The 288358-nt window shown below is 41.5% G+C and overlaps 1 protein-coding gene across 2 annotated transcripts; it reads left to right on the top strand.

Annotated features, from left to right (window-relative positions):
* Positions 1–109416: 109416 nt before the first annotated feature.
* LOC130193219 (protein unc-13 homolog C-like) lies at positions 109417–263193 on the top strand. 2 transcript variants are annotated; one of them, XM_056413662.1, is made up of 31 exons: positions 109417–113726; positions 122710–122732; positions 123372–123418; positions 129736–129814; positions 133654–133725; positions 141765–141984; positions 143672–143899; positions 150294–150435; positions 152925–153094; positions 156303–156418; positions 157003–157166; positions 172868–173024; positions 174162–174230; positions 184420–184509; positions 189316–189444; positions 196214–196347; positions 199133–199218; positions 228538–228664; positions 230962–231058; positions 232768–232911; positions 233111–233188; positions 235759–235836; positions 241633–241721; positions 242696–242833; positions 246212–246335; positions 248937–248996; positions 251581–251661; positions 256116–256263; positions 259632–259724; positions 260394–260553; positions 261807–263193. In XM_056413662.1, exons 1-31 carry the CDS (start codon positions 109544–109546, stop codon positions 262090–262092), a joined length of 7812 nt encoding a protein of 2603 aa, XP_056269637.1. In that variant the 5' UTR covers positions 109417–109543; the 3' UTR covers positions 262093–263193. The 2 variants fall into 2 exon arrangements, with proteins under 2 accessions (XP_056269637.1, XP_056269638.1); XM_056413663.1 differs by lacking the exons at positions 109417–113726; positions 122710–122732; positions 123372–123418; positions 129736–129814 and adding an exon at positions 132176–132755.
* The last annotated feature ends 25165 nt before the right edge of the window (positions 263194–288358 follow it).

Raw genomic sequence — 288358 nt, 5'->3', positions numbered from 1 at the left:
TACGGCTGACATTGGACACCCGACCTCAGAGGAGGCTCTTATTTTGCTTTTAGGCCACACGGATGTCCCTCGAGAGGTTGGACGGGGTCTTGTTGGGACAAGCCCGAGAATGCAGGGAAGGAAATGTAGGAATATAGAGTTACAGCGACATGTATACTTCGATATGCAACGATATATCTGCATGGGGCGGGTGGAGGGGCTGATGCAACCCCCCCCCCCCCCCTTTCTGGATCGTGGTCCATGCCTACTACCAACTATTCATACACTGTCATACTCATTGAATGTGTTTATGTAACTCTGTGATGATTCCTTCTGGTCACATGACGTCTATTCTCCTGTCCATCCTGGAGAGGGATCCTCCTCTGTTGCTCTCCTGAAGGGTTCTTCACTTTTTTTCTTCCTGATCCGATGTGAGGTCAAAGGTCAGGGACGTCGTACGTGTACAGATTGTAAAAGCCCTCGGAGGAAAATTCCTAATTTGTGACATTGGGCTATATAAAATAAACTGAATTGAAACTGAATTGACCGCGTGTGGACGTGCAGTCGGGTTCAACAGCATCCCGTGTCATGCGGGGTCAGCCCGGTAACCTTGGTTACGCGCCACTGTAGGACAGTTGAGCTTATTACTAAATGCTTGACCCGCACGCCGGCCTCTCTCAGAGCGAAGCAGCCATCTTGTGATGGCCTCACCTAATCCGTCGATGGAGGGACTGTTTAATGGATTACTGCACTCTCTCTCTCTCTCTCTCTCTCTCTCTCTCTCAATCTACACAATAAACCTGGAGAGATCCTCTCAGGGAAGATAAATAATCAGTAACTGTATCGAGGGGTTGATAAGTGCTTGCTATGTTATCAATATTGAATGACATTTTGACTTTTGAGAGTATTGGTTCATCACAACATGCAGAAATGATGGTGAGACGTCGAAAAGGACAATTCAGGGACGACATGTACAGTTATCGGCTCAGGGGGAGACAACTGTTGCACATTTTTAATCAACTCAGTATAAGACGTGTCACCGTTTTCATTTATATTTTTATATTTATGTTTTTAAAACTGAATCCAATAACTTATAACTCCATCCCTTGCTGTCCAGGGGTCAAAACTTAACACAGAGAGAACGATCTAAAGTCCACATGTGGTTTTAAATCCATGTTGCTTGTTACATTCTGCCATTGTTTTACACGTGAGGGTGTAATCAGGTCGAAATGACGGATATGAAACAGAAAAGAAAAAGAAAAGAAAAAGATGTAATCGTTCAGAAACCTTGCTCGAGGGGAGGAGCCTCTGTGTGTGTGACATCATGCCAACGTGAGTGTGTGATGCCACAGCTCCCGTATGACTGTCCTCAGGTTCCTCTGGGGGACACTGTTGCCATACAGGAGCCCCCCCCCCCCCACACACACACACACACACTGTACAGTCCTCCACTGGGCTGCAATGTTTCCATCAACGCACTTTGATCAAAATGACAACCGTTCATATATAACAGAGGATGTATAACACACACACACACTCACACACACATCTCACACATTTTTTGACATGTGTGGACCTGGTGAGGAAACGACCTCCTTTTGGTTCCACAGCAAACTCGAGCGGCACACACACACACATTCAGACTCCAGAATATTCCCCCGAGCGAAACGATCGACAGGACCGACATCAAGGAGGAGTCCCCCCCCCCACCCCCCCCCCCCATCCCCCCCCCCTCTTCTTCAGTGCCTCCTTCTCCTCAGTGTGTCAAAGCACGACCCTCTTGACCCCCAGACTCCAGATCCTCTCCTCCCTCCAGTGGTCACATCAAACATTCAGAGGGCTACGGCTATGCCATGACATGAGTGGACGCGCACACACACACACACACACACACACACACACACACACACACACACACACACACACACACACACACACACACACACACACACACACACACACACGGGGAGTGGAACACAGACGGACTACAGATGGGTGCAGAGGTTGCCCGGTGACGTGGAGGACACGTTTAGTGTAAACGGTTCATTCCTTCAACATGTTTTATTTAAAGACGAGAGAATATCGCGAGAACAAATACACGTGATTGCCGTAAACAACATTTGCCTCAACCTGTTCGATTTAAACGATAATCATATCCTTTTTTTTGCATTCATATTTCTTTCAAGTAGGTATCATTTAGACATTTTCAGATGAATTGACAGGTGACGCTCATTTTAGTGACATATTTAGAGTAGTGCTGTGAAAAATAACGCGTTAACTCAGTTAATTCAATTACAGGTTTAACTAGTTATTTTTTTTTAACACATTTAACGCATGCGCAGAATGAGCTTCCAATCCGTCTGTTGTTGGTCGTCGGGATGAAAAAAAAGTCACTTGCAAAATGAGCTTCCAATACACCACTTCAATCTGAACTCTGTCCGCTCTCATGCAGACGGTCTGTTCATCGGTAATGATCCTTCTGCAGGTTCACCTCCGGAAACCTTGTTACGACTTTTATTTCCTGTAGATCAGGGGTCTCAACACGTCGATCGCGACCTGCCAGTCGATCGCGGCGTAGTGTCGGTAGATCGCGTGACATTAAAAAGATTGGCCCGCCCCCTGACATGTTCTCTAGAGCACGTCTTTGTTCTTTTATTAAACTAAACGTCTGTTGTTGATCGTATCTCCACAGCAGCATGTCATTTCTGTCTCTCCTGTTACCTTTACATTTACTAACATATTTTACCCTCTGGGTCAATTTTACCCCAGCAATTAAAACCTCCAGAAAATTATTAGAATAAATATTGCTTCCCAAGTTTAAGTGTGAGGTACTTTATGTTTGTTTGTTGACTACCTAAATAGCCCTTTAAATAAATAAAAAAGTTGATATTTCTTATATGTTTGACACAGTGAAAAACAGCCTGGGGTCAAATTGACCCCAAAGAACACCGACATTAAACATTGAATGGGGTCAAATTGACCCGAAAGGTAACAGGAGGGTTAAACATTCTGTTTAGGATGAAGATGTATTAATGTTCCATATGGAAGAAAACTGCTAAATAACTGCTGAGTTGCAGCACCATTGTATAGAAGAATGTATACATGTATATATCCGTCTTTTGTCATAAATCTCTATGTTCTCACAAAATATACCGAGAATATCGGTAATATGTGATTAATCATGATTAATCCACAAAAACCTGTGATTAACCCGATTAAAAATTGTAATTGTTTCACAGCCCTAATTTAGAGTAAAGCGTAAGATAAACAACAAAAAAGAGACAGAATGAAACAAAAAAAACAACAACGCATAACTAGAGATTGATCTCTTCTCTATTGTACATTCATTAATTTATGAATATTAAATCAGCTCTATGTCACCCATTTTTCCAATATGTAAAAAACTGCTCCTGCAGTTTGCCGTTATCTATATAATTGTAAATATAATATGAAGATAATCGAGATAAAGGCCGCTTGCCATTTGAACAAACGCCCTCGAGACACGCCCATGTGCCCCCCCCCCCCCCCCCAGCCGTATGAGACTCTGTTGCACTACAGTGCTGTATGACAATGTAATCCTAGAGTGAAGAAACATCCCCCCCCCCCTCCCATCTTCATTAGCAGGAGTTTTAAATTCCTGCAGCCTCTCCTCCTCCGAGCGCTTCTCCGACCCCCGGTGCGGCGGGGGAACCGTATCCCCCGCCGCACCGGGGGCAGACGGAGGTGGCGCCTCCGCAATTACATTTTGTTTTAAAAATACTCGCCCAAACGTGGTTAGGGCTGCATTAAAGGATCCTGTGTTAAAACAGGCAGCCGAGGAGGATTGAATCAGCTCGCCGCTCCACTCTGCCTTAAAGGGCCTGTCGGGTTACACTCGCAGCAGGAGGCAACGCCGCGGCCCGCGCTCACGCTAACTGCATCAACGCCTCCGTGTTGTTGGACACACGGCAACCTGTGGACACAACTCGCCGCGGCGGTAATCACCGTCCGAGCAACGGAAGCAACGCGCAGCTCGCCGGCGACGGAGGAGTCTCCCCTGACGAGCTGGAGGTGGCGGGCTGGGAGGAAACACGGCACAACCGATTTATAATAGCAACGCGTGAGTATTTGTGGCTTTTCGCGACATTCGCGCCTTAGAGGGGGCGGGGCTTACAGAGGGCGGGGCTTATCTTCGCGGCGTTACTCCGTGGAAACAGTTATCATCTCCTTCATCCACAATGAAGAACTAACCACTAGTTCTGCTTTATACTTGTTGAGGCCGATCTGTAGCCAATCAGATGTCGTCCCGCCTTAGAGGGGGCGGGACTTATCTTTGTGACTTCACTCCGTGGAAAAAAGTTAACTTTTCTGCCATGAAGATCTAACCACTCGTTCTGCTTCATTCTTGTTGAGGACGTCCCACAAACGTCTGAATATGTACCGCCCTCGTGTTTGGGTTCATAACATTAATATAAATATATATATTTATACATGACATCACCCGTAGGCTCACGCAGCTCGGTGACTTTCACCTCTACGTCTGAATAACTGTCTCTTCCAGTTCCACTAGAGCAGCAGTTACATTCACCAACGGAGGAGCAGCTCAACGCTGATTGGCTTTCGCAACTCGGCGTCCGACGAATTTTTCGGCAAACTTGAAATATCTGAACTTGAGGCGAATGAGGTGAATTTTTCGCCTCCCGCAATTTGCAGCAATCGCAACCACTCGCGTCTGCACGTTGACTTTTCTTACGGGATCTACTCTTGCGAACAATGTGCAACGCTTTTGCTGTGAACGCAGCTTCAGGTCAGCCGGTCGAATTCACGTACGCGATCGCGAACGGCAGGAAACAGGATCAGGCTGCGACGAAACGAGCCCGCATGTTTGAATCCCGCCGATCCCTCTGAGGACGTCCTTCGGCCCTCGACTCGGATTCAAAGCGTTTAACCGCAATTTACATTCCCAAATGACACTGAGATGGATGTCGATTATATTTGAGGAGAAAAAAATAAAAGGTGGGAGGCCATTATACCTCAGATACAGACACTATGTGACAACTGACCTCAAAGATATTAAAGTCCATTATTGATTCATTATTCTCCCGATGAATCAGTCAGTCTATATAAAATGTCCAACAATAGAGATCATTGTAGTTTCCTATATTAAATTAGATTGGAAAACTTTATTAATCCCCAGTGGAGGAACTCATTTGCCACCCAAAAAATTGTAAACAGACAACAAGAGACAAGAAACACACAACAAGGAACACACAAAACCAGAAGATCCCCCGGAAAACACGACGATCATTAAGACGCTGAATCTAAATCTAAATTTAAAAAAAGGTGTTCATGAAAAAATTGTCGTCCCGGAAGTCCGAACCCAAGTGATGTCATTTACTCTCATATATAAAACAGATTAAAAAGGAAATCCTCACATTTGAGAAGCAAATATTTTTCATTCTTCCCTTAAAACGATTGAAACAATAAATGAAATATCAAAAAAGTGTGATGATGATTTTCAAGCTCAAAGAAATGGAGCTAAATGGACAAAGTGGAGGTAGAGAAAGATAAATACAGGTTCATATCAATGTGTGAACTGCATTGAGTCCTGGAAACGGTCCCAAATGTCCCAGAGATAAAAGGTACGAGGACACATGAGGGCACATGACGCTTCTGCTGGTTGTCATTCATCGCTCAAGGTCTCGACGGGCCCATTCTCCGTCTCCAAATGTAAAAGAAATGTTGAATCTTTCAGCCGAACAAGAGTGCATGGAAAAATTAATCTGTGCGTGGGGAAGAAGAAGTATTGATTTCCCTGCAGCCTGAATGGTGGGAATGTGCTCGGCTACCACGGCCGAGTGCAACTGGGATTTCTGTCTCCGTCTGAGCCGCCGTCTATTTGTCTCGCTGGTTGTGTGTGTGTGTGTGTGTGTGTGTGTGTGTGTGTGTGTGTCCTCTCCGTCCCTCATTTGCATCCGTCTGGCTGGAAATGTATTTTTCCACTCCTATAGATCCCGTATATAAGATTCTCTGTACTTCGTTATTTTCGCGCTGTGAGTGTAAAATAGATGAAATTCCATCTAAAACGTGGTTTCAATGCTGCGCTGGTGATGTATCCGTGGTATTCAGGTCTTGAACTAGTGTTAGTCTTTTTGGGGGGTTTAGATGTGGACCAATCTGCCCCTGATTCATCTTTATCAGACTCATCAGATCAGAAACATGTCCGCCCGCGGTCGGGTTTCCTGTCCACGTTTCGCTCTAAATGACACTCCATTACGGCCTCGTCGCCACGGTCACAGGAAAAGCCTCAAAGTCATCGTCCAGTTCGGCTGACGACGGCCAGACGGACAGCGGAGGGTTCAGGTAACAAGGTGAGGAGGTAAGGATGTTTATTGTCCTTGTAAAAACATACAAGGAAGTTAAGTTGGAGACTAATCAGTCAGGAGAGCAGTAACAGGTCAAAACATGTATATAAACATTAAGACGGGATATTATAGTTTAAAAATAAGTTTAAAAATAAATAAAAATAAAGAAATGTAAAGAAATATATAAAGAAGGAAAAATAAATAAAAATAACAGAATATATAAAGAAAGAAAAATAAAGAAAAATAACAGAATATATAAAGAAAGAAAAATAATGAAAAATAAATGAATAAATAATAATAACAAAAGAAAAATGAATAAATAAAGAAAGAAAAAATGAATGAAAAATAAATAAATACAAATACAAACAAATAAATATAAATAAAAATGGAGGAAACTGCCCCTCCTAACCGACATGATTTTATCCTCACAATATCAGTCGGGGAATCTGCATATTCTGTTGTCTTTTCGACTTTACAAAGAGTTGTTTTTAGAGACCTGCGTGCATCTGCCGTCACTGATGAAGAAGAAAGAAACTACATTAGAGGCCATTATTGAGGAAAAAGTTTTTATTTATTTATCAATAAGACAGAAGCTCCGACAGCTAATAGAGACAAGACGCCAGCAATTTGCCGGCATCTTTTTCATGTTCCTGCAATCAAGAGGCCCTTCAGGACTCATTACAGAGGCTGAATCACTCTGAATGTCTGTGGAAGCCGAGGGAGGGATCGCTGCTCCGCCTCCACCAGGGTATGTACGGAGAGAAAAGAGGAGGCGAGGCAGCAGGACATGTCCCTGTTCTGTTGGATCCAACACACACACACACACACACACACAGTCCAAGTATGAGGTCAGTCGTCTTGTCTTCCCCTTTGTGTCACGTCGAGCTAACAGATGGACGTTGACCCTCCCCTCACGGACTCCGATGGACTCCTGAAATCAAGACGGATCTCGGCTTTCTCTCCGTGGAAAACCCCCCCAGGCATTCATCAAGATGACACGTAGAGAGTGTGTCATTTCCAGCGAGTTCCGCCCCCCCAAAAACAGTCACTGCGGAAAAAGCTCATAACTTCCAACTCCAGACGGCGTTGGATGAGCAGGATGAGGCCGAATCATCGATCCAGAGATAATTCACCGATCACAAGTTTTTTTCTTCTTCTCGAGAATCAGCAAAGCGAGAACGCTTGTTTCATACTCTGCTTCGGGGGGGAAATCGCTCAGCTTATTCGGATCAGGATATTCACACCGGAGCTTCTTTGTTATTACATTGTTATTACATTGTTATTACATTATTACATTGCCTATCACGCCTCATCGTTTTGAACGGATTCTTTTATTTTTAGAAACACCCAGGTGGCGAAGAAACACAGATACTGCTTCTTCTGCATCTACTAAAGCACACGTGTGTCTAGGCGTGTGTGTGTGTGTGTGTGTGTGTGTGTGTGTGTGTGAGTGTTTCTGGCATTGTGCAAAGCGTTGAGTGCATGCATTACGCACCGAGAGGCGAGCAGAAGAGAACAAAACCCGGCTGGTTCCGAATAAGTCTTTTTATCGTCCGATCGGTGACCGGTGGGAAACCGTGAGAGGCCAAACTGTGTTTTAAGTGAGACTGCAACTGCTGGGGCCATTATCCTTTCACTCTTAAACCTTTCTCTCCCTCCGTCTGGATGTGTGTCTGTATATGTGTGCACACACGTGTGTCCACGCCTCTGTGTGTGTGTGTGTGTGTGTGTGTGTGTGTCCTTCCCCCTGCCTTGAAAGCCCTCGGAGCCTCAGGGAGCTGTGAAAAATCAATACTCTTCGGCAGCTCTGCCTCTTTATTCATTTAATAACTCACTACCATTGCATTACTGTTCCACTGATCTCCCATCACAGGGCCCAGATTGACACCTTTGTGCTCTTTTACCACACTGGAGTTTGATGTAATCAGTTAAACCTCCACCTCACGCCTGACACATGCATCAAATGGACCTCGAGTACGAACACCGGGTGCATCAACAACGCCCGCGATATGAAAAAGAGGAGTCAAAGAGGACGAGGTGAGGAATCTGCGTTCGCGACGCCGTCGTGGGGGGGCGATGTAATCCTCCCGGAAGTGGATGTGGAAACCGGGGAAGTAACACACACACACACACACACGGATAACCGAGAACAGAGAACAGAGGGACCACCTAGCGTGAAACGCTGAAAGACTCAAAAACCCTCAGCCATGTGTGTGTGTGTGTGTGGGTGTGTGTGAGTGTGTGTGTGTGAAGAAATCTGAGTTCGACAAGGAGGCCAGACCACGGCGTTGCATCACGTGTTGAGGGTTCGGGAATGTTTAAAAACTCTGGTAGTGACACATGTCTGTAAGTTTATGTGTGTGTGTGTGTGTGTGTACAGTGATTGTGATTGAGGTGAGGGGGGGCCTTCCTGTGTGTGTGTGTGTGTGGGGGGGCACGGAGCAGAGAGCAGGTGGGCTCGGGGATGGAGCAGAGAACCCGTATTGATTGTTTTTGTGCCTCGGAGCTGTTTAGCCGTTGTCAAAGCCGCCTCCACCAGCTGAGAGGCAAATTGCAGCATTTACACCGGGAGGCGTCTTCTTTTCTTTCAACAAAAAAAAAAGAAATAAAAAAAATCTATTTTTTTATTTTACAATGGAAGATGTATCTACCGCAATCTGCAGTCTCGGAGTATTTTTCTATCTTTTCTTTTTTTCTCTCTTTGCTTTTTTTCTCTTTTCTTCTTCTTTTTCTTTCACATTTTAAGCTGAACTGGCCGAAGTGAAAGAGAAGCGGCCTCAACGGGAAAGTCCAAAACTTCAGAGTTGTTCAATAACTAATATCTGTTTGTACCCATATTAATCAAGAAGTCAAAGTATTATGTTACATTAAAATATCCACCGTGTGTTTGTATTGCTCAGTGTGAGGACAGGAAGCTGATGCAGAGGGGTCCACAGCTGATTTTAACTTAGTGTACTTTAAATGTGCTGAAACTGGCTGCAGGAAGCATTTTTAAAGGGATTCCTAAAAGTGACAGTACTTCATTAGGGTTACAAACAACAGTTTTCTGTTGGTATGATATTTATATTTCTTCACAAATATCACACGGTGCAAACTTTTCAATTCATTTCGATTTTCGAGAGATGTAAATATGTCTAAAAGGAGAGAGAGAAGAGGAGGTAGGTGCTCAGTGTATCCTAAAACGTACCGATGACCCTATGAGATGTGAAGGCACAAAGACTCCGTTGAAGAAGTAGTTAGTAATGTGCAATAAAGAGACGTGAATTCATCCATTAGTAGAGAGAGGGGAGGAGATACAGTAGGTGCTCAGTGTATCCTAGAGGAGAGAGGTGCTCAGTGTATCCTAGAGGCGAGAGGTGCTCAGTGTATCCTAAAGGAGATAGGAGCTCAGTGTATCCTAGAGGAGAGAGGTGCTCAGTGTATCCTAGAGGAGATAGGAGCTCAGTGTATCCTAGAGGAGAGAGGTGCTCAGTGTATCCTAGAGGAGAGAGGTGCTCAGTGTATCCTAAAGGAGATAGGTGCTCAGTGTATCCTAGAGGAGATAGGTGCTCAGTGTATCCTTGAAGAGATAGGAGCTCAGTGTATCCTAGAGGAGATAGGTGCTCAGTGTATCCTAGAGGAGATAGGTGCTCAGTGTATCCTAGAGGAGAGAGGTGCTCAGTGTATCCTAGAGGAGATAGGTGCTCAGTGTATCCTAGAGGAGAGAGGTGCTCAGTGTATCCTAGAGGAGATAGGTGCTCAGTGTATCCTAGAGGAGAGAGGTGCTCAGTGTATCCTAGAGGATAGGTGCTCAGTGTATCCTAGAGGAGAGAGGTGCTCAGTGTATCCTAGAGGAGATAGGTGCTCAGTGTATCCTAGAGGAGATAGGTGCTCAGTGTATCCTAGAGGAGATAGGTGCTCAGTGTATCCTAGAGGAGAGAGGTGCTCAGTGTATCCTCAGACGTCCCCCAGCAGCCTCTCAGCCTATAGCAGCATCTCTAGGGGCAGGACCAGGTGAACCTGATTCAGGCCTCACTATAAGACCATCAAGAGGAAAGTCTTCAGTCTACATGAGGGGACTGTGTCTGCCTCCAGGACTGAAGGTGGAAGCCGGTTCCATAAAAGAGGAGGAGCTTGATACCTGAAGGCTCTGGCTCCCATCCTACTTTATTTTCTTTTTTTTAACTTGGCGTTAGTCGAGATGAGAACGCACCATTCTGCAAAGATTGCTTCAGGCTGTTCTCTGAATAAAAATAATGTAAAAACTGTCTTTCAATAACACACAATAAACAGATAAATGACGTGTATCTGCATCGAAGTCCCTCTCCTCCGGTTCTTAAAGGTACAGTCGCGCCGAGTGCTCGTTAAGAGGTCACATGACCATCCTCAAAACCCCCAAAACCGTCCAACGCGGTGATGGAGCTGGTAAACTTCGCAAAGACTCAACGCAAGAGAGCAGAAGCAGGAAATCAATCGAGAAAGAAAAGAAAGAAAGAAAAGAAAAGAAAGAAAGAAGCCCGCTGTACGCATTGAGAGGCGGCGCTGCGGGATGCAGCTGCAGGACTCCAAAGGTAAAGATGCAGAGCGAACGCAGACAGAAGAGCAACATGGCCGCCGCGTTCACGTTCGACCTCTCGTGAAGCTTCGGGGCCGCCGAGTGTTTACGACCTCCCGACAGGCCGATCATCCGTGGGGGGTTCGAGGGCCTCGGGATTTTATGATGGCGCTCGAGCGGAATATGCACACGACGGCGTGTTTGCTGATAGCCGATAACGGGCGGGGGGGGGGGGGGGGGGCGGAGCTAATGACATGAAAGGAAGCTGCTGTTTGTCAAACAGACTGAAGAACACGCGGCTGATCGGGAGCCGGTGGGTCAATAATGTGATCGCATGTATCTGGAGTACTGTAAATAACGTGGGGCATGAACACAGCGCCAGGAATACACAAACACGAGCTTTTTAGGACTCGCTGGCACCGAGGTTCAAAAGGAGTCTGATGGAGGCGAAACAAGTGGTTAAACATCAACAAAATATGATATACATCGAGTGAAAACTGGTTATAAAGCTCAGTGAGAAACATGTTCATCCTTTACTGATAGCTAACGATGTGTTCAATGACCGTCATATAGAAAAAGGCAAATGAATCCGTCCACTCAGCTGTTTTCAGGTGGGAAATTTGAGCAATATTAAGCAGCAGGAACAATTTTTACTTATGAAAAACTCTCAGATGAATATCAATAACAATGAAGAAAACGTCTTATTATTGACGGACGGGTTAAATATAAAAAATAATTCTGAAAACTGGTTATAAAGCTCAGTGAGAAACTTGCTCGTCATTTACTGATAGCTAACGATGTGTTCAATGACCGTCATATAGAAAAAGGCAGATGAATCCGTCCACTCGGCTGATTTCAGGTGGGAAATTTAAGCAGCAGGACATTTTTTTTTCTTCTTAAAAATATGCTTTCAGGAGTTTCACTTGGATAAGTATCAATAATGATGGAGAAAACGTCTTATTATTGATGGACGTGTTAAATACTAAAAATATATATTATATATACAGTAAAAACTGGTTATAAAGCTCAATGAGAAACATGCTCGTCCTTTACTGATAGCTAACGATGTGTTCAATGACCATCATATAAAAAAAGGCAGATGAATCCGTCCACTCGGCAGTTTTCAGGTGGGAAATTTAAGCAGCAGGACATATTTTCACTTTAAAAAAATATGCTTTCAGGAGCTTCACTCGGATAAGTATCAATAATGATGGAGAAAACGTCTTATTATTGACAGACAGGTTAAATATAAAAAATAATTATGAAAACTGGTTGGAACACTCAGTGAGAAACATGCTTGTTCTTTACTTATAGCTAACGATGTGTTCATTGACCAATATTTTTTTTAAAAGGCAGATGAATCCGTCCACTCGGCTGTTTTCAGGTGGGAAATTTAAGCACATTTATTTATATATTAAAAATATGCTTTGAGGAGTTTCACTTGGATGAATATCAATAACAATGGAGAACACGTCTTATGATTGATTACAGATGTTTGAAGATGTTCTTAAAGGAATAATTCTCTCTGCATACATCGTGTCTATTGAAGTTTTATTGGTTGTATTATTGGCTGTCTTCAGTTTTTTGCGGATTAAAAAAGTTTGAGGAACGTTGAAGCAAAGTAGAAAAGACATTCCACTTCTGACTCCGGCGTGTTGATACATTATAATATTAATAATATTATAAACATGTGAAAGCAACAAAGCGACAGCAGCAGTAAGGAGGTCGATCAATTATTAAAGTTTGTTTAGTTTTTTAAAGACATTAGTTTTTAATATCTGGCATTTGAACTCCGACCAACAGTTTGACATTTCAATATATAAATAATTAACATATTAAGGGAAATTAAAAAAGAGAGAGACACAGAGATGGAGAGACATGAAGAGATGGAGAGAAAGAGACGGAGAGACAGAAAGAGATGGAGAGATGGAGAGACTCAGAGGAAGAAGAGATGGAGAGACATGAAAAGATGGAGAGAAAGAGACAGAGAGACAGAAAGAGATGGAGAGACAGAAAGAGATGGAGAGAAAGAAAGATGGAGAGACATGAAGAGATGGAGAGACACAAGAGATGGAGAGACACAGAGATGGAGAGACACAAGAGATGGAGAGACACAAGAGATGGAGAGACACAAGAGATGGAGAGACACAGAGATGGAGAGACACAGAGATGGAGAGACACAGAGATGGAGAGACATGAAGAGATGGAGAGACAGAAGAGATGGAGAGACACAGAGATGGAGAGAGATGGAGAGACATGAAGAGATGGAGAGATAGAAGAGATGGAGAGACACAAGAGATGGAGAGACAGAAGAGATGGAGAGACACAAGAGATGGAGAGACAGAAGAGATGGAGAGCCGGAGGCTCGGCTTCATGCAGAGAAGCAGACATTAAATCATGCATTGTGCTTGTGCGTGTGTGTGTGTGTGCGTGTGTGTGTGTGTGTGTGTGTGTGTGCGTGTGTGTGTGTGTGTGTGTGTGCGTGTGCGTGTGTGTGTGTACACGTGCGTGGCGTATCGGCCGGCTCCGGCTTGCGTTGTAAACGTCGTGTTTTTACAGCTCCTGTTTGATATAAACCTGATTAAAGTATTTGCTGCTAACAGATGCAAACCGACCAATCAGAGGCGAGCGGCCACCGGGCGGCTAAATGAGTATATGGCCGCCTGATGGAGGGAAGTCAACACGCCCCCTCCATCCTGTTCTGTGTGCCCGGGTAATTAGCCGCTCTTAAAGGGGGCCGCCATCGGATGCGTCTCATTTGGATTCTTCCTGTTTTTGAAGGAGCGTTTTTATTTGTGATATTAAACACAATGATGCTGACAGGTGTGCAATGAGCAGTTTAACTAGTTCATATCCAGGTAGATGATTATATTCATGTTATACGTAAATATAGAGGAAATATTTTTACTTCATTGACGGCTGTAGTTGATTCACAAATTAAGCTTTTTTGATTAATTCTAGATTATTTTTGTCACGTTTTTTGTGAACATTTAGATATAACTTATAGTTAGACAAAAAAACAATATATATATGTATATTGCTTTCAAACAGTTCTTTGATTGTTTTTATATATATATATATACATTTTTGTAATATATATATATAATATATAAATAAAGTTTATATATATATATATATATATGTATATTGCTTTCAAACAGTTCTTTGATTGTTTATATATATATATATATACATTTTTAAAATATATATATATATATAATATATAAATAAAGTTTATATGTATATATTTATATGTATATTGCTTTCAAACAGTTCTTTGATTGTTTTTATATATATATATATACATTTTAAAATATATATATATATAATATATATATAAAGTTTATATATATATATATATATATATAAATAAAAACACATGTAAAGAAATTGGAGAGACATTAAAAAGATGTATAATGATATGTATGTGTTATAAACTTTATAATACCTTATTTTATGACTATAATGTGTGTGTAGACTCTACAACACACAACGATGCTTTCATGTTAAAGCGCCGATAATAATAATAACATTCTATATTTAATAATCTCATTCTATCTAACATCACAAATAACATAACAACATTGTTCAAAACTTTTATTATATATATTTTTTAGAACACATTTGGATTGTTTCTGATATCATAAGATCTGAATTATTATCATTCTAAGTGGACTTACTTTGTTTTTTAATTGTTTAATCATATTGCCTTTGAATAAAGACTTTTACACGTGTTTCATAATACAGCGTGTTGCCTTTAATTCATATTCTGCATACTGAATACAACATTAAGCTTGTTAAATGATTATATATCCAGAAATTAGAACAAAGAGCACAATAAAAACAAAGAGTATAGTATCTGTTTGCAGCACAGAGTTGCTGGTTCAAATCCCTTTCCCACTAAAAACACCCAGAGATACTGTCGCTCTATGTTTCCCTGAAGGCATTAAAGAACATTTAAGCAATAATTCACTCACATTTTAAATATGTTCTCTCAAGATTACTCCATTTTTTTATTCATCTTCATATTTTGTCTCTCTTTATAAATACATCCATACCCAATTTACAAATCCCACATTACATTTCATCGTCTATATGTTCAGATATGATCCTTTCTGTTCCCCCTCAGAGGCGTCTGCTGCACTGCGTCCCTGAAGGCATCATCCCCCATGGTAAGTGTCAGATCTCATTGATTTGGGTCCTCACGTGTGTGAATAAGTGGGAGGAGCCGGACACATTAAACTGTTGCATTCTGGAACAGCGTATAATTATATTTTATGAATCATATTTTCTGTGTCACAGCACAGCACTAAAGCACCCCACACAATAACCATATCAATAGTGGCTATCAGTGTCATGGAACATGCCTTTTTACCCAACTGTGGACTTAAGGTGACACCTGGTGGCCAGACTGCGCAACTGCAACGAGAGAGAGAGAGAGAGAGACATTGAATTTGAGTTGATCAAGCATCCATCGTACTCCAGTACTAAAGGCACTGTGTTTGGTGAAGGTGTTACTCTAAAGACTTACACATGTACACTACCGTTCAAAAGTTTGGGATCACCCAGACAATTTCGTGTCTTCCATGAAAAATCACACTTTTATTTATCAAATGAATATAAAATATAGTCAAGACATTGACAAGGTTAGAAATAATGATTAATATTTGAAATATTAATTTTGTTCAACAAACTTCAAGCTCAAAGGAAGGCCAGTTATAGCTTATATCACCAGCATAACTGTTTTCAGCTGTGCTAACATAATTGCACAAGGGTTTTCTAATTAGACATTAGTCTTCTAAGGCGATTAGCAAACACAATGTACCATTAGAACACTGGAGTGATAGTTGATGGAAATGGGCCTCTATACACCTCTGGAGATATTTCATTAGAAACCAGACGTTTCCACCTAGAATAGTCATTTACCACATTAACAATGTAGAGAGTGTATTTCTGATTAATTTAATGTTATCTTTATTGAAAAAACAGTGCTTTTCTTTGAAAAATAAAGTCATTTCTTAGTGATCCCAAAATTTTGAACGGTAGTGTATGTATGAAGGCACAGTTTGTGTCATAGTCGTGCCAAAATATGCAAAAAGAAACAATTAAAGGTTTAAACACCTCAAGAAAGGAAATAATCATGCAGAACAATGGTCTGCTCTTTTATCAATTAATTAATTACCTTAAGAGTGAGACGATCTTAGAGCGGGATAGGCCTGCAGATGACGATAACTATTTAGGTCATGTGACATCATGTGACGTCACGTGACATAACGTGACATAACGTGACATCATGTGACATGATATCACATCATGTGACATCACGTGACATGATATCACATCATGTGACATCACGTGACATAACGTGACATCATGGGACATCATGTGATATCATGTGACATCACGTGACATCATGTGACATCATGTCACATCATGTGACATCATGGGACATCATGTGCCATAACGTGACATCATGTGACATCATGTCACATCATGTGACATCATGTGACGTTATGTGACATCATATCACATGAAGTCACATAAAGTGACATCATGTGACATAACGTGACATCATGTGACGTCACGTGACATAACGTGACATCATGGAACATCATGTGACATCATGTCACATCATGTGACATCATGGAACATCATGTGATATCATGTGACATCACGTGATATCATGTGACATCACGTGACATCATGTGACATCACGTGACATCATGTCACATCACGTGACATCATGGGACATCATGTCACATCATGTGACATCATGTGACGTTATGTGACATCATATCACATGAAGTCACATAAAGTGACATCATGTGACATAACGTGACATCATGTGACGTCACGTGGTATCATGTGACATCAAGTGACATCATGTGACATAACGTGACATCATGTGACATCAAGTGACATAATGTGACATCACGTGGTATCATGTGACATCATGTGACGTAACGGGACATTGGCCTGAACAACGTGATCACGATGTCTCCTTAAAGACGTTTAGGAGCTCAGTGACTATGTTAAACATTTTATATATATATATAACACAGCAAAATGACTAAATACATATATATTTTTATATATATATATATTTATATATATATATATAAAGGCCACACAGCAAAACGACTAAATACTTCCTGGTGCTGTTGACTCTGTTTTGTTGTGGTTTAGGATGATGTCGAGCCTTTTCTATCCAATGGCTTTATTCTAAATGTTGTTTTTGTGGTTGCATAATGAATAATAATGAGGTGCTGAGGGGATACGGCGAGGGGGGAACACACCTTATCACTCCCAACCAGGGACAGCAGACTGCAGGGTAAAGCTGCTCATGATGTTGAAGCCCAGATGTGGAGATAAACCCTCGGAGGATGTTTCATTAACTATTCAACCAGTAAGAGGGACATTTCACTCTTTTTATTAGGCTATGTTTTAGTTTAATGGCCGTGCGTTTTTGAAGTGGTGGTCATGCTGCAGTCGCATTTAATTGCTGGAGGAGCTCAAAGAAAAAAAAGCTTGAGTTCATAAAGTGTGACGGTGGTTTATGATCCTGCAGAGTCACCACTGAGACGTTCACCGGTTACAGACTGGGTTGTGCTTCATAACTACTATCATTCTTCTTTTGGCTATTTTTAATTGAATTTCCACAAAAGATGTTCCCTAGGAACACGTCCGCCATCAGGTGTGTGTCCTCGAGCTTCTTCCTTATTAAGAACTGCTCTGAGGAAAATATCATAACCGTGCCACAACTGGTGTTAATTGCAAGAATACGGATGTGAAACATACAGAACAATGAAGGGGCCACGTGGAACCGAAAAGGGTTCTTCAGGGTGATGCCATAGAATATACCCACCCGATTTTTGAGGCACCGTTTCTGGTTCCACAAAGAGCCTTTCAAAGCAGGGTTCTTTAAAGAATCATTTCCTTAAGAAGTTCTCCAAATAACCTATGGTTCCACAAAGAACCTTCAAGAAATGGTTCATTAAGGCTCCATTTCTGGTTCCTCGAAGAACCTTCCAAACCAGAGTTCTTTAAAGAACCATTTCCTTAAGAAAATTTCCAAAGAACCTATAAAGGTGTCTCAAAGAACCTTGGAAAAATGGTTCTGTAACCTTTTGATACCAACCTGATTTTTAAGGCACTGTTTTGTGGTTCCACAAAGAACCTTTCAAACCAGGGTTCTTTAAAGAACCATTTCCTCAAATAGTTCTGCAAAGAACCTATAATGGTGCCTCAAAGAACCTTCAAGAAGTGGTTCTTTAAGGCTCCATTTCTGGTTCCTCAAAGAACCTTTCAAACCAGGGTTCTTTAAAGAACCATTTCCTTAAGAAGTTCTGCAAAGAACCTATAATGGTGCCTCAAATAACCTTCAAGAAGTGGTTCTTTAAGGCTCCATTTCTGGTTCCTCAAAGAACCTTTCAAACCAGGGTTCTTTAAAGAACCATTTCCTTAAGAAGTTCTGCAAAGAACCTATAATGGTGCCTCAAATAACCTTCAAGAAGTGGTTCTTTAAGGCTCCATTTCTGGTTCCTCAAAGAACCTTTCAAACCAGGGTTCTTTAAAGAACCATTTCCTTAAGAAGTTTTCCAGAGAACCTATCTCAAAGAACCCTAAAAATGGTTCTTTAAGGCACCATTTCAGGTTCTACAAAGAACCTTTCAAACCAGGGTTCTTTAAGGAACCATTTCCTTAAATAGTTCCTCAAAGAACCCATAAAGGTGTCTCAAAGAACTTTAAAAAATAGTTCTTCAGAAGGTGATGGTTCTTTGTAGAACCACAAAGCCTTTTAACCCTTGTGTTGCCTTAGGGTCATTTTGACCCGAATCAATATTACACCCTCCCCCCGCCTTAGGATTAATTTGACCCCATTCAATGTTTAATGTCGGTGTTCTTTCGGTAGTCAACAAACAAACATAAAGTACCTCACACTTAAACTTGGAAAACAATATTAATTCTAATAATTTTCTAGAGGTTTTAATTGCTGGCGTCAAATTGAACCCAAAGGGTAAAATATGTTAGTAAATATAAAGGTAACAGGAGGGTTAAACATTGAATCGGGTCAAAATGACCCAAAGGCAACACAAGGGTTAAAGAACCCTTTAAGAAGCATTATGTGTGTGTGTGTGTGTGTGTGTGTGTGTGTGTGTGTGTGTGTGTGTGTGTGTGTGTGTGTGTGTGTGTGTGTGTGTGGCTTCAGAGGAGAGCGGAGGAACAAAGAGCCATTGTCATCCAGCTCTGAGAGCCGGGGGTGGGAGAGAATGAACAATGATGGATGAGAACATGAATGTGTTGACAGGAGAGGAAGCTGCATCGCACCACATTGATCTCAGCAGCGAGAGACAACAACAAGTGACTCATATCTTGCAGATGACATCCAGTGACCACATTGCATCATCAAAAGCCTTTATACTCATGCATGTACCCAATACATTACCTTGACTGTTTTGTATATTTTGAGTATTCATAAACATTTTTTTCAAAAAAAATTTAAGATACAATGTAATAAACTACTGAAGCTCCTGTGAACAATGTGGTCATGTGGTCAGATGAAGCTGTGAGTGGCATCTCTTCAGTCAATAGTTCACTCCCAAGTGTGTCTAAAGCTGCACGTGACAAGAATCCACAAGAGATCATCACTGACTCTATTAAACTGAAGCACCTCCCTCCTCGGCCACCAGAGGGCAGTGTTGACCCGTCTGCGTCATTCTGCTCGCTCCACTCCTCGGGGCGTTTTTCCAGGCCAGGGTGCTGGTACTGCACAGGCAGCAGGGTGCAGGGTGCAGGGGCCTGGGTGCATAGTGCAGGGTGCAGGGTGCAGGGTGCTGGGTGCAGGTACCAGCTCACGGTATAAATACTATAAATACTAACACACTCATCACACGATTGTTGTGATGATGATGATGATGATGATGATAGGACTGAGGCTGCATTTTGCATGACTGGTAAATGCTTGATATTTTACACTGATCATTTTTTACAGTGGGCTTCTTTTGTTTATTATATATTATATAAATGTATTTATTTTATTGCAGACTCCACGAGTGCATAAAGCAACAAACACAAATACTACAACAATATATAAAATATAATACGAGGACAGGGTACTATCACTGCAGTTAAAAAGTTACTTGTGGTTTAAAAAAAAAAAACATACAAACAACTTGTTCCAATGTTTCCAGTAACAACATTTTCTGAGTCATCAACATGTAAGTGTATATATAAAATTCCTCAGGAAATTAGTCACATGATCATGTGACCTTGTATGTGTTTTCATGGGGACGTTGTACAGTCTGCATTGGGACCTGAGCTGCAGACTAAGTTTCAAGCTGAGAAGTATAAAGTAAAAGAGAACTGCTCACTGGAGCCCCTTAGGACCCGACGGATATGCCTGTTTGTTTTTCTTGACCTCATCCTGCAGTGACACAGGAGAGCCATGCTGTCTGTTGGGCCCAGAAGATGTCTCTCCAAAACAAATGGGATGGAGCTGAAGCACCTGCTGAGTCCATATTTCTTCTCTAGTAGCGCAGGGATTTGGGAAAAAACATCGTCAGCATAAACTTTGTTTTCTACTTTCTGTTCTAGCACTTTTTCCGAATTGAAATTCAAGTGAAGACGGCATTATCGTGACGGGTCAATAAATGCTTCTCCCTTGACGCATATCTTATGATGTCTTTTGTGTACGTGGAAACGTATTACTACATTTTACGAGATAAACAGTGTGTGACGGGCTTCACCGACAATTTTTTTGGGGGTAGTGTAGAGCATGCCGCACCATGACCATGTGAATGCATACAAATGTCACAAATGAAATGACAAAAATGACACAAATGACTATATGAACATCTATTTATTGAACTTTAACAAAACTGCAAAGTGCAAATGTAAAACAAATCTTTTTTGTGGCATTTAGTCTAGCGCTTCTTTCATGTGTCTTGTCCATATATTGAAGCAATAATGGTAACAAATAAAAAAGATGTCGTGCTGTAAACAATGCAACTAGTGGAGGCGGCAAGGTGCTCAGTGTTGCCAGATTGGAAATGGTGACGTATCGTACCAAAGGCTCAACATGGTTGTATTTGGAGGATAATTATCGTGTATCTGGCAACCCTGAGATCGGTCGACCAATGACTGCTCTCTATACTGTCAGAGCTCGCGCAAGAAGGTGGAACATAAGGGAGATACCATTTCCAAAACTTGTAAGGGGTAAATACTAGTTTGTGAAAGACCAAGAGAAACACAAATATCCGACGAAGCAAAATCCCGGACGTTTTTGGAATCCCTGCCGGACGCATTTTTTAGGTCTCAAAAAGAGGACATGTCCGGGGAAAAGAGGACGTCTGGTCACCCTAGCTTCGCCTCTTAAGTAGTCAGGAGATTCATGTTGATGGTTAGGGGTAACTTCTGGCATGATAGCTTTGTACTAATCATAGTTTTGTTTATGTATATGTGTGTGTGGACAGTGTGTAAAGTTATGTCATGTTATGTCTCCACAGTTTTACAATATCAAAGATTCATACCAAAAACCCTGAACTCAACTCTGGATTCCTGGGTCTTCATTCTACGGCTCTGCTGTTAGCTATCTGCTAAGCTAACTCAAAGAAGCAAGAGCAGAATAGTGGCAGAATAGTGAATATTGGACTTGCATTGGCCAGGTGGTCAGAAACAATCCCCGTTGGCCGGCGTCTGCCTGCAACCGTAATGATTCATAGTGACAAGGCGTCCCTGTTGTGTTCAGAGCTGGCTTGAAGTAGCCAAGAATCTGTTACTGCAGGTTTTACTGATAACCATAAAAGCCGTTTTAGACATTCACAGAACTCACAGGTCTGAATAATGAAAGCGATGATGGCAGCGTTCCACTTTGGGTCTCCGGTGTTGTGGCTGCTGGCTCGCGGCCACTTGGCCACAACTCCCTGGGACACTCGGAGAGAACAGAGACCTTCAAGTTAGGAGTCACGTATTTTTCTATTCCATTCTTGTGTTCATTGCCGATATGGCACGGTTTCTTTTGCCTCCTGTTGTTTCGGAAATGTTTACTTGTATTGACTTTATGTTTTATAGAGTGCTTTGTAAACCCGGTTTTTAAAGGCGCTATATAAATAAAGTTATTATTATTATTATTATATTATAACGAGGCAAAATGTCTGCTCAGAAGAAAAACTTTACCAGGATATTGTACCGATTTTATTTACAAAGGGTTACAAAATATATATTTTCCAGTCAACATAAAGAATTCTACATGTAAACGGGGAATAATGGTGGAATAATTCAATACATTATGGGCAAATATTGCCAGATGCAGGAAGGGGTTCACTAAGGAGAGCACAGTTAGGAAACATAATGTTCTTATGTGTCTGAGCGTCTCTCCTCTCACAACCTGGCAACACGCACAACTTTTTCAATGTATTCTGCAATATTTGAGCTGATCAGTTTAAAATAATTTCACCCTGAAGTTTATCACCAGGTTGTTTCCTTCTACTGCCAATAGATGTGGAATGTTAAAATATATAAAATACATGACATTTTTATGCGATCAAGGCCTTTTATAGTCGATCTGTCAAGTAATTATAGTTTGAGGTTTCTTATATTTGATCAACCAAATATTTCACCAACAGCAACTCTGTGAATTTGAAGTTCTGAATATGATTAATATTCTTGAATGTATTACATATGTAGGTATTTATTAGGCTGTAACTGACTTATGGGCCAGTTTGGAATCTGTTATGAATGCATAACAATATATATATATATAAAATATATAAAAATACGATATATATAAATAAAATACAATTAATATATATCTATATATATATATACATATATATATATAATAAAAAATGCACTTTCTAAATTATATTGTGACATTAAAACAAGTCAAATGGTAACGTAAACCCAACTCAACTGTTGACACATATTCAGCAATTTTAATCCAGAGCTAATTTGTCAAAATTATTTACACAATCTTAAAGTGTTTTAATCCAAATTGAAGGCCGGATAGGGACATTACTATTTTTTAATATTTCTTTTATTGATAATGCACAATATGATATAGTGATCAAAAGAATTTTCTTTTTGTGTGTATTTTTCAATCAGATTGCAATTGTAAAGAAGAAAACAGGAAAGAAATAAGAAAAACAATAACAAAAGCAAAACATAACAAATTATAATAATACTGAATAATAAAATGCCCACTCACAGACCCACCCCACCCACAGACCCACCCCACCCATGGCCTTCATATTCGTTCGCAGTTGGCGTAGTACACTATTGTAAAACTAAAATTAAGGACATCACTAAAAATAAAAGATCAATGAATTTGATCACGGAGACGGTCCCTGAAGACGTCCTCGTAGTGGCGTCTTCAGGAAACAAGGCCACAGCATCAGGGAAAGACGAGAGGCCCTCTGCAAGTCCTTCAACAACATGACGGAGGAAAGTTGGGGATGAACTCTCCACCACCTTTATGGTTTGTTGTTAAAGAATCCTGCTCCACCGCCCCCCTGAAAACCAGCGTTCCTCATCAACATCGGAGCACCGCTGATGTCAAGAAGACTCCTGGAACATGCTGACTCATTCTTACACCGAGTCTAGAAACATCCACACCGACAGCGCTGTACTCAGCTGCCGGGGAGCGCTCTACACCTCCTGTAGGAGGTATAGTTAAGCCAATAGTGGAGGAAAGTTGATGGTATTCAGGGTTCAGCCTTCAGTAAACAGGCAGTAGGATCCTGTCCTTTAGGCCACAGTGGTCCCTCACATATGGACTAGGTCCTTTACTAGGAGGACTCTGTTCCTTCTCAAGGTTCCTTCTTTACCTGTTTAAAGGTTTGATGGCAGAGGGATCTTACCAGGGTTTTGTGTGACTTCTTAAGACATAATTGAATAACCTCTGGCTGTATAAAAGTGTTTAATACTGCAGTTGCTTTAAATTAATGTCTGTGTGTATGTATGTACACTTCCAGACGTCTGGTTCCATTTCCATTTCTTTCAACTAATTATTTTATTATTTTATATATATAAATATATATGTATATATATTATTTAATTAATTAATTCATATATATTTATATTTAATGTATCTATATATTTTATTTGTATATATATATATATATATATATCTACTGTCCTTTTTGTGTGTCTATCAATCCTTGACACTTTTTCTCTCTGCGTGTAGACACACCAAAAAATTATAATAATGTAGACTTTATTGATCCCACAGTGGGGAAAGTCTTAGTTATTCAGGAGCAGTGAAGCCAGAGAGCAACTGGGGGTTCAGTGCCTTGCTTAAGGACACTTCAACATGAACTAATGGGGAGAGCGGAGATCAAACCGGCTACCCATGAGCTACAGCCGACCCCCAGACTGCAATCCTGAGTCACTCGGACTGTATTATATTTTTTATATTATATCAGAATCTATTGTATCTATATATCTATTTATTTTTGTATCTAAATATATATTTGTTTATTCTATTTATATGTATTTATCAATATTATGTATCTATTTATTTATTTATATTTATATTTGTTTATATATATAAATGTATATATATATAAATAAATAAATATATATATATAAATATATTGTCCTTTTCGTGTTTATATCAATCCTCTACACTTTTTCTCTCTGCGTGTAGAAATACACACCAATAAATAATAATATACACTTTATTGATCCCACAGTGGGGAAACTCTTCTCTGCATTTGACCCATACTCAGATATTTAGGAGCAGTGAATCCTGGGGGGCAACTGGGGGTTCAGTGCCTTGCTCAAAGACACTTCAACATAAACTCATGGCGCTAGCGGGGATCGAACCGGCTACCCGTGGTTACGGTACGGCTTAAATTAACGAGATGATTGACGTCAGGCTATCTCGGTTTCTCAAAGGCTGACCCGCCCTCAAACCGTCTCGTTAGCTTGAACCAGACGTCAGACCTCAGGATGATCGCCGTGCACGTCCGTCATCAAACGGGGGAAGCGTCGCTCACCCAAACCATGATTATATAACGGCACAAAGTCAAATAAACTCAAAGGAAAAGCCTCTTGTTTTCTCCGCTCACGAACAGGAGATGATCGTGAACGCATGTGAGGAATTCCAGACCATAATAATAACCTCTAACCCCGCTGTGAGGGCTAGACAATAAGCATGGCGCCATGTCAGACCAGTTAAATGTGTAGTGCCGCGTTCACATGAATATTCTCAACTTTTTGTGGTTCTTCAAGAAATTAATTCACTTTGTTTGCGCTGTAGAGGGGCGTGGCCTATCTCTGTGGCTTATCTCCATGGAAACAGTTATATTTTCCACCATTGAAGGAATAACAACGATCTCTGCTTTATACTTGTTACGGAACTCCCACAAACATCGGAAGACTTAACGCCCTTTGGGTTCATAACAATATCATATATATAATTATATAATTATACATGACATCACCCGTCGGCTCACACAGCTCGGTGACTTTCACCTTTCACTGAATACCTGGATGAAAATCCTCTTTATTCTCATCCATTCTCATGCATTCATGCATCTATTCTCAACATATATACAGTATACATGAGTCAATGGCGGCTGCAGTGTGTTGTGTTCAATGTCCTCCAGAAGATCTGTAAATAAATGATTCCTTGTGGGCAGAATGGATATCGCTCATACAGGAAGTCATCATGACGTGATAAAAACTCTCTCCCTATAAAACTCTAATATCACTAATATCGCTGCTTCCTCAATGAGTAAGTGAGCTCCAATTCCTTCAGGGGGCGTGGCCATAGTATCCAGGGGGCGTGGCCAGAGTATCCAGCTATATGAGCCTGCACATTTTGTGATTTCGTGCCACGGTGATTTTTCCAAACCTGCTTCGTGGAACCGAAAAAAGCCTCGCTTGTGTAATCTCATCCTCGAAATTATCCCGCTAACTACGTTAGCCGGGTACGAGAAACACGGCCCTGTTTACTGCACGAGCACAACATGTTGTTGTTTACTGCACGAGCACAACATGTTGTTGTTTACTGCACGCCTGGAAGATCTCCTGAAAGGCTCACTCCAGGCATGTCATGCATTGTTGGAAGAGGAATAAATGAGGAGCCCCAGGTTATTTGTGTTTGTTGTGCCAGTGTGTGTGTGTGTGTGTGTTGTCATTTTCTCCCTCACACACACACACACACACACACACACACTCCCTCTGTAGCGATCCATCTGTTTCCGTCCTCTTGGTCACTTGTAGGGGGAAGTTAACCTTTTTACTTGTTGACACGCGCCACATTGTGCTTCTCACCCATATGATTAAACATTGAAGATGACATACATGTCACACACACACACACACACACACAATATTCTATGTATGCACTGCATACGTATACATACAATATGAAGAAACACCCATCTTAATCTATGCTCCAGCGTCCCACAGGAGATCATTAAGGTCACGGAGGTAATTACAGTTTCATCTAATCATATCCGATCTAATCTAACATAATGTCATATAGTATGACATCATATAATCCCCCACATACTCACCAGAACAGTGGCTTAGGCCTGGCATTCCAATTGCTCTGCAAATGCATTAGAAATTGCATTTAGATGAGACATTAGTGGATTTCAGCACATGTTCACGGTATTTGTCTTGGAAACATTTTCAATATGAAGAAGTTATAGTTTATAATCTCTTTTGGGTGGATTTATACTTCTTTTGTATCCCTATCTCGACAGAATCTTAATGCAACTTCTATAAATACTAGGATTTTGACTAGGTTAGGCTATAGGTGTGTGCGGGGAAGAAAAGGATTTATTTTGGGATCATAAACGGACAGGTAGGGAGTGCTATTTCATCCAACAGACGGTTATGATCTCATTCCCAGGGCCCGGCTGTATCTCGGCAAGCAGCCGACCTATAAAGGGCTTCACGTGTTGAAGGATGGAGAATGTGTCATTTATTACAAACTCTGCTATAATTTGGCTGGTTAAAATGTCATCTGGATGTGTGAGTGCAGTTACTGGGAAACATGGATAATATGGCATCACTCAGATCCCTGAAGTACTGATATTAATGTGGGAAGAACAGGAACGTGGGGGCGTGGGGTTTACATATAGTCACAGAAATATGAAATACATGCCGTTACATCAGTAACTTGAATGGGCACTCGGTAGAGCGCATATCTTCGCATATCACAAGATTGGGCATTGAATTATGAACATTTTGGCATTAGTTGCATGCCAATTGGATACAAATTGACCGTGCTATGGTAAAAAGAAGATTTTGACCTTTTCATGACCTTGACCTTTGACCCAATCGATCCCAAAATCTAATCAAATGGTCCCCGGATAATAACCAATCATCCCACCAAACTTCATGCAATTCGGTTTAATACTTTTTGAGTTATGCGAATAACACACATAGAAATAAATAAATAAATACACGGCGATCAAAACATTACCTTCCGCATTTTCAATGCGAAGGTAATTAGGGTGAATACTTCAAAACTATTCGGCAGTTTATCAAAAGAACCTATTTTTCTTGTCTCACGTGATTTAAAACTTTCTTTTCTTTTCTAATTTCTTATATATTTCTATCTACAGATATAGTTTGGGTCTGAATTTATTTATTTAAAAATAAATTATATAGTCTGGGTCTAAATTTATTTATTTAAAAAATAAATGATAAAGTCTGGGTCTAAATGTATTTATTTTTAAATGAATGATATAGTCTGGGTCTAAATGCACAGTATTCATTGAAAAATATGTATTATATAGTCTAGGTCTATATTTATTTATTTAAAAAATAAATGACAGTCTGGATCTAAATGTATTTATTTAAAAAATAAATTATATAGTCTGGGTCTGAATATATTTATTTAAAACTTAAATTATACAGTCTGGGTCTATATTTCTTTATTTAAAAAATATATGATATAGTTTGGGGCAATATTTCTTCATTTAAAAAATAAATTATATAGTCTGGGTCTAAATTTATTTATTTAAAAAATAAATGATAAAGTCTGGGTCTAAATGTATTTATTTTAAAATGAATGATATAGTCTGGGTCTAAATGCACAGTATTCATTGAAAAATATGTATTATATAGTCTAGGTCTATATTTATTTATTTAAAAAATAAATGACAGTCTGGATCTAAATGTATTTATTTAAAAAATAAATTATATAGTCTGGGTCTGAATATATTTATTTAAAACTTAAATTATACAGACTGGGTCTATATTTCTTTATTTTAAAAATATATGATATAGTTTGGGGCAATATTTCTTCATTTAAAAAACAAATTATAAAGTCTGGGTCTACATTTTTTTATTTTAAATACCAATTATATTATTATTATTATTTAAAAAAAATGTAAAACAAGTGAGTCAGATTCCTGTGTCTCTAATATTTAGAGTTTTGGAGACTTGAGCTGCTCCTTTAGTATCAGTTTCAACAAGTCTGCTTTACGTTTGATTTTTAGAGGGTTAGAAATTGATATAAACGGTAAATACTAAAAAGTTCGCGTTCATTCCCTTCTTAACACGAGCTCTGAAACCCGCTCAGACCGCCGGCTGCATCTCTGTTCGGAGCTCCTCAGGCTACAGGTGCAGTGGTGATTGTGGTGGGTTTGAACCTTGTGTATTTTAAGTACATTCATCCTGATTGTGATTGAATATCATACAGGTGTGTTTGGACCAATAAGCATCAGATTCTGGTCAACAAAAAACTGCAGCCCAAAGAATCAAAAAAAGTTGTTTAGCTCAAAACAGAAATGGAAAATAAAAATGTTTAAAGACATTTAACCCTTTGATTCACAAGCTGTGCTCACCCCCTTCCGAGACCCGCATTGAAATAACATGTGAAAGGAATACGGGTCAGTTTGGGTCCCATGCCGTGCCTCAGAATGGTCGTGATACAAACAAATGATTTTATTAAAAACATTTTTTTAATTGACGAATTAAAATAAGAATTTGTGATGATCAAAAACAAGTTGGTTGAGGAATTCCTTGATTTCTGAATGATGAAATGAATTTATTGCAAACATGATTAAAACTCCATCGGGTCACTTTTGACCCAAGTTGTGTATCAAAGAGGTAAAAAAATAACAATAAAAAACAAGATGAAAAAGTGATGTACGACAACAAAAAAATATATATATATATAAGAGCTGAGAAGTTTGGATTAACACAAAATTAAAAAGCAGATGAAAAAACTGAATTTGGATTTCAAGTCCGACACATCCAACATTCCCACCTCGCCATTTTAGAGTATTTTTTTATTTATTAAATATATTTAAAGACTTTCCACTTCAGCCCCTCAGCAGTAGAATACAAAACATGCACTCAATACATGTCCTCAGTCAATTATATTATATATTATTATATAATTATATATATATAAGAGAAAGGATTAAATGACAAAGTAATGTGAAATAAAGCTCTGCAGGTTGTTACTTAAAAGTAAAGTGAAACATTTGAGGCAAAATGGCCGACATTGTCTCCAGCTCCTCTCAGTGGATGACTCTTCCCCGGTGGTTCAGTAAAGAACTGCAGGTAGTTAAAGTTGTGCCGGGGACATCTTAAAAAACACATCACCAATGAAATACCTTTTCTTGTCCCACGTATAAGAGGCGGCTGTTCCATGTATTACTTGTAAAGATAAAACTCTCATAAATAAAGTTCCCGTAAACCAGGCTAGTGAAACAGACGGCTAACAAAACAGAAAGTAAAGATAAAAGTATCTGAGTGCATGTCCCGTCGGTCTGATAACGGGTCACGTTGATATTAAAGCGAGTCTTTACTGACGTGAATCTCTTTTCCCGTCCGTGGTGCATTATTAACAAGACGTCTCTCTGTTCAGAGACATGGGGAAATAAATGAGGTGCAAAATCCTTCTCAAAAACCTTATTCCGCTATGAATTGCTGTAATTTATAAGGTTGATTCAAAATTATTTAAAAATGTTGAATGAGAAGGACATTTGGAGGAGACTTTCTGGTCAGCCGGAGTGAGTCATGAATAAATCTGTCTGGCTGCTGAGAACGACTCAGACTGAATATTATCAGAGAATGATTCTTCTGGTTCTTCAGAAGAGACGGCAACAATTATATATATATATATATATATATATATATATACATAAATATATATATACCTATATATATAGACATAAATACATACACACATATAAATGTATATATACAGGACTGTCTCAGAAAATTAGAATATTGTGATGAAGTTCTTTATTTTCTGTAATGCAATTAAAAAAACAAAAATGTCATGCATTCTGGATTCATTACAAATCAACTGAAATATTGCCTTTTTATTCTTTTAATATTGCTGATTATGGCTTACAGCTTAAGAAAACTCTAAAATCCTATCTCATAAAATTTTAATATTTCCTCAGACCAAGTAAAAAAAAGATTTATAACAGCTGAGTGTTTGTCAAGGCTCAGGAAACCCTGTGCAGGTGTTTCGAGTTAATTAGACAATTCAAGTGATTTGTTTAATACCCTACTAGTATACTTTTCATGATATTCTAATATTTAGAGATAGGATATTTGAGTTTTCTTAAGCTGTAAGCCATAATCAGCAATATTAAAAGAATAAAAGGCTTGCAATATTTCAGTTGATTTGTAATGAATCCAGAATGCATGACATTTTTGTTTTTTAATTGCATTGCAGAAAATAAAGAACTTCATCACAATATTCTAATTTTCTGAGACAGTCCTGTATATGTATATATGTATGTATATATATATGTATATATATACATATATATATACATATATATAAATATGTATATATATATATAATGTATGTATATATATATATATATATATATACATATATATATATATATATGTATATATATATATATATATATATATATATGTATTTATATATTTACAGTTTATGTATATATATAATGTATATATATACATATATATATATGTATATATATATATGTATATATATGTATATATATACATAAACTGTAAATATATAAATACATATATGTATTTATATTTATATACATATATATACATATATATATATGTATATATATATGTATTTATATTCTTTCCCTGTCACAATAAATAAATGACGAAGGTTACATTTTTTACTCTAAACTCTATTTTACAGACATATGTAGACAACATAGTATTTGTGATATTAAGGAATAATCATCTAATAAGCGTCACTAGGTTGTAGTTTAATGTTCTTTTAATAACTTTCAGTCTTCTCGGTTCTCACTGGCTCTATGAAAGATAAACATTCCTCCATTGAAGCCAACACTTAAACAGAACGATAGATGAATAAGTCATAAGAGTCGTCTAATGTTTATTCATTAATTATTTGATGCATGTTGTAAATGAACCACCTTGAAGTCTTTGTTTTCTACTTTTTACAAAACACTGAACATAAATGTAAATAACAACAAGGAATAGAGAACAAGGGCATACGTTGTATATGAAGAGCAATTAAAAAGGCAATTAAATGGATTGATGTCAACGTATTAATATATAGGATCTGAATAAATCAAGTGGTACATAACAAGATGTAAAAGCCAGTCAATTACTCAGGGGCGGGATTGTGTTTTCAGGGAAATGCAAATATAGATGCAGGGTGGAGTATACAAATGTACAAATAAAAGATACTTAAGGGGGTGCCGGGGTTGCTTTTCTTTTTCTGTTTCCTTTTTGTTGTTTTTGTTTTGTTTTTTGGGGAATGTTTGTGTGTTTTTATGTATGTATGTATATATTTATATATACATATATGTATATATACATACATATATATATATTAAATAATAAAGATGTGTACGTATATGTATATATATATATTTATATATATATATAATGAAGATGTGTATGTGTATATATATATATAAAACGTATTTATATATATATAAATATATATATATATGTATATGTGTATATATATATATATTTATGTTTATGTCTGACATTTATTTGTTTCATCTTAATATGTCTAAACGAATTTAAAAAAATTAAGTGACAAAAAAAAAGATTTAAATTCGAGGCGAACAATGTTTGTTCTCCTGATTTTAATTAAAGACGTATTTACCTGCAAATGATTTTTAAAAACTATTTCTACCGATGGTACAGGACACCTCCAAGTCTTTTTCTGTCACTGCAAAACTTCCGTTACTCCTCAAAATACTCCAATAAACCAGAATATGTCCGAACCCTCGGTGGTTGAGACGTGTTCCTCCTTCACACTCAGCGTAGTATCCTGACTCGAACAGAGTATGTCATCCACGTAGATTATTGCTTCAGGCAAAGTAAAAAAATATATATATATTTTGAAGGATGAAATCTCCATCCTTGACATTTGATGCATTTGCTTAAACCGGCTGCCTTTCGTAGAATGACATAACCCTGAGTCAGAGCTGTTGTATTTCTCAATGTCACTGAGCTACATCACACGGGGGAACACCTTTCATGTCTCAGTCTTTTGAAGTCGTCTTGCTTCGGGATCTCTCTCTTTATAAATTCCATCTTCTATCGCTCTCTTTTTGTGTCTGCATTCCTGAGAAGACGAGGTGTGACAGACGAGAAGAGGGCGAAAGAGGAAGAGGAAATGAAAGACCCCGTGAATCCCACAGCGCTCACCCCCTTCTCTCTCTCTCTCTCTCTCTCTCTCTCTCTCTCTCTCCTTATCTCCCTCGTTCTCCCCCGTGGGATCTGTCTGTGTGATTCTCTCACTCTTTCCCTGTTTGTGTTTCGGTGACACGGGAAGGTGCGGGAGAGAAACAAAGTGCAAAGATCCCAAACTCCTTAAAAAAGACTTAAAATAATATTCAAGTATATTTCAAGCTGCCGTATTTTATCATAAAAGTTGCCATGGTGACACTGATTATACTTATTAATCTGTACTTGCAATGTGTGTCGTAGGGTTTTGAGAAAACGATGACTCATGCCAAACGAAAGTGAGCCGTGAGCAGCTTAAATAAATAAATAAAAAACTATCCTGATTTTTACATGAATCGTTTCAAACTATTTTCCTCTTCATTCAATTCAGTTCAATTCAGTTTATTTTACATATCGCCCAATATCACAAATTACTGATTCTCCTCAGAGGGCTGAGTCAGAACTAAAGTCAAAACTGAAGGAACATTACAAAAGTAGAAACCTCACCGCATAGAACTCTACTTGTTTCTACGGTAGCCCAGAACGGACAAACTAAATCTGGCTCTAGCGAGACCCTAAACAGGTGCCATGGGGGACACCGGGAGAGGCGGGCCTTGTCTCTCTATCTAGAATAAACATTAAAAATAAATAAATAGGAATGACCTGATTCCTGAGGGAGGAGCTACATATCAACAGCATTAAAATACGACGTCATGTGTTTTATAGAAATAGAACAATAGAGAATGAGTTTGTGTATCTTACAAACAATTGTCCGATACATCTGTAAAACCTCTTGTGAGAAAGAGGTACCATTTATATTTACTTATTATATATACTGTGTGAGAATATTTGTGAAAATCCTCAAAAGTGTACCTCACAAAATGTTAATTATGAATCCAGATGTGTGTGTGTTGTTTGTGCATGTGAGAGAGGTTAAACAGTCGCTCCCTTTAATACTTCGGAGAGCGAGATCCCTGTGCGGATGCTTTGTTTTGATTTAATTAAAAGGCTTTCAGAGCTTTTCTTCTGGCTAATTATGGATATTCCTTCGGGACTGTTCATGAGGCAGGAGGTCAGGTGACTCCATGTTTGCATCGCAGCGAGCTTTAATCCCCCCGGCCAGCCGGCTCGATGGTTCACGGTAATGGTTCCGTGGACTCGTGGCCAGATTCATGACGGTTCAGCGAACAGGTGGGAATCGAACCCTCCGCCATCTTCACTCTGCCCTTTCCTCATCTGCACTGAGGTGGTGAAGCACACACACAAGCCACAGGTTTGCTTGCTGTTGAGGCAACATGGTGGAATTCTCCCATTTTGCCATTGTTCAAGTTTTATTTCGGTTCCTCCTCAGCAACTCCCACAATGCACCACCAGCAGGCCGGTGTGGGCTGCTAATTACTTTCAGTTGGAACACCTGGAAGTGGAAGACTCTCTCAGAAAATCTCAGAGGAAACATTTCAGAGAGAGAGAGAGGATTCGACTCATGCTGCAACCAAAGAAGCTACTGTAAGAAAAAAAAAGCTTTGTTTTAACATTTTTGTATAACTTTTGCCGTTTTAAAGGTTTCCAACCTGGTGAACCAACCAGCCGACAACTAAGAGAGAAGGATAAGAAATATTGAGCTGTGTTGGAAAGAGTTTCCCCGAGCGTCCTTTGGGGTTCATGTACCAGAACATTTCAAGTTGGAGAAAAAACACATCGGAACTTGACACTTGTCTTCCTCCTTTGCCAAGAATGAAAAAAGAACCTTCAATATTGCTCTTGCTCTACCTGTGGAGGCAGTGGTTCCCCCTGATGGTGTCACTCTCCCTCAACCTGCCCGTCTTCACACAGCAGCACTACTTATGGGACAGGCCGGGTATGGCAAGCAGGGTTGCTAGCTCGAGCTAGCTCACGCTAGCTATGAGCTACCGCTAGCTACGAGCTAGTCTGAGTTACGAGCTAGCGCAAGCTACAAGCTAGCACGAGCTACGAGCACGACCGTCTGATATCTGTTTTTTGTCCGTGCTCCATGAGAACGACTTTTACGGGGAATACGGTCGACGAGGTTATTAACGTCGTCATTGTCAATCGTCGGTTTGTGCTTCTTCTTTTTTTAAAGTATCGGCTCAGGCACCGTTTAGGCACCGGTATCGTTATAAAAGTAACGGTTTAGCACCGATATCGGAAAAAAAAATAAAACGATACCCATCCCTAAGGAGTATACTTATAAATCTTAAATATTGAATGTTCTTATGTTATTATCAGGTTTCAAAGGTTCCTTTGTTTGTGGTCCAGAGAATAAATCTACCTCAACGAGAGAAGTCGTTGGCTGAATTCTCCCGAGGGCTCCACCAGGCATCCACAGTTTTAATACCACAAACCCCGCAAATCCATAATCCATCTCAACACGACTCCCAGGTGATTTCGTTCCCCTGTGGTTATCGAACAATACCGCTCGACTCACAAACGAGCGGTTTGGTTAAAAAACATTATGGATCCAAGTTTCACAATCGAAATGTAGCAGCACAGAGTATCTCGGACCCTTCAGCGAGATGCTCGAGTAGAGTGGAGACTGAATGAGTCATCACAGGGGTCAGGGCTGAGGTCAGGCCTGAGGTCAGGGCTGAGGTCAGGGCTGAGGCCTCTTTAGAGTCGGGGATCGCCTTCACGATGATCGATCCTCTTGAGAGCGTATCGATCAGCTGAGACAGGAGCTATTGTCTCTTCCCACTCTGATCCACTCAGTCTTCTCCCCGAGGACCGGGATGATGGAAAGGCCAGTCCACCTTCAGTTATTGATAGAGTCCACTTCCGTCTGTCTGTTCATACGACCGCTCCGTGTCGACCTACGTGTCCGCCATGCAGCTTCCAATGGCCCAATTGGTAATTGTAATAATTACAATTTCACTTCTTTTGCTCATTTTGCATCGGGATCAAACAAATTCAAAATGTGTCATGATCTATGTTAAATCACTTGTATTGATATACTCTTATTTACATTGGCTTGTGTTTGTCCGAGTGCCTTTTTTATGTCTTTTGTAAAGCACGTTGAATTACCTCATATTTATAATTTCTTTCTTTGAGGGTTATAAGTGTGATTGAAAGGTATGTATATGGAAGATGTATGTGGATATATATATGTATATATATACATATATATATATACCTATATATATATACGTATATATATATTGTTTTTTATTAGGGTCCTCGTCGACTTCGTCGTAGAGGAACCTATTGTTTTTCTAGTGATTATTATTATTAGGGTCCTCGTCGACTTCGTCGTAGAGGAACCTATTGTTATTGTAGTGATTATTATTAGGGTCCTCGTCGACTTCGTCGTAGAGGAACCTATTGTTTTTCTAGTGATTATTATTAGGGTCCTCGTCGACTTCGTCGTAGAGGAACCTATTGTTTTTCTAAGAGTTATTATTATTCTTTTTCTCGTAAAACAAACGTCGACTGTCCGCACCCCGTACGCCCCAGCAGACTTAAATTCCACATGCAGAAGCAGACTGGTGAAAATTTTCATATTATTGAGTTTTCGTATTAGTACATAAAGAAATGGCTCTCTAGCGCCCCCTACAAACTTCGTTTTTCAGTAGCAATAGTTTTCTTCCCCCGATGACCGATTGACTTGAGATTTGGTCCACAGGTCAGAATTGACCTGCTCTACAAAAAAGCCTCTCAGACCCCTAAGCTCCGCCTACTTAGATTTTCCGCCATTTTGAATTTCTTTAAAAACAGTTTTTTTCCAACTTCTCCTAAACGCTTGGTCCGAATCATACACAACTTGTTGTGGTTCATTATTGATTCAATGTCATCATAAATCTTCGAAAGATAGTTAATATGTCATTGCGTTCAAAGGATATGGACCAATGAACATCCAAGGGGTGTGGCCTTATTTGTAAAGACACCTAACTTCCAAATCACTTGGACTATCCTCACCAAATTGGTAGCCTATGTCCACAAGGACACCTTTAACCTACCTTAATTTTTTCATAACGTTTGAACATTAGGGGGCGCTATAATCAATCCCTCAAAATATGCCTTTTTCATGATTTTAGGGGTTAACTACTCCTAGAGCTTAAACCCGATACATTCCAAACTTGGCCTATATGGTCTTGAGACCTTTGTCTTGAAATGGCCTTAAAAGATTTCAATAATATTAAACTTTGTGCGTTTGCCGGACCGGCAAAGAAACGCCATTCGCCATGAAAATTGACGTTGTTGTAACTCAGCCATACATAATGGAATCTGCTCCATATTTCTCATACATCATGACATAATGACCCTGAAGACATCTATATGCTAATTTTTCCATATGCTAATTTTTTTTTCTGGAAAGAAACGCCATTCGCCATGAAAATTGACGTTGTTGTAACTCAGCCATACATAATGGAATCTGCTCCATATTTCTCATACATCATGACATAATGACCCTGAAGACATCCATATGCTAATTTTTCCATATGCTAATTTTTTTCTGGAAAGAAACGCCATTCGCCATGAAAATTGACGTTGTTGTAACTCAGCCATACATAATGGAATCTGCTCCATATTTCTCATACATCATGACATAATGACCCTGAAGACATCCATATGCTAATTTTTCCATATGCTAATTTTTTTCTGGAAAGAAACGCCATTCGCCATGAAAATTGACGTTGTTGTAACTCAGCCATACATAATGGAATCTGCTCCATATTTCTCATACATCATGACATAATGACCCTGAAGACATCCATATGCTAATTTTTTTCTGGACTTAGCGCCAACTAGTGGCACTAGGAAGTTACATGTTTTTTACTTATTCAGATCGCTCTCAAAATATACCAGAATAGACCTAAGACCTCGATGATGCTTCCTGTGGAGCTCAGCGACACGTTGAATCACATTCACATGTAATTTACATGACAAGGTCTAGACTTCACATGGATACACATGATGCATGTATATGTTCACATTGTCACAGCGTCCCCTGCTGCTAACCCTGGACTCGCTCAAATCTGCTCCAAACTTCTCATGCTTCGTAGAATTCAAGGCCTGAGGATATCAACAAGCCTTTTTTCACTCAGAGTCAAAGCGCCACCGACTAGCAAAGTAAAATCAGTGTCGCGGGTCGTACGGTCAATCGACCGAACGCCGTGCGTGCGCTCTCGGCCGAGGGCCGGCGTCCGCCAGCACCCCCGACGTGCGAAGCAGGAAGAGGACCCGTTCATCGCTGCTTGCAGCTTTAATTATTAGGGTCCTCGTCGACTTCGTCGTAGAGGAACCTATTGTTATTGTAACGATTTTTATTTTTATCCTTTGTCGTGTTCAAACGTCGTCTGCCCGCACACCGTGCGCCCCAGCAGACTTAAATTACACATGCACAAGCAGACCGGTGAAAATTTTTAGATTATTGAGTTTTCGTAGTTGTGTAAAAAAACATGTCTCAATAGCGCCCCCTACAAACTTCTTTTTTCAGAAGCAATAGCTTTCTTTCCCCGATGACCGATTGACTTCAGATTTGTTCCACAGGTCAGAATTGACCTGCTCTACAAAAAAGCCTCTCAGACCCTAAGCTCCGCCTACTTAGATTTTCCGCCATTTTGAATTTTGTTAAAAACACTTTTTGTTTAACTCCTCTGAAACGCTTCGTCCAAATCATACACAACTTGCTGTGGTTCATTATCGGTTCGATGCCATCAGAAATCTTTGAAAGATTGTTGATAGGTCATTGTTTTCAGAAGATATGGACCAATGAACATCCAAGGGTGTGGTATAATATGTAAAGACACCTAACTTCCAAATCACTTGGTCTATCTTCACCAAATTGGTAGCCTATGTCCACAAGGACACCTTAACCTACCTTGATTTTTTCATAATATTTGAACATTAGGGGCGCTACAATCAATCCCTCAAATTATGCATTTTGGCCTTTTTCATGTTTTTAGGGTTGTAAAACCGTTAACTCCTCCTAGTGCTTAAACCCGATTCATTCCAAACTTGGGCAGTAGGGTCTTGAGACCTTTGTCTTGAAAATCTTTGAAAGATTTCAAAAATATTAAACTATGTGCGTTTGCCGGACCGGCAAAGAAACGCCATTCGCCATGAAAATTGACGTTGTTGTAACTCGGCCATACATTATGTAATCTGCTCCATATTTCTCATACCTCATGACATAGTGACCCTGAAGACATCCATATGCTAATTTTTCCATATGCTAATTTTTTTCTGGAAAGAAACGCCATTCGCCATGAAAATTGACGTTGTTGTAACTCAGCCATACATAATGGAATCTGCTCCATATTTCTCATACATCATGACATAATGACCCTGAAGACATCCATATGCTAATTTTTCCATATGCTAATTTTTTTTCTGGAAATAAACGCCATTCGCCATGAAAATTGACGTTGTTGTAACTCAGCCATACATAATGGAATCTGCTCCATATTTCTCATACATCATGACATAATGACCCTGAAGACATCCATATGCTAATTTTTCCATATGCTAATTTTTTTCTGGAAAGAAACGCCATTCGCCATGAAAATTGACGTTGTTGTAACTCAGCCATACATAATGGAATCTGCTCCATATTTCTCATACATCATGACATAATGACCCTGAAGACATCCATATGCTAATTTTTTTCTGGACTTAGCGCCAACTAGTGCCACTAGGAAGTTACATGTTTTTACTTTATACACTGCTCCTCAGATTATTCAGATTGATCACATAATCTACCAGAATAGACCTAAGACCTCGATGATGCTTCCTGTGGAGCTCAGCGACACGTTGAATCACATTCACATGTAATTTACATGACAAGGTCTAGACTTCACATGGATACACATGATGCATGTATATGTTCACATTGTCACAGCGCCCCTGCTGCTAACCCTGGACTCGCTCAAATCTGCTCCAAACTTCTCATGCTTTGTAGAATTCAAGGCCTGAGGATATCAACAAGCCCTTTTTCACTCAGAGTCAAAGCGCCACCGACTAGCAAAGTAAAATCAGTGTCGCGATTTAACGGTCAAACGCCCAACGCCGTGCGGCGCTCGGCCGAGGGGCGGCGTCCGCCAGCACCCCGACGTGCGAAGCAGGAAGAGGACCCTCATCGCTGCTTGCAGCTTTAATTATTATTATTATTAATCTCTCCGGAAACGTCGACTGTCCACTCCGTACGCCCCAGCAGACTTAAATTCCACATGCAGAAGCAGACTGGTGAAAATTTTCATATTATTGAGTTTTCATATTAGTACATAAAGAAATGGCTCTATAGCGCCCCTACAAACTTTCTTTTCAGTAGCAATAGTTTTCTTCCCGATGACCGATTGACTTGAGATTTGGTCCAGAGGTCAGAATTGACCAGCTCTACAAAAGCCTCTCAGACCCCTAAGCTCCGCCTACTTAGATTTTCCGCCATTTTGAATTTCTTTAAAACTGTTTTTCCAACTTCTCCTAGACGCTTCGTCCGAATCATACACAACTTGTTGTGGTTCATTATTGATTCAATGCCATCATAGATCTTGAAAGATAGTTAATATGTCATTGCGTTCAGAAGATATGGACCAATGAACATCCAAGGGTGTGGCCTTATTTGTAAAGACACCTAACTTCCAAATCACTTGGACTATCCTCACCAAATTGGTAGCCTATGTCCACAAGGACACCTTTAACCTACCTTAATTTTTCATAACGTTAGAACATTAGGGGCGCTATAATCAATCCCTCAAAAGATGCCTTTTTCATGATATTAGAGGTTAACTACTCCTAGAGCTTAAACCCGATACATTCCAAACTTGGCCTATATGGTCTTGAGACCTTTGTCTTGAAATGGCCTTAAAAGATTTCAATAATAATAAACTTTGTGCGTTTGCCGGACCGGCAAAGAAACGCCATTCGCCATGAAAATTGACGTTGTTGTAACTCAGCCATACATAATGGAATCTGCTCCATATTTCTCATACATCATGACATAATGACCCTGAAGACATCTATATGCTAATTTTTCCATATGCTAATTTTTTTCTGGAAAGAAACGCCATTCGCCATGAAAATTGACGTTGTTGTAACTCAGCCATACATAATGGAATCTGCTCCATATTTCTCATACATCATGACATAATGACCCTGAAGACATCCATATGCTAATTTTTCCATATGCTAATTTTTTTTCTGGAAAGAAACGCCATTCGCCATGAAAATTGACGTTGTTGTAACTCAGCCATACATAATGGAATCTGCTCCATATTTCTCATACATCATGACATAATGACCCTGAAGACATCTATATGCTAATTTTTCCATATGCTAATTTTTTTCTGGAAAGAAACGCCATTCGCCATGAAAATTGACGTTGTTGTAACTCAGCCATACATAATGGAATCTGCTCCATATTTCTCATACATCATGACATAATGACCCTGAAGACATCCATATGCTAATTTTTCCATATGCTAATTTTTTTCTGGAAAGAAACGCCATTCGCCATGAAAATTGACGTTGTTGTAACTCAGCCATACATAATGGAATCTGCTCCATATTTCTCATACATCATGACATAATGACCCTGAATACATCCATATGCTAATTTTTTTTCTGGACTTAGCGCCAACTAGTGGCACTAGGAAGTTACATGTTTTTTACTTTTATACACTGCTCCTCGCAGATTATTCAGATCGCTCAAAATATACCAGAATAGACCTAAGACCTCGATGATGCTTCCCTGTGGAGCTCGCGACACGTTGAATCACATTCACATGTAATTTACATGACAAGGTCTAGACTTCACATGGATACACATGATGCATGTATATGTTGACATTGTCACAGCGCCCCTGCTGCTAACCCTGACTCGCTCAAATCTGCTCCAAACTTCTCATGCTTCGTAGAATTCAAGGCCTGAGGATATCAACAAGCCTTTTTCACTCAGAGTCAAAGCGCCACCGACCAGCAAAGTAAAATCAGTGTCGCGTGATTAACGGTCAACGCCCGAACGCTGCGGCGCTCGGCCGAGGGGCGCGTCCGCCAGCACCCCCGACGAAGCAGGAAGAGGACCTGCTCATCGCTGCTTGCAGCTTTAATTATTATTATTTGGTCGTGTTCAAACGTCGACTGTCCGCACCCGTACGCCCCAGCAGACTTAAATTCCACATGCAGAAGCAGACTGGTGAAAATTTTCATATTATTGAGTTTTCGTATTAGTACATAAAGAAATGGCTCTATAGCGCCCCTCACAAACTTTCTTTTTCAGTAGCAATAGTTTTTCCCCGATGACCGATTGACTTGAGATTTGGTCCAGAGGTCAGAATAGACCAGCTCTACAAAAAGCCTCTCAGACCCCTAAGCTCCACCTACTTAGATTTTACGGCATTTTGGATTTCTTTAAAACTGTTTTTTTAACTTTTCCTAAACGCTTCGTCCGAATCATACACAACTTGTTGTGGTTCATTATTGATTCAATGCCATCATAAATCTTCGAAGATAGTTAATATGTCATAGTGTTCAGAAGATATGGACCAATGACCATCCAAGAGGCGTGGCCTTACCTGTATAGACACCTCACTTCCAAACCACTTGACTATCCTCACCAAATTGGTAGCCTATGTCCACAAGGACACCTTTAACCTACCTTAATTTTTTCATAACGTTTGAACATTAGGGGGCGCTATAATCAATCCTCAAAATATGCCTTTTTCATGTTTTAGGGGTTGTACAACAGTTAACTCCTCCTAGAGATTAAACCCGATACATTCCATATGCTAATTTTTCCATATGCTAATTTTTTTTTCTGGAAAGAAACGCCATTGGCCATGAAAATTGACGTTGTTGTAACTCAGCCATACATAATGGAATCTGCTCCATATTTCTCATACATCATGACATAATGACCCTGAAGACATCCATATGCTAATTTTTTTTTATGGAAAGAAACGCCATTCGCCATGAAAATTGACGTTGTTGTAACTCAGCCATACATAATGGAATCTGCTCCATATTTCTCATACATCATGACATAATGACCCTGAAGACATCCATATGCTAATTTTTCCATATGCTAATTTTTTTTCTGGAAAGAAACGCCATTCGCCATGAAAATTGACGTTGTTGTAACTCAGCCATACATAATGGAATCTGCTCCATATTTCTCATACATCATGACATAATGACCCTGAAGACATCCATATGCTAATTTTTCCATATGCTAATTTTTTTTCTGGAAAGAAACGCCATTCGCCATGAAAATTGACGTTGTTGTAACTCAGCCATACATAATGGAATCTGCTCCATATTTCTCATACATCATGACATAATGACCCTGAAGACATCCATATGCTAATTTTTCCATATGCTAATTTTTTTCTGGATAGAAACGCCATTCGCCATGAAAATTGACGTTGTTGTAACTCAGCCATACATAATGGAATCTGCTCCATATTTCTCATACATCATGACATAATGACCCTGAAGACATCCATATGCTAATTTTTCCATATGCTAATTTTTTTCTGGAAAGAAACGCCATTCGCCATGAAAATTGACGTTGTTGTAACTCAGCCATACATAATGGAATCTGCTCCATATTTCTCATACATCATGACATAATGACCCTGAAGACATCCATATGCTAATTTTTCCATATGCTAATTTTTTTCTGGAAAGAAACGCCATTCGCCATGAAAATTGACGTTGTTGTAACTCAGCCATACATAATGGAATCTGCTCCATATTTCTCATACATCATGACATAATGACCCTGAAGACATCCATATGCTAATTTTTCCATATGCTAATTTTTTTTTCTGGAAAGAAACGCCATTCGCCATGAAAATTGACGTTGTTGTAACTCAGCCATACATAATGGAATCTGCTCCATATTTCTCATACATCATGACATAATGACCCTGAAGACATCCATATGCTAATTTTTTTTTCTGGAAAGAAACGCCATTCGCCATGAAAATTGACGTTGTTGTAACTCAGCCATACATAATGGAATCTGCTCCATATTTTAGGGTCCTCGTCGACTTCGTCGTAGAGGAACCTATTGTTATTGTAGTGATTATTATTATTATTATTCTTGGTCGTGTTCAAACGTCGACTGTCCGCACCCCGTACGCCCCAGCAGACTTAAATTCCACATGCAGAAGCAGACTGGTGAAAATTTTCATATTATTGAGTTTTCGTATTAGTACATAAAGAAATGGCTCTATAGCGCCCCCTACAAACTTTCTTTTTCAGTAGCAATAGTTTTCTTCCCCCGATGACCGATTGACTTGAGATTTGGTCCAGAGGTCAGAATTGACCAGCTCTACAAAAAAGCCTCTCAGACCCCTAAGCTCCGCCTACTTAGATTTTCCGCCATTTTGAATTTCTTTAAAAACTGTTTTTTTCTAACTTTTCCTAAACGCTTCGTCCGAATCATACACAACTTGTTGTGGTTCATTATTGATTCAATGCCATCATAAATCTTCGCAAGATAGTTAATATGTCATTGCGTTCAGAAGATATGGACCAATGAACATCCAAGGGGTGTGGCCTTATTTGTAAAGACACCTAACTTCCAAATCACTTGGACTATCCTCACCAAATTGGTAGCCTATGTCCACAAGGACACCTTTAACCTACCTTAATTTTTTCATAACGTTTGAACATTAGGGGGCGCTATAATCAATCCCTCAAAATATGCCTTTTTTCATGTTTTTAGGGGTTGTACAACAGTTAACTCCTCCTAGAGATTAAACCCGATACATTCCATATGCTAATTTTTCCATATGCTAATTTTTTTTTCTGGAAAGAAACGCCATTGGCCATGAAAATTGACGTTGTTGTAACTCAGCCATACATAATGGAATCTGCTCCATATTTCTCATACATCATGACATAATGACCCTGAAGACATCCATATGCTAATTTTTCCATATGCTAATTTTTTTTGCGGAAAGAAACGCCATTCGCCATGAAAATTGACGTTGTTGTAACTCAGCCATACATAATGGAATCTGCTCCATATTTCTCATACATCATGACATAATGACCCTGAAGACATCCATATGCTAATTTTTCCATATGCTAATTTTTTTTTGCGGAAAGAAACGCCATTCGCCATGAAAATTGACGTTGTTGTAACTCAGCCATACATAATGGAATCTGCTCCATATTTCTCATACATCATGACATAATGACCCTGAAGACATCCATATGCTAATTTTTCCATATGCTAATTTTTTTTTCTGGAAAGAAACGCCATTCGCCATGAAAATTGACGTTGTTGTAACTCAGCCATACATAATGGAATCTGCTCCATATTTCTCATACATCATGACATAATGACCCTGAAGACATCCATATGCTAATTTTTCCATATGCTAATTTTTTTTTCTGGATAGAAACGCCATTCGCCATGAAAATTGACGTTGTTGTAACTCAGCCATACATAATGGAATCTGCTCCATATTTCTCATACATCATGACATAATGACCCTGAAGACATCCATATGCTAATTTTTTTTCTGGACTTGGCGCCAACTAGTGGCACTAGGAAGTTACATGTTTTTTACTTTTATACACTGCTCCTCGCAGATTATTCAGATCGCTCTCAAAATATACCAGAATAGACCTAAGACCTCGATGATGCTTCCCTGTGGAGCTCAGAGCCACGTTGAATCACATTCACATTTAATTTACATGACAAGGTCTAGAATTCACATGGATACACGTGATGCATGTATATGTTCAAATTGTCACAGCGCCCCCTGCTGGCAACCCTGGACTCGTTCAAATCTGCTCCAAACTTCTCATGCTTCGTCGAATTCAAGGCCTGAGGGTATCAACAAGCCCTTTTTCACTCAGAGTCAAAGCGCCACCGACTAGCAAAGTAAAATCAGTGTCGCGTGACTAACGGTCAAACGCCCGAATGCCGCGGCGGCGCTCGGCCGAGGGGCCGGCGTCCGCCAGCACCCCGACGGCGAAGCAGGAAGAGGACCTGCTCATCGCTGCTTGCAGCTTTAATTATTATTATTATTAATCTCTCCGGAAACGTCGACTGTCCGTACCCCGTACGCCCCAGCAGACTTAAATTCCACATGCAGAAGCAGACTGGTGAAAATTTTCATATTATTGAGTTTTCATATTAGTACATAAAGAAATGGCTCTATAGCGCCCCCTACAAACTTTCTTTTTCAGTAGCAATAGTTTTCTTCCCCCGATGACCGATTGACTTGAGATTTGGTCCAGAGGTCAGAATTGACCAGCTCTACAAAAAAGCCTCTCAGACCCCTAAGCTCCGCCTACTTAGATTTTCCGCCATTTTGAATTTCTTTAAAAACTGTTTTTTTCCAACTTCTCCTAGACGCTTCGTCCGAATCATACACAACTTGTTGTGGTTCCTTATTGATTCAATGCCATCATAGATCTTCGAAAGATAGTTAATATGTCATTGCGTTCAGAAGATATGGACCAATGAACATCCAAGGGGTGTGGCCTTATTTGTAAAGACACCTAACTTCCAAATCACTTGGACTATCCTCACCAAATTGGTAGCCTATGTCCACAAGGACACCTTTAACCTACCTTAATTTTTTCATAACGTTTGAACATTAGGGGGCGCTATAATCAATCCCTCAAAATATGCCTTTTTCATGATTTTAGGGGTTAACTACTCCTAGAGCTTAAACCCGATACATTCCAAACTTGGCCTATATGGTCTTGAGACCTTTGTCTTGAAATGGCCTTAAAAGATTTCAATAATATTAAACTTTGTGCGTTTGCCGGACCGGCAAAGAAACGCCATTCGCCATGAAAATTGACGTTGTTGTAACTCAGCCATACATAATGGAATCTGCTCCATATTTCTCATACATCATGACATAATGACCCTGAAGACATCCATATGCTAATTTTTCCATATGCTAATTTTTTTTTCTGGAAATAAACGCCATTCGCCATGGAAATTGACGTTGTTGTAACTCAGACATACATAATGGAATCTGCTCCATATTTCTCATACATCATGACATAATGACCCTGAAGACATCCATATGCTAATTTTTCCATATGCTAATTTTTTTTCTGGAAAGAAACGCCATTCGCCATGAAAATTGACGTTGTTGTAACTCAGCCATACATAATGGAATCTGCTCCATATTTCTCATACATCATGACATAATGACCCTGAAGACATCCATATGCTAATTTTTCCATATGCTAATTTTTTTTCTGGAAAGAAACGCCATTCGCCATGAAAATTGACGTTGTTGTAACTCAGCCATACATAATGGAATCTGCTCCATATTTCTCATACATCATGACATAATGACCCTGAAGACATCCATATGCTAATTTTTTTCTGGACTTAGCGCCAACTAGTGGCACTAGGAAGTTACATGTTTTTTACTTTTATACACTGCTCCTCGCAGATTATGCAGATCGCCTCAAAATATACCAGAATAGACCTAAGACCTCGATGATGCTTCCTGTGGAGCTCAGAGCGACACATTGAATCACATTCACATGTAATTTACATGACAAGGTCTAGACTTCACATGGATACACATGATGCATGTATATGTTCACATTGTCACAGCGCCCCCTGCTGCTAACCCTGGACTCGCTCAAATCTGCTCCAAACTTCTCATGCTTCGTAGAATTCAAGGCCTGAGGATATCAACAAGCCTTTTTTCACTCAGAGTCAAAGCGCCACCGACTAGCAAAGTAAAATCAGTGTCGCGTGATTTAACGGTCAACGCCGACGCCGTGCGTGCGCTCGGCCGAGGGGGCCGGCGTCCGGCCAGCACCCCCGACGTGCGAAGCAGGAAGAGGACCCGTTCATCGCTGCTTGCAGCTTTAATTTTCTTTATTTTCTATAAATTTTCTGATTTATTTGATTATAATAATTTAGGATAGGAATATATAAGAATTTGTATTCTTCTACCTCTACATTTTCCGTCTTTCTGTTTTGTATATTATATAGAATAATAATGTATTGTATTGCAATAATTCACTGAATAAAATACACAACAACAAAAATACAACAAATAAACGTATCTTGCATTTCTCCAAATGGGAAGCAGGAAGCACAATCAACTGAATTATTTATTCAGATAAAACGAAGAGTTAACCACCCAGAAAGACTTTTATGCTCCTCATAAATGTCAACCGAGATCCATGGAAAGCCATAAATTGGCCCCTGTCACGATTTTAAGAGCAGGAGCAGAGCCTCCGGGGCAGAGGAATCCACGGCGGAGCAAAAGTCCTTTAGGCAAAGTCACAAATGAAGAGAGCTTCAGCTACACCGGGAGGACAAAGACGATCTGGAAACTGACACGGGGAAGCAGGGGAGTGTGTACGTGACAGGTAACTGAAATGTGTATACGTGAGGGGCCCTGAAATTTCCCCACTGTGGGACTAATAAAGGAATATCTAATCTAATCTAAATAACCACAGGTGTATGCAGGGTAGGAAATGTACATATATTTTTGGAGACAATTTTTTCCACGACTGACTGAAATTCAGGAACATTTAAAAATAAATGATGGGCACTTTTTGAAACTTGTAAAATAACATTTCACCTTTGTTCAAAAATTATAAATATACTTATTTAGGCTTGAGCAATTGTCATTTAAATGGCAATAAAAAGGCTATTAGGCAGTAGTCTACAGATTCAAAGTGGGTTTTTTTAACAAAAAATAAACACAACACGATAAATCAATGTTATTCTTATTTCTGTGTGGTTATTTATTGTACGATTAATAATTAAAACTTATTTCTGTGTTTTTTAAATTCAAAATTATATTTATAGATTTGTGTGTGTGTATCTTCCTAGTACAGAAAATACAGGACAGACAAAACAAAGAACAAAACGCTATTCAATTATCAGAATTATTAGAGGAAATTACGGGGGCATTTTTTGCCCCTCCTAGTGATGTCAGGGGCAAACATATATTTCTCAAGGGCAGTTTTGCCCTTTGCCCTGGTGTATTTCCGACGCTGGGTGTAGGGATGAAACCTCAGGAGACACACACATGTGATTTGTTTCGGGGAGTGAAGAAGTCGACTCAGAAGATTTATTTTCCAGCTTTTATTTGCTCCTGCTGACAATAAAACACCACGTTGTCAGCTTCCCTCCACTTTAAATCTAAATTATAACAATTGTTCTTCTTAAACCAACTATTCTTAAACAATAGAGTGCAATATGGTTTTACCCCACAAGTTACCCTAAAGAATATCAAAGTATTATGAGGGAAAGACGCTACGGAAGCTCAGGAGGCTCAGAAGAGGCGAAACTCAATTTCCGCAGGAAAAATATACTTTTTTTTAAATGACGCAAAATAAATAAAAACTCATTCGAATAAAAATCACACACACTCAACAGGATCGTTGAATAATAAAATATAATACAATGAAAATAAGAAAAGCATATTTTGAACTAAGTTACACGAAGCAGGTGAAAGGAATGAACAAGCAGGATGACGCTTGGAAGATGCACACATGGGATGAACAATTCTATAAATTTTCTGATTTATTTGATTATAATAATTTAGGATAGGAATATATAAGAATTTGTATTCTTCTACCTCTACATTTTCCGTCTTTCTGTTTTGTATATTATATAGAATAATAATGTATTGTATTGCAATAATTCACTGAATAAAATACACAACAACAAAAATACAACAAATAAACGTATCTTGCATTTCTCCAAATCAACTGAATTATTTATTCAGATAAAACGAAGAGTTAACCACCCAGAAAGACTTTTATGCTCCTCATAAATGTCAACCGAGATCCATGGAAAGCCATAAATTGGCCCCTGTCACGATTTTAAGAGCAGGAGCAGAGCCTCCGGGGCAGAGGAATCCACGGCGGAGCAAAAGTCCTTTAGGCAAAGTCACAAATGAAGAGAGCTTCAGCTACACCGGGAGGACAAAGACGATCTGGAAACTGACACGGGGAAGCAGGGGAGTGTGTACGTGACAGGTAACTGAAATGTGTATACGTGAGGGGCCCTGAAATTTCCCCACTGTGGGACTAATAAAGGAATATCTAATCTAATCTAAATAACCACAGGTGTATGCAGGGTAGGAAATGTACATATATTTTTGGAGACAATTTTTTCCACGACTGACTGAAATTCAGGAACATTTAAAAATAAATGATGGGCACTTTTTGAAACTTGTAAAATAACATTTCACCTTTGTTCAAAAATTATAAATATACTTATTTAGGCTTGAGCAATTGTCATTTAAATGGCAATAAAAAGGCTATTAGGCAGTAGTCTACAGATTCAAAGTGGGTTTTTTTAACAAAAAATAAACACAACACGATAAATCAATGTTATTCTTATTTCTGTGTGGTTATTTATTGTACGATTAATAATTAAAACTTATTTCTGTGTTTTTTAAATTCAAAATTATATTTATAGATTTGTGTGTGTATCTTCCTAGTACAGAAAATACAGGACAGACAAAACAAAGAACAAAACGCTATTCAATTATCAGAATTATTAGAGGAAATTACGGGGGCATTTTTTGCCCCTCCTAGTGATGTCAGGGGCAAACATATATTTCTCAAGGGCAGTTTGCCCTTTGCCCTGGTGTATTTCCGACGCTGGGTGTAGGGATGAAACCTCAGGAGACACACATGTGATTTGTTTCGGGAGTGAAGAAGTCGACTCAGAAGATTTATTTTCCAGCTTTTATTTGCTCCTGCTGACAATAAAACACCACGTTGTCAGCTTCCCTCCACTTTAAATCTAAATTATAACAATTGTTCTTCTTAAACCAACTATTCTTAAACAATAGAGTGCAATATGGTTTTACCCCACAAGTTACCCTAAAGAATATCAAAGTATTATGAGGGAAAGACGCTACGGAAGCTCAGGAGGCTCAGAAGAGGCGAAACTCAATTTCCGCAGGAAAAATATACTTTTTTTTAAATGACGCAAAATAAATAAAAACTCATTCGAATAAAAATCACACACACTCAACAGGATCGTTGAATAATAAAATATAATACAATGAAAATAAGAAAAGCATATTTTGAACTAAGTTACACGAAGCAGGTGAAAGGAATGAACAAGCAGGATGACGCTTGGAAGATGCACACATGGGATGAACAGTGTTATCGTGCAGGGATTATTTTATGTTCATTATGTTTTTTGTTTTTAGAAACCTTTTTTTTTTACATGAAGACTCGGCCCGCCAGCCACGGAATTACGGAAATCCCATATCTTCTGCAGTTCTTGTGCTGGTACCTTTCCAGAAGAAATGAATGAACAGTTTCAAGTCTTCACAGAATATACAGGAAGTCACAAAACTTCCTGTTAGTTATGGTTCGCTGACCACGTTCAGATTCATTTCTATGCGTTTTGTAAACATATATTTATGTGGAAATGCATGTTTATTGTATTTTATCCTTTTTGTTCTTTTTATATCCGCCTTGTAAAACAAATGTTGATGCTTGTTTTTAGAATATATATTTTTTAAATAGATCATTATAATATATTTATATAACTATATTAAAAATGAAAAAAAAAATGGTTATATAATGATTATGTAATTAAATAACAGAAAAATATATTTTATATTATATAATTATATAACTATCTTCAAAATATAAAATAAAAAATAAAATTTAAATATTAGATCATTATTTAATAATGATATAACTATATTCAAAATATTGAAAATTAAACAAAATATTAAATTGGATAGCAATTATATCATTACATTCAAAATATAGAAATTTTTTAAACTAAAACACAAAGTATCCTTTCATAGCTTCTGTACCATTAAAACATGTTCATATAAACATGGAATATTAAAAGCAGGCTCTTTGTGAAATGGAAGACTCTGTTGGATTGGCCAGCAATAGGAATATTTGTTTTTATTGTTTTTGACTCATTATTCATAAAGGATTTATTTCCATCATGTCATGTTGTCCTTGTTACATTTTAAGCCTCTGATGTTTTTGTTTTTTTAATATCTTTTTTTTAAATATTTGAATGTCCCGTCTTAATGTTTTTATACATATTTCTTCCGGTTGCTGCTGTCCTGACTGATGAGTCGGCAAATTAATTTCGTTGTATGTTTTCACAATGACAATAAACATCCATACCTTAATTACATAACCACATCAGAGGTTATTTCCTACATTGTGTGATGAACAAGGGAAAAATAACGTCTGTGCGATGTTGAATTTTTTACTTGTGGTGCATCTGTACACATCTGTGTGAGATGAAGATGATACTCTGTGTGTGAGATGAAGATGATATTCTGTGTGTGAGATGAAGGTGATACTCTGTGTGTGAGATGAAGATGATACTCTGTGTGTGTGAGGTTGAAAGACAGTAGAGCACCATTGCTGTTGGAGGATATTCAGTTATTCATATTCAGTTTTATTACATTGGAGTTGAGCCCTGGAAACCTGCGAGCGCACGGTGGAGGCGCAGATTTATTCTTCTTTGATGCTCTGCAACTTGGCAAACTTCCTCCGAGTGATGAGAATATTAATTGTGTCCTTCCCTTTTTGTTTTAAACGGGAAGATAACTTCTGAGGCGCGTACGTGCTGTTGTCAAGACGTGAGGGAACGCTCTCATCCGTCAGGAATATTGTTCTTCTGAGGCGGGAGTCCACTCCCACTTTGGTGCAATAACCTCTAAAAGCAAGTGTGCGTTATATAAGATTGCAAAATTAAGGTTTAAATTTGTTTGGGTTCTCGAGTCGGCCTTGTGATGGAAAACACAGTAAGCGTTGAGGTTTCAGCCCTTTGAATGGTGATAGATTATAATCTGACTATAACAGAGGTAAACACTGTTGACTGAAGGCTAATTCTCACTTCTAGCTGTATTCTTTTTATTTTTTATTTAAAGCTTTATTTAACACGGTGAGTACCATTGAGATTAAAACTCTCTTTTTCGTCGGCAGCAACATAAGAAACACATAGTTACAAACAAAAAAACACAAGAAACACATAGTTACAAACAAAGAAACACATAGTTAAAAACAAAGAAACACATAGTTACAAACAAAGAAACACAATAAACACATAGTTAAAAACAAAGAAACACATAGTTACAAACAAAAAACACATAGTTATAAATAAAAAACACAATAAACACATAGTTAAAAACAAAGAAACACATAGATAAAAACAAAGAAACACAGTTCCAAACAAAGAAACATAAGAAACACATAGTGAAACAAAAAAACACAAAACAAGAAGAGTTAAAAGAAACTAAAAGTTAAGAGACGGAGACATAACAGAGTTCATTTAAGAAACGTTGACATGGCATGTCATCTTGACATTGTGTTGTAAATACTCTTCTGAGGGCATCGTATGATTGTCACCTTCTCACTTACATGAGTTTGTGATGCTCAAGTGACACTACAGCAGCAACCGTGCTTCACAGTTTCACATAATATCCTCCTGTATGCATAAAATGACAAGTAAACGTTCATGTAAACGGCTAAAACAACATGTTTCCATAGTTGTTTTATGTGCTGGTATAAATATTTACTTTACAGTTTTTGTCCGTTGCTTGAACACTATAGACACATGCTTAAACCAAAGTAACATAACTTGAAGTTGTTGTTACTATACCGTAAACAAAGTGTAACCATACCTTAAACAAAAGCGCTGCTTTGCACTTTAGTTGCAATTCTGTAACACACTTGCTCCTTTCTGCAACACACTTGCTCCTAGACACTACACACTATTAAATACATAAGACACTTAGTTCAAAAATGAAATCTCAGCGTACCATTGGGAAAACACCTCTATTCAAAATACAACACACATTGGTTAATTGAAAAGATATAGACACACACCTGAAAACACTTACTTACAAAACTGAACACCAATCAGCCAGCTACAAAACATTTTGTGACAGAGAATCTTGGACATGGATGGAGCTGCCCAGCCGCATGAATGTATTTACATTGACGAGGCTGGATTCAACCTTAGCAAAAACAGACAACGGGGACGTAATATAATTGGCCAAAGGGCAATTTTGCACGTCCCGGGGCAGCGCGGGGGAAACATCACATTGTGTGCTGCCATGAGTCTTCGAGGGCGACTGCACCATCATGCCAAACTGGGTCCCTACAATGCACAACACATAATCACATTTATAGATGCACTTCATGATGCAGTTGTACAGGATGGACCAGAGCAGCCCAGGTTTGTTGTTGTCTGGGATAATGTTAGTTTCCATCGGGCTGCTCTGGTCCAGAACTGGTTCACCAACCATGATCAATTTGAAGTTCTGTACTTGCCCCCTTACTCGCCATTTCTAAATTCTATAGAGGAATTATTTTCCGCTTGGAGATGGCGCGTATATGACCGCCAACCACATGCCCGTATGCCTCTTCTGCAGGCAATGGAACAGGCCTGCGGGACATGGAGGTGAGGTCAATCCAGGGATGGATTCGCCACACAAGGGGATATTTCCCCCGATGCTTTGCGAGAGAAGACATTGCTTGTGATGTTGATGAGATCCTGTGGCCAGACCCCAACAGACGGCAGGATCCATAAGCCCACTTGCGCACAATTGTGTTTTTCTGTGTTTACAGTAGTGTATTGTTTGTTTTATTTTTGATTTAACTAAATGTACTGTACTGTAAAATATACTAATGTCATGATTTTGAATTCAGTATTTCATTTTTTTGGTTGTTGTGAAAATATGCCCTCTATGGAACTGAATAAAAACATTGAAAACAAAAGACTGCAGTTTTTTATATAAAGTAGACAAGTGTGTTGCTGCTGATCTGAAAGTGTATTCATATGATGCAAGTGGGCATCATTTTGTCATCAGAGTGACATTTTGACAAAGGATTGTTAGGTTTTGATAGCAGAGTTTCAATTTGACATAGATGTGAATGGTTTATTTCCCAGTGTGGTGTCTTCTTTGCTTGTGTGTAGAGTTTTGACACAATGAGCCAAATTTAGCAAAACGTGTGTAAGCAATAGGCAAAAACTGTAAGAGCTGCCACAGTTTCTTAATTAATCAATCGAACAAAAGCAAATTCATAATATCTATTTTCTTTTAAAAATGATGAAAGAATCTCTCGTACCAACTTCTATAATACGACAACATGACATTCAATAAACGTTCAAAGTTAATTTGTCAAACCACTTTTTCAACAATGATTAGACCAAAACAATTCATCAAGAATATACTCAGTGACTCATGGATGACACAAATAATTATTAGCTATTATTTAGTTAGTTCGTCCTTTTTTATATTTTATAATTCATCTCCACATTTCTTCCCGTATTGACATTCTTTTTTGTTATTTAATAATAATAATTATATTTATTAATTGCTCCCAATTATGTAATAACACTGTGTATATATATACACACACATATATATATATACATATATCTATTTTTATATATATATATATATACACACAATGTGTTTTGCTATTGGGACTGTAATCTGGCTTTAGGTCTGTATGAAAAGGTGAAACAATATTTAAAAGAAAAGCTCCCAAAAAATGACCAACGATCTTGTGGAGTTGGTAGTGTGTGTGTGTGTGTGTGTGTGCGTCAGTGTCAGGCTGTCGAAGCCCCACGGGGGCCTAACGCTCTGAGGCGTGACCAGGTGTCGCTGCTCCGAGAGGCTGTCAGCCCACTGTGCAGAATATTAACAAGCCTGACCACACACACACACACACACACACACACACACACACACACACACACAGTGAGACACATACAGTACAAACACACACACACACACACACACACACACAATGTGTCTATATGTGCCTCCAAACAATGTACACAACATATGCTGGAAACAAATCCTGTATTCACCTGTTTGTGGGCAAATGTGTAAAGTCACACTTCATACACCTTTTAATGCACCCTGTCTCGATCTTCACACACACACACACACACACACACACACACACACACACACACACACACACAATAGCACTCATCCTGAAGCAATCCGCATCCTAAATGCTTCACTGCTTGTACAAACAAGCCAGTTATCGTGTCACTTTAGGAACCTGAGCCATCTGGTTGCCACGTTGTGTTTCCTGTATGGTTATTTAATACCTAATAAGGCAATACATGATTGGAATCTTGACATACACACATGATAATACATCGATTTAAATGTGTACACACACACACACACACACACCACCACCGCCCACAAGTCAAGGATTACATCATACACCCTCCCCCACCTCCCCCCAGTTGTGATAACGCAGTCAGAGGAAGAGGCTTTCCTCAGCTCTGGTGCTCTGCCTCCTGATTGGCTGAAAGAGAATTACATGTCGCTGTAGAGTTATCTTCTGAGACTAGCGGGCACAGTCGTGCATCCATATCAAGATGTGAGCGTGATGTCACAGTGTATAAAAGGCATACACCAACACACCGAGGTCTGATGAGATGAAGAGGAATGACGCTTTACATCGACAGTATGCGTGTGTTTCACACGTGTTTGTTTTGTGTGAGCGGAACTGTCGTGTTACGTCCTCCAGGGTTTTCATCGTGGGGAAGCTGCAGGACTTCATCAGTGTCAGAGGCAGCTACAGCGACAGATTACAGGAAACCGTGTGTGTGAGCCTTCAGGCGAGCACGGGGGATTAAGTGCCCTGGATTATTTCCCCTTTAGATCTTTGTGGGAGGGTTCTGATGTGTGCAGACCGCGGCGAGCTGCACGTGTACCACACTGTGTTCTTTGCTAATTGCATTGATTACCATGACGGGAAAATGTTCCCCCTCTTAGAAGCTTGGTTTGTGGTCTGTGGCTTGAAGGAGAAGAAGATGAAGATGCATAGAGTTCTGGATTGAGGAGGTGTTGGTCACATTTAAATATTGTATTTGCTTCTTAAAATAATTTTACATTTGCACACATTGGCTTTAAAAATCCACTAACATATATATATATAATATATATAGTATTATATATATAATTATTTTATTATATATATAATAATATATATAATTATTGTATATTATATATATGTATATTACTTTATATATGATATATATATTTTTATAAATATTATTCTACATATAATGATATATATTATATATATATTATATATACATATATTTTATATATATATACTATTAGATATATATGTATATGTATAGTATTATATATATAATTATATATATAGTATTATACATATATATTATTATATATAATATATATAACAAACAATAATATATATATATTATAATATATATAATTATATTTATGTAATATATATAACACACACAAAATATTTGTATAGAGTTAACAGTGAGTGAATTTAGCTGAGGCTCACATAACTCCTATCCTCGAGGATATAGATTAAGAGGGTATTGCTCTTCATAAAGATGTGGGGGGGGGGGGGAGTGCAAGTGAGAGATTAGAAAATGAAATTGACGTCAAAATTGATGCAGCAGTTTCCTCATGTGGGTCATGCTCAAAGAACGGCGGTTTATAGGTCTTGGGCTATATGACGGGATTGTAACGTAACACCGTATTTGGTTGGCCGCCAACGGTCGGTCCTCACGTTATCCACGATAATGGGACGATATTCAATCACGCTATGTCTATGATTTTGTGTCACATATATCTCAACCACCTTCACACATTCATTTATTCAAATTTAAAATGTACAATACGTGCAACAAGATGATCAAATCTCAAACTTTAACTACATCTGACTCATGGCTTTTCCCTGTTGTTCTATCAATAAAATATTGTAAAATGTTATAGAAAAACAATGTTTAAAAAAAAAAAGACTCACATGTATGAATATGATCATATCTATCTAGCTAGGGCTGCTAATTTAGACTTTTTTTGTCCGACCGAATCCCGCCCCGGGCTCACGATCATTAACCGTTACGCGGGACGACGTTATTATTACTTTGCGTGAACGGCGGCCGCGCATGAAGTGCATTCACGAGCATAACGAGCCGCTGAGCTGCACAAACATCTTTGACCGCGGGCTGTGTGCATAACTCAGTCTCCGATTGACGAAAAGACTCCTCACTTCCTGTTTTACTCTTTGCATTGAGCTAACGGTCCTCTGGAGCGCCTCATCAAATTGGGGACAACTGAAAAGGAAGGTGCTAATTTTCTCTACCGCAAACCTTTAGGATGAGTCTGCATGTAGATTTCTGATACTGGGACATCCAGCAGAAGTCATCACTGTGAGTTCAAAATCAACTGATTTGAAAATAGACTGTGGGTATGTGAAGCTAAATATATACACGCATAAACAAATCATATATGTTTTGATGATTTATTAGAAATGAAAGGACAATATTTCCCCCCTGAAATCTCCGCCCGCCACCCTGTAATTTTCTCTATAGCGCCATATTACAGCAGAAGTAATTTAAGGTCCTTTTCTTAAAGACGTCTTTGTTCTTTTATTAAACTAAACGTCTTTTATTGATCGTATCTAACCAGCAGCATGTCATTTCTGTCTCTACGTGTCGCGTTAACACTTCTCGGCTCGCGCGCCGCAGAGCTCCGATGCCGGCGTGTCGGAGCTCTGCCCCAATGCGCGCACACAGGTAAGCACACTCCCACTAGCACCCCCCCCCTCCCCCCACGTCGACGCCGCTCGCCGCGGGTCCCTTTCCTATCTCAGGGGGGGCATCGTGAAGGAGTTAAGCTTAGGGCACCAACATGGCTAGCAGCGGCACTAGTCCCGCCCCCCTGAAGCTGTAAACCTAGGGGAAACACTGAATGTGTTTATGTAACTCTGTAATAATTCCTTCTGGTCACATGACGTCTATTCTTCTGTCCATCCTGGAGAGGGATCCTCCTCTGTTGCTCTCCTGAAGGGTTCTTCACTTTCTCTCCCCCTGAAAGGTTTTTTTTTTTTTTTTTGGGGGGAGTTTTTTCTGATCCGATGTGAGGTCAAAGGTCAGGGATGTCATATGTGTACAGACTGTAAAGCCCTCTGAGGCAAATTGGTAATTTGTGATATTGGGTTATATAAAATAAACTGAATTGACTGAATGAATAAAAGTCCAATTATTATACTTTTGGGGTTCCGCCAACTCCAGAAATCCTCCGGTTCTTTAGCTGCTAAAACAAAAAAAGCTGATGACCCCAGTGAGCGTGAACCAATACAAAGTCGTGTGCCGCAAAACCCAAACAATGTGCTGAAAGACAATGAAATAATTTCCATTTTCATTTTGTTGCTGCGTATTCTCTCTTTTTCAATGCAACATTTCTTTTTTCATTAAACACTAGAAATGATAAGGGCACTTTGTGGCAGCGGGGTGTGGTTAGGCCCGGCTGCAGAGTAGGTGGAGCGGGGGTGTGGTTCAGCGAACGGTGTCTAATTGGCCTCAGCTGGTGGCTGATTGGTAATCAGCACCAGCTGGGACCAATCTTTGTGTGTGTGTCTTCATAAAGGAGCAGTAGGGACTGAGGAGCGAGGGAGGAGAGTGGAGAGCAAAGGCATAGTCTGCGTTTTAATAAAAGAGATTACCAAATGTCAGCCTGATGACAGCCACACATTTGCAAATGACACGGTAGTACAACATGTCAGCCATACTTTGGTGTTTCATTTGTACCTCTTAACTTAAACATCTTTTTTATTTACTTCAAAATGTACCAACACACTGGCGACGAGAAAGATCTTGGGGTAGATGATGACATGAATACATCTGAAAGAAATTTAAAATCATACCCTCTAAAATAAAATGGCAATCTGATTTGAATTGTCATAAAACACTATATTACTCCGCTTGTTTACAAGATATTTAGCCACGGCTGGTCTATAGAGGGATCCAAAAAGCGCATCTTTAGATGGATGGAAAAAACAACACTAAATGGAAATGCTATCGACTCTTTCTGCACAAAGAACTCATAAACTTAGAGATTGGCATGTTCCAGCCTACGCACAGTGACAACCCAACAGCTTTAGTGACATTACAAGTCCTGAAGTTGATGAGCTGATGACATTATAATAATCCTTTCTTATTTCCGTTACTGTAATCCATCTCTAAATTGTCAGAATAAGAGGGAAGCCGATGTAACGGGTGCACCGTGGACCGTAACAAACTGTTTCTGCACTCGCTTTAGGGCTCGGCGAGTAATTGTATTATCACTCCTGAGAGTTTTCACTCAGGTATAAACATGATATGGCAATCTATAATTTGTTTCAATCTAATCATGTGATATTTATGAGCCAGTATGAAGCATATCTGTCATTCTGCCAATAACCAATAACACGTCATCTCTTGCTCTGCAGAGTGATACATTATGACTCGTCTCCCCAGGCAAATAAATGCAAACAAACACATTTGTATTAATTTAATCTGTAGGACAGATCCCTTTTCAATAATGTCCCTTTATTCAGATGTGGGAATTTTTAGATAGATATATATTAGGGTGACCAGACGTCCTCTTTTTCAGACCTAAAAAATGCGTCCGGCAGGGATTCCAAAATCGTCCGGGATTTTGCTTCGTCGGATATTTGTGTTTTTCCGGGTCTTTCACAAACTAGTATTTACCCCTTACAAGTTTTGGAAATGGTATCTCCCTTACGTTCCATCTTCTTGCGCGAGCTCTGACTGTAGACCGATCTCAGTGTTGCCAGATACACGATAATTATCCTCCAAATACGATCTTTAATTAAAAGCCGTCTTTAATTTTCGGCTTTTTTTTATCGCCAAGGCTACAATAATTGCCGCTGCTATACGGACCGACCTTTCCATTTGAAGGAGGACTGCCAGCCCAGTAACGTTGCTGTCGGTATAACCGCCACACTTTTTAGAGGGCGTGGACGTACAGTTTAGTTTAGAGTTGTTCATAAACCTGCATCACTTTGGACAGTATGAGGAACCCAGAACACACAGGAGCCATCAATCAGAGTCTCCTCAGAAGGGGTTCGGCTGGCAGATTTGATCCCAGCATTTCGTCACATGTCATTTAGCTCACGCTTATATCCAAAGTGACTTACAATAAGTGAATCAACCACGAGTACAAACTCAGAACAACAAAAATCAAGAAAGTAACATTTCTTCAAGAAAGCCAAATTAAAAAAATACCATAAGTAATACCATAAGTAAATGCCACTAAAGTGCTAATACGTTCTGCATTGTAACCCCATTATTGCTACTGCTCAGTATATCTACTAAAATGGTAAAATGTGCAAATTTAGTGTCAATGGGAAATGTTTTTGCTCACAGGTTAGTATTTCAGAACAAGTCCTTTGTATCATTCTACAGCACTTCTGAATATACACACCTTACAAAGAGAATTGTTTTTCTCAATAGATCTTTATTATTAGCTGTTTGCAAAATGCTAGAATATAAGTTTTCACATCGTCCTCTTCAGACATTTGCATTCTAGCATGGAGATTGTTTCGGTCGCTTTAAAACCCAGCTGCATTTCCCAAATGTCTTGTTGTCAGCACTGTGGAGTTGGGAGCTCCCATCAGGCCAGTGATGTCATAGCATCGGTAACTCTGACTGCAACGTGGTGGTTTGGAAGTGCAGAGCAAAACACTCTTGTTATTAACGCTTCCGACGGGGGTAATAACAAGATTGAGGACGCTGGTACAAGAAACACGGTAAACTTTATTATGGTTACGAGTGAATAATTGAAGGAAATCAAAGAAGTGGTCTCACTTTGGATCGCATGGGTTCCCTCAATGCAGACACTGACATGTTGAAGTTGTTGGCGTCCAACAAATCTCTTTCCATCGGAGCCGAGTCATTAACTCGACGACCACTGCTCTTTATGATGGCATTGTGACTGATGATAGTGACGCTGGCGGCCAAGATGATGACTTGCCATAAGATGTTCAGAGCCCATTTTTGAGCTGATCCACAATGATTGAATGTCTAACCGCCTCCATAATGAATATTCACACTGAGCTCAAACCAGGCTGTTAGAGACTCATTGACAGGAGTGCCTGAGCACAATCAGAGGACGTCTTCTCCTACTCCCACCGATCTGATCCACACCAGTCATGGTTTAAAAAAATGTTTTAAACAATTTCTGCAGACACGCTTTAAACGTCTTACCGTTTCCTTGGAAACAGCTTCACCAGGACAGGTTGTCACTGATGGACGTGGACAGACTCCCAAACAATTGGCTCATGCCACGTTCACCCGATAGATCGTTGCCACAGGTAACCACTCTCGATGTGAACTGCGATGAACAGTTTTAGAAGTGAAGACGTAATGTAGAGAGAGAGAGAGCAAAGAAGATGATAGTATGAATAGAAAAAAACTGCAGTACTGTAATTGACAACCATAAGAGGTCACGCAGGTATACAAACGTACTTTGTAAGGTCATAGAGGGATTGCACTACTAAAGCTGTCAAGACCCAGAGCAGAGAGTACAGTTAGAGACGTTTCACTCCTTTTAGTGACCAAATCTGTGTTCCTTTCATCTCAAGCTGCTCATCCATATTCCACTTTCTTTCCACCAAGAAACTTAGTTTCATGCACTGAAGATAAGGGACCTTTTTTGATAGAGATTCCACTCCACCGAGGGAAAAGGATATGTATTGTTAAAAGGTGTCCTTGCCCCTTTTTGTGCTAGTGGTGTGTACAGAGGTTGTTTCACATCCATTGGTCAAACGTGGTAATATCTCCCCAATCTCCCATGTCTCCATCCCGCGATCATTCAGAGTCTCTGAGTGAGCTGGAGATGCGAAGGCTTTATTAACCTCCAAAAGACATGACGGACAGCAGCCTGAGCCGAGGCCGGCCGCGGCACAACTGTCAAGCCGGTAAAAGGTTCTGCACCAAATTCACTTTCAACAATTTACCTCTCAACTCCTTTTCCACTTCTCTTTTATTGCTGCAGAGCTATCGGAGTGGGCAGGTGTTGCACATCTTTGAATGTGTTGTGCTTGGATCCAGCTCGCAATCGGAACTTTATCTCTCTTTCACAGACGTGTTGTCATTAATGCAAGAAGATGGGTTCAACCTTATAAATGTTTAAACTGGTGTCTCGATGCATGTCCGAACCCTTCTCACCCCTCTTTTCTCTCCTTTTGAATTCACAGTTTCTGGAAGAGTATCATATGGTGGGGTCAGAGAGTGAGATATTGTGGATGTTGAGAGGCAGAATGTTTACCGGTGCTTGGGTGGGATTTCACAATTTCTATAAAATGTCAGTTGGACGGACAGAAGTTTCACCTTTTAAGTTGGAAACCTCTCACTGGTTATGAAGATGCATCCATCTGTTGTGGCTGGGATCCAGAAAAAATAGCTTGAAGGTAGATGAACTTGGGTCGGATATATATTTTATTTCTTATTTCTGAGAAAGAAACATTTGTTTTCCAGCTTTTGGTAAGTTCTCTGTCAGCAAATCGCAGGAATAATTATGGTAATTGTAACACAGTTGACCTTGATGGCTGGCTATGCAGTTTTCATGTATCGTGTCTCCGTGGCATTTCAGGGTAAAGGGAATTATATATTCCATCAATAAGCTGAATATCTGCAACAGATTAGTTGCTTGTCAATGCATTTCATAGTTTTAGGATCTGTCAAGTCAATGGTTATTGATCGTTTTCGTCGATGCAACTAAAGTTCTGTTCCGAATCTGCATTAATTAGTCTTCTTATATTAATGATTCAAGTGACTGAAGTTAACAAACCAACAGAAAATGACAACTCTGAAGTCCCCATAGTTCCATAAAGCACTTTAGTGTATTGAGAATAATTGTTTTGCTTTTCTATCATCAATGTGCAGCAGCAGCTAGCTGTTTCCAATTAAAACATAACTCTGAAACTGAATGCTACACTTCCAGCGCCAAACCCCTGATGTTGGGCTCCTTTTTCTAGTTTTTTCTCGGCTCATCTCCTAAATCCTCGATCCTCCGGTGACCCAGACATCGATCACAGGGCTCCATCTTGAAGCACATCCCCAATTCTTAAAATGCAGCAAGAAAAGAAAGAAGGTTACGGTTTCTCTTTGTCTGCAGGATCTGTGAATACGGTAATTATTTGCAGACATGTTGTGTTTTCAGCTCGTTTCGCTGGCTGCAAGTGGCCGAGATAACAAATCTAAGTAGTAAGCGTCGCAGTGATTGGTCGGGTTGGAAACTTCACCCTCTTAAATTATAACTCTGACAAAGTCCAAATAGATTCCTCGCTTTTCCCTGTGGTACCTCTGAGGACTAGCTATCGTCCCAATTGCTTTTCCGATTTTTAAAGGACCTCCCAAAAATCATTATGGGATGTGGCGTTTGTTTCCCTATTGTCCTACACAGGTATCTTACCGGTGTCCGTAAAGTGGCTAACGAAGGGTTAGGAAAACCTTGAGTTCTCGGTTTTCACGGGAGGCCAAACAAAATGGACCTCGCATCTTAGGCCACATTTACACATAGCCGGGTATTTACAGAAACGAATATTTCTGGCCCTCCGTTTTCAAAAATAACGTTGTATACACAAGGTCGTTTTCAAAAAAGTGTCTGTTTATATGAACCCGCATAAATACGCCCCCGGGCGCCATCATAACTATGCCAAACCTGTAGTCGGCAGTGTAACGAGAAGGATAAAGACATGCAAACCAATCAGAATTCTCAAAACCAAGAACTACGAAAAACACGATCAACTTCCTTTTCCTTTATGGCGCGAGGTTCATTTGTATGGACAGACAGCGAAGTGGAGCTGCTGCTTCGAGTCGCCTTAGATTATAAGGCAAATAAAGCACTCGATAATGTGGATTGGGAATCATGCCAAACTAAATATAGGGATATGTTGGCATTGTTCTTAGAACAGTACCCGTCCGAGACCTCCGAGGAGTATCCTCATGTCAAGGAGGAAATAACTCGGGCGCACCTAAGCAAACTAACTGTAAACAGGACGCTCACATGACGTGAAGCATTTTTAGTCGCATACTGTGACGTTTGACAACCTAAAACTCTGTTTGACTTAGTTCACACGCAAACACAAAAACTGAGTTTTCAGAAATCTCCACTTTGGCCGGAGTTTTTAGAAATGACCGTTTTCCGTGATAAAACCTCCGTTTTTGTGTAAATGAAAGGGAAAACGCATGAAAATATATGCGTTTTCCCATCGTGTAAACGGGGTCTGATATTTAGGTTCATGCCGACCTTAATGTTGATATGTTTTGTCTATTTCATCTTAATAGGGTCACCAATCAATGAAACATTGACGGTTCAACTCAATGAAACTCTAATAGTCCTGCATGCCTTGTTCATTGTGACAGACATGTTTTTGTCTTTTATAAAGTGAGCCATCAAGTACGTATCACCCTCCCATGATTATTTGTCAATCAGCTTATTGTTTAATCTGTCCAAGGCTTTAATTCGGTGCGTTATGAGCGCCGCATCCTCCAGGGAATACTGGCAGGGCGTTGGGAGCTTTCGTCTCGTTAAGTGTCCCTTCGGGGTAAATAGCATTACGAGCTGAAACCGTATCGACGCCTTCCTCCTGTGTTAACCACGAGCATTAAACTATGGGGGCTGTAGAAAGTGAAGAGGCAACAAGAAACCAGCACTAAGCTTCATCCGTCAGGGAAAGGAGCGTTTAAGAGGGGTGAGTAGGTGGGGAGTCTTTTGAAAGTGAGGAAGTGGGGGAGGAAGAGGAAGAAAATTGTGCATTTCCCCTGTAGACAGTCAGGTACTGAGTAGTGTGCCCAGAGAGAGAGATTCTATCTGTATGTCCCATCTTCTGCAAACAGTGCGTATCGAGCTTCACCTCCTTCGCTACATCTGGATAAGAGAAATCCTTTATTTGCATTTTTATGAGCTGCATTATAAAGCGCGGAAAATCAGTTTACACTGCAGCTCTGTTTATGCATTTGGTATTAAATATACTTCTTCAAAACAACTTAACAAAACAGTATCGCCCTTGAGTTCGTGAGACTGTCTTTTCCACGTGTCTCCCTCATTCACTTTACCTTGTTATTTGTATTGTTCTGTTTGTGTGTGTGTCACCACGTGAACATCGATGCCACGGAGTCGGGTATATATATGTGGGTGAGTGTCAGCCCGGATTACACCCAACGGGTCGCATCCTGTTGGCACCCACACAACATGAGCTTCTGATGTAATGTAAACAGTCACACAGCCTACGGATGAACACTATCGTCATGTTCATCATTTTTTATTACCATACTCTTTCTTGCCACCTCGATGCTGCATGGGGCCCCCTTTGGGTCTCCTCAGAAGATTGTAATAACTCCAGACAGAAGAAAGTAGGTTCTATTGACTGGGAAGGGGGACACCGACATGTAATATCATCATTTATATGATATTAAATTTCTGTGTCCTTGGCAAGGATGTCATGTCTTATGTGAAATTCACTTTAATTTCTCTGCTGACATGTAAGACATGATGAAACAACACACGTGACACGCATCTATCATGTTCTAGGTCACAGTGTGTATTGCATTGGAATGAAATATATGATGCAATAATCGGAGTGTTCCATAAAATGTCCATGTTGTTGCTTTGAGTCCCTTTAGGTCTAAAAATGTCTCGGAGCTGCAGCCAAATATACTCAAATTACAAAAGATAACTCGCAACAAGCTCAACCCACGGTTTACAACAGGTTCACTTCCTATCTCCCGAGTGGGCGTAAGTAGGCTGGCTAACAAAAGCAAGCTAATGTTAGCTGGCTATTGTAAGCTGGCTACCGTAAACTGGCTAATGTAAGCCGGCTAACTTAAGAGGGCTATTGTAAGCTGGCTAATGTAAACTGGCTAAGGTAAACCGGCTAACTTAAGAGGGCTATTGTAAGCTGGCTAAGGTAAACCGGCTAACTTAAGAGGGCTATTGTAAACTGGCTAATGTACACTGGCTAACGTAAACCGGCTAACTTAAAAGGGCTCTTGTATGCTGGCTAATGTAAACTGGCTAACGTAAGCTGGCTAATTTAAGAGGGCTATTGTAAGCTGGCTAACGTTATGGCTAGTGTAAACTGGCTAACGTAAACTAGCTAATGTAAATTGGCTAAGGTAAACTGGCTAACTTAAGAGGGCTATTGTAAGCTGGCTAAGGTAAACTGGCTAACGTAAACCGGCTAAATTAAAAGGGCTCTTGTAAGCTGGCTAATGTAAACTGGCTAATGTACACTGGCTAACGTAAGCCGGCTAACTTAAGAGGGCTATTGTAAGCTGGCTAATGTAAACCGGCTAACTTAAGATGGCTAACTTAAGAGGGCTATTGTAAGCTGGCTAACGTTATGGCTAGTGTAAACTGGCTAACGTAAGCTAGTTAATGTAAGCTGGCTAATGTAAACTGGCTAACTTAAGATGGCTAACTTGAGAGGGCTATTGTAAGATGGCTAATGTTATGGCTAGTGTAAACTGGCTAACGTAAGCCAGCTATTGTAAGCTGGCTATTGTAAACTGGCTATGGTAAACCGGCTAACTTAAGAGGGCTAGTGTAAGCTGGCTAACGTAAGGCGGCTAAATGAAAAAACTATTTCATGTGGGGATATTAAAATGTAACTGTTTTTTAGGTGCATTCCTAATCGGAGGGCCGAAAGGGACCCTGGGAACATATTGCTTTCAACAGCATTTACATATACTATTTTGGTTAATGAAAGAGGGTTCTTGACTTATACTCAATTATTGACTGTTTTGGAAATTGTTTAACCTTTTAAATTTAGAATGTGATCAATTTTTGTTTTAAGTTAAAATGCCAAGAAGATAAGGAACATCCCTAAAATAATTAGCAAGGCCACCATCACTGCAACAAATTTCCCCTTGGGGATTAATAAAGTATATATCTATCTATCTATCTGTTGCTTAAGGTGATTTTGATTGGTTTAAAGACGTTCAAACAAGCCAGAGCTTTTATTTCCCCTCAATAACTAACAAACCTAAATCTATCATCATATGTCAAATGTATGTATCCACTTTTGCATTTTCTTCCTTTAAAGTATATTTGTTACACTAGTGCTGATCTAAGACTTCGTAAAGATTCATGAAAGAAAATGTAGATTTCAAAAACATAATCGCTGAACACAGGCAGCCGTGGCATTTGGTGTTTATCGCTATACAGGGATTATTAAAGTCAGAACATTACATTTGTATTGATTGCCCTTCTAAGGAGTCAACGCCACTTTAACGGCATGTGTCTTTGTTTAATTCCGTACTGTCCCTTTAAGCAGTATGTGCTCTTTGCTGTGACCTCTAATAAGTGATGTCATCAGCCATCACAGCTACTGGTGGGAGGGCTCTCCTCTGGGCCAGCACCCTTTTTTTCATCATGTGCAGTTGGAGAGGGACGTCCTCTCCCTGGGCCCCAATTACCCAGCATCCTTTGTATTTGCAGAACAAACCAAAACCCATGATCAATGTAGCTCTGTCACACCATCACACACATTGTTACGTAAAGCCACCACACGTTGTTATCTTGTCACATCCACATCCACTATGCACACACACACACACACACACACATTCCCATGCACACATGCATATTTACGCCATGTGTATGGCCCCTGCTCAACACAAACAACACACACAGATACACACACTTATACACACACACATATTTACGCCATGTACGACTGTCCCCTGCTCACCACACACACACACACACACACACACACATTCTCATGCACAAATGCATATTTATCCTGTGTATGTCCCCTGCTCACCACAAACAACCCACACACACACACACATTCTCATACACTTTATGCATATTTATGCCTGTTTATATCCCCTGCTCACCACACACACACACACACACACACAGTCTTCCACCAAATTGACAAACTGCTTCGCGTAGATCTTTTGGATCTTTTGTGATTAGAAACAAAGCGAAGCCCCTGCTGTCACACCCACACAAACGAAACAATACGCACTCAGTGATTTGCTCAAAGTTCAAGAGAAGAAAGCAGCATGGAGATACATTTTATTTTCCGCCAAAAAAACTAAGAAAAATAATATCGGTAGAAATTGTGCTGCTCATGAGTTAAGAAATTGCAAATTACATTTTAGGCTTCAAAAGCATGCGATGTTCAGCCTGCAGCAGATATACGTGGCCTCAGAGAAGGGTTGCTATCCATCTTTTTTTTAGATGACACCCAACTGCACTCACACCCACAGGGTTTAATCGGCAATAAACTATGGAATATATGGTACTGGGCTTTTACCGAGGCATCAACAAGTCTGAGGTAAAAAAAAAAATGATACTCCTCGGTCTATTTCATCAGCGAATGTATTGTTTTGTTGTGAGTAGCCGAGCATGCTGGGAGGTCAAAGCACACGAGTGGAGGTTCTGCCCCTGGAGTTGTTGTGACTAGGAGAATAACTGCACCGTGACAGCGTGACGTGTAGTTCAGTCAAGGAACGAGCGTATTCACATTCGGGTTCGATGTTCAGTGATGGTCTCACGGACGAGATGCTCATCGATGCTGAAGAAGCATCAACCGACACGACAGTCAGGAGGCGGAGCTGAGCCGCCCAACAAGAGCATTTCATCACTCGGTGCCACAAAGGAAGGAAAGGAATCAATGGATTGAATTCTTGGGATTGTCCGTTTGTGGTCAAAAAGTAGATGACCGTCTCAACTGACAAGCAAAAGCTTCTCTGTCTAAGTAAAGCATATTCAGCTTTTGCATGAATTAAATGTTAAAGGCTTACTTTTGTTCAATAGTGGCACATCGAGTGTTTTCCTATCTAGCAATTTCTAAATTCCAAACAGGCTGATAATTAATATGCTAAATTGGAATCCATATTTTATATTAAATCACAGTTCTTGTCTGATGAAAAAATAAATCCTTTCCTTGTAACAGAACTGTATCAAATAACCACTTAATGTTCTTTTATTTGATCTTGAACCTAGAGTTCACAGTCACAACTGACTGCTTTCTAATAAAACCATATTTTTTTACCTGTCTATCAGGACTAGCTAACCATTCATACACCGCAGGAACAGCCCGCAGGGCAAAATTGGGATTAAGTGTCTTGCCCAGAGGAGGACTGGGGTAAAAAAGTGGCCCGGGAGTTACTGTCCGACCGTCCCACTCGGATGCATCGCACGTATCGAAAAATACCTATTTTTGCAAAGATTGCAAAGAAATTACATCATATATGTGTTTTTTAAAAATAACATTTGGATCCACACCAATTTTCCTGGATGGATACATAGAATAAAATGATAGTGGCTAGTGTACCACTCTATGGTAGGTATAGCTTTCTAGATGAAAATGCTTAACTCTGGGCTAGTATCAGATGATTATATGTATCAGAGCCTGTCAGCAGAGAGAGACCACACAATAAAGAAACTGGAATCGAAGGGTAGACTCTGCCTCATCTTCATCATCCTCCGGCCCGGATTCTGTTGTACTCCTGACGTCTTCAGCTCATCCCACTGTCGTGCCAGACTTTTGAGTTTGCTTTGTCACTCGGCCACCGTTGCTCTGTCATAAAATGGCAGCAAGCATTTGCTAAACTCTTGGATCGCTGCCTCCGGGAAACTATCGCCGTGAGATGTTACCTTGCTGAAGTTTTTTCTGGCCGAGAAGTGCCAGATCAGCAGACAAAGTGACATCGTTGATGAACGCTTCCTCCGACTGTGTCCATGATTCCGATCTTGGACCTCAATCTTGTACGATGTTTCGGCATCAGTCACAGCCTTATTTCGGGACATCTCTCCAGGCATGGATTACGTCCTTCTTCCCCGTTTCCCCGCAGAGTGTTCTCCACCTCCAGCTCCGTCTCCCCACTCTGGTTCTGTGGTTGATTGTTGGCCCGCTGGACAAATTTCTTCAGCTGCTGTCTTGCCACTGTAAATCTCTGGGCACGTCCTTCAGCTCTGCCTCTGCAGCCGCAACCATCTGATGAGCTGTCAGGATGTCCATTCCACTTGTCTGAAGGTATTTAGAGACTGGTGATGTGACCTGGAAGATCTAAGCTGTAAGTCGAAGTCTCGTACTTCAGAAGCTGGCCCGCGTATCCCTGGGCATTGACTCGTGCCGTGGCATTGATGGTCTCTCCATCTTGAAAGCCTGAGAAAGTGTGGAGGACATCAACATACAGGGCCCCGTCTATCTTCTTTTTCTGCCTGAGCTTTTCAGGTCCACCGTTTAAAAAAAAAATGGATTTATGTTTTTGTGCCGGTCATTTGCTGCCGGCTCGCGTTCAAAAACAGCTTTGTCTCCGAGCGAGTGATGCAAGAGTTGAGGAGGCGAGAGTGATTTACATTTAATAACACCTAAAACAAAGTTAGACCGACGAAGTAAATCACTGATGAGTAAAGAAATGGAAAAACCATGAGTGTGAAGACAGATCGCGAGGAGTAGTATAAATGCCTGTCAGTGATTATCCACTTTAGGTATTAGAGTAAATTTAACGTCTTCTGTGAAGCATAGAATATATAGTCGGCCGGCGATGTCAGAGGATGGGTGGGCTAGTTGGTGATGGAGGTGGGCCAGTATTGGACCGGCCCAGGTTATCCCCTATGGCCAGCAAAGCCTTGGTCTTGCCCGAGGACACATCGACATGGACTAGCGGAGCCGGAGATCGAAACACCGATCCCTTGTATCGAAGGTCGACCGTGCTCTACAACTGAGACGCAGTAAAGTTTCTTAATATATATATAATATCATATATGATGAGCATCGTGACTGGAGAGACAATAACCACCCCAGACAACCCGTCTGCACAGGGGTTAGAGGGGTGTGTGAAGAGGCTTGGCCATGCTGGAGTTCTGCCATGTGCAGATTCCGTGGATAACGATAAAGGTACTCCAAAGATTCAGAGTTTCGTTTCCATAGCAGGGCCACCTTTTTTGTGCTTGTTCGTGCATGCGAGCGCGCCCCACTTGCTGCCTCAGGGCTGCCACTCTGCACTGCTGTCACATGGCTGTTACCGGCTGTTAACTACCCAACCCATCGATGTCGGTGCGGAAGCTTAGCGCCCAACCTCGGTTCAATCTCATCGGCTCAGCCGTCGACGTGTCGAGAGCCATGTGGATAGTATGTGCTCTGAGGGTTGAAATTACCATGCACCCTTTTATAGCTAATGCATCCTAAATGTAGGCAGTCTAATTAAACCATGATAACTTTTGTTTTATTTTTCTCCTGGGCCCTTTTCATCATCTTGTCTGGCACTTATAATACTATTATGACCCTGCTTGTGGTAAAAACAATCACTTTTAGTGGACGCATGATGGCGAGGAGTTGCCCTGAGCATGTGCCGTCTGCAGTTTACTATCCCAATAAAAAAAATAGTTGTCCCCAAGGTCCAGGGTGAAAAATAAAGAGTTGTGGGGAGCGCGTCTAGTCAACATAGTGTCTCTATTTCAAAGAAAGAAATGGATGAAAGCAGTTTTTCTCATTGTAAACACTTTAATTTATGAAACGTTTGGCTTATTTATGTGACCAATATTAATCAAAGACTTTACTCACCATCTTAGTTTAACCCAGTGGTTCTCAAACGGTGGGGCGCCAAGGCATTACAGGTGGGGCATGAGGTGAAATGGAGATTTTTTTATTTCCAGACTTTTATTAAGAACATCACATATTACAAAGTACACGGACATAAAACAAAGTAATTAATAATGCCGTAATGTAAACATTTACACGGAAGTTTAACAGGTTACGCTGCACGTGCATGACAGCCGACGTGAGTTTGGCTTTCCTGCGGTTGCCCTTCAAAACAAGAGCTCAACATTGAGCTTTATTGAGAGTGACCGTATCAATTCTGCAACCCCGTTTTAAAAAGAGGTGTAGTGGAAAGCTCATTGCAGCATATAATAATGATAAAACGTGATGACTCGCACATATCTGCACTCGTTTTGTTTTGCAAAGATTGCACATTATTGTTTTGAAAAGATATGCATTGTAAAACTCAGTAAAAGTATTTATTACCACATTTTTTAACTTGTTTTGTCTTAGTTTTTCACAGGTTGCACTGAATTGTTGTTACCTTGAAAAGATATTCAGTGCAAAACAGTTTAATTGCAGCCAAAAAAGTTTTTTTTGCACAGATAGAACTGGATTTGTATTTTAATAAAGTGATTGATAACGTATTCGTTTTTTTGTCTTATGGAGCAATCTGGTTTAATTGCAAGTGATTGCAAAATATTAGGAGTCACAAAAAGTTGTTATTTCAATACAAATTCAGCATGGAACATTTTGTTACAATTTTGTTGGGGCGGTGGGGCGTAAACATCCTTTTTCCTCCGAAATGGAGCGCGAAGAAAAAATTTGAGAACCACTGGCTTAACCAGAAGATAATTCATCAAAATGCTGATGTTGTCTCATAACCATATCGTCACTTCAACGCTAATTCCCTGATGTCAGGAAAAAACACCCAACTTACAGTTTTCTTTCTGTCGATGGCATCATCTCCCTGTGTCTCTAAAATAATAATAATTGCGAGCCATTTACAGTCATGTGCGTCAGTGTTCGGTCTATTTATTATCTTGTAACGACTTTGTGTGCTTGTGTATGTATAAGACTAACTTCCCTAATTTAATATTTAATACACGTCTTAAATTAGCAGCCACAAATATTGAAAGGTCACTGAAAATGTACACTTTCATTTATTCAGCGTCGAGAATATTTGATGGTTGAGTGTTTTCGATTCAGCTGGTGCTACTTGACACTCAGTACAGTGGAAGGCTTTTTAATATTGCTAACTGTGAATGCTGATTCTGTTCAACAAAACAGGTCACACACTATATTTACAGTCACTCCGCCCCTCTTAAAATCCACTCCAGGCCTGTCGACTCGAATTGAGAATCACATTATAAACCAAGAGGTCTTAGTTGTGTAAGAGGGTTGCTGGTGGATTGATTATATTGAAAAGCGAGGGGTACTAGCGATTGAACGCAAGTAATCTGCATAAATGCTAAAGCATGGGTTGACCCCTTATATCTGAGACCCACGTGGCAAATACTTTATACAGTAATGGGGCTTGAAAGGATTTAAATGTATTTTTTGGACAATATGGTAATTGAGCCTGTGTAGGTTACAATGCTACACTGGACCAACTTAATTTAATTACTTCAATTGGTAACACACACATGATTGTTTTTTTCAAATTAAGTTTACAGATGTATGTAATAATGTGAGAGTTTTTAATAATTTGCCTCAGTCTAATTTCAAATTAGGGCAAGTAGTTTTCCCAACTCAATTATTTGCTGGACCTAAAAGTAAAATATGGCTTTTAGAACCCAATAGTATAGTTTCAGGAAAGTAGTAACCGAAGTGTGACATTTTACTTTGTTCAATATAATTAAAATACCTGTCTTAACATTACAATCTTTTGTTGTCTAAAATAAATCTTAAAACTCAAATCTGATGTTCTTTTTCCATTTTATTATCTTAATAAATGCTGAGGGGAACGCTGGAAAAGATGTGGACATCATGACGTCAGACGCGCTTTTACTGAAATTAGGATGGCAAGTTAAGGGAACAAAGTGTAATTTTAGATTGATATGATCCACGAAAGAAGATTACCATCACTAAAAGATCCTCCCCACGATCAGATGTCTTTAACACTTCTCTGAGACAAGCTGCCACCCCATCATGCTTCAAGGCCACCACCATCATACCTGTGCCAAAGAAGTCCACACCGTCCTGCTAGAATGACTATCGTCCAGTGGTACTTAGCCCCATCATCATGAAGTGCATTAAACGGCGAGTCATGGCACACATCTAATCCATTCTCCCCCCCCCTCTCCTCCCCCCCACCCTGGACCCTTTCCAGTTTGCATACCGGGCCAAACGGTCCACTGAGGATGCAATATGCTCTGCTCTCCATCCAGCTCTCACACACTTGGACCAAAAAGACTCGTAGGTGAGGATGCTGTTCATTGACTTTAGTTCAGTATTCAACACCGTCACCCAACAACAACTCGTCTGCCAACGTGATCAGCCGGGGCTCAACACCTCGCTGTGTAACTGGCCGCTGGACTTTCTGAGTGAGAGGCCACAAGCAGTACGGGTCGGCAACAACACCTCGAGCAGCATCACACTGAGCACAGGGGCCCCTCAGGGCGGTGTGCTCGGCCCACTGCTCTTCACCTCGCTGACCCACGACTGTAAATCCATCTACAGCACCAGTCACATGGTCAAGTTGGCAGACGACACAACTCCGGTCGGTTTCATCACCACGGATGATGAGAGCCTTTACAGGAAGGAGGTCAGCCTTCTGACCTCGTGGTGCGGAGACAACAACCTCCTTCTCAGCAACAGCAAGACTACATGCCCGACTGCTGCTAAAAGACAGACGCAAAGTCTTTTTTTATAGTTCCTCATTTATCAAATATATGTTGTCTAAATGTCCTTTGTCGTTGTCGTTAACTGTTTACTGTTTGCACTTTATTACCTTATCACTTTATAATTTTTTATTACTATTATTCACTATTATTCGTCGGACAAAAAGAGACGAACATACTTTCGATTTTCTGTATCTTCAAAATTGGAAAATTGACAATAAATATGACTGACTAAAGCAGAAATTTGATTGAGACTCTTTTAAAACATTACATTACATCAAATACTATTGAAACAGTCTTTTTAGACTGTAATGAGGCATCCAATCAAGACCCTTTAACTTGTATTTGCTTGGGTATTATTTGATAATGTTCACAAATCACAGTCAACAAATAGTCCTGAAAACAGACTAATGTTTTAGATTCATGAAAAGGAAAAATCGCTTAAAACACCGCATATTTGATTATGGTTCACAACCCTATTATTATTATAATACTGTAATGTCCTACTAATCAAACAAAACAAATGAGTGTTGTGTGATTATTTTAGTATATTATTTGACATGGTAGCCCCTAAGGGCTTAATGACTGACATATTTGGGAGGTGGAATTAAAAGAAATAATGAGATTTTTGTAGAAAGAGAATGTTTCTGAAAGTCATTGACTTGCATGATTTCCCCCCATGTCAGGGCAATTAAAATTAAAAGATGAAGAGAGACCTTCAGCTAAAACAGCCTGCGGGGGAAATCGATCAACAATATAAGGAATATAGCAGGTGTTGACTGGATTATCTATTTATGATGCCAGTTAAAATAGTGTAACTGTTCTCCTGCACTTTAAGAAAGCTGAGCTCTTGAACACAACCCAAACACTAAGGATGGCCTCACAGCATCAGCAATATATTGTTTTACTAGTTGCTGGCCGAAATTGACATGTACATGTATTTGTCTGGCTATTATTTAGATACACTTAGGAAATATTTGGCATGAACATGGTTTAATGTGGATTGAAAATACTTTGTAATGACAAATATGTTCACAAATTAAAGGGCAAGTTCATTATTATTTTATTTTAGACATTTTTAAGCTTCCCAGTCGTATTCCGTATGTATTCCAACAAAAACAGTCACATTTTCTAACTACGTATACTTTATTCTTGTCCCGGCCCCTTCTAAAGACATTCCCCCCACATGACCTGAAGTAGGTTTCTGCATGATGATGTTGCTATATGCTAAATGCTAGATATATCCATATCCATAGTTTATCTGTATTACCTACAATAACTTTGAAGACATTGATACAAATTACTCTGATCCTCGTGGTGAAGGTAAAGCTGTGATAAATATTGTAAATATAGTGTAGATTTAAATGATCCTTAGATTTAATCATGGTTAAAATATGAATTATGGCAACATTTTCTGCTTATTTCGTCCACAGCCACTTTACCCCGGTGTTAGATAGCCCTTTCTGACGGGCAGCTAACGTCGTTATATTGTTTTCTATATCGACTCAATTGACAACATTTTTTTACATTTACAGTCACGGTGCATGGGAGTGGATACACATGCATACACATCCCAAACTATTTTACTCTTTTCAAAAGTGCTTGCATTATGTATTGTGTTACAATTACTAAGTAACCTAATCCTATTATCACAGTATTGGTAGCTAATGTAATTTAATAATTGTCTTTTTCATTTGGATTACTCTACTGATGATCGTTATCCGCTGATATTCAGTCAAATATGTAATCAGTACATCTTCATTTATGCCTTTCTATTTGCCGATCTCTGATAATGTTACATGGTAAACAACGAATCTGTGTTTAAATGACAGAAGGGTAGCATCATCGCTAACGGCTAACCAATGAAGGATTTGTTCGGTTAAATTATGATGCGTTCAGGCTCTATTCAGTGAAAATAAGTATTGGCACGTAGGTAATTTATAATGTTGGGTGTCATCTCGTAAAATGTAGTGTAAGTGAGAAACGTTTAATAAATGTTAATAAAAGATGTTTTCACAACAACAATTATGAGATCATTAGAGATGATTTATGACCTGTTTAACTTCCAAACACTCACTGTAAGCAGCATATAATATGTCATAAAAACTACTAATGGCAAGATTTGTTTCCATCAATAAAAAATACAAACTTTAATTTCCTTATTTGAATTGTGCTTTTGTAATGAAAAAAAATAAATTGGTAATAAAAAGTCAAAGTATACCATTTATAATTTGTTATGGTTTACACTGACTTCAGACTTGTAAAAATAATTAAAGCCTTGTACAACAAAGGGATCTGTACCTGCCAATAAGGAGCATCAATTATTGGCAAAAAAACGTGATCCGGAATTCTGCCATGTTTGAATTTGCTCCAGATTTTTTTGGGACCATTCTGATCCGTGAGTTTCATGATCCGTTGCCACGACTACAACGATTTAAAGTTGAACGTTAACATCTCCGAGAGCAAAACAAACATAACTTGAACTGAAGAATAAATGCCTTAAACATTTTTTGTTTAATTGTATTGCGTTACCATGTAATACTCTTATTTGTTTCTTAATGTTCTTAACTTACTAAACTCAAAAACTTATCACCACACAACTCTGGAGATAATAGTTATGTTCCTGTTGGTAATAAGTTCCAAGAGTTACGTGTTGGTAAAATTGCCGAGGAAATTAGTTTCTATTACAGATTTCTTTCAGATGTTTGATTGTGGCTTCATACATCACTGGTTTTAATTAAAATGCGTAAAACAAATTCTCAGATGATTAATCCTAATTTAGAGTGTTTGCTCTACAAGAGTTATGGTTACCTTTACGGTTCTCTTCCAACCTCGTCCTATTATGTTCTTTGTATTTCTTCAACGGTACACAAGAGCTTTGAAACGAGCCTTAACGTTAATAAGAGGAGGTTACACGTTCAGTAGTCAAGCTAATTGCTTTTTACTCTTCTATGATATCAGAATTCAGTTTATACCTTTTTATATCTGTTCTTCAGCCCTGATTGTATGAGGTGACCCACTTACACTCATCTGTTTATATACTTCTCCACCTTGGTCATTGTGGAGTTGTAATGTGTTCAATCAATTAACGTCTGTTTATTATGAAAATTTTTAAAAAATGTACGTCAACTGTACGTTATATACTGATAATTGTGTTTTTATTCTTGATTGAACCTGGCACTCTGTTGTTTGAATGATTTGTGATGTACGTTGACCCCCCCTTAAAAACAAGTTGGTACATCTCAAGAGATTTCATCATAATACATTCATATTTCTATATTTGTTTGACACTTTCTGACTAAAAGTCACTTTTAGGGTCTTTTTTCCCAACATTATGATGAGAATAATCTGAAGCACACACTAATGATACTGATGAATGGTCAGTCGAGCTGGAAGACTTTCACTGTTCCTCAGTGGCAGATAAACAGGAAGCTTTATATCACGGTCATCGATGGTTCTCCAACAGACGTTTTAATGCTAGAATACTGGCTGTGTGTGTGTGTGTGTGTAGGTGTGTGTGTGCGTGTGTGTTAATGACGCTTATGGACGAAGTCCAAAGAGAGGCCATCTGTTACGATCTCACCTCGCCTCTCTGTTGTTTCCCCTCCCACGGCATCCTCCTCCTCCTCCTCTTCCTCCTCCTCCGTCTCTCTTAATAACCTCACTAACTACGTCTGCCTCCAAGAACTAATAGCAATGACAAGCTTCGCATACTGAAGTAACTCCTGGGGGCCGAGAAGGACCGTCTGTTTTAGGTTTTATAAGACTTTGGATTAGAAAACTGAATTTCGTTAAATTTGATTTTTATTATATTTGGTTAGCATTTATGCTTCACTGGCAAGTGGATTTAGCTGTTAAGTGAACTTCTTGTCATTTAAAGTAAGAAAAACGTGATGATATACTCACGGTAAAAATATAAATTGAGTATATATATCTCGCATGAAAGTAAAGAAAATGTATTAAATCACTTTTATTAAAGTCAACATATGAATTCCATCTGAGTTTAGTTGTCAAATTCATAAAGTTTTTTTCTTTTTAGTTGGTATTGCGTCAAATATAAAAATTGTGTAAAGACACATTTCAAATTTAAACTAATTTAATTGAAAAACGGAATCTGAACATACAATGATGTATTTGAGAACCAAATACACATCACTAACTTCCTGTCTTACTTATAAACCCTGATAACTACTCTCAAGTTCAGCTTTTCATGCAAACACAACACTGACACATGTTTCAGTAATGATGGTTTTAACCCATGAGCTATAAGGGAATCCACCACAGCCTTAAAAGAAAAGAAAAAAGACATTAACTCCACACGACATCCCATATCCTGGAACACGCTATAAACACACACACACTCACACACACACACTGGAGTACAGAGTAGAAATAACCTTGCTCAATGTGAGGCCGACCACCATGTTTGATTATCTAACCCAGCTTAATATTATCGACATCCTGGGACCGCCGAGACGATTCACCAACATTTACCGCTCGTTATTTATTTTCAACTGGATGGTTGGAGCTAATTAAATTTTGGGGGTTTTAATTTTCTTTTCACCTGGTGGCCCCTTAAACAAATATTAATGTTGGCTTTTATATTTGTGCCTTGAGCTGCCGAGGGACAGAGAGCCAGGACTCTTCTGTATATAGTGTTTTCATTTATATTTTGTATTTCTTCTTTATTATTATAGTGTTTTCATTTATATTTTGTATTTTTTCTTTATTATTATAGTGTTTTTCATTTATATTTTGTATTTTTTCTTACTATAGTGTTTTAATTCATATTTTTTTCTTTCTTTCTTATTATAGTGTTTTCATTTATATTATTTTTTCTTATAGTATTTTCTTTTATATTTTGTATTTTTTCTTACTATAGTGTTTTCATTTATATTTTTTCTTTCTTATTATAGTGTTTTCATTTATATTTGATTTTTTTCTCATAGTGTTTTAATTTATATTTTGTATTTTTTCTTTATTATTATAGTGTTTTTCATTTATATTTTGTATTTTTTCTTACTATAGTGTTTTAATTCATATTTTTTTCTTTCTTTCTTATTATAGTGTTTTCATTTATATTATTTTTTCATATAGTATTTTCATTTATATTTTGTATTTTTTCTTACTATAGTGTTTTCATTTATATTTTTTCTTTCTTATTATAGTGTTTTCATTTATATTTGATTTTTTTCTCATAGTGTTTTAATTTATATTTTGTATTTTTTCTTTCTTATTATAGTGTTTTCATTTATATTATTTTTTCTTATAGTATTTTCGTTTATATTTTGTATTTTTTCTTACTATAGTCTTTTCATTTATATTTTTTCTTTCTTATTATAGTGTTTTCATTTATATCTGATTTTTTTTCTCATAGTGTTTTAATTTATATTTTGTATTTTTTCTTTCTTATTATAGTGTTTTCATTTATATAATTTTTTCTTATAGTATTTTCATTTACATTTTGTATTTTTTCTTCCTTATTATAGTGTTTTCATTTATATTTTGTATTTTTCTTTCTCACTTTCGTGTTTTTATTTGGCCGACCACCATGTTTGATTATCTAACCCAGATTAACATTATCGACATCCTGGGACCGCCGAGACGATTCACCAACATTTACCGCTAGTTATTTATTTTCAACAGGATGGTTGGAGCTAAATTAACTTTGGGGGTTTTAATTTACTTTTCACCTGGTGGCCCCTTAAACAAATACTAATGTTGGCTTTTATCTACTTGGCAACCGTTATGCGAGTAACTTTAATAGTGTTTACTCTACTCAGACTCCAGTCCAGTTCGAATAGATTCCTTGAGTTCCTTTCACCTCTCGTACTCATCACAGCATCATCCGCTTCTGAAGTGGCACACTTCAACACTTTATGGTTTTCATAACATTTTCCGTCGGATCATCCGTTTCCCTGTGTGCTTCAGTTGTTACATACAGTAAATACAACTGTAAACAGTCCTCATGTGACTGTTACGTGACATGCATGTATCCCACCCCCCCCCCTCCCCCACACACACTCATGCATATATACAGTATATTGATGTATCCCAACAACGAGCTGTGTCTCTCTCCGAGCGGCTGGGTTTCTTCACATCAGCTTGTTTGTGTCAGTAATTACAGGCTGCAGTGAAACCCAGCGGCGAGGAACTATTCTGTAAATATGCGCATAAAGTGCTGCATTGTCAGTCAAGAGATTAATATCACGAGCGCGTACCGTAGAACTCTGTGATCATTGCTCTCGTGGGGAATTCCATTTTGCGTATGTGTGCACGAGAGAGAGAGAGAGAGAGAGAGAGAGAGTCGGGGACAACTGCAAGTGAATCAAAGCAGAGCCACATTCATCATGAGGCTGAAACGTAATTAGCCCGTTGTATCGAGGGCAGCCGAATTCGCCGATGACGGACACACGCGCGGACATTTACGGCTTCATCCGGCGAGGAAGCATCCAGGAGGAGAGTCCATTAGAGCCACACATCCGTCACCTACTGCGTGTCAAGTGCCCTTGTGCTTTTTTGGGGTTTGAGGTAGCACAGTGTGTGTGTGTGTGTGTGTGTTTTTCTTCTTCTGTTCAATTCAGTTTATTTTGTACAGCCCGATATCACATATTACAAATTTGCCTCAAAGGGCTTTACAGTCTCGAGACATACGACATCCCTGACCTTTGACCTTTCACATCGGATCAGTAAAAACTCCAAAGAAATACAAAAAAAACTTTCAGGGGGTAAAACAGTGAAGAACCCTTCAGGAGAGCAACAGAGGAGGATTCCTCTCCAGGATGGACAGGAGAATAGATGTCATGTGACCAGAAGAGTTAAAACACATACAATGAATATGACAATATATGAATAGTTCGTAGTAGGCATGGTCCACGATCCATAAAGGGGGGGGGGGCATCAGCAGGTCCATGACAGGAAGGCCGACTCACCAGGCAGGAGGCAACAGACCTAGCCGGGTCCAATGGACCCTACGAGACGGGAAGTCACAAAGACTCCGTGATGTACGGATCCCCAGCTTAGTAAGAAACTCCTTGATCAGCCGACTCTCGAAATCTAAAATCTCGGCCCTGATCGGAGAGTATTCTGGCAGGTAGACCGTAATGCACAACGAATGTCTCCCAGAGTACTACAGTTGCATGGGACAGGTGCATGTGTACGTCTGCACTGACTCGTAATGAAGGTGGTCCCCAGAGGAGGAGTATTCCCAACAGAGGCTCTTCACAGGGTGCATGGTGCAGGTTGCTCTGGACTCTTGGAGAGGAATCAGCTGAGAGCTTCTATCACCACAAACCTGTCCTTTTTAAAGTCGAATGGATGTTTGCAGCTAGAGTCACATTCAATCATTTAATGTCCACCCTAATGTTGATAAATATCACCACGCAATTTATGTGTTCAGAGCTTCTAATTGTTTCCATTCATAACTAGAACGGGCACTCGGTAGAGCGCATACCTTCGCCTAGACCTTTGACCCGATCGATCCCAACATCTAACCAAATGGTCCCCGGATGATAACCAATCATCCCACCAAATTTCATGCGATTCGGTTTCATACTTTTTGAGTTATGCAAATAACACACACACACACACATACAAATAACATAACAAATAAATACACAGCGATCAAAACATAACCTTCCGCATTCTGCGAAGGTAATGAAATGCCAAAACTATGACACTAAGTTTAAATGGCTTTTATTGTAGAATGAGGGAACTCAAAGGTTATCTTTGTGGACCCATCGGGGTTTACTGCCATCTGGGGACGGCGATGTCGGTTGTTCCTTCACTTTGGTTTAACCTCAACACTTCATCAAGTCGTTGATGGATTACCATGAAGTTTTACCGACATCCATACATTCTTGGTTCCACCGATGACATATTTTAATAACGTTTGTGATCCTCTGACTTTTCTTCTTCAGTAGCTCCACCAAAAGGTTTGCTTTTTCTTCTTCATTGAGTATTGGCTGGATTGCCGAGATATTCGTGGTACCCAAAGGATGGTTTGTAAAAACGTTGATCCCCTGACCTTTGATCTAGTGCCATCATCAGTGCTCTAGATCAAATATTATTCCCATCATCCTCAGTGTATGAACATGTTAGCATGCGCAGAACTATGCTCGTGAACATAATACCTGCTAAACTGCAACCTGTGTGAGCATTGTCAGCAATACAACTTATAATAATAATATTACATTTATGTATATTATGTACTGTGCATTGTTCTAAAAGTTACTCTTTCGTTATTCGCTAATGTTAAGCAAACTTTTAAAAAAAAATTTATTTTTTAAATGGCACTATAGGCTTCATATGGCTGTAATCTGCCAGTAAACAGAGTATTTCTGTTACTCTACACAGACACAACAAGTCATCTCACTCACGAAGAAAATTGGTGAGGTTGAAATATCTCTACAGGCTGAGGTCCTATTGAAATATGTAATAACCCAAGACCACCTCAGTCCACGTATCATGTGCAATATGTGACATATTATTACTATCTGTCATTTAAAACTGTATCCAAAACTGTTCATACTAGCACCTTTATTGTTCTTGGACATATTACCACCTTCTGTATATAGTGTTTTTATTTGTATTTTTTCTTTCTTATTATAGTGTTCTCTCTAAACTGTTGACTCATAGAGACCTGCACTACATCTCCAAGACTGCTGGTCTATAGACACAAATGTCAAATACAATCTTGAATCTCTTGACTGGGGAAAATTAACAAATTAGCGTGTCAGGAGAATATCATTGAGTATTTCGATCGTGCAACGTTTACTGCTCGAGCTGCCTGTCACGTTAGTCCGTCAGCACGAGGCGTAACGCCCTCACACTCCATTCCGATCCCTCCCTCTCTTTTGTGTATTTCACTTTTCCACCACATTGCTTTTATATTTGTGCCTTGAGCTGCTGAGGGAGAGGAAGCCAGGACTCTTCTGTATATAGTGTTTTCATTTCTATTTTGTATTTTTTCTTTCTTACTAGGCCTATAGTGTTTTCATTTCTATTTTGTATTTTTTCTTTCTTATTATAGTGTGTTCATTTATATCATTTTCTTTTTTCTTTCTTATTATAGTGTTTTCATTTACAGTATATTTTTTGTTTTTTCTTTCTTATTATAGTGTTTTCATTTATATTTTTTCTTATTATAGTGTTCATTTATATTTTGTATTTTTTCTTATTATAGTGTTTTCATTTATATTTTATTTTTTCATATACTATTTTCATTTATATTTTATATTTCTTATTATAGTGTTTTCCTTTATATTTTATTTTTTCTTTCTCACTATAGTGTTTTTATTTATATTTTGTTTTTTTCTTCTTATTATAGTGTTTTTCATTTATATTTTGTTTTTTTCTTATTATTATAGTGTTCATTTATATTTTGTATTTTCTTATTATAGTGTTATTTCTAAACTGTTGACTCAGAGCCCTGCACTACATCTCCAACGGGTCTGGACTGCAGGTCTCGAGGCACAAATAGCAAATAAAAACCTTGAAACTGGAATCCAGCCGACCTGAGAAGCAAGACCCTAAAGAGGTGGCTTCCTTCACCTGGTTTCTAAACCACCACAAGGATGATGGATAACTTTGACAGACCTCTCCTGCGCTCCGACTGCTCTGCATCTGATGCGCAGCTCCAGACCTGCAATGCACCAACGTGCTGAAGATTTATTTCCTACAACTATTGAGAGCAAGAGACTCTGAAACAGAAAGACAATTGGATGCCTTAGTGACCCCTGCAGCTATAACAGGAGGGGGAGGAGGGTAAGAAAGATGATTCAGCATCTTGAGGAGATAAATAGAGACGACAAAGAAGAACAAAGGAGACACGACCACGTTTCCGAAGATATCGGAGAGATGTGAGAATATGATCGGACAGCTTTTAAATATCTTAGACCTAAAGATCTAAATGACATTTAAACTATTCTAAAAGGTGCTTCTCAAACTGCTGAAAGGTGCACGAATGCATTGAGCTCACGTCAAAGAGTGGATTTAATTGATAAACATCAGTCGATGATGCGAGGCACTGATTCTACTCTTTTTAAATCGATTTATGGTTCATCGTTAAATTCTGTGAGTTAAACTAATGGCGTCTCACACCGTGAGCCGAGTACCATGGTTCTGTGATACTAATGTACGGGCGGATAAAGTTTTAATTGAATTATTTATAATTGTTACATATCTTGATATCAATTCATTTCTATTCATTTAATCTGGAAGCAGCAACAGCACTGCAGCGTCTCATCACGCCTCACGGAGCTCCTGAAATGGCTCTCAGCTGTGAGTCTTGTTAAACTGGTGTTTACAGAGAAAGTGTGAGGAACAGATTGTAAGAATTGATATAGGAACAAACGTGATTTGAGTTGGAAAACATCGTCAGTGAAGAAATCGTATAAGATTACGTTACATGTCATTTAGCTAACGGCGACTTATGCTGCGTTCACATCAAAAGTGACGCGATCCGATGCCGAGTCACGGTACAGACGCGTGTCGTTGCGATAGACGTGACATTTTCCGGGCGCCGTTTTGGGGCGACGTGTTTTGGGCGCCGCAAATTTTGCCCCAAGTTGAAATTGTAACAGTTCCTCTTCGTCCATATGTTTGGTGCATTACCGCCACCCTCTGCTCTGGAGTATTGATCGGACAGTAGACTCTCTTTACCCAAAAAATTTATGAATACATTAAATAAATAAAATGAATAAAATAAAATAAATTAAATAAAATGAATAAATAAAATAAAATAAATAATTAACCCTCATCCCTACATTTCAATTATACCCTATAAAAAACCCTGTGTCCTTTAAGAATGCTAACACTACTCTAATCTGTGCTCACCCACCCATGCTCAGTATTCCCTTCAGTGAACACTCACAGACCCCCGATTCCTTTAGATTCATTCTCATCAACTCTCTCTTAGATTGTAACAGTTTAGCTCCACCCCTTCCTTTCATTAGTTATTTTCATCCTCTTTGCCTTTTTCACGATAACTATCACGTCGTTTCAGATCCTGCTTCCCATCTCGTCAGTCCAACTCCCTTCACCTGTTCTCTCACCTGCCTCTGATCCCTCCCACCTCGTTAGTCCCTCATTCCCTTCACCTGGTCCTCATGCCCGTCTCACCTGTTGCCCATTCCCTCGTTAGTCTCTCTCTACTTAGGTCCCCTCACTTGTCCTCTGCCAGATTGTCTTGTGTTTTCCAGCACAAGCCCTCGTGCGTTACACAGCGTGTTTACATGCATTCGAATAACTGGCTTAGTCGGACTGAAATCGAATTATCCGTTTCATGTAAACACCTTTGTTCGACTATGTGCGGTCCGACTACGATCCGATTAACACCCCTGGATAACTCGACTATCGCGGCATGTAACGGTGAATTGGATTAGGAACTGGACTTTGCGTCTTTGCGCATGCTTGAGATCCCGCCGCCCTCCTCCCCCCTCCCTCCCTCCCTCCCATGTCGTGACCCGGAAGTCGAAAAAGACGATAAGTTGTCACTGCCGGGAGCCTGACCGGCAGAAAACAAACAAACAACGCTATGGAGAACACAAGAGCCACCACACATTTCTGGACCGAAGAGCAGACAGAATTTATGCTTAATGTATTGAAGGAGTTGAACATACTAAAGTTCATGGTTCTTTCTTGAAATGTTGATGTTGTTGGTAGTGGCGAAGAGGTCAAGCGGAAATGGCTGTATCACCACGAGTTGTAATGAAAACAGCGCCACCTATCGTATCGGATATGACATGCTTTCGGCCAATGAATTGAATTACTCACTGCCATGTACAGGACTGTCTCAGAAAATTAGAATATTGTGATGAAGTTCTTTATTTTCTGTAATGCAATTTAAAAAACAAAAATGTCATGCATTCTGGATTCATTACAAATCAACTGAAATATTGCAAGCCTTTGATTCTGATTTATTGCTGATTATGGCTTACAGCTTAAGAAAACTCAAATATCCTATCTCTAAATATTAGAATATCATGAAAAAGTATACTAGTAGGGTATTAAACAAATCACTTGAATTGTCTAATTAACTCGAAACACCTGCAAGGGTTTCCTGAGCCTTGACAAACACTCAGCTGTTATAAATCTTTTTTTTTACTTGGTCTGAGGAAATATTAAAATTTTATGAGATAGGATTTTAGAGTTTTCTTAAGCTGTAAGCCATAATCAGCAATATTAAAAGAATAAAAGGCTTGCAATATTTCAGTTGATTTGTAATGAATCCAGAATGCATGACATTTTTGTTTTTTTAATTGCATTACAGAAAATAAAGAACTTTATCACAATATTCTAATTTTCTGAGACAGTCCTGTATATTGGGATAATAGATCCCCCAAAAGATAGCATAGTCCGACTAAAGCAAGATTCGAATTATACCATCATGTAAACACACTGACATATTGTGTATATATTGTAAATAACCCCATGAAAGGTATATCGTTTTATGTTGATTGCCTGCTTTTGTATTTGCTTTATTGGTTTTGAAGTATGCCTTTTTATATTATATTGTTTAAATAATTTTATAGACGTTTAAATCTACTTCCGCAGAGAGTTAAATCAGACTTTTATTTTTGAATTTTTTTTCCGTTGAAATATTTCTGATTTGAGGCGATAATTTCGCAACTCGGACGAATTAGCGCTTGTGTTGCTAGCGCGTCAACGCTGTCCCGCCTTTGTTGAATCAGAACAAGATGGAGGACAAACTTATCGTTGCGGTTATTTAATGAAACTGCCACTCACCGGAGACGGATCGACAAGCGCTCCGCAGCTAAGATTCAACGCCTGTAATTGGTGTCCAACCAAGAGACGCTAGTACCGATCCGAGGTCATCACACTGGCTAATGGTTAGCATGAAGTAGCGCTGGAAGCGCCGGTCGTCCAGACGAAGTTCCTGGAGAAGACGGTGAAATTCACCGAAGCTGTGTGCGGCGACGGATGATGTCATGAACCCAAATACGAGGGGCGTCTGATGTGGCCGAGGTGAGAGGCTTCAATCAGAACAACTATGGCGGCTCCCGAAAAAAAGCTAACCGTAGCATCGGCTATTTGAGAACTGGAGAGTATTTCTTTTCATTTGAAGAGAAAAATAAAGATAAAGAGGTTTTTAATGTCATTCTTGTTATGCAAGGGAATTTTATTTGATGGGCCGCAGCAAACAAGAAAGATCGACAAGTACAAGAAAAAAATACACAAAGATACAAATGTACAGATAAAAATAAACAAGGATGAAAAATGCACGGATACAAATACACACGGAAAACAATTTACAGATAAAAATGAACAAGGATGAAAAATGTACAGAAACAAATACACAAGATAAAAATGTACAGATAAATTTTTTTTTACAGATACAGAAGGATTAAAATGCACAGATAAATACACAAGAGGAATGAAAAGAAGAGCAAAGAAAAGACGCAGAGGGGGGTTTTCTTGATGGAAAAGATGTTTTTCTGTTTTCTCCCAGCCGGCTTCGACGAGAGATTGTTTGACAGATGGTTGATTAATCGCCTGGGAAGACTCCACCCCTTTTCCCAACAGTCTCAAAAGACCAGTTTGTCAGATGTGTTTGAAACAAACCATCAAAATGCATCTGATGAGGAGCACCGGCATTAAACTGAGTCTCAAATGACAATGTGTTCTGTAAATGTTGACTATCACAAACACACTTCTCTTTTTCTACATCATCCCTTCTTTCTTTCATTACCTTTGCAATGAAAATGCGGAAGGTTATGTTTTGATCGCCGTGTATTTATTTATTTATTTATTTGTATGCGTGTTCCTCGCATAACAAAACAAGTTTTTAACCGAATCGCATGACATTTGGTGGGATGATTGGTTATTATCCGGGGACCATTTGATTAGATTTTGGGATCAATCGGGTCAAAGGTCAAGGTCATGGAAAGGTCAACATCTTCTTTTTACCATAGCACGGTAAATTTGTATCCAATTGGCATGCAACTAATGCCAAAATGTTCAAAATTCAATGTCCAATCTAGTGATATGTGAAGGTATGCGCTCTACCGAGTGCCCGTTCTAGTTTGCAGTGCTTTACCGTTCTCTGGCCGATGCCACATCGGGCATCGAAAAATGGGGCTATACGGGGGACCCACCGCATTTTGTGACACTGTAATCTCCCAGCATGCTTTGTGCCTGTGTTATCTGGCGTCTGCAGCCTGCTGCTGGACTGAGACGGTAAACAGGAAGTGCTCTGCTGACACAGACATGTAAATTCCAGTGATAATCATCTCCGCTGTCTCATTGTTGAAGTATCGGGCTTCCACACCTGAGGAACTCTTTGTGTGTGTGAAGGAGAAGAAATAAAAGTCAGAGACTATTGTTGTGTGAATCCTGATATGTCATCATTTTACCTCACTCCCAGTGTTTTGATGGCATTTCTTAAACTTATGCTATTTCACTGAAATATGTAGTGTCGTTTTTTAGTTTAATGCTATTTATTGGTTGCGTTGTTTCACCTGAGGGGTTATGATTGTGCACTATGCATTGGCAATACTGTGTTAGTGTATTTTTATGAGTGTTGTCATGACTCCTTTGTTGTTGTAACATGTTAGTTTTCAATACTAATAAGATATTTAGTTCAATAAGCAATCCGCTACAAGAGCATCACAGTGAAATAAACATTGTGCCTGGGGGGATAAAGTAAAGCGTCTGTCGGCACTAGTAAATGTTAGAGTTCCTACGCTTGAAAAAACTTTATTTCAAACCATATGCTGTTGTTTTAAGTTTTATTTCATTTTTTTAAAGAATAGTATATTACATTTTGCAGTGTGGCTCTCGTTTGTTTCCTCAATATTAAACTGTTATTTCATCTCAGCACACTGGAGTAACGGCTACAGTAGCCCGGCAGGAACCTGTAAAACTCACGGATTATTAATAAACTGTGTATTGTTTATTTTATCTGGACTACTGAAATGTAGGAATGTCAACTTGGAGCCACACTGGAAGTAATGATCTGAACTGTGCTGGTCTAAGGACCCACACGGAGTCCCCATCATTCACAAATCAACTCCATACTGGCAGCCAATCCCAGTTAGTTCGTGGTAATCAGCATGAGCAGCACAAATAATGATTGTGATTCTAGCTGTTGGAGATTATACACAAAAAAGCGAGGGGTGGGGGGGGTTCAGAGTAGCGGAAAAGTGTGTCGACCGGGGCAGGGCGTGCATAAGCTTTGTTTATTTTTATTGATCCTTTATTTAAAGATTTTTTTTTTATTAACAAAAATATATATATATATATATTTGGAGTGAAATAGCATTTACAGTTTGTTATGCTGCAAATATTATTTTACAAAAAGAAAATATACAAATGTAAAACCTTGTAGAAATCACCACACAAGGATGATAGTTTTTTTTTTTAACATAAGATGAAAACAAGGAGAGAGAAAAAAAAAGAAGAAAAAAAACCAAGACAAAAAAAAAAAACATTACACAAACTTTTCCCCATCCCACCCCTCCCCTTGTATGGCTCTCAGTTTCCTTTCATTTATACATCTACACAGTCTCTACACAGTTTACCTACACCCATCCGTACACATTTATATCTACACAAACCAATACAACACTCACAACAAAATAAAACCAAAATAAAAAATAAATAACCTGCAGCGGACTTAATTTGACGCCGGTCCTTGATCCTTTATTTAACAAGAAAGGACAAATAAAGATTCACTTCCTCATCCACCAGGGGGTTAAAGGTCATGATGGGGTCAGATAAAGTGAAATGAACACAATGAAACTCCAAGAGTATGGTTTACATGTTGTACTACCGTGTCATTTGCTAATGCCTTCATCATTTTAAGTGTTTTTAATTGTAAAAATAAATGTTGTTTTTAGACACAGAACATGCTAGAATCAGACAATATTTTCATTCCTGTAATGTCCAACTCACTTTCTCAAAACCTTCTGGTTCATTTCCTAAGGTGACCGCAAATACTGGTAATACATTTCGTAAAGCAGCAAACATTTACCAAAGTCATAATTTAAAGAGTTATTCAACCAGAACAAACTCAGAACAACAAGTAACATTTCTTCAAGGAAGCCAAACTACAAAGTGTCTCAGTAAGTGCCACTGAAGTGCTAATCTGTTTTTAATTCAAGATATAGATGTGTTTTTAGTTGGCGGCGGAAGCTCTGGAGACTTTCTGCCGTCCTGATGTCCGTGGGGAGCTCGTTCCACCAATGAGGAGCCAGGACCGCAAAGGGTCTGGACTTTGCAGAAGGATTAGCTCAAAGGGGCGGAGCCTCGAGCCGATTGGCAGATGTGGAGCGGAGTGAAGGTGCTGGGGTGTAAAGCTTGACCTTATCTTGGATTTACACTGGACCCGATCTGTTCGCAGCACGATACGCAAGAGCTGATGTTTTGAAGCGGATGTGAAGGGAGTGAAGGAGTCAAGGAGTGAAGAAGTGTGGGTCAATTTAGGCTGGAGACCAGTCGAGCTGCTGCATTCTGGATGAGCTGCAGAGGTCGGATGGCCTTAGCAGGTAGACCTGCCAGGAGAGAGTTACAGTAGTCTAGGTGTGAGATGACCAGAGCCTGGACCAGAACCAAGACCAGATCCTGGACCAGATCCTGTACCAGATCCTGGACCAGATCCTGTGCTTCTGAGTAAGAAGGGGGCGTATTCTCCTGATGTTGTGCAGCATGTATTCACAGGAGCGTGTAGTCGCAGTAATGTCGGCGGTCAGGGAGAGTTGACTGTCGATTGTCACCCCGAGGTTCCTGGCAGTCGGGGGCGGGGCCTAACCAGTTGTTGCATATGATATATATTTAGTCTTAATGCCACATGAATGTTAACATTTATTTTCTGTGAAATGCAATCATTGATGTGATAATTAAAAAACATCCGTATAGAATAATTTTCTCAGAATTATTTGGATCCATCCAGCGTTAAAGTGCAATTAAGCAAATGCAACTTTCAAACGTCTCTTCAAGTTAACTGCGGTACATTTGAAACTTTTTAAACGAGCGAGTCAGTCGGTGTCATCCGGCATTTCCTTTAGAAACTCGGCAAATTGATATATAAATGGCAGATTGAGCAAATTGGAGAAGTGAGCGTTTTTCTGCTGCTGAAATGTGTTTTTTGAAAAGCTAAACACAAATAAATATGGATTAAAGCAGAATGTTTTGTCAGGTTGAAAATTGGTAGACAGCCACGTATACAAATATGATATACTGATAATATTAGTGTCGCCTAATCTTTGTCTGCAACGACAGAAATACTGGTTCAAACTGAATTAAAAGACATCCATCCATCAGGACTGCTCCAATAGTCTGGCTGAGAGGCGGTGACTTCATATATCAGCTTCTGTGAAGACAGCCGTGTTCCATCATGCGGCACACCCGGGTTCTCAGCTCTGGACTCCTCAGGAACTCCAGGATCATGTTTCTAGACTTCTTCCCGGCCTTCAACACCATCACCCCTTCTCTGCTTCAGGACAAGCTTGACACCAGCAGCAAGTGGATCACAGACTTCCTGTCTGACAGGAAGCAGCATGTGAAGCTGTGGAAACATGTCTCAAGGCTGGATCCCCCCAAGGCGGTCCCTGTAGCTCAACAGCTGCACCTCCAGTTCCCAGTCCGTCAAGATCCATTAGTTTGCAGATGACACCACCCTCTTTGGACTCATCTCTAGTGGGGATGAGTCCGCCTACAGGTGGGAGACTGACCATCTGGTGATTTGGTGTAAACTTAGAGTTCAAGGCTCTAAAGACGATGGAGTTGGTTCTGGATGTCTGTGGAGTCCTTCCGCTTCCTGGGCTCCACCATAACCCAGAGACCTCAGAACATCAGCTACGTCCCCAAGAAGGCTCAGCAGAGGATGTTCTTGAAGAAAGTTCAACCTGCCAGCGAACGCGACGAGTGAGATTGTAGCCGACCCCTCTCACCGCTGGACGCAAACTGTTGGAGTCCCTTCCCCTTCTGGCAGGAGGCTGCGGTCCATCAGGACCAAGACCTCACGCCACAAGAACCACTTCATTCCAGTCGGGTTCATCAACAAAGCCCCAATGACTGAGTCTGACTCTCACATCCCCCCAAACACCATTGCACATCTTTTCCTTTATTAAAATACACATGATATATTTTTTTAAGTACTGGTATATGTTTGTTGTTTCACATATTCTATCTTTAAGTGTCGTCTTCATTATGTTTGTTTTTATGCCAAAGTCAAATTCCTCGTTGTACCAAGTGCGTGTTACCGCTGGGTGATTCCCCCCAGCAAAAAGATGGGAACTATTTTACTGAGTTTTATTATCGCCCCTGAGCATTCTGTAGTGGAAGATATTCTCTATCAATCTGAAAAAGAGGAATATAGTCTGAATAAAAATTGCCTTCATTTGCAAGGAGGAAAGTTCTGACACAGCTTCACAGGGAACTCTGAGCCTCCCTTATACAACATGAGGTTTACGCCTCTTAGCCCCGGGTCAAACTAACAAAAGTGCTGAGTCTGGTTTGTACGAGAACTTCAAATAAGTAGCTCCTTCTCTTTCATCCGGAAGGGTCAGCTCCTCATCTTGATTAAGACCCAGAGACCTTGTATCTGCATCCCCTAACCCCCCCCCCCCCCCATTTTATGAGAGCAGGCTAGTCTGCTCTGTATTTTCCCATAACATGACACTACTGTATTTTACCATTACAGTTCGCTGGTCTACTGGGATGATGATGGCGTATGTCCAGTGCTCCATCCCCCTCTCCTCCGTCCCTATTGACGTTTATATTGTGGAGCAAAACACAATTATCCACAGCTGAGGCCAATTAGGCCTCCACCTGGTACACTCCCCACTGCAGCTGGGCCTAAGCACGCCCCCGCCCCCACACTCGTATGTATGTCGACAGTTCATCACAAGGCCGACACATAGAGACAGACCACCATTCATGCTCCCAATTACACCTGCGAGAAAATTATGAATCATAAATGAACCGCAACCTACATGTCTTTGAACCTGACACTGGGGGAAACCCACACCCCTCTCACTATGTGGCGACAGTGCTACATCACTTGCAACCCAGAATGGAATAAATGCATTAAAAGAAGAAAGAAAAAACAGCATTTGAAGGTCAATGTTATGAATGAAGCTTCAAATTTTCCAACGTTATAGTAGATCACGAGAATGATCTTGTTATGTATTGTAAATATACTGAATGTCACTGTTGATCGATGGGTGGTGCTGAATCCTGAAACCTCATTTTAATACCGAAACACCCATTTTGCTACTTTGGGAGGCAAAGTGACTCACATAAGATAAGAGACTATAAGATAAGAGCTTCCTTCCAGTAAGAATAAAGACTCTTTAGCTTGAGGATTTATTTTTGCATTGTAATTGTGATATTGAATAGACACTTAATGTCGTGAGCTAGCTCCACATTTGTTCGGTTAACTCTGAACTGCAGATTTACTGTATTTTTCCAATTTCATATACATTAAAAAAGATTGATTACTGAATGATATACCCTCTACCCGGTTAAGTGAGTTCAGGCGGTTAACCAGTCCCTGTTGTGTGCGTCGGGCTAATTGAGGGGGGAACTCTGGCTCTTCCAGAGACTTCCTCTGACTCATCCATAGCATCTCCTTTCATTTCACATGAACCAAATAGGCTGCCATCCAAAGATGTTGCTGGTGTTTTGTTATCCAATAAACACAGGAGTACAAGACATTCATATTTGTTTCTCAAATGGAAAACTCTATCCAAACATAACCCTTTTCGTAACCCTAGCACTCACAGAATATAAAGGCCTTATCTGTTATTTCAGAGCAGTGTGTTAAGACTTTCTATACTGAGTGATACCTTAAATGTGTTTTTTCACCTTCAGCTTGAAATTGCTCCACTTTGTACCTTTCCTTCACCTTTGAGGAAGTCTTCTGGTAATGTTCTACATCCGTTAACCTTCTCATTCGCTTTGTAAAATCTCTTATAACTGAGCTAAGTCTGTAAAAATAAATGTATGATAAGATGTTAAAATGTGTAAAAAAATCTAGCTACAAACAGATATGTGTGGGTACTGAAGATGAGACACTGGGGAGAGTATTTTAAATAGAAGTTGGAAAAACAGAGCCTGTTTTTTGTAAAGGCAAAGCCACCACTGAGGCGAAGTCTCAAAAGCATGACTCCAGAAAGGAAAGTTCCAAAAAACAGTCTTTACTAGCGGAGGTTCGGTACACAGCTAAGCAGCATGGAGAGGCAAAGTAATAAAGGACAGGGGCGGGGCAAAAACTAGGTAACCCACATCACAAGGAGAACAATGCTGGAATGCTAGAAGATGAACTGGCAGAGACAGAATACACTAGGGAAGAGGAGAGGTAATTGTGAACAGGTGACGCTGATCAGGGCGGGAAAAGGTAATCGCACGGGCGGGAAACACAAAAGGGCGGGAAACACAAAAGGGTGGGAAACACAAAAGGGCGAGAAGTGAAGTTATCGAGAGGTGAATGACAAAATAAAACATGAAAACACAAAGAAGACATCGCTTGTGAAAACCAGGACAGTATATCTTGGGGAATTTGAAGAACTGTTAGAGTTTTACAGCGTTTACACTCCCTCCCATGAGCATTTTACAGTGTTACAGTATTATAAATATGAGTGGAACAAAATACACGTTTACACTCTCCCATGAGCATTTTACATCGTTACAGTATTATAAATAGGATGGAGAACAAAACACACATTTACACTATCCCATGTGCATTTTATATCGTAGCAAAACATTTGCGTTTTCTCATAAACCTACGTTCTCCCGGGAAATATGTTTTCCTGTTTTCATAATCCTGTACTTAATCCCTACAAGAAAAAAAAGTAGAAGATTAGGTCATTAAACCCAGCAATACTCAATGTTAAAAAATTTAACAATAAAATGAACACTGCAATGCTTTACCCCAAATAAAATAATCAATTTTAATTTCAATTATTTTGTACTTGCCAAAATGCCTTCTCATCTCCATTGTACTGCTCACAAATTGAGTTAAGCGGCATACATTTCTAATGCCGTGACATTTCCTCCAGACATTCACGGTTCAGCTTCATGATCTGCTAACTCGTCCCGTGGCAAGCGGAGCAGGTCCCAGTTTTTAGAGTTTTAGAAATATTTCAACATCTCCTCAAAGGCCTGCCAGACGATGTTCCCGAAAGGATGAATCCTTTTGTCTTTGATATGAATTTTACTTCACGCTATGTTAAGTTTACACTTCGGTGTCAAATGTCTTTCTTATGATTGCCGTGATATTTTGACGAGCCTTTCGTGTCTCCTTCGGTGTGAATTGTAACAACTCCGGTGATGCGTTTTATTACAAAATACCTAAAAACGAAATGACGTTTCCAGCCACCTCAGCTGTACTTTTATCTGTACTATAGAATCCTGACAGGCTTCGAGCTCAAAGGACAGCTGTGCAGAAGTACAGCACAGATTGCAGACTTCATCATTGCTGGACCTGTTTATGGAGAGATGTAACGACATATCCAGCCACCATATTCACTCTCTCACAAAATGTTTAGATTGGGCTATTTTCAGATTATTCCCGCTTCCCCAGGTGCTAATATGATGAAGATGATAATCCACTGAAGGCCTGCAGTGTGAATGGATGCCAGCTGTGTGTCAACAGCTGTGTGATCTGAAAAAAAGTATTTTTTTAATGTGGTCTCTCTTCTCAACATGAATGTAAAGATATGGTCCTTCGAGCCGATGGTCATGCGCGACATGTACCGCTGCATCCGCCCACAGCTTTCCTTTTATGCTTGGGTGGAAGGATTTTTAAACCACTAAAGGGCTATACAAAGGCCATCTGCCGGTCTCATTAGTGCCAGCTTTCCTGGGTTTCTGCCTCGATAGGATAACGGTCTTGATATTTTGATTCTTCTGGGTTAAGATGAAAGCTCCGAGTCTCGTGACATGACAGTGTCTAAGTGTACAAATCGTGTATCTGCAAAAGTCGCACGTTAGCGTATATTGACACAAGAGACATTGTTTTCTCTGGTTCTGCACTTTATGGAGAGCAATGCTTATAGCTAACATATTAGGATGGGGGAGTTAACCTTCGGTAGAAAAAGAAAATAAGGGGGCAACATTATTAGAAATAATCACAGAAACTTGGCCAATGGAGAATAAAATCAATATAGCTTTCCCAAAGATGACGGAAAGGCTCTTAGTCTTGGCCTCGAGGTCTGGGACTTCTCCTTGTAAATTAAAAAGTAATGTTTTAGAAAGACCCCCTGAGGGACACCAGGAAATGAGCTGCTGTGGTTGAAGTTATCAGACTTTCCGTGACACAGATATGTAAATCTTATAGTTATACTTAAAGTAGACTTTACAGCGGATTCAGAAAGATCAATACTGTCAAATGCAACACGGTTAATGAGGAGGAACGGCACACGGCCACAAGGGCCCGCCCAACCAAATGCCATCCAAATATCATTCATGGCACAAAGAAAGGTGGTCTCCGTGGAGTTAGAGTGGAGTAAAGCCAGAAGCCTCACAGCCACTGTTTTCTCAGGGGATATCGGATAGAAACAAGATTAGAGAGAGATCTATAGTTCTGAAGATAGAGACTTTACTTAATTAGTCGTGTATATGTACAATAGAGGTGAGAGCTCTCCACATGCACAAGGTAGCGTCAATGGCTCCTTTCAGAAAAGACGGCGGTATGTTTCGGGCTATAAGAGCGTTTCATATTTGAAATAACACCTCGAAGTTCTGTGAAATTAGCTCTTCACAACAGGAAACTCTCTCTACTCATGGATGAATTTCCATCTCTCCATCACACATTATTAACTCTGCTTGTGAGTCCTTGTGACTTCACGTCTTATAGGGTCCATTGGACCTGGCTGGGTCTGATGCCTCCTGCCTGGTGGGCCGGCCTTCCTGTCGTGGTCCATGACTACTACCAACTAGTCATACACTCTGTCATCCTCATTCAATGTGTTTATGTAACTCTGTAATGCTTCATTCTGGTCACATGACGTCTATTCTTCTGTCCATCCTGGAGAGGGATCCTCCTCTCTTGCTCTCCTGAAGGGTTCTTCACTTTGTTACCCTTGAAAGGGTTTTTTCTATTTTTGGGAGTTTTTTCTGATCCGATGTGAGGTCAAAGGTCAGGGATGTCGTATTTGTACAGATTGTAAAGCCCACTATAAGGCTAATTGCAAATTTGTGATATTGGGAGATATAAAATAAACTGAATTGAATTGAAACTCTGTTTTCTGAATGTTGAATACAAAATGGCCATATTTCTTGATTAAATGCCAGTGATTTTGGGAATGAAGATGAACACATTACTCAATGCATGACAGAGATTGAGTGATTGAGCTCACAGAAACGAGCACATCAAACATCCTTAACTTAATGGCTGTAAGGAGCCGGATGCGCCTCCGAGTATTTCACTCTTCTACTCTATGATTGTCAAACTGCAACAGAGCATCTTCCAAATGGCTCATTGGAGTTTCAAGGGTAAGAAATGATGCCGATTAAATCTGTTGGAGATCGATCAACCCGCCGTACAGATGTTGTTCGAGGTTACTGTTCAAATCTGAATATACCTGAGCACATTCCCATGGAAGTGAGCGCAAATAACAACGAGAGGCTTTTGGCGTCTTTATGTATCCATGTATTCATTTTGAAATGCAAATTAAACACAGAGAGAAGGAGAAACAGAACCCAAAGAAAGAAGAGGGTGATATGTGTTACTCGAGCTGAGAGAGGATGGGGTGGAGGAGGAGGAGACCTCAGGAGTCCTGGCTTCCTGTCCCTCGGCAGCTCAAGGCACACATATAAAATCAATGTGGTGGAAAAGTGAAATACACAAAAGAGAGGGAGGGATGGGAATGGAGCGTGAGGGCGTTTCACCTCATGCTGACGGACTAACGGCGACAGGCAGCTCGAGCAGTAAACGTTGCACGATCGAAATACTCAATGATATTCTCCAGACACGCTAATTTGTTAATTTTCCCCAGTCAAGAGATTCAAGATTGTATTTGACATTAGTGCGTCTCGACCAGGGATGTCAAACTGATGTTCACCGTGGGCCACATGAGCATCACGGCCGCCCTCAAAGGGTTGTGACTGAAACATATAAATGTATAAACTACGCAAACATATTGTTGAATATCTGATTATTGTTTATTTAAGTGTAGAAATATGGCACATCACAAGATTTGAAACCTTCAAAATAAAAGCACAGGATAATTTTCTTAACCCTCCTGTTACCTTCAAATTTACGAACATCTTTTACCGCTGGGGTCAATTTGACCCCAGCAATTAAAACCTAGAGAAAATTATTAGAATTTATATTGTTTCCCAAGTTTAAGTGTGAGGTATGTTTGTTTGTTTGTTGACTACCTAAATAGCCCTTTAAATATATAAAAATGTTGATATTTCCCATTCTTTACACAGTGAAAACAGCCGGGGGTCAAATTGTACAGGACATTGAAAACGTATCATCATGTGAATTTTATATTCACCCAACTGTCCCCAATAAATAAGGAAGTCATGAAATATGAATTAAAAAAAACAACATTTCAATCTTTTTTTTAGAGACGTTAAACATTGAAAGGGGTCAAATTGACCCCTAAGGTAATAGGAGGGTTAAATGTCTTGAAGAAAAAGGTGATTGTATGTCTTTCAAGCCGTCAGGGGCCAACAGTTTAGAGAAAACACTATAAACACAAAGAAAAATACAAAATATAAATGAAAAAAACACTATATACAGAAGGTGGTAATATGTCCAAAAACAACAAAGGTGCTATATGGACAGTTTTTGATATCGTTTTAAATGACAGCAACTAATACTAAGTCACATATTGCACATAAGTGTCGTGAGGTGGTCTTGGATCCCATCGGGCTGGAGCTGAGCCACGTCAAATGTTTGGATGAATCAGCCTCCGCTCTGCTCTCCGGGGCCGACCAGTGGGAGGAGATTTATTTGGGTCGGAGTGGACCAAACGGCTGAGGTTCCGGTGTGCAGTTGCTTCCATCACCAGCGGGGGGCGAGCAGAAACCGTGCACACACACAGCATCAGCATACAGCCGCACCGTTTCCTCCTGCACGCGCATGCGCACACAACTGCATACATCTCCCTCCATCTCTCTCTCTCTCTCTCCCTCGACGTGATTTCGCTAGAAGGCCAGACAATTAGTGGCGGTTGGAGGAACGAATGACACACATCCCAGCTGAGCGCACGACTGACAGAGTGTGTGTGTGTGTGTGTGTGTGTGTGGGGGGGCTGAGAGAGATAGAGTCGGAGAGAGAGTTTTTTTTCTTTAGTGCTTAATCACCACCAAGGGAGAGAGAGAGAGAGAGAGAGGCGGATGAAATGATGTAGACTTTCATGTGAACCTCAATATTCCCACGTCACCGTGTGTCCGTCGACGTGAATCCATCACAGCTTCAATTAGCGACACAATTAAAGACACGGTGATGAAATGAGCTCGTGAGGTGGAGTGTATTCTTCCTAATAATTGTTTTTTTCAAGACACCAAAGTACAGAGATGATATGACGACATGTACAGTGAGTGACGTCATAAGACGATGTGTGTGTGTGTGTGTGTGTGTGTGTGTGTGTGTGAGGCTGTGTTTGTATGACGTAGCCATGCACTGATGGGAATGCTCCTCCGGTGGCTCGGATCATGAATGTGTGTGTGTGTGTGTGTGTGTGTGTGTGTGTGACAGAGAGGGATGCAAGTGCACTCCGCAGGCATGAACCCATGAACCCATGTACAAAAAAAAGAAGACCCACAAAAGCAGTGATGTGCGTGCACGGCACATGCACGAGCCCTGACTGAAATCCCTCTGTATGTGTGTGTGTGTGTGTCCTCCCACTCCGTCCTCTTTCAGACTCACATGTCTGAATGCTGCTAGCACAATTTATGTTGTCTATATGTTTACATGTTTCTTACTATTTTTGCACTTTATGTTGTCTATGCACTTTATGTTGTCTATATGTTCACATGTTTTTTACTATTTTTGCACTCTATGTTGTCTATATGTTGCACAATTCACTTTATGTTGGACAGAAGAGAAACGCAATTTCGATCTTCTGTATGTTTGCACATATGGAAAATTGACAAATAAAACTGACTTTGACTTTGACTTTGGTGTTTAAGGTGTATTGAACCCATTACGTCACACGTATGTTTCCATCGGAATGTGTCGGTGCTGCAGGTTATCCAGCCTAAGTTACACTAACACACTTTGTTATCCTCCCTACCCCTTCCCTCCATTTCTATTGGCTTCCCTCACACTTCAGAGAGAGAGAGAGAGAGCGAGTGAGAGAGAGAGAGAGAGACTGTAGCAGGCGCGTCTCTAGGATTTGGATATATCCGGGGCTTAGCCAGTGCGAGCGTTGTCGACGGGGGGGGCAGAGCGATGCGCGTTATGGGAGCGGCGGCGCTGGGCTTAGCCCAGAAGAGTGAAGCAGCGAAATTTGTAGACATAGAAACACTCTCAGACAGCAGCTTGCTGTTACGTGCGCCTGCTGCCAGTCTGACTCCGCTGTTTTGGGTGAATGACGTCACGTGCGACCTGGAGGTGTTAACCACTTGTGTACCAAATCTTTTTTTTTTTTTGGTTGAAAACATTCGGGGCTAATGAAAAAACATTCGGGGCTTTAGCCCCGGGTTTTTTAGCCTAGGGACGCCACTGGACTGTAGGCTTGATTATGTCAGCTGAGAGAGAGATAAGGGGGCGGGGATAGAGAGAGAGAGCGAGGGAGAGAGCGAGCGAGTGAGAGAGAGAGAGGGGAGGAAGGAAAGAGTAAGAGCCTGTGAGTGAGTTGTGTTCCAGGGAGGGACACACATTCTCCAGCCGGGCAGCAGAGCCTCAGTCTGGGCCGCTGTCTGCCTCCTCTTCATCGTCAGCATCACCACCCGACATCCCGCCTTGGACTAGATACCGGCCCACTTGCTGTGACTCTGTCTAGGAGCAGAGGGGTGTGTGTGTGTGTGTGTGTGTGTGTGTGTGTGTGTGAGAGAGAGAGAGAGAGAGAGAGAGAGAGAGAGAGAGAGTGTGTGTGGCGGCGGGGTGTGTGAACCGTGGAGAACACATCATAACCCAGCAGCGGCTTGCGGCATTAAAAAGCAGCATCTCCGGTCCCCCGTCACGCGTACAGGGGGAGCGCAGCGGCGGAGCGGAGCGCGGGGGGCACGGGAGGTGGCATGGAGGAGGAGAGGTGTGCGTCTGTGCGCGCGTGTGTGTGTGTGTGTGCGTGCGCGCGCGCGCGCGGAGGCAGAGCTCTCTGGGTTGTGGTGTCTGACGGACGCGGAGAGATGCTGTGAGCTCTGGTATTAGCAGGCAGCTACGCCACCGAGCCGCTCTCTTCCCTCCCTCCATCCCTCCCCCTCCTCCTCCTCCTCCTCCTCCTCCTCCTCCTCCGCCCTCCTCCTCCTCGCGCCGACCATTCGCCGAGCACCGGGGAATCGGCTCCACACGGCTCGCCGTGCACACTGCCGCCGCCTGCGTCCTGCACGGGGGGGATTTTTTGGACACAACCAGGTATGTGCGGCAGCAGCAACCTATTTGGGGGTAGGAGGGGGGGGGGGGGGGCTGGATGCGTGTTTGCATGGCGGGAGTGGGGGAGTCGAGGGTGAGGGAGGGGAGGGGGGCTCTCGACTGTTTGACTTCAACCCATCTCTTCTTGTTGCTTCCCCCTCCCTCTGTGGCCCTGTCAGTGGGAAATAAATGAAAACGATATTTGAGGATGATGCGTTCAGGTGGCATCATCTGTCGGTGTGGCCGGCTTAAAAAAAATACAACAACAGAAAGAAGAAGAAAAAAAACAGTTATTTAATGGTTTGGTTGACTCCACAAATGTCCCAGTGCTCCCATTCCATCCTCTACCCCCATTACGGTATGCAGAAGGCACATGAATGAACGCATGTGAGCCGTTTCACACCGAGGCGATGCGAGGGGACTGCACGGTTCTCGTCACGCCAGCCGGGAAAAGAAAATATCTAATATTTTTTAGGGGATTTATGAGGCGAGACATCTGTTGTGATGTTGGCTGGTTTCCTTCAGGGCTGCAGGCAGTTATTTCACTGTTGGGAAATACACCGGATAGGAGAAGAAGACGAGAGGCAGAGTGTGTAGAGATGAGGATGGGCGTGAGGACAATATGATCTACACACACACACACACACACACACATTTACATACTCACTCATCCCCCCCTCTGGTATGCTTCTCCCCCTCTCTCTCTCTCTCTCTCTCTCTCGAAGCAGCAGGCTCGAAAGCAATCATGCACATAGGCACATGTGTGTGTGTGCATGCAAGGCTGCACACACAGACCCACTGCAGGCATGCACACACCCACATGGTACACACCAATTCACACTCCGGCCCCGTACTCCAGTATCATGTGTGTGTGTGTGTGTGTGTGTGTGGTGGAGACATGACGTAACTATCATTTGCATCTTTTTTTTTTTTTGGTCACGGTTTGCCGTGAGATGCTCGTCGGTCTCCTCCGGGGTGGCAGGAGGATGAGCGTCACAGCATGTCGTGTGTGATGGCTGACAGCGGGATACACTCACATTGGCACAGTTATATCAGGAGGGAAGAGAACATTGGACTATTGTGAGAAATAAGCCTGTCACTCGTTTGGCGGAGACTGTACGACTGTGAAGACACGAGTACTTTGGAGCGCGGTGCCGGTCCGATGCGTTCAGGAGAAAGTGGGGGAGATGGGTCGCTGGACGCGAGAGCTCGGGGCAGCAGAGGCTCACGGCGGCGGGTGGGTGTGGCTGAGGTGCTCCGCCTCCTTCCTCTGGAGGTTTCTGTGAGTCTGACTCAACATCCTCAGGACCACAGGAGTCCCCGGTTTAATTATGTCACACACACAGAAAACATGAAGGTGCCATCTGGAACCGAAGATGGTTCTTCAGAGTGATGCCATAGAAGCACCATTTTTGGGTTCTTTAAAGAACCATTTCCTTAAAGAGTTCTTCAAAGAACCTATAAAGGTGTCTCAAAGAACCTTCAACAAATGGTTCTTTAAGGCCCCATTTCTGGTTCCACAAAGAACCTTTCAAACCAGGGTTCTTTCAGAAAACCATTTTCCATAAATAGTTCTTCAAAGAACCTATAATGGTGTCTCAAAGAACCTTAAAATATGGTTCTTTTAGGCACCATTTCTGGTTCCACAAAGAACATTTCAAACCACTGTTCTTTAAAGAACCATTTCCATAAAGAGTTTGTGAAAGAACCTTTAACCCTCGTGTCGCCTTCGGGTCAATTTGACCCCATTCAATGTTTAATGTCGGTGTTCTTTCGGTAGTCAACAAACAAACATAAAGTGCCTCACACTTAAACTTGGAAAACAATATTAATTCAAATAATTTTCTGGAGGTTTTAATTGCTGGCGTCAAATTGAACCCAAAGGGTAAAATATGTCAGTAAATATAAAGGTAACAGGAGGGTGAAACATTGAATTGGGTCAAAATGACCCTAAGGCGACAGGAGGGATAAAGGTGCTTCAAGGGACCTCAAAAAATGGTTGTCTAAGGCACCATTTCTGGTTCCACAAAGAACCTTTCAAACCAGGGTTCTTTAAGAAAACCATTTTCCATAAATAATTCTTCAAAGAACCTATAAAGGTCTCTCAAAGAACCTTACAAAAATGGTTCTTTAAGGCACCATCTCTGGTTCTTTAAAGAACCTTTCAAACCAGGGTTCCTTAAAAAACATTTTCCTTCAAAAGTTCTTCAAAGAACCTATAATGGTGCCTCAAATGAAAAAATGCTTCTTCAGTAGGTGATGGGTCTTCGTAGAACCACAAAGCCTTTTAAAGAACCATTTTTAAAACTATTTTCTGGACGCTGTTACGATATCTCTCCGAGTCGTTTAGCCTTTCTAAAAGTGAAATATAACCTTTATAGGTTCTTTGAAAGTGGTTCTCTAAAGAACCCTGGTTTGAAAGGTTCTTTGTGGAACCCAAAATGGTGCCTTAAAGAACCATTTTTGAAGGTTCTTTGAGACACCTTTATAGTTGTTTTGAACAACTCTTTAAGGAAATGGTTCTTTAAAGAACCCTGGTTTGAACGGTTCTTTGTGGAACAAGAAATGGTTCTTCTATGGCATCTCCCTGAAGAACCATTTTCGGTCCCAGATGCCTCCTCCATTGTTCTGCGTGTACTTAGGTGCAGCAGAATGGGTTCTGGTGGGGATGAACAACAGCGGCATATCGTTGACCTAGATTATCCGACGTGTGACCTCATTCTCACGTGTGCTTGTCACGCCGGCTCCAAAATAAATCGTACAATTTCCTCCGTCGCCAATTTGCTGCCGAGTCAGAGTGTTTTCCAGGTTATCTGGTCAAATTGACACGCAAGTGGGTTAAGGTGATCTATTCATCCGTCATCCTTTCATCCCAATCCTCCCATCATTATGCCCCTAATGGGACGATACGGGCGATGCCTCGTGGGTTTTATCAAGTCATTTTGCGAATCAACTGTCGCTCCGGAAGAGGGCGAACACTTCATTTTTTTTCAAACCTTAACATGTCAGGACGCTCGCCCTTTAAAGAGAAACTCGGCTCTCTAATTGGTAATCAACACTCATTAAACACGAGTACACTTTATTTGTGATCAGTCCTGACAGTGCAGCCACAACCCTTTTATATAAGCCGTGTTCCAGTCACCGCCACAGCGAACAGCAGCCTGTCCCAGATGTTGTTAGACATGATTGTGACTGCAGCTCAATTTAGTATTTTTTTTAAACATTACAACATCTCTAATGCTTTAAGATAATTTGGTCAAAATGAACCGTCAGTCATTATTAGGGTTATTTAGTCTGGATACGATAATAATAATTATAATAATTATAATAATTATAATTATAATTATTATAATAATAATTCTAACTTTTTAGCGCTTTTCTAAATACACAAACGCTTAATATATATATATATATAGATAATGTTCCACATGTATGCTTTCATATGCTTTCTAAAAATGTTACATAATCCATTTAATGTTATGTTTAACATCCTTCCTTGAAGCATCTGATAAAGAAAGGACGCATGATTAGTAAATATAATGTGGAGTTAAGATTATTGACTGTGAACTATACACAACTTCTCATTCCCAGCAATAGACACATGTATGTCAGTTCACTCAAATATAATCATTATAAACTTAAAAATAACAAAATAAACCGACCAAAATCATTAGCATGGCCTGAAGCCAGTTTTACTGCATTCTGCTTAAGCTAAAAAAAGAAATGCTGTATTCTTCTCAATATTGGCTTCTTTTTTAATTTAATTGTAATTTTCCAAAACACTTTTTAAGCGTCTTTGTGTATTTAGAAAAGCGCTATATAAGTTTGAATTATTATTTTGTACCTTTTTATTTCTAACTCTTTTGCACAGTTTAACAGCATCGAGTTACACAACTATTAATGATCCCACCATCACAATTGCATAACAACACTGTCAATCAAGTGCCGCCTGGACACGCCCACACAGCCACGAGTCAAAATCAGTCAGAAATGAGTGTAAACACAAGCTTCAAATATTCAACTGATCTGCACGTGTTATCATTAGTTTGGGAATATTTATTTTCATTGGACATCAAACCATTGATAGAACAATGACTGTAACAATGAAATGGCCTATTCACTCGGTGGAGTGAGCGAATAAGCCGTCACTCTCCTCCTCTAACCACAGGTGCCCTTAAGCAAGGCACTTGACCCTCGGCCGCTCACCGGTGAACACATCGACCGTGTTTGTGCTCCGCCGTTTCTTTGCATTGCCGACAAAGATATTAACGAGAGCGGAAACAAAATGTCAGTGAAAGTAGTTGAGACAACGTCAGGACGCGTACAAACAATACGCAACGTGAGCTATTCACGGCGGAGACAGTTTGGGGTCGTGACCCATCGTTGGCGAAAGGCCGCTCTTGGCTGGACGCCACTCCGCCAGAGAGCTGAGTCACAAACTGTTATACCATGAAGTATAGTGTGACCCTCCTCTCCCTCATTCTGTTGCCATTCCATTTCTGTAATGACATTATTTTATGCAGATTCTTTGTTATTCATACGAGTCAAGAGCAAAACGCCAGGAACTAAAAACACATCTTACCTGACTGGACTTTGAATACAACCAGATTAACACTTCAGTGGAACTTGAATGGCACTTATGCTATTACTTACAGTATTACTTAAATTATTATTTATAGTATTACTTTTAGTATTACTTATAGTATTACTTATCGTATTACTTTTAGTATTACTTAAAGTATTATCTATTGTATTACTTATGGTATTATTTATAGTATTACCTATAGTATGACCTATAGTATTACTTAACGTATTACTCATAGTATTACTTATGGTATTACCTATAGTATTACTTATAGTATTATTTATAGTATTACCTATAGTATTACCTATAGTATTACTTATGGTATTACTCATGTATTACTTATGTATCAATTTATGGTATTACTCATAGTATTACTTATGGTAATACTCATGGTATTACTTATGGTATTACTTATAGTATTACTCATGGTAATACTCATGGTATTACTTATGGTATTACTTATAGTATTACTTACAGTATTACTTATAGTATTACTTATGGTATTATTTATGGTATTACTTATAGTATTACCTATGGTAATACTAGTGGTATTACTTATAGTGCTACTTATGGTAATACTAGTGGTAGTACTTATGTTATTACTTATAGTCTCACTAATGGTATTTTTGTACTTTGGCTATCTTAAAGAAACATGACTTCCTCTATCTTGTAGTTCTGAGTTTGTCCTCACGGATGAATCACTGTAAGTCTCTTTGGATAAAAGCGTCCGCTAAGTATGAAGTGACGTAACACTGACTTGTGATTATAACTGGACCTTTAGGGGACGCACATTTCGAGGAGTCAGTCATGTACAACTTAAAGTAGAAGTAACTTCAGGTTCTGAATTTAGCTTCGGTACAACTGCACACGTCAGAATGACATACTGTGAAGTCAAGCCCCTTGACTCATGTCATCATCCATGACTGATGGGAACACGCTGCCACCTGAAGCCTCAAGCTCTCCTGGCTAACTCCTGCTCCGTCCTTGGGGCCTTTGCATTAAAGTAACAGTGATTCTGCTTCACAGCTCATTCGAAGTGATCTGCCTCTGTGGTCATGAGGCTGTAGACGCATCGAGCTCTGCACCCCTGAGCTAATGTGGAGCAGCTGTCAGATTCCCGACGCAACAAACATCCCTCTTTCGATTCAGTTGGCCGATTCCACACACACACACACACACACACACACACACACACACACACCTCTCGGAGCAACTGCACGCTGTTGAAAGCTTGACGCTATGCAGCATGTAAAGAAGTGTCACTTCTTCATGAGATTCATCTGATGGCCTTTCGGTCGTCTTCATATCTGTATATAGTCTGCTGCCCGTTTACATTATGACACCTGAATATTGGAGGTGATGAACCTTTCCAATTAAACTAATTGGGACATTAAACTGTCCGACGGCGATACGTCATTAACTGTAATGTTTCAATCAGTGAAAACATCATTATCGTAAAAAAGAAAATAGCCAACAAACTGATTTCGTACATGATTTGATTAGATTGTAGAACATAAAAAAAGAAAGAAAAATATATATATTGCAAAGTGTCCAGGTTCTTTCATCATGCTGGATATTAATTCATGATGAACCCATTCCGACAAAAGCATTTAGATTAATTGAGTCTTCCGGTGTAGACGCTGGATACCTGTGTGTAGCCTGTGTCTATTGACCTTGACTGACACATAGAGTGTGTACCTTCATGAACTGGCTCCTTTACACATGCACTTGAACACCCCACCAATCCCTTCTACCAACCATGTGCAAGCTCATACACCCAATGCCTTTGTTCTCTGTCAACACATCTGGTATACAGCTTAAGTGATAATAAGTATGGAGGGTGGTGAGGATGCTCTGTGAGATTTGCTATAAAGCCATTCACCCAACATTCATTTCTGAAAACTGAAAGATTTTTTTCTGCATTTGAATCATTGTTTTTCTTGTATAACAGGTTTGGAGATTTTTCGTTAATGAGAAATATTTTACTTTCTTTCTGTGAGGAAACAGATTGTGTGTTAATATAACTCTTAAATATTGATATGTTCTGATGTTATGGTCAGGTTACTCAAGTTCAGAATAAACAACACATAGCAACTGAAATAGTGTTTTGTAAGAAATGGAAATAGTTTAATGTCTGCTTTTAAGTATAGATACACGCCTCATAACACAACACTCACGCATGTTATCGGTATTGTCACACGATGGAGGGGGAGTGAGACCGTTGGAAGGGGTGAGGAGATGGAATTCTTGAAATCCTTCTCCTCCCAGACAGTCTAGCGTCAATCCGAGGTCAGGATGACGTGATCTGAAGAAATCTGTGAATTAAAGGCTGAACATGGCTTGGGAGGGAGAGTTATTTATCCATCAACCTGTGTGTTGTCGGAGAGACTCCCTGTGATTGCGATCGCAGCGAGTCTCTTGTACTTTGCTTGTGATCAAAGAATAAATCTACCAGAACGAGAGAAGTTGTTGGCGGAATTCTTCCGAGGGCTCCACCAGGCATCCGAAATGTGACTTATGCTTTCAACTGTCGAATTTCAAAAGTAATATATCCGGTTTCTCCTGCTTGTGGTAAAGTCTGAACTAAAAATCTGCAGCCACATTGTAAATATCTGTCATTTCTTGTCTTTTCAGAGAGATGTTCCTTTTCGGGAGAAAGGCCCCTGGATTTAAAAGTACTAGTGAGTCTCTCCGTGGACTGTGGTGTCAGTGATCTTGAGTTGGGATCCGACATCCCAGCACTGGCTGATTGGGCTTGGCTCACCATCGCTGTATTCTCAGCCAACTTCTCCTTTCAATCGATGATACAAACTGTTCCCAGGATTTCCATCCATGGTCCCTGACCTGCTAACTACTATATCATCCTACATTAAAAAGATTTGTAAAGGAATGTTTACAAAGAAATTGGCAAACCCAATAAAGAAGAAAGAGAGAAGTGAAAATAATGAGCCCAACTTGACCACTGATTTGCAAGCTCACAATCCAACTCTCTCGACCACGCTGAAGACCACCGTTCAAAAGATTTCAAAATGCTCCGTGGCACGCAAGATCTCTCTTGAAGAAGACGACGGAAAGTACGACTGCTCATCCCTGTCACCCACTTTCAGTTATCGTGTAGCTATCGCAAATGGACTGCCGAAAAACTCTCTTTTTTTAAACAACAATGAAAGTATCTTTCCTGAGGTTCTTTCAATTGATGGTAGATACTCTGACTCTTTGAGTGAGACAAAACTTGTCAGGAGATTGGATGAGCATAAATCACACACTATGCCAGTAAGACGAAACAGGAAGAGCCTCATCAGTTTGGCTCCCTCTGATGGCAGCTCTGAGGGCGAGCGAGTGGAACGCTCCAGTCTACAAACACTTCGGCTGGGCGCTCTACGCAAGTTAAGAAAATGGAAAAAGAGTCAGGAATGTGTCTCCTCGGACTCCGAGGTGAGCAATTGGAGGAAAACCTTGGGCATCCGGAGCAAGTCCTTGGACCGCGCTGGACGGCAGCAAAAGAGCTCAACCCTGGAGCCTGGATCGTCCTCCACGGGTTGCATCAGTCAGACCCAGGATGTCATGGAGATGATCTTTAAGGAGCTTCAGGGGATCAGCCAGATAGAGACAGAACTAACTGAGCTACGTGGCCATGTAAATGCCCTCAAAAGCTCCATTGATGAGATCTCCAGCAGTGTGGAAGTAGTTCAGACTGAGATTGAGCAGCTCCGCACAGGATTTGTCCAGTCTAGAAGGGAAACACGAGATATTCATGACTACATAAAACAAGTTAGCCACCAGGCCAATAATTCAACCTTGAAGTTCCTTAATGTTCCTGAAGAAAAGTCGGAAAAAACCGAGAGTGTAATTTATAAAATACTAAAAGACAAAATGGGTTTCCTTGATGTCCTTAAAACAATTAAAATAGAGCTTGCTCACAGGTTAGGGAAACAAAGAGAATGTTCAAATGCAAAACCCCGCCCTATTATTGTTATGTTTACAACAACTCAAGAGAGGGATATAGTCTTGAAAAAGTGCTATAAACTTAAAGGAACAGGCATCACAGTCTCCACTGATAGCTTAAGTCATGATGGAAAGGAGCGAAAAGACAAAACAATGTCTTCCTCACAAACCTATGAAAGAATGGATATAAAGGCCTCAGGAAAGGATAAAGTGGAGAGCGATGACTGGGACTCAATGGACAGTGATAAAGAATTAGATGAATTAAGCCGAAATAAATATGCATTGGTGGTTTCGAAGCCTGCTCACAAGAGCAAATCAGAGAAGAGGCGATCCCATACCCATAGTAGGTCGGGAGAGGAAGCAGGCTGCTCAGGCGCCTATGCTGATGACTCTTACTATGACCCAGACAAGCATACAAAGACTTACTACTCGGATTTGACCCCTGGTTGGCTTTCTCAGAGTGACTATTCCACCCCTAAACTCAGCCGCTCTGAGTCTGACTGCTCAAAACTTTGCCAGTCATACTCGGAAGACTTTTCAGAAAGTCAGTACTTTACACGGGCAAATGGCGGCTCCATGCTGTCCTCCTCGGATCAGGAACTGTGGCAGAGAAAACAAGAAGACATGGCTTCCTTCTGGTATGCTAGCGATAGTCACCAACTCAGCCATGAGAATCAAGCATATGAACACAATGAGGTGGAGACTACGGAAACTATTGACAGTGGGGTGAGCAATGGACTGGTCTGCATGTCTGGGGACCGAAGCCACCACAGTGGCTCCCAGTTGTCTCTGCAAGGGGACTTATCACCCTGGAAAGACTGGCATCATCTAGAGCAGGGTGCAGATTCTGGCTTGGAAGCCTCCATAGAGATTAGCAGTCCATTTGACCCATCAACCATACCAGGTTTTCCAGAAAACATCACAAAATGTCAGGAGGTTGATCTACAATTTGAGGGAGATGAAGAATTCATGATGCTTGACAGAGAAACTTCCCTACCACCAATAACCACCCACATTATTACTCCTGTCACAGAACGTGAGTTTGTCATCAAGCCATCTCCCCGGCAGTCCAAGGAGGGAAATAAGATGATCACAAAAGAAAACACTAAAATATCATCTAAAGATACTCATAAAGCTGCTGGTAAAATGACACATAAACAGACCAAATTGGCACCTAAAGAAGAAGCAAACATCAAAATACTGCCAAAAGAAAGCTCGAAGGTATCTGCTAAGGTTCCATCTAAAGTGACCTCTAAAACAGTTCCGAAAGAGTCACCGAGGGAGATTCAGAAATCAGCAGCTAAAGAATTCATTCAACCCGTCCCTCAAGAAAGCTCGAAAGTCACACCTAGAGATGCCACAAAACCTAGTGTTAAAGAAGTATCTAAAGTGACATCCAAGATAACCTCTAGTGAGGCTGCTAAAGTGACAACTAAAGTGACTCCAAAAGCTAGCCCTACAATCACTCCGAAAGAAAGTCCAAAAGAGTCACCGAAAGAGAGCCCTAAAATAACCCCAATTGAGAGCCCTGTTTCAACTTCTAAAGAGTCCCCTAAAGAATCCCCTAAAGAGTCTCCCAAAGTCATTGCTAAAAATCCCCCACAAACTGCATCTAACGAAGTTCTGAAAGTTGTTGCTAAAGAGGTTACCAAAGAAGCTGTAAAACTACCCCCAAAAGAGGTATTGAAAGAGATCCCTAAGGTAACATCGAAGGAGATTGGTAAAGTGCCCACAAAAGAAATGTCTAATATTCCACCTAAAGAAATGTCTAATATTCCACCTAAAGAAGTTTCGAAAATTCCACCTAAAGAAGTTTTGAAAATTCCATCTCAAGAAGTTTCTAAGATTCCACCTAAAGAAGTTGCAATGGTAGCCCCTAAAGAGAGTCCTAAGGTGTCCCCCAAAGAGACGCCTAAAGCCACCCCGATAGAAGCCTCTAAAGAAGGACCCAAAGTAGCCTCTCAAGAAGGACCCAAAGTGGCCTCTAAAGAAGGACCCAAAGTAGCCTCTAAAGATACCCCTAAGGAAACCCCCACAGTCATTTCTAAAGATAAATTCCCTGAACTGGATGTCAATCATAGCTTCCACCAGACCCAGCCTAAGTCTTCAGCTATGTACCGCAGTCAGAGTGAGATTCGCCCCGAGAAGGTTGAGGAGGTTCCCAAGTCTTGGAGCAGTAGGCTGAGCATAGATCTTACTGAGAAGTCCTTTGGCTTTGGCTTCGGCTCTACACTGCAAAGGGCTAAGTCAGCTTTGGAAGTTGTTTGGAAATCTGGCCCTCCAACTCCTACCCCTGCTCCTCCTGAGGAGACCACACATTCATCATTTATGGGACGTTTCCGCACCCTGTCCACTTCTGGTAAAAATAACTCAAGTTCGACAACAGACTCCGATGCTACCACCGAGCACGTCTTCAACAAGGCAGAGGAAGAAAAAGCTGGTGCAGAGGCAGAAGCTGGGGAAGAACCAGTGGACAATGAGACCCACTATGTTGAAGTGATGGAGCAGGTATTAGCTAACTTAGAGAACATAAGTACTGCTAATGAGACAGATGAGACGGATGATCCTGCACAGGAGTGTGAGACTTCTCAGGACTATGATGTGTCTGAGGCCTCACAAGACAATGATCCCTTTGAGGATTTTGATGCCTCTCAAGATTTGGATGTGACAGAAGACCCTGAGACGGCTAAGGAGGCATGTGTTCTGGAGCATGAAAGCAGTTTGAATGAAAAGTACAATGAAGAATATGAAACCCAACTCCCAGAGGACACTGCTGAATATGACGCAATGGTGGAGTACGTAGACGTTGAAGATGCGGATGACAATGATGTCTCAGAGGAGACAGAAGAGGGCGATGATGAGGTAGAGGAGGTAGAGGAGATCATAGAGGAGGTCGCTGAGGGATCTGAAAAAGTAGAGAAACAGCAGGAGGATGAAAACAAAAATGTTCCAGAGAAGAAGCCTACAGAGCCCCCACCCAAGAAACATGTGAGACCCACATTCAAGGAGGCAGCACTGAGGGCCTACAGGAAGCAGATGGCTGAACTGGAGCAGCAGATCCTGGCAGGGGGTAAGACTCTTTACTCATTTGTGTTTGTCAGTGTCACTTTAATGTTGTACTGTTTGACAAGGCTTTACGTCGGTAATACATGGACAAAATCACAATGGTAATTGTAAAAAGTCGTCAAAACCAAGCACCATGGACTTGTGTTACAGCGCATGAACTACAACTTGTGAATACTTGACGATAGCCAAAATCTCAGCTTCAACGGTTTTGAAGAAAACTCTTGGTTTTGTTAGTGCTCTGTTTATGCATTCAAGTTTGCTCTCTGAGATGAGTCAAAAGAGATAAACAACTAGCAAACATGGACCTCTGGAAAAAGGGAAATTTCACAACTGAGAGATGCAGGAATTAAGTCTTATATCTGAGATTTTAGTGCATACTTGACATCATTTTGTGTTTCTCTGAGTTGAATTCTAAGGATGCTTATGAGTTTTTTTTTAAAACGTTGGTTTATTTGTCAAGGGATAGTGAACATTAATAAAATAGATTTCTGGAGATGTGCCAGAGTTAGCCAAGAGGATATTTTTCATCCGTAGTCTCGAGGTTGACAATGATATCCATAAACCCTATCGCATAGGTGTCAAACTCAAGGCCCGCCACGTCATTTTATATGGCCCGCGGCAGCTTGAAAACGCCATATGATCGTCTTAGAATTAAAGTCTATGCTGCTTTACACTGTACAGTCACCATAGACTACATCCCTCACAAGGCTTATCGATTTTGTGACCCGAGAATGAACGGCTTCCTACCACGAGAAAACTGTGTTTCCATATCGGTCCTTTAACTAAAGCCATGTGATTTAAATTGAAAAAAGATCAACAAATAATCCAAAAATGCCCAAAAAGAGAGGGATTGATGCAGAGGAAAGGGCATTTAAAGAAGATGGGAAAGTGAATACATGTTTGTGCCTCAAGGATGAAAAACGGTAAGTCTTCTGTGGGAGGAGGCGGTGTGGGTGATGAAGGAATACAGTTTACGTCGGCGTTTTGACACCAAACACGGAGCCAAGTACGCTAGATTTAGCCTCCGAGAAAAACATAAAAATGTCCAACAATTAAAAAGCAGACTGCAATCACAGAAGATTAAATTCACACACAAAAAATTCAAGCCAAAAAATGCTGCTGCTGTGAAAGCAATCTTTATTCTGGCTGAAGAGATTACACAAGCTTCCAAGCATTAAACGCTAAAGGTATGTGAGCAGGTGAGCTCCAGACCACTTATATATATGTCACAGATGTTCTAAGCAGCTCACAATTATGAGTTGGACCAGCATTATGTCCTTCTCAACAGTGACAAAAACAGCTTCGAATAAAGTAAATGCAATAACGTGGATTTGATCTTTGTCTTATTTGTTCTTATTTTTTTAAAGTTTGATCTTCGATAGAGTAATATGGGTTTCTTAACCCTACATTAAATGGATTCATGTTGTAATGACACATACATTTGCTTTATATAAATGTATGTACAATATGTTTACACTTGAATAAACCACAATCAAATGCAAAGATAGTTATTTCACATTATTTGAGGGAGTAGTTTACACAGTGTTACAGTTAGTGTTGATCGGTAGCCGGACCGCTCAGAATCGACAGTGGAACTATTGCCTGCTGCTGCCAACGCGTCTCTTCGATCCGTGGCTCTGGGAAGTGGCGACAGACGGTCAACATTCATGTTCATCATGTGGGGTTTCAGGCAGCTGCGTCTCATAACCGGCTCTGCTCCTTGGCCGGTCTTTTCCATCTCCTCAACATCGTGCCTCTGTGCATCTGTTTCTCTCCGTCGGGTTTGATTGCCGATCTCCTCGAGCCGTTCTGTCGCATTCTTTGTCTTTAACGGCGCTTTGTTGGCTTCCTCCCGTCTTGGCCCCTCTGCAAACACTTGACCAAGGGCCCAGAGTCCGTGGCTCTCGTCCTTCTCCTGTTGTATCAGCTGCTGAAGGTGATGATATTCTGCCAGATTCTTCTGGTTCTGGCCTCAACTCTGGAGAACCGCTTTGGATTAATCTCCAACGATTCCTGCCTGGTGATCTTTTTGAGCTCAGGCTGGACCGCAGTCTTTCTAAAATAAAAAACTATTTATTTGTTACGTCCCCTGACTTAGACAGCCCTCGTCCAGGAAGAGGGTGGAGTTATTGTTTTCAGGTCTGGCACACCACCTGAGAGGCATCACATCATCAGTGGGCGGGACTTATATACACCCCGAGATCAAGTGTTTCTCTCTCTCTTCACCTCTGAGCTGTGACCATTCTGTGGCATGTCGCCTCAGTGGAGGCCAGCATTTGTGTTTTGTTGGGTCAAGCTGTGTCGGGGTTCTCTGCCATTTTTGTTGTGTCTGTCTTCTCCTGTTTTGTGGAAAGACAAGGAGCTCAGTATTGTTTTTCATTTCACTACGGTAGTTCAGTGTGACCTTTTATTTTCTAGTTAGCATTGGGGTTGTGTTTTATTGTGTTGGCCTTGGAGACCCTGACAACTTTTTGCTTCTGTTTTAGTTTACCTTTGTTCAGCCTTAACTCTGCTAATAAATATTCCTTATTGGCGTAAGTATTTCAATTTATTCTTCGCCTCCTTTGTTCCCCCCTTAGCTGTATCTCTTATTTATATGCTACGGCATGCGCACCTCAAGGCAACCGAGAGAGGCCATAACATTATTACTCATAACAAAGTACACTTTTTTTTATTATGAGCTAACGCTGGTAATCCTTGACATCCAGCGGGTCCTCCGTGTTGTTTGTGGAAGTCTAAATCATAGTGAATAACTTTCAATAATGAGGTGGAGACAAGCCGTAGACTTGGAGGTTTTATATAGTTGGTTTTATGAGACCCTCGGACTTTGATCAACCTGAAGGATGTCTCGTTAAATTGGTAATTTATTTTGAGTTGAAGAGGGGACTCTCTCTGGATGGCAGTATAATATGTGGCATTGACTTTGTATTTGTATTCCCATGGCACAACATGACATTCTCTCGTAGCGGATTATTGCTAGTGATAAGACTGTCAAACATGTTTTCTGGAGGTTTATCAGCTATCATCTGCACCATATTTTAAACTCTGCACTCGGGTGGCCTCCAATGCCATCAATTATTCACAATTCATAAATACATAACGACTATTTGGTGTCATTACGTGGGCATCGGCGGACAGTTAAAGCAGGTGTGAAGTCTTTACATATTGACTTTCCACAGAGAACGTTCACTTTGTCTCTTATTTTGTTCTCTACATTTAGTAGAAGATTATGCCTCATGCTCTCATTTGTCTTTTTGAATCATTCCTTTTGCTCACTGCAAGAAGTAGCTTTGAATAGAAATGCGATAAAGGTGATGGCTTTCGTAAAAAAAAAAAATTAGGATGCCATTTAAAATCATTTTAGGGATATAAATGGTTCAGATTTACACATTGAAGGAAAGGGAGGTTTGCAATATGAATACAAAAAAAGAGACCAGGGGATTTCCACTCTTACTTAAAATGAAAAAGCTCCTGACCTACATACGTAGCTGCAGCTGTGGCACTCGTGGTGAGGTGGGCACTGTTCAGGGAATACAGGCTACACCTCAAGACCATGTGACGGATGTGTGGCTTTTTGTGGCCACGTTCGCCAAACATCCTGCACGTAATGTTATTGACTGAAACTCTTAAATTCGGAGATTACTTCACTGTCATATGATTTTAAAGGTACAGTACACGGTTCATTATGCATCATTAAACATATTACCATCGGGTTATATATACACACCATTACTTTAATTAAAATTATTCAATTAATCTCACTTCTGTCTCAATGTGTGTTACATTTTTCAATGATGTCTTAATTGAAAAATAGCTGTTTGAGGCTAATACCAGCATTGTTGTATGCTGGTTGATTAAAACAAAATTAAAAAGAAGTGTTAAGAGTCGATCTGACAGTCTGTCTCATTGAGTGATTGACTCACTTCTCAGTGTTGACTCGTGCTTGTGTGAGATGAGGCACGCTGTGGACCTCGGGCCCACGACTCCAAATTAAAATGTGTGACCAATGGTCCTTACTGGCCACTGGCTCTTTTCTGTATCTCTCTATTAGTTAGTGGTCTAAAGCATAATATTTGCACACGTTACTGCTGTTTAGTGTTCCTCGGTTCTATGAACAGTCACAGATGAGTCCAGATGCTGTTAGTTTTCACTTCATCCAACAAATTGAAAACAATTGTAAAGTAATTCTGAAACTGGGCACTTCGCAGATGATGGAAAACAGGCTTCCGGACGCGCGTGAATTAAGTTATACAAGCATTCAAGGCCTCACGATCGTGGTCTTCATCGGCTCCTCCGCCCTCCTTCCGGCGTCGAGAATACCTGTGTAAGAGACCCGATTTCTCTCATCCACGGAGTTTTATACTCAATGTCCCTGGCCCCGGTCAAAACGTCACTTCCGGTCAAGTCGCTAAACAAGTATTTTCACAATAAGAGTCCCGTCTTGGTATTGTCCGCATTAAAGTCACTTTCACAATAAAAGTCCCTTGTTATTGTAAGTCACTTGACGGAATTCAACCGGCCTCGTCAATCTATAATACTAACATAGTCACTCTCATGCAACATACATTAATTCTTGCCATTTACATTTGCATAGAGTAAACATTACCCCTATGCTTCATAATACATTAATAACGATATCAATATTCTCCCTAATATTTCCTATTATAACATCTTTCTATATGTATTAATTTAAAACATAAGACCTCTGCACATGTTATCAAAATAAACTATTACAACCTAACACTATTAAGACAGAATGAGACGATACGAGTAGATGGGATTTGATGTAGGATTACATACAGACCAAAGAAAGGCAAACGTCCGTATATATTAATCTGGTACACGATATACTCCCGCCTAATTAGCTTTACGCCTTCATCCCGTGTTGCCGATGTGTGCTCCTCATGCTCTGAAAGCATGCCGGCTGGTGTCCGTGGGAACCGTAAAGGGAGTCTCGGGCGTACGACCACTCGCTGCCAGGCCTGTCTTTTAAACCGGCGACAGCGGTGTCGATATTCAGATGTAAATTCGCACTCCCAAGGGCATTCTGTAACCAGGTCAGCCTTGCTTGGAATATCTATAGAGGTCTGCCGCTCGGGAAGTTTGCCGCTCGCTCCCCTGGGGGAGTGAAGGAGTCAGACTCCTCGTTGTGCTTAGTGCGCCATTTCTAGAGAAAGTGAGTGGATGTGAAAACATGTGTGTTGTCCGTGGTTGTAGGTGATAGCGAAGCGCTGACTGATTCAGTGGCGCTTTTTTCATTTGACAGCTGTAAACGGGTAGAGCCTCCCCCTCCGAAGTGTACTCTATAAACTTGGAGGAGCATAAACATCACCTCCTTTTGCTGCGTTGTCAAATCATCATCATTTCCATCGTACTATGTCCCCCTAACTTTCTCAATAGCGTATAATAACTTGGATTGAGTCAATAGATTTGCCTTTATGTGCACAATTTAGATCTCTGATTCCAAAAAACTAAAACCTATGATGAGATAAGGGTCGATAACCCGCTCTGGCCAAATGCTCTCTTCCTGATTCATCGTGACAAGGATTTTTTTCTCTTTCCGCTGAAATTAAACCAAAAAACCTCTCTCGCATCAGTCTGCCGCAAACACAGTTTGGTTATGTGATATGGTTTGAGGTATCTGATGGACAGGAAGTGAACAAATTGAAGCCACCACATTTTTTATTACATCGAAGCCTGGAGGGCTACAACCTCTCAATACACACATTTCCCCTTCGTCACTCTTCTCATCACACATCCTGTAACACAGGGAGTATTCATGACATGGCATTCAAAGGTCTGATATGTGACGAAGTGAAATGTCTTTGCATTGTCTCCATCTGTATTTTTTTCCTTGCACAGGAACTTGAGAAAACCATTAAGTTGTAAAAACACAAAATATCCTGGTGTTGCTGAACAAAAGGTCCACCGCGATATGATGGAAGAGATGCACACAATGCACCATTATATAATTATAAAGACAACAAATACATGCATGCTATGGAATTCTAGCATAAATAAATACAGGGATAATACATTGTTTGCTGTAGCTCAGGGAACTCACAAGCACATCACGTTAAGCAATATTTTGAACCGTAATACGTGTTACTATTTAACAATGTTCACACTTAAATGTTCACGTTAAATCTCATAAATCTCATTTTGTCTTTTCTGAGAGTTGAGTCCGGGGTCGTGCGGACAGACATCTTTTTATCCTGTTTTGTGAGGTGGCTAGCTTCACGCGGTGTGAGGTGGCTGAATGTTTTTTTTTTTATTACCAAAGATGAGTTACTTTTATATGTGTGATTCAAAGGCACCGTCAGTTGAGCTGGAAAATGTGTCTATCACATAAACGACGGCTCTTTTCCGAGGTGAAATGCTCAAGATATAATGTTGATAACAACACTCGAATTCAACCTGAATGTTTTTAATATTCACTTATTATTTTATGTTTGATGATAGTTTAACATTATTGCTTCCATGATTGAATCTTTTTTTAAAGATAAGCATTTCACCTGTAACTTCAGATATTAAATCACAAGACACCATTTTCCTCCAGTGAGATTGTGAGAGTTGACATCAGCATGCAGTTCTGCTCTGGTGAGCTTTAGTATTTTTATTTTATCAGGATGTGTTCACTGTAAAGCCGACAGCCCGGGCTGAGCCGGCATCTCGATCCGATGAGCCCGACCACAAATTGGTGGTCATGTCAGACCTCACGGTTCCTCTCAAGCCTCCTGCTCCAGCGACTCCACTCACACACACACTCCTCTTCCGTAGCACACACCTTGTGAAGGCTACACTTGTGCTATCACTACTAATTCAGTCGAGCTGTAGACTTTATTCCAATACGCAAACTGTGAGTTTCCTTTTATTTCCATTGTCATTTTTCTAGAAGTCTGAACAGCACCTCAGTTTACTGTGTGTGTGGACTCAAAGTAAGATATGGCAACTTGAAGATGCTCTCTCATTGATAGTTATTGTCAAATATATTTAATACAAAACCTGAAATGGCTGTTTGGGCTAAAGCTTAAAGATATGTGTTCATCCCCCTACGCTGCTGTGGTCTTTAAACGCCTTGGAAGTAGAATAAGGCCATATCTCTTCTGATTGGCTGTCACATGCCGAGCTCTTTGTTATCCTGATTGTTCTGCGTGAAATGCTTTTGTCAACATGCTGAATGCTGCAAAACCAGACTTATGGAAATCAGTCTTCACAAGTTTGATTTTTTTCTCTCAATTTAATAAAGATAGTTTTATTATCATAAAGGTCAATCCTCTCTCGCTGTGTCTGTGTGTGTGTTTATATACACACACACCACTATGTGTCTGTTAGTGTGTCTCTGTACCTGTGTGTGTGTGTGTGTGTGTTGCGGGGTCAGGTCCTCGTTCCACTATCAGCCATGTGCAGGCTTTTTCCTCTCCTGGCAGAATCTGATCTACGGACGCTGTAACCACGCGTGTGTCGGCACTGAAAAGCAGATTTACTGCTGCTGTTGATACCGCAACACGTTGCCCACAGCTCTCACACACACACACACACATGGAGGGTTTCCTACCAGTCAATTCCAATTTTTCCACAGATTTAAGGCGCCTGTGAAACGAGGTTCATATCAGCAGCCTTCTGCCTATCTGGGTGGTCTGGCTTTATCTGAGACGTCTCTATCTCGCCGTGCTGAGTGGAGCTCAGCTGATCGCCGTCCTCGACACCGACATGCAGCTCGGCTCCACTTTGAGCGCTGTGAAAAAAACCTTTTCAAAAACTATACTACCTATGTTTAAAATATCAGGTTCTATAAATTCAGAATCCTTTTTAAATTAAAATGAGTAATCTTCTTTGAGTACCATCGTCATGAAAAGATACTGGACCACTCGTGGTGCTGTAGAGCCCTCTGGTTAATGGCATACAGCAAATACTCTGTATCGCGTCCTCAATTCATGTGCAGGTCCAGAGTTAATGCTTTTTAACGGTTAACAATGATCATCTTCACGATATTTTTTCTTCCCGAAAAATCGAGAATGTAATCGGGCAAAATTAAAAATATTTACATTTCCTTTTTTGCTGCATTAGCTATGCAGAAAACAAACAGGCCGTCGGATTGTTTTTAATCAGCGCGGCAATTTGATCTTTCTCGTTGCGAACAGCTGTTTTCCGATTGTAGCACATTAGATCACGATTATGATGTCATTAATCACCCGTGGATCAATAGCACAGTAATTACACCTCTGCAATCGTGCTTATTCAAAGGGATCGTCTTCTCCCAGTTCTTCTCCAAAATGGCAATATGATACCAACCGCTTGTGCTTCTTACCTGATGTCCCACGTCTCCACAGATATGATCGTTAACTCCTCTAATGCTAATCAAAGGCGTCATTTAAAAAAAAAGTATGCTGTATTGATTTAAAATATTCTATATGTGATGTTCACATTTGAACCTTTAGCTGAGAGCCTCCTGTTCTACGGCTTTTATTACCTTCGCATTGAAAATGCGGAAGGTTATGTTTTGATCGCCGTGTACTTATTTATTTATTTATTTGTATGCGTGTTACTTGCATAACTCAAAAAGTATTAAACCGAATCGCATGCAATTTGGTGGGATGATTGGTTATTATCCGGGGACCATTTGATTAGATTTTGGGATCGATCGGGTCAAAGGTCAATGCCAAGGTCATGAAAAGGTCAAATATTCTTTTTACCATAGCACGGTCAATTTGTATCCAATTGGCATGCAACTAATGCCAACATGTTCATAATTCAATGCCCAATCTTGTGATATGCGAAGGTATGCGCTCTACCGAGTGCCCATTCTATTTGCATATGGTATTCAACTATTCACACACCTTCTCCTTGATGTTGATTGTCTTCATCTCTGCATAAATTGCTTCTGCATAAACAGAATTGTGTCATCTTCGTAGTGATAGCAGATGACTGTCCTAACTAAGTGTGTGTACTCTTCCCTAACGCACGACTGTCGTTTCTCCTTCCAGACAGCAGTGCTTTGGACTCACAGGTTTTAAGTCTTCTTTTATCATCAACCACGTGGATATTTGATATTTTCATGTCCATGTGTATATGTGTGTGTCTTTGTGTTATGTGGTGTGCGGATTTTGCATCTCACTTGAATTTGATTTGAAATAATAAGTCTGTGAGAGTGTGTTAGTGTGTTTGTTTCTTTGTTTGGAGATACATTGACGTAAATATCCGTAGTTCTGAAAATTGAATGCAGCATGTCCCCTCGAGCCCTGTTGGTGCCGCTTATCCTTTTATTCCTATTCGGAAACTGATTTGTGTCTCAAACTGGACATTTGGGCCTGTAAATGGGGGGGGGGGGGTTACGCAATAAGCAAATCTGGCCTGAAGCGCCGACAGCGGCACAACTCTCGAGTCTTGAGACCACAAATTACATTGATGTGGAACAATTTGGTCTTCTGCCTGCGGTGTCCTCCCTCCCTTCCTCCCCGTGCTGTCCTCCTCCGATCTGTTCATCTGACCCTGAATTGACCCTCAACATGTACTCTATGTGTCCCAGTTCATTTCCATCTGACTGGATGTGCATTTATTTAGCGTTTGATTTGCTTTGTGTGTTTAGTTGTGTGCACGTTACCTTCTACTTCTTTATTCTGACCTGGTGTGTTTCTTCCCTCTGCAGCCTCACAGCATTCTGGACCCCAAACTGCTCGGCCTGCAGACCGGAGGGTGAGTGATGGCTTCACTTCCCTGATTGGAGCACAGTTACACGCATCTTAGCTGCTGTGCTGTTGTGTATCCCATACTGAGGCCCTGTTGTGTATCCCCATACTGAGGCTCCGTTGTGTATCCCCATACTGAGGCCCTGTTGTGTATCCCCATACTGAGGCCCTGTTGTGTATCCCCATACTGAGGCCCTGTTGTGTATCCCCATACTGAGGCTCCGTTGTGTATCCCCATACTTAGACCCAGTTGTGGATCCCCATACTGAGGCTCCGTTGTGTATACACATACATAGGCCCCATTGTGTATCCCCATACTGAGGCCCTGTTGTGTATCCCCATACTTAGACCCAGTTGTGTATCCCCATACTGAGGCCCTGTTGCATATCCCCACACTGAGGCTCCGTTGTGTATCCCCCCCACTTAGACCCCATTGTGTATCACCATACTCAGTCTCCATTTTCTATCCCCATACTGAGGCCCTGTTGTGTATCCCCATACTGAGGCCCTGTTGTGTATCCCCATACTGAGGCTCCATTGTGTATCCCCCTACTGAGGCCCCGTTGTGTATCCCCATACTGAGGCCCTGTTGCATATCCCCACACTGAGGCTCCGTTTTGTATCCCCCCCACTTAGACCCCATTGTGTATCCCCATACTCAGTCTCCATTTTCTATCCCCATACTGAGGCACCGTTGTGTATCCCCATACTGAGGCTCATTGTGTATCCCCATACTGAGGCTGATTGTGTATCCCCATACTGAGGCTCATTGTGTATCCCCATACTGTGGCTGATTGTGTATCCCCACAGTAACTTCTTTTAAATCACTTCTTAAAACCCATTTTTTTAGAGAACAGTTTTGAAGTGATGTCGTCCTTTTATGCACTTCTTTGGTTCCCCTAATTTAATTCCTCTGTTTTTCTTTATTTTGTATTTTACCATTTGTTTTGCCTTGATTCTCCACAGAGCACTTTATAAACACTGTTTTTAAAGGTGTTATATAAATAATGTAATCATTATTTTATTATTATTATTATTATTATTAATATAAGGTGGCATGCTCCCTGTTAGGAGAGGATGCATATTCAAGATGCCTTCACAACATCTATTTAGGAATTCATCCTCTCGGCTTCACACGTCTGATGTGAGCCAACTGTTGTCAGAAGGGAAAACAAAGAGCTAATATTCACAATTAAGTTACATCATCAGCGCGTACTGCGAGATTAAAGCCATCTGTACATTGTTCATACAGTAAACAGACACAGAGGAGCCAGGGGCCCCTTAGGGTAAGGCAGTAGTCCCTTAGGGTAAGGCAGGGGCCCCTTATGGTGAGGCAGGGGCCCCTTAGGGTGAGGCCGGAGTCCCTTAGGGTAAGGCAGGAGCCCCTTAGGGTAAGGCAGGGGCCCCTAAGGGTAAGGCAGGAGTCCCTTAGGGTGACGCCGGAGTCCCTTAGGGTAAGGCAGGGGCCCCCTAGGGTGAGGCCGGAGTCCCTTAGGGTAAGGCAGGAGTCCCTTAGGGTAAGGCAGGGGCCCCTTAGGGTAAGGCAGGGGCCCCTAAGGGTAAGGCAGGAGTCCCTTAGGGTAAGGCAGGGGCCCCTTAGGGTAAGGCAGGAGTCCCTTAGGGTAAGGCAGGGGCCCCTTAGGTTAAGGCAGGAGTCCCTTAGGGTAAGGCAGGGGCCCCCTAGGGTGAGGCCGGAGTCCCTTAGGGTAAGGCAGGAGTCCCTTAGGGTAAGGCAGGGGCCCCCTAGGGTGAGGCCGGAGTCCCTTAGGGTAAGGCAGGAGTCCCTTCGTGTAAGGCAGGGGCCCCCTAGGGTGAGGCCGGAGTCCCTTAGGGTAAGGCAGGGGCCCCTTAGGGTGAGGCAGGGGCCCCTTAGGGTAAGGCAGGAGTCCCTTAGGGTAAGGCACGGGCCCCCTAGGGTGAGGCCGGAGTCCCTTAGGGTAAGGCAGGAGTCCCTTAGGGTAAGGCAGGGGCCCCCTAGGGTGAGGCCGGAGTCCCTTAGGGTAAGGCAGGAGTCCCTTAGGGTAAGGCAGGGGCCCCTTAGGGTGAGGCAGGAGTCCCTTAGGGTAAGGCAGGAGTCCCTTAGGGTAAGGCAGGGGCCCCTTAGGGTGAGGCAGGGGCCCCTTAGGGTAAGGCAGGAGTCCCTTAGGGTAAGGCAGGGGTCCCTTAGGGTGAGGCAGGGGCCCCTTAGGGTGAGGCAGGGGCCCCTTAGGGTGAGGCAGGGGCCCCTTAGGGTAAGGCAGGGGCCCCCTAGGGTGAGGCCGGAGTCCCTTAGGGTAAGGCAGGGGCCCCTTAGGGTAAGGCAGGGGCCCCCTAGGGTGAGGCCGGAGTCCCTTAGGGTAAGGCAGGGGCCCCTTAGTGTAAGGCAGGAGTCCCTTAGGGTAAGGCAGGAGTCCCTTAGGGTGAGGCAGGGGCCCCCTAGGGTGAGGCCGGAGTCCCTTAGGGTAAGGCAGGAGTCCCTTAGGGTAAGACAGGGGCCCCTTAGGGGAAGGCAGGAGATTCAAGATTCAAGATTCAAGATGTTTTATTTGTCACATACACACACAGGGTGTGCAGTGAAATGAAAGTGGCAATGCTCAGCAGGAATGTGCAAGGGCAACAAGTACACACTATTTACAAATAAACAACACAATATTTACAGTAAGTGTGTGTGTGTGTGTGTGTGTGCCTAAGAGGGGCAGTTGTGTGGGTCTATGTGGGGGTCCTGGTGAGGTCGGAGTTCACAATCCTGATGGCCTGAGGAAAGAAACTCCGTCTCAGTCTCTCTGTTCTTGCAGCGTGACTACGGAGGCGCCTGCCTGACCGCAGCAGCTGAAACAGTCTGTTGTTGGGGTGGTGAGGATCCTTCATGATCCTGCCGGCTCTGGTTCTGCACCTCCTGGTGTACAAGTCCTGCAGGGAGGGTCGCGTGGTCCCAATAGTGCGCTCAGCCGAACGCACTACTCTCTGCAGAGCCTTCCTGTCCTGAGCGGAGCAGTTGCCAAACCAGGCTGTGATGCTTCCTGTCAGGACGCTCTCTACAGCTCCAGAGTAGAAGGACTGAAGGATCCTCTGGGAAACTTTAAATTTCCTCAGCTGCCTGAGGTGGTAGAGGCGCTGCCTTGCCTTTCTCACCAGAGTGTCTGTGTTTGTTGACCATGTCAGATCCTCGGTGATGTGGACTCCCAGGTATTTATACCCGCTCACCCTCTCCACAGTAGTCCCGTTAATCCCCAGTGGTGAGTACGTCCTCTGTTGTTGTACCCTCCTAAAGTCCACAATCAGCTCCTTAGTTTTGGTGACATTCATGATGAGGCTGTTGTCCCGGCACCAGAGTGACAGATCAGCAACTTCCTCCAGGTAGGCCTTCTCGTCGTTGTCGGAGATCAGGCCCACCACCACTGTGTCATCCGCAAACTTGATGATGGTGTTGAGCTGAACCTGGCCACACAGTCATGTGTACAGGAGTACAGTAGGGGCTGAGGACGCAACCCTGGGGGATCCTGTGTTCAGGGTGAGGGATTTGAGGTGTGTCTGCCCACCCTGACCACCTGTGGCCTGGCGGTCAGGAAGTCCAGGATCCAAGCACACAGGGGGTGTTCAGTCCCAGCTCAATCAGCTTGCCGCCAGTCTGAGGGGACTATGGTGTTGAAAGCTGAACTATAATCAATGAACAGCAGTCTCACATAGCCCCCTCTGGCTGTCCAGATGAGAGAGTGTGGTGTGCAGTACCTGGGAGACAGCATCATCCGTGGATCTGTTTGGGCGATAAGCAAACTGCAGCGGGTCCATGGAGGAAGGGAGGAAGGCGCAGATGTAGTCCTTTATCAGCCTCTCAGCATTTCATGACCACCGAGGTGAGGGCCACCGGTCGGTAGTCATTCATACATGCTGGAGAAGCATTCTTGGGCACAGGGACAATAGTGGATCTCTTGAAGCAGGCGGGGACCACGGACTCAGCCAGGAGAGGTTGAATATTGTGGTGAACACTGGAGCTAGCTGGTTAGCACAGGTCTTCAGTACTCGCCCAGATATGCCATCTGGACCTGCAGCTTTCCTGGTGTTCACCCTCAACAGAGCCCTCCTCACACTGTGCTCGGTCACAGAGAGTGTGTGTTCATCCCCAGCGGTAGAACTCACCTCGCTACGCTTAACGGTGTTGTTGTTAGCGCGAGCTAGCGCTGTTGTTGCTAGCCTCAAACCGTGCATAAAATGAGTACAGGTCGTCCGCTAGGGATGCGTCGGCACTCACCATAGCGCGGGGTCTGCTCTGGTAGTTTGTAATAGTCCGTAGCCCCTGCCATAGGCGCCTGGTGTCGCGCTGCTCCATCTGTGATTCCACTCTGTCTCGGTACCTCCTTTTGGCGTTCTTCACCGCCTCCTCAGTCCATAGACCGCTGCCTTGTACTCGTCCATGTTGCCGGATACAAGACCGGAGTTATAGGCAGCAGTACGGGCGTTCACAGCTTCACGGATGGATCTATCAACCCACGGCTTTTGATTAGGAAAGACCCTAACTTTTACCGTGGGGACGATGGTGTCCGTTAGCGTTGCTATGAGGCTCATTGCTACTTCAAAACTTCGCTGACGTCACTGGAACTGGATTGGATCATGTCCCAGTCGACAATACTCAGAGCGCCCTGTAGCTCAGCCTCTGATTGGTCAGACCACCGCATTACGTTCCTCGTCACTACCGCTTCACGCGATCCTTTGTTTATACTCCGGAAGCAGAAAATGGCGGCATGGTCTGATTTCCCTAACGGAGGGAGAGAGACAGCCTTATAGCCTCTCTTGAATGGCGTATAGCAGTGGTCCAACGTTCTTTCCCCTCTGGTAGCACACGTAATGTGCTGGTGAAAGTTCGGCATGACTTTTTTTAGGTTTGCCTTGTTAAAGTCCCCAGCCACCACCACAGCCGCGTCGGGATACTTGTTCTGATGCCGACATAACACATCATGTAGGTCCGATAGTGCTACGTCGGTGTCCGCTTGTGGTGGAATGTAGACGGCTGTGGAGCCCCTTAGGGTAAGGCAGGGGCCCCTTAGGGTAAGGCAGGAGCCCCTTAGGGTAAGGCAGGGGTCCCTTAGGGTAAGGCAGAGGCCCCTTAGGGTAAGGCAGAAGCCCCTTAGGGTGAGGCAGGGGCCCCCTAGGGTGAGGCTAGGGCCAGAGGGGGGACAGCTGGTCAGACTGTGTGTCTTTCGGGGTCGTTCTTTAAGGTGTGAACACATGATGTCGCTGCTGGTGGAACAGAAGCAGCTGGAGGAGCTCTGTCGTTGCGGATGCATCGGGGGCCTCGATGTCACGCTGAGGTCATTAGAGAGACTTTGAGTGGCAGTTGGGGTGATGCCTCAGAGAGCCTCGCGGGGGAGAGAGGAGCACAGCGGGTTGGGGAAGCAGAGCAAGATAACGGGAGGTTTTTTTGTGCCGTGTGCGAAAGTTTAAATACGTTTTTTCAGTCATCTTCAAATTTTGTAAATATGTATCTCGGCGCAGCCCACCTGTGGTGCAGTTATAGTGAAGCAAAAATGAGAACGATTCAGGTGGCATTTAATGATGATTTCAGTTTGTGACTCGTGATGTTCCCACTTTCCACGCCGTGTTGACGAATTTTAGATATCAATTTAAATGACTCAGAAAATGTAGTTATAAAAGGTTTAACTGAGCAAACACAGAGTGATAAGAGGTGTTTTCCTTGTTTCTGGAAACATTGGAACAAGTTGTAACTGCAGTGATTGTACCCGTGTCCTCGTATTGTATTGCATTTTTATATATTGTTGTTGTATTTGTGGTTGTTGCTTTATGGACTCATGAGTCTGGAATATAAGAAATATATATATATATATATATATATACATATAAATATATGTATATTTATAAATATATAAATATATATATATATTATATATACATATATATACATATATATATAAACACATATATATAAATATATATACAGTATATGTATATAAATATATATATATAAATACATATATATATATAAATATAAATACATATATATATATAAATATATATATATAAATACATATATATAAATACATATATATATATCTTTATATATATATATATATACAGTATACTTCGCTGCAGCAAAGCCACACAAAAAAAACATTTAGATGTAACGTCTAAGAGGTGAGAGGGATTACATGGAACTGGGGTGAGACAGGTTAGGTAGGAGGTATGATCCATGGTATTTCCCCGCTGTGTAAATCAAGTCCCGCCCCCCACCCCGCCCCTTTCCGTGTTGTAGTGTGTGTTGTCCCCCCGCCCACCCAGCATGGCATTATTATGATATTAATACACATTAAATCTGTCTGTCTGCTTCTCCAGGACCGGCAGTATTCTTTATGGTATTGACAGCATGCCAGATTTACGCCGCAAGAGGACAGTGCCTCTTGTCCGAGACCTGGTGAGTCATCGGCCTCAACGAGGTTATGTGTGTGTGTGATTTATGTATTTATGTCCAATCTTTCTTGAGTGACACCCCTCCCACACAACACACACACACGTTATATACCACGCTGGTGGAATCCGGCTTCCGTGTGAGTATGAACAACTGCAGAAGACAATGTTGACTTTACTGGGTACCCGGTAACATGTTGTAGTTTATTATTAATATACAATAGAACTAATTAAGTCTGGGTATGTTTTTTAGGCTGGTTATTAAAACTTAAATCAAGCTAGATTTTAAAAAGTTTGTTGAATGTGCACACGATTTGGGACGATTGCAGAATTCTTCCAGCTAGTAGTTAAAAACAAATAAACAGCTTAAAAAAAATAAAAAAAAATCCCATCAAGTCTAAGTGTGAGAGGAAGAAAACATGCCAATAAGGAGTTCATGGGTGATAAAAATAGCAACCGCTTAAAAAATATGGCTGTTTAGTGTGTAGCACTGCTTTGTGGGATTGTTTAATGTGACCTTAGCAATAACTCCAGGGCTTGATTAATTAGCCTGGAGAGGCTGTTTAAGACATTGCATCACAGCGATGCTCCGGCATTAGTTTTTATTGCCGCATAATGTGTCGTAACATATCCCACAGAGAGGGATATGTTTTCAGCGCAGTCCACTTTAGCTCCGCGCCACGCGATCGGAGACAAGGCGGCACGACGTCGTGACGCCAACGCGTCTGTTTACAACTGTTTGTCCTCTACGTTGAGCGTCTGTCTTGTGATTGTTTGTTTATCATCTCCGTGTAATTGAGTCTAAAAGACGCGAGAGAATGATCGGAAATCTCAAATTAAGTTGATTTGTGTGTAATACTTCAAATATTTCGATTTTTCTTGTGAAATAATATGATTGTGCAGCTTGCTGATGAATGTTTATATCACGGTGAACAACATGAGTTGATGCTGTATTTGTCCATATCTCTCATGAAATTAATAACCAACAATGTCTCTTGGTAAGTATGGGTTGTCGTTTTTATCTTCATTTAAAAAAGAAAAATCTGAATTTTGCGTGTATATATATATTTATATATATTTTCCATCCCTACATAGACCCATAACAGCTATGGGTGATATTTTTCAGTGAGTTGTCAGATTTCTGCCTCGCCGATGCTTTGCCGATTTTTTTTTTTTGCTCGGCAGGTTTTCTCGATAAAAAAAAAAATTTGAACTTTAAACTTGAAATGTTGACAACTCAACCCAAAAATATATCCGAGAGACTTCATTGACTTCTGATTTAACGGCGTTGAGGCTTTTAAATCATGTAAAAGCGACACTGAGCGAAGCCTTTTACACGTGGGATGAAGTCAGTAGTCGAGCGATCTAATTGGTCCCCCCCTCTCATGCCCCTCCTTTTGTCAACGTCACCCATTTGCTCTGTGATTGCTTTCCCGGGCAGCAGCAACAGCGGTTTTGATTGGAACAGACAGCATGGTCCCCCCTCCCCCCTCCCTCCCCAACCCCCTCTTGTACCATAGAGGGGGATGCAAAAGCGTAAACAACAACAACAACAAAAAACAAGCGTTGTAAATGGATTGAAAATCATTTTTTATAATGCTATATTGTAGTCGAATAGATAACATCACGACACATGGTTCTTATTCTATACAGTGGAGGGGGTAAAAAGTATTTAGTCAGCCACCAATTGTGCAAGTTCTCCCACTTTAAAAGATGAGAGAGGCCTGTAATTTTCATCATAGGTAGACCTCAACTATGAGAGACACAATAAGAAGAAGAAAAATCCAGAAAATCACATTGTCTGATTTTTAAAGAATTTATTGGTAAATTCCTCGGTAAAATAAGTATTTGGTCAACAACAAAAGTTCATCTCAATACTTTGTTATATACCCTTTGTTGGCAATGACAGAGGTCCAACGTGTTCTGTAAGTCTTCACAAGCTTTCCACACACTGTTGCAGGTATTTTGGCCCATTCCATTTTGGCCAAATTACAGGCCTCTCTCATCTTTTTAAGTGGGAGAACTTGCACAATTGGTGGCTGACTAAATACTTTTTTTCCCCACTGTATATATGCCCGTAGCAACCTCAACAGTGCTGGTGCATGTTGATAAAACAACAACAACAACAACAGCACTCTGGTTCATGTCGAGGTCACGTTCCCTTCTACATCCTCCATGGCTTCCTCCCGCGGATCTTTACCAGCGCCGGGCCGCACTGACGCGAGGGTCATGGTGGTAAAGACTGATCCAATATTGTCGGCTGTCCATGTCTGCTGTTACGCAACCTCCTCCCAGTATGGAGGGCTTTAATGTTCATCAATTTATGGTCACTCAAAAAACTCAATGGATACAACAGCTAATTTACATTTGTGTATCTGTGTGCGTCCGTGTGTCACCTGTTGTGTGTGTGTGTTTAATGTTTAACGCTTATGAACGTCTGAGCAAATGTGCGTGTGTTCTTTTCATATGTTTTAAGTGTGTGTGTGTGTGTGTAAGTCTGTGTCGTGCAGTGCAAGCTGGCTTCATCCATACATGAGTGTGTGTGTGTGTGTGTGTCTTGTGTTTCTCTGTTTGTGTCAAACTTTAATGTGCAGAGCAGACAGCAGAAAATATGATCAAAGCTTCATCCAACAGAGAACTGAAAATAAATGCCACGCATGACTGCAGTTAAGTAATAACTACCAGTGCATGAGCGGAGACAGAATCATGCAACGGCCGTTTTAATCTCTCTTGATGAATAGTTGAATCTTTCTAGAGCTCGGTGCCCCTTGAACCAACAGTCCCCGCATGGCAGTTGAGACACCTGTGCGCTCAGAATGGATATTAAATACAAATTATTTCTGCTGTTTGTGCTTTTAACATTCTTCCTCACGCCCTTTTTGTCTAATTCAATTTCTTCTGTTTGTGTTCCTTCTCTATCCGTGGCCTTTTGGATATCACAGGCTTTGGTAAGCTTCCCTCTACGTCTCCATGAGCTGTGAGAGCTGAAATATGAAGGTGTCACCTGGATCCATAACAGCACTGGTTCTTAACCTCTGTGAAATAATTTTTTCAGCCAAGTACCCCCTAACTAGACATGTTTTGGTGAAATACACAGCGCTGTGCCATCAGTGTCTGATTTAATATAGAATATATATTACATTACATGTAATTTAGCAAACGCTTTTATCCAAAGTGAATTACAATAAGTGAATCAACCACGAGTAAAAACTCAGAACAACAAGAATCAAGCATGTAATATTTCTTTAAGATAGCCAAACTACAAAAATACCATGAGTAATATCATAAGTAATACCATAAGTAATACCATGAGTAATACTAAACGTATTACCATAAGTAATACCATACATCTTACCATGAGTAATACCATATGTAATACTATAAGTAATACCATGAGTAATATCATAAGTAATACTATAAGTAATACCATGAGTAATACCATGAACAATACCATTAATACCATAAGTAATACCATTAATACCATAAGTAATACCATGAGTTAGTGCAATTCAAGTGCTAATAAATTATGTTCATGAACTTACACTTATATTCTATTTTGAAAATATTTTTTTAATGGATGCACATTTTTAAATATTTTTTACTGATCTCATGAACCCCTGGAGTACCTTGACGGACCTCCAGGGGTTCACGTACCCCAATTTGAGAGCCACTGCATTACAGAAACTCAAGAGTCTTGTTTTTGTTTTGATCTATCGACTTTCCTGTGATTTAGCCAATGTCTTCTCTCTTATATATAAATATATAAATATATATGTGTAACCCATATCTATTGCGGCTTCATCCCTCTTCATTATCTCTCCTTTTCTTTCCTCGCTTCCCTCTCAGACCCTCACTGCTCGAAAGGCAGGCATCTCGTTCGCTCTGGTGAACCGCTCCACCCTGAACAATGACGATCTGGTGAGTACATCGGAGAACGTCGTTGTGTGTCTGTCGTCTCACCGGGTAACGGAGGCCTGGATGCCGTGGTCGCTCGTTGTTTTTTTAGGGTGTTTTTTTTTCTTTTCGAGAAGAGGGGGCTGGAACTCCGACAAACTTTTTTTTGATGTAGCTGTACTGTTTGCTGAAGCAAGATTGTCCTCCAGGGCCCCGGGACCACGTAGCCATAGATCGTTCCTCCAGGGCCCCGGGACCACGTAGCCATAGATCGTTCCTCCAGGGCCCCGGGACCACGTAGCCATAGATCGTTCCTCCAGGGCCCCCGGACCACGGAGCCATAGATCGTTCCTCCAGGGCCCCGGGACCACGTAGCCATAGATCGTTCCTCCAGGGCCCCGGGACCACGTAGCCATAGATCGTTCCTCCAGGGCCCCGGGACCACGTAGCCAGGAACACAGGGCTGCAAAATGAACATTAGGTGGATGATAAAGATTTTTTCTTTCGATGTATATATACAGAACGCCATCTTGAGCCTGCCTGTCACCTTCGTATCTACACACAGAAACATGAATGTTCCACCAGGAACCGAAAATGGTTCTTCCGAGTGATGCCATAGGGCAACCATTTTTGACTCCACAAAGAACCTTTCAAACCAGGGTTCTTTAAATAACCATTTCCTTAAAGAGTTCTGCAAATAACCTATAAAGGTATCTCAAAGAACCTTAAAGAAATGGTGCTTTAAGACACCATATCTGGTTCCACAAAGAACCTTTCAAACCAGGGTTCTTTAAAGAACCATTTCCTTAAAGAGTTCTTTAAAGGGTACCTGTAGTGCAAAACAACAACGTGCTACATCCATTCGGCGCATCAAATAAATGATATTTACCCCGCCGCTATTGTCAACAAGTCACGCATAGCCCGAGGATTTACATTTCTTTGTCAACATTCCGAGTCCGTGGGCGCTGCCATTTTGCTAGTTATTTACTCCAGCTCAAAGCTAACTATGACGTAGAGTCGTTGAAAGGAATTCAGCCAATCCGGAGCCACTTCTACACGCGTTGCTTCTTGGGATAGATCGGTGGCCTCAAGAATTACACAATCTATATCAGGGGTGCTCAATACGTCGATCGCGGCGACCTGCCAGTCGATCGCGGCGTAGTATTGGTAGATCGCATGACATAAAAAAAAATTGGCCCGCCCCCCTGTCACTTTCTCTATAGCGCCACATTACAGCAGAAGCATGTCATTTCTGTCTCTCCGTGTTGCGTTGACAGTCCTCTGCCCGCCGTCTCGTGCGCGCGGAGCTCCCGACACCGGTTTGCGCGCATCGGGACGGACGGAGCAAAGAAAAGTCACTAGCACCCCGAACATGTCGGCCGAACATTGCATCAATGAAAGACATCTCCAGCGCTGGCTTATGCGCGATGTAGCTCTCAAGCTCACGCTTTGTGTGAAGCAGATGAGGTCTAATGACACTATATCATCGGACATAAGTTCGTGCTCTTTACAACAAATGCACTCTCTGTCTGTTTTTGTGGCACATTTCCCACAACTGCACCAAACGTCCGCCGACTTGCGTGCACGGTCCGCACGGTGAAGCATCTGGACCGGCGGTCCTTCGGCATCAACTTCATCTGAATCATCGCTATCGCTGTCACAATTCACTAAATGGGGATAGTCTGCTTTTAAAGGTTCAAACAAGTATCCAGTTGCTGAATCAGACAATCTTTCATCGTCCATATTCTCAATCTCTCAGCATTTGTTTGCGAGCGCTCGACGTTGTTTACATTGGTTTCTGAACACATCCGCTGTGGCTGGCTGTCGATCTCTCAACGATTTGACGTCACACCACCCGCGACATATTCAAGCTCCAGTGCAATGTCGCATGTCGGAGTTGAGGACTTTGAACAGCCTAAACTACGTATTGTTATTGAATACTGGACCGTCAGTGCATGAATAACCTTTAGAAACACATTATCTTTTGATCTGGCTACATATTGTTTTGCACTACAGGTACCCTTTAATGAACCTATAAAGATGTCTCAAAGAACCTTAAACAATTGTTATTTAAGGCACCCTTGTTGGTTCCACAAAGAACCTTTCAAACCAAGGTCCCTTAAAGAACCATTTCCTTAAATAGTTCTTCAAAGAACCGATAATGGTGCCTCAATCGAAAAAATGGTTCTTTAATGCACCTTTTCTGGTTCCACAAAGAACCTTTCAAACCAGGGTTCTTTAAAGAACCATTTCCTTAAAGAGTTCTGCAAAGAACCTATAAGGGTGTCTCAATCGGAAAAAAATGGTCCTCAGTAGGTGATGATTCTTCGTAGAACCACAAAGCCTTTTAAAGAACCTTTTAAGAACCATTACTTTTCTGTGTGCATTACACATACTTCCATTTATTAAAATGGCTGCAGTGCTCCTTCTTTCAGATTATTTGGCTGAGTTCAGAATTCATAAATTAGGCCTTCCATTTAATTTATTCAATTCCTAATAAGTAGTAAGTGCTGTACATCGGAGGGAAAAAGCCGAACGTCTCAGTCGATGGCGTGAGGCACTTTTTTTGTCGTGCCCTCCAAAAAGCTCTCTCGGCTTTAATTGATTGCAATCCTTTTCCTCCCAGACAGCGAAGACAGTATTATGGGATGCAAACAGTTCTACAGCTACACAAACAAGCAGATAATCTCATAATCACTGGTGTGCAACACGGGTCCTCGTGGTCCCCGTGCCCAGTGGTCCTCTTGGTTTCCATGCCCGGTGGTCCTCTTGGTCCCCATGCCCGGTGGTCCTCTTGGTCCCCGTGCCCAGTGGTCCTCTTGGTCCCCATGCCCGGTGGTCCTCTTGGTCCCCATGCCCAGTGGTCCTCTTGGTCCCCATGCCCAGTGGTCCTCTTGGTTTCCATGCCCAGTGGTCCTCTTGGTCCCCATGCCCGGTGGTCCTCTTGGTCCCCATGCCCAGTGGTCCTCTTGGTTTCCATGCCCAGTGGTCCTCATAGTCCCCATGCCCGGTGGTCCTCATAGTCCCCATGCCCAGTGGTCCTCTTGGTCCCCATGCCCAGTGGTCCTTTTGGTCCCCATGCACGGTGGTCCTCTTGGTCCCCATGCCCAGTGGTCCTCTTGGTCCCCATGCCCAGTGGTCCTCTTGGTCCCCATGCCCAGTGGTCCTCTTGGTCCCCATGCCCAGTGGTCCTTTTGGTCCCCATGCCCGGTGGTCCTCATAGTCCCCATGCCCAGTGGTCCTCTTGGTTTCCATGCCCAGTGGTCCTTTTGGTCCCCATGCCCAGTGGTCCTCTTGGTCCCCATGCCCAGTGGTCCAGGGTCTTGATTGCTTACTAATATGGGTTTTATGTGATCAACGACTAATATCCCGGATGAGGTAGAAATGACGTCATAGATGTGATAATCGGTGTAGGGAAGGGAGCTGAGTCTCGGGTCACATTTTGGGGCGATCGCATCACATCGGTATAGTGTGAGGACGTGAACGGGGGGATAGATGTCCGATGTTCTGATCCGGAGCAAAGGAGGAAGTACAGTTTATAAAAATTGGTGTCCGAGGGAAGCTGCAGATCGTGCGGGCTTGTGCTAAGTAGGACGAGCAGATGTGACGAGTTTTATCTGCTGGCATTAAGTCCAGGAGAGTGCTTTCCAGTGAGGACTGCGAACGTACACAACATGACCATATGTTGTGTTTTAAGAGTGGAGAGAGAGAGGGGTTAGGGCAAGAGAAGGGAGGAGAGGATAGGGCGAGAAAAGGAGTGCAATAGGAAGAGAATGAGGGAGGATCAGAGCTATGGGTGTCTTATCATCACGACCCCCTCCTTGGCCTTTATTTGTCACTGATCAGGCGGCCATGTTGAACAATCTGCCCCCCAACTCCGGGGAAAAGATACTTAACCCTATTTAAATTCAGTTATTTATTATTTTTGCCCAATATCACAAATTACGAATCTGCCTCAGAGGGCTTTACAATCTATCCACATTATAACATCCCTGACCTTTGACCTCACATCGGATCAGGAAAAACTCCCCCCCAAAATTTTTAAAACCCTTGCACGGGGTAAAAAAGTGAAGACACCTTCAGGAGAGCACCAGAAGAGGGTCCCTCTCCAGGATGGCCAGAAGAATAGATGTCATGTGACCAGAAGGAAGCGTTACAGAGTTATAGATGACCGAGTGTATGAATAGTTCGCAGTAGGCATGGACCACGATCCAAAAAAGAGGGGCGGGGCATCAGCAAGGGCATGGCAGGAGGCCGGCCCACCAGGCATCTATGCCCCGATTCTTCCATTGTTTTCTTTCCTCTTAATTTGATTAAAATATCGCTCTCTGTCCTCTCTGAAGTATAGAAGTCTCTCTTTTGGCGTCCCGTATCTGCTTTTTAGAGCAGAAAGGAGCCTCATGTGGGCGCCGGCTAACGGACCGTATAGTGTCCGCTTCAATGTTCTGCCGTGTGTGTGATCCACGAGCACCGGAGCCTTTAAAGAACAGCGCCTGTCAACCCCCGCCGAGGTTTACCTGCCGAGACCAAAGGCAGAGACTCCCTCAGCGGTTTAAGGGAACCGCGATCTGACACGACGGGGTCGAGGAGGATACTGAAATAACATGTCATGCCTTGCTTGAAAGTCAGGTCAGATATCATCAGGCGAGCTAACGATACGACGTTGACTTGAGTATCGCAGTGGAAGATTTTCTCTGTCAATCTGGAAAGGAGGAATGAAGTCTCCAAATCTGCTTTTTATCGGTTTTATTCCTAGCAAGAAGGAAAGTTGTGACAAGTAGTTCCCTGAGGGTTCTCAGGGAACTCTGAGACACGAGATCCAACGAAGCAACAGTCACAGCCTCGTTTATACAACGCTAGGCTTACGACTCTTAAGGTGCGTTCACACCAAAAGCGTTGAGAATCGTAGATATGGGATCAATGTACAGATGCTAGCGGTTGCGATTGATGCGAATTTTCGAGTTGCGAAAGCCAATCAGCGTCGAGCTGCTCCTCCGTCGGTGAATCTAACTGCTGCTCTAGTGAAGCTGGAAGAGACAGTTATTCAGACCGAGCTGTGTGAGCCTACGGGTGATGTCATGTATACATATATATATTTATATTAATGTTATGAACCCAAACACGAGGGCGTTACATATTCAGGCGTCTGTGGGACGTCCTCAACAAGTATAAAGCAGAACTAGTGGTGAGTTCTTCACGGTGGATGAAGGAGATGATAACTGTTTCCATGGAGTAAAGCAACAGATATAAGCCCCGCCCCCTGTAAACCCCGCCACCTCTAAGCGAAAAGCCACAAATAATCACGCGAGTAAACTCACGGGAGTAAAGCGTTGAGACACGGAAGCAACAGACACGAGAAAATGGCAGAACCCAAAAAAACAAGCCACGCCCCCTTTAAGGCGCGAGTGAAGCGAAAAGCCACAAATGGTCGACGGTAAAGTGTTGCGAATATTCGAGCCTGATTCATATGACAATTTTAAAGAAGTAGTCCGGAAGGGTCAGCTCCTCATCGAGATTAAGACCCAGAGACCCTGTATCTGCTCCCCCCCCCCCTCCTCTCAGTGTGGAATCCCATTCATTATTTTACGAGAGCAGGCTGGTCTTCCCCGTATTTTTCCCCGCTCCCCTAAATCACTCTACCATAAACCTCGTGATCGCCTTATCGCTCCAGTTTCACATGACATGACAGAAATATATTTGACCGGTACAGCATCCTCGCCTCTGACCTCCGCCTCAGGAGGAGGAGGAGGAGGAGGAGGAGGAGGAGGGTGTTCTTCTCCGTCATGTTGCTCTCAGGCAGCAGCTGTCAATCAAACCCAGCCGTGTCTCACACACAATCACCAGGGTCACCTCCCGGTGAAACACACGGGCCGCGCACGCATCTGCTGCACAGGGTGTGCGATGCGGAGAGAGAGAGAGGGGGGGGGGGGGGGGTGAAGACGTCTAAAGAGACAGGAATATACTTTTGTTTATGAAATTTAGATGAAGAGTGTAGCTACGCGCTCATGCGACGGACGAAGAAATGGAACGAACAAAACAGAGAGGAGTGAAAGACGTGTTGGCTCCCTGCTCTCCTGTCAGTGACAGCGCAGCATTACATTCGGTGAGCCCCCCCCCACGTGTGTGTGCGTGTGTGCGTGCGCGAGTTGTGAGTTAATCTCGGACATCTGCTTCATCTCATCGTTCTGAGATTAAAAGGAGAGAAACGACGTCTCTCAGTCGGCCTGCTGCGTTTCATTAAACGTCTCCGGGCTCTCTGTTGCGTCAGAGCCTCGTCGTGCGTGTGTGTGTGTGTGTGTGTGTGTGTGTGTGTGTGTGCGTGTGTGTGTGTGCGTGTGTGTCTGCGTGTGTGTGTGTGTGTGTGCGTGTGTGCGTGGAGGTGTGTGTGTGTGTGTGCGAGTGTGTTCCAGCGAGCTTGGTGTTAAATCCTCATTGTCAAAATCAACACACACATCTTCTTTTCTTATTCTGTCACTTTCTCTCCCTCTCTGCCTCTCACTCTCTCTCTCCCGCTTTCCCTCTCTCTCTCTCTTTCTCTCTTTCCCTCTATCTTCCTTTCTCCTTCTCTCCCCTTCTCTCCATCTCCCTCTCCCTCTCCCCCTCTCCCCCATCACCCTCTCTTTCCCTCTCTCTCTCTCTTCCTCTCTCTCTCCCTCCCTCTCCCTCTCTCCCCCATCACCCTCTCTCTCTCTCTCCCTCCCTCTCCCTCTCCCCCTCTCCCCCATCTCCCTCTCTCTCTCCCTCCCCCCTCTCTCCCTCTATCTTCCTTTCTCCTCTCCCCTTCTCTCTCCATCTCCCTCTCTCCCTCCCCCTCTCCTCCCTCTCTCCCTCTCAATCTGGATAATGTTCACTTTTGAGAAGGAAAAAATAAAAACCTTATTTACAGCGCCCATCGATCCTTCCTTCCAGAATTGGCCCCCGGCCCCGTTTCTTTCCCTCTTTCTTTTTTCTCCTCCCATCCCTCGCGGTCGTGCCGCTGCAGTAAAGCTCTCCGCTGGAGGAGGCTTCTGTTTCCACGGCAATCATCCCCGACCGGCCTCGAGGAGACTTCAGCTTTTTGGTCCGTTAGGCGCTTTTTTTATTCAGCGGCCACTCGATGTGAACAAAGCCCTCGGAGCTCAGGGCGCCGTTAATCTGAGCTTAATGAGATGTGTAGGGCTGATTTTTTATTTTTTTTCCGCCGACCTCTAAGTTGATGATGAGGTAATCAGAAAAAAGGATCATGGCCGCCTTCCTCCATGTTGCCTCTGGGAATAAAGTATCTGTCCGAAGGCTTTCTCCAACAATACAAATGAAAAAAGAAAGCTCCCGTATTGATGAATGAGTCGTGAAGACGACTTTAAAGCAGAAGTGCGCTGTGACTTTGATCCTATTCAGACTGAAAGATCAATTTTAAACTCGCAGACTTCATATTCGTCTATATCGTGGTTCCTCTGCAGGTGCAACACTATTCCTCTTTTATTAGTCCTGATCTCAAGTTGTTTTTATCAACTTTATTAACCCATCTGCTATATGTTCTTTTCTTACATACAGCCGTGATGTTCCCGGGTCAATTTGACCCGGTTAATGTTAAATCACCCAAAAGTGGTCAGAAACCCCCCCAAAAAAACAACTTTATATCTAAAAACTATTGTTTGTACCTCATCACCAACAACATGACTAACAATTCAATCAGTTTTTATTGTAATTTAGTTATTCACCCCTCCATAGATCAGAGTTCAATCAGGAGAACTCACTCGTTTTAATGAAAAATACATGTTCAAACGATTTTTTTGTTGCATTGAAAAACATCTAAATCTAAATTGCATTAGTCCACCATAACATGTATTTTCTCCTAAATTTTATTTGCATTTTGTACGTTTTTTTTTTCATGGGGTGATGTAGATAAATAGAGATGAGACACCTGTCCTGTTCACGGTCATAACGACCCGCCCACTCAAAACCAAGCCAAATGAGTCATAAAGGATTTGTATGAAGTGATTACTCGTCATGTCTCTCTCTATATTCCCCTAGTCTATATTTCTCTCCACGCCTCACATACTATTATATATTCTTTTCTCCAGAAACTACACGTCTTCAAGAAGACCCTCCAGGCCTTGATCTACCCCATTTCCTCCACGACGCCCCATAACTTCGAGGTGTGGACGGCGACGGCGCCCACCTACTGCCACGAGTGCGAGGGGCTGCTGTGGGGCATCGCCCGCCAGGGCATGCGCTGCTCCGAGTGCGGCGTCAAGTGCCACGACAAGTGCCAGGACCTGCTCAACGCGGATTGTTTACAAAGTAAAGACGCTGGGATCCGTCCCACAATGCATTGCTGCACTTTGAAACCCGCAGCTACGCACATGTAGACGCATGCGATTGAGTGTAAAGCACTACAAGTGGTTGTGTGCGTGTCGTTTGTGGGAATTTATTAAAAAATAAGTTGCATTAATTCTCATATTTTGACATGATGAATCTTAATTTTCATTCATAATTTGAGTCTTATCTCATATTATTGCTGTAAGTCCTACAGTTCATGTTAATGCTGTTAGTATGTAATACATATTACACATCCTCTTTCATTTATCACTTCAAGTAACATAAGTTATACTAGTCACTGGCTTTTATTAAAGCTTATTAATAAGCTTTTTTTTAATCATGCGCAGCCTTGTTATCACGCTGTCGTCATATAGGAACAGTTTGACATTCAGGAGGATCCCAAAGGCAATAATCACACACTCCAAGTGGATTAGCTAAACTCATAAAACACAATGTTTTATAGCAGCATCACAATGTCTAGTATAGTATAGTTCAATCTGCGCTTTATCTTTATCATATTTCTGATCTGCATTTATGAACACACTCTGGAGACACGATTCTGTGATAAGCTACGGGGAATTATCCGCTTTGTGTTCCTCTTTTATCTTTTAACCCTTTGCAGGGCACTCATTGAAAAAAATGTCAATTCAAAATGTCTACATTACAGTGTTATTGAATGACATAACAATACTGTTTTACTGTGACATTCAAAAATATATATAATTTTTAGGTAGAAAATCAACATCAACGAAGTGATCATATTTGGTTCCTCGCCCGATAAAGGGTTAACAGACAAACGTTTGCATAAATAAACATGAAAGCGTGAATTTGGGATTTCTCAAAAAGTCATAGTGGCACACATACGATGTAAGGTTTATGGATGTACACACACAGTAGTGTAAACTCTTGCAGTATTAAGAAATAACAATGGTTATTAAATAATAAGACTGAGAGACTGCAGCTGTTGAATACATATTATACGCTGACACCGGGATGGATCACCAGTATTTCTTTGGGTATTAAATATGAGCCAAAACCAGAGTAGGAAATACACCAGGGCAAAGGGCAAAACTGCACCTAAGAAATAGAATTATGCCCCTCATATCACTAGGAGGGTCAAACAATGCCCCCATAATTTCCTCTAATAATTCCAATAATTTAATAGCGTTTTTTTGTGTTCTTTGTTGTGTGTGTCCTATCTGTTTTGCCTGTACTAGGTAGGTAACCAAAATATATATATATTTATATATATAAATATATATCATTTTGAATTATAAAAAAACAAAGATATTAAGTTATAATAGTTAACAGTAATTTACATTTTTTTATAGTAAATAACCACAAGGAAATAAGAATACAATTGTATATTATTGTCTGATTTATGTTTTCTGTTTGTTTTTTGTTAAAAAACTCTAAGAAAACACTTTGAATGTGTAGACTACTGCCTAAAAGTCATATTTTTGACATTTTTAATGACAATATACTATAAGCCTAAATAAGTATATTTATTATTTTTGAACAAAGGTTAAATGTTATTTCACAAGTTTCAAAAAGTGCCCCCAATTTATTTTTAAATGCCCCTGGATTTAACAGCAAAAATCGCCCCCTAAAAAAATCTGTAAATGTCTTCCCTTGTCCCCAAAAACACAAACTTTCCTTTGTGTTCCAGGGGCGGTGGAGAAGAGCTCCAAGCACGGGGCGGAGGACAAGACCCAGAACATCATCATGGCCATGAAGGAGCGCATGAAGATCCGGGAGAAGAACAGCCCCGACGTGTTCGAGGTGATCCAGGAGATGTTCCTGGTCTCCAAAGAGGACTTCACCAGCCACCTGAAGACCGCCAAGCAGGCCGTCCTGGACGGGACCTCCAAGTGGTCCGCCAAAATCAGCATCACAGGTAAGCAGAAAAGAAATGGATTGTGTATTGTAGCTCACGGTGATAAATGTCCCGATACTTGCTGCGGGTGACCTTTGACCTTTGGTCCACGATCTGTCGCCCTTTGCTTCGGTCCTCCGTCAAAACCCCCCCAAAAAAACAATAAAAATGCCATTACGAGTCGGGCTCATCTGGGATGACAAACATTGTTATTATAATCAGTATTTACTCGTCGTTGACCTCGAGCTCTTCGTCGTTAACATCTGACACTCAGAAATTCATATTTCATTTGAAATATCAACATATTTTTGGGGGGAGAAGTGATTAGTGGATAATGCTGTGGCTATTGCATCACTGTGGGAAACAACTGATGATTTGTTTTTTTACTCATCCACTATCTGCTCTACTTATGTACCCAGACGAATACATATAGTTATTAACGGCTGGTGGATTGGAGCTCAGACCCCGACTAATGAAAATCAGATACAAGTTGAGCTCATCCGACGTGTGCCAAATGTTAAACACACAAAGCATCTGAGAGGCAGCGATACAGAGACAACGATGACTTGTTGTTATGATATTGGGAGAACTCGCTGCGACTGGCGAGAGATTCTGTTGTCGAGCTCTCCGGTGCACTCGTCTGTACGCCGTAGAGGGAAATGACTCCGCCCCCAAAGCTGCGAGTTCTCTGAGAGCTGTCAGTCAACGTGTCACGTGACCTCGTGCAGTCTGACAGCTCAGGAGGAAAATCATTTACGAGTTTTTGGGGGATTTTTTTGTCGTGGATATCCAGAAATATGGAACCACATTTCCACCACTGTGAGAAAAAGAATAGGATCCTGTAAGTCATAATTAAAGTACAGATAGTATCTCATAATTATGACTTATTTCTCATAATTATGATTTAGAATCTCATTATTATGACTTACTAGCTCATTATTATGACTTATTTCTCATAATTATGACTTAGCACCTCTTAATTATGACTTACTATCACATTATTATGACTTAGAATCTCTTAATTATGACTTACTATCACATTATTATGACTTAGAATCTCATTATTATGAATTAGAATCTCATTATTATGACTTAGAATCTCATTTTTATGACTTGCTATCACATTATTATGACTTAGAATCTCATTATTATGACTTAGAATCTCATTATTATGACTTAGAATCACATTATTATGACTTAGAATCTCATTATTATGACTTGCTATCACATTATTATGATTTAGAATCTCTTAATTATGACTTAGAATCTCATTATTATGACTTAGAATCTCATTATTATGACTTAGAATCTCTTAATTATGACTTACTATCATATTATTGGACTTATTATTTCCTTATTATGAAATACTATCTCATAATTATGACTTAGCATTTCATAATTTCTAACTTACTATCTCATTATTAGGATTTAGCACCTCATAATTATGACTTAAAATCTCATAATTATAACTTACTATCTCATAATTAGGATTTAGCATCTCATAATTAGACTTAATATCTCATAATTTTGACTTACTATCTCAAAAATATGACTTAGCATCTCATAATTATGAGATACTATCTCATAATTTTGATTTACAGGATCCTAATGATGTTCTCACAGTGGCGGTAATGGGCTTCCATACATTTGGCTCTCTTTTGAAGCAGTTGTAGTTCATTGGATATAATAAAGGTTAGTTGTTGAAGAATAGTTATGTTCTCTTTGTTTACAACCCTCTAAGTGAAAGAGACTAAATCTGAATCCCATAATCCATATTTCAGTCTAATTCTCTGGCACTATTTCCCCTCTGATTCATATAACTTCAGTTTTTTTCCCCTCTTTCTGAAGACTGTAAACCTATAATAATAATCCTCTTTTAACGTCCCCGTAGTGTTACTTCATCTTCATCTGCTTCCCACTGAACTGGCAGAAAGAAAGTTGAGCTTTGCAACCTCGACGCCGGGGACGACGATCTATCGCCGTGGCAACGGCTCGTTCATTGCTCACCTTGCACTCGAAACAGAGAAACAGAAACAAGGAGGGAGGGAGGGGGAAGAGAACAAATGACTCCGAGAGAGGGAGGAACGAGACGGAGAGAAGACGGCGGGATTAAGAGACATGAAGGAGACCCGGGGTCAATTTCCCACGGGCGTATCGAACGTCCCGTTTTAAAATATCGTTATTGAGTTGTTGTTTACGTCTCGTTTGTTCAATAAAGACAGACGGACATTGACTCTGCTGCACTCAGCGGCCGTGAGGACCATGAGCCTCTCTGTTTCTGTGCGGTGTGCAACATCACGGCGTCACGCCAATTAGAAAATATCTGATCGCCACCGGAATCTGCTCCTGGACGACACGTGTGTCTTTGTGTGTGTGTGTCTATGTGTGCATGTTTGTGTGTGTGTCTACGTGTGCATGTCTGTGTGTGTGTCTATGTGCGCATGTTTGTGTGTGTGTCTACGTGCGCATGTTTGTGTGTGTGTCTACGTGTGCATGTCTGTGTGTGTCTGTATGTCTGTGTGTCTTTGTGTGTCTGTGTGTGTGTCTATGTGTGCATGTCTGTATGTCTTTGTGTGTATCTGTTTGTGTGTGTGTGTCTATGTATGTCTGTGTGTCTATGTGTGCATGTCTGTGTGTGTGTGTTTGTGTCTATGTCTATCTGTGTGTGTTTGTGTCTATGTGTCTACGTGTTTGTGTCTTTGTGTCTGTCTTTTTTTCTTTGTCTGTGTAGGTGTGTGTCTTTGTGTCTACGTGTCTATGTGTACATGTCTGTGTGTGTGTGTTTGTGTCTATGTGTGTGTTTGTATGTATGTGTTTGTTTGTGTCTGTGTCTATGTATATCTTTGTGTCTGTGTGTCTTTGTGTGTGTTTGTGTGTATATGTGTCTATGTGTGCATGTCTGTGTGTCTATGTGTGTGTCTCTGTGTGTGGCTGTATGTCTGTATGTGTGTCTGTGTGTGTCCCTGTGTGTGTTTGTATTTATGTGTGTGTCTGTGTGTCTGTCTTTTTGTCTGTGTGTGTCTTTGTGTGTGTCTTTTTGTCTGTGTGTGTGTCTTTGTGTCATTTTTGTTTGTCTGTGTAGGTGTGTGTCTTTGTGTGTTTGTTTGTGTGTCTATGTGTGCATGTCTGTGTGTGTGTTTGTGTCTATGTGTGAATGTCGGTGTGTCTACATGTGTGTGTCTTTGTGTCTGTCTTTTTTTGTTTGTCTGTGTAGGTGTGTGTCTTTGTGTGTTTGTTTGTGTGTCTATGTGTGCATGTCTGAAAGTTTTTCTCTTCGCGTCATTGGCAACCACTCGCGTCTGCACGTTGACTTTGCTTATCGTATCTCCTCCTGCGAACGATTGGCAACGCTCTAGTCCAGGGGTCGGGAACCTGTGGCTCGCGAGCCATATATGGCTCTTCCGGTGACGGCATATGGCTCCCAGACAATTTAGAGTAAAAAAAAAAAAATCTCCTCGTCCGACGCTCCGCCACAGAGCGGTGGAGGCCGAGCGCTCCGATTGTTTCTGTTTGTTTCCGAAGCATTAGCGACCGCGCCGCCGCACGCGCGTCGCTTTAACGACGGCGGCCGTTCGTTTGGTCGGTGCTCCTGGAGCGGGAGGCCGCGCCCCTCGGAGCCTCGACTTCCTCCCCTCCGCCTCGCGTCAGCATGGAGCTGAGGGCGAAACACCAGCCTGAATTATTCAGACTGTCGTGATGCATAATTAATGCCTCAGTGTCCTTTTTCGCTTTTATGGCGCGGTGAAATACTACTGTCTCTCTCCTCTGCACCTCCCTGTGTGTGTGTGTCTGTGTGTGTGTGCCTCTGTGTGTGTGTATGTTTGTGTCTGTGTCTCTGTGTGTGTCTCGGGTCTGTGTGTGTATCTCTGTGTGTGTGTCTGTGTGTGTATGTCTGTGTGTGTCTTTCTGTGTCGATATGTGTGTGTGTATCTATGTGTGTGTATGTTTGTGTCTGTGTGTCTTAGTGTGTGTGTGTCTTTGTATCTGTGTCTCTGTGTGTGTGTCTGTGTGTGTCTTTCTGTGTCGATATGTGTGTGTGTGTCTATGTGTGTGTATGTGTGTCTTTGTGTGTGTCTCTGTGTGTGTGTCAGTGTGTGTATGTCTGTGTGTGTGTCTGGGTGTGTGAGTTTGAATGTACGTGTGTCTGTGTGTCTCTCTGTGTGTGTGTCTGTGTCTCTCTGTGTGTGTGTCTGTGTCTCTCTGTGTGTTTGTCTTTGTGTGTCGATGTGTGTGTGTCTCTGTGTGTATGTCTGTGTGTGAGTTTGAATGTACGTCTGTTTCTGTGTGTGCATGTGTCTTTTTGTGTGTGTGTATCTCTCTGTGTGTTTGTCTTTGTGTGTCTTTTTGTGTGTGTATGTGTCTTTCTGTGTGTGTGTGTCTGTTTCTTTTGTGTGTATGTGTGTGTCTGTATGTATCTGTCTGTCTGTCTGTTTGTGTGTGTCTGTGTCTCTGTGTGTGTGTCTTTTTATCTGTGTTTGCGTGTCTTTTTGTGTGTGTGTCTGTCTCTGTGTGTGTGTTTGTGTTTCTGTGTAGGTGTGTGTCTTTGTGTGAGTGTGTGTGTGTGTGTGCGTGCGCAGGTACGATTCTAAATTGCGGTCTTCACTCACACACACAGCGATGGTTTCTACCTCTAGTTTGTAGTTTGGATGTAGAGAAATAAATAAATCACGGCTTTAATTAAGACGTCACATAAACACAAAGAATATTAAATGTGGCTCCTGTCAAGGAACCAAAGAGCTGCTTAGTCGCTCGGCTCTTGGCGAGATGCTGCCGGCGCCGAGGAGCCCGACACCAGAGAAAGAAAGAAATAAAACTCAGTTAACTGACGAGTAAGCACAAAAATAAAAAACCGAGGTAGATGCATGACTGGGATTTTGAGAGACTGTAAAATGTCCCTCAAACTCAAATGAATATGACTCTGAGTGAAATAACATATATACATACGTTGTTGTTGTTGTATTTTATTCAGTCAATCATTGCGATACAATATTATTCTATATAATATACAAAACAGAAAGGATGAAAAGGTAGAAGCAAAAAATGTTTATGTATTCCTATCCTACATTTTTATAATAAAATAAAACAGAAAATTGATATAAAATAAAGAAAAATAATAAAGAACAAAATAAAATTAATAAATAATATATACATATATATGAGGGCTGTCAGCGTTAACGCGTTAATCTATGCGATTAATTTGGCCGCGATTAACGCACTAAAATATTTTAACGCAATTAACGCAACTTTGTTTACTTCCGGTGTGCGTTGAAGTTGTTGCACTCCTCTGAGTGTCAAGCCGCGGCAGTCCGCCTCCTTCCTCCCGTCTGCTCCTCGATATTCACAGAGAAGCAGAGGGCGCCGTGTCGGTGACGTGGGGCCGAAGGTGCAGGGGACTTTTTTTTGTTGCTCCGCCCGATGCTCGCGCAGACACGCCGGCATGGAGCTCTGCGGCGCGCGAGACGAAGAGAGAAGAGTGACCGACACGTGGAGACAGAATGACATGCTGCTGTAGAGATGACCAACAACAGATGTTTAGTTTAATAAAAGAACAAAGACGTCTTGAAGGAAAGAACCGTACATTACTTCTGCTGTAATCTGGCGCTATAGAGAAAATGACAGGGGGGCGGGGCCTCACCCTGATAGAATGGTGGGGTTTACCAAGGCCACTTGTTCTGCTGTTGTTCAGTGTTAAAGATGACAGGACCAATGGGGTCTCAAATGCACTTCTTTTTTTTACTAATCTGGATGTTTCACTGAAGAAACAATTTATCATCCACGATATTAAATACCTCACTGGCACTTTATAGGTAAGAGCCTCTTTGAAAACACAGCTCTGTGTGAAGTTTTGTCTTTAAAAAAGAATACAATTAAACAAGTGTCTAAAATACACGCTGTCTGAAGTGATTACTCATTCATTTAGAAGATTTAGTCTTTAGAAGAAAAAAAAACTTTTAATCGCGATTAATGATTTTCAAAATGTGCGATTAATTAGTTAATTTTTTAAAATCGATTGACAGCCCTAATATATATAGATCCACATACATCTTCCATATACGTACGTTTTCAATCACACTTATAACCCTCAAAAATTGTTTTATAAATAATCCTTTTGAAAACCAAAAATTAGTTGACCATTCTTATATCCATTTTAGCATTGCTCCAAAGTTGGATAAGTGCTACTCAGCTAGAACCGGACATTATTGACCGGAATAACCGGAAGTAATGTAACCGGAAACAGAAAAAAAATCATATTAATATTAATTATCTCTTGAAATGAATACAACAATTAACGGAAAAAAATAAAAAGCCCTATAGGCCATACAGTTTGACTCCAGGATAAGTAACCTTGGTTCACGTGTGTTGCTCGTGGTTATTACCGTACTATTCACTCCTTTTCCCTCCGTCTCGTCTCCAGTGATGAGCGCTCAGGGTTTACAGGCCAAGGACAAGACCGGCTCCAGCGACCCGTACGTCACCGTCCAGGTGGGCAAGACCAAACGCAGGACCAAGACCATCTTCGGCAACCTCAACCCGGTCTGGGACGAGAAGTTCTACTTGTGAGTTGCTCTCTCTACGATTCTGACATCCTGTATCCGTCTGGAAAGTCCTCAGTAAGATTTTAGGAACCCTCTTTTCAAGGGTATATTAAAGCTTTAGCAAATACATCGACAACTACTCTTTTTACTGCCAGTTATGACGTCTTCTACACCAACTATGCACTGCAGAGGGTTTGGAGATGCAGCTGGTGGGTCGTTCTGGTAAACACGCATCAGATTGTCAAAGTGAGGAATGATTCTAAGTTTCCAGGAGACTTTAACTTAATTTTAAACACTGTTTCAACCGCTCAAATCAGTAGTTTTTTCCAACGTGTGCAGTCTTTGAGAACTCCGGTTTAGACTTGCTAAGTAAAGTCAGTGTTTTTTTTAAAGCACAGCAACAGAAATCTGAAATTAATTATTATTTAAATGTAATTTTAGGAGCTGTAGAACTTAACCCAGGACCAGGATAGAGAATATATATATATAAATATATATATTTTTTGCTTCACTTTGAGCATCACATTTCCTTCAGGACCAAAGTAACAGCAGATGTTTATTTAAACTACTTTTACTCATCATGCTGTGATATGTTGGACAGTTTTCTGTTTGGTGCTATCTGTCTATAGTTCTAGGTCACATAAAAGATTGTTAAAAACAGATTTTAGTCGATAGTCCTGAGATGTTCTATGTGTGCATTGGTACATGTCCTCTCTCGGCGTCACACACACTCCTCCTCACCTGTAGTGCGCCCCCGGTGGTGGCTCTGTGAACATCGTAACGAGGATGCAGATCACTGCAGCAACCGGTGTGCGTCCCCCGGAAAAAAAGGGATTAGTTAACACACAAATGCTACAGATACTGTGGCACCCAAGAAGTCATTAGAACCAAATGTAATCCGTCGCTTTGTAATTCCGGAGCCGTGGCGTCTGACCCCACGTCTGAAGCTGAGTGCTTTGGCCACTTCTCTTTTTCTATTTAGCAAGAGTCATTATTGTGAAACGTCTGTCGGCTGCACTGATGCGGAGAGCCGGACTTTAATCTTTCACAAACAAATAAATCCATGATATGGATGCGATGCAGTCATTCTCTGCATATATTAGTCTGGAGGCCCGTTACCGCACTGTGAGAAGAAAATTAGGATCCTGTAAATCCTAATTATGACTTACTATCTCATAATTATGACTTACTATCTCATAATAATTACTTAGCATTTAATAATAATGAGATAGTATCTCATTATTTCGACTTACTATTTCATAATAATGACTTACTATCTCCTAATAATGAATTAGCATATCATAATAATGAATTAGCATATCATAATAATGACTTACTATCTCAGAATTATGACTAACTCTCATTACTATGACTTAGTATCTCATTATTATGAGATAGTAAGTTATAATTATGATACTATCTGATTATTATGAGAGAGTAAGTCATAATAATGAGATTACTATCTCATTATTTTGACTTACTATCTCATAATAATGACTTATCTAATAATTATGACTTACTCTCACATAAAAATCAGATAGTATCTCATAATTATAACTTACTATCTCATAATAATGAGATACTATCTCATAATGACTTTTATTATGATTTTTTTCTCACAATACAGAAACAGGCTTCCATATTTTAGCGTGCATTAGAAGTAAAACAGATACACTACCGTTCAAAAGTTTGGGGTCACTTAGAAATGTCTTTCTTTTTCAAAGAAAAGCACTGTTTTTTCAATAAAGATAACATTAATCAAAAATACACACTGTACATTGTTAATGTGGTAAATGACTATTCTAGGTGGAAACGTCTGGTTTCTAATGAAATATCTCCAGAGGTGTATAGAGGCCCATTTCCATCAACGATCACTCCAGTGTTCTAATGGTACATTGTGTTTGCTAATCGCCTTAGAAGACTAATGGATGATTAGAAAACCCTTGTGCAATTATGTTAGCACAGCTGAAAACAGTTATGCTGGTGATATAAACTATAACTGGCCTTCCTTTGCGCTTGAAGTTTGTAGAACAAAATTAATACTTCAAATATTAATCATTATTTCTAACCTTGTCAATGTCTTGACTATATGTTCTATGAAATGTTCAATTCATTTGATAAATAAAAGTGTGAGTTTTCATGAAAGACACAAAATTTTCTGGGTGACCCCAAACTTTTGAACGGTAGTGTATATAGTCGCAGAGTGAAGGTCATGCAGTGTCTTCCAAGCAGAGGGCCCTCATCCACATATGCATGCTAAGCATACACACTCAAATCATACACAAAATGCACACAATTTGTCATCCGACTTTGGGCAAAAAATTGTCCTCCATGCAGTATGTGTCCATAAGGTTCAAAGAGGTCTCTGAATGTGTATTCATGCATTGGACTGTCATCACGCTCAACTGAGCACTGCACCCCGACGATAAATAAGCTGTAGCTGTGTGCGTCGGTGTAGCCGTGATTGTTTTTTTTGACCTGACATAATCGTCTTCCTAAAAAATCGACAGCGAGTGTCACAACGCCACCGACCGCATCAAGGTGCGCGTGTGGGACGAGGACGACGACATCAAATCGAGGGTGAAGCAGCATTTCAAGCGCGAGTCGGACGACTTCCTGGGCCAGACCATCATCGAGGTCCGCACGCTGAGCGGGGAGATGGACGTCTGGTACAATCTGGGTATGTTACCCATTCCAGCTCAAGCAGATAAAGAGATGAACTCTAAATGATGTTAGCAAATACAAACTGGAACCGTTTTTTATAAATTGGGGGAAATGGGTTTCATACGCAACACCTCATAGACCTGATTTCATTTTCATAAATCAATGAATGTACAATGGAGAATAGATCACTCCCGAGTTATACATGGTTTTATTTTTGTATTTAATTCTCTCTGCTCTAAATATGTATATAACTAAACTGAGCATCTAAAAATCTACATGTGCAATGTCAATTATCTGAAATGTCTAATTGATGCCTACTTTAAAAAAAATGTTTTTAAAATAATAATAATGTTAGCAGTTACCCATGATGTGAAGAACCAGGGTATACACATAGAGAGAGGAGATAAAGGTGGACAAAAATATGGATTTTTCAACCAAAAATATATACAAGGATTTAAGATGGGGAATAAAATCAGTGCAACATAAAAATAAATAAATAATTTCCACATAATTGCGCCATAGTCGAACTTAAATTACGACATACAACATGGTGAGTGGCTCTTGACCCAAAGAGCCACTCACCATGTTGTATGTGGCGCAATTATGTGGAACTTATTTATTTATTCTTATATTATTATTGGGTGAATAAAACCCATATTTTGTTCTACCTTTACCTGTTCTCACCATGGTTATTATCACGATAACATGTTGACTTGATGTGTTATCTTTGAGATGTACAGTATACAGATTTTTTTCCGCTGCAGCACAACATAGATATGATACCTGATGATACCTAAAATGTCTAAATTGATCTAAATTTGATCTGAATGCAAGCTTTGATTGGACGTGGGCACAGTTCCCCCTCTGAACCATCACGAGTATCTCCACGATACATGAGGTTGAATCTGCCGTCCCACTTCTGTTTAAGTGTTTGGACTAGCGGTGCGAGGCTCGCTGTCTTTGTTTGCCTCTCCGGCTAAAAGGAAGCAATTTGTGGCCATCTTGACCCCTGACCACCACTGCTGCTCTCTGCCTTTTTTTTAAATGTCCACCATGAATGTTTAAAAAGCCCTTTTGCCGGTGTGGTTGTCCGCCCTCCCGGCTGCTCCGCTCGTTCAGCCTCTTCAGCTCCTCTTCAGCTCCTCTTCCAATATGGAGCTTCTGTTACATTCTCCATCGCTTCGTCACTTCATTATTTTTTTCAATCGTCCGTGTCTCTGGACCGAGCTGGCGGTCGGGGGAACTTTCCCTCGTTTTAATACGGTGTCGATTAATTGTACATGAAAAAACACAGAGGGGAGGCATTTAAAGTTACAACGAACCCCCAGCAGCGGCGCAGTCGTTAGCGTTCAGACCTGTCAGGAAGGGTTAGGGTACGCCTGTGGCTGCAGGCACACAGAAACATGAACGTGCCATCTGGAACCGAAAATGGTTCTTCGGAGTGATGCGATAGAAGAACCATTTCTGTTTCCACAAAGAACCTTTCAAACCAGGGTTCCTCAAAGAACTATTTCCTTAAAGAGTTCTTCAAACAACCTATAATGGTGTCCCAAAGAACCTTTAAATAATGGTTCTTTAAGGCACCATTTATAGTTCCACAAAGAACCTTTCAAACCAGGGTTCTTTAGAGAACCATTTCCTGAAAGAGTTCTTCAAAGAAACAATAAAGGTGTCTCAAAGAACCTTAAACAAATGGTTATTTAAGACACCATTTCTGGTTCCACAAAGAACCTTTCAAACCAGGGTTCTTCAAAGAACTATTTCCTTAAAGAGTTCTTCAAACAACCTATAATGGTGTCTCAAAGAACCTTTAAATAATGGTTCTTTAAGGCACCATTTATAGTTCCACAAAGAACCGTTCAAACCAGGGTTCTTTAGAGAAGCATTTCCTTAAAGAGTTCTTCAAAGAACGTATAAAGGTGCTTCAAATTTAAAAAATAGTTCTTCAGTAGGTGATGGTTCTTCCGAAAACCACAAAGTCTTTTAAAGAACAATTTAAGAACCATTATTTTTCTGTGTGTGGCTGAATATGAGAATGTAACACACGTGTGCATATATACTGTGCAGTACGTACACACGTGCATGACATGAACTCTGTTCCCCCCGAACCCACAGCCCATGCATTATAGCCAGTAGTATTGCAAACACATGTTATTTCTCATACATTAAAATTGCATGATCTGTGAGCGAAGATATGATGTAACTTATCATGTTGTCGTGCATGTATTTTCTCTTTTAGTGTCATAACTCATCTAATAAAACAGGTTTCTATGGAGATGGACAACAAGGTTGCTTAGTGACTGAGAGTTAGTCCATATGTGCTGAAGCTCATCTGAATGCAAAACAACTTTTCGAAAATATTGTTTTAATAAGTCTTTCACTTGCTATATCATCATCTTTTTTTCTATATCTTTTTCTTTGTTTATTTTTCAACAACATAACAATGTATTTTCACTTTCTTTGTAGATGTTTCAGTTGTACAGTGGGTACGGAAAGTATTTAGACCCCTTTAAAATGTTCACTCACGCTAAAATCCAAAAAGTTCATTTTATTTCTCATTAATGTTCACTCAGCACCCCATCTTGACAGAAAAAAAACGTGTTGCATCATTCCCAATAAGACTCATGGCTGTAGGAGCTCAAGAGGCTTCTACTCAATGCTGAGCAAAGGGTCTGAACACTTATGACGAGTGATATTTTAGCTTTTCTTTTTTAATAAATTTGCACAAAATTCTACATTTCAGATTTTTTTTGGTCAAGATGGGGCGCTGAGTGAATATTAAGGAGAAATCAAATTAACTTTTTTGATTTTAGCAAATGGCTGCAATGAAACAAAGAGTGAAACATTTAATGGGGTATGAATACTTCCTGTACCCACTGAATGTCTTGGTACACGTGATATTCAGACACAGTGTACGACACACAAAGAACAACAATAAATCATCTATTTTGGTGAAAAAATGTCATGCCGAACTTGTTACACACAAATCAGAAAGCTACATGAGAAAGAAAAAGAGACTCAAGCCGGTCTACATTGTGCTACATCATACAGAACATTGAAATATGACTGCATGTCTCGGAATAGAGATTGCAACGTTAGCATAAACTTCCCTTTGATTTCATACATTTTGGCTAACGTACCCAAAAATGCAGCTTTGTACTTGTTAGCTACTCCTCAGGTATTTCTCCGTGTGTGGCTAACCCCGGCGTGGTCGTGTGTTACAGATAAAAGGACGGACAAGTCTGCGGTGTCCGGTGCCATCAGACTCAAGATCAGCGTGGAGATGAAAGGGGAGGAGAACGTGGTTCCTCCTCACGGCCAATACACCTGTTTACACGAGGTAACCACCATCACGCCGTTTGCCGTGAGGCACAATCAGTTCAGTCTTTGTCTTCTTTGGGGAGCTGTACTTTGGTTTATTTAATAAAGGGACAGTTAACATTAATAAACACATTTCTGTAAATGTGCCAGAGTTATTAGCCAAGAGGCTATATTTCCATCTGAAGTCCAAGAGGCAGACGTCATAAAACAAACCTAAAAACATAAAAAATGTTTATACAATATTTACACTTTCCAAAGGGTGCACAAACTATTAATTGTGAGAATAGTGAGTATACTCTTAGACATTGTCAAGTACTAACAAGGCATGCAAAAAGAAGACTCACAAATTCTTAAAAGACTCAGCAAATAAAATAAGGGAGAACTCTGTTAAAATGGACACAATAAAAACATCCATGTCGGAGACATAAAACATAAATCATGCAACCATTAAAGCTCTAAGCATTACGTTTTTGAAGACAAGATTGTTCAGCAATCGATAGTTAAAGAGCGTTGTAAAAAGAAAAAATCAAGGTCTTCATTTGCCGTTTTCCTTTTTCGTGACACGGTGACACCGCCGTAAACCTCTCCTCTCTCACATCTCAGAACCTGTTCCACTGCCTCACGGAGGTGAAGAACAGCGGCGTGGTGAAGATCCCTCAGGTGAAAGGGGACGAGGCGTGGAAGGTCTACTTCGACGACGTGTCCCAGGAGATAGTGGATGAGTTTGCCATGAGATACGGCGTGGAGTCCATCTATCAGGCCATGACGTGAGTACCAACCCTTGATCTATGGCCTCTTTCAACCTCAACCCATCTGTCATCGTTACATCCGGCAGAGCGAAGGAGACGAGGGAAAAGGAGAGAGGAAAAATAGTAAAGAAGTCTCCTCAGCTGTATTTGAGCTTTTGGAGGACTATCGAGCTCCTAAAGTTTGATTGATTAATTGCTCGGGAAAAACTCTCGATCCGATTGAATTGATCACGGACACACAGAAACAGTCTCGTGATCCCTCCTCCGTGACCCCGTCCATCCAATAATGTGTCCCTCTCCCTTTCTAACACACACGGACACAAACAAGTCAACACACAAGGTACAGACGAACAAACACCAGCTGAAACTTTCCGAACACTAGATTAGGGCTGCAAGTCAACGACTATTTAAATTTTAATATTTTCGATAAATCGATGAATCGGATAAACAAAAATAAATACACGTTAATTATTTCCAACCCTTTATTCAAAAACAGAACTGACAACTGAGTTAACTCGACCGACTATTTGTGCTTTTGGTGAGGGGGCGTGGCTTATGTCCGTTGCTTTGCTTCCGTGGAAACAGTTATCATTTCCGCCATCCACCACGGAAGAACTCGACTGTTTTATACTCAAAACATCTCCACGTAATAATCGCACGATTTGGTAGAAATCCGAATACAGATATTTTAGCAAAATATACAAGTACAGATATTAGTTTTGGATTACACCTTTTTATCTTTTGCTTATAGTTTGCTTTAGTGAGTTTTAATTGTCAGTGAGTCAGGCCACGTTTACACATATAAACACGAATATATTTCTGCCCCTCCGTTTTCAAAAATAACGTCGTACACACAAGGTTGTTTTCAAAAAAGTTTCTGTTTATATGAACCCGCATAAATACGCCCCCGGGCGCCATAACTATGCCAAACCTGTAGTCGGCAGTGTAACGAGAAGGATAAAGACATGCAAACCAATCAGAATTCTCAAGACTCGAGACCTCCAAGGAGTATCCTCATGTCAAGGAGGAAATAACTCGGGCGCACCTGACAACGAAAATGAAGGCAGTCTACACTGGACGTAGGAGCCAGTGTTGCCAGGTCCGCGGTTTTCCCGCAGAATTGGGCTACTTTTGAAGTGTAGCCGCGGGTTGAATTTTTTGTCCGCTGGTTCGGGTAGACCTATTTTGCATGCAAATTACATGAATATCTTTCAATAAAAATCCATATTTTAAATGAAATAATTTATTTATACACAAATCCTACCAAACGGACTCCAGATCAGCACGTACACACATGGACATTGGACACGTCCACATACACACACTTTAAAAGCAGTGTATATGGTTTGGCACAGGCATATTTTGAGTTCTGATATTGGGCTGGTTTTGTCACAGACCTGGCAACCCTGGTAGGAGCGGCCAAACTAACTGTAAACAGGACGCTCACATGACGTGAAGTATTTTTAGTCGCATACTGTGACGTTTAACAACCTAAAACTCCGTTTGACCTAGTTCACACGCAAACACAAAAACGGAGTTTTCAGAAATCTCCACTTTGGCCGGAGTTTTTAGAAATGATCGTTTTCCGTGATAAAACCTCAGTTTTTGTGTAAATGAAAGGCCAAAACGCATGAAAATATATGCGTTTTCCCATCGTGTAAACGGGGTCTCAGAGTCGGTCCTAAAAGTCTGTTTGAATCAGCAAACTGTTTCTTTCAGACTCAGCTTGCCTTTCACACTCGGCGTGTTGGGCAGTAATTAGCTGCTGCCTTTGTAAATCAGCCTCTAATTACACAACGCTCACATTTTACTTTGATGTCCAGAAATACGTCCGCATGCACCCGCGAGAAGAAGAACCACTGATAGAGTGTGCTGCTTTTAATGGTCTTGAAATACAATAAAACAAAACAAAATAGAAAGAGTATTTTTTTGTGTGCAATTTATACAGTATACAAATATCCTTTTTTCCAAAAGGCCCCGGGCATGTTTCACCCCTCGCCCTCCCGTCTCTCTCCCACTCTTCTCATCGCAGTGATTCTTATGACTCGACCTCGTATGTCCCACAGCCGTTGCGTTCTTGATCCTCCTCGTGTCCCCGTAAGGCAGGCGACCGTCGGGTTTCTTTTCTTTGAGCCACACAAAGCTCAATTTAGCTGTTTCTAGAATTCTTCAACATCCCTTTGCCCCCATCGCCAATTTTGTCCACATAAGTAAGGCGGAGGAAACTGCTACAATAACAACACTTAGAAATCATATATATATATATTTTTTACATCTATATATATATAAATATATATACAGGACTGTCTCAGAAAATTAGAATATTGTGATAAAGTTCTTTATTTTCTGTAATGCAATTAAAAAAACAAAAAATGTCTTGCATTCTGATTCATTACAAATCAACTGATATTGCAAACCTGTTATTCTGATTTATTGTGATTATGTCCACATAAGTAAAGAGGGGGACACTGCTACAATAACAACACCTATATATATATATATATATAATCCTGAGCCCTGAACAACACAAACACTCAGCTATAAATTTTTTTTTAGTCTGGAGGAAATATTAAAAAAATGTATGAGAGATAGGATTAGTTTTTTTTCTTAAGCTATAAAATATTAATTAATATAAAAAAAATAAAACTGCAAGTTTTTGATGATTTGTAATGAAAAAAATGCACATTTTTTTTTTTTTTAATTGCATTACAGAAAATAAAGAACTTTATCACAATATTCTAATTTTCTGAGACAGTCCTGTATATTTAAATTCTACGTGTTGTTATTGTAGAATCTAACACGTAGAAATCTAACACGTTAGAATCTAACATGTACTGTATAAAGTGTATATATATATATAGACATATATATACTTTTTACTTCTTAGATTCTAAGTGATTAGATTTCTTCGTGATTATGTCCACATAAGTAAAGAGGGGGAAACTATATATATATAATATATAAGGGTTGACACAATTGATTGTTTTTGGTGTTGTAAACCGTGCCAGGTGATGGACGGTCGTGTCAGCCGAGACGGATTATTGCAGCGGTTGAGGGATCGCAGGGTTATTTAAGTGCAGGCAGCGCGTTGCCTTGTTACCGTTGCTTTCAGGTCGAGCTAATGCTTCGGGCTTCAAACCTTGTTTAAGCTTCAGCGTTTCTCACAGAAGCGCTTATTATGCCTCATCAGTAATTTATGAACAACCCCGCCTATTCCACTTTCTTCATCACAGATCCTAGACACCAAGCCACTGCTGACGCGATGGCTGCATGAATCACAGTATAGCTGCAAAAAGACTCAACATATCCCTCCTGTGCCCCAACGTATCGCACATAGCCGTGTATCAGCAATGCTATGATGGCACCATGTAGTTTTTATTCATATCTTGCTGTCGGCTAAAACTAATATGAATGCCATTTGTTAAGTGTTGAAAAAGCTTGGCAGGAACAAGCTCGTAAAAATCAAACCATACAGATGTTCTATGTATTCCTATTATAGATACATAAACCAGTATCGTATTTATGGTATCATATCGAATTCTGGTATTGTATCGTAAGTATCGGGTATCGTGATATTTATGGCAGGTATTGTATCGAAGTTATAATAATATATGTAATACTATTATAGATACATAAACCAGTATCGTATCGTGTTTGTGATATCGTATCGTAAGTACCGAGTATCGTGATATTTATGGCAGGTATCATATCGAAGCTATAAAAATATATTTATTACTATTATAGATACATACACCAGTATCGTATTTGAGGCATCATATTGTAAGTATCGGGTTATCGTGGTATTTATGACAGGTATTGTATCGAAGTTATAATAATTTATGTATTACTATTATAGATACATATACCAGTATTGTATCGAATTCTGGTATCGTATCGTAAGTATCGGGTATCGTGATATTTATGGCAAGTATCGTATCGAAGTTATAATAATATATTTAGCACTATTATAGATAAATATACCTGTATCGTATCGTATTTGAGGTTTCGTATCAAATTATGGTATTGTATCCTAAATATCGTGATATTTACGGCAGGTATCGAAGTAATAATGTTGGTTTCGTGACAACCCTATCCCGACCTAATGTCTGTTTTTCTTCATCTCACTCTAATACCACTCCCTCCCTCCTTCACATCCCACCATCCTGTTTCTCTCCATCCTCATTTCTCGCGGCCAATCCGAAATCGAAAATTAGACGTGAGTGTGTGCTGTTCTGGTAAAAACTAAAGCATGGTGGGTAACACGAGGAGAAGCGACGTCTTCCCTCTTGAAAAATTGGTTTCAGGGCAGATCGAGCTCTAAAAGCACCGTGGGAATTCGGCGGATGCCATCATCACTCTCTTTGCATCACTCTCTTTTGCTCGCCTAACCCCAAGTGCTCCTGGGTAATTTGGAGGGCTGAAAGCAAAGTAATTAAATAGGCCTCCCGATGAGAACATGGTTGTGTTTCTATTTGTGTGTGTGTGTGTGTGTGTGTGTGTGCGTATATGCACGAGTGTGCTCGGGCTGCACTCAGGGGGGGAGGGGCAAATCTGTAATCATTACTCCCCCATAACACGGTGCCTTTCCCAACACTTTGGCTGTATGAATATCACAGGATATGCCGGATGCTCTAAAATATCTGTTCTCCAGCCTCACACTGCTAGTGGTCATCTCTAGATTGTGATAATATATGAAACTGTTTATCAAATAATATGTTGATAACACAAATCTCCCTTTAATATTCATATATCAGGCATGAGAATCCCTCACCTTTCGGCCGGCGTTTATGAGATTGGAGTGGGACACGGAGAAAAGGTGGTGTGGTGCTCTTCGCAATAAAACATCTTTGATGGACGTGTCGCGTCTTGGCCAATCAGCGTCAAGATGTCTTCAGCGTTTGGTGGTTTAGGTTAGCTTGAATGTTAGTCCGCTACATCTGCTGCTGTCACGCTGCACGGTGTAGCGATACGAACAAAGTACCCGTACGTTAAGAGCGATGTGAATTAGCATATTTTTAGTATCGATACTTCATTAAAAGAGCTCGGGATCAGAGTGCACGCGCTGCTCTGTGTCAAGCTGTCTGCACGCACTGCACAGCGCTCACAGCAAGTGGCATTAAGTGGCGGAATTTTCGGCTTTAAAAATAAAAATAAAAAAAGATGCCAGAAGTGAAATGTTTAAGTTCAGTCTGTAAAGTTCTGTAACTCTACAGCTGCTCATCCTGATGAACTCTGTATCCTCTGGTCAGATACAGACTAACGGCCTCATAGTGTATAATCAATGCTATGATGGCTCCATGTAGTTTCATTAATATCTTGCTGTAGGCTAATACTAATATTACTGCCATTTGTTAAGTTTTCAAAAAGTTGGTAAAAAGTGAACCATAAAGATATTTTATTTATTACTATTGTAGATAAATATACCAGTATCGTATTCATGATATACTGTTTTTATGGTATTGTATCAGTATCATGATATTTATGGCAGGTATGGTATCGAAGATTGTGACAACCAGGTAGAGGCAGAACAGACTCGAGGAACAGACTCGTGGCTCAGCAGAGCACAAGACTTGAAGACTTGTTCACGCCCCAAAAAAAGGAAGTTGGTTCATCAATGACCATATTATACACAATATTACGATTATTATAGGGCCCGATCACTGACTTGGTGTCAGAATGGAGGACCTATAGATTATCATACAACGTCCAACATCGATGTTCGTGGAAGTCACCCCCCCCCACGCGCGCCTATCCTTCTCACCTTTTTCACCCCTGACCCGTTTTCATGCCTGATATATATACAAAAAGTGAATGCTTAGTTCCAATATTCAAACCCTAATTTATATTTATGCCGTTTTTGTGTATTAAACCAACATTAGATTAACTCATGCTATATTTATCGAGCTCAGCTGGCTCTAAGCTCTCAGAGCATCCGTTGTTCTCATATGTTCGGTTGCTATGGGTCTCGCCCGAGGCTGAGGGAGGAAAAAAAAGCCCAGTGTATATTTGTGTCTGCTGCATCAAAGTAAATATACAGATTACTGTTGCATAACACACACGTGGTATTCTATCTCGGATAACGTGATGCTTTTGACTTTTGTACCAATGGGTTTGGAGATGAAGCGTATGAAGGTTCAGAAACTGGGCACTTCGCCGATGATGGAAATCAGGCTCCGGATGCGGTGAATTAAGGTTAATAATATTTAATGGGGGAGAAGTTTAAAGAAAAAAATCAAGGCTCGCGATCGCGGCTCCGCTCCGACCTTTAGCCCCGCAGGCTCCTCCCCTTGTAAACACCCGGGGACAGTTTACTGCGCGACACCGGGACCGAACGAGAGACCGGAGCGTCACCTGTACAGACGCTTATATTAGCATATGACAGCCAATCCCTGTTCTCAAATGTTAGTTATTTTATATTCAGATCAGGGGGGCTTTCCGGTCCGCTAACTAAACTGTTCCTTCACAATAAAAGTCCAGTAGATTACTTTCCGGATTCAAGTAACCTCACGGGTTCCAACCAGCTTCGATATTTCTGAAATACCAAACTAACATTCACTCTCATGCAACATACATTAACTGACGTTTAACATTTGCATAGAGAAAACACCCTTTCCCTTACGCTTCATAATACATTCATAATAATAATATTCTCCCTAATATTTCCTATTCTAATATCTTTCTATATGTATTACTTCAAAGCATAAGACTACAGAATCAAAATAAACAATTACAACCTAAAAAGCGTGAAAAGGAGTATGTAGTATTTGCTCTTTGAGTGACGAGGAAAGAAGGCGAACGATCGTCACACATCCGAAGAGGCAATACGGGAAAGCTGTCTTCATCGTGTGAAGTTTGAAGTTCGGGAAGTTAAAAGAGCGGGGGGAAAAAACTAAAAACGAGATTCATCAAAACAGAAGACATTACGTTGTCGGGGGACGCCGGCCGTGATGTTTTAGTGCGCTGCAAAGTATTGAGATGGAGTTTATGCTGGGTTGACGTTTGTGGACTCACCTCGCTGGAAAACACTTACCTCGGCTAGAGTGCACTTGACTTCGTCTCGGTTGTATTTGTTACGGCAGGAAACAAATAAATATGTTAAACGGTGCGCAGTGAGATTTACATTCCTCCATCCTGTGATTATATCAAAGCCCCGTATGGATCCATTGATCAAACCTGCTCCATCTATTACTCTGCAGCCTTATGTCCTTAATAGTAGAGGTTACACAGCTGTGATTTATTACATCACTGGCTATAGATAGTCACAGAAGACACGATTATAGCACATGAGCAGAGCAGTGGAGTACTTATCCACTATATCTCCTCCATCAGAAGTAATTGTTTGGAACATTTCAAATGTCTTCTCTCTCTCTCTGCGGCAGTCAATGAAAATAAGAAATATCGTACTCTAGTTCTTCTGCTCACTTTCTGTTTGTTATGATGCGACGTGGTTTGTGTTCGATCTGTATCTGGTGACCGAGCTTTTGAGGCAGTAGCACCAAAGCTGTGGTTATCATTTAAACTCCTTCTCAAAACATACCTGCATTTTGTTCATTTGAATATTATATGGTCTGCTTTTTATCTTCTCTGTTTTTTTATTTTACTGCATCATCTTTTACCGTGTATTGTACTATTCTCTTTTAACTGTTGAAATGTTTTGGCCCCTTTTATTGCCAAATTGTTTTAATTAACATTGCACTTTGGGACACTTTGTCTGTGATAAGTGCAAAATAAATCAACTTTACACACTTACTTACTTACTTACTACTTACTTACTTAAGCATGCTCAGTGTAGTTAATATTTGTTCTAAAAAATAAATAATAAAAACATATTTACATAGAACCTTTGCAATAAAAAAACTATAACTATGACACATTTGTCTTAATAGAGCACTTTACTGCACACGCGGTACGAAGAGCTCAAACGGAAAGAATCAAATGATTTTCCCAGCTGCTCCTGAACGCATCATCTCACTCTTCCGGTAAGCTCTGGTTGCCAGCTCAACAGCGAGCATGACTTCTTCTTCTCCCTCCCGCTCCCTCTTGCTCAGTGTGTCTCATGTATAGTTATCCCCCTGCCTCCCTTAATGATAACGATACATGCAACAAGTGTAGTTTATTTGCTAGGTTGGAGGCAGGTCTAAGTGGGTTAGATGCACGGCTCCGCGCTATCGAAGCTCAGACAGCTATGCTAGTTAGCCCGCCTCTCCGTAGCGGCGCTGAGCTACAGTCAGCTGATAGCTGTTCCCGGCAGTAACCGCAGCCGGGTGGTTGGGTAACTGTTCGCAGGAGTAGTAAGTTCACAGAAGCCCGCTGCACCAACCACTTCACGTTTCGAACCAGTTTTCCTGCTCAGCGACACACCCGCTGAGGAACACACCCTGGTTATCGGGAGCTCTATAGTCAGGAACGTGAAAATAGCGGCCGGACCAGAGTCGCAGGCCTCCGGGGCCAGAGCGGGCGACGTGAGTCTTGTTTGAAGCTGCTGGCTAAGGATAAACAGAGATACAGTCAGATTGTGATACACACCGGTGGTAATGACGCCGAGCCCGTCGGTCGGAAGTCACTAAAATTAATGTGGAATCGGTGTGCTTATGCCAAGACGTTGTCGGACACCGTAATTTTCTCTGGCCCTCTCCCAAATTTGCAGACAGACGAATTGTATAGCCGAATGTCGTTTCAACCGCTGGCTGTCGAGGTGGTGCCCAGCGAATAATGTGGGCTACGTAGACAACTGGAAGACTTTCTGGGGAAAGCCTGATCTGATGAGGAGAGACGGCATCCATCCCACGTTGGAAGGAGCGCGTCTCATTTCTGCGAATATGACCAAGTTGATCACCGGACTTAATCCATGACAACCCAGGGTTCAGATCAGGAACCGGGAGCAGAGTTGTAGTTTAACACCCTTCTCTGCTCTTCCATTCGAGCAGTTACCCACCCATGACTTTAGAGTAGAGACTGTGTCTGTCCCACGCCACTTCAATTAAATAAATCAAAAGTAAGCAGAAGAGGAGTCGCACAATAACCTTATACAAGTTAACACCATTATTTCAGCAGTGCAACAAAATAGGTCTATTAAATGTGGTCTCCTAAATATTCGATCTCTGTCATCTAAAGCTGTGTTACTGAATGATTTAATATCAGATAATCACATTGATTTATGTTGCCTAACTGAAACCTGGCTGAGCCATGAAGAATATGTCTGCCTGAATGAATCGACTCTCCAAGTCATATTAATACTCACATTCCTCGAGGCACCGGTCGAGGAGGTGGAGTAGCAGCCATCTTTGAATCGAGCCTATTAATTAATCCTCAACCAAAATTACACTACACCTCATTTGAAAGCCTTGTTCTTAGTCTTTCACATCCAACCTGGAAAACACTACAGCCAATTCGATTTGTGATTCTGTACCGGGCACCAGGTCCATATTCAGAGTTTATATCTGAATTCTCTGAATTTATATCAAGTTTGGTTCTTAAAACTGATAAAGTTATTATTGTTGGAGATTTTAATATCCATGTGGATGTTGATAATGATTGCCTTAGTGCTGCATTCATCTCCTTGTTGGACTCGATTGGCTTCTGTCAGAGAGTACAGAAACCCACTCACAGCTTTGGCCACACGCTTGATCTTGTTCTTACTTATGGCGTTGACATTGAGCATTTGAACGCCTTCCCACAGAACCCTCTTCTGTCAGACCTCAACCTCATAACTTTTGAATTTATACTACCGGAGTGTACACCGTTAGTCAAAAGTTTCTACACCAGATGTCTAACTGACAGTGCTAGAAGCAATTTAAAGAAGCGATTCCTTCTGTATTTGATTCGATACCACGTCTCAATATAACAGAGGACTCCTGGTCTAATTTAGTCCGTCCATCATTGATTCATCTTGTTGACAGGCTGCTAGGCTCTGAGAATGACGGACCGATGATAGCTCTGAAGAAGAAGACAGTCAGTGCGTCAATGCAATCGATTATTGGTTTAGTCGATGATCATTGATCATCTTGTTGAGAGGGGGCTCTCTGAGAATGACACTGGACCTTAGCCCTGGAAGAGAAGAAGAGACAGCAAAAGCGGCGACGCAAATCGAAATATTGGCTTTATCGACTGAAATCGAATTATCCGTTTCATGTAAACACCTTGTCGGACTATGTGCGGTCCGACTGGTCCGATTAACACCCTGGATAGCTGGTCCGATCCAGTTGATAATTCGACTCTCGCGGCATGTAACTGAATTCGATTGAACTGGACTTTGCCTCTTTGCGCATGCTCGAGATCCGCCGCCCGCCTCCTCCCTCCTCCCATGTCGTGACCCGGAAGTCGAAAGAGACGATAAATTGTTTCTGCCGCCAGGTTGCAACAAATAACCAGTCCCGCTACAACCATGTTGGTGCCCTAAGCATAACTCCTCATGATGCCCCTGAGATCGGGTCTGTGTGGATGTGTCGGCGCATCACGGCAGAGCGATGCGACCGAAGTGTTAACGGGAGTTGCTGTGAGCGATTAAACATCTCTTGTTCTGCCTGTTTTGTGATATACATGTTAAAAGGCGCCTAATATTTCTAGACTGAAATAATATCGCATTATAATTATTATAACTATGAGGATTTTATTAGTTGCCTATTTTGTGGAGCCCTCAGGACTTGGTGCCCTCAGCAGCGCCGTAGCGTTATGGGAGCGGCGGCGCTGCAAACAACGCTATGGAGAACACAAGAGTCACCACACATTTCTGGACCGAAGAGCAGACAGAATTTATGCTTAATATATTGAAGGAGTTGAACATACTAAAGTTCATGGTTCTTTCTCGAAATGTTGATGTTGTTGTTGGTGGTGGTGAAGAGGTCAAGCGGAAATGGCTGTATCACCACGAGTTGTAATGAAAACAGCGCCACTATCGATCGGATATGACATGCTTTCGGCCAATGATTCGAATTACTCACTGCCATGTATATTGGGATAACAGCTGATCCCCCAAAAGATAGCATAGTCCGACTAAAGCAAGATTCGAATTATACCATCATGTAACCGCACTGACTGAGGAAGAGGAGGTTTGCTCCCTGGTATAACCCTCAGACCCGCAAACTGAAGCAAACGTCACGAAAGCTTGAACGCATATGGCGTTCAACTAATCTCGAAGAATCCCGCTTAGTTTGGCGAGATAGTCTTAAAACATATAAGAAGGCCCTCCGTAATGCCAGAGCAGCCTATTACTCATCAGTAATAGAAAAAAATAAACACAACCCCAGGTTTCTCTTCAGCACTGTAGCCAGGCTGACAGAGTCACAGCTCTGTGGAGCCGAGCATTCCTATAAACCTCAGTGGTAATGACTTTATGAACTTCTTTAATGAAAAGATTTTAACTATTAGGGACAAGATTAATATTCACCTGCCCATAACCAGTGCCAATCTGTCCTCAAGTGGAATGGCCTTGGAAACCGCTGTATGCCCTGGTGTATATTTGAGGGCTTTTCTCCCATCAACCGACCAATTATCTTCAACGGTTTCTACTTCAACACGCCTACCTGTCTCTTGGACCCCATCCCGACGAGGCTGCTTAATGACGTTTTGCCTTTAATTGGCGGCTCTCTATTAGATATTATCAATGTGTCTCTGCTAACAGGCCACGCATCACACTCCTTCAAAGTGGCTGTTATTAAACCTCTCCTGAAGAAGCCCACTCTGGATCCAGAGGTGTTGGCTAACTACAGACCGATCTCTAACCTCCCTTCCTCTCCAAGATCCTTGAGAAAGTGGTCGCAAATCAGTTGTGCGACTTTCTACATCATAATAGTTTATTTGAGAAATTTCAATCAGGATTTAGAAAACACCACAGCACCGAGACTGAAAATTACAAATGACCTCTTAATGGCAGCAGATAAAGGACTCTCTCTGTCCTGGTCTTGTTAGACCTTAGTGCTGCATTCGACACCATTGACCATGACATCCTGTTACAGAGACTGGAGCAGTCGATTGGCATTTCAGGCACGGCACTAATTTGGTTTAAATCCTATTTATCAGATCGATCTCAGTTTGTATTTGTAAACGATGACGCCGATAACCACCAACGTTAATCACGGAGTTCCACAAGGTTCTGTGCTTGGACCAATTTTATTTACCTTATACATGCTTCCTTTGGGCAATATTATCAGGAAACACTCCATAAACTTTTATTGTTATGCAGATGACACTCAACTATATTTATCGATAAAACCAGAGGAGAGCAACCAACTCTGTAAAATTCAAGCATGTCTTAAAGACATAAAACATGGATGACCTGCAACTTGATGTTAAACCCAGACAAAACCAAGTAATTTTAATCGGCCCTGAGCACCTCAGAGATCAATTATCTGGTGATGTGGATTCTGTAGACGGCATTGCCCTGGCATCCAACACCACTGTAAAGAATCTTGGCGTTATCTTTGATCGACTTGTCCTTTAACTCCCACGTAAAGCAAATCTCAAGGACTGCATTCTTTCATCGACGTAATATTTCAAAAATCAGGCACATCTTGTCTCAAAAAGATGCTGAAAAATTGGTTCACGTTCGTTACTTCAAGACTGGATTACTGCAACTCCTTATTAGCAGGCTGCTCTAATAAATCTCTTAGGTCCCTCCAGTTGATCCAGAATGCTGCAGCTCGTGTTCTCACTAAAACTAAGAAAAGAGATCACATCACTCCTGCACTAGCTGCTCTGCACTGGCTCCCAGTAAAATCAAGAATCGATCAGCTCCTTGGTCTTCAGCACGCGTGAGGAGACGCAGGCTGTTCTCCTGGCACCACTGTACCAGTGATCCAACCTCCTCCCTATAGGCTGTCTCTGGGTAGAGTAAGCCGGTAATCAGCCCCAACACTGTTGTGTCTGCCAGCAAACTTGATGATGACGTTGGAGCTGTGCATGGCCGTGCAGTCGTGGGTGTACAGGGTAGAGAGAGCTCACTGCGCATCCTGAGGGGCTTCCGTGTTGAGGGGTCAGCGGCTCTGAGGGTGGTACCGCCATCACCTCACCACCTGGGCGGGCGGCCCGACAGGGAAGTCCAGTATCCAGCTGCACATGGTAGAGTGCAGGCCTAGACCTCTGAGCTTGGTGTCGAGCTTACGGGAACAATAGTGTTGGAACGCATGAGCTGTAGTCCACAACCAGCATTCGCACTTTGCAACAGTTCCCTCCCTCCAGGTGGGGAAAGGGCGGTGGTGAAAGTGCCATGGCAATTGCGTGGGGTGGATCTGTTTTGACGATATGCAAATTGCCATGGGTCCAGCGTAACGAGCAACATGGAACAAAATGAGAGTCCTTGACCAACCTCTCAAGCATTTACTGACAATCGAGGGGTGAGGGCTCACGGTCTCCAGTCATTCCAGGCAGAGGTTACCTTGGGGGTGTTTGGGGACAGGCACAATGGTGGGACATCTTGAAGCTCTCAGGAACAACAGCCTGGGACAGGGAGAGGTTGAAGATGTCTGCGAAGACCCTGCCAACTGGTCTGTGCACATGCTCTGAGGGCGCGCTCGGGATGTGGTCGGGACCTGCCGCCTTCCGGATGTCCACCACGCTTGAAGGCTCTGCACGCCAGCCTCTGAGATGATCAGCAGGCTGGTTCTCCCTCGGCGGCGCTTGCTCGCCTTGACGGGCTGCCGATCACGTCCGAGACCGAGCAAAGAATGTATGTTGGCTCAGCTTCTGGGAGTGGGAGGTGTAGAGGAGTTCTCTTCACCGCTGGTTTCCCCTCTGAAGTCCGCATTGTCTGTGAGCCCTTCCACACACCTTCTCACGTGCCATGGCTCTTGAGCTTTTCCTCCACCTTGTTCCTGAACTCCCGCTTGGCAGAGCCGGTATGGTCTTAATGGAGTGAGCTCTTTGTATTCCGCCATATTCCCGAGTCAAAGGCGGTGTTACGCAGCGGAGTGCAGCCTTGAACATCGCCATTTATCCACGGTTTCTGGTTGGGATAAATCCTGAACCGACTTGGTAGGAACAACGCGTCATCTATGGTCATTTCTTGATGAACCCGTGACTGAGGACAGCGTACTCTGACGGTTGTTGTCCGACGCGACCCTGAACATATCCCATCCTTGCACGCTCAAAACAGTCCTGTAGCATAGACTCCGATTGGTCCGACCAGCGTTGCACTTCCTTCACAGCGATTGGTTGCTGCTTAAACCTCTGCCTGTAGGCGGGGAGTAGTTGGATGGAGCGTGGAACTGATTTGCCGTAACGGTGGGCGGAGGAGGGCTTTGTATCCATCCCGGAAGGGAGTGTAGCAGTGGTCGAGAATCCGCTCCCCCCTCGTGTTGCTTTTTGTGTTGGTAGAACTTGAGGAGAACTTTCTTCGGTTCCGCTTTGTTGAAGTCCCCCGCTGGCCACAATGAAAGCAGCCTCAGAATGTGCGACTCCTGCTCGCTTCAGTCGCCTGATAGAGTTCCTTCAGCGCTATAATCCGTGTTAGCTTGAGGCGGAGAGTCGTACACAGCAGTTACGGTGACTGCTGTAAACTCCTTGTTAGCCAGAATGGTAAATTACATGAGCATTAGGTACTCCAGGTCCGGGAGAACAGAATCACTTTAAAATTCTTCTCTTAACGCAAAGCCTTGATTGGTGATGCACCATCATATCTTAAGGAGCTTGTAGTACCATATTGCCCCACTAGAGCTCGCTCACTAAATGCGGGACTACTTGTAGTTCCTAGAGTCTTAAAAGTAGAATGGGAGCCAGAGCCTTTAGTTATCAAGCTCCTCTTCTATGGAACCAGCTTCCACCTTCAGTCCGGGAGGCAGACACAGTCACCTCGTTTAAGAGTCGACTTAAGACTTTCCTCTTTGACAGAGCTTATAGTTAGGGCTGAATCAGGTTCGCCTGGTCCAGCCCCTTGATATGCTGCTATAGGCTTATAGCTGCCGGGGACGTTTTAGGATGCACTGAGCACCTATCTCCTCTTTTCTCCTTAGGGATGAATTTTCATCTCCATCACACATTACTAACTCTGCTTTCTCCCCGGAGTCCTTTTGACTTCACGTCTCATAGGGTCATCGGACCCTATGAGACGGCATAGATCCTATCTGCTGATGGATCATCGAGGTCTGGGTCGTGGAATTCCTGCCGGCAGCGCCACTGCCCTGTTGAGACTCCGCCCACTGTTGAGACTCCGCCACTCCTCCTCCCCACCGCCATCTGCCTGATGGATCGTGGAGGTCTCCATCGTGGAATATGCCTACTATGAACTATTCATACACTCTGTCACATTAATTGAATGTATTTTAACTCTAAATCTGTCCTTCTGTACACATTACATCTATTGCCTCTGTCCATCCTGGAGAGGGATCCTCCTCTGTTGCTCTCCTGCAGGTTTCTTCCCTTTTTTTTCCCCCTGAAGGGTTATTTGGGAGTTTTTCCTGGTCCGATGTGAGGTTTTGGGGCAGGGATGTCTATGTGTACAGATTGTAAAGCACTCCGAGACAAATTTGTAATTTGTGAAATTGGGCTATACAAATAAACTGAATTGAATTGAATCTGTATGTACGCTTGCATCCCTCAACAGAGTAAACAACCAGTCATTACTTATATTTTGAGGGTAATGTCTCTATTTCATGATGTGGTATCTGTCACCGTCTCCATTCCCATCATCACATTCTTTCCCGATCTCTGGTGGAGAAATTATCCCACATTGTCCAAACGTGGCTACAGAAGTGTCATAATAACTGTCGTCCCCCCCCCCCCCCTAGGCACTTCTCCTGTCTGTCCGCCAAATACATGTGTCCCGGCGTACCGGCGGTGATGAGCAACCTGCTCGCCAACATCAACGCCTACTTCGCCCACACCACCACCACCACCACCACCACCGCCTCCGCTTCGGACCGCTTCGCCGCCTCTAACTTTGGGGTAAGAACACCTCTCACCGTCTTGTAGTCTAGTGATAGAGTGATGAAGTGATAGAGTGATGGAATGCTAAATGAAAAAGGGGGTTTCTATGGGCTCCGGTTCGACTTCACTTTTTTTAACCCCAGTTTTGTTTTTAGGCCCCTGCTTGAAAAAACATACCCAAACTAAAAAAGGGTGTATCTCCTCAACCACAAGGGCTATTTGAATAATGGGAATGTTATCATAAAAGTAAACATTTGTGAGAATACTCCAGATGTGTAAAAATCAGCTTATATGTTACTGTTTAAGATTTAATGGAAATGGGACACTGCACAAATTACAACAATTACAGGTTTGCCTTGTAAAAAGCACTTTTTATTATGATTATATCTTTGGATTGATGCAGCTGAAATGTTTAATATTCCTCAGCACCATAGCACAATATCTGAAGAGTATCTCCCCAAAGTTTGACTTTGAGAAAGTGAAGCAGAACAAAATGATAGCCTTTACATCTATTGCTGTCTTAAAAGTCTGATATTTAACCCTTGACATCACTACTTTCTGTCATTAACCTCATGAAGTTGTTTGTTTAACCCTCCTGTTACCTTTAGGGTCAATTTGACCCCATTCAATGTTTAACGTCGGTGTTCTTTGGGGTCAATTTGACCCCAGGCTGTTTTTCACTGTCAAACATATAAGAAATATCAACTTTTTTGTATATGTAAAGGGCTATTTAGGTAGTCAACAAACACCTCACACTTAAACTTGGGAAACAATATTAATTCTAATAATTTTCTTGAGGTTTTAATTGCTGGGGTTAAATTGACCCCGAGGGTAAAAGATGTCAGTAAATTTGAAGGTAAAAGGAGGGTTAAAACAAGTTGTGCACTTGAACTCAAACAGATCTCAGTTTGCCAGATTGAACTTTTAATAAGCTAATGTTGCGGGGCATCAAATATAGTTTCCAGGCAGGAAGCCGAGTCTGGCGGCCTGGCTGAACGCCTATATTTTGTTTCCAGGAAGTGAAAAATGAATCACCGCATGCATAGCGACGCTACAGACCGCGCAGGAGTCACGCAGCGTTGTACATTTTATGGACGGAAAGCTTCGTGTGCTCCCAACGCTGAACTGAATTATGGAATTTTTTCATCCTGACAGAGGGAAAAATTCGTCAAATTACTGGACCAGCTGCACAACTCACTGAGGATCGACCTTTCTAAATATCGGGTATGTATGAACCTTTTGCATCCGGTGTGTTTGTTCATTGTGAAGTTAATGTTCTCGATCGAGTCGTAGTGCATTTCTTCAATTTACTTTTTCCTCTTTTAACTTTGCATTGGTAAAAACTGAAAACAAAGACAATTCAAACACTTAGTCTACATTCCCAAACAGAGTGATAATCTAAATTGACATTTTCGAAGCACTCACAGCATTGCCTCTTTGGTGCTTCTCGGAAGTGGTCAAACCGGAAGTAGCTTAACCGGAAGTGATTGCACCGGGGGGGGAATCTTATTGATATTAATTATCTTCGGAAATTAATACAAGAACTAAACAAAAATAGAAAAAGCCATAAAGCAACACAGCGACTTTTGTCAACTTAAAAATAATGATAATTTTTACAGTGAAATTTAGAGGAGCAGGTTGCTATTGAGTACTACCTGTTTATCATGTGGAATCTCTACCTGCAAGGTGGTTGATTTGAGAGGCTTCAGGCTTGATTGAGCTGTGCTCAGCCCACTTTGTGCTCCCGGTAACCGGCTTACAGCAGCAACACATTCACACTTTAAATTTCTGATGCCAAATGTGTGTCTGTCACCCTCCGAACTTGATTATCGACTGGATTCTCTTCTTCCATGGAAGCCGTTCACGGTGTATTTCATGCACGCTCGCCTTCTTTGAATCCCACAATGCATCCCACTGTGCCAGGTGTCGAGGCGGAAAATATACCGGGATTAAGACGAGTGTCACACTCATGTTCCCATAGTATGGTAAATCTGTGGTTTTAAGGCGTGACCGTGATGTAAGATCTGTAGATTCGTAATTTACCCAAACAGATGTCATGTCACACATTGTTATTTAAAAAAACAACATTTAAATGACTTAGTACACTTGAAATAATAGAATGACGACGCATTGTGTTTTCAGTTCTCTGCAAAGAGGAGAAGCCAGGCACTTAAATGTCAATAATCAGCCTGCAGTGTCAAGCTGCTCAGGAAATAGTGTTCCTCACGGTCCAATAAATAGACTCTGTCGTGAGTGTCCAGCACTCTGTGTGCCACGGTGGTTCATGGAGTTAGGATATTGCACATCTTGAGTCCACACACTCATGAATCCATAATCTCTAGACTATGTGTTTACACATTTGCAATATAGGCCGTAGCATCCGAAGATTTATTACTAATACATGCAACAAAGCTCATGTTGTTTCAAGATGATTTCCAAACCATTGACGACATCAATAACACCGCCATGTGTGTTCAGGAATAGCTCGACTCCTATAAGCTGCTGCAAGAGTAGCCAGTAGCTGTGTATGATAACTGGACGTAGGTATTAATAATTGATCCATGACCTCATTTCTTTTCTCTTTCTTTTGAAAGCCAAATGGCGTATTTTACATATATATCTACCTGTATAAGCTAATGCATCGCTATGGGAGAGAAAGAGGCGACATGCAGAACACATGCTGCAGAGCTGTAGTCATTTTGTGTTGAACTGGTGAAGTTACGGTACATCAAACGCTTGAAAAATAAAATGTATGTGGTGTTGTAGTGATTTTCATCCCCCGCTGAGTCCGTCACACTCGCGGAAACCTTTTGTCGCACGATGATCTTCTCTTCATGGGCGTGTGGTGATTGGCGCTGAATGACGGGCGACGGGCTCCGTCTGGTAGCTGCACGGCTAACTTCTGGATGTAGAGAATTTTCTGCTTGACTCGTTTCAGCCGTCTTTGATGTAAATTATTGAAGGCCCCTATTTGATGCTCCGGTGGGCTCCGTGTTGTCTGGCGCCCTCGACGCTCTGCGGCTCAGTCTGTTCACATACAGGACTGTCTCAGAAAATTAGAATATTGTGATGAAGTTCTTTATTTTCTGTAATGCAATTAAAAAAACAAAAATGTCATGCATTCTGGATTCATTACAAATCAACTGAAATATTGCAAGCTTTTTATTCTTTTAATATTGCTGATTATGGCTTACAGCTTAAGAAAACTCTAAAATCCTATCTCATAAAATGTTAATATTTCCTCAGACCAAGTTAAAAAAAAGATTTATAACAGCTGAGTGTTTGTCAAGGCTCAGGAAACCCTTGCAGGTGTTTCGACTTAATTAGACAATTCAAGTGATTTGTTTAATACCCTACTAGTATACTTTTTCATGATATTCTAATATTTAGAGATAGGATATTTGAGTTTTCTTAAGCTGTAAGCCATAATCAGCAATATTAAAAGAATAAAAGGCTTGCAATATTTCAGTTGATTTGTAATGAATCCAGAATGCATGACATTTTTGTTTTTTTAATTGCATTGCAGAAAATAAAGAACTTCATCACAATATTCTAATTTTCTGAGACAGTCCTGTAGATGTATAGATATATTGTTCTGCATATTTGTGTTGTATTTACTCATTGTTCAATGGAAACTGGCATACATATAGGAACTCAAATTAAACATAATTTTAAAGCGTGTTGACTAAGAATACGTGATGTTTTTGTACCCTTGCGCATTTTATCAAATACGAACTTAATAAATGTTGTGATTTCATTTAAATGAACAATAGCACACATTCTTACCTCGGCCTAACCCAAAATAAATGGCAAAGAGGTGCCAATCAAACATATACCTTTAGAATAAACATCCAAGAACAACTGTTAAAGGAACAAGCTGGAACATGCATCTCTAATGGCTAGAGATCCGCCACTAAAGGTCCTTCTGTATTCTACTCAGGCAGATTGAAATCCTGACACACAGCACATCATCTTCCGGAGCAAACCCCAGGAGAACTAACCCTGTTAGACCTCTCTCTCACAAAACACGCTCACACACACAAACACACACACACACACACACACAGACATTCACTCAAGCACACAAACCCGCTTGCAGAGATATCTGCACACGAACGAGCCGACACCCACACTGCAGTTTGGCTACAACTGCTCACTGACACAGGTATATGCACCTGAACCGCCACCCACACACACACACACACATACACGGCTGGTGGCATCACACAGTGAACTGTAAGATGACCCTCTCACCTTTAGTGTGAAAACAAAAGACAATGTGACATTGACTGTGTTGTTGCTATTATTCCCCTGTTCTTTACCACGGCGCTCTGTGTGACGCCACGTGGGATTTAAGACACACCCTGGTGGCATATAGTATATATATTTATATATATATACACTACCGTTCAAAAGTTTGGGGTCACCCAGACAATTTCGTGTTTTCCATGAAAACTCACACTTTTTTATTTTTTATTTATCAAATATCATAGAGTCAAGACATTGACAAGGTTATAAATAATGATTTTTATTGGGAATATTAATTTTGTTCTTCAAACTTGTCGCTCAAAGGAAGGCCAGTTTGATAGCTTCTGTCACCAGCATAACTGTTTTCAGCTGCGCTCACGTAAAAAGGGTTTTCTAACCCTCCGTTAGTTTTCTAAGGCGATAACACAATGTACCATTAGAACACTGGAGATCAGAATCAGAATCAGAATTGTATTTATTGCCAAGTAGGTTTACACCTACCTGGAATTTGTTCTGGTGTATAGGTAAAGAAATGACTCATTGGATGAACTCAATTAAATTGTTGGCAGGTTTTCCATCCAATAATTATATGCAACTCCAACTCAAATTTAGCACATCAGTACAATACAATGTAATTAAGTTAGTCCAACTCATTTGTATCAAATACATCTAAAATAAAATAACGATATTCATTAAATTAAATTAATTTGTGTTTGTCCAACTCAAAATATAAACTAACTAAGAAAATATGCAAACTCCACACAGAAGGACAGCCCCGACTGGGAATTGAACCCACAGACCTCTGGCTTTGAGGTGACGGTGCTAGTCACTACACCACCGTACAGCCCTGAAAGTGTCTTCACCTTGTAAACAACTGATTTTCAGCTGGCGCATGCACAAAGGGTAGTCCTCAATGAAACACATTTATTTTGAGTTGATATGCACACCATCTAACCTAAATAAATCTAATAAATGAAAGAATTCATACATTTTGTGTTCCACCCATTAAATATAAATATCTATTTTTGTAATTGATTTATTTAAATGTATCAAACAATATTTAAATGTGTCACCTCTAAGAAGTGCTTGAATCGTTTTTTTGAGTGTACAGTGAACATAAAATGAACATAAAACATAGAACATACAAACACAATAAGTACTACAATACAAAACAAAAAGCAGGGCAGGAGTGCAAAAGTGCATGTGCAATGTACAGTGTGCAAAGTAGTGTGTGCATAACACAGGCTTGAGGTGTGGGGGAGGGGAGGTGACCACGTCAGGTGGGGGTCCGGGCCTTGTTCATGAGGCCTATAGACACCTGTGGAGAGATTTAATTAAACACCAGAGAATAGTCATTTACCACATTAACTATGTATAGAGGGTATTTATGATCAACGTTATCTTCATTGAAAAAAAAAGGTGCTTTTCTTTGAAAAATAAGGACATTTCTACGTTTTTGTTTTTGTTTGTCAACGTGACCCCAAACGTTTGAAGGGTAGTGTATATACATAGTAGCATGGAGATAGATGCTCCTGTCGGCCTACCAAGAGAAAACAAAAACCGAGAGGCTGAGGGAAGGGCAGCAAGTCGACGGCATGAGAGTTCGACTTGAGTAGCGAGCGAGGGATGAGGAGGATTCGGAAGAAGAAGAAAGAAAGTCGTCGAGATGGAATAAGCAGAGTGAGTTGGGCGAGATGGGATTCGGACAAAAAGGGCTGGAGAGTTGGAGGGAAACAGAGACTGATTTTGGAAAAGGGAGAGCAGAGAACAGAGGAGGAACAAAAGGAGGCGCGGCGGTTGGGCAACGAAGGGTTAAGCGAAGGAGAGACGACCCTCTTTTATTTCCAGACGGCCTGGCTGAGAGCGGTCACCGAATATCACGTCGGCTTCACCTGCCAGCGATCCCCCCCCCCCCCCCCTCCCGCTGCTCTCATTGTCAATACCTGCTACAGACCAGTGGTTCATGCACACAGTTCCTCGTCTCTCTCTCTCTCTCTCTCTCTCTCTCTCTCTCTCTCTCTCATTCACTCGCCGTCCCACAGAGCCGGCCCGCCACTATCGGACAATTTAATACGATTCAGATCTTCTGGCTACTCCGTCCGTCCACCACGTTCGCCTGCATGGATTTCACTATAATGACTTTCTGAGGGAGATTGAGTTTGCTTCTTTTTTGTAAAACATGGGGCGCTTGAATCAGCCGAGAGGGAGCGGAATTGCACCTGCCACTTTACATTTCGCCACATATCCGTTTGTTGCTCGTACGCTCTTTATGCTCACGGCTCTGATACCAAGCGGCACCTCGCGGAGTCGGTCCGGTCCCAGCTGGGATTTGCAGGTCTCTCTGGTTCAGAGGGAACACATCGGTAGTCATGGCAACACTGCGATGGGAGTCGGGGCTGTTAGCTTAGTTTGGACGGTTTGATGCAAAGGGATGTTTGTTCAGGAATCTCCGCTGGGATATTATCTTAAAGTGTAAGTCCGTGCAGCCTTTTTGAGGAAAAGGTTCCGTGTTGTAACTGTAGCTCCCGACAGCGGGACTGAGTCACAGTCAGCAACATTTGAGTTGTCAAGGGAGCTCAACATGAAAAGATACGGGGTAATATCCACACGGTTGATCTCACAGTCGGCTATAGGAGCGAACAGCTGGCTGCTGGTTTCGAACACTGCACACAAATATGTCTATTTTCTTGAGAAATAAAATATTTACTTGAGAATACAATTTGTATAGAGTAACACCTGCAGAGCTCCCACTTTGAAATGTATGGCAGAGAATGAAAAAGATAAGTTTAAGAGACAAGCTGGTGACACCAGCGGAGTATCAGTGCATCATTATGTATTATATACGGATATATACACTACCGTTCAAAAGTTTGGGGTCATCCAGACAATTTTGTGTCTTCCATGAAAACTCACTTTTATTTATCAAATGAATTGAAAATTGAATAGAAAATATAGTCAAGACATTGACAAGGTTAGAAATAATGATTAATATTTGAAGTATTAATTGTGTTCTTCAAACTTCAAGCTCAAAGGAAGGCCAGTTGTATAGCTTATATCACCAGCATAACTGTTTTCAGCTGTGCTAACATAATTGCACAAGGGTTTTCTAATCAGACATTAGTCTTCTAAGGCGATTAGCAAACACAATGTACCATTAGAACACTGGAGTGATCGTTGATGGAAATGGGCCTCTATACACCTATGGAGATATTTCATTAGAAACCAGACGTTTCCACCTAGAATAGTCATTTACCACATTAACAATGTATAGTGTGTATTTTTGATTAATGTTATCTTTATTGAAAAAACAGTGCTTTTCTTTGAAAAATAAAGACATTTCTAAGTGACCCCAAACTTTTGAACGGTAGTGTACATATATTTTAAATGATTATTCTCTGTGTAACATGATGTGCTGCACTGTATCCATCCTAAACGCAGTTGAAACAGCAGAGGTTTGTTTTGAGTGGCGTTTAAGAGATGTCCCTCAAATGTATATCCATTTCATTTATTTATTTATTTGAACACATCAATCAACCCTGGGGTAAATGTGCTCCCTGTGGCCAGATATTACAAGCCATCACTAATGGAGAAAAAGGTTATCACAGAAACATCATAAAAAGCAATAAACAAACAGGTTACGATCAAATTCATTACTGCTGGTTGTTTTTTTGCTGGGGAAAGATTCCATTAGAAACTTTCAGGGTATTGTAATAGAGATTGTTACTCCAGGGTACGCAGTTGTCTGGAAAAAACCTTCCGGAATAAGATGAAGCATCCCTCACACTACAGCTCTCCCCACTCTCTCCTCAGCCCCTCCGAACCAGACCATTATATAAGAGCTACCGACCTGTTTTATGAGCTAACCTTTGACCCCGCAAAGCCCTTTGAGATGACACAGCTGTGATTTAAGGAATCGGGGAAGCGCTGTAGAGATTGAGATAAATAGTCGCTAACCGCTTAGCCCTGTGCTAATCGCTTAGCCTTCTGCTAATCGTCACGCAGAAGTTCTCTCTTAGGCGTTATAACCACAGCCGAGAGCAAAAGGCTCAACGGATTCTCTCCATCTGTGAAACGCCTCATTGGTATTGTCAGACTCTCTTTTTGAGAATCCGCCCTACTTGTTTTGGTCGCTCAGTGTTATGGGCAGTTCTTGCTAACGCAGGAATAGCTGAATGAGGCTGTCACCAAAGTTTAGGATGTCTAGTCTCGTTTTTCCTCAGTCCACTTGAATATACAATATGCTGAAAGGTTATTATGGATTTTTTCTTTTTTGCCCAACAACGGCAAAAATAAACTGCTTACCCGAGCTTAAAGCTACCTTTTTAACTTCAATAGACACTCATCCAGACAGATAGACACATATTCTGTGGCACATGCCTTTGCTGAGGATGGTCAGAGTGCAGGGTGACCGGTGCATAGTCCCTGTGGCAGTTTTACATCCAGTACCCGACGAGCATGACTGCTTTTGATCTCTTTTTCCACATAATTACCTTCACTAGATGCCCGGTATCTGACATCGCTTTAACCATTACGCTGCTCTTGTTAAAGAATATGAAATGTTTAAATGCAGGGAGATATTCATGCATGGTCAATTATGAAGCTGTACAGAGTATTTTTTATTTAAATTAGTTTGATGATCACTGCTTTTAAGTTTTGCACTCGGCAAAGGCCCAAGATTTTTTTCATTGTAAACGAGAACAAAGAACAAAAGGCTCATCAGTATCACTCCTCGCCTCATCTCTTGATGGGAGTTCGGTTATTTTTGGAAGGTAGAGCTTATGTTGTCTACTTTTGGCTCTGAGGTGGATGCTTTGCTTTATTAGTATGCGAGCATGCTTCTTTTTCCTTTTGTTCTTTTTGCTGATGAAGTTGGAGTTTCTCATTTCTGAGACGGAGAATTTGTTAAAGTTAGGCAAAGTTATTTTCACCGCCGTCACTGCTTCTCAAAACACTACAGATTGAGAGCAGGGATTCTGCAGAGAAAGAGAGGTTTGCATCTGTTTAAACATTAGTAAGGTAAGGTACTGGATTTATCATTTTTATGTTGATAAAACGGCAACAGTAAGACATTCCAAAAGTTTCTCATGCTTTTTAAGTACCAGTTCACAAGTACATGCTGTGTTATTTTGTGACTATATTGTTCTATTTTTCATTCTGTCGTTCTTTTTTTTGTAAATCTGTATGATACGGTGCTATACAACTATAACTCGCCTTTTTATGCTAACGGTGAATTAGCTTCCTACACTAGGCTCCCCGTCTGAAGCTGTGATTGTAAGTTAGATGAATCCTATTGAGTTGTTCCTCGCTTTACACAAATATACTCTATAATAATTGCATCTTGCCATCTGCAATCAAAAGAGTATGCCACATGCCTAATTAGATTGGTAGCTGTGATCATAACATTTTGCATGTTGACATAATTTTTTTGTGAAGAACCAACCTAACCGAAACCTAATGAGTGTCAATGAGCGCTTGACTTTCCGGGACTTCAATCACCATAATTGCACAGCTGGATTACCTTTCGATGTCAGAATCCACTAATTAACTGATTTAAAATGCTGCACTGGGAAGCATTTTATATTATTAATTGTAATCATCATTTCATTTAAAACCCAAGTCAACTTCCACTATCACTGAAGAGGCATGATGACAGGAGTGGAAATTCCAGTTATTTTTTTCTTTGCTCTTTCAGCTCTTTCATTGGTGATAGATAAAAAGCGGGAATTTTGTTTTGGGAAAGCAAGAAAGCACGCATTTATCCGGTTGAGGAGGATTGGTCTTCGTGAATTACCGTGGATTTATTTTTCAGAATTACTTTTTCAGTATCTCATGGGCTCATTCTATAGTAAACCGATAAAACACATTTCGAGCGGTTGTCGTAACCGTTCCGGCACAACGATTTCAGGAGGTGTGCTAATGGCGACATTCAAGGTTGCGTTGAAAGCTACAGAGTCCACGTTTCAAAGGGACCGATGGTCTCACTTTTAACTGAAGGCCACATGTATGTGATGGTATTGTGAAATAAAGAGAGGACGTATAGTAACTGATGACACTCATTCTATGAATTAGTCTTGTGCAACAGAGGCAGGAACAATGTTTTTCATTGATTGTAATTGAAGGATTTAAATTGAAATGAGTCTGCTGAGACTATATGCTTCTTAAATAACATTTAAAAATTGATGAAATACTCAAAAAACAACTATCTTTCTCATATAAAAGGAAATGATGCAAACTGGAGGCAAAAATAGCCTGCTGCAAACAGATTTTCTTTTCATTTTTTCCCCCTTCATCAGCCAAATATAGTATAACTGGTCCACATTTGCTTGTGCAGAAAGTGTGTCAAGCTTGTTTTCCTGGAGGCTTTGAATCTTTACTGGGCACTACACTTTCACTTCTAAATTTGACTGCTCCTATTTATCATGTGTCTTGAGAAATGCGGTGTAAGTGGACAGCTGGCTGTCTGGAAGGTTGTAACAAGCCATCCACGTTGCCTTCCCCAACTGTTCTTTTTAAGACCAATTGCCCGGGTCGATATTTTATCAAAACTACATTTTTAGTTTTTGCCTTTTCTTCGGAAACCGGTCATCTTGAATCATTTATCAAGCCAATAGAAACCTCTATGCGGCTTGAAAAGATGCCAGGCGAGTTATGTTTCCGCCAATCGGCCTTGATCTCGGATCGACCTCTCCTGTGCCCGGGGGCTGTCAAGGCCTAGAGGCCGCTTTAAGGATCTGGCTCTATTTCATGAATCCCTCATTGTGCATTTATTGACACGGTAGAGGAGGGATAGAAAACCAAGCGAAGTTGCATTAGAGCACCGAGGATGTAGAATAAGTAGGATAATGTATGGGGCGGTGATGCCTTTCCTCACTGCCGTCAGGGCTTTATATGCTCCCCGTCACAGTGCTCTGCACTGCCTGATGACTTCATGGCCCCAAAATAGAGGTTTTCATCAACGGAGACCTCCCTCGTCCACGAAACGATTAGACAGGCAGCCATTTTGGCATGATTGCTGGGCATTGTTCCGTAATCAATTTCAATGTTTCGGGCTACGCCATGTGAAGTGGTGAGTGGGTGAGGGTGTGCGGCGTTAAAAGGTTGCTTTTCACCAAGATGTCTCCTCATGTCATTTCCCCCCACTCTCTCTCTCTCTTTCTTACTCCAGGATAATTTCCCTGCAGGAAACGCAGAGCGTCTCCAAGATCTCAAGTCCACCGTTGATCTTCTGACCAGCATCACCTTCTTCAGGATGAAGGTAGCGTGGAGAACAGTTGGACAGGCGACGAGGGAAGGGGGGGGGGGGGCGGGGGAGTTCGGCACTGGAATTTAAGCGAAATTGAAAGAAACATAAGAATTGTAATACACGATGATGGAGCACAGCACTATCATTTTCTATATATCATCTAGAACCTTTCAGCGCGACAGTGCAGTGACTGAGACACCTTCGATACTCCTGTGAAAATCTCACGACATGCTATTTAAAACCCACAGTTATTTCAGGCATCTGTCGTTTATGCTGCGTTCACACCCAAAGCGTTGCAAATGTTTTCATACTGGTGATGTTATGTATAAATAGATATATATGATATGAATGTTATGAACCCAAACACGAGGGCCTTCCACAACAAGTATAAAGCAGAAATAGTGGTTAGTTCTTCGGTGGTGGACGGTGGAAATGCTAATTGTTTTCACGGAGTAAAGCCACAGAGATAAGCTCCGCCCCCTCTAAGTCGCTAATAAAGCGAATAAACCACACATTGGCACGCGGGTAAAGCATTGGAAATACACGCAACGCTTTTGGTATGAACGCAGCATTAAGGCTAATTGAATCATGTTCATAATACCTGAAAACCTGTCCCTCTCAACACCACTGGCCATTCAAATCCAAATGACTCGGCTTAACCAAGCAGACTATAGCTAGATATAGCCTGTAGCTATCTATAGCCTGTAGCTTGCTATAGCCTGTAGCTAGATATAGCCTGTAGCTATCTATAGCCTGTAGCTTGCTATAGCCTGTAGCTAGATATAGCCTGTAGCTATCTATAGCCTGTAGCTATCTATATGCTGGTGTATATTTGGAGGGATTTTCTCCTATCAACCGTGACCAATTATTTTCAACGGTTTCTACTTCGAACACGTCTACCTGTCTCTTGGACCCCATCCCGACGAGGCTGCTTAAAGACGTTTTGCCTTTAATTGGCGGCTCTCTATTAGATATTATCAATGTGTCTCTGCTAACAGGCCACGTACCACACTCCTTCAAGGTGGCTGTTATTAAACCTCTCCTGAAGAAGCCCACTCTGGATCCAGAGGTATTGGCTAACTACAGACCGATCTCTAACCTCCCTTCCTCTCCAAGATCCTTGAGAAAGTGGTCGCAAATCAGTTGTGCGACTTTCTACATCATAATAGTTTATTTGAGAAATTTCAATCAGGATTTAGAAAACACCACAGCACCGAGACGGCACTGGTGAAAATTACAAATGACCTCTTAATGGCAGCAGATAAAGGACTCCTCTCTGTCCTGGTCTTGTTAGACCTTAGTGCTGCATTCGACACCATTGACCATGACATCCTGTTACAGAGACTGGAGCAGTCGATTGGCATTTCAGGCACGGCACTAATTTGGTTTAAATCCTATTTATCAGATCGATCTCAGTTTGTATTTGTAAACGATGACGCCGATAACCAGCAACGTTAATCACGGAGTTCCACAAGGTTCTGTGCTTGGACCAATTTTATTTACCTTATACATGCTTCCTTTGGGCAATATTATCAGGAAACACTCCATAAACTTTCATTGTTATGCAGATGACACTCAACTATATTTATCGATAAAACCAGAGGAGCGCAACCAACTCTGTAAAATTCAAGCATGTCTTAAAGACATAAAACATGGATGACCTGCAAGTGCCTGATGGTAAACTCAGACAGACACGAAGTAATTTTAATCGGCCCTGAGCACCTCAGAGATCAATTATCTGGTGATGTGGATTCTGTAGACGGCATTGCCCTGGCATCCAACACCACTGTAAAGAATCTTGGCGTTATCTTTGATCGGGACTTGTCCTTTAACTCCCACGTAAAGCAAATCTCAAGGACTGCATTCTTTCATCTACGTAATATTTCAAAAATCAGGCACATCTTGTCTCAGAAAGATGCAGAAAAATTGGTTCACGTTCGTTACTTGAGACTGGATTACTGCAACTCCTTATTAGCAGGCTGCTCTAATAAATCTCTTAGGTCCCTCCAGTTGATCCAGAATGCTGCAGCTCGTGTTCTCACTAAAACTAAGAAAAGAGATCACATCACTCCTGCACTAGCTGCTCTGCACTGGCTCCCAGTAAAATCAAGAATCACTTTTAAAATTCTTCTCTTAACCTACAAAGCCTTGATTGGTGATGCTCCATCATATCTTAAGGAGCTTGTCGTACCATATTGCCCCACTAGAGAGCTACGCTCACTAAATGCGGGACTACTTGTAGTTCCTAGAGTCTTAAAAGTAGAATGGGAGCCAGAGCCTTTAGTTATCAAGCTCCTCTTTATGGAACCAGCTTCCAATTTCAGTCCGGGAGGCAGACACAGTCACCTCGTTTAAGAGTAGACTTAAGACCTTCCTCTTTGACAGAGCTTATAGTTAGGGCTGAATCAGGTTTGCCCTGGTCCAGCCCCTTGATATGCTGCTATAGGCTTATAGCTGCCGGGGGACGTTTTAGGATGCACTGAGTACCTATCTCCTCTTTTTTCTCTCCTTAAGGATGAATTTTCATCTCTCAATCACACGTTACTAACTCTGCTTTCTCCCGGGAAGTCCTTTTGACTTTACGTCTCATGGGGTCATCGGACCCTATGAGACGGCATAGATCCTATCTGCCTGATGGATCGTCTGGGTCGTGGAATTCCTGCTCATGACTACGCCACTGTCCTGTTGAGACTCCGCCCACTCCTCCTCCCCACCGCCATCTGCCTGATGGATCGTGGAGGTCTCCATCGTGGAATATGCCTACTATGAACTATTCATACACTCTGTCATATTCATTGAATGTATTTTAACTCTAAATCTGTCCTTCTGTACACATTACATCTATTGCATCTGTCCATCCTAGGAGAGGGATCCTCCTCTGTTGCTCTCCTCCAGGTTTCTTCCCTTTTTTTCCCCCTGAAGGGTTATTTGGGAGTTTTTCCTGGTCCGATGTGAGGTTTTGGGGCAGGGATGTCTATGTGTACAGATTGTAAAGCACTCCGAGACAAATTTGTAATTTGTGAAATTGGGCTATACAAATAAACTGAATTGAATTGAATTGAATCTATAGCCTGTAGCTTGCTATAGCCTGTAGCTAGATATAGCCTGTAGCTAGATATAGCCTGTAGCTATCTATAGCCTGTAGCTATCTATAGCCTGTAGCTTGCTATAGCCTGTAGCTAGATATAGCCTGTAGCTATCTATAGCCTGTAGCTTGCTATAGCCTGTAGCTAGATATAGCCTGTAGCTATCTATAGCCTGTAGCTATCTATAGCCTGTAGCTTGCTATAGCCTGTAGCTAGATATAGCCTGTAGCTAGATATAACCTGTAGCTATCTATAGCCTGTAGCTAGATATAGCCTGTAGCTATCTATAGCCTGTAGCTTGCTATAGCCTGTAGCTAGATATAGCCTGTAGCTATCTATAGCCTGTAGCTATCTATAGCCTGTAGCTTGCTATAGCCTGTAGCTAGATATAGCCTGTAGCTAGATATAGCCTGTAGCTAGATATAGCCTGTAGCTTGCTATAGCCTGTAGCTATCTATAGCCTGTAGCTTGCTATAGCCTCTAGCTATCTATAGCCTGTAGCTTGCTATAGCCTGTAGCTATCTATAGCCTGTAGCTTGCTATAGCCTGTAGATATCCATAGCCTGTAGCTAGATATAGCCTGTAGCTATCTATAGCCTATAACTTGCTATAGCCTGTAGCTAGATATAGCCTGTAGCTATCTATAGCCTGTAGCTAGATATAGCCTGTAGCTATCTATAGCCTGTAGCTAGATATAGCCTGTAGCTATCTATAGCCTGTAGCTTGCAAAAGCATGTAGCTAGCTATAGGCTGTAGCTTGCTATAGCCTGTAGATATCCATAGCCTATAACTTGATATAGCCTGTGGCTAGATATAGCCTGTAGCTATCTATAGCCTGTAGCTATCTTTAGCCTATAACTTGCTATAGCCTGTGGCTAGATATAGCCTGTAGCTATCTATAGCCTGTAGCTAGATATAGCCTGTAGCTATCTATAGCCTGTAGCTTGCTATAGCCTGTAGATATCCATAGCCTATAACTTGATATAGCCTGTAGCTAGATATAGCCTGTAGCTATCTATAGCCTATAACTTGCTATAGCCTGTAGCTAGATATAGCCTGTAGCTAGATATAGCCTGTAGCTTGCTAAAGCATGTAGCTAGCTATAGCCTGTAACTAGCTTTAGCCTGTAGCTAGCCTGTATGAAGACGCGTCCAGCTCTGTCTCGTTTCCTCTCCCTCTCTCCCGTCTTGACGCTGCTCCCCTAAGCTCAGCTCCGCTCGGCTCTCTTTTGCCGTGAGTGGGGAAGTAGCGCCGGTGCACCGAGGCGAAGCTAAGATGGCAGCTATAAGCAAAGGAATGACATCTGTCACTTTAGGTTTCCGATGCTTTCACTCTGTGCCCATGCTGCACTGCACTTTGTATACACCACGCTGCTCACACACAGGAGCTGCAGTTTCTTACGCTACGATCTACTGCACATTTACAGTCTGGCCACATGCCAATTATGGTCCTTTCACGGATGGAAGGAGGCTGCCCTTTTTTTCGACAAGGAATTGATATCGTTGGAGTAATACTTCATGTACATGTAATATGATATCATTTAGTTATCACCACTGATTTATCGTCCCCTGCATAGAAAAATCCATTTAAGCCACTAACTGTCATTGATTTGGGTTGCTAACATACTATATAGTTAATGGATGATGTAATGTTATGGAAACTGCTATGAGACCTATATGACAACAACAAACTATGTAATTATTTGCGTATGTGTGTGTTTGTGTGTGTGCAGGTACAAGAGCTCCAGAGTCCACCGAGAGCCAGCATGGTGGTGAAGGACTGCATGAAGGCGTGTCTGGACTCCACATACAAATACATATTCGATAACTGTCATGAATTGTACAACCAACTCCTGGACCAGGTAAACAGACCCTTCTTGACTATCCCTAATAATCAACCTCCGTGGCGTTTTAAAAGCAGACCGCTGCTGTTGCAATAGCTTCTCAGCAAATTCAATGACATGTCTAAAAAATGTGAATAAGTGCCAATTTTTGAGATCTCTGTATTCTCCTCACATTAGCGTCTAGCAGATGTAGTCACGCGCACACACTAAACAATGTGTCAGCGCGACACTTGTCGAGTTCTCACTTGGATTCATGTTTGTTCTCACTTGGATTCACATGCGTGCCAAAAAGAGGAAGAAGAGCATAAGCTGTCAGTTATGAGGTGTGGATAGTGTTAGTCGAATTAAAATCAGGCCCGCTGCACAGCTCCGGGCCTCTCGGCTACGGCTGCTTGTTGATTGGCTCGTTGGAAAGCTGAACCCTCGACGCAAACACTTTCTAAACACACCGGCAATCAGACAGTCATTGTATTTGAGGTCAATACTGTCTTAAGGGATGCGCACTTGAGGTACTTTTTACCTTTTAAAATGTCCACTTGTCTGTGGCTGAAGCGACCTTCGTGCATCTCGCTGCAAAAAAAGTAGAAAAACTGAACAGATTGTAAAACTTTTGTTGCAATATATATATATATTCTTTTCAATATGAAATATGTCTGCCATCGATTTAGCTTTCGGGTTCTTTTCATTTTTTAATTACGGTTGTTCTCGTTATAACTTCATTGGGTTGAAAGCCATAAGCCAGAACTCAGCGAGATAATATAAAGATTATATTTCTAACAAGTGGATTTTTTGGTTTCATGGATACTACACAGGATACCGGCGAGCGGACTATCAGAATGGATGCACATTAGTTTCGTGCTTTTGTCATATTTTTTGCCTTTTCTGGAACTTGCTTGTATGAGTAAACACGAGGAAGAGCTGCTCGACTTAAATGAAAGCAGCTGACAAATACTGCTCTGCTGGTTTACTTCATTACATAATCTTCAAATCTACAAACTAGCAACTCAACATCTGGTAATTAGCCAGGCAGATAGGCCGAACTAACCAGACAACTCCCCCCTGAAGGAGTCTTTATGGACACACTACATCCATCACTGCACATATTTGAGCTGTGAGCTAAATGATATAGCTCACTTCAATTCATATAGGATACCTGAACATTTGCACTTATTACTAGCAGTCCTTTAAAAAAAAAAAATTACAATAACACTGAATACAGTTACGGGATCACTCCAATTCATTTGTCAGTAACTCCAGGTAAAACATTTCCCAAATCTACTGCCAGGTTTCATCCCGTTTCACCTTCGTAAAAAAAATTGACATTCCTTTATTAGCTTTAGTGTCCTTTGTGGGACAATGCCCGTAATATATCAATTAAATTCAACGTGAATAGAAATATTACGCTGTGTTTCCTGACTGACATGCACCAGAGAATAAGAATAGTCAGCCGTATATATTGCAAACTTTCCATGAAGGAGTTCAACATTGAGAAAGCGAGAGTCTCCCGGTGACGAGTCGTATGACAGCAGCCAATCATCCGGCAGCACTCGCCCCATTACCATGGGCTAGTTTACTTACTCCGGCTTCGCCCGAGTAAATAATCTGCTGAATTATTTTTCCGGTTTACTTCCCAAGGAGAATGGCCTCCCCACCTCCAGAAGATAACGTCCTTTTTGAGATAATGGAGGGCTGCAATCTGCTCAAAAGTTGAATAATAAGCTTTCTTTGTTTAAACAGCCTGAGGGGTTGTACGCAATTACCAAACCGGAGAGATAGACACTTTCCCTAATTACATCTTCGTCCACCACAGTTTTCACAATTGACAGCCTCTCTCCATCATTGTTTCCTCCGGAGCCGAAAGAGAGGAAAAAAAAGACGTCAACTACATTGCGGAGCGTATCTCACTTATTATGTTCGCTTACACTCGGTCGCCTCTTGACTCACATCTCAGACCCGGATGCTCCAGTTGATGTCACGGTGACCGGGCGGGCGGCGAAATGTCCGACTCCAAACGAGGCGTCTCGCGTGACAAACAACAACAGAGCGTTCTGCCTCCGCTTAGGCGGTGGGGGAAATGGCCGGGAGGAGGAAGGAAGAGGGAGAATCTGGCTTAACCGTTTCTTTAATCCCGGCTGGAAAAAAAGTCTGAAGGAAGGAGGTGCAAAGAAAATCATGGAAAATGGCAAAAGGGGAAGACAAAAAGGACGATATTTTCTTTCTGGCTCATCCACTGTGAATGAATGTGGATCGGCGAATAATGACTTTATCGGCGAATAATGACATTAAAAAAATGGAGAATCTTGCTTAAACGTTTCTTTAATCCTGGCTGAAAAGAAAAAAGTATGATATTTGAAAAGCAAGATGCAAAAGGGGAAGGAAAAAAAGACCATATTTTCTTTCTGGCTCGTGGGTGAATGATGGCGCACAGGCCAGAAATGCCTTGTGGCGTTGCACATGCGATGTCTGATTAAATGTATACGCACGCATTCTCATGTGTTATGCAAATACGAATGCAGAAAGCAGACGTATGAAGAGGAGCATTCTGGGAGGTGGGTGATGGATGACAGGCGTGCGAGAAGCAGCGACTCGCTCTGCCCGTGGTGTGAGAGGAGTCGTCTTCAGAGGACCTCGAAGACGACTCCACTTGTGACTGAGCAGGCAATTCAACTTGATTTGATAGCTCTCTCGAATGGAAAATGTTCACGCATTTGCCATCGATGCCCAACACGGTTGATTTGATCGTGTTTGACGAACACATTTCTTCTTTTTTTGTGCAGAATACCACCTATTTCCCCAGGGTTTTAAAATACATTGCAACAGCTTTGGTTTCTATCTCTCTCTTTCTCATTCTCTCTCTCTCTTGGGGGGATTTGATCACATTCTCCACAAAACAATGTTTCAATCAGAGAGCCCGTAATTTGTGTCACATTGTGAGAATTGATGAGGAGCCGGTGGTATGCTAATGCTGATTCCTCCCACACTGGGGCTGCAAGTGCAAAACAACAATGATAAACCACTACAGCTGCCCTCTAGAGGAGTGATACACCGCTTTGGCTATATTTCTGCAGGTGCCCCCCCCACCCCAACGGGGAGAAGGGAAACTACCGATGCGCCTTGAGTTGATTTCCGAATATAACTGGGAGCATAAAGCCCATGGGTGTGTTGCCGACTGTAAAAAAAAAAAGGCAGCAAGCTACTTAATCCCCTTTAACAATGTGTTGCAACTCCTGGAGGTGAATACAGATGAGCGGAGGGAGATGGCGCCGTGTTTTTAGCAGGATGCGTTCTGCAGCCGACTTAATAGGGATGACGCGACCTTCGGTGTCCTTCATACATCCAGACGGCGACGCTGACAGCTTTGGCAGAGCTGAGTCACCTCCCGCTGAGATGTTGGTCTAATTACCGTATAGCATGCTTCCAGTTGAACTGGTATGTATCTTGGAGAAGCACATCTCCCACCAATGGCCCAGGTCTTTCATACCAGGCCAGGCCTTCCTATTTGTTTCGGGCCAAAGTCGATCGCTGGCCTTTTTTTCTATACTTTCATTTTTTTGCTCTTTTAACTGTTTATATGTTTTGATATATTAAGATGTTCTGTTTTCCTCTGTCTCCTGTCTCTCTTCTATGTCTCCTCTGTGTCTCCTCACTCTTGATTAGTTAATTCCCTTCACCTGCCCTCAGCCACTCCTCTGTCTCCTTAATTGGTTACTTCCCTGCACCTTCCCTCAGCCACTCCTCTGTCTCCTTGATTAGTTAATTCCCTTCACCTGCCCTCAGCCACTCCTCTGTCTCCTTGATTAGTTAATTCCCTTCACCTGCCCTCAGTCACTCCTCTGTCTCCTTGATTGGTTAATTCCCTTCACCTGCCCTCAGCCACTCCTCTGTCTCCTTGATTGGTTAATTCCCTTCACCTGCCCTCAGCCACTCCTCTGTCTCCCTGATTGCATCATGCCGTACACCTGTGTTTCCCCCTATATGTTGTGCCAGTCTCTCCATTGTCTCCTGTCGGTTTGTTGTCTTTTGTTCTGTCTTCCTTGTGGCCTGTGGATTCCTGACCTGCCTGTTTTGACCTCAGATTATCTGCCTGCCCCTTTTTTTTGAATTTATTTTTTAACTTTCTGCCTCTTAAAGAGAGTTCTTTTGTTATTCATATTGTTGCCGGTCCTGTTTCTCTGCACCTGAGCCTCACCCCGTGACAAACCCGTGATATTTAATGATTTCATATCTATTATATAATAGCTCGCCACCCGCAAACATTCATCCATCTGAAACTGAAACCACACAGTATGTGTACGTTTCTTAAAATACGTTTTTTTCAGGAAATATTTTTGGTTCCACAAAGAACCTTTCAAACCAGGGTTCTTTAAAGAACCCTTTCCTTTAATAGTTCTTTAATCCATAATGGTGTCTCAAATGAAAAAAATGGTTCTTCAGTAGGTGATGGTTCTTCATAGAACCACAACGCCTTTTAAAGAACCGTCATTTCTCTGTGTGTATACTTACTTACTTATTCTAAAGTTACACATGACTCATATTCTTGAGTCGTCTCTTGCCGTCCTTGTTTTCAGTTTCATAATTGATGGATCAAAACCATCTTTCCTTCATTCACGACGACACGAAGCAACGCCGTCTAGATTCTTTTACCGCTTCTGGTCGTGCGTACCGAGGAGGATTCACTCCGCCGGGCTCGGGGAACTAGAAGGTCGTCGTCGCTCGTCCAGCTTCAAACGCACTCTTTGAATCTGCCCCCCCGCCCGCCGCCTCCACACCGGACACCGCCGCATTACTCACGTCTCGCTACGGAGTTATGGATATGCAAATTAGAAGATACACGACTTTGATCAATACGTTGCCCGCGAGGGAACCGCCCACGCAAACGAGGAGTAATCATTTTTTTTTTTTTTACGACCACGGCACACACTCGGTGACTTTAACTTTCTGCGGTCTCAAACCCAAACGACTAAGGTCGTGACCTCCGGGTTCGCCCGAATCATCTGTGAGCCGCGTGTCTGCGTCTCTTGTTTCCGCTGTGACATTAAACCCCTTAGCTCCTCCATGTTTAAACGTCCGCCTCGTGGCGTCGCCGGACGCGTTCAAGACAACGACCGTCGTCACGGCGACGCGGTTTTGACGATCGTAGGAGTCGATCCGATCGCGAGGATCCGATCGATGACGAATTCGCTCGCGTTGCATTTTCATTTTCCCCGAGCTCTCGCTCAAGCGTCTCCTCTCTGAAGCTGCACGGGCGCCTTCGAGGCTGTTCAATAATTCATCCGAAATTATTCAATAACCGATTGGAACATATTTCATTTCTAACACAATTTCATCCTCACCAACGTACAAAGTCTGGAGTTACACACACACACACGCATGAGAGAATGTGTACTGCATCCTCTCGGGAGGGGGACGCTTCCACAGTCCACAGTGGTACAGTCGCTCATATGTGACGTTGAGCATCAGCGTGGGTGCGTTATGTGCACAATATCATGCTACAGATATGATGCAGATACATCCCGTGTGTGTTGGGTGCTGACTGGAGATCAGTGTGGTTACACTCCGCGTGTAGAGCAGATGGTGGAGTCTGTTTCATATTTAACGCCTTTCTTTTTTTTCACGAGGTGTACAGCCACGGAGATCTCTGCAACACACCCACACACACATACGCACATTACGGAGGGTGGTTGTGCTTTAAAGTTGTAATCCATAAGGTTTTACGTCCAGTGTTTCTACAGCCAAACAAAAGAAAGAGATGAGTTGATCATCTGCTTTTAAAATGCCAATATCGATTGTATAGTATCAAAGAAGACGGATTGGCGAGATAATATTAGGACATGCGAGACGGAATATATGTGTTAAAGTCTGTAAATGTTGGTAAATGTTTCTCTTTGTGATCCCGGGCAATTTATAATTTTTTTCCGAAATACCCAAATTTGAGTTTTTATGCTTCATCTTCAACACACTCGGCCAGACAAACGTGCGTTGTTGTAATAAAGAGCTCAGTTTAATCACCTGGCTTTGTTTCTTATTTAGTTCAATTTCTAAAAAAATGCAAGTATATTATCAATTGTATCGTATAACAAAAAAGGTGAGATAATAATAGGACATACGAGACAGAATAAATGTGTTAAAGTATGTCGTGTCGGGATATTTTTCTCTTGGTTATCCTGTGCAAATTTGTTTGTTGAGAAATACCCACATTTTAATTTTTAGACTTCATCTTCAAAACACTCTGCCAAACACACGTGCGTTGTTGTAATAAAGAGCTCAGTTTAACCCTCCTGTTACCTTTACATTTACTAACATATTTTACCCTCGGGGTCAATTTGACCCCAGCAATTAAAACCTCCAGAAAATTATTAGAATTAATATTGTTTCCCAAGTTTAAGTGTGAGGTACTTTATGTTTGTTTGTTGACTACCTAAATAGCCCTTTAAATATATAAAAAAGTTGATATTTCTTATATGTTTGACACAGTGAAAAACAGCCTGGGGTCAAATTGACCCCAAGGAACACCGACATTAAACATTGAATGGGGTCAAATTGACCCGAAAGGTAACAGGAGGGTTAAGTATTTTATCAATTGTATAGAATTTTAAAAAACATATTGGCGAGATGATATAAGGACATGCGAGACAGTATACATGTGTTAAAGTCTGTAACTTTTCGTAAATTTTCCTTTATTTTGATCCTGTGCAATTTTTTATTTTTTGGGCGAAATACCCACATTTGAATTGTTCTGCTTCACCTTCAACACTCGGCCGGTATTTCCTCTTGTTATTCTCCATAGAGCCGGAAACAGGACATTCCCCGAGAGGAGCAGGGCCCGTCCATCAAGAACCTGGACTTCTGGCCCAAACTCATCACTCTCATTGTGTCGGTCATCGACGAAGACCGGACAGCTTACACGCCCGTCGTTAACCAGTAGGTTCTTCTTTATTTCATCATCCACACCGAGCAATCTGATTAAATACATGTTCAACGTATTAATTATTAGCTTTTATGGAAAGCAGTTCTCATGACACATGTGTTGTTGGACCATTTGCATGAATCCATATACCTTCCATTTAATTTCAAAGGTATGAATGACCGCACGAACAAGATGAAGCGTCATGTGGTGTTGGGTTTATGATAACCATTTATGACTAATGGATATGTGGTTGACTGGTAAGGAGATTTAATAAAATGTGTGTTTGTTTGATATGGAACGATTCTAAAAGAAATTAAATGGTGATGTTTGGGTCTAAGACTCAGATTTATAAAATGTTTCAATATTTTAATTCTGACCTATATTTTTGTATTTATTTGACTTAATCAAGGCCAATTTTTGCTTTAATATATATATATATATATATATATATTTAAATATGAGGGGGGAAATAGTGATGTTTGGGTCTAAGACTTATGTTAATTAACGATTTATTTAACTGTTCAATATTTTAATTCTGACCTTTATTTATTTATGTTTGCCTTAATTAAGGCCGATTTGTGCTTAAATATCTTTTTTTTAATGTGAGGAAGAAAAAAAGATATATATATTTTCTCAACTTTGTTTTTGTATTTATTTGCCTTAATCAAGGCCAATCTGTGCTTAAATATCATTTTGTTTTAAATATGAGGGGAACAAAATAAATCGTGATGTTTGGGTCTAAGACTCATGTTAATTAAATATTTAATTAATTGTTCAATATTCTAATTATCAACTTTATTTTTGAACATATTTGCCTTCATTAAAAGGCCAATTTGTGCTTCAATATCTTTAAAAAAAAAAATACGAGGGGGTCATTTTTTGTTTTTAAATTCTTGCTCCTGTACATTTTAAACATGTATTTCCTGATAGTGGAGCCATGAATGAGCCCAGTGTTGCGTAAGAAGGCTGGAAGGCAGCCAGAGAAGTCAGCAGTAAAATAAATAGTGCTTTGTTTGTATGGTGAGCCACAGCATGCATAGAAAGGGGAGCGCAGTGATTACGCAATCACATAACCGGTGAGCGATGTGTTGGTCGAAGAGATTTTTTTTTTTTTTGGAGAGGGCTGCTTGGAGGGGACTTTTTGTGTTTTGGGGTCCTTCTGAACAAATGACCGTGGAGCTCACTTCATAGGAAATAAGATGAAGCATATTTTTCTCATTCACGCGTCCGCCTCCTCCCCCCTTTTTCTCTTTCCCTACTTCCTCTCGCTGATTTACGACGCTTATTAAGACTTTGTTTATGCCCTGAGCCTTCTCTCCTCCGCTGTCGAATGATAGATCTGCAATATTCATGCCCATTTCCTCCACACTCCCCTTGGTCAAGTTCCAGAGTGACGGCGGCTCTGATGCCTTTTCCCACAATAAGCCCAGTTGTGGAGACTTGTTGATGTTAAATAACGGGAGCTGGGGGGGGGGGGAAACTGATGACATGTAATGTTTTTTCCGCCCCGAGAACATTTATTGGGACTCCAGCTTCGCTTTTCTGAGCCAGTAGACTGACGGACTCTGCAGGTGTTCATAATACCGCGAAAGATAAGAAGCTTTTTGAGATTAATCCCGTGAATACTCGTCATAAATCACGCTAAATCATAATTTATTTCACATCTCAAGTAGAAAGCACGCGCATCATACAGCTGCAGATGTTTGCCATTTTCTTTATTGACCGCCTCGCCCACAGCGCGCGGCGAAAACCGACGAATGAACCGAGATCGAGAGGCAGAGTGATCGATGTGATGGAGATGAAAGGAGGAGCGATTGTTTCTCTCATTCTTTTTTTTCTTTTTTTTCTTCTTCACAAATTCACTTTTCTAATCTCAGCGTTTGTTCCTTTGCTCCATAAAAGGACGTCTCAGTGGTCGGGGAGGGAGAATGAAAGTGTGTGTGTGTGTGTGGCTTGTAGCCAATGCCCTGCCCGGAGCAGATGATTACTGTTAAATGGAATGCGTCGGACAGATTGTGTTGTTGTTGTTGTTGTTGTGGGTGCCAACAGGGCGGTCTCCAGCTCAAGTGAAACATTTCCAAATAAATTGACCTTTCCTGAGCCGAGGCCCGTCGTCTGTAAACGTCTGTAGACGTCTGTAGACGTCTGTAGACGTCTGTAGACGTCTGTAGACGTCCTCCCATCACGTCGACACGCCGTGATTAAACCACCGGCTCCCAAAATCTATAGACATTCAAAAATAGAAGATTACTCTCCAAATAGGTTGCAGCCCTCTCTCTCTCCTTCTCTCCCTCTCTTTCTCTCTCTCTCCTCTCTCTCTCTCTCCTTCTCTCTCTCCTTCTCTCTCTCTCTCCTTCTCTCTCTCTCTCTCTCTCTCCTTCTCTCCCTCTCTTTCTCTCTCTCTCTCTCCTTCTCTCCTCTCTCCTCTCTCTCTCCTCTCTCTCTCCTCTCTCCTTCTCTCTCTCCCTCTCTCTCTCCTCTCTCCTTCTCTCTCTCCCTCCTCTCTCCTTCTCTCCCTCTCTTTCTCTCTCTCTCCCCTTCTCTATCTCTCTCCTTCTCTCTCTCCATCCTTCTCTCCTTACCTTTCTATAATAATCCCTACGCCACGTGCATGCGTCTCCTCCGTCCCTCCCCAGTTGGAAATGACCCGGGATTATGACGTCACCACATCCACCGCCCGTGTCTCCTATGTCTCCTTGCCTCCTATGTCTCCTTGCCTCCTTGCCTCCTAACTCCTCCGTTGGCCACTCGGTCATCATCCGTGAGTCTGATTGGTGAATCCCTCTCGCTCCCCGTCAGGTTCCCACAGGAGCTGAACGCGGGAAAGATCAGCGCCGAGATCATGTGGAGCCTCTTCGCCCTCGACATGAAGTACGCCTTGGAAGGTGAGCGACGCCGCCGGTCACATGACTGCCTCGCGCTCGTTAGTGGAAGGAGGGGGGGGGGAGATCTGAGAATAAATGGTGCAAACCGATGGCGAGTCGGTTAAGAAGAACAGGTTCACGCTTGATTGCGTAACAACGCTCACGACATCCAGCTCCTCGTTAACTAGTTACTCATTAACGGTTGTTTCTAATTGGTTCCTTCTCTTTCCTGCGCTTCCTATAAATACCGGGCTGTTTATTGGCCGGTGTGACTGATGTTTATCGGCCGGTGTCCGGCTGCGGTCTAGATTACACACTCTCATGCTTTTCATCGCAGAGGAACTGCAAGTTCTTTTAATGGAGATAGACGATTGATTAATGGTATAGTCCAAATCAGAAGGGACGCTCAGAGTGTGTGTGTGTATTTAGTTGCAGCAGTAGTGCAGCCATAACAAGTCTATTGAACTCATTAAATTACACATAGTATATAAGAATAATTGCCTTTAGGATAAATGTTTTTATTTTTTTCTAAACGAGTGATTCTGGAAGTTCTTTTCATGGAGATAGACGATTGATTAATGGTATAGTCCAAATCAGAAGGAACGCTCGGTGTGTGTGTGTTGGTGTGCGACTGTGTGTGTGTATGTGTGTCTCTTCAGTTGTGCAGCCATTACAAACATGTGTATTAAACTCATTATAGTCCACGTATTATATAAGAATAATTGCCTATAGGGTTCAGGATAAAGGTATACTTTAACTTTTTTTATTTTTATTTAAACGAGTGATTTACAATCTGTAATCCAACATCAGCCAAAAATAATCAATTTCTTCCACTATCGCTAATTACCTCAAGAGTGTTTTTTTGGTTTTTTTCGCAAAATGTATTTCACATTTAAGATTCCCGTCGTCTTCTTTTTTTTCATCCCCCAAAGACAGCAGAGCCTCCCAGGGATCAAGCAATAACTCTCATATCTGCCGGGGAGATATGATATATGCCATTTTAACCTGGATTTTCACTCCAATCCCCACCTGCTCAATATCTCAAAACTCAGTTTGAGCTTTATTACCCAGGAATCATGCAGAATGACATTAATATGCAGCTCACGCCACGCTCAGAAGTCCTCTCGCTCCCTTTTGTGATCAATACAAAAGCAACGTCAGACTTTCTGTGCACAGAATGAATGTTAGAGATACTCCACTGTCACATTCATGTGGATGCGGGTGTTTATATTTATTTTATCCCAGAATCCAGAGTCAATAAAGCAACAAAGGCAAATACAACAACAATATATAAAATGCAATACAATACGAGGACACGGGTACAATTTTATTTACATAAAAGAAAGAAAAGAAATGTCAGAAATAAACATAACAAATTCAAAAAAACAGGGCAAAATAATAAATACAAATTTGCATACAAAAGTCACTTCTTTTAATATGAAAAAAAACGTGTTTCAATGTTTCCAGAAACAAGAACAAAATAACTGGTATCACTCTGTGTTGACTCGGTTAAGCTTTCATCATTTAATCAACATTTAAATTTAAATATACATTTCTTTTACACAGCGTGGAAAATCTGAACATTTACAAATATTCTTCATTTTCTTCATTTTCTTCATATTCTTCATATCTTGAATCCAACCTGTAAACCAGCTCGATGTTGAACTACAAAAATTCCAGATGCCCATTCGACGGTGTTTCATGATGACGAAGACGAAGCTGTCAGAGAAGCTTTCGGATAATAAAAGAAAGAAAGAAAAACTGCTCTTCAGATAATGTGCAACAGAAAAAGGCAGAGATGCACCAAAAAGAGCTTATTGGTAATTTATCCTCATCTGCAGCACCTGCCCCGCTTCTCTCCCCGCTGAAGTCATCGCCTGGGGTTGCCATGGTAACCAGGTGCTACTGCAATCTGCAGTGCGTTGATAGATATAGCCGCACAAAAGGACACGTATGGATTCTGCACATGCACTTTGATTTTATACATACATACGATGGGGTTTCAGGCTGGATGTGTATTGACATGAAGGTGGCTGTGCGTACGATTTAATTTTCTTAAAGAGACAGCGCGTCATTGGTGTGTGAGGCACATATGGATGTGTTTGGATTATCTGTGTATAATAATTTTTTCTTTTTTTTCTTTCACACGATCATTATGACATTCACGTATCCCGTGAGCAGGAAGAGTGACACGGTGCGGTGGTTTAACAAGAAGTCACCAGTCAAGACCACCTCTCTTATGAGAGGTAAGGGTAAAGTTACAAAGACTTCTGTTGTGACGTAATAATAACCTCCGTACGTGTTGTGCTGCTACATAAAACTATCACAAATTTCTCAAAATCCCATCGCACTGACATTCTGCATAATTGAAGGTGTAGAATATTGAATTTGTTGTTTTAAGTGTCACGATGAACACATTGTCGGAGCAAACAAAGCCGGAGTTTGGACTTGCGCTGTTTCCATAGCCACGCGGAAATATTAGCGCCACTGGCGAGCAAATGGCCGCCGCTCCTCATCGCACTCACACGGCGGTCAGCTATTATAACAGCGTCCAGATCAGTGGGATCTCCTAGGCAACCATGACGCCCCGAGGGATAAAGACCGGCTAATTACACCAGAATTGTCCAAATGTGTGGGAAAATGTTTTTAAAATTACCGAAACATTCTACGTCAGCACAAAATCTGGAGCAAAGAGAACTTTATTATGCACAAATTATATCAATCCATCAGCGCTGTTGCCTTCGTTTGCGCTGTTTGCAGGTTTGGAGGACTCCATGTTGAGAGCTGTTTGGACTCAATGGATGTGCGTCTGAATTATGCCGTATTAAATACAGGAGATTAGCTTCTATTGAGTCTATTTTAATGTTGAAGGATATGAAATGCTTTTTTTGAGAGAAGAAACATTCAGCATCGGCAGCATTATTGTATTCGGTGAATAAATACGGAAAACTTTGTCGGTTCGCTTTACTTTAAAATGTCAAAGTACAATATATTTCTTCAGGTAATCAACACAAATTGCCATGACAACCTCTGCGGACACTTTTTTGTCTTCTTAGATTCAGGAGAAAAGGATGAAAGAGTTACTAAACCCGAAGAAAAAACAGACAACACGTTTATTATTTTTACACGATTGATAACAAGACGCCTGCTTAAAAACACAGATGATACCAAAATCAATTACATTTTTTAATTCTCAAAAACAAAACAAAAAATGGCACCATTCTCTAAAGGTTTAACCCCCCTTAGGTCAACAATTGAACCCATTCAATGTTTAACCTGTGTTCCTTTATATTTACTGACATATTTTCATATGGGTCAATTTTGTCCCCATAATTCAAAACAGAAAATTATATTGAATTATATTGTCAAAGTTTAATTGTGAGGTACTTTTTTATTGTTGTTTTGTGACTACCTAACACCCCTTAAATATATAAAAGTTGATATTTCTATGTTTGACACAGTGAAAAAAAACAGTGTCAAATCAAACCCGAAAGAGAACACCGACATTAAACATTAAATGGGGTCAAATTGACCCTAAGGTAACAGGTGGATTAAACAAGGCCATTAAAACACTGGACGTATACAAATGAAGGTGGAAAAGGCAGATCTAACATATAAAGACTCATTTTTATATCCTACAAAATTATTGTGCAATAACTATTTTCACCACTAGTCTTAAACTTTCACGAAGAACAATATACACATTGAAGTAGATCAATAGAGAGATAGAGAGAGACAGTCGGTGTGTATGTGTGTGTATCTGCGTCGGGGTGACGGGACATGTGACCTGAGGTGTCATTGGGTGCTGTCACAGCAGGTTTGGGCACATGTGTGTGTGTGTGTGTGTGTGTGTGTGTGCGTCTGGTTTTCCCGAGGGTGTCTCCGTGTTACACAAGGAGGCAGGAATCATGGACTCACTCAGTCACCGTAGTTCTCGCCCCTCGAGCCTGAACCCTCTTCCCTAGCCCCGCCTCCTCTTGCGTCATCTCGTCAGTCCATCACCGCGTTGCCCGCGGCGACGCGGCGCCGAGAGGAGGACACGACCGTCGCGTCCCTCAAAGGGGCCACTCTGTGTGATTTATTGCTCATTTTTCTGGTGGGTCGGTGGCGACAGGTTGATAAACGGCTCGTAGACCGCATCACGATGCAGAATGAGTTTTACTGTCTGGATTATAAAACCACGGCAAAAAAACACGGATGTTGGCGGGAAAAAAAAACTTTTAATTGTACCTAAAATGAGTATGTGAGTGTAGTTGTTGTTGCAGAATATGATGACATACATTATATATTATATACATTGAGTGTGCCTGCATGTCAGTGTGTGAGTGGCGTTCATGTGTCGCACGTATTATGGAAACATTTTACTGTGGAGGAAGCGCCTCGCTGATAGATGGTCATGTGACAAATGTCTCCTCGTGGTCATTTACCAAAGTAGAAAAAGCAAATGTAGCACGTGCTTTTTTTTGTGATTGTATTTTTTTTGACTGTAAATCGGCAACACATTAGACCTCCGACGCTCTCACATCGACCCGTGCAACAAAGTGCAGTTCATTGATTATGTATCAGGAATTATTAACTTTGACGAGCAAGAGTGATATGCAAACGAGACCCATGTAGGGAGTTTTATATGAAAAGTAGATTTATTTTTTCTTATTGTATATTTATCGGGCATTTTGTGCATCTGTGGTTCTGTCGTTTTCTTTATTTTTTATTTCCCTGTTTCAAATTCATCTTCAGTGCCTTTGTTTTTTTTAATAATTCACTGTATATGGATTCAAATGCATTATGCATCGTGTATTCATGTATGTACTGTTTGTACGACGAGTTGGTAAGAGTAGGTTCACCGAGACTTTCTCATCATGGAAGTGACTGAGAAAGATGCGCTTACATAAGAAGACACTTTATGAGCGACTGGTACGTCGTCCTAAAGGAGGCGGAGCTAAATGTCCTGCTTTGTGTCTGCTGGCCAAATGTTCAGTGGGGCACGCAAGAAAGAAAGAAAGAAAGAATGAATGAGGAGTCTGAATTTGTGTGTGTGTGTGTGTGTGTGTGCCCGCACATTACTTAATGAAGTCTCTGATGCATCCTCTGCTTCCTGCTCGGAGGCTTTTTGGTGCCCGAGCTGGTGCAGAAGTGGATTCTGCTAATTTTAGCATCTCTGTGTGAATCTCTGAATGTGTGAGAGAGAGAGAGGGAGAGAGAGAGAGAGAGGGGGAGAGGGAGAGAGAGAGAGAGGGAGAGGGGGAGAGAGGGAGGGAGAGAGAGAGAGAGAGAAAGAGAGAGGGAGAGAGAGAGAGGGAGAGAGAGAGAGAGAGAGAGAGGAGAGAGAGGGAGAGGGAGAGAGAGAGGGGGAGAGAGAGGGGGAGAGAGATAGGGAGAGAGAGGGAGAGAGATAGGGAGAGAGAGAGGGGGAGAGGGAGAGAGATAGGGAGAGAGAGAGAGGGAGAGAGAGAGGGAGAGAGATAGGGAGAGAGAGAGGGAGAGATTTTTTTTTTTGATTTTTGAAAAACACTATTTCACATTTTCTCAGCTTTTACATAGCTTCTTAAAAATAAAGTGCTTTAAAAAAAGTTGTTAAAAATAAAAAACACCACAACCAAAAATAAAACATTAAAAACAAATAAAACATGTTTTACCGAATAAAAAGTGGTGCAAACTCCAGCTCCTCTTCCACCACAGAGCAAACAATACCGTTAAAACACCAGCGTTGTTTAAAAGCATCCAGGTCTCCAATGTGTTTATAAAATCTGAACTCCAACCAGAGTCTGGCTCTGATGTTACAGAGCCACACTGCCCTGGCTTCCTGCCCCTCTCTGTTTTCCACCCGGGACTTCCTTGTTAAATATATGGCCATTTTGGCTTCGGATAAAAATTAAGAGCTGCCATTTTTCTTTTTCCGTCTTTTTGTAGGCAGCTCCCATGATAAAACCTTCTCTGTAAAGCCACATTAAAAGACTAAAACCAATGTTAAAAGAGCGAAGAAACTCTAAAGTCTCTTACACTCGTTAAAAACATGGTAAATAGTCTCCCGGAGGTCACAGAAGGGGCACTGGCTCAGGACAGCGGGATTGATTGCGAAATAAAAGCGTTGGACGCGACAGCACTGTAAAATCCGCCACTGGAGGTCAGCGGTCCTTTTCTTTAGGGAGGCTTGTATAGGACCCCCACTGCGGCCAGGGCCTCCATGCCCAAGTCTCTGACCACACAGTGGGCGGTCTGTTGCACAGTCTGGACCTGTTGATACTCTTCACGAGGTTAAAATACAAAGTCTTCTTGTCTGCTTTGTTCAGTGTGCAGTTTTCTGGGTGGCTCGTTCTAGCAGGGGCAGTGAGTCCCCTAGCCCCGGGCTGAGGGAGATGTCTGGGAAAGGGGGGCCCCTTCCCCCCCCCCCCCCCCCCCCCCCCCCCCCCCCCCCCCCAAAAAAAAAAAAAAAGGGGGAAAATTTGCCCCCCCCATCCATGAGTCTCTAATGTCCTTCCCCTTTTAAAAATTTAATTTCCTAAAAACCCAAAAGAAAGATTAACCCCCTTTTTTAAAACCCACATTAAAAAACCCAAAAAACACCCCTTAGTTTTAAAAGTTCTTTAAAAACAACTTCCCCCATTTCCCCGTCTGGGGATGGTGGAGCCCCCACACAAACCCCGGACCGAAAACCTTTGAAAAAACGTTCAAAAGGGGCCTGGCTCCATGGGGCCCCTGTTTTTTTGGAAAAAAACCATTTGGGGCCCCGGAGACCCTAAAAAGTACCATTTTTTTTGGGCGGCCAGGGGGGTCTAAACGGTAATGGCCAAGGGGGAGCAATGTTTTTCCTCTTCCCTTGACTCCCCATTCCACTTGGAAATTTCCTCTTTTTCTTAGCCCCCTTCCTCCATTCTTTTGGAATTCCAAATTTTTTTAAAAACCCTCCGTTTCCAATGACTTTTGTAAAAACCCGGGGGGCCCCCCCCCCCCCCCACACGGGGTTCCCTTTTTTCCCTTTACCCTGCATTGCCGTCTTCATGACTTTTGAAAAAAGGCAAATCTTTTCTTTTAAAAAAACCCCCCGGGGGAAACCCGAAAAAACATTTTCCAAAAAACCGGAAAACTCCATGGGGCAGGGTTTTTTTTAAAAAGGGGGGCCCGGGGAGGTAAAGGCACCCGGGACAAACCGTCCGGCCCCTCTAATAAAAAAAGGGGCACACAGTCCCTTTCTTAAATCCAAAACTGCCCCGCTTGCTTAAAGGGGGGCCGCCCAAAATTTCCCCAAAACTTTGAGGAACCTTTCAAGCGTAAAAGCCTTTTCCTTCTAGAGCAGCCGTATCCCCCAAGAGCTGGGACCCCCAAAAACTCCCGTGAACTTGTACCAGGGCCCCCGGGGCAACGTGGCTGGTCCCTAGGACCGCTCCATGCCCCCTGCCGGGGGGGGCCCTGGCAAAAGTTTTCCAAACGAGAGACGGGGGCCCCAAACCGTTTCCTGGGGTTTCCTTTGGCAGAGAATGCCCCCCGGGGAATGGCGGGCCAAAGGGGACTTCTTTAAATCGGAGCCCCCGGAACCCAATTTTTTTAAAAAGGGGGGGGGCCCCCCCCGCACCGGGGCCGGGGGGGGGTTTTGGGGGGGTTATTAGCTCCTGGTGAGGCCCCCCCGACCCCTCCCCCCCCCCCATACTCATGGATAAAGGGGGGGAAAAAAACCCCACCCCCCTTTTATCGGGGTCCACCCCCTTCCCTTTCAGAGGGGGATAACCCCCCCCCTTTTTCCCGGCCAAAAAAGGCAAAATTTCCCTCCAGGCGGGAAACATGACCGTGGTTTACAAAAACAGGTGGAACTGTTTTTTATTTTGAGGACTTCTTGCCTCGTTCCCTGGGCCCCCCAGTTCTTCTGGACCATGCTCGGTTTCCCAGGTATATTCCTAAATATTTAAAACCGTCCGTCTTCCATATGAGTTTTGTGGAAGAAGGGGAGGCGCCACGCCACCCCCCCACAGCGAGGGCTTCGCTTTTCTTCCAGTTCCCCCTCGCTGATGATGCCGTGCAAAATCATGTACTATTTGATTTAAAAGGTTACATCTTTTGGCTTTTAAAAAAAACAACGACGTCGCGGCATAGCCGATAAAATCATTTTTCCCAAGTTAACCGCGTAAGTGTTTTTAATAAAGGGCTCGGGAGTGCCCGGGAGGACGCAACCCCGGGGCCCTCAAAAAAAGGGCCCCCCCGTTTTTGGGTTTTTTAAAAAATTTACTTATTAAGGCCCCAAATTAAAAATTTTAAATTTTTTCCGCTAAAACCCCAAAAAAAAAAAATTAACAAAAAACTGAAAAAATTTTCCCGGAACCCACCATGCTCCCAAATTTTTTCCCCCAGGGGTGCTAATCCCCCAAAAGGGGCCTTTTAAAACCCGTAACCCCCCAAAAGGGGGCCTTGGGGCCCCCTGGGTTTTTTCCAAGGCATCAGCCCAATCCCAAAACGGGGAACTTTAAAGGGAAAGGACCCCAGAACCCCATTTTTTAAAAAGCCCCCGGGGCCCCTTTTGGGCGTTTTTTTTGGGGCCCCCATTTTTCCCAAGGGGAAACCCAAACCCGGGGCCCCTAAAAAAAAACAAAAAAAATTTCCCCCCAAAGGGGGAGGGGCCTTGGAAAAAGCCCCCTGCAGGGGGGGGCCTTTGCCCCCTTGGAAAAAAACCCTGGTAAACCCAGGGTTTTGGCCAATGGATTCCCCCAAATCCAACCCCCCCAAAATTTAAAAAAAATTTTTACCCTTCCAAAACCCCAGGCCACACTTTTCCCCAAATCCCCTCCCCCGGGGCTAAAGGGAAAAGGGTTTTTACCCCTTTTAATCCGGGTTTAATATTCCCCCCAAATCCAAAAAAAATTTCCAAAACCCCGGGGATTTTAAAGAAAGTCCCCTTAAAAATTCCCAAAGGGGGCCCCCCTTTGAAAAAGCCAAAACTTTTAAAAATCTTTTAAACCAAAAAGGTTTTCCCCCCCAAACCCAAATTTCCCACTTTTTGTTTTTTAAAAACTTTAAAAGGCAAAAAAAAACCCCTTTAATTAAAATAAAAAAAATGATTCCGGGGATTTTTTGGGGGTTTTTAACCCCCGGGGGTTTTTTTTAAAGGTATCTTTAAAAAGGGGTTTCCCACCCTTTGGCGAGGTTGGGAAAGGGGACTTACTTTACACCCCGGGTCGTTTGTCTAAAAACCCCCCAATTTTTAAAAAAGGGGAAGAAAGTTTTTTAGGTTGAAGGGTAAACCTTGAAATGGGGAAAAGGTAATTTCCAAGGCCCCCCTATCGGTCCCCCGAAAAAAGCGGGCCTTTTCCCCCCCCAAAAAAACCCAAAAAAAGGGGGGGAAAAAAGGGTTTCACCTCCCTTTTGGGAAAAGGAGGAGAAAACCCCCACCGCCGCTCGGATCTGGCTTGGCTCCACAACCGCTCCCCTCTCCGCAGCAGTGAGTGGATCACCCCCTGCCCCCCCTCTTCCCAGGCCAAGAAGAAGCTAAAGTGTCCATCCCCCATGGTCTGGAATCGACCTGACCAGTGCGCCTTGTATTAACGAACAGGCCCGAATTTTTTATTTTTGAGGATTTCAATATGTCCTCGATCTCCTGTGGACTTTAAACTTTCTAGGTCCACTATCTCCTCCAGGTCCTTCATAGATCGGGGACGCTCTAGTGACTTAAAAGGGCTGGACGGAGCTTAATTTCCCTTACCAGTCCCACCACTGCCTAAGATTATTAAATCCCCTTTTCCCCAGCCAAAAAAAAATCAACACCCTCTAAAACCCTATCAAATTTAAAAACATTAAATGCCTTCCCTCCTTTTTCAATCTGATCCAAAGAGGATCGTAAACCAGTTGCCCCTTCCCCACCCTCCTCCAGTCCCCCTTTTGTTGTCGCTTGTTCTTGTAAGAAGAGAACATCGTCTTCATCTTGTTAAATTCATAAATTGATGTTCTCTTCTTACTGTCCTCGCTCCATTTACGTTAAAACTCCGACTCTGAATGTGTTCATTAAGAAAAGAGTTTAAAAAATAAACTTAAAATCAACAAATCAAATAAACCCATTGGAGCTCTACCCCTGCTGGATGCACTCTTTACTTTGAGTAAAATCTTTTAATCCTAAAACCTATTCTTCTTCAATAACCTTTTTCATTCCGTTTTCATCGGCACACTTACATACAACAGGTCAGGAAGTGATCCTGACCTCGCACTTTATTCATGTTTTGATCGCGATCCGTAAAAATGAGCTGATTTCACACGTAGGACCAGTTACCCGCCGAGTTGATTTTGCTGACTGTTTGTTAAAATTCAGAGGAGATCCAATGTTCTGCCTGAAAGCGGCACTTAGCCGATCGCAGCCGACACCATTTAGTCGTACCTGCAGCACGATGCCCCACAAAAAAAAAAAAAAAAAAAAAAAAAAAAAAATAAAAAAAAAAAGGGGACCCCGGTTGGGAAAGGTTCCGAAACCCCCTCCCAAAAAATACCTTCTTCAATTTTGGTAAAACCCCAACTTTTGGGGAAAAAAAACCCCCTTTTTAAAAAACCTTATTTAAAATTTAAAAATTCAACTTTAGTTTCCCCCCCCTTGCTCGAAGGAATGGCCCTCAAATTTCCAAAATTTTTTTCCCATTTCTTTAAATTTTTGGCCCAACCCGGAAGACCGTAATCCTTAAGGATTTGGTACTGTTTGCCCGAAATTTTATTTCATCGTACCCCTTAATTTTCCCATCCCTGGCCCTTAAAGAAAAGGACCAAGCCTCACCGTCCCTTCCTAAGCCCCAACCCAAACGGCGAAACCCATCCACCCAAACCAAGGGAACTTAACCTAAAAAAATCGGTTTAATTTTATTTTTCGAAAAAAAGGTTTTCCTTAGTTTAAATTGAAACCCAAACCCTTTTTTCCCCTTTTTCCATTGGGCCCACCAATTTTTTTTGGGGTAAAAGGAACCGGTCCGTTTGAAGTTTTCCTTAAAGGGGGGCTTGGGAGTTACTTCCGTAATACCTTTTACATTTTGGGGTTTTGCTTTTTCCAAAGTAATTCCCGGGCGTTAGGTTTTAAGTAAACGCCTTTGGGGCCCACCCGCTGTTTTTCCCAATTGATATGGGTCCCCAAATCCTTTGAAAATCCTGGGAGGTATTTTGGAATTGATTCGTGACTCAACCCGTTTTAAAGGGGGGCCTTTTCTAAAGGGATTCGGGTTTCGAGGGCCAACAAACCTTGGGGTATCCCCCGACCCCAATCCAAAAGGTTTGCCGGACCGCCCCCGGGAAATCGTTTTTTAAAAACCCAATTTCAAACCACCGGACCTTGGACCCTTAATTCCCGGGAAAACACCCGCTTTACTTTGGGACCAACCTGGTGCCCCTTTCCCCCTGGAACCCCCGTGAAACCAAATTTAAATGACGGCACCTGGCCAATTTAAAAGGGAAACCCAAACAACCGGGCTTGGGCATAAACCAACACGGTCCGAGGGAAGGCCTTGGCCAACGGGGTCCCCCAAAGAGCACCAGTTGCAGCCAAAAGGCCGATCTACCCTTCCTGAATTAACGTACCCCGGGAAGGTGGCCGGGGCCCCCGGGTCGGGGTACTAACCAACCCCTTGTAAAAACCCCCCTTTTCCCCCGGGAAACTGGTCGGGGTACCCTTTAAAATCTTAATTTAAAAAACAGTTTCCCTTCCCCCAGTTGGGGAGCTAGACTTAAAATTCCTTAAAAAGGCAACCCTTTAAAAAAGCCCCCCCCAGATTTTCCCTTTCCAGAAAAACCAAAATTTAAAACCCTTTAAAAAGAAGAAAGCCCCTCCTCCGCTGAGGTTGTGTGTGGCCAGAGGACTTCCCCACTCCCTCCTCCAGTCCCCCTCGTTGGTGCTGTCGCTGTGCTCTCTTGTAAGAAGAGAACATCTTTGGTTTTCATCTTGTTAAATTCATAAATTGATGTTCTCTTCTTACTGTCCTCCCCTCCATTTACGTTTAAAACTCCGACTCTGAATGTGTTCATTAAAGAAAAGAGTTTAAAACAAATAAAACTTAAAATCAACAAATCAAAAAAAACACATTGGAGCTTCCACCTCCCCTGCTGGATGCACTCCTTTACTTTGAGTAAAATCTTTTAATCCTAAAACCTTTGCTTTTCAAATTTTTCTTTATACGGGGGCATGGGTAGGGAAATTCCCCTACTCCTTTTTTTAAGTGGGTAAAGTTTGCCCCTTATGGCCTCCGATTTTTGAATTGAAAATAGCCAACCTTTCGGCCCTGACTCCCCCCCCTCCCCCCCTGGTTCTCGCCCCCAGCCACCGTTTTTTAAATTTGCCTCCCCTCCAGCCCACTTGCCGGGTCCCCCTGGCATCTTTGGTTAATCCCCTAAGTGCTCCCCCGCTTCCTTTCCTGGGGACCCTATTCCAAACCCCCCTCTTTTTCCCTTAAAACCTTTTGTTTTCGCCTATTTTCAATAACCCTTTTGGGGGGTTTTTTAACCCCTTCCGGCTCGCCAGCCTCCCCCTACCTCTGAAATCCCACCTTCCGGCCCCCCTTTCACCTTCCCCACTTCCCAAATCCCCCATAGGCAGGTACGCCCTTTGCCAATCCTCCAACCCCATGTGGCCCCAACCCTGGCATCGCCCTTTTGGGAAGCCTTTTCAGTCATCCGGCCTTTATGTTTTTTCCCGGCGGCCTCCCTGGGCCCCCGCTGGGGGCGGTTGACCTAATTTGCTCCAAACAGCTTTTCGCCCCCCGTTGCCCTTCCCAAACCCCCGGAATCCCTCGTTCCCGGAACCCCCCCTTTAACTTAGAGCTAAAATTCTTCCCGGGTTGGCCTTCAAAACATTGGGACAAGTTACCGGGCTCAGTTTTGAACCGAAGCCCGCCGGAACGCTCAATTTCTGCTCTCGTAAAATCTGTGGGAGGGTTTTAAAACCGGGCCCCTGTCCGGGAATTTTCCCCCAAAATTTTTTAAACTGGGAATTCCCAAAGAAACCCCCCCCGGGGGGGTTTGGGGGCCCCACCCCCAAACCCCCTTTTTCCCAGGGGGTTCCACGGGAAAACCCCCCCAAAAAAAATTTCCCCCCATTCCCTGCTTGGGATTCCTTCTCCCCGTTCCCCCAATTAAGACCCCCCCCCTTCGACCGTTGGGGGAAACTGGTGTCCACCCGGACCCCCCTTAAGCGATTTTTTCCTCCCCCTTTTCCTCACCGGGGAAACCCAACCCCCTTCCCTCTGGAATTAAACCTTGTTTGTCCCCGGTTTCATTCCCTGCCTGTATCCCCCCCCCTTCCAACCCCTCACCCCGCCAGTCCCCCCTCTTTATGGACAACCGATTCCATCCCCCAAACGCCCTCCAATTTCACTCCTCCGGAAAATCCCAACTTTTGGGGCCTGCCCCTTGCGGTTCAATACCGCTACCTCCCACAATCTGCCCGGCTCCGCCTGGGGCGCTTCCAGTAAGGCCGACTTTTCCCGTAAGCGGGCTCGCCCTGGCCCCCCGTGGGGGTGGGGCCCGCGATGTCAGGTCTTGGTTCTGGACCAACGGGCCTCCCCCTTTTAAAACTTTCCCCATGCACCTATAAATCCACCACCTTCCTCCTAGGGTAACTCCTCAGCCGCGGCTAAAAACCCTCATAAAAAGCGTCACGCTCAACCTGACCACTGAGACATGTTCAAGCATTCCCTTGGGCACAGGGTTCAGAACTTGCAAAAGTGCTGGGCGCAACTTACCAATACAGCCCCTCTTGGTTCTCCATCCGGAAGCCAACTCTACGTTCCCCGGCCTCTGACGCGACCCTAAATTTACGCCAGTTACCGCAGTGGAGATCATGGTCCCTTTTACCTGGGGAAGTGGAACGTCCCTGAAGCTGCCAGAAACTCCCCCAACACTAAACCTGCTCTTTAAACAACTGACAGTAAATAAAATAAGAGACGTTTTAATGGTCAAAGCTTCTCACGCCCGGGAACTGAGGGAACTAGAAAGCGGGTTGAAAAGGGAGCGTCACTAGGGAATGAGAAAACAACACTACGCAAACTTTAAGATAAAAAGTAGCGAGGGCGGGCATTTTAACGGAAAAAGACAGTCGTGGGAGCACCAGGGTTGGAATCAAATCAGTTGAAAGCGGATAGGCGAAGACGTTAACCCAGGTTTGAAAGTGGGAAAAAAACCCGAGAAATACGGAAGAATTATGGGTTCCATATAACCAGTGCGCCAAAGATGAGGTCGAGTGATCAAAATCTGGAAAACATGGACCGAAAGGAAACAAATACTTCTCAAAGGGACACCTAAAATTCTGAAGAACATTTTGCTTAAAAAAAATTTTCGGGGTTAAAATTTAAAAAAACCCCCTAAACCGTTTCCCCCCCTTCCCACTTAGCGCTTCCCCTTTAAAGGGACCTTTCCCGGCAAAAGGGAAAAACCCCTCAACAAAGGTCCCAAAATTAAAACCTAACCCGTTAAAAAAAATTTCCATCGGGGGTTCAACAGGACTAATTGGTCCCGCAAGAATCAAAGGGGGGAAAATCACCCTGGGGCTTTACGGAAACCCGAGCAAGGGCTTTCTTTGCTTGGACTTCTTCGGGAGTACTTAAAATTGGGCCGGCTTGAACTCCGGAATTTAACGGGCTTGTCTAGTCCCCGGTTGGGACCGTCATTCGAACAGCCTATGACAGCGATTTCCTCAACCGATGCGTATGCCGCCCCGCGTTTCAAAATTTTTAAAGAAAAAACTGGTAGCTTTAGAGTTGCTTCCAATTGGTAGCGGATGCCGGATAAGAGATGATTTTGAAGAAAACCAGGGGTTGGCCCCGAAAGCAATTACACCAGCTTCTGAAGTATCCTGAATAGCCATCCCGTGCGGCTGTCCGTAAAATACTTTTGGCTAGGACCCTGTGCAATAGGGCTTTTAAAACTCCGCGACGAGGTGGGGAAAGGGAGTCTTCCCTCGTTGGTTTTAAAACCCGCAAACGGAGTTAAACAAGGACGGTGGAAACCTCATTTTGATAACCCGGGTAAAATTTGGGTCGAAACAAAAGCTGGAGGAAAAAGGCAATTTGCCTTAAAGCAAAGCCCCCCAAAAGGTACTCTCTTGAAACAAAAAAAAGGGGTAATGAGCACCCAAAAACTTACGGGTAAAACCTTCAATCCGCCAGTATTTTTTTCGAAGTCCTTGGTTCAAATAACCTTAACAGAGTCCTGAAAATGGACGACAAAGATGCTAAAAAAGTCTTATTTTAGAAACCTGTTTTTGGGTCCCCGGGCATGAGCAAAAAAATCCGAAAGACACTTCAGCGTCGGGGGCCAGGGATATTAAAAGACTCGTTTAGTCACTTGATAAAGGGACAAAAAGCTCAAATCAGCCAATCCGGGGAGCCTAACCCCGGGTTCGATCCTGGGTCAGCTTAACCGGAAAAGGCCACTGTATTTGGGGCCACACTAACATTCGGTAAGTGAAAGGCCCGTTCAACCAGGTTTGGAATGTCCAGGGGGCACGAACAAATACGATAACACCTAATGGCGGTTCGGACCGGGGCCACTAAAAATGGACCTCAAAAAGGTTCCAAAAGCTAAAAATTTAATTGGGATCAATGGAAAAAATCAGGGGTAGTATTAACTGCATTCAATAACATAAGGGAAGATAACCCAACGCCCACAAGATAGAAACGGAAGAAAGTCAGATTGAAAAAGAAGGGAAATGTGGACGAAAGGAGGGTATGGAACAAAGACGGGTGAAGCCAGACACCTTTAAAGCGCAGTAGGAATCAAGGCTGAGAAAAAGGGCAGAAGAGGAAAAGAGGATAATACAGGCAGCGGGGGGAGAGGTTAACTTGGGGGAAAAAAAAAAAACCCGGGGACCCCCCCAAAATTTAAAGGGGGTTTACGGGGGGGGGACGGAAAAACACAACAGGGGGGGGAAAACCCCAAGCGGGAACAAAGGGAAAAGGGGGGGGAAAGAAGACAGACAAGGGAACCCCGGGGAAAAGGGGGGGAAAGGGGAAACCCCGGAAGACAGGGAGGTGGGGGGGGGAACGGGAAAGGGTAAAAAAGGGGGGGGGGAAAAGGGAAAAGAAAAGGGGGGGGGAAGAGGGGAAAGGGGGGAGGAAAAAACACCGGGGGTGAAAAGGGGGGGGGGAAAACCAGGGGGGAAAAAAAGGGAAAAAAGGGGTTTTGAAAAAAGGGGAAAAAAACCCCTTTCCTAAAAAACGGGGAAAAGGGGAAAAAAACGGGGGAAAGAAAAAACAAAAAAAAGAAAAAAAAAAGGCAGAAAAAAAAAGGGGGGACAGGAGAGAAGAGTGAAAACAAAGAAAGGGATGAAAAGGAGAAGGATAAAAAAGCAGAAGAAGGAGAAGAAAAGCAAGAGGAGAAGCAAGAGGGGATTGAAAAAGAGACACTGATAAATAAGTTTAAACCAAATTAGTGCCGTGCCTGAAATGCCAATCGACTGCTCCAGTCTCTGTAACAGGATGTCATGGTCAATGGTGTCGAATGCAGCACTAAGGTCTAACAAGACCAGGACAGAGAGGAGTCCTTTATCTGCTGCCATTAAGAGGTCATTTGTAATTTTCACCAGTGCCGTCTCGGTGCTGTGGTGTTTTCTAAATCCTGATTGAAATTTCTCAAATAAACTATTATGATGTAGAAAGTCGCACAACTGATTTGCGACCACTTTCTCAAGGATCTTGGAGAGGAAGGGGAGGTTAGAGATCGGTCTGTAGTTAGCCAATACCTCTGGATCCAGAGTGGGCTTCTTCAGGAGAGGTTTAATAACAGCCACCTTGAAGGAGTGTGGTACGTGGCCTGTTAGCAGAGACACATTGATAATATCTAATAGAGAGCCCAATTAAAGGCAAAAGCGTCTTTAAGCAGCCTCGTCGGGATGGGGTCCAAGAGACAGGTAGGCGTGTTCAAGTAGAAACCGTTGAAAATAATTGGTCACGGTTGATAGGAGAAAATCCTCCAAATATACACCAGGGCATACAGCGGTTTCCAAGGCCATTCCACTTGAGGACAGATTGGCACTGGTTATGGGCAAGAGATTATTAATCTTGTCCCTAATAGTTAAAATCTTTTCATTAAAGAAGTTCATAAAGTCATTACCACTAAGGTTTATAGGAATGCTCGGCTCCACAGAGCTGTGACTCTCTGTCAGCCTGGCTACAGTGCTGAAGAGAAACCTGGGGTTGTTTTATTTTTTCTATTATTGATGAGTAATAGGCTGCTCTGGCATTACGGAGGCCTTCTTATATGTTTTAAGACTATCTCGCCAAACTAAGCGGGATTCTTGAGATTAGTTGAACGCATATCGTTCAAGCTTTCGTGACGCTTGCTTCAGTTTGCGGGTCTGAGGGTTATACCAGGGAGCAAACCTCCTCTTCCTCACTGTCTTCTTCTTCAGTGGGGCCATCGGGTCAGTGTCATTCTCAGAGAGCCTATGGCACTGTCAACAAGATGATCAATCTGGGACGGACTAAAGTTAGACCAGGAGTCCTCTGTTATATTGAGACGTGGTATCGAATCAAATACAGAAGGAATCGCTTCTTTAAATTTAGCTACAGCACTATCAGTTAGACATCTAGTGTAGAAACTTTTGACTAACGGAGTACACCCGGTAGTATAAATTAAATTCAAAGTTATGAGGTTGTGGTCTGACAGAAGAGGATTCTGTGGGAAGACGTTCAAATGCTCAATGTCAACGCCATAAGTAAGAACAAGATCAAGCGTGTGGCCAAAGCTGTGAGTGGGTTTCTGTACTCTCTGACAGAAGCCAATCGAGTCCAACAAGGAGATGAATGCAGCACTAAGGCAATCATTATCAACATCCACATGGATATTAAAATCTCCAACAATAATAACTTTATCGGTTTTAAGAACCAAACTTGATATAAATTCTGAGAATTCAGATATAAACTCTGAATATGGACCTGGTGGCGGTACAGAATCACAAATCGAATTGGCTGTAGTGTTTTCCAGGTTGGATGTGAAAGACTAAGAACAAGGCTTTCAAATGAGGTGTAGTGTAATTTTGGTTGAGGATTAATTAATAGGCTCGATTCAAAGATGGCTGCTACTCCACCTCCTCGACCGGTGCCTCGAGGAATGTGAGTATTAATATGACTTGGAGGAGTCGATTCATTCAGGCAGACATATTCTTCATGGCTCAGCCAGGTTTCAGTTAGGCAACATAAATCAATGTGATTATCTGATATTAAATCATTCAGTAACACAGCTTTAGATGACAGAGATCGAATATTTAGGAGACCACATTTAATAGACCTATTTTGTTGCACTGCTGAAATAATTGTGTTAACTTGTATAAGGTTATTGTGTACTACTCTTCTGCTTACTTTTGATTTATTTAATTGAAGTGGCCGGGACAGACACAGTCTCTACTCTAAAGTCAAGGGTGGGTAACTGCTCGAATGGAAGAGCAGAGAAGGGTGTTAAACTACAACTCTGCTCCCGGTTCCTGATCTGAACCCTGGGTTGTCATAGATTAAGTCCGGTGATCAACTTGGTCATATTCGCAGAAATGAGACGCTCCGTCCAACGTGGGATGAATGCCGTCTCTCCTCATCAGATCAGGTTTTCCCCAGAAAGTCTTCCAGTTGTCTACGTAGCCCACATTATTCGCTGGGCACCACCTCGACAGCCAGCGGTTGAAAGACGACATTCAATTCGTCTGTCTGCAAATTTGGGAGAGGGCCAGAGAAAATTACGGTGTCCGACAACGTCTTGGCATAAGCACACACCGATTCCACATTAATTTTAGTGACTTCCGACCGCGGGCTCAGGCGCCATTACCACCGGCGTGTATTACAATCTGACTGTATCTCCGCTTATCCTTAGCCAGCAGCTTCAAACAAGACTCCACGTCGCCGCTCTGGCCCCGGGAGGCACACGACTCTAGTCCGCGGCTTCTATTTTCACGTTCCTGACTATAGAGCTCCCGATAACCAGGGTGTGTTCCTCAGCGGGTGTGTCGCTGAGCAGGAAAACTGGTTCAAACGTGAAGTGGTTGGTGCACAGCGGCTTCTGTGTAGACTTACTACTCCTGCGAACAGTTACCCAACCATCCGGCTTGCACGGTTACCGCGGGGCGGGCTAACAGCTGACTGTAGCTCCGCCGGCTACGGGAGAGGGCGGGCTAACTAGCATAGCTGTCTGAGCTTCGATAGCGCGGAGCCGTGCATCTAACCCACTTAGACCTGCCTCCAACCTAGCAAATAAACTACACTTGTTGCATGTATCGTTATCATTAAGGGAGGCAGGGGGATAACTATACATGAGACACACTGAGCAAGAGGGAGCGGGAGGGAGAGAAGAAGAAGTCATGCTCGCTGTTGAGCTGGCAACCAGAGCTTACCGGAAGAGTGAGATGATGCGTTCAGGAGCAGCTGGGAAAATCAGACTGAGAGGCTTCTGTCAGCTGCAAGGTTGTATCAGTCGCTGTCGTCTGCCCCCTCCTCGTCACTACTGTCCTCCTCCGGCCTCGCCCCTTGACTCCTCCTCCTCACCTCCACCCTGCTAGCTTTGGCCTCGCTGCCAGCGCTCTGGCCACTCTTCTTTCTTTTTGGGGCCTCTTTCTGCCCCCCTGCTTCCTCCTCGTCCATCTCTACCTGCTCCGCCCCCTCCTCCCCTGCACCGTCCTCGTCCACCTCTTCGACTCCACCCACCTGTTCTACCCCCTCTATGGGCTTCTCACCACCCCTGTCCTCGTCTTTCTTCCGCTTTCGCTCCCTTTTCACTTTCCTCATTATTCTCCACCCCATTCCCCACTTCCACCTCTAAGCCCGTGCCACCATCACCATCACCACCATCACCAATATTGTTTGCTTTTTTAATCTTTTTTTGTTGGTTTTTTTCCCCTTCTATTTCTTGTTTTCCTTCCTCCTCCCCACTTCCCACCTCACCCACAGCCTCTACCCCACTGCTCTTGGCAGATTCCCCCACATCCCCTCCATTTTTTTGGTCCGTTTTTCCTTTTTTTCCTTTCCTCTCGTACACTCTTTGGCTCTCTTCGAAGGCGGTCGCATTTTCTCTCCCTCTCCTCCCCATGACCTTCCCTTCCCTGCTTGGCTTCTCTCGTCATGTCTTGTCTTGTTTTATACTTGAGAGACTCTCCTCATCGCTCTTGAACTAAAACCATGGACCGATCAACTGATCATCTGATCAACTGGTCTCTCAACGCACTGACACCGTCTTCTCGGCGAGAAGCTTGGGTCGGGGAACCTGCCCGTCCTGCCGGGACGTTGCAGCTGGTTACACGATGGACGTGTCGTGTGCCTAGCAGCCCTTTCCGTGGAGGACGAAGATGACATCTACCTATTCGGAACTATGATTACAGGATTTCTGCTGTTTGGATTTGGCGTTGCCCTGGTTTATCGGAAAATTAAGGAAACGGTGACAGCCGTTAAAAGCCCCTAAGGCTGCCCGACGAAATTGGATCGATTTGAAAATGGGAGGAAAGTGGTGGAATAGGTAGGTGCGCAAATTGGATGTAGCTGCTGGAAGACCAAACAATCCCAATCTTATCTGCTTCGGCTCCCTCAACCAGAACGGGCCTTGGCCAAGGTCACTGGAACAACAACTCCCTGAAGATCGCTGAGAACCTCTCTCATTCCTTCCCCTATCCACAGACACCTGTGGTTGTTTTCTCCCAGGACCTTTCAAGGCTATCTCCATGGCAACGACCATCTTGCGGACTGAGAACTCTGTCTGTTGTGGCCTGGGGGAGGACGACATACCAGAACACGCACACACAAACTTTCAATAATACTGATTTGCATTCACTACCCCTCCCCATCCCACGCCCGCCTGCTTTTACCCCCAGTGTGACCGGACGGGGCTGTGGCTGGCGCTGCTGTGATGGCCCCGGACCGGCTGGCTGCTTGTCGGTGCTGGTTACCTTCTGCCCCCAATGGATGGGCTTAGATCACCCAGTTGTTGGATTACCTCCCTCCCCTTCCTACTCGTTGCAAGTCATGTCTAAAATGTATGTGCTTATGTGCTAAGGTGTTTTTTCCTGCTCCCACACTGTACCCCTCTCTCGGGCATAGTCGGGGTTGGTGTTTTTCTCCTTCTTCCCTCATGTTATGCTGTAATCTTTCATCCACCCTTTCTTGTAATTTCGATGCTTTTGTACCTGTACTCTGGCAAACGACAAATAAATATATCAATCAATCAATCAATCAAACTCCACCCACCGCCTGCTTCTCACTGCCTGTCCAGCCTCCCCACCCTCATCCCCACCCTCATCCCCACCCTCACCACCCTCGCCCGCATCACCCCCATCACTCACTCCCTCATTCATACCCACCACATGTGTGTCGGGTGCAGCAGCAGTGACGCCGCTCGCCGCGCTCTCCGTTGGAATCGGCGCCTCCTCTCAGAGACGCCGCCGCCGCGGCAGCGGCAGCCGCCTCACCTGCTGTTCCCCACGCTGGTGTAGTGCGTCGTGACGCGCCGGACGGACCCGAGCCGCCCGGACCAGCTGGCGCCGGGTCGCCTCGCTTCGAGCAGACCCTCGCGGTGTGCCCCTCCTCCCCGCAATGAAAGCACTTCATCGCCGATGAAGACGTTATAGTTGAAATCATCTACTCTGACGCTGAAGCGCAGGTTTAACTCCGCGCTCCGGTCGTTGAGTATCATATAAACCGATCTACGGTAACTCAGTATGTGCTTCATCAAGCTCTCCTTGAACCCCGATGAGATCCCTCTCATCGGGGAGACCAGTTTCTCGTGCCGGGAGAGCTCTCTGCTGAGGAACTCATCGGAGATGAACGGAGGGACGTTTGACACGAGGACTCTGGTGGACGGCTGATCCAGCGGAAACACCTCCACAAACAAATCTCCCACCGAGAGACCCTCCTCTACCACTTGGCTCACCTTCCCCACCTGATCCAGGAAGATCACGACCGAGCCGTTCATCTTGGCGGCGGACTTCACGCTGCTGAACCCGACTTTCTTCCCGACTGCCCTAGCCAATTCCTCCACGCCGCACGAGGAGTCACCGGCAATCTTCATACCGTGTCTCCTCGTGAGCAGCGGGGGGGGGACCGGGGCAAACATTTCTGCCACGCACCGAGCCCGGTGAGGCACCGGCAGCGGGAAGACACCCAGAGAAAAGCCCAACTAATCACCAAACAAATTAAACTACTGTGAAACCAACTAATAAACCACATAAACTAAATACATACAACTATGAAAGAATAGAGAAGAGAGAAACACACAGACAACGCCCAGCAGCTCTCACACGCACACCCTGTCGCTCTGACGCTCAGCGTGAACTGAGAGAGAGAGCGAGAGAGAGAGAGGGGGGGAGAGGGGGAGAGAGAGAGAGAGGGAGAGAAAGAGAGAGAGAGGGAGAGGGAGGATAAAATAAAAAGCCACGTAAAGGAGGAGGATGAATGAGAGTGAATGAATACGGCTGTAGCCAAAATTAATCATTCCTTCTCTTCTTTATTCTATATTTTCCCCATGAGAAACCACTCGGGAGTACGCGGTGATCGTTCTGTTGGGAGCGGCGGAGTTACAGATCACAGTCAGAGTTAATATGATGGAGAACAAGAAGTGCTCGAGAAGTTCTCCGTACACGCTGTACATCCACTGTAGAGTTGGTTTTAATGGCCGTGGTCCCTGGAGCACGTCATTAAAGATCCGACGCTCCATCGGCCCGTTTACTCATCTTCAGCCTGTTGGAACAAGCTTTACTCAATAGAATCTTTTTAATTAAATCACCTCTCCGGGGGGAGTTTTTATCCCATACAGGAAGACGTTTGTTTACGCAGTTATTGAGTTCTCAAACATTTTCTAATGGCTTTTGTTTGGCTGCTTTCAGCATTAAATAACACTGCACATTACATGATGATATTTCTGCGCTAACAGAAAAAATACATTTTTTTTATGTTGACACCTTTAAGGGATTTTTCCCAAATCGTCATGTCATTTTTTGACAACAAAAGTTTTTTTGCCTAAATCATCTCCTCATGATACTGGTTTCTGGTAAAACCGCCTATACATCATGTGGTATAACATATTACAAAATCCTGTGGTCAAATTTTTTGTATTTAGTGAAAAACCCTTTAAAAAAATGACTTCGGCAATTTGTTCAGTAAGGTGAACATTTTTTGAATTTTTGCAATGGACCTTCGTATTAAAACTTTATTACACTGCAGAGGTGATCTATCAGACTCAAGTACAGGGGACTCCTACATTATGAAGTCATAGCTTTGCCTGCGTCACATCAACAGGCGCCAGGGTCTCTGCGTTGTGTGTCAGTCGGACCCCGCGATACATCTTAACGGGCACATTGACAGAACTGGGTCAGAAGCGAAGATAAAGGAATGATGTCACCATACTGGCCTCAGCTGCCACTCTGGACCTCCTCCAGCTCTCGAATGCTCCCGCCTAAGCCACACGATCCTCTAGATATATTCACTGAATAGCAATTAGGCTACACAAATGCTTCGGAGACCCGCTGCAGTTCATCATCGTATATCCGCGGCTTTTAAATCAATGAGGCGGAGAGAGAGCGGCGTGGTTCTCCCGTGAGTCGGTCCGTCCCTGTGGGATCGATTCCGGATGAGATGACATCCTCACCGTGGGGACCTTGAGCCGACTCCTCCCTCAGGACCGCCCACACTGTTTATCACCAGCAGGGCACAAGAGGCACATTCACACACATCTACGACTCTGTATGCATGCACAGATGTGCAACACGCATATTGTAACGCACACACAGATATGAGGACGCTATGTGAAGTGCCTGAGTGCAATGCTATATGATATTTAATTCAGTTTATTTTGTATAGCCCAATATCACAAATTATGAATTTGCCTCAGAGGGCTTTACAATCTGTACACATACGACATCCCTGTCTCAGGATATCATATATATACAGTATATAAATATATATATATTTATTTATTTATATAGATATATGTATATATATTTATATATATATAAATGTATATATATATATTTATGTATATATATAAATATATATATATATATATGCACACTGACACTTTTGTTTATATATGTTTATGTCTATCAGCAAAAAGTGCAGGTGAAATTAAAAATATATAGGATGGGTACGGAGATACATCGTTATCTTCACATTATTTTTTAAATAGCTGTATTGATCATAATGGTCCATAACATAAGTGTCTCATTAAATGAAAAAGATGCATATAGATGAGGTGGAGAGTGGTAAGGTGTGAATGTATGTCGCCGCGAGACATTTGCATGATTACATTAAAACAGAAAATCAACTATTCTAATGCAGTTTGTGTTTTTGCAATTACAGTCATAATGATGGTGTATCCCATCGTAAAGCGGTTTACGACAATCCCAACCTGCGGTAGGCATGGCGATGAGACACGCAGCTGTTGCAGCCGGTGAGGGGTTAAGTGTTGTGGAGAGAGAAAAAGTGATTATTACATTTTTCTTAATGGAAATCTTTTGCTCATTTCAAAACAATTTCAATATAATTCCCATCACGGTAAATGAGAAATTAATCACATTTAAACGGCCTGCAGGAAACTTTTTGAAGACGCTTTTGAAAAACAGAACAAATGTCTCTCGGCTTTAGCTGCGTTCGCAATTTTTTTTTCACGTGAGTAGATCCCAAAAAAGCAAAGTCAACGTACAGACGTGGTTACGATTGTTGAGAATTTTCGTTTTGCGACGCGAATGATGCGAATTGCCGAAAATCCGCCCGACGCCGAGTTGCGAAAACCAATCAGCGTTGAGCTGCTCCTCCGTTGGTGAATCTAACTGTTGCTCTAGTGGAGCTGGAAGAGACCGTTATTCAGACGTAGAGTTGTGTGAGCCTATGGGTGATGTCATGTATAAATATATATATTTATATTAATGTTATGAACCCAAACACGAGGGCGTTAGATGTTCACACGTCTGTGGGACGTCCTCAACAAGTATGAAGCAGAACTAGTGGTGAGTTCTTCCATGGTGGATGAAGGAGATGATAACTGTTTCCACGGAGTAAATCCTGAGAGATAAGCCCCGCCCCCTGTAAGGCGCGAATGACGCAAAAAGCCACAAATAGTCAAGCGAGTGAACTCACACGAGTAGCAGCGCTTTTGGTGTGATGGTGGATATCTTACCTAAAATCACATACCGAAACAATTTTCAATAAAAAAGCCGATGTAGTGTCTCCCGTATGTTTTATTGCAGTATTTTTAACACACTTCCCCCCCCGCTGCCTCATTTCCCTTCAGATTCTCTCCACTTTTCAAACAATCACATCGGGCCCACTGAATAGAAAATGAGCTCCTTTTGCTTCCATTCAGATTGTGCAAAGAAGCTGAATTATGTCATTTTTCTCCTTCCATTTTTCAAGAGGGAGGAGATGAGCTTCATGACTCCTTAAGTGAAGACTTGGGGGAGACGGAAGCTATTTTAAGAACAACGGCACGTTTTTAACCTCCGGCATGCATCTCTGTCTTCGTACCACATATTTAGAGGCGTAAAAACTATAAAAAGATCTTGCTCTAAATATGTATCACGAAAATTAGCATCATCTAAAAATGTGCACATGTAATGACAATTGTCTCAAAGACATCTGTAAATCTCTAGTTGATGCCTACTTTCAATGAAAAAAAAAAAGAATACAAAATTAATATATAAAAATTGGCAGCATTGAAGTTTCTCATATGTATCAAGTTATCTTTTGTACTAGTAGATGTGAAACAATAGGCAGATTTTTTACTGATCTTTTTTGTACTGTACATACAGAGTCTGAGCGTCTTCTAAACCCACAACTGTGTTGAGTTGTTACTGGAACGTAAACGAGCAGAACAACAAGACTTTAGACTCCTGCAAACTCATTTCATGTCGTTTGTACTTTCCCATTTCCAGTAAACAAATCTCCCTTCACAGACTTTAAATCTTCTGCGGTTAATGCCAACGAACATCTTAAGTCTTGACGCATTGGAAACTTCTCGCCAAGCACCGCTGCTTTGTTCCTGAAAGAGAAAATAGAAACACTCTGATGTGGGGCAGTGGCAGCGTACTGTTGTCGGCTCAGTTTGAGGATTTGTTTGTGTTAAATAATAGTAATAAAAGTACCGAACACCGGTACTATAGGAAATATAGCCTCCCATGTCTTGAGAGGGTGTCGTTGTTTTTCTCGATACTCGAGAAGAAAATGAAGGTGACAGCCGAGCATCTTCCTGCTAACCTCCATCATTTTGGAGCCGACTGCCTCCAGCTAAATCTTCAAAAACTAAAAACTTCAAACGCCAATTCTTTTTTTATTTTCCTTTTTTGAACCTTTATTTATTCTCCTATTTTCCTGCTATCCTCCACAATTTAGGAGCCAACTTCTTCCAGTTAATTGTTCAAAACCTAAAAATGTAAAACCCCAATTCTTTTTTTTCAACCTTTATTTATTCTCCTATTGAGGTTATAAAAATCTCCTTTTCGAGGGTGACCTGGTCAAGACAGGCAGAAACATAAAAAACACATAGTTACAAACGAAAAGACGAGTTAGAAGAAACTAAAAGTTAAATGCTCCTGGATTTCAGTCAGTGGAGGCAAAAACTTACCCCTAAAAAATATGTAAATTTCCTTAAGTTAATTTAAGAAAAATTTACATTTTTGGGAACCTGCCTCCCATTTCTCTTAATTTATATTTAAAAGCAGTGCGTGGTATCAGATCTTTTCTCTGTCATCGTGTCTAGTTTGTGCATCACCGTCTTCCCTTTTCCTTCTTCTACACATGGCACCATTGATTATGTACAGGTCTATAAATCTATATCTGTAATGGAGACGAGACCTTGTCACGTATCCTGTATACCGATCCGGCAGCACCAAAACAAAAACACTCGCCGAGCTCTCTCTGCTTGGAAAGAGAGGGCGACGAGCTGTGATTGTGTGTCCGTCCTGTTTGCGGATACGCCGCCTTGCAGTGCCAGCTCCAGTTATGAAGAGTGGCACAGATACCTCGGCTCAGATATTACATCCTCGGCAGCAGAAGAACTGCAGTAAAACAATCTCCACTCGATATTCACCATGTTTAAGCCACCTGCTCCTTCGGCGACAAGGACCGACTCGGGGAATCCAGGCGAAACCTTAAATCCTAAATGGCAATTTTCAGCCCTCAAAAGCACTTCCGGCCTTGAAGGTTACAGGTGTTGATGAAAGAAGTGATCCTCGACATTTTCCCAGTGTTTTTGACTCCAAAAATAAAAATAACCCAGAGGTGACGTTAACATTCACATCAGCCATCGGGAGGTCTTTGAAAAACTTTAAAAGGTCCCCATGTGTGGCTCCTGGGATTTTTTTTTGATTTTATATATTATAATTTAAAATCTCTATGAACAAATTCCACCTGAAACATGTAACATATTAGTGGATCAGATGACTTTGAATAGGCTTGTTGCTAAAAAACAACAACAAAACATAATTCCTCATATTATTATGAGATATTTCAATATTTCTCGTGCTGTTTTATTGACGCATTTAGCAAGGACCCCTTACACTGATTTCCAGCTAATCAAGACTCTATTTCTGACATGGTCGCCATGGCAACTATGCATCTTTTCTCACACTGTGTCTTCAACAAATTGTCTTCTCTGAATCTTGAGATGATCCTTATTCTAAAACACACACTCATATATATCGCACGCTGGTCTCAGACTGAATTGAGTGGAGCGTTCAGAATCGTGTCCATTCCGAGGAGTAAATGCTGCACTGTGCATTTTTACATATTAACCACATGTAGATATGTTAATGACACATATGTAAATATTTTTCCGTGCAAGCTTAGAGAAGGAGTGTCGGCTGGTTGGCTGTGCACTCTTCATCAAAGTGAGCACAGAGGTTCTTATCGGGCTCAAGACACACAGCCAGGGTGCACCGCGTGGATTTAAACACGTCTTTGATGCTGTGTGAATGTATGAATCTTGAATATGCAAAAGGGAGTGTGTCTTTACTTCTGAAGAACTTGCTGGAAAATGAACCAGCTTGTGTCCAGGTAGAGTCAGATGGTCTCAGTACAGATGAGATGGATTAGAGTTCACACCTGGCAAATCCAATATGTCTCAAATGGGTCTCACATATTGATTAGATGTAGCTTCACCACAACCCGATATTTTTTATTTTATTTTCATCACAGCTGCCGAACCAAACAATAAATGCCACAGAGAGAGGGATTGTATGGTTATTTGCATACTGAATTATAAAGTAGAAGATAAGTCAAAAGAAGAACAAACCATCCAGGCCATTTTAGCCAATATAGCTCAGCGAATAGCATTGCTAGACTAAAATATCCCAATATTGGGTGTATTGGCAGGAAGTTCTGTACTGAGAAAAGTATTAAAATGTTCTCAGTTGTTCTGTGTTGAGTGATAATTAGTTTGCATACTTACACAAAGTTTCCTCTCTCCTTTGCTTCATCTCCTCCTTCCTAATGCCGGTGTCTCATCTGCAGCAATGTGGAGTAAAACAGTTTTCTTGTTATTTTTATTTTTTTCTCATCCAACTTTATTGGTTTCTTTGGCTACATATCTTGTTTCATCTCCTGGGCCATCGCCATCCCTCTCTTCTCCAGGGGAACTCAATAACTCGTTGTCTCCTGACATCTAAAGCAGTTTAGATTCATTCAGGTGCTTTCTTTCCCTTGAAAGAAGCTGGATGCAAATCGCAAGCTTGGTTTTCTTTTCTTAGATAGATAGATAGGTGTGTAGGTATGGAGGTAGGTAGGTAGGTAGGCAGCTAGGTAGATAGATAGAGAGACAGAGAGAGAGATGGATAGACAGATAACTAGATAGGTAGGTAGATAGATACATACAGATAGATAGGTAGGTAGGTAGGTAGGTAGGTAGATACAGTATATAGGTAGATGGTTAGATAGATAAGTAGTTAGGTAGGTAGATAGATAGAGATAGACAGATAGACAGGCATATAGATAGACAAATACATTGATAGGTAGATAGATAGGTACATATATATATAGATAGATATATAGGTAGATACGTATATGGAGAGACAGATAGATAGGTAGGTAGATAGGTAGGTAGATAGATAGATACATATACAGATAGATAGATAGATAGATGATAGATAAGTGGATGTTTGATAGATTAGTAGGTAGATAGATAGGTAGGTAGATAATGTAGGTAGATAGAAAGAAAGATAGATTTGTTTATTATGTTATAGCTCAAGGCTGTACATAATTAAGAAGAAGGCAGCAGTAGGTGCGGTTTTCTGTCCTGATCACATGAAACCTGCTTACTATATTATACACTCACAATGTAACATGCTTTATGGTCAATCCAGAGTGTTAGACTGTAGAATCAAGACTTCAGTACATGAACTCTGGATGCTAACGTATGCATCTTATGTTTCACTCAACATTACAGAGCATGACAAGCACCGCCTATGCAAAAGTACTGAATACATGAACCTTCACTTCAAAGTCAAGTGGTTCCATAATGAGTACGTCCGTGACCTGCCGGCCTTCAAGAATGTTCCACCTGAGTATTCTCTGTAAGTATCCTCTCTTTTCACCTACATATAGCATATACAGTTGACATATATAACGTGCCAGTCACAGGCTTACTGAGGTGAGGTTTTGCAGTCACGACTGAAGGGTGCAGTGGAGTAGTAACGTTACAAAGCAGAGAGAGAACCACTAGATACTACGTCCACACCCTTATCTGAAGAGCACATTGCTATCCTCAGATGAGTGACAACTGTGTTCTTCTTATTTCCTGTAACCAGTATAGTATTTAAGCAGTGGTGGATACAGTGGTGGATAAACGTATATATATATATATATAATATATATACTGTACGTATATATAATACAATATATATGTATATTTTTATTTTGGTTTTTTTCAATATATTTTCAATATATTAATCAATTATATATACTGTATATAGAGATCATTGATTAATATTTATTTAAAAGATATTACATTTTCTTCTTTTTTTACTTTGGTTATTTTAAATTTGGAACTCCTTTTAAATGATATAAATGTAGAGAGAGTGATAATTGATTAATATATATATAAAATATAATTGAGAAAAAAAGGTGGGTCGCAAGATTGATCTGTTTTGCAGCCTGAAATAAAAACTCTGCTTTTTTAAGTATCATTATGCATTTCATTTCAAATACTTTTGAAAATATTTGAATTGTATTCCAGTCCCACAGACACCACAAGGAGACTAGATTATTTAACAGTGTAAGTGAAATACAAATAAGACTATCCATCATAGTCGTCCTGTCAAATGTTCATATAATCTGTGCTGCCAGTCGTTTTTGGAGAACAAAAAAGTACAACCTAAAAGCATGTTCTGCTCCACCCATAACTCTGTTTTTCCATTGTGCATAATTGTGTGCAACACAGCAGAGATAGCTGCAATGTAAACACGTGTAACGCAAGCGGGGAACGCAATGCCCTCTTCCATCCTGCCAGTTCGTCAGACTAATGACTCCCCCTCCCCCTCCCCAGTCACTCAGACACCATCTCAAGCAGGATGGATCCTTCCAGAGTTATATCACATACACACACACACACACACGGACACATTCTCTTTTGGTCTGTCTGTCTCTCTTTTCTTTCTCCGTCACCACACCCACCTTGTTTATTGGCTGTCCCTCCTGTAGCAGATGCCCTCAGCCAGAGATCAGAGCGGGTTTGGGGGGCACATCCGTTGCTCCGAGGACCGTGTGACACAAGTAAATGGAAAAGTGAAACAGACAGAACGTCATTATTATTATTCCACTTACAGACGAACGCGTCCTCATCCATCCCGGCCCGTCCTCTGCCGTCCTCTGTCTGAGCCTCGCAGTCTAATCGGTCCACAAACTCAAACCTGCATGGCCAAAACCACACTGAAATCTGGGTACCTTTTTGTGTATAGCACAACAATCTCCCTTCGATACAATGGTTCTCCCAATTTCAAATAACTCAAGAGCCTTTGTTGATATGTTCTCATATTCCCAACCCCTGACTCTTCTGTTGCTGATAAAACAAATGCGAAACAAAAAGATTCCCACTATGACTTGACCTCATCTCAATGTCTGCATATATTTTCTGCCATGGCCAAAACCACACTTGAAATCTGCTCTGGCTTTTCTGGGTACCTTTTTGTGTATAACCCAACAATCTCCCTTTGATACAGTGGTTATCCTAATTTTCTTTTTAAATAACTCAAGAGCCTTTGATGATATGTTCTCATATTCCAAACCCCCTGACTCTTCTGTTGCTGATAAAACAAATGCTAAAACCAAAAAGGTTCCCAGTATGACTTGACCTGATTTCAATCTCTGCATGGTCTTTTCTGGGTACCTTTTTTGTATAACACAACAATCTCCCTTTAATACCGTGGTTTCTACAAATTTTCTTTTAAAATAACTTAAGAGCCTTTGATGTTATGTTCTCATTCTACCAAACCTCTGACTCTCCTGGTGCTTCTGAAAGAAGATATAAAATCAATGCCAAACAAAAAGATTTCCACAATGACTTGACCTGTCATCAATGCCTGCATGGATTTTCAGCCATGGCAACAAAAAAAACTAAAATCTGCTCGATCTTTTCGGGGTACCTTTTTGTCTGCATGTTTTGTTGTGGGTACCTTTTTCTGTATAACAAAACAATCTCCCTTCGATACAGTGGTTCACCTAATTCGAAATAACTCAAGAGCCTTTTATGATATGTTCTCATATTCCAAACCCCGGACTTTTCTGGTCCTGATGAAACAAATGCTAAAACAAAAAAAAGATTCCCACTATGACTTCACCCTTCAATTGAGGAAAATGTCCCTTTTTTCTCTAGGTGGTTCGAGCCATTAGTAATCCAGTGGCTCGATGAGAACGAGGACGTTTCCATGGATTTCCTTAACGGAGCACTGGGCAGGGACAAGAAAGACGGAGTGAGTACAGCATTGAATTATTTCTCAATTATATGACTTTATATTTAAACCAACCAAACCACTGAAGACGGTTTCTTATTCAGAAGGAAAAGCTTGCCGAGACTGAATGTCTTGCGGAGGAGGGCGTTGGGGGATAAAAGAAATGTTGCAGTAAAAAAAAATGCCTCCAAGCCCCCGGAGGCACCGTGCCGGATAAAAACAGGAAAGCAAAACATGATTTTCAGGGCTGTAAACGGCATTTAAGGAGAGGAAATGTTTGGCACGGAAAATATCGCCAAATATTGATGTGTCTTTCTAGCTAAACATGAACATGAAAGCATTGCACAGCGCTATGAATGTATGATGTATACGTGGTTTAAACCGTTATTCATCCTTACTTTAACACATGAAACGTGAAAATTTACTTTTATGAATGCAGAAATCCACACGTGTCAAAGATATCACTCTGTAGGGTGTCAGAAAGTGTCACATGTTCTCGTGGTTAACCGTACACATTCGAGTTGGTGAGTTGGGAGTGAGTTGTATAGATTGATCTGTGAGTCACGTAATTATTGAGTGATTGGTACATTAGTCTATTGTTCTCTTTACTGAGCCTAAAGTCTCACATGTTTTCAGATCTGAGATCCTACATCGGTCTGTTTCTTTATTTTCCTACTTCCAACTCCCCCCATTGATCTCTCACTCTCTCTGCCCCAATGTTGCTCTCTTACTCTCTCTACCCCAATGTTGATCTCTCACTCTCTCTACCCGAATGTTGATCTCTCACTCTCTCTGCCCCAATGTTGCTCTCTTACTCTCTCTTCCCCAATGTTGATCTCTCACTCTCTCTACCCCAATGTTGCTCTCTCACTCTCTCTACCCCAATGTTGATCTCTCACTCTCTCTACCCCGACGTTGCTCTCTCACTCTCTCTACCCCGATGTTGCTCTCTCTCTCTCTACTCCAATGTTGCTCTCTCACTAACTCTACCCTTATGTTATTCTCACTCTCTACCCCGATGTTGATCTTTTACTCTCTCTACCCCGATCTTGATCTCTCTCTCTCTCAACACTGATCTTGACCTCTCACTCTCTCTACGCCGATGTTGCTCTCTCACTACCTCTACCTCCCATTGATATCTCTCTCTCTCTCTACTCTGATCTTGATCTCTCTCTACCCCGATGTTGATATCTCACTCTCTCTACTCTGATGTTCTCTCACTCTCTCTACTCCCTCTACTCACTCTCTCTAACCCGATGCTGATCTCTCACTCTCTCTACCCCGATGTTGACCTCTCACTCTCTCTACCCCGATGTTGACCTCTCACTCTCTCTACCCCGATGTTGACCTCTCACTCTCTCTACCCCGATGTTGACCTCTCACTCTCTCTACCCCGATGTTGACCTCTCACTCTCTCTACCCCAATGTTGATCTCTCACTCTCTCTACCCCGATGTTGACCTCTCACTCTCTCTACCCCGATGTTGACCTCTCACTCTCTCTACCCCGATGTTGATCTCTCACTCTCTCTACCCCAATGTTGGTCTCTCCCTCTCTCTACCCCAATGTTGGTCTCTCCCTCTCTCTACCCCAATGTTGCTCTCTCACTACCTCTACCCCCCTTTGATATCTCTCTCTCTACCCTGATCTCTCACTCTCTCTACCCCGATGTTGACCTCTCACTCTCTCTAACCCGATGCTGCTCTCTCACCCTCGCTGCTCTGCAAACAGTTCCAGCAAACCTCGGAGCACGCCCTCTTTTCCTGTTCGGTGGTGGATGTGTTCACTCAACTAAACCAGAGCTTTGAGATCATCAAGAAGCTGGAGTGTCCGAACCCTCAGGCTCTGGCTCACTTCATGTGCCGCTTTGCAAAGGTCAGCCTCTCAGGAAGCCGCCGCTGTGTGTCGAGAGTTTGCCATTTAGTCGAGGGGAGACTGTGGTATATTTATTCAGTTTAATATTATCCTGTTATTAGGTTGCGACGGCTTACATTGTGTCAATGAGTTCCAGAAATTAAATAATAGAACAGCAAACAATACGTCATTATAACATTGTCTCTTTCCCTCCTTACAGACTATCAACAAAGTTCTTCTGCAGTACGCTGTGATCATAGCCAAGGACTTCCCTTTGTATTTGAGTAAGGAGAACGTGGTGAGTAGACAGTCAAAGTCAGCTGGTGTTTATGATTTTAAAAGGTTACTTTGATTGTTTTGGGGTTAAAATGCAAATAATGGTGAGTCAGATGATGGTGCTTCCATTGCCGGTCTCTGACAGCGTTGTGTATGTATGAAATGTCAGTGAGCAGCCCTGTCGGTTCACACTGAACGCCACCCTGCCTTCCGTAATGCACTTCATGAAAGGTCTCGAGGTCTCGTTTGAACCTGTCCCGCCTAATAAAGACAAAGATCTGCAGAAGTGTAAACAAAAAAACAGCCCCCCCCACAAATAAAGCGTCTTTTTAATCACCGAGATGCAGTTATTAATCTCTCAGTCCACAGCGGATGGGCAGAAGTCATTTGTACTTCCTGTGCTCTTTGTCCATACGACTGAATGCAGAGCGTTCTGAGTGAACTAATTATCCTCGACGGTGTCGGATGGTTGTGAGCGATAGCACACAGGATGCTAGTGGTGGAGGCAGATGCTTCTTTCCAGAGTTGACGGGCTCATTACGATTGTTCCCGGAGAAAGTATTAAAATATCCCTCCCACAGACGGGGCCGAAGTGACAGATGATGGAAAGAAGGAAATAAGAGGCAGATGGAGTTGGACAGTGGCGAGATTACATCACATTAAATCTCTAAATCCTTAAACTGTCAGATATATAGTACATGACTCCCATTTTAATAATTTTGCGTTACCAATAACTTACTTTGTGTCTGTCTTTCCCATCAACAATATTAAAGTACTGCACTTATTGCATTATTTAAGATGAATATCTAGAGCAGTGCTCGTATGGCCTTAATTATTGCAACTGCTGCAACAAAGGTTAAAACCATAGTCTATAAAGGATTGCTCTTACTTCAGTTTGCCTTTAAATATTTTCAAAATCCTCTAGTATACATATTAAGTCTGCATATATTTTCATATATTAGACATTGGGGGAGAGGTTCACCTTGGGCAGGAGTGTGGCAATAAATCACAAGACAGATGATGGAAAGAAGAAAATAAGAGGCAGATGGAGTTGGACAGTGGCAAGATTACATCACATTAAATCTCTTATTTGTTAGACTGTCACATATACAGTACATGACCCACATTTTAGCCTTTTTTTTAACCAATAACTTACTGTGTGTCTGTCTTTCCCATCAACAAAAACACATACATTCAAGGAGTGCAGTTATTGCATTATTTAAGATGAATATCTAGAGCAGTGCTCGTATAGCCTTAGTTATTGCAACCGCTGCAACAAAGGCCATAGTTTTTACTCCAGTTTGCCTTAAATATGTTCGTACATATTAAGTATGCATATATTTTCATATATTAGACATTGGGGGAGAGGCGGGGTTCACCTTGGGCAGGAGTTTGGCAGTTATGGCATTATTTAAGATACATTATTGTAAGTTTTTAAAGGTTTTCTCTAATTTTAGTTTGCCTTAAATATTTTTAAGTAGAATTATTAACTATGAATGCATTTTATTTTTATTTTTATTTTTCATATATATTTATTTTGATTAACAACATTCACAAGACAGGACTTTAAGGATATAATACAAAGGAAATACAAATTCGAAAAATCAGAGCAAATAACACATTCTCCATCACCATTCTAACATAAGTACATATTTAAAGTTACTTATGCATGTATTTTAAATGCAAAAGCACACATCATACATTGGGGCAGAATCGGGGTACAACCTGGGCCGGAGTTTGGCAGTAAATCACAAGACTGACACTTGGAGCCAAATAAAGTTTCACACTTGAATTCACACCTCCCAGAAATGTCGTGTTTTTACCGGTAACCTAGCTTTCATGTTTTTGGACTGTGGGCGGAAGTCTGAGCACTGTGCAAAAAACCCAGACAGGCACATAGGAGAACATTAAACACCACAAAGAAAAAGGCATCTACAATCCATCTCCATTGCTTTTATGTAAATTGTGAATATCTTATTATTCCCATACATATATATTCATAAATCTATTGTAGAACAAGCCTTTATGAGGCGTTGCAGAGACGCTATTGGCTGCTTTGTGGTTTAAAAGACACCAATCTGATCAATCTGTGGGGTACAGACTAATCATTGTACTACCATCTGTTACCACGATGATACTTTTTGGTACCCAGTGTTGTTTTGTTTGGGCAGATAATGCGGCGACTGAAAATAATTACTCACAGTCTCCATAAAAACGCCGTGTGATTATTCTCTGTCATCTGTTAAACTTGTTGTGCAGCTGAGAATCAATAACGCTTGACGTACCCACTGCAGACATTTTCCTCTTGCTGTTTTATTACGGGTTGCGTTTCCCCCGCTGACTGTCGATGTCGCGCTGAAACCTACCGTCCTGGTGTATAGACGAAGTGTCAGAAATATCAAAATCATTTCAACCCTTCTGGAAATGTGTTGCGATTATACGGGCTGTGTCTCAAGTGTGCGATGTCGATAGCTGTAAAGAACAAACAAGGAAATTCGTGTTCTATGTCTTCGTAGGACGTCGACACCGTGACATAGTGAACGTGAAGAGTTGGTTGTACGACAGAAAACTAATAACTGTCGACTTTTCCAGCCCTGCATCATCCTCAACAACATTCAGCAGCTCCGGGTGCAACTGGAGAAGATGTTTGAGTCCATGGGCGGAAAACAGGTCTGAGCCCACGTCAGTGTGTCCGCCCGCTGTGTTTCCGTGTCACGTTGTGAGGCAATTCACTTTCAACTAGGAGCTTCTATCCAGATTTCAACTTGTATAGAATTATTTTGTATGAATTATCACAATGTAGTTCTGCAAAGATCTGCGTTCTTCCACTGGAAGGTCAAACCACAAGGTTATAGCAAGAGATTGGTGACCCCCCCCCCCCCCCCTCATACCCTCCAGGGCTTCAGAGGATTCAGGGTCTTTCAAAATGACTCTTCATCAAGGTGTAAAACCTCCGTCCTCAGACCAGCTCACATGCTGTGTCACGATCGTGATGATTTTAGATGATATTTACATAATGTGAAAGTGAATTGACCCCAACGTTGATGTAATCCTTCCCTCGGTTCTGCACCCATGGATGTAAGAGTCTAATCTCACATGTAGTTTCAGTCGACCTCAATAACTTCTTCTGTACCCAATCATTGTTTCCCCCTTCCACTACCCCCCCCCCCTCCCCTCCCCTTGTGTATAATGTGTTGCATTTGTGTAAACGTTGAGTTAAAACCCTCCGAGTCTGTGTGTTGGGTTCCAAACCCCCCCGTCGAGTATTCTCCCTGTCAGTCTAACCCCCGAGACGTGTAACACGCATGTTTCTCTTCTCCAGTATCTAACTCCTGTCTTGCCTTGCGTTTTGTCTCCCACGTGGTTGTGTCTTCTGTTTTTTACCCCCCCCCCTCCCCCATTTCCTTTCTGTGTTCTCTCTCTCTGTCTCCAGGAGGAGGGGGTTGTGTCCTTCTGTAAGGTGTGTGTGCAATAGGACTCATCAACACCCCCCCCCGTTCCCACCATTTATCAAATGATACCAAAGAGCCCCCCCCCCCCTCCCACGCTTCTCACCCACGCTCCCAAAACCCCCTCCGAGCACAGCATGTGCCACAGAGCATATGGAATCTGAATTACCCATCATCCCTCTGGACAGGCAGCTCAAGCTCACCATCCCCAACCGCTCTGGGGATGCTGAGCTCAACCCCGACCCGATCCCATCTTTATTTATAGCTTGGCTCCCCCCCCACCCCCGCCTGCCAATTCTTTTATCCATGGCTAATTTAGAATTGCGCTATTTATTTTGGGCTCCGTCGTTCCTCGTATTTCGTCGGAGGCTCGCCCCAGTTGCTGGCAGTGGTTCTGATCATCTCGCCCGATTCCTTCTGGGATTGTTCGGACCGAGTTTAGCGAACTTCTCAAACACGATGTAACCTCTCCAGCTGGGTCCTCAGCTGTTGTGCCGTTAGCTCCCCACAGTTAGCCGCTCTGGACCTTTCCCGGATCCCTCACGGCAAATTATTGTCCGAAGAGTAATGACACCAGAAGTCTTAAACTCAATGCCAGGTGTCAAAGGACAATCCGGTATATCTCTAAGAACACCTTCAGTCATTTCTCTTGAATACCTCATTCTGCAGCTGAGGTGTGTTGCAGTTTAAAATTCCCCGTTAGCTTCCGCCCTGCAGAGTAGCCTATTCATTACAGAATGTTTCCCTATCAGCAATTAGCTCCCAGAGACTGAATGTAATTACCCAGCACTGTTATCGTAGCATTACCCAATAACAGAGATTAGCAATAATCTCTTTCCAGTGGCCACATTCATAGAATCATCCCAGACTGATCTCCACCGATTGATATCAGGCTTTTTTTGTTGCGGTTGGGCCTGTTTGCTGATATGCTTTTTCCTCTTCTCACTCTTGAGATGGTGGTCATTAAACAAACTATAGATGTCGTCGTACACTCAAAGAAATGACTCATTGGATGAACTCAATTAAATTGTTGGCAGGTTTTCCATCCAATAATTATATGCAACTCCAACTCAAATTTAGCACATCAGTGCAATACAATGTAATTAAGTTAGTCCAACTCATTTGTATCAAATACATCTAAAATAAAATAACGATATTCATTAAATTAAATTAATTTGTGTTTGTCCAACTCAAAATATAAACTAACTAACTAAGAAAATATGCAAACTCCACACAGAAGGAACACCCCGACTGGGAATTGAACCCACAGCCCTCTGGCTTTGAGGAGACGGTACTAGCCACTACACCACTGTACAGCCATGAAAGTGTCTTCACCTTGTAAACAACTGATTTTCAGCTGGCGCATGCGCAAAGGGTAGTCCTCAATGAAACACATTTATTTTGAGTTGATATGCACACCATCTAACCTAAATAAATCTAATAAATGAAAGAATTCATACATTTTGTGTTCCACCCATTAAATATAAATATCTATTTTTGTAATTGATTTATTTAAATGTATCAAACAATATTTAAATGTGTCACCTCGAAGAAGGGCTTGAATCGTTTTTGTGAGTGTCACCTAAATAAATCTAATAAATGAAAGTATTCATACATTTTGTGTTACACCCATTCAAAATAAATATCTTCGTTTTGTAATTGATTTATTTAAATGTATCAAACAATATTTAAATGTGTCACCTCTAAGAAGGGCTTGAATCGGTTTTTTGAGTGTAGCAACGCTGCCAGAGAGCAGATATTGTATTGTTGAAACAGGCAAAGGGAAGTAAAGCTGTGCTGCTGTCGATAGGCCGACAGCCAGGATGGGGCTTGTGCACTCAGGGGGTCTCTGGGTATCGGTCAGCGTCCAGAGAAATTCGCCAGGTGCTTTATATGTATAACGCTAATTACCATAATAAAACATGTAGGTAATCCTTAATTGCGAAATACGTTTTTTAATGTCTTGGTACACATATTGACGACTTAAACCAGTTGTATGAGAGTGCGCATGGGATCGGATCCATATCTATTTAATGTAAACACGCATTCATTCACTTATTCTTGACATTACATCCCACTTTAAACTAATCCGAGATTTTCAGAAACCTTTTTTTGATATTTCGCATCTCCAAAATAGTCAAAAGTAGCTCAGAATGGAGGCCTTTTCTCACCCAGGGAGACATTTGACTTGAGCAACCAGAACCACAACGCAGTCGGAATGGAGGTGACGGGTGCCTTTTGGTTTATATACCAGCGCGGGGTGAATATCCTTTAGCAAGGTTCACGTCAAGACGCCGTGTTCCTGGAAATAAAAAACGAAAAGGGGAGAACCTCCATTTCAGAGACCGCCACGCTGCAGATTAGAGCCCAGTCACAAACTTTCCCCAGGCCAACAGGAACTGATAAAAGACCCAACACCTACAGTATTTTTTTTTACTATAACTGTCAAAAGATGTTATCCGTTATTCCAAAGACTAAAATAACTCCAACCTCTCCGGTCAATTTGCTCCGTGAGAGTAAAATATATCGAATGCCGACATTGAGGTGACGGCAGTACGAATGTAACATAGCATTTTATGTGAATATTGCCAACTGACTAGTTAGCGCGGCGAGCTAACGGCGTTAACTGCTGCACCTGCTAACCCCGCACCCAATAATTCAAAACATGAAATTACTTTTATATCTTTTTTTTTTCCACGCAAAAAAATAATAATAACCACCGTAATAATAACTAGAACGGGCACTCGGTAGAGCGCATACCTTCGCATATAACAAGATTGGGCATTGAATTATGGACATTTTGGCATTAGTTGCATGCCAATTGGATAAAAAGAAGATGTTGACCTTTTCATGACCTTGACCTTTGACCTGATCGATCCCAAAATCGAATCAAATGGTCCCCGGATAATAACCAATCATCCCACCAAATTTCATGCGATTCGGTTTAATACTTTTTGAGTTATGCGAGTAACACGCATACGAATAAATAAATAAATACACAGCGATCAAAACATAACCTTCCGCATTTTCAATGCGAAGATAATAATACTCACTAAATGGGTCCACAGGTTAAACCAGAGCTGGAAAACATGTTAAAGGAATATTTCAAAGCAAGCACACACTCATATGCGTCTGTCTGATAGAGGCATGAATACAATGTCTATAGAAGCTTTAGTTTACACATCTGCTTCCCAGCCGAGCCATCCGACATAACAATGTGCGGGATGAGCGGCTAAGCTAAGCTCGCCGGTTCTGATCTGACGATCCGTCGTCGTGCATGTGGTGCGTGCATGTTTGGACATTTGCGATGCAGATGCGCATCATGCATCCAGTTGCTTCAATGACACACTCAAATACACTCGCACAACAGCACAGCACACACTTTTTTTGATAACCGCCCTTGCATTTTGCTGATAGCAGGCCCAGAACCACAAACACTTGCACATCCAACACATGCACATGCATAAAAACAAAACAAAAATGGTGCTGCAGAAACCCAACACATGCCATGCATGGGCATATGATACATGCTGTTAATCAATTATTTTTGCAAATGTCTTTGTGTGAGCTGGTATATGGAACATATTGGATGTCAGAATATCACAACAGATATTTAGGCCCTATAGCTCCAGATATGACTCTAGTTACATCAACATCTCCTGAATAATGAACACAATATTGGAAAGTTGCACAATCAAATTAATAAAGCAACAAATTTCCTCCCTGAACATAAAAAAGCCAGGAAGAGGATCTCAGTATCAGAACATCTGTAGGATTTATATATATATATATGTATATATATATGTATATTTATATACATATATATGTATATATATGAATATATATGTATATATAAACATATACAGGACTGTCTCAGAAAATTAGAATATTGTGATGAAGTTCTTTATTTTCTGTAATGCAATTAAAAAAACAAAAATGTCATGCATTCTGGATTCATTACAAATCAACTGAAATATTGCAAGCCTTTTATTCTGATTTATTGCTGATTATGGCTTACAGCTTAAGAAAACTCAAATATCCTATCTCTAAATATTAGAATATCATGAAAAGTATACTAGTAGGGTATTAAACAAATCACTTGAATTGTCTAATTAACTCGAAACACCTGCAAGGGTTTCCTGAGCCTTGACAAACACTCAGCTGTTATAAATCTTTTTTTTACTTGGTCTGAGGAAATATTAAAATTTTATGAGATAGGATTTTAGAGTTTTCTTAAGCTGTAAGCCATAATCAGCAATATTAAAAGAATAAAAGGCTTGCAATATTTCAGTTGATTTGTAATGAATCCAGAATGCATGACATTTTTGTTTTTTTAATTGCATTACAGAAAATAAAGAACTTTATCACAATATTCTAATTTTCTGAGACAGTCCTGTATATATGTATGTATATATGTTTATATATACATGCATATATATATGTATATTTATATACATATATATGTATATATATATATGAATATATATGTATATATATAAGCATATAGACATATATATACATATATATATGTATGTATATATAAACATATATACACATATATATATATGTATGTATATACGTGTATATATATATACGCATATATATATACTGTATATATATATTACAGTACATTTATTTCCCTAATTGAAGGCCGCCTGACGACTAACTCTCTATACTGTAACTCGTGTAGCAGTGCATACAAAGTATTCCCCTTTCTGAGAGACCGGCTGCTTCTCATCGCCGTTGTCTCATTACCCGGCGAGCTGCCGTCACCGCGGCGCCTCGGAGGTGAGGCGGCCATTTGCATTCAGAGCGTCGCTCGGCTCACAGATGGCGAAGGCGAAGTGAGTGGGAGGCCACCGGCGAGAAGCAGGTTACCTCTCAGCTCCTGTTGTCTTGCCATCTAACGCCCCCCCCCACCCCCAGTTGAGGCAGAGATTCAGAGCTCTCTCTTTAGCCGGCGTGGGCCGATGCACCGAGTGTCATGATGTCGTAACCGTCTCCTTCCCTCTGACAGCTGGATGCTGAGGCCAGTGATCTACTTAAGGAGCTGCAGAATAAACTCAACACGGTGCTGGATGAGCTCAGCGGAGTGTTTGGCTCCAGGTGAGTGAGTGAGTGCGTTTGTGTGTGTGTGTGTTGGGGATCACTGTCATTAAGGTGAATGTTCTCTATTCATTTATTGTTAATTCGACGAATGTGTTAATCTGACATGAACTCAAAATACAATTAAGTGTTAAGTTCACACGACTTTGACATTTTTAGAGCGCTGATCACCGTTACGGACTCACCTGGCATCACCTGGTGAATAAAGATAAAGATTAAGAGGTTTTCATTGTCATTGTTGTTATACAACGGAATTTAGTTTGATGGCCCGCAGCCAGCCCGTAGCAGCAAACAACAAAGATATAGAAAATAAACGATAAAAAAGATTTAAAAAATATTATAGAAATGTGCTAATAATAATATAATTTAATAATAATAATTATAATAATCCAAATACAAAAAAATGTATTACGTGAATGGAAAGGCCTTGAAATGGTATAAATGAAAATAGGACTAATCACATTATTTTAATGACACTGAAATATATACAATTGTGAGTTTTTAAAATTTATTTTTATTTTTATTTATTCGCACAGTAAAAGAAAAACAGTACAAATGTAACATTATTAAAAGACACAGAGTGCAATTCTACGATTGTGATTTTTTAATTTCTCATTCTGACTCTTTTTCAGAGGTTATCGTCCAATCTATGAGCTTCAACAAGCAACATTCAAAGAAATAGTTGGTGGATACACCTATAGCCGATATAGCCGATTTTGATATTTAGCATACCAGACGTGAGGAATGTGTTTTCTATGCACCGGGGAGCATCTCGGCCTTTGCGTCTATTGAACGCACAGTCACCTCCGACCTGGGATTTTTTATCCAGGAGCTCCAAAAAACGCTGTTGGAGAGCGAAACATGGAATATTAAACGTAGCCTCTGGAGCCTCGACGTCACTCTGCCGCCGCAGCGGAACATACAAACCCGCCAGAGAACGGTTCAAGGGTTTATTTTTCGTTTCTGTCTCACAGTTTCCAAGATGTGATCGAGGACTGCGTGAAGCAGATGAACCAGGAGCTGGTCCAGATGAAGGGGCCGGCCAAAGGGAGCAACGCCGCCATGGATGCAGAGACCGTCCTCCGGCCTCTTATGGACCTCCTGGATAAGAAGTGAGTCTTTCACCGGATGCCGGAGTTCAAACCCTTTAACATGGGAGGCAGTGTTGGCGTCTGCAGACCAATTGAAAGTCTTTAATTCAGGCATCGATATGCTCCGCCATCAAATTTCAATTGTGGCCTTTTTTTTCTTTCTTCAAAAGTTGAAAAACGCTGTATTTGTATATATTGAACACCATGAGTAACATAGAAGTGTAATATATGGTTTGTTACATGAGAAAATTCAAATGCAACATTTTAGAGAGGTTTTTGTACTAAAACCGCTCTAATTTTGTTCTGCTTTACTTTTTCAAAGTCAAACTTTGCAGGGAGAATGTTAACACATTTTAATATGATTTGTGAGAGTTTTAAACCTTTCAACTGCCTCATTCCAAACATATAATCATCCTGAAAGTGCTTTTTTTTCAATTCGGACCTGACATTTTTATAAGTTTTTTATGTGCCATCTTCATTTACTCTTACCCAGTAACATATACAGGACTGTCTCAGAAAATTAGAATATTGTGATAAAGTTCTTTATTTTCTGTAATGCAATTAAAAAAACAAAAATGTCATGCATTCTGGATTCATTACAAATCAACTGAAATATTGCAAGCCTTTTATTCTTTTAATATTGCTGATTATGGCTTACAGCTTAAGAAAACTCTAAAATCCTATCTCATAAAATTTGAATATTTCCTCAGACCAAGTAAAAAAAAAGATTTATAACAGCAAAACAAAATCAAACATTTGAAAATGTGTTTCCAGGTGTTTCGAGTTAATTAGACGATTCAAGTGATTTGTTTAATACCCTACTAGTATACTTTTTCATGATATTCTAATATTTAGAGATAGGATATTTGAGTTTTCTTAAGCTGTAAGCCATAATCAGCAATATTAAAAGAATAAAAGGCTTGCAATATTTCAGTTGATTTGTAATGAATCCAGAATGCATGACATTTTTGTTTTTTTAATTGCATTACAGAAAATAAAGAACTTTATCACAATATTCTAATTGTCTGAGACAGTCCTGTATACTGATATGTACACATCTGAACAAAAGAAATACATGTTTAAAAAGGTAAAAAATTATTGAAATAGCCCTCGTGGTTGCAGAGATACAGCTCTTTTAGTTTGGGTATGCACTTTTCGGACCAGAGGCCTAAAAAAAGCTTGGTGCTTAAAAGGTTACGGTGACGTCAGAGAAGGATTTAAATTGGTAAAATGTATAAGCAGCGTGTGAAGTGGACTCACATGATTAGACGTATTTTTATTTTCTTGTCACTTGTACGTGTGCTTTTTTAAAATGTCGTTTCCGTCATTTATATCACAGAATAAATAAAACAAACAATTGACAGGCCGACTCCTTATCTCGCACAGCAGCTGGACTCTCGTGATTTTATGAGATGAGAATCACTTATCGCAGGAAAATCCATCTTGTCAGACATCGAGTAATGCGTTTGTGTTCAGCAGGTCTGAGACTGGCAGCTACTTTGCTTAAGTGTGTGTGTGTGTTGTAAATAACACACAGACTCCTATAGTGGTAATATAACATCAGGCATATCAGATCTAGAGGGGTATGGAGACATTTCTCGGTGGGGAAAAGTTATTTCGCTCTTCTCCCGACTGGTTTTGGTAATTGATGGTTCGTCCAATCAGCTGCCGCGTGTTTTGTGAAAGCGCTTGCCCTTTTCCAATGACAGCTCCTCAGATGGTTCGGTGGAACGATCCATCTGGTAGGTCAGGTTAGCCAATCACACACACACACACACACACACACACACACATCTTTCAAACGGACCGCTGTCAGATTGAACTCTGGATTGTCAGGGTTTATCTTCGGTGTGGTCGTATCAGACCAGAATCTGTAAGGTGAAGATGATCAGTAGATATGCAGATTCCAGCTGCCTCTGCACACTAATGGGCGTGACCTGCCTCCTCAAGTAAGGACGCATGTATTGAGGACAAAGGCTGGTTGTAGATACATGTATTTTGATTTTTACATGCTGTAATGTATATTATTCTCAATGTGGCCGAAGGGTCACTGCATGTCGATCGGCGTATGTTCACAATGGCCTGATTGTGTTGAAGTGAGTCCTACATCACGAGCTGATGGTGGTCCGGTCTTATAGACCAGTGGTTCTCTATGAAGGTAGATTTGTGTCTTTATTACGCAAACAAAATAAGAATTTCTGCTGTCAAAATAAAGACATTTGCGAACAAAAAATAAACTGCGCTCTCGAATAAAAAAACTTTCGCTCACGAAACTAAAATCTACGAGTTGTTTCCACGTAGTGGGCGGGGCTTATGCTGCCGAAGCGAGGGGTTTCTATTGGCGGGTTTGACTTGCTCTCGGCTCGCTGCGCTCACGGGAGGTCACGGTGACGAGGACACGGAGATAAGTTAGCATATATTGCTCTGCTACGGCAAAAATATGTTAAATGTAGCAGCACTTTTTTCATGTCGTCATTGCCGCGCAGTCTCTTTTTTTAAAGAGCGACATGGAGGGCTGCTGTGTGGACATGCAGCCCCATGTTAGCCCACGATACATTCAACAGGTGTATCGTTATTTGAATGCGTGTAATATGCAATATGATGCCAATTTATCTCCATGTCCTCTGATTTAATATACAATATATCAGTAAATTTTTTCAAACTTTTATTTGATTAAATATTTATAAAAAAATTTATTTCAAAGGGATGTTTGAATGGAAGCTAATTTTAAATACATATATATATATATATATCCATTTGATAACCACTTTAAATTATAGAATACTCTCATGTGTCGGAGTCTAGTTTCTAGTTCTGATGTAGTAATTGAAGAGCAACAGGTAATCATAGATGTCACTGATATGGTCAGTGAGGTAAACGGTGAGGGGCCCAACAGTAATGCACAGATTACAACCAATGATGAGTTTTTCCACGTTTTATTTGTTTCTATTTCCAGTTTTTTTATAAATAAAAAAATGTATATAAAATCGCATGAAATGAATACAGCGGTATCGCGATTACAACCAATTTACTTTTATTTTTAGACCAGCATTATCCGTTCAACCTTCCGTGGAACGTATTTATTTCCGTTCTTCAAAAGAAGCGCGGGCCGACGTGCTTCGGCTGAACTCCGGGAATCGCTCTCCGCCGTTTGTCAAAAGCAACATCGAGGCCAATAGGGTATTACAGGGAATCCTCTTAATGAAATGGAAAATACCAAATCCTTCCTCGCACAACGGGGCCGAGATTAAAGCGTAAAGCCGCCGCGTTTAGTCCACGAATCACAGGTGTGTGTTTTTATATCATTCGTGAAACAGTCGTCGCCTGTTAGCGTCTTTAGCCGCGTTAGCTCAGTTTGACCTGACACGTGCTTTTATTTTCTTTCTTCCCGCTTTGCAGTTTGATGTTATTTGCCAAGATATGTGAGAAGACAGTTCTGAAGCGGGTCCTCAAAGAGCTGTGGAAGATCGTGCTGAACACCATCGAGATAACCATTGTTCTGCCTCCGCTGAGTGACCAGAGTGTGAGTTTGATCAATCATCTGTTTTTTTGTCTTCCCTTATTCTCTTACTCTTGTATCTCTTGGCACGCCCTCCACCTCCCTCCTCTTCACTCCCTCACTCTCTCTTATCCTCCATCTGTTCAGCTCTCTCATGCTCCTGCACAACATACAAATTACTGCACGGGGAAAATGAAACGCGGCGACTATAAATCTTCACACGCGTGGGGGTGAATCGTTAATCCTTCCGTTGGAGCTGGGTTGACTTTCTTTTTCTTTTTTTATACATATCTCAGGAGTATTTTATTCGACTGTTTTGTTGCTTTTGGTTTGTTGTCTATGGAAACATGAAAGTGCACTTTAATGCCATCATGTCGAGCAGCGTTCAAACAGTTTTATACTCTGTGGCACTTTGGAGTTCAAACAAATATTTAGCTTTAAAGATGCAAGGTGTAATGTGATGCTATTGGAAAAGAGGGACAGCACTTTACCTTTACTACCTGGTCCAAACAATATATATATATATATATATATATATATATATATACACTACCATTCAAAAGTTTGGGGTCACTTAGAAATGTCTTTATTTTTCAAAGAAAAGCACTGTTTTTTCAATAAAGATAACATTAATCAAAAATACACTCTCTACATTGTTAATGTGGTAAATGACTATTCTAGGTGGAAACATCTGGTTTCTAATGAAATATCTCCAGAGGTGTATAGAGGCCCATTTCCATCAACTATCACTCCAGTGTTCTAATGGTACATTGTGTTTGCTAATCGCCTTAGAAGACTAATGTCTGATTATAAAACCCTTGTGCAATTATGCTAGCACAGCTGAAAACAGTTATGCTGGTGATATAAACTATACAACTGGCCTTCCTTTGAGCTTGAAGTTTGAAGAACAAAATGAATACTTCAAATATTAATCATTATTTCTAACCTTGTCAATGTCTTGACTATATGTTCTATGAAATGTTCAATTCATTTGATAAATAAAAGTGTGAGTTTTCATGGAAGACACGAAATTGTCTGGGTGACCCCAAACTTTTGAACGGTAGTGTATATATATATATATTTTTTTTTTTTAAAGAAGCCAACTACCCACTAACAGCAAAGCAAGAATACACGAAATTTGACACAATTGCTAAAACTCTTGAGAGATAAACAAAATAACACTCTGTTATAATCTCCACGTGAGGTGAAGGCCTATATTTTACATCAGCACGCTGAGCCCAGCTGGCCGGCGGTGGACTGTAACCCGGGTAACAGCAGCAACATCAATGTTGTTGGACTGGCAGAGAGTCTAGTCGGTCCTCTTGGACCAGAACGCCGGTGCTGAGGTTTGAGCTAACTGGTTTCTCTGGTGAGCTCTTCTCGAGGGCGTGAGACAGTTTCTCTTTTTTTTCTGCCACTTTTAATTTATTCCACCTAAAAAACAAGACTAAAAACCCACGTGGTGTGTTTTATTATTCTTCGTTCTCTGGAAGCGGTCGGTCGATGCAACGACTCACTACCGCCTCTAGAGTGTCGAGCGGTATAAATTAAATTCAAGTCAGTGTATTTTATATCGCCAAATATCCCAAATTACGAATTTGCCTTAGAGGACTTTACAATCCGTACACACACACGACATCCCTGACCTTTGACCTCACATCGGATCAGGAGAAATTAGAAAAAAGCCTTTCCTGGTGGAAATAAGTGAAGAACCCTCCAGGAGAGCAACAGAGGAGGATCCCTCTCCAGGATGGACAGAACAATAGATGACATGTGACCAGAAGGAATCATTACAGAGTTATAACACATTAAATGAGTATGGGTAAATTTAATAAAAACAGTACAAAAAACGGCGATACGGATCATGAATAACGTCGGCTGAATAATGACCACAAAACCTTTATTTTTTATTATTTTTATATTTCAAATAATATGATTTATTTTTAAATATAATGCAGACAATAAACACAGCTAGCAAAGTCACTGCCAGACTGTGTACAAAAGTTTATTTTCATACAAATATAAATATAGATGAGAGTGAGATTTTTGCAGTTCACGTGTAAAAAAAAAAAAGGTATAAAAAAAGAAGATGTATTTTGTTGTAGGAGTCATTATGGAAAAAAAATTGAATAAGAAAGAAAAGAATGGTGATTTTTTTTTTTTTTAAGGAATTATTTATAAAAAATCTTTGAGAGTTATAAATGTAAAAAAAAAATTATTATGAAGATGTATGTGGTAGTATATATAAATATATTTTGTTTTTGTATCTACAGAGTGTATGAATAGTTGGTAGTAGGCATGAACCACGATCCAGACCTCCGTGACCCATGAGACAGAAGGTCTTTTACAGCTCAGCACAGGTCGGGTCTAGTTAGCTGGTTAGCATACCAGTAGATATCTTTATAAACCAGTCCGTAGACTTTAACATAACACCGACTGTGTCACCTCACATTCTGCTGATAACATTACCTCGTTACTCAATGTTATATCTTACTCATTCCACCTTTAAAAAACACACTTACTTCACCCCATTTTGTCTACTGTCGCTCGGTTTTCTTCCCTATTCATCTATTGAGTCTTTACTTTCTTTGCATTAATGGCAACATCTGTTTGTCTGGCCTACAGCAGGGAGCTCAGATGATCTTCAACGCCGCCAAGGACTTGGGACAGCTGTCCAAACTGAAGGTAACTTCTTCTTGGATGAACCAAAGGCGGGTTTAGCTAATGTTAGCGAATCGTCGGTTAGCTTAGCTGACATTAGCTCTGCCCACTCGTTGTCATCTCAGTGAACATCTCTAAGGGTGCTAAACATCACGTATTGTATTGTAAACAGTGGCAGATAGATACACTTAGACTCTTCTCTGTAGCTTTCCATATAAGTAACGACACGTTGGAGGGAATAACATCATGACAAGCTAACAAGAGCGTAAAACAGATGTTTCTCTCGACCGCAGTCTGACATCGATTGGATGGAAATAAATGGACCAGTTAGCACCTGCAACTTATTGTGCCCTTATATTCACTTTACCAACACATGGATGGATGGGTTATGTAATTGTTAAGCTAGGGTGACCAGATTTGGAGTTTGTGAAAAAGAGGACACTTGGGTAGTAGTCAGTGTGCTGCCGCTAGCCATGTCGGTGCCCTAAGCATAACTCCTTCATGATGCCCCCCCTGAGATAGGGGGGGGGGGTGCTGAGCGATTAAACATCCCTCTTGTTCTGCCTGTTTTGTGATATACATGCCTAAAAGGAGGATCATTTTCGTGTATCTGGCAACCCTGAGATCGGTCGACCAACGACTGATCTCTCTCCAGTCAGAGCTCGCGCGAGAAGGTGGAACGTATGGGAGATACCATTTCCAAAACTTGTAAGGGGTAAATACTAGTTTGTGAAAGACCCGGAGAAACACAAATATCCGACGCAGCAAAATCCCGGACGTTTTTGGAATCCCTGCCGGACGCATTTTTTCGGTCTCAAAAAGAGGACCTGTCCGGGGAAAGAGGACGTCTGGTCAGCCTAGTTAAGCTACTGCAGGCTCTCACAGGGTGCGGTGGAACGCCGTGCAACACCAGCCGGCCTGATATTTAATTGCCGGCGCCACCGGAGGACGTGTAATCCCCTGAGCGCCGCGTCGTGAGCCACTGGGACGGATCAGTGGTTACACTGGTGTTACTAACAACAGCTCTATGACAGGTCCACAGAGACGTATGGTAGAGTCATACTGATGCAGAGCAATGAGAGGTCATGTGCATTTATATACATAAGTATATGTATACATGTGTGTGTGTGTTTGTACTCATGCGTGTGGGACCTCTTACAGGAGGTTAGTACACAGATGGTTTCCTCTTCATCATCCACCACCAAGGCATTTGGTTCTCGCCTTAAACGCCATCTCACATCACTTTAAATGTTATTATTATTGATATACAGCCTGGCGGCACAGTACACTAGAGGAAAGATATTTAAATAAAATGTTATATACATACCTTGATGTTCGTGATATTATTTGTTCTAAGTTATCAGTACTTCACATTTGCCTTTATTATTATTTTTACTATTTTTCTTTTCTTTGTTTTCTTTTTTCTTTTTCCTGTTCTGGGGTTTTGTCGTTGCTTGTACGACATTTTATGTTTTGATCCATATGTGTGTGTACTGTTTGTCTGCCTGTAGTAGTTGGGAGGGGCCGGGCTAAAGGGGGCGGGGCTAAAGGGTTCGGGGCGGGGCCGTCCAACTCCTCATCTCAGAGGAGCCGACAGACCTCGGTCTTTGGACGGTCCTCCATTCGTACATTTTGTTTTTTATCAATGCCTGTCACTATGTACACGTTATGTATGTACCTATGGAAAATAAATTACTTACTTACTTACTTGACATTTATAAATATGACTGATTATCTTCAGCTGAATTCCTTTTTTTTTAATAATCAAAATGAATACCACTCAAATTTCTATTCAAACACTCTGAACTTTGACCAGAGACTGGCAGCAGAGTCACTTGTGGTTGTGTGCGTGGTCCTTTTTGGGCTTTTTGTTTTGTTTTATTTGCTCCCTTTCTTAAATTTGGGAGAAAGTGAACCCTTTCTTTTCATTCAATTATACATTTCACGAGTAATCATATCATAAAGTGCGCAATCAATTATATCTGAACACAAAATTCTACCTGCCCCATCGAATAAAAAGCATCATGTGGTTTTCATTAGAGAAGTCGATTTTTTCCTTCATTACTTTGGAGCTCACGCAGATGTTGAATAAAGCTTTCTTTTTTTTGTCTCACACCAGCTATTTAAAATCTGTTTTAAATAGATTGCAGGGAGATATATCTATAATATATCATAAAGCACATGCAGGGATGACATGTGTGTTTTCACAGTCTACCTTATCGTGCATCCCTCTTCTAAATGTGTTATTAAATGTGTTTTTTTTGTACACATGAGCAGCCAGACGGACAGATTAAGACCAAGTGTGTGGTAATGTTTGCATCTGTGATTTAAAGACCATTTTTATGAAACCATTAATGTCATATTTAGGGCAAACACCTGTTAAACAAGGCAGAGCCAGAAGCTATTTTTACTGTCATCAATCCACAAATTTCAGGATTAAAATAGGTTATTAGAACAAGTGTGAGACAGCGAGACAGAAACCGGCAGTTTGAAAACGACTGTTTTGGAAACAGTGAATACTCATGGCTCACCTTCAGGTCATTACCAAATAACTGGAATAACAGCTTCATATTTGAAGCGTTTTGAATCTGAGTGTTTGACTCTGCAGGAGCATGTGACTCGAGAGGAAGCCAGAAGTCTGACTCCGCGGCAGTGTGCGGCCTTGGACCTGGTGCTGCCCACCATCAAGGTGAGTTTTATGGAGATTAGAGTGTCGGCCGCGCGGCGAGAGACACCCCGGGTGGGCTACACTTGACCTTAAGAAAAGACAGGAGAGCCACCCGAGGCAAAGCGGAGCAGAGATATGCAAATGGCCTTCAGTGAGAATTGTGTAAATCAAAAGACGTGTGTGTGTGTGTGTGTGTTTCTTCATTTTAATGTCAAACTGACTAAAATGGAGACAAGTATTATCCTTCACCGTCGCCTCTCAATTTGCGAATGAGCCGCCGTTAATGATTTGCAATCTCGTCTTTTCTTTTTTTTCCTCAAAATATATCTCCTGTCTCGTCGTTTCTTTTCTGAGACGCAGAATAGCCGCAAAGAGACGAGAGGACACGCAAAGAATTCGTAATCCAGGGAATATGGGAACTTGCCAAAAAGCTTCTCGGCGAGAAAAAACGTTGAAAAGAAAAAATGCAGCGCTGTTCGATTTATTGCCATATACTCCTCTTTTTTTTTTGGAGTTAAGGGATTTGAAGGCCTAGCCCCTCCCCCATCCTGCCGGGACAGTAAGAGAGTTATGGCGAGGTGCCACTCGGGGGAACGCGCCGCATCATAAAGTGCAGACGCAACTAATTGATTCTGCCGTCTCCAAGGAAACCACCTGACAGTTCCTATCAATCACGCCGCTGGAATTCTGTTCATCAGTATTCCGATGAGAAGCATCAATTAACGTAGATCAGCGACGCCTTCGGAGAGTTTGGAGATCAGACCCCGAGATGCATATTTTCCATGTTGAGTGCACGGCAGAAAATCTCGTTTTGTGAATTTGTCATTGTGCAACGAGGATTTCAAAAACATGACATTTAATGCTAGAATCACTTAAGGCTGACGATGTTATCAAGGTACTGTTTACTGTATATGGTTGGATAACATAGATGGGTGATTGAAAAAACTTAAAGGCTTTAAAATCCTATTGAAGTGTCAAAAGATGTTGAATTAATAATCATAGTGATAACAATAACAATTTAATATTTCAATCTACAAAAGACAAAAAAATTAGTGATGCATTTAAAAGGGGCAGAATATACTGTACATTAACTACAAATATAATAATAAAAATAATAATAATGGATTCTATTTGTAAGGCACTCTTCATCCAAGAATCTCAGAGTGCCACAGAGCCAATACATAGTTAAAACTATAATAAAAAAGGAATATTTGTCAATAAAAAGTCAACTAAAAGTGATAAATGCCTTTCTGAATCCAAAGTTTTTTTCTTTTTTCTTCTTAAATATGTAATATTGGCTTCTACTATTTCATTCATGAGCCTAAATGCTACCCCAAAAGTGACATATTGTATTAATACACGTCAATACACAGTATATCTACTTACATATTTTAAGCTTCGAGTGCATTTAGTGATTAACCCGCTAAAAATATTTCATCCAGACTAAACTTTGACCCTGTGAAAGCTAATGGGAAGGATGATGGGTGGATGCACTGGTTCCACATGGAGGAGTTAGTATGTGACGGCAGATGGCACGCAATCTATTCCACGGACTCCCGATGATGGACTCTCAGGTTCTTCCTCTAAACTCCGGCTGGTGAGGGATTGTCACAGAGAGCCAGATGTTTCTCCCTCTCTGAATCCTCAATGTGTGTGTGTGTGTGTGTGGGTGTGTGGTATCCACATCAGAATGCGCCATTTACATGGGAGCACCTGTTTGTGTAGATGTAATAAAGACTCAAGAGAGGAGTTTAACCACGAGATGCTTACCGCTGATCAGCCCTCCAGGATAATTAAATATACATTTAGGAATGAAGGAGAAAATAGAACAAAAGGAAGAAGAGAAGGAAAAAGGCTGAAGATACGAGACTGACGACATATAGTCTTCTGGAGGAAGGATGGCCGTCTGGCACCTAACTGGGCCGGAGGCGGGGAGATGTTTTTGATGCCTGTCAGAGGGAAGGCAGCGTGGCAGCCGAGCAGAAACACTCTGGGCCTCTTCCAATATGTAGCAACACACTCAATCCAGTTTATTTTATATAGCCCAGTATTACGAATTTGCCTCAGAGGGCTTTACAGTCTGTACACCTACGACATCCCCGACCTTTGACCTCACATCGGATCAGGAGAAACTCCCCAAGAAATAGAAAAAAACCTTTCAGGCGGAAAAAAAGGGAAGAAACCTTCATGAGAGCAAGAGAGGAGGATCCCTCTCCAGGATGGACAGGAGAATAGATGTCATGTGACCAGAAGGAATCATTACATAGTTACAACACATTCAATGAATATGACAGAGTGTAGAAGGCATGGACCACGATCCAGACCTCCGTGATCCATCAGGCAGACGGAGGTAGAGAGGAGGAGTGGGCGGGGCATCAACAGGTCCAATGGACCCTACGAGACGTGAAGTCACAAAGACACGGGAGAGGAAGCAGTTAGTAATGTGTGATGGAGAGATGAAAATTCATCCATAAGGAGATGGAAACTCACTTTTATTTATCAAATGAATTGAAAATTGAATAGAAAATATAGTCAAGACATTGACAAGGTTAGAAATAATGATTAATATTTGAAGTATTAATTTTGTTCTACAAACTTCAAGCTCAAAAGAAGGCCAGTTGTATAGCTTATATCACCAGCATAACTGTTTTCAGCTGTGCTAACATAATTGCACAAGGGTTTTCTAATCATCCATTAGTCTTCTAAGGCGATTAGCAAACACAATGTACCATTAGAACACTGGAGTGATAGTTGATGGAAATGGGCCTCTCTACACCTCTGGAGATATTTCATTAGAAACCAGACGTTTCCACCTAGAATAGTCATTTACCACATTAATAATGTATAGTGTGTATTTTTGATTAATGTTATCTTTATTGAATAAACAGTGCTTTTCTTTGAAAAATAAAGACATTTCTAAGTGACCCCAAACTTTTGAACGGTAGTGTATATAAAATATATATACCGGTATACCTGTTTGAAATGGCTTGTTTAATTATTCGATGTAATATAAGGTGATGTGGAAATACTAAAATATTATCAGGATTATTGATTATTATTGAGTCCCAAAGGGTTCAGAAGATTCTTGTTTTCTTTCACTAGTAAAGGAGTCATTAAGTTAATTGTAATCAAAAATGTACAATCATTATTGCAAATGCATGTTTTTGATTTAACATGGTAGGCTATAGAAAGCAATTTAGCATAAACTTCATAATCCAAAATATGTATGTATTGTTCACTGCAGGCTTCGTTGTAGATTCATTTTAATGCAGTTTTTCTTATTTACTGTGTCATTAAACTGTTTTCCTCTGGATGAACGGAAACCAGTGCCTCCCTCCACGCTGATTAAGTACAAATAATTCATAAAATAACATAAATACCAACCAGTCCCTATTGGGGGCGTCACTCGGCTCAAATGTCAGCTAAAAAAAACGACTTAACTATAACATCAGGGCCTCTGGGGGTGTGAGATTTTGAGATCTCGGATCCCAACAAGGCATCCGAAAATATACACTACCGTTCAAAAGTTTGGGGTCATCCAGACAATTTCGTGTCTTCCATGAAAACTCACTTTTATTTATCAAATGAATTGAAAATTGAATTGAAAATATAGTCAAGACATTGACAAGGTTAGAAATAGTGTTAATATTTGAAGTATTAATTTTGTTCTTCAAACTTCAAGCTCAAAGGAAGGCCAGTTGTATAGCTTACATCACCAGCATAACTGTTTTCAGCTGTGCTAACATAATTGCACAAGGGTTTCCTAATCAGATATTAGTCTTCTAAGGCGATGAGCAAACACAATGTACCATTAGAACACTGGAGTGATCGTTGATGGAAATGGGCCTCTATACACCTCTGGAGATATTTCATTAGAAACCAGACGTTTCCACCTAGAATAGTCATTTACCACATTAACAATGTATAGAGTGTATTTTTGATTAATGTTATCTTTAATGAAAAAACAGTGCTTTTCTTTGAAAAATAAAGACATTTCTAAGTGACCCCAAACTTTTGAACGGTAGTGTAACTCCAACAAACTTTCATTGGCACAAAAATAATAAAGGGTTTTGAAATACGTTTGCAAGTACTTCTTCTTAACTTTGTGTCCGTGGCCACCCTCCCACCGACAGCATTAAAAAATTAAAAAAAAGGGCGAAGCCTTGTTCTCTGTCCTCAGCTTATCAGGCTTATCAGCACAATTGGGCATTAGCCACCCAAGCAGCGGGTTCAAATGTAAATGCGCGGTAATTAGCGAAGCTACGTGGCTATTACCGCCGCCTCTTGTCTGGTGTCTTTATGTGTCGGTCGCCTCCTGGTTAAATGCATCCTGTCCACATAACCAGAGGCGATACGTGCCGTCAGCACAACTGCAACCCCCGCCGCCTCGCGTGACCTCGAGCGAGAGGCGATGATGTCGTGTTTAGTTATCCCGAAGTTAAAGTCTAAATCCGAGCTGCTCTTTTGTTTTTCAGCAATACTTCCACGCCGGAGGAAACGGGCTGAAGAAAACCTTCCTTGAAAAAAGCGCCGATATGAAGTCCCTCAAATATGCTCTCAGCCTTTACACTCAACCTACAGATGCCTTGATCAAGAAATACATATGCACCCAAATCTCTCAAGGTAATGAACTCGATTGGGCGCCATTGGGTTTCCGTTCAGGCAGTGGTGGGATTACCTCTAAAGTTCCAGGTGAAGCGCTTCAGGTGAGAAATGGACGACCGAGAGATGCTCGGAGACGCTCGGATCGTGAAAGATGCTGATAAACACGCACACGGTGGATGCTATCGCACCACAGCACTTAATTACTTTCCTCAGTCCGTAATCTTGATGAACTCGAGTAGTTAAATTCAAATGGTGTCGCTGTTGTCGCATCCTTTTTTTCAAATGTTACTTCAGGAACAGGTAACAGAACACATTTAAGTGCATCAATGAGAAGGAAACGCCTGGTTTCACAAGCTCCTTCTTGTGGTATTTAAAAACTGATTGAAAATAGTGTCTCTTCCAGTTCCCCGGGCCCAATGTATCCTCCACGTATCTTTAGCTTCCTCCACAAAGGCAGTGAATGTGTTCGGAGGATCTCTGATTGCGTTTCTCCCCTCTCTGTTTCACGTCCTTTATCTCTTTTCACTGTTAATATATAAATAAATGGAAAATAAGCACATTCTTCAGTGACCACTTCACCAAGAAGGGCCTTAAAATGCTTTCATGCTCTCTCTCTCTCTCTCTCGCTCTTTCACTCTCTCTCTGTCTCTCGCTTTCACTCTCTCTCTCTCTCTCGCTTTCACTCTCTCTCTCTCTCTCGCTTTCACTCTCTCTCTCTCGCTTTCACTCTCTCTCGCTTTCACTCTCTCTCTCTCTCTGTCTCTCTCTCTCTCTCTCTCTCGCTTTCACTCTCTCTCTCTCTCGCTTTCACTCTCTCTCTCTCTCCTCGCTTTCACTCTCTCTCTCTCTCGCCTTCACTCTCTCTCTCTCACCTCTCCTCTCTCTCTCGCTCACCTCTCTCTCTCTCTCTCCTCTCACTCTCTCTCTCGCTCACCTCTCTCTCTCTGTCTCACTCTCTCTCTCTCTCTCGCTTTCACTCTCTCTCTCTCTCCTCGCTTTCACTCTCTCTCTCTCTCGCCTTCACTCTCTCTCTCTGTCTCTCACTCGCTCTCTCTCTGTCTCTCTCTCTCGCTTTCACTCTCTCTCTCTCGCTTTCACTCTCTCTCACGCTCACTCTCTCTCTATGTCTCTCTCTCTATATCTCTCTCGCTCTCTCTCTCACTCTCTCTTCTTATAGTGTGAATGTATGAATTCCCTCTTGTTCTCTTTCCCTCCCTCCGTCCGTCGTCACGTTCATCTCGTCTTTTTCCGTGGACGTTTTTTTTTTCTGTCTCCCTCCCGTCGCTCTCCACGGCGAGGCGTGAAAAAAAAACACCTTCAGGTGTTCGGAAGAGATTGGAGATGGGGAGTTCAGTCCAGTGGGCCGTTGAGTCGAAGCTTTAAGCTCCTCGCCGCCTCGGCGTGTTCAGCCTTGCAGAACGCTGCGTCGGCAGGCGGGCGGCGGGGAGCGAGGGAGAACGCCAGCAGGCCGAACCCCTGACTGGCAGATGGGCGTCTGTATGCACGCGGCGTATAGGAGATGGCTCTATATGTAGTTCTGTCTTCCTCTCTTCGAGTCGACGCCATGTCGTCGCTGTTTCATCCGAGGTGGTCAAACACGGTGGTTCTCAAATGGTGGTACGTGTACCCCTGGGGGTACGCAAAGGCACTCCGAGGGGTATGTGAGATTAATACATATAATATGTATGTATGTATATGTATATATATATATATATGATATTGAATATTTCAAATTCCGTTCATGAATATTTATTTAATTGACTACTTTTACTTTTTTTAAAAATATATGCTCATTTTAAATATATATATATATATATATATATTATTGAATATTTATTAAATAACTACAATTAAAGTTTTTTTTAATGGATGCTTATTTTAAATATATATATATATATATAAATATATACATTAATAAATATTCAATAATATATATATATATATATATTTAAAATGACCATCCATTAAAACAAAATTTAAAAGTAGTCAATTTAATAAATATTCAATAATATAATTTAATCAATATTCAATAATATACAAGTGTAGATTCAAAAACGAAATTGTAAATATTCTATATCAAATCGGACACTGATGGCATCACAGCGCTGTGTATTACATCATTATTTTAAGAAACCCGAAATGCTTTAGGCTGGTTAGGTGTTACTCGGCTGAAAAAAGTATGTTACAGTGGTCACATGACTGAAAAAAAGGTTGAAAAAAGGTTGAGAACCAACTGGTCTAATGCGGTGCCTGTAACAGGAGTTCAATCAGGAGGGACTGTATTAGAGTTTAACAATAATTTATTAACAATTTGCATATTGAAATAGAGCAGTCTTTTTGGCGATTGGACTCCATCCTGAATTCGGATAAGCTGTCGGTGTAGAGATGCTGAAACGGCAAGTATTCAGACCCCTTTAAATTTTAAGAATGGCAGAGGATCCCCAAATCCAGGTGTGAAAAACTTGTTGCATCATTCCCAAGAAGACTCCTGGCTGTACGAGCTCAACAGGCTTCTACTCACTACCGAGCAAAGGGTCTACTTATCTTTATCTTTTTTAATAAATTTGCAAACATTTCTACATTTCTTTTTTTTTCTGTCAAGATGAGGTGCCGAGTGAACATTAATCAGAAATAAAATGAACTTTTTTGATTTTAGCAAACGGCTGCAATGAAACAAAGCATGAACATTTTTAAGGGGTTTGAATACTTTCCCTGCCCACTGTATATGCGCCGTTGGTCTTGTTCACACTCCGTTCTCCCACGCCCCTCAAACTGCTCATTCCAGTGTCTCCGTCTCTAATCCCAGAAAAAACACGCAGCATCTATTTATGAATGACATAATTTCAGCCCCCGTGTCCAGATCATTTTCTATGTCCTCGGCTTAATTTGAATAACAATACATCAAAAAGGCTTATTTTTCTCATTACCAGGTATAATAGGCAATGCATGCTTGGAACATATTGATTAGCTATTGGATCAATTTATCCCTTCCAGTGTGGATGAAACTCGACTCCCTCTGGACCTCCTCTCTGACTTCACTGCATAGAGTCCAATGCAATGTGTTGTGTGTATTCCTGTGGAGTTCTACAGGATTTCATTGTGCAAAAACATTTTTATTGATTTTTTCGTGCATCCCTCCACATCTGCCTCCTCTCTGGCCTTCAACCCAGGATGATTATTTCTCTTTTTTTCCCCTTCTTCTTGTTGTGTCTCTTGTTCCGCCTCATATGGTGGATTCAAGTTTACTCCCCGACTCGTTTTTCATGGGTTTAGAATTTAAGCTACAGAGAGAGAGAGATGTCTTTGTTTGGGATCAGTCTCTCTCTCTCTCCTCCATTCTCATTGTACTCTGTTTTTTCTTCCCTGTTGTGTTGCTGTGTGTTCAGGTCAGTCATCCAACGGCTCCGTGGGGGAGGTGTCAATGCAAGTGAATCTCGTCTCTCACCCTGGCACCGGAGAGCACAAAGTCAGCGTTAAGGGTGAGAAGAAGAAAAACAATCACTCTTTTTTATGATGGATGGATCCCTGCACATTGTATGTTCATAAATGGTTTACAAATAAACTCTTGCAGTTTGAATATATGATAGATATCCAAAGATTTTTATTTGCTGTGACAGTATCTAGGTCTATATGTCTATCCATATTTTCTATATTTAACCAGTTCTCTGTGGGGATAAAAAGGATGAATACACATTGAAAAATAGACAGGGTTCGTCATGGTACGGTCATGGAAAACCTGGAAAAGGTCATGGAATTTTAAAATGGTTATTTCCAGGCCTGGGAAAAGTCCTTGAGTAAAATGAAATCCCAAAAGTTTTGGGAAAGTCACGGAAATCTGATATAGTCATATGTTCATTTACACAGTTTGATGAAAAGAATAACCATTTATATAAATATTTATTCTCTTTAATCAAACTATTGTCTCATTTAATTGTGTCATTTAAGGTTTTATACTCATGTATACACCGAGCTTTCACAACAAGTTTGGTCATGGAAAATTTGGTTTAAAGTCCTGGAAATCCATTCATCAACATGTGTTTGAACCCTGATAGAGAATAAGACCAGGAATATATATATTCAGCCATCATTGGCGTCGACTTCATCCTAAACTGTGTCCACCATGTTTGTTCCCTGTGTATTGTTCTCAGTGTTGGAAGTGAACAACCTCATCTGGCAAACCAACACCATGTTCCGGCCGTTTGTGGAGGTCAACGCCGTCGGCCCACAGCTGACCGACAAGAAGCGCAAATTCAGCACCAAGACCAAGAATAACAACTGGTCACCAAAGTACAACGAAACATTCCAATAGTGAGTAATCATGCAGCCTGCGTGGGGCGTAACCGACCTCATTGTTCTTCATAAGATTATTTAAATTATCTAGCATTTTGCTCCCTACATACAACCTAAACATGATCAACATTCTGAACCTGTACGATATAATACAGAATCTTCACATTAGTATTCAGTATGCTATCTGTATAGTAAGAAAGATCCTCTACCCACATATGTACCACATAATATTTTACGGTCAAAGTTTATCTTATTGAACATTATATATATAAATAAATAAATATATAAATATATATATATATTTAACATTATACACATATGTATGTATGTATATATATATATACATATATATATTTATAAATTTGGAACATTATACACACATATATACATATGTAAATAGATATATTTATATATATACTGAAGATTATTTATTTATATATGTTTATGTGTGTATATATTAAACATTAGCACTTAAGAAGCCGTTCAAGTAGCTGTGGATTATTAAAAACAAATCAATTTAATTAGCCGCTATCCTGCAATGGTTGAAGTTTCGGGGGCAATGGCCTCTTCCTACCCCCCTACTACTGGCACCCTTGCTCTGAAAACTCAGACTTCATTTTGTTCTCAACTAAACTTGATCCAAACTTAGTTTCATGACTGCATCTTGCACAGTTGTGAAAATATATGTCAAACTACTTAGCACCGTGTCTGTGGGTGTACAGTGGGGGTACAGTTAGTGTACAGTAGGTGTGTTCAGGACTACACATCCCACAGTGACACACACACACACACACACACTGGTGAAAGGTGAAAAAACAACACCAGCGTCGCTGGAGCTGTGGCTGGCAACCAAAAAGCTGCCTCGGAATAATTGCTCATTTAAATAGAGACATTCATTTCACTTGCGAAACACACAAATTAATTGTCTCATCACAGCTATACATTTTAATACGCTGTGGAAATATCATCCGGGCCACAGTCTTCTTCCTGACTCTATACATCCATGGGGAGCCAAATGTCACTGTCCAAAAAGCAAAATGTGTTAATGACACTTTGGGCCATTAATTATGTTTTAACACATTTTTTGTGTATAATTTTAATCGACATATAGATAACTTGGCAGCGTCACAATGAGGCAAACCCTGCATTTATGTTATCCCCGGTACTGAAGAACTACAGTATAGTTTAAACACTGGTGATTTTGCTTTTTGTGAACTCATCTCGACTCTTGAGAACGACCTTTCTGACCCCACCTGTGTCGTTTCTTCCAGCGTTCTCAGTAACGAACACGGCCCGGAGGCCTACGAGCTGCACATCTCCGTAAAGGACTACTGCTTCGCCCGCGAGGACCGCGTCATCGGCATGACGGTCATCCAGCTGAGAGAGCTGGCGGACAAGGGCAGCTGCTCCGCCGGCTACCCGCTGGTGAAAAGCATCTGCATGGACGAAACTGGCCTCACCATCATGAGGATACTCTCTCAAAGGACCACCGACGAGGTGGCCAAAGAGTTTGTGCGTCTCAAGATGGACACGCGCTCGGCGGAGGAAGTATCGTAATGTGCACCAAAAAAAAGAAATGCAGTATTACAGGAAGAAAAAAAAAGTTGTGTCGTCTTAAGTGGGAGATATATAAAGAAAAAAAAGTGAGACGGGGAGGAAGCGATAGCAGCAGATGCTCTTTCTGGATAGAAGCTGGAGAATGAGATTGTCCAAAGAGAAGCGCAGGAGGCCCAAATGTGGCCGAGGCAGCAAGACAAGCGAGAGAGAAAGGGGTTGTGTTTGTTTGTTTGTTTGTTTTTGTGCATGTGCGTAAAAAAAAACATCTGTTGGAATGTTCATTTTAAAAACTACAGTATGTACAAGTGTTTACTTACCGTATGCTTACTATCAAGTACTATATTCTATGAGTTATGTTGAGACATGAAATACCTTTTTGTACAACATTTAGTCTTTTTTGAACAGAGATTTGTTCCAATAAAGTGCCAAACCAGTGGAGAAAAAAAAAGAACAAAAACCAACGTATATGAAATTATGGTGAACTTTGTATGTTTGAAATTTGCTCGATTTTATTTTGTCCGGTGTAAGTCGTTTTTTCTGACTGTGGCGTTTTTCGATTGTTGCAAAGTCTTTTGTTTTTGTTTTTGCATCCTGTTTTTTTCGGTTTTGTTTGGGCTTCACGTTCTTCTTCCACAAAGCACTGTTGTGCATGTCCTCTTGTCGGTCATGTCTCTCCCACCGAGTTGGGTCCCGCCCCTCTTTGCCTTCAAAACTGTTTGTATTTTAAGTCGACCTGAAAATAGACCGTGTTTTTTTAAATGGCGATGACTGCTATGTAAATCTTCATAGGTGTTTGTAATTTTATAACCATGACAACAATGACGACAGCCATCCAGTGCTAACAGTCTTAGCGGAAAGGATGGAGATGTTTTCCTTTTCTTTGGCTCTTTTGTTCTTTTTGTTTTTTGGCCATCAGCTTCCAGCCTTTCTGAATGACCACTGTGAACATGAGCTTTGGAAGGCAAGCTTACACCACATTGTTTGATATTATTGTTTCATATTTTTCCGATAACTTTGTTCTCGATAAACTGCCAAAGTTATATGAAATATTTGTACAAAAGCAATCCATTACATGTATTGAATATAAATATGTACATGTGATCTATTACTTTTTCAATGCTTAATATTTGATTATTGATACAGTGGTACTAAGATTTTATTTTTTTTATTTCCTGTGAAGGTGTTTTACCAATACGAAAGTTGCACATGTTACTTTTACACATTAGTTATAAGCGGCTTCTGTCATCGAAATTATTTTTCTTCATAAAGGAAAGAGTCTAACATTTGGTAAATATGCAACATTCCTATGTATTGCACTGATGGCGAATTGTATGTCATGTAAATATATTTAGTGAGATATTGTACAAAAGTCTACTTTTCTTCAATGTGCATAAAGTATGTGCAATATGTTAAAACATCTGGGTCGTTTTGGAAAGATTGTCCAGTAAGCAGGCCTTCACCACACAGCTTACAGTGGACATCATGAAAAGGGGGTCACATGCATTCATATCAGATGAAACCAAATCGATGTGGAAAAAAACTCTGTTTTCAATCTGAAAATGGGTTTCACCGCTTTGCAGAGGCGTTCGGGTTAAAACGAAGAAAAGGGATAACAAACTAGTATCATCTTTTTATTCCATACATTTTTCTTCCTTCCTTTTTTTCTAAAAACCTGCATCCACATAAATCACAATGCAACACGTCCACATAATCCACAATGCAACGCGTCCACATAATCCACAATGTAATGCATCTACATAAATCACAATTCAACACATCTCCATAATCCACAATGCAAGCGTCCACATAAACCACAATGCAACGCGTCTCCATAAACCACAATGCAACGCGTCCACATAAACTACAATGCAACGCGTCTCCATAAACCACAATGCAACGCGTCCACATAAACTACAATGCAACACGTCTCCATAAACCACAATGCAACACGTCTCCATAAACCACAATGCAACACGTCTCCATAAACCACAATGCAACACGTCTCCATAAACCACAATGCAACACGTCTCCATAAACCACAATGCAACGCATCTACATAAATTACAATGCAACGCGTCCACATAAACCACAATGCAACGCGTCTCCATAAACCACAATGCAACGCTTCCACATGAACCACAATGCAATGCGTCCACATAAACTACAATGCAACGCATCCACACAAACCACAATGCAAGCGTCTACATTAACCACAATGCAACTCATCCACATAATCCACAATGCAACGCATCTACATAAACCACAATGTAACGCATCCACATTAACCACAATGCAATGCGTCTCCATAAACCACAATGTAACGCATTCACATAAACCACAATGCAAGAAGTCTGCTTAAACCACAATGCAACGTTTTCACCAGATTGGGGTGTTCTGCTATCGTGGCTAATTTAGCCTCCAACGGACGACGTGCCGGCTGCAAAGGTTTGATGAACTCACGTCGTTCTAACTACGCAACAGTGACTTTTCCTTTTCCATCTTGGAGTCCCGGTCCATCACTGTCCCGTAAGACGCCACTGGAAGCAATACGTCGCCCTTTCACAGCTCCCGCTGGAGCCACATTGCTGGCCAACACTGATAACATTTTTATTAATAGTTTGGTCATACTCCCCAAGGCCTGACAGACTTTTGATCATAGTTCCACTTTAAGTGTTACAAACATCCCTCAGTTCACCGCAGAGCACATTTTGCAACATTAAACACATATTTAAATAATTTGTTTTCTCGTTGCTCTTGCAATCATTCAAATAAATTAACTTAAACAAAAGATATATATTTTTGTAATGCTTTTGTGAGACACACATTGGCTATCTGCTAAAATATGTTTCCTACCACCTACTGCATAACATCGCCCTAGGTCTTCTTCTAGGTCTTGGTCTTCTTAACGTTATTCTTGAGTGGGCCTCTTGATTTCTCCATCACGAGGCCTGGAGGGCCTTTTTCACATGCCTTGTGTATTTGAGTGTGTGTGGATGAAACATTTGCTTTGTAGTTATGCTCCATCTACTTTCAATCATTCTGTAGCAGGAAATAGTCTTTAAAAAACATCTGCCAAAGCTTCAACGCCACCTTTACATGTTTTTTTGTATTACTTCAGAGTAGCAGTTTGTTTCTGGGTAAATGTGAGAATGTAGCCCGAATCCAAAACACTGTAATCCCTAAATCCCAAGAATAGACAGTATCAGTGTACCTGGCATCAGGAAAATCTAACCGTAGATTTAACAATACAGGATGATACACAAATAATATTCTTTTTAAATCGCTGCAAAAATTACATTAGAAACAACTTGTTCTGCCGCTCATTGAAACCAATAATAATAGCCACAGCCGGTCTTTTGATTAAAAGCCCACACAGTGAGTGTAATCACCTGGAACCAGCACAGAAGAGACAAACTAAGTCCATCTGTCAGTGTCTGTTCTTTACAGCTGCTTTTCAATTCTCAAGGAAAAAGAAAAACAAGAGAAATATCAAGAGATCGACAGAAAACAGTGAAGATCTGGGACAACTAGGGGAACCCTCAGAGAATATGATGGGATGTGTGTTTGTGTTTGGATGTCTTTCATGGAGACATGATGGCCCCGCTCATGTTTCTCCACAGGGATTTTCATCACAGCTTATTAAACACACCTGGGGTGAGTATCTGTTCGCTTTTTAGTGGAATGTAAAATTTGATGCATGAACATCTACACATACATTTTAATAATCTTTAATGTGTGTGAAGAGAAGTTGAATTTTTTTTCACAGCAGACAATTGATAACAATTATGGCCGGGTTTACAGGGAACCTGAGCCGTCGGTATTGAAATGTCTTTCACCTTCATTGTTCCTGCTATGACAATTAAACATGTCTGCCATAAAACAGGTGGAAGCCTATTTAATTCTTAAAATAAACACACAAGAAAAAAAGAAGAAAAAAACACCAATAATAAAGCATCTTGCTTAAAAACTGTGAAGCAATATTGCGACATTCTGTAAAATGCTTCTCTTTTTAAATTAGAGAATATCGACCACTTTAATGTATAATAATAATATCAACCTTTCACCCAACTCTCACCGAGGTCAAGCAACATGAAAATAGATACAGATTGTTTATGTATTCATATAGTAGTAGAATAGCCATTACAGCAGCTACAGTAAAATAGGCGGCTATTCAAGGCCATGAATTAATAATTAGACTTTAGTGTGATGACATTGCTCCTCACAGCAGCATTAAGTGCAGTTGAATGTGTCTGAATTTAGATTAAAAGACATTACAGAAAATTGCATCAATGTTTTAAAAAATCCTCAAAAGCTTCAAGCCAGTCGAAAATATGTGTGCAATATCAATTTTCTATTCTATTCTTTTGTATTTTATTGTGTGTTTCATTCAGTCAATCATTACATAGATCCACTGAATAATAAAACTGTGAAGATTGTGGCTTTACACATTACGCTGAGTAAAGCCACAATGTAAAATACAAAATAATAAAAAATGTAAAGGTATAGGCAGAAGAATACATACTTGATATTCCTATCATAAATAATTATCAATTAAATCAAAGAAGTAATTAGATATAAAGAAATTAAACATGTATATACATAGATTTCATTCACAAAACCCTTTATTGTTTTATAAAAAATCATTTTGAAAACCTAAAATGGGTCGACCATTCTTACATTTATGTTCCATAATTGAACTCCTACAATAGAGATTTAACTTCTCTTAATCTTTTTTTGTATCCTTTTTGTACAGTAAACTTACAAACATCTCTCATCATATTTACACTCATGTATTGAAAACAACCTTTGTACACAATCTAGTTATGACTTTGGTTGCACTATTTTATCGTATACAAAATCCTTACATTTCACAACATGAAATCTGAGAAACAATGGATTTGTATGCTCATAGTAACCATAGTAACCAACTATATTCATGATAGGTATTGCTCGTTTTTTGTAACAAAGCGGTTTAATTTATAAATGTTTTATAGATTGACCCCCACGCCTCCACACAATAAGATACGGAAGTATAATTGAGCAATACATTATATGCAAGGCCTTAAAAGTTCGTACATCTCTTTTTCATGAGGAAACTATGCCAGTCACACCAGTAAATAACAAAGGTGAACACTGTCACTCATGTACCCCCAGAAGGAAAACAGAGACTCATCCGAACCGTAGAGCTGCCAAGAAGTAACGCTACATAAACCTTGACAACCTTGACCCCTCATTTACATATTGTAAACTCCTCCTGGGATTCCAAAGGACAAACTGATATCTGAGGATGAGCTGGTTGACATAATTTATGGACATCCATGTTGTGTCGACCTCGCAGCAGATTTTCTCTCACTGACAATACTTTGGATTAGATTAATAAAGGATTTCCAGGGGTGACTAATTGAGCCTGTGACAGGAGGACGGAGCGCAACAAGAGGAGGACACATTATCCATAAATTATGGGCCGAAGGAACATAATCCAACTGCGTAATAATGCGATGCAGCCAGCTGTTGTGATTCACAGACTGACAGACATGAAGCATCCAGCCTGGACTTTCCTGTGTCCTTCAACCCAGTGGGGCTGTTTATTCTTCAGGGCAAGATTGATGGAGCTCACCTCAAGGGAGAGATAAGTCATTCGGTTGGCAACTGTGGCTTAGCGGGAGAGCGGGTCATCCTTCAGTTAGAGGATCGGTCGTGCAATACCGGGCTCTGCTAGTCCATCTCCTTGGGCAAGGCTCTGAGCTCCAAATGGCTCCCAAAGGCTGTTTATGCAGTGTATGAATGGTTTGATAACCCTTGCCATAAGTGTATGAATGACCATGTAATGTTAAAGCACTTTGAGTGGTTGTAAGGCGCTGTAGTCCCATTACCCACCAATCCACTTCCTGATGTTAAACTCTGACAAAACTGAAGCTATTTTACTCCGACCTGAACACCTCAAAGATGAATTATCTGGTGATGTGGTGTCTGTGTAGACGGCATTGCCCTGGCATCCAACACCACTGGAAAGAATATCGCCGTTATCTTAGATCTGGACTTGTCCTTTAACTCCCACATGAAGCAAATCTCAAGGACTGCATTTTGTCATCTACATAACATTTAAATAATCATCACATCTCGTCTCAAAGCGATGCTTCCTTTGGGCAATATTCTCAGGAAACACTCCATAACACTCCGTGGAATATGCCTACTACCAACTATGCCATGGCCCTGTTTGGCCCACTCCTACTCTCTGCCTCCATCTGATCCAATGTGAGGTTTTGGGACAGGGATGTCTATGTGTACAGATTGTAAAGCACTCTGAGGCAAATCTTTAATTTCTGAGAATGGGCTATACAAATAAACTAAACTGAATCTTCCTGATGGATCACGGAGGTCTGGATCGTGGAATATGCCTCCTACCAACTATTCTTTGCTATATTCTAACAATAATTTGTGAGAATGGGCTATACAAAATAAACTGCATTGAATTGAATAAACTTTCATTGTTATGCAGACGATACTCAATTATATCTGTCGATCAAACCAGAGGAGACCAAGCAACTCGCTAAAAGCATGTCTTAAAGACATAAAACCATGGATGAACTGCAATTTCCTGATGTCAAACTCAGACAAAACTGAAGTTATTTTAATCCGAACACCTCAGGGATCAATTATCTGGTGATGTGGTTTCTGTAGACGGCATTGCCCTGGCATCCGACACCACTGTAAAGAATCTCGGCGTTATCTTTGATGGGGACTTGTCCTTTAACTCCGACATGAAGCAAATCTCAAGGACCAATGAAATTCAATTACTATAATAACTAGAACGGGCACTCGGTAGAGCGCAAACCTTCGCATATCATTGAATTATGAACATGTTGGCATTAGTTGCATGCCAATTGGATAAAAATTGACCGCGCTATGGTAAAAAGAAGATTTTGACCTTTTCATGACCTTGACCTTGACCTTTGACCCGATCGATTCCAAAATCTAATCAAATGGTCCCCGGATAATAACCAATCATCCCACCAAATTTCTATGCGAGTAACACGCATACAAATAAATAAATACACGGCGATCAAAACATAACCTTCCGCATTTTCAATGCGAAGGTAAAAATACAGTGTCGTACTATTAAAACACCAAATTAAACACGGAGCAATGTTGTAATTCACAGCCGGATGTCCTAGTTACCTATTCTACAGCATGTTGGTCTTTCAGGCTAATATAATGTAGGAAACACATTTATTCAAATATGATTTAAAGAACATTTATCAAAGAATGTAAACTACATTGAATAAGTGTTCAATAACATGTATAATGTCCTCTGCTTTGCATACTCTCACTGACACACGTTTAAATCAGCTGGAGCCATAATGTCATTAATCGTACTTTCTAAAAGGAGTGCAAATTTGATGTGAAAAAAAGCTCCTCCGGCTTATATTGCGCACTACATTTACCATCTGCCATTGTTTTGGAGTGTCAATAGACTTTGCACTGCAACACATCTTACAATAGGGGTGAATCCCATGTGAGTAAAGGTATGTTTTCACAAGAGATGTGAAGAATGTTTTTAAATCGAACTTCGATTTTCAGCTTTAGGGCGATATCATCTCTTTAAACTTGAGCCTTAGGACAATTGTGAATCATTGCATAGAGAGCTGAGATTGTTCTGAAATTATTTATGAAAAAAAACATGGGTATGTGTCACATGCAAGTGCCTTTAAAAGGTGAATTTAAGCAATTGTGTAAAATCGAGAAAATTACCCCAGACTGCAAGGTCGAATTGCATCCACTTATGTCTTCTCCGAGCGACTTGTCATGTGTAACCGATGGGAACAGATGGAAGTCGGAGAAAAGGAACGCAATTCAAGAGACAATTGATCCACCTCGGCCTTTTTCCACAGCAACCATGTTGTCTTGACCGAGTGAAGCACAAGGTCTTCCCAATGACACCAACGATGGCTCTGCTCTAACCATGTGATCCAATGAGTTACGGAGAGCAAGCATGCACAACACCAGGACCCTGGATGTAAAGTATCGTTCATTTAATTTCAGAAAAAGGCGTCATGTGATGGCTGTTTCACACAACATTGTAGTTCAGGTGTGCTATTCAGGACAGGCAAGTGGACCAGCGGTGACTGTTCCAGGTGAATAACACTGACAGACCTATGATGCCATAGAATACAAGACATTTGTTATTTTTGTGAGAAAAAGTTTGTGTTGCAGTTCCTGGGAGTCATTAACACTACAAAATGATATAATTTCAAACGATATCACACTGATGGTATTCTTCAGATGTATTATCATAGAGAAAAACCTTGAGATTGCCGCGGATTGTAATCACAGCAACTACCTTTAAAGAGAGGCGACTCGCTTTTACTTTAAAGCCTTACTTTTCTTTCTTAAAAAGCAGTTTCCCTCACACACACCGTCCAGTATAACTCTGACAAGTTGTCCGTGTTTCTGCTCCCACTTCATCCCCCCATCACTGGACTATAGAGCTATGTTCCTTTTCTCCTCTCGCATGCTTTTAAAAACTCATCCCGTGTGTATAGCAGCGTGCACGTTTAGTTTAGTTTATAACTGGATCCCCGTTAGCTGACAACTTAGCGGCCGCAAATCTTCCTGGGGGGTCCACAGCAAGAAAACATGACGTAAAAGAAACAGTTAAAAAATAGTACAAAGAGAAAAAAAAGTGCAGTCGCGGACAAGGATATTTATCGTGCAGTACATCAGTACTTTTTAAAATGACAAATTATTACCTGTATAAGATAGCGGTGTGTACGTTGATGTGTATCACATATACAGGACGTATTGTGAGAACAAGAACCTTGTGTGAACTGCATGTGGATGTACTGAGTCTGTATTGTGTCCCTATTAACTATAATATACACTACCATTCAAAAGTTGGGGGTCATCCAGAAAATGTTGTGTCTTCTATGAAAACTCACTTTTATTTATCAAATGAATTGAAAATTGAATAGAAAATATAGTCAAGACATTGACAAGGTTAGAAATAATGATTCATATTTGAAGTATTCATTTTGTTCTTCAAACTTCAAGCTCAAAGGAAGGCCAGTTGTATAGCTTATATCACCAGCATAACTGTTTTCAGCTGTGCTGACATAATTGCACGGGTTTTCTAATCATCCATTAGTCTTCTTAGGCGATGAGCAAACACAATGTACCATTAGAACACTGGAGTGATAGTTGATGGAAATGGGCCTCTATACACCTCTGGAGATATTTCATTAGAAACCAGACGTTTCACCTAGAATAGTCATTTACCACATTAACAATGTATAGTGTGTATTTTTGATTAATGTTATCTTTATTGAAAAAACAGTGCTTTTCTTTGAAAAATAAAGACATTTCTAAGTGACTCCAAACTTTTTAACGGTAGTGTATATATATATATATATATATATAAACAGTATATATGTATCTGCTTGAGTATGTATTTTGAGAGTGTCCTATGGGTGTGCACTTGCCCTCTCTCCCTACCCAATCTGGCTCAATTTAATTACAGCCCCATGTGTCTCAGTGGGCAGAGAGAGCTCCTCCTCCTCCTCCTCTTCCTCCTCCTCCTCCTGCCATTACACAGGAAACTAAATCAGGTCTGCAGCCACAATGGTGGACGTAAGAGCAACCCTTCAAAGCACCGAGGTGGACACTGCAGTGGCCGAGCGCTACGTGACACACCGCCCTGGGATCCGACGTGGCGAGCGACGACCGAGGACCCTGACGGACGACACGTTGAACTGAACCACGATGCGGAGCGGCCGGCCGTTTAGCGTGTAGTTTGCGCGAGAAATAACAACGCTCTATTACTTTCTCCTGGTTGACAGTTTTATAGCAAACACATATGACAACGAGGGAGGGGGAGGCGTAATTTATTTCCCGTCTCCGATACCATCATCCGGGGGTCGCTTTCAGTCGACTGAGCACAGTTTTCATTTTGCGGCTTTTGATTAAACAGGAAGTGCCCCGCAAATAGAATCCGGTCACTAAATCGCTCAATGGCAAGTACATCACTCTCGATTTGACAAATCATTTCATTTTAAAGCCGGTGGATGTCTTACTCCAGGGGCCCTTGGGAAATAGCTCCGTTGGGCTCCTGCAACAGTAAATATCGTTGAGCTCTTGTTTGCTGTGGAGCTCTTGAATCATCTGTGAGATGCAACTCTGTATTTTGCATGAAACTTTAGTTCAGTAAAAACATATCCTTGTGTACCCGTTATTGTCCTCGCCTGAGAAATAGCGTGACTAGAATACGTTTCTGTCTGCACTTGGATGCACAGCACAACACAACAGAGGCGATATTTGGATCCCTCAGTCGTAAATCGACGGCTATAAAAAAAATCATTATCGTTTTTCGTATTTCTTTATCTAACGAGAGTCCACATGAAGCCTCTTGATGAATAGCAAACACACCGTTCATTATATCCTTCTATTTTTCATTAAATGTAGTTTTCAATTAAATATAAGAGAGCGTTTCTCAATTCAAAGTACACGACTACAGACTTGTGTTCCTTGGGAGTCTGGTCTCTGGTAGTCCAGACTCTGGAGGACGGGAGAACGGGAGGACGGCCTTTCTGCGATTGGACCAGCAGCTCACTTGATGACGTCACCACATCAGCTGTTCTTGCTCCTGGGTTTACCCTAATTATTGACTGTAAATTATGTTTTACAGTCAAATAAACAAAACATCCTAAAATGACATTCCGTGACTCAACAACAGTAATATTTATAAAAAGTCATCTGTCAGTAGTTTATTTCCTCCTCTGCTACTGTTTCCGGTTGCTGGTGAAATGCATTCTGGGATACATGCTGGCCAGAGTACGCACAAGTCTCCTCTGATGCATCCTCCGGAAAGTGGGAGGATCAAGTCACATCCGGGCATTTTGACCGTGCTTTGCGAGAAGCGGACTTTGAATGTGAACATGTACCCGGGCTGAGACTGATGACGAGACACGAGTCACGAGGACACAAGGAGAGGAAAGTACGCACAAGAACGCTGATTGAGAAATGCCGTCAGTCTCTTGATGTGATGTCCAACGAGACGTATCGGGGTGCAGGGTTGTCTCCTCGATGTAAAACCTCTCTGTGGTACCGACGCCGGAGCGATAACACAACATAAAGCTCTCGGTCACGCATTGCCTCATAAATTGCTCAAAGACGGTGAGCCATGAGGGGCCCACGGCAGGTTCGGTGATGGAGCTCCTCATCGCTCGTGGCAACGCGGCCGTCTCTCTCCGACTGTGAAATCAACCCTCTTTACCGCGGTCCCATTATGTGCAACAGCGCCGTGTAGGTCTGAGAGAAAAGAGGGATTGAAGGAGGAGAGTCCTCCAGCAAGGCCATCTGTTCACATGTGATTACAGTCCTCGCCCCCCCCTTCAACCTGTAGCCTGGCTGAGAGGTAAATACTGGCGTTGTCTCTTGCACTGCAGCTTACATGGTTTCAAGTCAGGAATGAGATGTTAAATACCTCTCTAGCTTGATTTATGTATGAGGGAAAAAATAAAATAAAAATCAGACCGTGCTTCATTATTTAAGAGGTACTGTTTACAGGTGTTTCTGCCCGGCAACCATTAAGATCCCCTCCGGTAATTTCTGTCAAGGTTGAGGCCGAGTCATGGACTATATAATGTTTTTAATGCCACATAAAATGCTGTGTAGCATGAGGGCTGTCGGACATGTTTAATGTAAATTATGCATGGAAGTGATTGTATGCAGGTGCTATATCTCACAATTCCACCACCAGTGTGGCAAAGCTTATGAAGCCTGTGGAACATAATCGTATATACCCGGAGTCATAGCTGTTGCACATGACAGTTTGGCTTTATACATCATCATCACCGAAATATGGGGGGAAATGAAAGGGAACCAACGACGCCACCTGGGGATTTACACCCCCAAGAAATAAATGTTTAACAAGCCCAATATATAGTTTGAGAAGGGTTAAGGACACAGATTCATTTCTGATGTTTGGCCAGAGACGTGTTTAGTAAAATAAAACAGAAGTTTATTACAGGAAATGAAAATAATATAAAACAAATAAAAGCCAAAACCTGCTGAACTAATTTACAACGGTCAAACCATGTAAAAGAGAAGTAAAAACAAGCATAATGGAGGAAGCAAAACAGGCAAGATAGGGGGAGATAAAATAGGCATAATAGGGGCAGAAAAACAGCAAAGTATGGTCTGCAAACCGGCAAAAAAGGGGAAGCAAAATAGACAAGATATGGGCAGCAAAACAGGCGAAGCAAAATAGGAAAAATAAGGGGACGTAAAATAGGAACAATAGGGGCAGCAAAACAGCAACATATGGGATGCAAACCCGCAAAATAGGAGAAAAATAGGGGGAAGTAAAATAGGCACAATAGGGGCAGCAAAACAGCAAAATATGGGAGGCAAAACAGGCAAAATATGGGATGCAAACCCGCAAAATAGGGGAAGCAAAATAGGAGAAGCAAAATAGGAAAAATAGGGGGAAGTAAAATAGGAACAATAGGGGCAGCAAAACAGCAAAATATGGGAGGCAAAACAGGCAAAATATGGGATGCAAACCCGAAAAATAGGGGAAGCAAAATAGGGGGAACTAAAATAGGCACAATAGGGGCAGCAAAACAGCAAAATATGGGAGGCAAAACGGCAAAATAGGGGAAGCAAAATAGGCAACATATGGGCAGCAAAACAGGCACAATAGGAGAAGCAAAATAGGAAAAATAAGGGGAAGTAAAATAGGAACAATAGGGGCAGCAAAACAGCAAAATATGGGAGGCAAAACAGGCAAAATATGGGATGCAAACCCGCAAAATAGGGGAAGCAAAATAGGAGTAAAATAGGGGGAAGTAAAATAGGCACAATAGGGGCAGCAAAACAGCAAAATATGGGATGCAAACCCGCAAAATAGGGGAAGCAAAATAGGCAAAATAGGGACAGCAGCAGGTGAACTCAGAGCCCCCACAGGGCCACCAGGGGGTGATGCAATGACAACAGGTGTGTTTTATTGGTGCTGATGGGGGGGGGGGGGGCGGAGCCAACCTGAGGGCTGCATTCAAAACCCTAGCCTTCCTTCTCTGGGAGCGTTCCCCACGACACATTCACACTTTTCTTCTTATATTCTTACACTGCATGCAAGTTGCCCATTTGCCCCATAACACAGGGTGTGATGGCTTTTATTAATTGTGCATATGTGTGTTCAGGGTTAAGTGTACATGTGTACTTTAGTGTGTGAGACTCTGTGTTTGTGCATCATGGAATTTAGGATTCAGGCAGGTTGTCAGACTGCAGACGTTGAAGACGTACAACCTCCCAGCGGCGACATCTCCCGCTCTGACCATCAATAACTAAGCAGTGGCTGCACTGCCCAGTGGGCGGGGTCACCACCACGGTCTGCCCCCACTTCTGTCCAGACTGCAGAGTACCAAAGAAAGCCCCATGGTCGTTGGTCAGAGAGAGAGAGAGAAAGGTTACACCGCTTTCTGTGGTTCTCCATTTAACGGCTTGCCAAGGGAAATTACGACAAAAAATCTTGAGAACTGCTGTGTAATATAGATTGGATTGAAACATTTAGTTTTGTTATTTTGAGTGAAATATGTTTGCGACTATTTCATGGATTGCAGACATTCTCGGACTCCTCGGGATCAATTATAACGACCTCAGTGATAATTGGAAAATGTTTGCAAATGTAACCAACTGACTACATATTTTTGCTCAAAACACCACTGTGCCTGAGGACAATACTCTGTCTTGTTGTTCTAATGCTCACATATTGTCTGTATTCTACCGTTTGTAAATCACCAGCTTTTATTGTATCATATTACATTTGAGCTAACACAGACTTATGGGCATATTTAGATATATTAGATAGCTATAGAGGTTATAAAATCATCGTAAGTGGGGGAAAAGGTAGTTTTACCAGCCAGATAGATTCATATTGTGCATGAAACAGATGCAGCCTATGGCTTACAACACACACCCATGTCTCAAAGAGCCTATGTTTGAATTAACACTCTTTCAAACCGGTATTCTTTGTTACAGTCGTATGGTTATTCACATACATCTACTTGTGTTCACTTCTCTGGTTTAGCTTAACCCGATTGCCTTAAGAAGCGAGATTGTTCAGCAGACTGAGATCTGAAGGAACTCTGTGTACCCCCCAGGTAGAATATGCTTAATTGGATCCACATTTCCATTACTTGTGCCTATTACATGCAAGGAGAGAGGAAATAAGGACATATGTTTTAAGAGAAACAAGTCCTTTCTCCTCAGTAGCGCCACGTGAAGCGACATCTCAGCCAAAGAGACTTTTGATGGAGTTTGTGTCTGCACAGCCCTCGTATGGTTTCCCCTCGTATGGTTTCCCCTCGTTTGGTTCCTCCCTCGTATGGTTTCCCCTCTTATGGTTCCTCCCTCGTATGGTTTTCCCTCGCATGGTTTCCCCTCGTATGGTTCACCCCTCATATGGTTTCCCCTCGTATGGTTTGCCCTCACATGGTTTCCCCTCGTTTGGTTCCCCCCTCGTATGGTTTTCCCTCGCATGGTTCTCCCTCGCATGGTTCCCCCCTCGTATGGTTCCCCCCTCGTATGGTTTCCCCTCGTATGGTTCCCCCCTCGTATGGTTCCCCCCTCGTATGGTTTTCCCTCGTATGGTTCCCCCTCGTATGGTTTCCACGCTAAGACACAAGGAAAGGGCCTAAGACGCAAGGAAAAGACAAAAGTGAGGAAAACGTTGGTTGCAATTTAGAGACTCGGGATCTACTTAATGACTTCACATGAGAATGACCTTTGATTTCTAAATCAACAAAATCACAGGCGGTGAAAAAGGAGGCGTTTAGAGCTGTCGGTCTCCGTCACGTTCAATGATTATTCCTGGGTTAAAAGTGCAAGGGAAATAAATGGAAGAGTTGAGCAGAAATGGGACCAATTTATTTTTGTTTGGAAAACAGAGCGGCGAGACCGACGTGATGGAAGTGAGCGGGGAGGCAGAGATTGATCTGGGTTCAGATTTTAGAATGATGGAAGATAAATAGAAAACAGAGTGACTTATGACTTTTACATGTAACAGAGTTAGTGATTCCACTTGCCATCACCGGCCATTATTTGCGATTATTACTAGAATAACAAATCCCTACCATTTAAATATTATTCCCTCATATTTGTGTCAATATAATGTACAATGTAATAGTTTCCCACCGTGTGTGTTGTGTGACATTAGCGCCCTCTGTTGGGCCCCTGCAGACTTGAGCGCTGCCCCTCAATCTGTTCCCAGTCTGCAGCACGTTGTATGAATGTTTAAGTAATATGAACAAATACCATTTTCTTTTGTGGATCCAGCTATTTCTGATTATTAAGGATCTATTTATGAATTCCCCAGTACAACTGACTAGCCTCTTGTCATCAGAAAGCACTACTACTTGATAACAACTCATTCGAATTGCTCTCATGTATTTGAGGGAGTACAAAAATAAGTAACTAATGATTCTCTAATGATTAATTAATATGTTGTTTTGCACCACTCGGTGCGGAATTCATTGAACAACTCAAAGTGTTTGTTCCAAGACACCAAACACTACCTAATGAGTCATTAATATATCTCCCGGTCTGTTCTCGTAACTCATTACGATCCGAGTTATTTAGGAACTTGAACTGTATGATAATCCTCAAATACATTCATTCGTGAAATTCAACCTCTGCATCGAAGGCATCCAGAGCGTTTCAGGAGCAGTGGGTTTCTCTGAAGAGCTCCGGGAGCAACTTGCTTCGGCGTCTCGCTCGAGGACACTTCATCATGTCGACAGTGGGAGCTTGGGATCAAACCTCGTGGTTAAAGGACAACCCACTCTCTCCACTGGGCCAACGCCGCCCCCGTAATTATTAGTCACGATTCATCAATCATCAGAACATTCATTATTAGTAACCACTCGCAATTCCATGCACGGTATTGTCAAGTGCTGAAGCCAAAAAGGGAGTACTCCAAACTAACCGTCAGTACCGAGCAGAAATACATATCATGTATACTGCTGCTAAGTCAGAAAGTTACGGAGAGAAACATTCTCTCTTTGGCTGAGAAAGTGAACCCACAGTCATATTGTGAGTTTATCGTTGTTTGTTTCAGCTGGGGAAGTGATGGCCCATTAGAAGGTCCTCAGAGATACTGGCTGGTTCAGGCCTGGTTCTGCTGCTGCTGTGCAGTAATGAAATGTTTAGTAATGAGGCCACGAAGAGTTGAAGAAGGTGAGCCAGAGAGAGGAAAGCTGTAACATGATATATTACACAATCCTGGATGGATGGATGGGTGAATGGACGTACGGATGGATGGATGAATGGATGTACTGGATGGATGGATATATGTACTGTACGGATGGATGGATGATGTACTGGATGGATGGATAGATGAATGGATGGATGTACTGTATGGATGATGAATGGATGGATGGATGTACTGTACGGATGGATGTACTGGATGGATGTATGGATGGATTAATGGATGGATGGTTGGATGGATGGATGGATGATTGGATGTATGAATGGATGGATGGTTGGATGGATGTACTGTATGGATGGATGATGGATGTACTGTATGGATGGATGGATGATGGATGTACTGTATACAGGCACGTGCACAGACATTTTGGGGGGCAGGTGCTCAAACCAAAAAAAAAGGCACCCAATGCCAAAAAAAATTCTGAAAGAGTTGAAGCATGAGCAGCAATACAGTGATGATGCTGTCCTCAACCTGCGTTTCCTCTGGCAGCATCAGACCACTAGCTTACATTTTCTTTATGAATAAAAATGAATTATTAAATAGCAACAACAGCACAAGCGTTCTGATTGGCTAATGGGCGTCATGCCAGCCACGTATTGCCCTCCTCGCTGGTCTGATACGGATCCGTATTGCCCTCTTACGTCATTTTCAAAGTGTGCGATATTGATAGACATCAACAGCCAAGGGCAGTGGTCCTCAAACTAAGGCCCGCGGGCCGGATACGGCCGCCTCCACATTTGGCCCAGCCCTCTGAACAAGAGAGGCCTTATGAATTTTTTTTCAGTCCTCGCAAATCCTAGACTAGCCCCTGTTGAATAGAACGGAATAAGAATTATCTCTCTCTCTCTCTCTCTCTCTCTCTCTCTCTCTCTCCTCTCTCTATTCTCTAAACATAACTAACGTCAGTAAACAGCTGGACAAGACTTTGAAATCACGGATTTCGTGAGTTTGTTTGTTTATTTTTTTAGGAAACGTCGGACCAGTTGTGACGTCATGTTTTCAGCAGCGCTAATGTTGTGGTTGATTTATCACAAAACAACGTCAGGGGACAAACACCGTCATGACCTGTTTGTCTGGTGCTGCGCGTCAGAGGAGAAGGAGGTGCAGCCGCTTGGTGGCACTAGGAGCACTGCGCGGAGGAGGAAGTGGTGGAGGAGGAGGGAGGAGGGGCACGGCGGGGGCTCGTGAGCGTCGCGGAGCATGTCGGGGCGAAATTCTCACAAGAACTCAAATAAATGCCCCGTCGGATATTAAAACACATTTGGGGGGACTTGATGACAGAGAGCCATTTTTATTCTTAAATACTGATGAATGAAAAAAGTGGGCTCCAGCAAAAAGGGCACTTTACTCATCCAGGGCAAAAGGGCTGGTGCTTGAGCACCACTAGGGCTCTATCTGTGCACGTGCCTGACTGTATGGATGGATGTATGAATGGATGGATGTATGGATGGATGACGAACAACATGTGGTGCGATCCCAAGAACATTAAGACTCTTTCTCGTTCCTGCTCGCCGAACCTGGAACATCTGACGATCTCATGCCGTCCATTCTACCTTCCCCGGGAGTTCAGCTCGGTCATCACCACAGCCGTCTACATTCCACCACAAGCGGACACCGACGTAGCACTATCGGACCTACATGATGTGTTATGTCGGCATCAGAACAAGTATCCCTGTGGTGGTGGCTGGGGACTTTAACAAGGCAAACCTAAAAAAGTCATGCCGAACTTTCACCAGCACATTACGTGTGCTACCAGAGGAAAGAACGTTGGACCACTGCTATACGCCATTCAAGAGAGGCTATAAGGCTGTCTCTCTCCTCCGTTAGGGAAATCAGACCATGCCGCCATTTTTCTGCTTCCGGAGTATAAACAAAGGATCGCGGGAAGCGGTAGTGACGAGGAACGTAATGCGGTGGTCTGACCAATCAGAGGCTGAGCTACAGGACGCCTGAGTATTGTCGACTGGGACATGATCCAATCCAGTTCCAGTAAGTAGCAATGAGCCTCATAAACGGACACCATCGTCCCCACGGTAAAAGTTAGGGACTTTCCTAATCAAAAGCCGTGGGTTGATAGATCCATCCGTGAAGCTGTGAACGCCTGCTGCCTATAACTCCGGTCTTGTATCCGCAACATGGACGAGTACAAGGCAGCGGTCTATGGACTGAGGAGGGCGGTGAAGGGAGGTACCGAGACAGAGTGGAATCACAGATGGAGCAGCGCGACACCAGGCGCCTATGGCAGGGGCTACGGACTATCACAAATGGTGAGTGCCGACGCATCCCTAGCGGACGACCTGAACTCATTTATGCACGGTTTGAGGCTAGCAACAACAGCGCAACAACAACATCGTAAGCGTAGCCGAGGTGAGTTCATGAACACACACTCTCTGTGACCGAGCACAGTGTGAGGAGGGCTCTGTTGAGGGTGAACACCAGGAAAGCTGCAGGTCCAGATGGCATATCTGGGCGAGTACTGAAGACCTGTGCTAACCAGCTAGCTCCAGTGTTCACCACAATATTCAACCTCTCCTGGCTGAGTCCGCGGTCCCCGCCAGCATCAAGAGCTACACTGTTGTCCCTCTGCCCATGATTACTTCTCCAGTGTCTATGAATGACTACCGTCCGTGGCCCTCACCTCGGTGGTCATGAAATGCTGAGAGGCTGATAAAGGACTACATCTGCGCCTTCCTCCCTTCCTCCATGGACCCGCTGCAGTTTGCTTATCGCCCAAACAGATCCACGGATGATGCTGTCTCCCAGGTACTGCACACCACACTCTCTCATCTGGACAGCCAGAGGGGGGCTATGTGAGACTACTGTTCATTGATTATAGTTCAGCTTTCAACACCATAGTCCCTCCAGACTGGCCGGCAAGCTGATTGAGCTGGGACTGAACACCCCTGTGTGCTTGGATCCTGGACTTCCTGACCGCCAGGCCACAGGTGGTCAGGGTGGGCAGACACACCTCCAAATCCCTCACCCTGAACACAGGATCCCCCCAGGGTTGCGTCCTCAGCCCCTACTGTACTCCTGTACACACATGACTGTGTGGCCAGGTTCAGCTCCAACACCATCATCAAGTTTATGGATGACACAGTGGTGGTGGGCCTGATCTCCGAGAAGGCCTACCTGGAGGAAGTTGCTGATCTGTCACTCTGGTGCCAGGACAACAGCCTCATCATGAATGTCACCAAAACTAAGGAGCTGATTGTGGACTTTAGGAAGGTACAACAACAGAGGACGTACTCACCACTGGGGATTAACGGGACTACTGTGGAGAGGGTGAGCGGGTATAAATACCTGGGAGTCCACATCACCGAGGATCTGACATGGTCAACAAACACAGACACTCTGGTGAGAAAGGCAAGGCAGCGCCACTACCACCTCAGGCAGCTGAGGAAATTTAAAGTTTCCCAGAGGATCCTTCAGTCCTTCTACTCTGGAGCTGTAGAGAGCGTCCTGACAGGAAGCATCACAGCCTGGTTTGGCAACTGCTCCGCTCAGGACAGGAAGGCTCTGCAGAGAGTAGTGCGTTCGGCTGAGCGCACTATTGAACTACACTCCCACCCTGCAGGACTTGTACACCAGGAGGTGCAGAACCAGAGCCGGCAGGATCATGAAGGATCCTCACCACCCCAACAACAGACTGTTTCAGCTGCTGCGGTCAGGCAGGCGCCCGTAGTCACGCTGCAAGAACAGAGAGACTGAGACGGAGTTTCTTTCCTCAGGCCATCAGGATTGTGAACTCCGACCTCACCAGGACCCCCACATAGACCCACACAACTGCCCCTCTTAGGCACACACACACACACACACACACTTACTGTAAATATTGTGTTGTTTTTTATTTGTAAATAGTGTGTACTTGTTGCCCTTGCACATTCCTGCTGAGCATTGCCACTTTCATTTCACTGCACACCCTGTGTGTGTATGTGACAAATAAAACATCTTGAATCTTGAATCTTGAATCTTGAATGTATGGATGGATGGATGATGGATCAAGATTATGGATGGATGGATGAATGGATGGATCAACAGTATGGATGGATGGATGGATGGATGATGGATATGGATGGATGATGGATCAACAGTATGGATGGATGGATGGATGGATGATGGATCAACAGCATGGATGTATGGATGTACAGTATGGATGTATGTATGGATGTTTGTATGGATGGATGGATGATGGATCAAGAGTATGGATGGATGAATGGATGGATGTACAGTATGTATGGATGGTTGGATGGATGGATGGATGATGGATGGAGATGATGGATGAATGGATGGATGTACAGTATGTATGGATGGTTGGATCACGAGTCTTCATGAGTCGGAGAAGTCATTTGACTTGCCATTCTCCAGAAACAGAAATACGGTCAACGAGACCAAGACGTTTTGTTTTAACCAGAATGAACAGACTCTTGAGTCCTGTTCCACAGCCGTGTGCATCATATGTAAACACCGTGGCGATTATTCAAAGCGGCACAGCAAACGTACCGACTCGTATCCGAAATTAATGCACAGAAAATAAACAATCTAAGAGATCAATATGATTGATCCATTAGAATCCTGACACATTAATTCACCGCCCAACAATGATGTCCATGGAGAGGACAAGGAGGCTGGAACAAGTGATTGCAATCATCATAAAGTCCACACAAGATGAGAATAATATAATACCGGGTCTTTTTGTTAATGACATCACAACTGAATTAACTGCATTTGAAGCCGCAGGGCAATTCACTTCAATTCATGTTTTTCAAAACGATTTACTGTATTTCTTAAGATGCACATCGGTCAAAAGCTTTTCTGTTATGTCATTTTTTCCTGAATGCATCCCTTATTGAACTTGAAACGAGAGAATAACATGAATTATTAGATTATGTCTCTTTGCCAAAAGCGTGTGAGGTTCTTCAGACAAGTGAAACTTTAAAAACCTCAACCTGAGGATAGACGTAGAAGCGATCCAAACCCCTGGGATCCACCATCGGCAGGTCTGACCTCATCCGTCCGCGGTCTCTCCATATGGCTGGGTGTGTGGAGCGGTGGATGACCTTTGACCTTTGCTGTTGCTCGGGGCCCACGGAGCTGCCCTGCATAATCATCTCAGCTCAGGCAATCATAAATCAGCCCAGCTGGTGTCCTGATGGTCCTCAAGTCATCCGATTGGCTCTCAGAGCCTTTGCTCCTGGACGATGATACTCTGTTCATGCCCGAAAATATCCGTGTGACTTGAGACACAATTGTAAAATGATGAGCCTTTCGATCTGCCGCTGTGTCCCCGCTGTGCTGGCCCGAGCCAACTCGTGTTTGCACATCCTTAATATGACTGTGTTACCACGGTGAAAAGGTTAAACCCATATATTATATGAAAGTCAATTTAATTTAAGATCCTATGATTGACAGCTTGACTACCGCCGACTCATTACTCACGGAGCCTTTCGGCAGTTTGCAACAGTTTCTGGTTGAATGATGTTTTTTGCAGCCTTTCAAGATAAGCTTGTTTTTGTTTGGTTTGGAACCAATATATCTGCAGTGGCAGTGATATAGATATATATCTATCTATAGATATATAGATATATATATAGCAGAGACTCCACTGGTGGAAAGAAATCCAGCACTAAACACTTTTTTAATTTGTTATGACAAAAAATGTTACCATGAAAAATGTATAATTATTTCTGAAATGTTAATAATAATTCAATATAATTGATTTGTTTATAAATAAATATTTATTCATTTTGCATAATTCAAACATTAAAACAAAATAAAATTTGAAGCCTATATAATATATAACATTTTACAAAATTACAAACATGAAATGAAAAATGTAACATAAAATGGAAAATGCATAAGAATATATATATATATATATATATCTTCTCTTGCAATAACTTGTATGTTTAATGCACTGCCATTCCTTCCAAAAAACATTGCACTTTGGATTTATATATTTTTAAAACAGTGAATGCTAAATATGGCAAATATTTGTCCAAAAATCACAAAATAATGTAACTTTTTTTTTCATTTCTGGAATAGACATCTAGAGGATGTATGAAGCCTCTCTCTGAAAGATTAGCTGACCAATTGTGGGATATTTCTCCAGGGTGTTTGGGAGAGGGCCGACCCGTGACATGAAACACATGAATTGAGGGTCAAGCCAAGGTCATCGTGAGATGGCCAGCAGATAAATGCTGATGAATGGAAGACCACAGCACCAGCAGGATTCAAGTCACCCAGCCTCTGTTTCATTGATTAATTAATCGTTTAGCTTTGCAGCTTTTGACCCCAACAGCAAACAGACTTTTTACTCCTTCTGGATTTAGAAGTGAAACAATTCAATCGAACCGACTCCTGAAGGTTTTCCAAGTCCTCTTGAATCTCTATATACGTCGTAGGGATTCAGGACGATGTAGCGCGGGCGTCTCACTTTATGTAATTAAGGGGAAGGTACAAAGCATCTTATTATTCTCTGGGTATTATACATTTTAATAAGTATTCACGTGCTTCCACTTGAATGGGTATTATACATTTGAATATTTAGAAGAATTTTTCATTTGTGTATTTGATTTATTTAATGATAAATTGTTTGCTATAACCAACATTAAATACGTATGTCTCTCCGTCTATCTTTAAAAAAATATTTGTAATATTTAGAAGTACTATTCATTCGTGTATTTGATTTATTTAATGATACTTTTTTTGCCAAATCCAAATTAAATCTGGATGTCTGTCCATCTATTTTGTTTTATATATTTTAAATATTTAGAAGTATTTTTTATTTGTGTATTTGATTTATTTAATGATACAATTTTGCCAGAACCAAATTAAATATGTCTGTCTGTCTATCTTTTTTTTAAATATATTTTAAATATATAGAAACATTTTTCATTTATGTATTTGATTTATTAATAATAAAAATGTTGACACAACCAAATTAAATACGTCTGTCCGTCTATCTTTAAAAAAATATTTTTAATATTTAGCAGTATTTTTCATTCGTGTATATGATTAATTTAATGATAATCTTTTTTGCCAGAACAAAATTAAATACATATATCTGTCTGTCTATCTTTTTAAAATATTTTTAATATTTAGCAGTACTTTTCATCTGTGTATTGATTTATTTATTGATTAATTTGTTGCCAGAACCAAATTAAATACATGTGTCCGTCCTTCTATCTTTTTTAAATATTTAAAATATTAAAAAGTAGTTTTCATTCGTGTAATGATTTATTTAATGATACATTTTTTGCCACAACCAAATTAAATGTCTGTCTATACACCAAAAAAAACGTGTGATTAATAAGACGAGGTAATGAAAATCCTCTGCCGTGATTGAGAGGCTCCGGTGTAAACATCTCACGTGGACGTGTCGATGAGCCCTCAGTAAGCACAGATCCATCACCCTCCACCCGGACAGCCTCGTTGCATTAGCAGTGATAACCAGATTACATATGAGCATTGATAAGGACATCTTCTCACATATCAAATCAGGAAAGACATGATTTTTCTTTTTCATACCAGTCGTCTCAATTACCATAATGACACAGGTTGCATATCATAAGACCTGCTCCTCCATTATTCCTATCACTATCCCCCCCATGTGTGAATCATATGGCAATAATAATAAGAATGGGGCAGATAACGCTGTAATGCAATAACACATTTCACAGGCACATGGCCCTAAAAGCCTGGCAGACCAGCGAGGGGCGTGTCTTTGTCCTTGTGCTGCAAGGTAATACAACGATATCTGCAAATAAATGCAGTCAGCTGGCAACGGGACAATATTGACAATATTTGGCCTTGTTACGTCCATATGCAGTCGGAGTAACACCGACCAATCACATTTTAACTAGCTGTGGTTGCATTAAAGGAGTGTGTTAAGCATAAGAGTTGTGAATTCCTCCAAATATTTAAATACAATTAATTTGAATAAAATGTTGTATTTAATTTCATAACAATTATGATACATATTGAATTTCCACATTTAGAAAAAATGTATTTGTAAGATACTGATTTGATTAAAAAATTAATTTTTATGTTTCATTTAGAATTTTTACATTTTAAATGATATTCTATAATTACTTCTTAATAGTTCATGTAGTTAGCATAATGTGGGCTAACGCATTAGCAACCGGAGATACAGGATGACATCGGTGACCACGGAGACAAACTCACGTTATTATTTCATTTTAAATTCAGTCTACAATAAGAACAACGCTCCATAATCAGCGCTGTGATGACATGTAATGTAATGTAATGTCATGTAATGTAATGTCATGTAATGACATGTAATGTAATGTCATTTAATGTAATGTCATGTCATGTAATGTAATGTTATGTAATGATGGTAAAAACCTGTTTCACAAAAACTACGTTCCCCTACAACTAAAACTACAAATTTGCAATTACGTTTGACTGAAACGTTTTTCTCCCCCGATGATGTTGGTTTTTGACATATTACAAATACGCCTCTAATGTATCTTTGTCCTTCGTTCTCTCGCCTCTACAATTATGTTATTAATTGGAAAAGGCATACTCTAGTCTTTCTTTCTTTCAATCATTATATTTTAAGTTTTTTTTAAAAGAATAAAACATTTTTCTTTTAAAAGTCTTACTCATCAAAATATTCAATCAGGAGAGACGTGTACTTAGAGTTTAACTTTTTATTTATTTACAACTCGTAGTCTTTTTGGCGATTGGACTGAATTAGGATACACTATTGGGGGAGGAGGGAGGAGGAGCCTGGGAGGGGAGGAGGAGGGGGAGGAGCCTGGGAGGGGTGGAGGAGGGGGGAGGAGCCTGGGGGGCGAGGAGCCTGGGAGGGGAGGGGGAGGGGTGGAGGAGTGTCGCATCGCCAACTGACGTCAGCAGAGAGGAGAACGTATTTAAAAGATGGCCATCAACGCTGTGATTGGCTCACAGAACCACGCTGCCTCTGATTGGTTGCTTCATTCATCGGGCCCGCCCCCAGTCAGCTGATGGCGTAATAACGAGAAGACTGAGAGGCTGCTCATGAATGAACCAGCGTGTAAAGAGTGTCTTCCTCACTGGACTTTTGCCTGAGCTACACACGTGAGATAAACAACATTATTTGTTGTTGACATTCCCGCCGCTCCGTTAATGGCCGCCATTCCTCGCTGTGAGTGTGTGTCTGCAATGTGTGTGTGTGTGTGAAGCACAGCGGCGTGCAGCGCTCGCATGCACTCGGGGAGCTGAAAGTGGGTCGCCCGGCCCTCTGAGATGTCGTCTGTGTCGTTCACCGATGTGGAAATAGGCCTCGTGCATCGGGAACGCACAATTAAACCGACGCACACTGCCGCTCGACACAATCCACACACAACGACTCGTTCTCCCCACATCTGTGCAGAATGCAGAATATCGTGTTATTGTTCGGCCATTCTCAACACATGCCAAGTGGGTAAAGGGGCTGTGTTGTGTGTGTTGCGCTCTAAATTGTGCACACGTGTCTCATTTTGGTGAACAGTTCTACTCAAAAAACGATGTTTCAAAAATCTATTTTTAGACATTTATTTACATGTATCTACCGTTTTATTCATCTATTTCACTGCTTTTGTGAACCCAAGACCTCAAACAGCGAAGCAGTTCGTCCACATGAGTAAAGTAAATGTTTGTTTTCACAAGAGATATTAGATTAGATTAGATTAGATATTCCTTTATTTGTCCCACAGTGGGGAAAATTCAGGAATATGAAGAATTAAAAAAACATTTTACATTTTCAGCTTTAGGACCATATTATCTCTTTACACTTGTGCCTGAGGACAACTGTGCCTCATTATGTAGAGAGCTGAGATTGTTCTGCAATTTTTTATATAACACACACACACACACACATGGTATGCGTCTTAAAAAGGTGAATTTAAGAAAGTGTAAAATCGAGAAATTGACCCCAGAGAGTTAAAAATGGATTCTCCACCGAGAAATTAAAAACCCAGCCTCGAGAAATATTTAAATCTGGACATTATTATCACA

This window comes from Pseudoliparis swirei, chromosome 4, assembly GCF_029220125.1.
Source record: "Pseudoliparis swirei isolate HS2019 ecotype Mariana Trench chromosome 4, NWPU_hadal_v1, whole genome shotgun sequence".
Taxonomy (NCBI): domain Eukaryota; kingdom Metazoa; phylum Chordata; class Actinopteri; order Perciformes; family Liparidae; genus Pseudoliparis; species Pseudoliparis swirei.
Note: the sequence above shows the minus strand (reverse complement) of the source record. Positions and strands in the feature narration are given on the sequence as shown.

Excerpts from the sequence above, each read along its gene's own strand:
- LOC130193219 (XM_056413662.1), top strand. The coding sequence starts at position 109,544 with ATGGTCCCTGACCTGCTAACTACTATATCATCCTACATTAAAAAGATT. Across the intron at positions 231,059-232,767 it reads GCAGGGACAAGAAAGACGGA|TTCCAGCAAACCTCGGAGCA; the intron begins GTGAGTACAGCA and ends CTCTGCAAACAG. Across the intron at positions 256,264-259,631 it reads ATGCACCCAAATCTCTCAAG|GTCAGTCATCCAACGGCTCC; the intron begins GTAATGAACTCG and ends CTGTGTGTTCAG.